The 272,298-nt window shown below is 42.4% G+C and overlaps 3 protein-coding genes across 5 annotated transcripts; 1 reads left to right on the top strand and 2 right to left on the bottom strand.

Moving 5' to 3' along the window:
• Positions 1-28,802: 28,802 nt before the first annotated feature.
• tcima (transcriptional and immune response regulator a) lies at positions 28,803-29,789 on the top strand. The gene has a single exon (XM_079515395.1). The coding sequence runs from the start codon at positions 28,877-28,879 to the stop codon at positions 29,180-29,182; it is 306 nt and encodes a 101-aa protein (XP_079371521.1). The 5' UTR covers positions 28,803-28,876; the 3' UTR covers positions 29,183-29,789.
• A 41,604-nt stretch (positions 29,790-71,393) lies between these two features.
• Positions 71,394-71,969, bottom strand: LOC306934611 (PRELI domain containing protein 3B-like; the record flags this gene model as incomplete). Its single annotated transcript, XM_079517255.1, has 1 exon — positions 71,394-71,969. One exon carries the CDS (start codon positions 71,967-71,969, stop codon positions 71,394-71,396), a length of 576 nt encoding a protein of 191 aa, XP_079373381.1.
• A 40,147-nt stretch (positions 71,970-112,116) lies between these two features.
• LOC306934672 (zinc finger matrin-type protein 4-like) lies at positions 112,117-237,234 on the bottom strand. Of its 3 annotated transcripts, none has more exons than XM_079517343.1 (7): positions 237,067-237,234; positions 218,289-218,390; positions 203,260-203,349; positions 168,658-168,814; positions 145,785-146,006; positions 135,402-135,498; positions 112,117-115,011 (listed from the first exon to the last, which is right to left on the bottom strand). In XM_079517343.1, the coding sequence occupies exons 1-7, from the start codon at positions 237,151-237,153 to the stop codon at positions 114,984-114,986; spliced, it is 783 nt and encodes a 260-aa protein (XP_079373469.1). In that variant the 5' UTR covers positions 237,154-237,234; the 3' UTR covers positions 112,117-114,983. The 3 variants fall into 3 exon arrangements, with proteins under 3 accessions (XP_079373469.1, XP_079373467.1, XP_079373468.1); XM_079517341.1 differs by lacking the exon at positions 112,117-115,011 and adding an exon at positions 125,289-125,597; XM_079517342.1 differs by lacking the exon at positions 112,117-115,011 and adding an exon at positions 125,289-125,597 and having other exon boundaries at positions 145,797-146,006.
• Positions 237,235-272,298: the final 35,064 nt, after the last annotated feature.

The raw sequence follows: 272,298 nt of genomic DNA, 5'->3' as shown, positions 1-272,298 counted from the left end.
CGGGCCAGGACATTTCAGGACATGGGGTGAAATGTGTGCCGTGTCCTGTCTTGACCCATCTAGCGATCCAGTACTGTCGTAGCTTTCTCTGGTCCTGTGTGGATCAGTGGCTATTCGGTGGAGTAATGTACTGTGTGTGTGTGTGTGTGTGTGTGTGTGTGTGTGTGTGTGTGTGTGTGTGTGTGTGTGTGTGTGTGTGTGTGTGTGTGTGTGTGTGTGTGTGTGTGTGTGTGTGTCCATACATTACATTATACTGTATGTACGCCTAGAGTTACATGCAGGCGGGTTCAAATGAGCTCCCGCCATGCTATCTGTGGGGGTGTAATGACCCCCACAGACAACAATACATTTTTCAATGGAGTAGCACTAGCAGTTGAGATAAATAGGCTACAAGAAGAATGGTTCTTAAAAGAACTAGATTAGATATCTTTATTACACATGGGAAAAACCAAATGCATCACAGCTGTTTGTTGTGTTGTGTTATTCATGGGTATTTCATGCTATTGACACTTGCTATTGCCATTGCACTGTCTATGTACTGTATCTCTCTCTCTCTTTCTCTCTCACACACAGAAAAATCATCCACGTGTTATGTAAAAAAAAAAAAAGGAAGAAAAAGATGACGCAGACTAGAAAATGGCAACATTTCTATGGAATAATTTAGGTTCCTGTTTCAGTTTTGTGATGAAATTGCTGTTTACCGTGATTTACCAATATACAGTAGGCTATCTGATGTAACTATCCCTTGTGATATTAAACTATGATGATGAGAGCCTATAATTATCATGATTGAGAAATAACAATGGCAGACCTCATCAAACCCTGTACACTCAAGACACTGCCTCCGCTGCCACCCTTAGAGCTCCATATATGGAGCTGACCTGTTTTGACATTCTATATGTTGATCTGATCTCATCAAATCCGGTACACTCAAGACACGCTCCATATATGGCCAGTACAGAATTCATTCCATATGTTGATCTGACCCCCATGGCAAAGTGCCAGCGCTCGCCCAGCAGTCTGCCGTCACCCAGGCGGATGCGTGCAGGTGACCTCGCCCTCAGTGTGTCTTACATGCAGTATTGTTGTAGTCTTTGGCGCTGTCAAGCAGCCTCTTCCTAGCCTGACACTCAGCCTGCATTTTCATTTCGCTTCACTTCATTATCGCCTGAAACATATTATTAATGGATGTCACAGGTGCTAGAGCCTGCCACTCCAGCAGGTGCTGTGGCCTGCCACTCCAGCAGGTGCTGTGGCCTGCCACTCCAGCAGGTGCTGTGGCCTGCCACTCCAGCAGGTGCTGTGGCCTGCCACTCCAGCAGGTGCTGTGGCCTGCCACTCCAGCAGGTGCTGTGGCCTGCCACTCCAGCAGGTGCTGTGGCCTGCCACTCCAGCAGGTGCTGTGGCCTGCCACTCCAGCAGGTGCTGGAGCCTGCCACTCCAGCAGGTGCTGTGGCCTGCCACTCCAGCAGGTGCTGGGGCCTGCCACTCCGGCAGGTGCTGTGGCCTGCCACTCCAGCAGGTGCTGTGGCCTGCCACTCCAGCAGGTGCTGTGGCCTGCCACTCCAGCAGGTGCTGTGGCCTGCCACTCCAGCAGGTGCTGGAGCCTGCCACTCCAGCAGGTGCTGTGGCCTGCCACTCCAGCAGGTGCTGGGGCCTGCCACTCCGGCAGGTGCTGTGGCCTGCCACTCCAGCAGGTGCTGTGGCCTGCCACTCCAGCAGGTGCTGGGGCCTGCCACTCCAGCAGGTGCTGGGGCCTGCCACTCCAGCAGGTGCTGGGGCCTGCCACTCCAGCAGGTGCTGTGGCCTGCCACTCCAGCAGGTGCTGGGGCCTGCCACTCCGGCAGGTGCTGGAGTGGCTAAGAATTGAGGATTTAAGCAGTCAAGTAGAACTGCACCTCAAGATGCGACAGTACATTCTGGTCTCACAGAGCCAACTCTGTGGAAATCACATGATTCCCACGACCGGGGTGGTTTATCAGGCTATTTCTCACCCATATCAGATCAGATAAGAATATGTACACACTAAAACTTAAACAGCTCCTACACAGCATGCTCCAATCTCCACATATTTATTGTAGCACCTTCCTAAAGTGAGGTCTCAAGCGATAGGGGCAGCAGTGGCTCAGGTCCAGGGTAGAGTGGCTGGTAGAGCAGCCGGTTCCCATAGTTCAATCCCGGGCTCCGCCAGAGCATGGGCGTATCCACAGGTGGGCCTACAGTAGGTACTGTAGGTAGGCCTGCCCACCCGATATATATTTTTAAATAATATTAACCGATTTTGATAACAGTAGCGATAACATGTGAATAAATCACTGCATTCAATTTAGCAAAATATGGCAGTGGGTGTGTATGATTCACCTTTTCCTATTTGGCTTTCCATAGCCACTGGCACTGCCTATAGTTCTTCAGTCTTTGCCTGCATAGATTGTTTAGTCATGCCTGATGCCTGACACTATCATGTGCTTGTGTTATTTGCTGTTTCTAGAATGTGGCAGATTAGTTTTTTTTCACCCGGGAAACTCACGCCTTTGTTTATGATTAAATACAAAGAGAGTAGCCTAAAGGGCCTCACAATGCCAACGTTTTTGGAACGCAGTCAGCAGAGGAGCGGAACAGTTGTATCCTAAGGAGTTCACCTTTACTGGGCTGGCAAACTCCACAACAGCTAGCGTCCCCCCTTGATTATGGATTACTACTGTACGTCATTGAAGACATCAAAAGTCATAATTGTAATTTTTGCGGAATGGATTTTCATTGATTGTGCCCCATGTTGTTTGCTGTGCTTGTGTTGAAACGAGCAGTTTTTGTGCACAAGTGTGTGTGTGTGTGTGTGTGTCCCTGGGCTGTGGCCAATGGCTAATTTGGCCCTCGTGGTAAAGACATTGCTGAGACAGCCTCTGAATGCTCCTTTTGGAGGTATCCTGGGGTATATTTATAATCCCCAGTTATTTTACCCCTTGATGTAGCATCAAAGCCATGTTTCTAGGTTTGTTCTCATACTGTGCATTGTACATCCAAAATGCTATGGGAAAGTCTTCTATGAATGTGACCACTGTGGCCTATTACTTATTAATTGGCAAATTAATATATTGGTACAAATATATGTAATAATTATAATTTACAATTCAATTATAATTTAAACTTGTGAAAATAAATTGTAGTCTAAACGGCTAAATTCATTGTATTCCAACTGACCTCACTAAGAGCTGGAGTGATACCTTATTATTCAATAAGAATGGAGAAGATGAGTGGAGTTATAGGACACCTGCTGGTTATTACATTCAGTAAAAGAAAAATCTGAAACCCTTAATTACTGTAAGCCAGTTTAAACAAAGATGTTTGGCTCTATGGTTAGTAAATCACATAGATTTGTACACATTTATATTATTCTGTTTGTTTATAGATGCCCCCATTGAGTTTGAGCGCTGCCACAGGCAACCTTGGGTATATGCCGAGTTCTCTAGTTGTCAAACGGCTAAATTCATTGTATTCCAACTGACCTCACTAAGAGCTGGAGTGATACCTTATTATTCAATAAGAATGGAGAAGATGAGTGGAGTTATAGGACACCTGCTGGTTATTACATTTAGTAAAAGAAAAATCTGAAACCCTTAATTACTGTAAGCCAGTTTAAACAAAGATGTTTGGCTCTATGGTTAGTAAATCACATAGATTTGTACACATTTATATTATTCTGTTTGTTTATAGATGCCCCCATTGAGTTTGAGCGCTGCCACAGGCAACCTTGGGTATATGCCGAGTTCTCTAGTTGTCATTGTCAGTTACTGTATTCCAACAGCAACTCTGTTACTTATACTTTGCAAATGTATGCTTATTTTGCACGCATATTGCACCAGTGTTTGATTGAATTATATATATATTGTAAAGGGAAGGAAGGAAAAGCAGTCATGATTTTAATGTGTTTATTGAAAGTATTAAAACATGTGAACAAAGGGAGTCTATACTCAAGCCTGGAACGGCTGGTCCGGTGCATCACAGGAACAAGGACACTTAAAGGGGGATTTCTCCCTAAACCTTTTTTTACAAAAGTAAGTTGATAATTATGTATATTGACCAAAAAATATATATTAAAAAAAAATAAAGATATAGGGGAGCTGTGGCTGGGGCTGGAGATGAAGCTGGGGCTGGAGGGGTCTAACGCTAGAACTCCTATTCAATCGCGCAATTGTTTTTTGTTTTTTGTTCACATCTGTTCTAGATGATGTGACAGCAACACTCCATGCATTGTTAACACTGCACTCTTCCTGGTCTACGTGAGCTGGTGTTAGACCCCCCCAGCAGCAGCCCCAGCTCCAGCCCCAGCCCCATCACCCCCTCTCAGTCTCTCAAAAGATCCTTGCTCAGCATCCTCGACAGGGCCATTTCAGAAATGGAAAACAGATTCTCCAAGAAGAATGTATAACTAATGACAGCCATATCAAGCCTTGTACCCTATTCTGAGAGATTTCTAGACTCCACCTTGTTGCAGCCTTTGCATGCACTTGCTGGAACTGGAAAAGACTATGCAACTCTGAAAAGCGAACTCATTGTTGCAAAGCCAATGTTGGCCACGATATGTTGTCCAACCGAAACAGACCTGGCCACTGTGTCTAAACACATGAAGACATACAAGAAAGCATTTCCTGTGTTGCACAAGTTGTATGTGACAGCCCTTGAGTTCCTTCTCCACGCTGGCACGTGTCCTAACCCCCTACCGGTGCACCATGTTGCACGACAGAAAAAATAACTTGCGGTCATCTTGGCACATGAGAAATCTATAACAAATACATTGGACATGGATGAATTTGTTACCATTTTTGCCAGGACAAACAGAAGACTCATGTTATAGAGATAGATAGAGAGAGAGATAAAAAAATATGGAAAAAAATGATAAATGTGTCAGTGTCCTATTTGTGCCGGTCCCAAGCCCGGGTAAATGCAAAGGGTATAGTGTCAGGAAGGGCAATTGGGTTAGCATACTGTTGGTCAAAGAAGGAGAAGATATATGAAGTGATATGATGATAGCATAGTTTTCTATGCATTTCGGGGGTTTGGGGGGATTTGACACACCAAAAATGTTTCGCCCGCGTCGTCCCCCACTCCCCCCTATAACATTCTGCCTGCCCACCCTAGTGGGCCTGGCTAAATCTGGCCCTGTTCATCAGAGTCGTTTTTGTATACTAGCACCTAATAAAAGGCTCAAAATGTCCTCTCCTCCTCCTGTATTAAAACATGTGAGTTTGTTTCCTAGCCGGCTCATGGCCTTGGACAGAAACAATTAAAGGAATGTTTGGTCATGATGGGCAAGTGCAATACACATAAATCTTATGTGTCATATGTTTCAGGGGCAATATAATATAATTACAATATATGTGATATTTGACTGTGTTATGGGTAATTGAATACTGAAGTACTGCTTCTGTTCTGTCTGTTCCAGTGTGTTCAGGCAAAAGGGTCCCTGGAGTGCCCGAGCACCATGGGTCTGGACTGGACCACAGAGGAATGACAAGGGGTTGTTTTTTGTGGTGTTCATTGGAAGCTGCTTATGATAATGGGAATGGTTTATTTTGCAATAGTGTGCATAATTGATATTTACTTACCTGTGTATTTGATGTAGATTTAGTGTTATGTGAGGTGGGTTATGTGGAGTTTAGATTTGTTGCATGTTTGAGGTTACCTAGAAACACGGTAGAGTCCACAGGTTCCCCAATAGGCGGCCCCTTGTGGCCCCTGGAAGAATAAAAATGTTTTTTACGGACATTAATCCTTAATCATATTGGGCTTTTGGCACTCAGGGAGTGTACAAATGGAGAGTGTACAAATGGAACCAAATGGACCGGAGGGGTCAGTCTAATAGGATTGAGAACTATTGGCTATAACTATGATTGAGACACATTCTCCCCTAGACCCCTACTGGCATCGGTTGTCATACATACACGTAAACAAATTAAAATTAATATTGAAAACATATTGTAGGCTAGTGCTCGGAATGCTTTTTTAGATTTTATATCAATAGGCTACTGTAGGGTGCTAGGATGAGCGGGTCGAATGAGTTGGATCCAATGGGAGAGGGAATGTAGTGTTGCCAGGTCCGCGTATTGCAAGCGAGTGGTAGTGTGTGTAAGTAGGCTGTAGGAAGTCAGGGTTTGCGGGCTTGTTTTCATAGACGTGGCAACAAATTAGCAACAGTAGCCAATGGGAAAACAGGATGCAGTGTTGCCAGGTTGCCACGCTGTGTAAGTAGCGTGTTGAATGGCACTTTTTTCAGGGCTTGTTTCATGGCAACAGTGTTCCGTGGCCCGTGTGTGTGTGTGTGCGTGCGGCGTGATTTCTTTCTATGTCCGTGATTAGACATGGTAACGCCCCGCCTGCCTCTGATTGGCCTACCGACACTGCCCGTCTTGCCTTTCCTCCGAGATGCAAGGGTACTCCGTGTTGGGAAATAATACAAGTACAAGAGAATGGCAACACGCGACAGTAACTTGTAACTTAAATTTTTGTAGAAGAGGCAAACCAATATTGTGTTGTTTGTTTTGATTTAATAATTGATTGAACAACTATGATTTGATTTGGCTGTCTAATAGTACTAATACTAAAAAGATAAAGATCAAGGGAAAAGAGACATTTTTACAGTACAATAATGTTTCAAGTTTACACATGTATGCAAATAAACAGGCCAGCGGCATAAACATTAGTTTGCCTCTTCTACAAAAAATAAAAGTTACTGTCGCGCATGCCAAGCTGTCATTATCTTGTATTATATCGTACTTGTATTATTTATTTATTTCCCACCACGGAGTAACCTCGTAGCCTAGGTCCCATCCCATGCTTACTTATCTGCGAAAAGAAAACCTCGCGGCAGACTATCCAGCATGTAACCTCGCCTCACCCAGGCTTTCCACCACCTCAGAGGCAGGCGGGGCGTTACCATGTCTAATCACGGGGGTGTGGGTGCTTGTGGCGATTGTGTTTGTAGTAAAGAAATGCATTGCCGGCGTGAGTGTGGAAGGGAGGCGACTTTGGTGGCAGTGCAATGACCATTGTTCCGCGGGTGGTGTTGAGTGTCGGCGTTCGGCGCGACATGAGGAGATAGCGGTGGAAGGACGCGGAGGGTAAGTCCGTGACGTCACTGCCGTGTGAGGGCAGTGTGTGGGACGGCGGTGTATGGCGGTGTTGGGGACAACATTAGCTACTGTATATATAGATATTGTCAGTGTTTTATACATTTGTTGGCAGCTGGAATCATTGGGCAAAGATAAGCCAATATATTTTTGTCTTTCATTTATTATTTCAGAATCTCATGGGAAAAAATAGACGAGATCCAGATGGCTGAGAGGAAACTGGAGGAGATGGAGAAATCAGAGGAGGACTGGGTATGTGACAGTGGTGGAAAAGTACTCACATTTTTTACTTAATTAAATATGAATTAATATAGCAGTACTGCAATGTAGAAATACTCTGTTAAGTAAATGTCCAGAATTAAAAATGTACTTGAGTAAAAGTACAAAAGTTTTGGTATCAAATATACTTAAAGTACCAAAAGTAGAAAGTACTCATTATAGACTGTCCCATTTCACAAGAGATTTTGTAGATCAACTATTTTTAAATGTCCGAAATGTATTGTAAATTGTATGCTGTAGTGGTAACTAAAAAACATCGCATGGATGCACCTGGGACATGGTGATGTATCCCAAGGTCATCTGGGTTTCGGGTCTCTCGAACATCATACCCCTCACTCAGGTGACCCAGCCAAGGTGATCAAGTCTCGACTTACGTCCCAGTAGCTACCCTCAATCAGTCCCATTAGGCTTCGTTCACACCAGATTCTGACGCGTGGAAGGACTAGGCTCTGTGCGTTGACTCCTGTCCGGGCCCCTCCTACTGTACGTCTCACCAGGTCCACTCCTGCTCTCACCAGGCCCAGGACCTGTGCGTTGCACCAGACTCCCAGCACCAGGCACTTCATTCAGGAGTGGCCCTCCTAAAGGCCTCACCGAGGGTTTTTTGGGCTTCCTCCTCACGGAGGACACAGGCTGGGGCGCTAACCCATACTGCTCACCCGGGTGCCGTCTACATTCCGGCTGTCACCCGTCTCTCCGGTGGTCACCAGACTATACCTGGTTGTCACATAGTCTATTGAATAAACTCTATAGGAATAGACTCTATTCCTATGAGTCACTATAAATAGAATAACTATAACTAAAAAACATTCCATGGATGCACCTGGGACGTATCCTCAGTGATGTATCCCAAGGTCATCGGGGTTTCGGGTCTCTCGAACATCATACCCCTCACTCTAAACATACATACAGTAAAGTATAAGTACCTGAAAATTCTACTCAAGTATAGTACCACTGTCCCTGACCCAAAAACATCCTAAAAGGGGTATTTTAAGAAAGATATAGGCCTAGTCCATGTTCTGACCTGCAAACTCCTGGATATTTCTCAGGGTCCCAGAGAACCAGACCTTCTTGATGTCATTGAACTGAAAGAGAAGGCTTCTGTGGAAATCCTGTGGTGCAGATATGCTCAGTGGCTTTATGCAGTGCAGGTTCCTCCAAGCCATTGAAAACAGGACTGCAGGTAAGGTACTAAAGCCTTACCAATCAATGAAGCCTCAAGCCTTGCAGTAGAATCTTAACAAAAGCTCACATAGGTCACGCTAAACACAGCACATCTTAATGATGAAAGTGCAAAAACAAACCAATGTAATACAAGGAACATTTTCCCAGCACCTAAAACAAATTATTGTATCCGGTATGGCATTGAAAAATAACAGACCACTGTGTTCAACTCCAAGTTTTTTTAACTTCACACGTTTGCAGTTAAAATGTGGGTGAAATTATATTTTTCCCAACTTTTTGCTGTTTAAAAAATCACACCTGTGTGAAGTGAGGGGCGCTAATATATTAAAGTCTAACTCATGTTGATTAGGTGATGTAATGGCGATGTAAAACAAACATTAAATGCCATTAACAATAAAGAGACAATATGACGTAATGAGGGACAATATGATCAATGAAGGGGACAATGTTCCCTTCATTGTCAATTAAAACAAACATTGAACTAAAAACAAACATTAAACCTGTACATAGGAGGGGCTAGCACCCCGCAAAAATAGTCATATGAATATTGAATAGAAAAAGAAACAAAGGAAACAAATTCTGAATTTTAAATATACATAAGGTGTAATAGATGTAGTATGTAGTCTTTCCACAGATGTGTTTCATTTGTTCACAGCTACTGTCATGTCACATCAAGACCTTATAAAATCCAACATAATATAAACATAAAATCATACTAATACAGCATAGTTAAAAAAACATAAAAGCAATACAATTGAACACAAAAGTTAAATTACATCCAATGACTAATGTCAGCTATAATGTCATTGCCCTCAGACTGAGAGGCAATGGAATGGAACACTTGTCAACACTTGTCTCGGCACATGATTTAATGACCTGTGAATGTGTGTCTGTTTTCTACAGTGCATGGCCTTTGACTCGGTCACTGCTCACTACAATACATTTAATGTTTTCTACAGTGCATGGCCTTTGACTCGGTCACTGCTCACTACAATACATTTAATGTCTCACTCACTTCCATACAACAATGAAACCTTTTCATGATTACTGGTCATACTTCCTACTCTCGCCATAAGAGGGAGCTCTTTCATAATTGTTGCTACTCTTATTTCCATTTGCAATGTGCCTGTGCTGCCAGCAGGGTGCTCTCAAATACCTTCTTCAACTGTATGCCATGTCTGCAACTCTGCATGGCTGTTTGCCTTTGTGTGTGTGTGTGTGTGTGTGTGTGTGTGTGTGTGTGTGTGTGTGTGTGTGTGTGTGCGTGTGCGTGTGCGTGTGCGTGCGCCTGTCTGTCTGTCTGTCTGTCTGTCTGTCTGTTGTGTCTCTGACGGCTGCCTGCCTGCTTGCTAGCCTGTGCAGAGGCAGAAACATGTGAATGTGAAGTTGGCACGAATCCATTTGGTGGACCAATGTGACTATTGACTAGATAAACTGCAGTCACACAAAGTACATCACGTGACGCCATTACCCACCCCCACCTCTCCTTTTTTGAATGTGAGGTGGGAGATACTGTGCCTATTATTATTGTTCCATTGCCAGTTTGTCCTTGATGATGACAGATATAAATGTATTACGTTGTCCACAGGGCTCAATGGGTAAAGTTAGTGCCACGTCACTGTAACATTGTGGGTTTGAATCCTACTTGTGACCTTCGCCACATCACTCCATCCCCCCCACTGTTTCTCAACTTTCCTATCTCTATTGATTGCGTACAGTCCAATAAAGCAAGCAAGTAAGGAAAATTCACATTGCATGGAAATGGGATATTTTTTCTTGCAAGCAGGAAAAAGCTAGCACCTATTCTTTCCATTTTTCTGTTGATAGGACATCATGTAATTTTGTAAGAATAACATTCACAGCTTAATTGGATATACATCCAGTGAATTATCTCGCAAGAGGAGTAGTGTCCAGTACATGGCCTGGGATCCCTTTGACATTTTTCAGTATTAATTACTGAACTATTATATAGTCGCTGTCCGACAGAAACCATGCAGTTAACTCAAAATGTATTTTCTTTTTTTCTCTTTCTTTCATTAATCAACACTATTGAACACCCTTTATATCTGTGTGTTTGTTAAAGAAATATTGAACCAATGATAACTCCATTGGATCCTTAAAGAGTGGGTGGTGGAGTTAGCTGGTTTAGCCCTCTCCCCTGTGTGGCAGAGCAGCTGCAGAGGCATAAATTAGCTTGGAGATCCACTGTCCGCTGTTCTTATCAATGATGGACAAAACCTCCTAACAACACTGGATTATTAGTATTATTTGTTTAATCATTTTCCGTTTCCTAAAAACATTACATTTTGGAGTTAGCTGGTTTCTGCCCTGACAGCAGAGATATCATTGTTCTCTTGCTGTTGTATAAAACACAACTGGCCATGTTTATATATTCTATAAATACTAAACAACGATCATATTTATGTTGTGATTTTTATATCTCATTACATTTTATTTCGCTATTCCTCTGCATTGTGAATGGGGATGATGGATATCCAAGCACAACTCGCCTCTTCTGCGTGAGTTAAGTCATCCGCAAGATTAATTTCTTTCTTCTGGTGACTGGTTTGAACCGGCTCTGCTTGCTGCAGCTCTCAGAATTCCACATCCAGGCTGCCACGATAAGCGTGATTAAATCTCACTTAACTCGTAGGTTCAGACTTCGTCCATTGTGTTAAATCCATCTGATTTGATACTGTTAAACACTGTGCTTTGTAGGCTAAAGGCTTTGTACAGTACAGTACAGTACAGTTACAGTACATGTTTAGGATAGTGATAACATTTTGTGAAAGGTTCTTTTGATTGCAGTTGTTTTAGTTGAGGTGGAGTAATTGATGTGGCATATGTCTTATGAAACACATGCATGCACACGTGCACACACGCACGCACGCACACACGCACACACGCACACACACACACACACACACACACACACACACACACACACACACACACACACACACACACACACATACACACTATGCAAAGACTTTTACTGTGGTGTAAAAGAGCGTTGTGCTGTTTCATGTCTAACTCCATTGACCTTTGTGGGTTTTTACAGCTATAAGGTCAACAAGTACAGTAAGTGCAGTGGTTCTGCAGTCTGCAGCCCACAATAGTGTAACGTCTACATGTGGCAGTGGCCTTGACATAACTACTTGATGTCCCTGACCTTTAGAACAGCGTCTGTTTATATTTCTAGCAACTGTGAATGTGAAGGTTTTCCTTTAGTGTAAGTGGTGTTTTCCTCTCCTACCTCACTGCAGTCTATTCTGAAGTGAAGCTAGCGTAGCTGCATCGTTTCTCCTACACAATGATGCATCCTGAAAAGGATGCATCATTTTCCATGTCAACATGTCTAGATTTGGACAATGCAGATTTACTTGCACAAGACAATGCTCAGTTACTTTTCAGAATTACTTGTTGAGGTTATTGGAATTATATTTTTCTATTAAAAATGTATTATGAAATATATTTGAACACTGATTGATTAATTGATTGATTGATTGATTGATATATAATTGATTGATTGACAAAATCATTGATTGACAACAAGCATATATATGTACAAAAACAACTTTTTGTCAAAAGGATCACACAAGAAAACCCAGAGGCTTATTTCCATTGTGGTCCCCCAAAATGACACTGCAGTTTTCTAATTAATTTGTGGTATACTACAGTCCCTGTTGCTGCAGTGCCAAGCCCCACTGTTGGCCTGGGCTGCGTGTAGACAAACACCACGTGCCCCCTCCTATGACCTACCGTATACACATGGTGTCACCAGCCACTTCTTTTCACCTGACAGTAAGGAGTTTCAGCAGAAAAGCTTAACTCAAGCGATGGTTCATGCTATCTTAACTCTCCCTCCCTGCTAAACAGGCGCCTCCCCCAAACAGTAGGAGTCATGCCTCGTTCATTCACAAGGTCACAATGGCCGGCTCCCCACCCACTAACACTGGCATGGGGCGGCCAAGCTCCAGGAATCACTGCCAGGAATGGTGGGCGAATGTTTTACCTCTATTCCACCCGGTATATCCAACACTGCAGTTTTTCTTTAGTTTTTGAATGGTTTGGGATAATAGCGTTCCCAAGCACAGTATTTACCGTAGGCACATTTTTACAGGTGACATATTTCCTCAGGCATCCAGAGACTGTGAATCTAGCCTTACTGTAGTTTAAATTATTCGTAGCTTCCGAGCTAGTTTAGGTAGATACACTTAAGAGCTTCACAAGCATGCACAGCACACTACTATGTGGGCGATGTATGACTTGCCTGGCTGCGACACTGATGTGAGAAGCAGCTGACCAATCAGGCGGTCTATCTAAGCTCACTGTATTCCCTGAAGGGCAAGATCAACTCATATTCACGTTTGAAAAGATAAAAGAGGTGTCCAAGGCACTCTGTGGACCAACGCGTTTCAGCTACAAGCCTTCGTCAGGGTCCCAATATTCACGTCTGTTTACCTTTTGTGAATAAAGTCTATTTGTGAGCTATTTGACTGAAATAGCAAGGGGCTGTTGACCTACATTCCAGCCTCTTCTTCAGGGCATTGCCCACTAACTACTGTAGGAGGTTGAACAATGAGCCTGCTGCCACCATCCAGTTGCTCCTCCAGACTACAATAACACAGCTCTGGGGTCTGTACTGGTTCTCAAACCTTTTGGTCTCGGGTCATCCCTGTAAATAAAAATTTCTGCCAAAGCACCCCTGAATTACATTGTTATTTCATAGAACCGAACATTTATGTCATTTTACGGTACTTAAATTGGTAAATATTCCCCCCTAAGATACAGTATGCATGTGCCACTAGGAATATAGAATAGTTTCCATTACGACAGATGGAAAATAACTTCATACTTGATATTTACATTTAACCATCATCCCTATTCTGGGGGAACATTCACAAAAAAATGTAGATCTACAAGCTCACAATGCACGCTGTGAGCTTGTAGATTGGCTATTTTTGGCAAGGAGGTTAGGTGGTCCTTATTACTAAGTATAGAAGTGTTTATACTGGAGTGATATTGATAAATTCCAAATATTACCAAGTAAGTATTCTGCGGTACCCCTGTGTCACGGCACCCTATGATGCCACGGCACCCACTTTGAGAACCCTGCTGTACTGTACTATTAGTCTGTACTGACTTGGTATCCGGTCAGGACATGGTGGCCTTATTATCCATCGACTTATTACACAAGCCCTGGCTAGAAAAATGTTAGGAATGCAGGCTTATGATGAGAAAGTTGCTGGGTCAATCCTTGCCAATTAAGCTTTATGAGGAACCCAATTTAACCAACTTCTGATGAGGTGCCTGTGAGCAAGACTACTTAAATCCCTTTCTCACTTTATTGGACCTATTCAGTGGCCAACAGTAGTTTACTACTTTATGAAAGGGCCACATCCTAGCAGCTCCAGTTTACATCCTTCCCTCAACTGCTGGATGTGAGAGACTGCCTGGAACTGGTACTGTTACCACTGAAACAGGAAACTTTAATCCACCAATCACAATTAGTCAGTGTTTGTTTGCTGTCGGGCTGCTATGGCAACCCAGTCAACCTAGGACGTACGGTATGCAGCGTCCTTCCCCTTTTGTACAATGACTATGATGCTCCATTTCTGTTATTATGTGGAGTGTTTCTGAAACTCAGAAAGTTGTAAGGCTAATTCTTTACACTTTCAGAGTGCATCATCTAGGACAGGTTCAAGGTTGTGCTTTATCTTGTGTATAGGTACATAAGAACAAAACCTATTTTTATTTGGCTTCCTTCAGAAAATGCAGCAGCATAGGTAATAATAATAATAATTGCATGTAAGATTCTGAGGGCGAGAAGCAACCTCGACCCTAAAGGGCGAGGTCGCGTGCACACATCCGCCTCGACTGTTGGGCGCTGGTGCTTTGGCATGGGGGGTCAGATCAACATGGAATTAATTCTGTACTGGCCATATAAGGAGCATGTCTTGAGTGTACAGGGTTTGATGAGGTCAGATCAACATGGAATGTCAGAACAGGTGAGCTCCATACAGTATATGGAGATCTAAGGGTGGTAGAGGGGACATTCTCTTGAGTGTACAGAGTTTGATGAGGGCCCAGGTAGGGCCCTGTTGCAGAACTCTAGTTTTCGCCGGCTGCCGGGCGTGGCTGCACTAATAACTTTGGGGCAGGCCCGTCTGAAATTTGAATGGACAGGTAATAAGTCAAAAGGGAGATATCGAAGAGGAAGGATGGATGGGGAAGGATCAACATATGGAATGACTTTTATGTTCTAGGAGTTATGATCTCATCTGGATGACGCTACAGACCCAGATGGGGGGGGTCCTCTGGGAAAATATGTGAGTCAGACAAGCCGGCGCGGCAAGGAGAAAAATCATGTTCTAGTACCCATTCTTTCCCCTCTCAAACGTCCTCACACTTCCTGTATGGAGCCCTGTCTCACTGTGCCCTCTGACCTTTTGCTCTGCCTATTGGTGGTGCCCTAGAGCCTGATTGTCTCCACCAGGCCGAAGGCATGGGGAGAGACAGGCCGAAGGCATGGGGAGAGAGTATGTTTTGCACTCCGTCCGTCCGTCCGTCCGTCCGTCCGTGTGTGTGTGTGTCCGTCCTTCCGTCTGTGAACAGCTAATCTCCGGCACCGTTAACCCGGTCGATGCCAGATTTTGCACACACACTCCCTGGATGCCAACGATGAACCTCTACCCCAAAGTTTCCAGAACGGCCTGTTATAGCACCACCAGGAGGCCGCTTTGTGCAAAACAAGTTTTTGGACAGTACACCTACAGATTTTGTCCAAACATCACGCAAATTGGTACACAGTCTCTCTAGAGCCATTCAACGAAACAGGTGATTCAGATTTCTCAGACTCCATCCTGATTGGCTAAGATTCGCAGGAGTGCTCAGTTTCAAACAAAATGCTGCAAACCATGAACACATCTTGTGATTTCCGTGAAATTTTGTGCACGCACATTCCCACTAGGCCGAGGAAGAAATGCCACATGAACATTTTCAACTCAGCCTCATGGTGGCGCTATAACTGGCCGAAAAGTGTTTTACCTCTAACTGCACGGATCTGTGGATAACTTTGTATGCCAACTCCCTAGATGCCAAGGAAAAACCTTTGCCTGGAAATTTTCACATCTGCTCTTTATAGCGCCACCAGGAGGCCGACATATGTAAAACACATTTTCTAATATTACTCCTTCAGATTGTATCCAAATTTCACGCAAATCGGTACACATGCTCTCCATAGTCATGTGATCAAGACGGGTTTGTTTGATTTCTCATAATCCACCCTCATTGGCTACGATTGGCTTCAAAACTTTTCAGGAGTAGCCCGCTTTGTACCCGTTTTTTACAAATCGCCACTACTCAACGCAGCGTCCGATTGTGGTGAAACTGTGCATGCATATTCCTACTAGGCTTTGGAAGAAATGCCACTTGACAGTTTTCAAATCAGCCTCATGGTGGCGCTACAACAGGCCAAGCCGCGTCACACACACACACACACACACACACACACACACACACACACACACACACACACACACACACACGTTTATATTGCTCCTAAACATTTTGCCAAACATCACACACACACTCCTATCCTCCTGGTGGAGACCTGTGCCCAGAAGGGCACTTTTTCTAGTTTCCTATGTTTTGTTTGTTAAAGAAACAGTAAAGATATCAATATTTAAAGTATCTTTTACTTATTTGTCTCTTGAAGTAACTTCTGAAAACCTCCTGAAGGATACGAAATAATTAAATATTATGCTCTTATAAACGTTTGTAATTCTTTATAAACGATTCTGAAACGTTGATTGATTACGTCATTGTCCTATTTAATACTTAATTGGCTGTTGATGGTAACGTAATTAATCTATATTTAAAAAGAATTTGATGGGTAAAAGGAATCTTTTTAGTTGCTGTTGTTGACGTAATTAAGATAACTTTCAAGTTGGGAGGGTACTAGTACACAAGTAGGCTATGACCTAGTTGTGTGTATCTCGCAAGTTGCTAGTTTCAGATGAAACTGTATACTCACCTCTAGGAAAATTACATATCCAAAAAGAAAATACAATCTGGTCGATGGTGACGTAATTACGATATGTTTCAATATTGGTTGGGATAACAGGTAACGTATGTATGTATACATGTATACGTAAGTTGAATACTATACTGTGATCTATGGCAAGCCGTTTTAACATTTAATAGCTAGACTGGATGTGTATTCCAGATATCTGTAATTGAGTTCTTCCTAGTCAAAACTAACGTTTCAGATATCCACAATGACATTCCTCCTATCCAAAACTGTAATTTAAGATATCCACAATGACATTCTTCCTATCCAGAATTGCCATTTCAGATATCCATAACGCCATTCTTCCTAGGAGAAATGACATCACTTTTATGGCAAGCCATTTGAACTTTTAATAGAACCACCCTCCTGTCTGTAATATATGTTTTAGATATCCAAAACCACATTTCTCCTAGTCAAAACTGCATTCTCACTAGTAATAATTGTAATTAAAGATATCCATAGTAACATTCTTACTAGTAGAAATTGTATTTCAATATATCTAGAATTCAGTTCTTCCTAGTAACAATTAACGTTTTGGATATCTACAATGACATTCCTCCTATCAACAACTGTCATTTCAGATATCCATAACCTCATTCTTCCTAGGAGGAATGACGTCACGTTTCCCATTCATGTGTATGGGGCTTTTAGTTTCAGATATCTGTAACTGCATTCTGGATATCTAGAATCAACATTCTGGATATCTACAATTGAATTCTTACTAGGAGAAACTACTATTTCGGATATCTACAATGCAATTCTTACTAGGAGAAACTACCATTTCAGATATCCAAAATTACATTTGTACTAGTCATAATATGAATTGTGGATATCCATGATTAGATTTCTACTAGTCACAATGCATTTTTGGATATACAAAATGTAATTATGGATGTCTGGAATGTTTTCTTTTAATTTTGGATATCTGAAATGGTAGTTTCTCCTAGTAAGAATTGCATTGTAGATATATTAAATGGTAGTTTCTCCTAGTAAAAATTGTATTGTAGATATCTGAAATGGTAGTTTCTCCTAGTAAGAATTCATTGTAGATATCCATAATGTGGATTTTAGATATCCAGAATGCAATTATGGATATCTGAAACTAAAAGCCCAATACACATGAATGGAAAAAGTGATGTCATTTCTCCTAGGAAGAATGAGGTTATGGATATCTGAAATGGCAATTCTGGATAGGAAGAAGTCATTGTGGATCTTAAATTACAGTTTTGGATAGGAGGAATGCCATTGTGGATATCTGAAACGTTAGTTTTGACTAGGAAGAACTGAATTACAGATATCTGGAATACATATCCAGTCTAGCTATTAAAGGTTAAAACGGCTTGCATGTGATTAGTTTCAGATATCTATAACTGCATTCTGGATATCTAAAATCCACATTATGGATATCTACAATTAATTCTTACTAGGAGAAACTACCATTTCAGATATCTACAATACAATTCGTACTAGGAGAAACTACCATTTAATATCTACAATGCAATTCTTACTAGGAGAAACTGCCATTTCAGATATCCAAAATTAAAAAAACATTCCAGACATCCATAACTACATTTTGTATATCCAAAAATACATTGTGACTAGTAGAAATCTAATTATGGATATCCACAATTCATATTATGACTAGTACAAATGTAATTTTGGATATCTGAAATGGTAGTTTCTCCTAGTAAGAATTGCATTGTAGATATCCGAAATAGTAGTTTCTCCTAGTAAGAATTCAATTGTAGATATCCAGAATGTTGATTCTAGATATCCAGAATGCAGTTACAGATATCTGAAACTAAAAGCCCCATACACATGAATGGGAAACGTGACGTCATTCCTCCTAGGAAGAATGAGGTTATGGATATCTGAAATGACAGTTGTTGATAGGAGGAATGTCATTGTAGATATCCAAAACGTTAATTGTTACTAGGAAGAACTGAATTCTAGATATCTTGAAATACAATTTCTACTAGTAAGAATGTTACTATGGATATCTTTAATTACAATTATTACTAGTGAGAATGCAGTTTTGACTAGGAGAAATGTGGTTTTGGATATCTAAAACATATATTACAGACAGGAGCGTGGTTCGATTAAAAGTTAAAACGGCTTGCCATAGTGATCGGCTGGACGTATGTATGGTATATGCGTGGTAGGTATACTGTATATACCGGATGTTGATGGTGACGTAATTAGGATATGTTTCAATGTCGGGTTATAACTGGCTGTCGATGGTGAGGTAATTACGATATGTTTAAATATTGGTTGGGTAACAGGTCATGTATGTATTACATGTATGTACATGGAGAGAGGGATAGAAAATGGTTGTTGGAGGCTGCGAAATGCTGTTCATTAAACACTGAGGAAAGACACGCACGCACGCACGCACGCACGCACGCACGCACGCACGCACGCACACACGCACGCACGCACGCGCGCGCGCACGCATAAATACAAACAGACCTAAGCTGAAACGAAAGAGACATACAAGGAGAGTGAACAAGAAAAAGGGAGGAGAGACAGAGTAAAGGAGATATAGCGAGAGAGGAAGAGAATCTTTCAAACACACTCTACAAACTGTATCAACAGCAGTATGTGTGTACACTTACTGTACAGTATCTTTTACAGCTGTTTCGTTCACCTGCTGACCTTATTCAGAATCAAATTAATTCTATGCCATACCACTGTCATTCCAGGCGCATAAACAGCAAGTGAAGAATAATCAGAAATTGTTATTGCCAAGTATGGATTCATTCATTCACAACCAACAAAAACTATTAACTACCGACAAAGGACACATCTACACACAGGTCACTGACTCAGCTCTGGTGAAATAGATCTATCCTGTTCATTAGACAGTGGATAAGCACTCGATGCAAACCATCGCAGAATTATGACAGGTTGTTCTTTCAGTATGCTTGTATACAGCCCTATACAGTACATGCCTTTCTAAGGTGTTCTGTCGTGTTTCCATGTCGAAGATTTGCCCTCATTCAAAAACAAATGATGAATTATTAAGCAAATGGTCACGACAGGGGAGAGAGAGAGAGAGCGGAGTGAGAGTAAGAACATCTCCAGTGATGGGGAGTGGGGGTGGGGAACCTCTGTGAAGTAACCGGTTTATACCAGTGGAATGCCCTATCAGCAGAGCTAACCACAACGCACACACGTACACGCACGCGCGCGCGCACACACACACACACACACACACACACACACACACACACACACACACACACACACACACACACACACACACACACACACACACACACACACACACAGTGTCACGCCCCACCTCCCAAGCAGACTGGTGACCCTAATGTGATCCACCTGATACCGTGGTGGGGGGGGGGGGGGGGGGGGGTGTAAAGGCTGTGTGTAAAGGATGCCTGTAAGAATTTAAAGTCCTGGCAGGAGGGAGCCGAGTGCAGACAGATGCTACCCTCAGACCATCCATCCATGATGATCAGAGTGAGAAAGAGAGAGCGCACAGTGCTGACTGAGCAGTGCGTGTGCATGTGCGCATGTGTATGTGTGGTGCTCTGGCTGGTTTGATCCGGTTTTCTCTGCCTGCACTGTACTGTAGTGCTGCCCAGCCTGGGTGCCCCCTGCGGGAGCAATGCACCAAGTCATTTAGGGTGCGTCCCTTGGTGGTGGTGCGATAGGGAGGGCTAAGGGGGGGTCAGGCGGGGGGGAAGAGGAAGTACACCATCGACTCTTTTGCTTTGACACTTCACCGGCAGAACATTTCCCTGAGGCCGTTCCATCCGTCCATGCTATTATATCTGTATTAGACTGCCAGCTGCCTACCATGCTGGGTTATGAAACACATGCCCATTCCCCACATCCCAAAAAACAAATTAACTTGTTTAAGCTATTTTGTTTCCAAATTCCAAATGAAAATACTTCTGGGAAGGAACCTGATGCTCATTAGCTATTTACAGCTCTCATTCACCTGTCTGGGACCCCCTCCCTGCGCTGCTCGGCTCTGTCTCTGTTGAGTTTTACAACTTAATCTAGGGTGCTTGGGGTTATCCAGTCATGCTTTGTACATTTAACAGCTGAGAGTCCACCAGCCTTTATCGTCAGGCAGTGGGGATTGGAGGCAGTTAAAACTGACTCAATGTTTACCTATCACTCACTCAAACAAATATACAGTAGGTTCAGAAGGTATACTCAGAATATGTGTTATTATTCTGTCAAGTGCTTTTAGTCCACTCAAAGCTTATTATTTTAGCTACAATGACATTGACATATAGTACTGTACTTTGAACTCAAGTACAGTACTATTTATACTCACTTGTGTTGTGATGGAGGCGCAAACCAACAAGATTTAGATATGCTATTTGTATGCAAGTTGCTTTGGAAGTTGACAAATTAATATTTGAACCTCCCATCTTAATTTTTCATAAGATGGTGATTGTTTGTGCTTGAAAATGTATTATTTCCATCAAGTCACAGCTGTTGTACAACGAAGAATACATTGGGCTTAACGTTGCCTGCCTTCCCACATGCATACTCACACAGATAAGACTACGGGAAATCCCATGGTGCACTTGGACATCGAAAAATGTCCTTTATTTTAAAATCACAATATTGACAGGTATGCAAACACAGGCGCACATACGAAGAACTTCTGGACCATGGAATGTTCCCTCACTCACTCCTCGACAGGAATGTGTCTAGTACGTTGCAGGGCATTCCTTTTACAACCAGCTGCTGCCTGTTGCCTTTGGAGAGTTGCCACTGACTAAGCTGTGATCAGTGGCACTCTGAGACGCACGAACGCACGCACGCACGCACGCACGCACGCACGCACGCACGCATGCACGCACGCACGCACACGCACATGCACACATGCACAAATACAGTACAGTTAGTTATGCATACTATACTCACACATGCACATGCACGTGCAAACAGATGAATTCACACAGACTTGCCATAGCAACATGCCTAGCATTCCTCGCTGCATGGGGTATGATGTCATTCACAATGACCTCTGAAGAACGGACATGAGCTCCTTCTGTTTCCTTTTCCATATAGAGAAAACAAACACAGTCATAGATAACTACAACAAAATATAAATGAATGTGTTAATAACTGTAACAAACAATAAACTAGACTTTGGGGGAAAAACTAACTAAACTAAATGTAAAACAGAAACTAAAGACATTTTGGTCAATTTGGTCAAATTTGTCTGTGTGTGTGTGTGTGTGTGTGTGTGTGTGTGTGTGTGTGTGTGTGTGTGTGCGTGTGCGTGTGTGCGTGTGTGCGTGCGTGCGTGCGTGCGTGCGTGCGTGCGTGCTCGTACATTTTTGACACAATATATTTATATATATCTGAACTTGCTAAATCTTGCCCCTGACACAAAGTGACAATCCCCCTGAAAACTGAAACTAATATTGAAAATGCATGAAAATGTAATATTTTGAAACAATGAAAACTAAACTGAAATTATTAAAACCCCTTAAAAAACAAATGAAAATTTCAAAACTATAACTTTTAAACACTGTCCCTGGAGACTTTTATTGAAGAGTTCAGTGCGTTGCTGCTTGTTTAACAACCTGCCATAAATCCACAATGATTGGTGCAAGTGTAGTTACTCAGATTCCCATAATATATCGTTGCTGTTTCGCATAAACCTCATATATATACCGGTAATAGCAGATCTATAAGCTCACAAGCATGTAGATCAGCTATTTTCACAATTTCATATATTTAAAAAATAATAATAATAAAGGAATGATTTTGGATATACAAGATTTCCACGCAACATCAACGATATATGCTCCTCCAATCACATGTAAACACCGCTAGCCCACTTCATTTGTATCATTTCATACCAAGAGATACTCTATGTATTTCACAAGTAATGTACTGCGAATGTACTGCAATAGTCTTTATGTCTGTCTGTACAAATTAAACTACAATGTATATCACATATAAAAAATAAAGTTGTGTGGTGCAAATGGGATATGACCTTGGTTAGGGTAATGGGGAGGGGGCTGGGGGTGTTTCCATCAATTGATGTTTACGTTTCTCAGTGCAATTTACATTTTGCCTATGGTCTTTTCATTTACAATACATTCAACACATATCCGATGCTGGCACTGAAGGTATCTAGCACAGGAAATGGTGTGCATCGCAGTAGGTAAGTAGGCTACATATGATCTGCGGGTCAAAGTCCCATGTATGAACATTTTTCTGATAAAGCTGTCACTGATTACCTTATCTATCATTGATTGATATCTCTTTGGATATCTGGAACATCAAGTTGTATAAGTGAAAGCATGGACAGAACATGAATATTCTAATCACCTTGATAAAAGCTTCCAATAAATTTATAGCAGGATTGCTATGTTATCATTATTATGATGTTCTTATGGTACTGTCTGTTCTTTTAGAGCGGACGTAGAATACGCACATCAACAGGCTGGGTGCTGGGCTAAAGAAACTTCAGTAGGTATTGGATGGAGCCCGCACACCATAGGTATAAGAAAGACGTTCTTTATTGAAAATTCTGACAACGTTTCGATCTATTTGATCTTCATCAGGTCATCACTGTCTGTTCTTTTGGCATACTTTTTGTTTTTTACTCTGACACCCTTGCACATGGACTAGTATTAGGAAGCACCCTAAAGAATCTTGATAGACGCTGTTACGTATAGATGCTGTTACGTAACTAATAGTCACTCTTATATTCTTTATTGAGAGTGCATACGCATATTACACAGATACTCGCTTTAGTATCATGTTGGCACTCTGCATTAATTCTCATATTAATTCACTGTGTTGATTGTCTGTACATTCTGTATCCATTCATATTCATTGGCGATACATATTTCTTTATTCTTTTGCTTCTTAACTATTACCCTTACCTGTTACAGCATTTCACTCTTACTGATTTGTTGCTATGACTCCTCCAGGGATCAAAATTCTGTCTCAGCCCATATTACTCATCTTATGTCCTTCAGTGAAGTGTGATCAAGTGTATCAACATGACCTGCCTAGTTATCATTCCATTTCATAAGGCCTCGGTCAGAGACGGGGCCAATACCCAATAGGCTATTGTCTTTTATCATCAATATGACCCTCCCTATCACACAGGACATGCAACCTGTAAAGTAATCAGACATTGGCAGTCATAACAACCCTCTGACTGACTGCCAATGTCAAATTAGTTTATAGGTACTGCATGTCCTGTGTGATAGGGAGGATGCAATGTGCCACTGGTTTCCCTCTGGGATCATAAAGGACTATCCTCTTTCAATGTTTTTATTGGATTTTCCCAATTGACTACATTACATTACAAAAAAAAAAAAAAAAAAAAAAAGACAGAATCAACAATGCCAGCAAATAATAATACAGAAAAAAGTAGCAGTCAAGTATACTCCCATCATACAGTTGAACTCATATATATATCCCATCATACAGTTGAACTCATATATATATCCCATCATACAGTTGAACTCATATATATATCCCATCATACAGTTGAACTCATACTTTATATACTCCCATCATACAGTTGAACTCATACTTTATATACTCCCATCATACAGTTGAACTCGTACTTTATATACTCCCATCATACAGTTGAACTCATATATATATCCCATCATACAGTTGAACTCATACTTTATATACTCCCATCATACAGTTGAACTCATACTTTATATACTCCCATCATACAGTTGAACTCGTACTTTATATACTCCCATCATACAGTTGAACTCGTACTTTATATACTCCCATCATACAGTTGAACTCGTACTTTATATACTCCCATCATACAGTTGAACTCATATATATATCCCATCATACAGTTGAACTCATACTTTATATACTCCCATCATACAGTTGAACTCATACTTTATATACTCCCATCATACAGTTGAACTCATACTTTATATACTCCCATCATACAGTTGAACTCATACTTTATATACTCCCATCATACAGTTGAACTCATACTTTATATACTCCCATCATACAGTTGAACTCATATATATATCCCATCATACAGTTGAACTCATACTTTATATACTCCCATCATACAGTTGAACTCATACTTTATATATATATACTCCCATCATACAGTTGAACTCATACTTTATATACTCCCATCATACAGTTGAACTCATACTTTATATATATATACTCCCATCATATAGTTTAACTTATTCTCATACAGTTACACCCATACATATATTATTCTTTTCCATTCCTCTTTTAAAAATCTTGCAATAGGTGACCAATCTCTAACAAAGTCAGTAAGATTGCCTCTTAATACATACTGTATGATAACCTCTCCATTGGCAGTATCAACATGAGTTTTTCGTACCATAATTGTATGGTATGTCAGGACTATCCTAAACTCACTGACTGCATTGTCAGTTTGGCTGGTTGACAGTATAATGGAGTGCAACTGAACCAATATTCCCAAGACTTGGGTCAGACTTTTAAAAGTATGTATATGGGTGGTGTTTACCACCAAACACTGCTGCGAACATTAAGGAAAGTTCACAGGAAAGGAAAGATGAATGTAAATTAAGGGGGTTTAATGTATAATACTTGTCTTTGTTTGGAAAGGTCTGTACTGCTTTCATATATTAAAACCCACCTATCTGCTAAGCAATATAAACACTAGGATTTCAATTTTAAAATAAGAATGCTGATGCACTCACTTGTGCAGTGTAACCTACAGAAGCCTTTATCAATGCTTGCACACTTCTATATATATAGTATAGCAGTACAGATGTAGGCTACTGAGGCCTGGGCTGACAACATGCATTAAAAAGTAAATTAATAAACCTAAATATTTAAATATTATTCACTTAATTGTCAGTGTATCTCTACGTCTTTTATTATCCTTTTTGTCAAACTTAAACTTCATAATGAATCAGGCTGACTAAATCCATTGCTAGATCCATTGCTAAATGTTTTATTTTAATCACTTCCTACACCGCCATAAATAGTAACAAGTAACCTATGGGAATTTCTATAAATTCTAGATAGTGCTGGGTCATTGATCTTTTTGCCAAAACAAGACTGCTGCTCAAATTGGCAGATCCTGTATGTGTATAAACTCTAGTATTATATTTATAGTCATATCTATGAGCTGCTTTCTCATTTCTGGGCGCCATGTTTACAGAATGAAATAAAATGATTAACGACTGGTGTTTTTCTTCTTTGTGAGACTTATCTCAAAGAAGTGTATCAGGGAGTAAACCAAACGTCTCCTGAGCTTTAACCCCCTAGAGGAAGAGAGATGACAGGGATCTTTAAATTTAGTTTATTTTTGTTGATAGACTCAAATACCTGACATGTACAGAGAGAATAGAGTCTGCAGCTCAAGGCCCCCTGTTTCCGTTTCCTTGTCAAGAGACCTCATTGTGTAACTGGCTGCCTTAGAACAACAGGGGTCATAAATATGGGATTTTTTTCACCCAGACTACCTGTAATGCCACCTCGAGACAGACGAGTATCCTGTGGCGTCGCGATGTTCAGACAGAAAAGGGGGAACAATGTCAGTAAGGATCTGTCAGTGTTGGAAGAAGTACTCACATTTTTTTACTTACAGTAAAAGTATCAATACCCTATTGTAGAAATAATCTGTTACAAGTTATATATTCAAAATGTACTTGATTAAAAGTACAAAAGTATTGGCATCAAGTAAAACTACTCATTATGCATAAGGTCCCAATTCACGAGTTTTCAAATGTATACAATGTATAAAAGTCCACACAAGCTCACAATGCGTTGCAAAGTGAAATAATATGAAATAATACTTTGATAATAATCAAAATCTACAAAGTAACTAGTAACTACAGTTTTCAAAGAATTGCAGTCGAGTAAAAAGTACAATATTTGCCTCTGTCTGAGATGTAGTGGAGTCGAAGCATAAAATACTATTCCAAAGTAAAAGTACTCAAGTAAAGTTAAGTACAGTACTTGAGTAAATGTACTTGCACTTTCCACCACTGGGATCTGTGTATTGTTTGAGCGTTGTCTGTCACTACTGGCAGGCAGCGAGCAAGGGTCGCTGGGTATTGTTCGACTCAGCACAAGTCAGTGGAAATGACAAGCCTTGCATTCCATGCCTGGGTATAATGTCATTCTCAGCAAGCTCTAGGGAATAAAATGCTGTTGGTCATTCAACAGCATTTCCTTCTCCATGTAAGGTAGTAGCTCTTGTAACGTGTAACTGTGGGGACTCCCTCCCGAGCCATGCTCACACACGTGCACACACAAGCACACGCACGCACGCACACGCGCGTGCGTGCGTGTGTGTGTGTGTGTGCGCGCGCAGTATAGAGTTCATGTTTACGTTTCTCGGCCTCTAGGGGAACGCCTAGTGCTTCTTATCAACACTGATCAGACAAGCTGGCCAGTGGGTCGCTCCCTGAGAAGAGTTGTAAACAGAAGTCACCTTCACTGCCCTCCGGAACCAAAAAGACAGGAGGACAAATGGTATTTGTATGCCCGCTGACTGGAATAGGGAGATCTAATCTAAGCTTTTATTTTGGTAGGCCTATAAGTGTAAATGAGTTACACAAACAGTTTTTGGAAACTATCGTGAGTCAATAAATTGGAGTAGGTGCCGTTGACTGGAACAGGGAGATCTAATCTAATGCACTTTTATTTTGGTAAGTGTAAATGTGTTACACAAACAGTTTTTGAAGACTATAGGCCTATTGGAGCAGGTGCCGGGAAATCTGAAAATACTCAGTCAGAGTGATATGTAACACACATCCTCAGTCATTGGTGCTGAGCGAAACTGTTAAAACACACAAAGTAGAACAAAGCGGGGGCTCACAACTCACTTTAAGATGCTCCAAAAAACGTTGTTTACAGTAGCAACACAGCAGGCAAACATAATACAACGTTTCGACCGTGTGGTCTTTGTCGAAAATACTGACATGAGCAAAACAGTAGGCTACTACAGCACAGACTAGTATTATATTACGCCTATACACTGTCAAATCTACAGTATACTTTTAGTCCTTTACACAGAGTAGACTTTTATCTCTAGATCTCATATCGGACCAACAACCGGATGGAAATCCCATAAGGCACAGAGGCAGTCACACTCAATGTCAGTAAACATATTTATCTAGACTGACTCTTAACAGCTGTGTTTAACCTTTCCATTTACAACTAACCAGTACTTTACAAACAAAAGGAAAGAACAGCCCAGAAATAACAAATGAGTCAGATAACCTTCATGTTGTGCATAATGACAACTGATGTTTCTCTTGACAAGAAAGACATGGATATTATGACAATCCATTAGACTACATGCATCACCATATTATGTAGCGTATTCTTTTTTTTCTTTTTATTTCTTTCCACAAAACTTTCATCATAAAAAAAACTAAAGGTTGCATATAATGATGCTTTACACTTACAGTTGCTGTTGAGGGTACCAAGATTGCACAGTGCCAGCCAGCTGTTTGTTAACTTGGGGGTGCCACTACCTACCTGTCAAGCAAGCCCTTCTAAGAAACGTAATGAATCCATGTATCGGTTAGAAGAGTCTGACAACTGTGTCAAATTATGATTTTAACCAACCCTGCAAAGTTCTAACCGGTTCTCTTCCATGATTTGGAGACATTGGCGAAACAGCCTCTACAGACTGGGCTTAATTGGGTCGTCCACTCACAGTTAACAGCCTTTGTATTGAGTTTGTGCTTGAAATGTACTGTAATTCTGCAAACTGTTAATACATTCTTCAATCAATCAATCAATCAATCAATCAATCTATTCTATATGGTTTTCATTCATCGGTTTGTTTTTATCTTATTTTTATTGTGTATTGGTATTTTGTACAGTATGTGATATGGAGTTTATGGACCCTGAGTCTTAAATAAAGATTTAATTGAATTGAATACTACTTGAGCAGTTGAGCTGAGCTCATAACTGCTCGCATTGCATTGAATGATGCTGTGCCTTCCTTGCTTTGTGCGCTGCCTGATGTTGTTGTTATAACATGCTGTGTAGTGCAGAGGGAGGGGGAGGCGCTTTCCGTGCAATGATGTCAGTCTTGTATTTGGTTCCTGACTGCGAGTGCTCAGCCCTATAAATACCGCAGTCGGAGCTCTCTCAGTCACAATCCTCTGACTGCCTCTCTGAGCAACTGCCTTTCCTTGACAACTCCGAGGTCTCGGACAAAGGCAGTTGACTAAAAGACAAAGCAACGATGTCAACCTACATCATGTATTCGGAATCCCATCGCGTGAGCCCGTCGGTGCACGGGAACAAGTTCGACACGGCGCACCGCAAGAGAGCCGTGGCCAACATCTTTGAGAACGTCAACCAGGACGCGCTGCAGAGGCTGTTCCAGAAAACGGGCGACATGAAGGCGGAGGAGCGGGTGAGGAGCATCTTCTCCTTCACCCAGGACCCCGATGAGACGGCCAGAGCACTTATGGCTCTGAAGCAGCGAAAGAAGGACAAGTTCCTCCGTATCGCGGGCATGGTCCGACAGCTGCTCAAGCTACGCTGAGTCTTCTCCATTCTCTCTCGGCTCCGTGGGAGCTGAAGTGCACTCCTGACATGACCGGAACGGCGCAGAACAGGTGATGATGCTCAGCCTGTCGCTATATGTGGACCGGTGAATCGCGTGGACTATACGTACGTGGAGCCAAAGCCAATGGCCCTGTTGACAAAAAGAGTGTCTGTATCACCATCCGATGAAGATGCACAGCAGCACGTGTGACGGTGTGACAGCACCGAGGGGGTCGCATCACGTGTGGACTGGACAAAGATGGAAGGGACGAGATGAAATGGCTTGGAATACTCTCAGGGCTGAAACCCCAAGCGCTCTTCCTGGGACTTTGTGCATTCAGATGGATGCGTGACTGACAGTTGGCCGCACAACGTTATTGCTGGTGCAAAATTGCAGCAAAAAGAGACTGGTGCCGAAAAAAATGCCTATAAAATGCCTCTGATTTACGAAAACATGCCTTGTTTCTATCAGTTTCAATTTGAACACTGTTCCATTGGTGGCCACTAATGTAGGCTATGTTGTGTCTCAAACGTTTTATAGTGCCACCACTTGCATTTATATGTCTTTTTTTTCTATTTCTAATAAAACAATGTTCTATACTAAAGTTTGACCATCTTTTGTCATTATTACCATGCCTCATATGCTATCACATCCCTTCATGTGATTTTACAACAGCCCTGCTATCTTTATAAAGGAACACTAATTCATTTTTAAGGGAACAACTCTGAATAGGTCAGAGGTTATTGACCAATGGTATTGTATTGTATCCTAATAAAATGACCAAGTTTAACATATTATGTTAAACCTGCTCATTTTATTAGGATACAATAATGGGCAAATGTATTTATTTGTTTAGCCTTTAAACAATGGAAGAGTAGCTTATGTGGCAGGGTGACTGGTGTTGAAGGCTTGTCCAGAGTAAATGTCACAGCAGGTTAAATCAATGAAAAAGGGGATCAATGAAAAAATTACATGAGCAAGACATTAAACCCTTCAGTCATTTTCAGTCGTTGCAATGTTTCTGTTTTATTATTAGAGCACCTGAATGCCTAAAATGTAAAATATAAAAATAATTCTCCTCTTGACCTCGATCACCTACTATATAATTGTGTATATAGTATTGGTTACTAATGACACAAGTGACATGTCACAAAAGTCAAATGGTATGAATACATTTAACCAGTGAATTTATTGAATCAGGTCTTACTATCTTAGACATCTTACAGATAACATAAAGATCTAGGTAGGCCTATATTACTGAATTTGAATATGATGCATATCAGTTTGAGTGATTCTTTTGAAACATTAAAGATATTTGAAACCAGTGGTCACTATACACAATTTTACATATGGCTATTTTTCTGACCTATTTCAAGAAAGATTGATTACAGGATTTCTAAAATATTTTCAAATAACTGCAGCAACCTTGTTTACTTGTTTTGAAACTGCACATTTATCTGTCCACATGGTAGCTATACCGTAGCTTCTTTCAAGAAAGATTAGATTTAGCTGATAATGATTTGTTGAGATGAACCCATTGAGGGTATGTTTTTATTTTTAGAATAAATATAATAAAAATAACACTCCAACAACCTGGGTGTTTTCATATTGACAATGTTATGCCACTCAGTACCACATGAATCCAATGATATAACATAAACCATTTCACCACAGAAACACAAATGATCATGGCACTGAACAATGTCTTTAAAGGGAGTCTTGCATCATGCAATCAGATTTTGCGGTAGTGTTATGTTTTTCAAGGACAAACTGTGCATAGTACAAATTTTGGACACATCATTTTCCCTTTTTTTTATTCTGACGCAACAAATAAACGTTGGAGATGGGTAGCCTTACACATGGGTGGATGTGGTTAACATTTAGTATTGGGTTTCCTCCCTCTACCGGCAGCACATCAGACCGGTGCAAACCAGTTTGGCTTGGAGGAGGCTGTGCTCAGCAGTGTGTTTGTGTAAGGTGTAGTAGCTCATCATCATCCTCACTCTCTAGATAAGAGTCTGACTGACTGAGTAGTATTATGGTGCTAGAATACTGTCTCTTTCATTTACCATTAAGCAGGGGTGTCCATACCTTTTTCAAAGGGGGCCATATTAGAAAATATTGAAACACCCAAGGCCAACTACATTACCAAATATAACCAGACGTCCAAGGTAAAATGGCCTTTCTTTGACCCCTTCAGAATGAGACAACAAGGAATCCCGACAAATTATACTCTGGGAAATGCCCAGGTGAATTAAAAACTTCAATGTAAAAATGTCCCATATACTGTTGGGTGAGCCGTTCATAATACAATTCAGGTATGAAGCCGTGGGCCGCATAAAAATCTTCCGCATTTGGCCCGTGGGCCGCATTTTGGACATAAAGGAACAAAAAGACTCAAACACAAATTACCCTCCTATAACCTTTTATTATATCTACAATCACAATGTTTTAAACAGTTCAATAGGTGAAGAGTTTCATCCATGGTGAGAATCTATAGGCAAGCTTAGCAGTAGCCGGGCAGATCAGTGGAGTGGATGCTTTGCTAATCTGCTTGCTTTGACAGTCCCTCTGCCGGCTCAAACTGGTTCCATGCTTGCTGTAGCTACGTCATCTGACATCTGACTGTACCGGGGCCTGCATGTGCAGCAGACAAAGGAAGTTCTTGCTTTCTATGGCCTCAGGGATCGGGGAAACTCAGGGGGAAAGAAAATCACCTGCGCTTGGCCAAAAGTGTGCCAAGATGCTAGGACCAATTAGTGCTCTGCGTGCACATTATCTCTTGCTCACTGTTTCATCTAACACACTGAGTACTAACTAGAACGAACTAGTCTCGATAAAAAGCTTCACATTTTACGAGTGTCTATTATAGAAAATGTGTCTGTTGAGTGTCTGGAGCGTGTTTTTTGTGGAAGGAGCTTTCAAGTTTATGATTTGTTATTCAGGTGTCATCTGTTTTATCATTTCAATTGTCCCTTTGTCTGAGAAGTGTACAGTGTCTTGCCCTAGGCAGTTTTTTTATTGCCCCCTCTTTACCCTTTTAAGGTTGTCCAATTGTTAAGGAAAAGAAAGCTAAATATTTAAGGCAATTGTCCTGGCTGTCTTGGCAGTGTGATATGTTTGACTCAGGGCTGTCCTCTCCCACCCGCTTCCTGTCTTTCATAAGTCTTAGAAACGCTTTATGCTTTGATGTCAAACAGACGCCGTGGCAGTCTCCCTTCTGGCCTGCTGTGTTGAGGGCATTGCCACGGTGACAGGAAGACACATAGACAGTGTGTGTGGGGTGGGGTGGGGGGAGGCAAAATTAAGCTATGTTTAAGCCTTCATCATTTATGAATTTATAGATTCATTTATAATTCATTGTACCGCCATGTCGTTTTTCAGTTTGGAGAGTGACATGGCCGTACGGTGTAAGTATAAACTTGCCCATAACAGACATGATTGGGGTTTCTTTTTCACGTCTTTGTGTCACAGATCAGTTCTTCTTTTGCTGTTTGAATAATGACAAAATCTCATTTCGTCCTCTGTGTTACAGTATAAGACAATCTAAAGATTAGACTTGTGCCACATTCTGTACGGTACAGTTGGTACTGCACAAATAACACCTTTTATTCTAGGTAATTATAGCTGAGGGTTTCAGAAGTTCTTTGCAGAGAAAGCAAATGAAAGGAATAGCCAGGGAGGAGACGAAGAGGGAGCAGACAGCAGAGCCCTGATCACAGGGAAAAGCAGCAGTCTCCAGCGCAAACCGGTTCAAGCCACGCACGCTTGTGTGATGAGGAACTGTGAGCTGTACAGGCTTGAGGATTAGTCAGCGGTAGGCTGGGAAGATACCACTATAAAATCAGCCGCCACTCCTCATGACTCAGACTCTCAGTTCATAAAGACCAGGGGTCGTCTTGAATTGCTCTTCACACTTGGCCCGTGTTATATTAACAAAAGCCTGTCAAATAAACTTTGAACTTAAATTATGTGCTTTTGTTCTTGGAAATTTAAACATAGCTGTTAAAAAAAGCCAAACAATTGTCTTTTCTAAAGACTTACTGCAAGTCTAAATTCATTTTAGACCTCCATAGACATTAAGAGGGCTCCTCCATTTGAGAAAACTGTGCCCTTGTATAGACATTGATAAGATCCATGGGTTCTTATCACTACCCACCAGCCAAACGCTGGTCAGTTCTGGATTTGACTGCATGGTTAGCTTGTTTACAAAACTAGGCCTACTAAAATTGTGTAATGACAATGTCAGGTGAATTTCTGGGACAAACAAGCATCTACTGTGGCCTACTGTCACTCACTGTGGCCTGTAGATAAGGTTTCTAGGTCTGAAAGAGTAGGTCATGGGATTATCTACCTATGGTGTTAATATGTTAACGTGTTGTATAACGTGTCACCAGTCATGTTTATGATATGCTTATAAACAATAGAAAAATAGGATAGTTTCTTCCAGGTTTGTGCCCTGATAACAACCACCAGGCACCAGGTGAGGGGTAGAGTCAAAAGCTTCTTTCTTGGAAGAACCCACTGAACTGTGTATCACATCTGCTGAGCACTATTCCTCTAAAACGTCAGAGCCTTCTGCTCCCAGTAAGAAAAACAATGCTTGTTTATTGGATTCTTCCACTTCTTCTTCTTATTCTAAAGTAAAGCAGAGGCTGCTGAGAATGACTGCTCTGTTTGTCACACCCATACGCTAATCCTCAAGCACCCTTCTCCTCAGTCCTGAATCACACATACTTGGCTCCTCCAAATGTTTTATGTTTGAAGTTAGTCCATACCACATACCATGCCACCATGATTTGCTTGTCTTCGGTCATTGTCTCCACCAGGCCGAAGGCATGGGGAGAGAGTATGTTTTGCACTCCGTTCGTCCATCCGTGTGTGTGTCCGTGTGTGTGTCCGTCCGTCCGTCTGTGAACAGCTAATCTCCGGCACCGTTAACCCGGTCGCACACACACTCCCTGGATGCCAACGATGAACCTCTGCCCAAGAATTTCCAGAACGGCCTGTTATAGCGCCACCAGGAGGCCGCTTTGTGCAAAACAAGTTTTTGGACAGTACACCTACAGATTTTGTCCAAACGTCACGCAAATTGGTACACAGTCTCTCTAGAGCCATTCAACGAAACCGGTCTTTCAGATTTCTCGGACTCCATCCTGATTGGCTAAGATTGGCTTCCAAAGTTTGCAGGAGTGCTCAATTTCAAACAAAATGCTGCAAATCATAGACACATCGTGTGATTTCCGTGAAATTGTGCATGCACATTCCCACTAGGCCGAGGAAGAAATGCCACGTGAACATTTTCAACTCAGCCTCATGGTGGCGCTATAACTCGCCGAAAAGTGTTTTTACCTCTAACTGCACGGATCTGTGGATAACTTTGTATGCCAACTCCCTAGAGGCCAAGGAAAAACCTTTGCCTGGAATTTTTCACATCTGCTCTTTATAGCGCCACCAGGAGGCCGACATATGTAAAACACATTTTCTAATATTACTCCTTCAGATTTTATCCAAATTTCACGCAAATCGGTACACATGCTCTCCATAGTCATGTGATCAAGACGCATTTGTTTGATTTCTCATAATCCACCTTCATTGCCTACGATTGGCTTCTAAACCTTTTAGGAGTAGCCCGCTTTGTACCCGTTTTGTGCAAATTGCCACAATTACTCAACGCAGCGTCCGATTGCGGTGAAACTGTGCATGCATATTCCCACTAGAATGAGGAAGAAATGCCACTTGACAGTTTTCAAATCAGCCTCATGGTGGCGCTACAACAGGCCAAGCCGCGTCACACACACACACACACACACACACACGCACACGCACACACACACACACACACACACACACACACACACACACACACACACACACACACACACACACACACACACTTTTTCTAGTTCTGTCATGTGTTGTGTGTCAAAAGCAGATGGTTTTGGCTGGGAAGACCTACGCTTAATTTGTGTGTGTGTGTGTGTGTGTGTGTGTGGTGTCGCTCAATGCAACACGTTGTTAGCTAGGCAAACTATACTGTCGTACTACAGAGTATAAATCAGGCTCTAGGGCACCACCAATAGGCAGAGCAAAAGGTCAGAGGGCACAGTGAGACAGGGCTCCATACAGGAAGTGTGAGGACGTTTGAGAGGGGAAAGAATGGGTACTAGAACATGATTTTTTTCCTTGCCGCGCCGGCTTGTCTGACTCACATATTTTCCCAGAAGACCCCCCCCCCCCCTCCCCCCATCTGGGTCTGTAGCGTCATCCAGATGAGATCATAACTCCTAGAACATAAAAGAGATGTGTTGATCCACATTGTTCAGCCCATCAAAAGGGATTCCTGAAATGTGGCACCTCTTTGTCAGTGCTAATTGTGACTGTCATCAAATAGGAAACGCAACTGGGTTCCAGTTTTAGTGAGGGCCGCATCTGTCTGTTTTTTCGATGACTCAGTGTATTGTGCATGTTGTGGCCTTTGATTGTTGTACTGTAGCATTTTTGTGCTCTGGGCTTATCCCAACATCAACGTTTGTATTGCGTCAGTGGCGTGCGTCGGAGATGACCCTTGCAACCTGGACAGCATTCACTGGGGGGACATGGAGACACATTGACGCTGCATCCATATCCCAAGCAAAACAAAATGGCTCAGGCCATGCATTGCCTCAATTTCCTGTTGCCATGGTTGTCGCACGCGTGTTGATTTGACAAGTAAATGATCTGCAAGGCACTCCCCTTGTTGAGCACCCAGCAGATGGAAACAACATGGTCATTAATGATGAAAGAGAGCCCACAGTTCTTAGAAAGAGGAAATGTTGGACAGATGCAAGCAACCCCCTGTGATTTCTTTGTGGTTCGATTAAACCTACTGTTCAATTTAACTCTGAGACTGTACAAATTACCCCAAATGGTCCATTTGGGCACTGTCATAGTTAAATGAAGACTCAGGATTTTATTGTGCAGAAACTGGTGTTGTTAACAGTATTATTCTTGAGAACCCTGAGAGAAGCGCTGTGTAAGCACTGGTACTGTAAGCAGATACTGCATGTGAATGTGCTAACACTAACCTTTAATAACCTGCAGTGTCCTCTCTCTGGACTGCCTGGTCAATGTGTTCTTCTGTTCTTCTGTTCCCTGGGTGTGTGTGAGATGAGTCCCTGGAGTTAGACACATAGGTCAGAGCTTGGCCAGCATGGGGGCTCCATTGTTCGCCATTGTCTTGAACTACGGTATGTGTGCTTTTGTACACAGTCAAATCATAGTACCACAGACGAAAAACAGTCTAAGTCCAAATTTCAGTCTGACCCCTCCACGAATAGGCCTCGTTGTCCTGACCCCTTATCTATCATTTATACATTATGGATAAATAGTGTGGACTTAGACTGTTTTTCGTCTGTGGCATAATAGTGTAAAAAGAACAGACCTTTAGCGGTCCATAATTATGTTAATTAACACTGAGGATTTGTGTTCATGTTCATGTGCATGCACGTGTGAGTGTGTGTGTGCGTGCGTGTGTGCGTGCGTGTGTGCGTGCGTTTGTGCGTGTGTTTTGTATTACTATACTTGTGAGACTTAAACAAATGCCCCTACAAGTACAGTAGAATTGAGAAAGACATTGTGAGGACCATTTTCCTGGTACCATTATTATTATTATTATTATTATTATTATTATTATTATTATTATTATTATTATTATTATTATTATTATTATTATTATTATTATTATTATTTATTTATTTTACATTTGAGGAGTTAGGCTTAAGACTGAAGTTGGGGTTAGGGTTTGGACTAAACATTTAGTGGTTAGGTTTAGGGGTTGGGATTGCAATAGAGCGTTGCAGTCCCGCCCCTTACCATGGACCAGGAAATTAATCCCAATGCATTTTTCCCATAGACATTTCGTAAAGTATTTATTTAAAGACCTTTTAAGCGTCGTACGAAGCCAACTCGAGTCGTGACAAATCATGACAACACACACAATATTTTGGACCAAACAAATAATTACATAGAAGAAAAACAACAAAAAAAGTTTCTAATTATTTTTTCTTATAGTTTGTTGTCATGATTTGTCACGGCTCGAGTTGGCTTTGTCCGCGGCGTAAACGTCTTTAAATAAATACTTTCTGAAATGTCTATGAGGAAAATGAACGGAGAATCATTTCCTGGTCCATGGTAGAGGGCGGGACTGCGACGCTCTATTATGGCAGATTTATTCTTATTTGTGTGCCATGTTGTGCAACCAAAGATAGCCGATCAACAAGTTCACAACATTGGCTATTTTTGGGTTTAGTTTTAGGGTTAAAAATTGCACAAAAAAATGGCATTCATAAAATCGATGACATGTTGGTGTCCTCACAAGAACAGTAATACATGTATTATTAATGTGTGTGTGTGTGTGTGTGTGTGTGTGTGTGTGTGTGTGTGTGTGTGTGTGTGTGTGTGTGTGTGTGTGTGTGTGTGTGTGTGTCCTCTACTAGCATGTGTGCAGGGCAGCTCTATAGAGAAGAATCCCTTTTCCTGTGTGGCGCTGGAGGATCCTCCAGGGGGCCGGCAGTCGGCGGGCCCCGCAGACATGCTGTCTCGCTCCAGTTCCACCGTACGGCCTTGCCATTGTTCTTCCCCTCACTCCCTTGTCCTGTCCACCGCACCCCTACCCCCGACCACCTCCACCCACCAATCCTCCACCCTGACCTGCCACTGTCCCTGCAGGTGCAGCTGATTCAGGAGGCCAAAGAGGAAACCCGGACCCTGCAGCAACAATAGCACACCCCAGCTCCTATTTATATATCAAAACTATGTCTTTGCATTTATTTATTTGACTGTTTATTTTTACAGGGGTTGACACCAACTGCGTGTGTGTGTGATCTCATATTCAGACTGAGTGATAGGACTGGCACGCCAATGTGCACTATACAGTATAACCCTGAGCGTTGGTTTACGGGTCCATGTTTTACACTCGCAGAGTTAAACCTGCACTCATGATTTTGCAATGTCTGGACTACATTGCAGCTGAAAGAGGCACGGAATTCCCCACTGACTGTAAAGGCCACTGAAGTGTTGCATTTTACTGGTGACTTGTGTTGTGTTTCTTACAATTTGACAATTGAAATGCCATTTAAGGACACACATTGCCAGTTGTGTATTATGACAGTAGCCTACAGTAGTGTACACAATTAGAATTTCAAATTGGTGGTGTGCAGGCGGCAGTTTCTTCACACCATCCTGGAGACTGGGGATCATATCCTGCATTCGTATCCTACAGTTTGGCCAGGTGTAAGAATGAACATAATATGCACTTTGCTGTGTTCACATGTCAGACTGCCTGTTCAGCTGCGTGCAACACTGGGATGGACAGCGTGTTCCTCCAAAGCAGTGAGACAGTGAGAAGTGAAACTTCTCACTGTCAGGTGACAAGAAGTGGCTGCTGGAGACACATACTGTAGTCCTCCCCAAGCCAAACCAGTAGGGGACAGCAGTTACAGGGAATACATGGGGCAACTGGAAATTGGCATGACAACTAAATTGAGAGAAATTTCAATTTGAAAGATTTCACTATTTTAGAAACACACAAAGATCTCATGCATACTGGAACTGTAGAAAAAATATACAAATACGAATGACCTGCTGCAGGTTCATAAGTTCAGCTCTTTTCTCATTTGGATTTAAACTTTCCGGCCTTAAATTTTTACCGCTTTCACTTGCATTATGTCTATATTACGCTGTAAACGCATAAAAGTAAGTAAACATTGCAGAGCCTATAAACTATAGGTTTATGCTCTGACTAAAGTACATGCATGATGTAATGAGTTGAAAGTGGTGTGGTGCTGTTCCAAGAGTTGCCCACCTGACTTTGTTGGTCAGTGCGTGCATCTAGCTACTGTGTAAAATGGCCAAGCTTTGTGTTACGTATGTGATACACGCAGGGGTGCCCACGCTTTTTTGACTTGCGAGCTGCTTTCAAAATGACCAGCTCAACAAGATCTACCCACCGAATACCATTGCTTAAAATAGTCTAAATATGTAATGGAATAGGTAGTGTTTTTTTGTATTTAATTTGTAATGCTACCGACGTTTGTGCACAGCAACACTCTTGAAAATATAATATATTGCATTGTGGGTTTGAGCTGACAGGCCTTTTTGATGTTTATCATAATATATATATTATATATATATCTTTTTTATATTTAAATTAAATATTCTTTAGGCTAGGGGCATGTCATGTGATCTACCTGCACAGCCTTTGTGATCTACTGGTAGATCGCGATCTACCTTTTGTAACAGTTGTTAGTTGTAGTAGCATGCACAATAGAACTCGTGCTTTTAGGGTAATGCACAAAATTCCTCCCCGGTTGAGGAAGTGTCAGTGAATCCAGGGTATAAGTCTAAAGCCAGGCTATATGAAAACATGTTCATGGTTTTAAAGAAGAAAATGCAATGCAATTTATTTATTTATTTTACATTAATAGTTTAATGTTAAATTATGAATAAAATCTTAGTGTTTTGCCAATATCCTGATATTGGCGAAGTGGACCAGTGGACCAGTGGGCCCCAGCCCACAGGCTTTGGAAACACTGGTATACAGCATTGACACTTGCATTACAATGCAGGTGAAAGTGTCGGAACTCTGGATTATATATTATTAGATGATAATGTTATGGTAGGGCACTGAGTGCATGACCCAATACCCATGTTCTGTGCATTTTAATTGTGTTGTACTCTTACACACACTGATGTGGAAGAGATTGAACCTGCATACGTTGGTTTAGAGTAGACATTCTAAACATGGTAAATGTTGCATTTATAGCGCTTTTATCCAAAGCACGTTACATAGATTGTGCATTACATTCACCCATTCATACACCAATGGCGGAGGAACCATGCAAGGCACCAACCTGCACCTGAGAACTATTAGTGGACAGCTGATTGGTCGTTGCGGTAGAGCGCGACCCTCAATCACCCATTGGAATATAAATGCCTTTCAGCCTTTGTATCCTACTCGTCTGGCAGGTATATCTCTTTGAAAACCTTTAGTGCTACGATTGTGCACGGGGAGACGACAATTAACACATCTTGCCTGCCCAAAATGTAATTCCTGGAAACGCTACTGCTCCCAGTGATAAAATACATGATATTATGGATAGAATGAGCAGTACTTTGGGTGAGAACCACTGCTCGAGGACCCATTACCGTATAGATTTGAACTTGGGTAAACTGGTTTGGGCCTCTCTTCAGATCTTGCTTGCAAACAGGCGTTGATTTTCACAGTTAACATGGCATGGATAAAACAATGCTTCTGTTTCCATTTCCAGACTCGCCCAGTGTACTGTACATTGGTTCAGGCAGGAACTTGATGAAGGAAAAGGAAGCTGATAAGGTCCAATTGCTCTGCTTTCTGATCCATATCAGAGCAGGCAAACGTCAGGCATTACGCCAATGAAAGGGCGGATATTTAGTCAATGTGTTACTGCCTTGCTTTCATCCGGGCTGGGCTCTTGTCTGTAGCTTACATTAGAGCCTAATTAGTTACACAGTTGTTAGGGTCAATTGTTCTGGGAGTGCAGCACTGAAGAGATGCCAGATTCCACTGAAAGACATGATTTTATTATCACAGTGATGCATTGTACATGACATTGTTCCTCCAATTAACCTAGTTGGCTATAATATGGATATTGTAGTATTATACGGTTTATACACAGACACACAAATTATGATGCATATCATTATGCTTGTATACCTGAAGATAGTATTCAGATGATGCTCATAGCCACACAACTTTAGCCTGGCTAATAAGCCACACTGTCGTGTGGTATTTGAGTCTGGAGATGCTGTGTATGGATCTTGTTTCCCGGGGGGCGGGTTCAAACATTTTCTCTTTGACGCAATTGGTCAGAGCTACTGTCAGTCAAAGGTCTCAAGCATTGAACGTCACTGTACCAAAGCCCGCCCATATTGCATACCGTGTCCCGATTGGCCACACCAGTTCTCTGGTGTAGGAAATGGGCGTACAATTGAGCCTCTCCAGACCGTAATCCGCCGGCAGGCAATTTTTTTTTTGCCAACGGCTGATTCGGTCTGGCTTATTAGCCAGGCTAACACAACTTCAGCAGATTGAGCAGGTCCACGACCTTTATTGGGTCACATGTGGTCTGTTACATCTTTTCCATGATCATTCTGAGGCCAAACAAGTCTGTGCCGCACTGTTCCATTCCATGACGGCTGTGTGAATCATTTGAATTAATTAACTATAATTGCACTATTTTCAAAAGCTCGCTGAGCAATTCTCCATGTCTGTGATTTCTAGATGGCATAGTATTATATTAGTTTTGGTGCAAGAAAATGTGTCTGAACTCTAAATTGCAACATCTGATTAGAGTTTATTTTTCTCCAAAGGATAGGAGAATGAGTTCCAGGTCAACGTTTATTGATTTAGCAGTGACATCTCGGACATGGTGCCCTATATTCATGCTGATGAGGAGAACAAAATGAGGAGGTCGATGTAAATAATGAATACGAGATATAATGAGTGATGCAATTAAATGATGGTCTTGATAATTATTTTATCAACCACTTTATCAAGTTTCGCTGGTTTGTCTGGTTGTAATTTCTACAGTAAAGTCAAAGACACATTTCTAAACAATGATTCTATTCTATTCTATTCTATTCTATTCTATTCTATTCTATTCTATTCCATCAACAATACTGAAAGGAAAAAAAGGAGAATTGGAAGAAATTCAAGATAGTAAAAAACTGTGGAAAAAAATAAGGCTACCTCTAGTCTAAACTAACATGTCTTTTTTTTTGTTGCAAAGACCATAACATCAGGGAACTTCTGGGAAGCAAAGGGCCATGAATGTCAAAACAGCCAAGAGTTTGTTTGCACTTTATCAAGTTTCGCTGGTTTGTCTGGTTGTAATTTCTACAGTAAAGTCAAAGACACATTTCTAAACAATTATTCTATTCTATTCTATTCTATTCTATTCTATTCTATTCTAGTCTAGTCTATTCTATTCTAGTAGAATAATGTGTTATTGTAGATGTACAGTAGGTACCGGTACTTTATTATACCTCTACTATTCATTTGACTGTTTATACTATTTTTGTGACTGTTTATACTATTAATTTGACATATTACTCGACAAACATCAACAATACTGAAAGAAGCTGGAAGAGTGTTTGGAAGAAATTCAAGATAGTAAAAAACTGTGGAAAAAAATAAGGCTACAATGACCTCTAAACTAACATGTCTTTTTTTTTGTTGCAAAGACCATAACATCAGGGAACTTCTGGGAAGCAAAGGGCCATGAATGTCAAAACAGCCAAGAGTTTGTTTGCAAAAGTGAAGAGAGAGTAGTTTGTTTCTAAAAGTTTATGACAGTTGAAAATGTTCCCTTCTTAAGCCTTGCTTAGAAAACGGCAGTTTTCTGAGTTTTTATTTTTTTCAATAAAAATAAGTAGGGCAGATCCCTCCTGCACCCTCACTTCAGCTGCCCCTACATTCTTACCTCTATTGAAAGGCATTGTAAGGAAGCTATGTGTATAAAGGTTGTTTAAATGAACTGTAATGGGCAGGAAACTCACACTTTGAGTGTCAAAGTGTGGGTTTAGGACACTTTAAGAGGCTTCGGGCTGCATAGAAACAAATTCGGCATCAGCATATTTGCCAGCCGGGTGGCAACTCAGGGAGCTACATCCTGTGGCTGTGCCTGCCATTATGTGCAATGCACCCAATCCTGCCAGCAGGCTGTGTGCAGAGCAGAACTGGTTTCAAACCAGTTCAGATTATCCCTGCAGGTCAGGAGGAGAGCTGGTGAAGTGAATGTCAAAGCGAGACCACAAGAGAGAGGAGAGGCACCGTGAATGGAGCACCACTAATATGTGTGAGAATGTGTTGTCTATTCTATCTATAAAAGGCGAGTCAACAGAAGGCAAAGCCTGACATATAAACCTTATGATTAGCTTGCCTGCCAGTTGCCGGGTGGGCCAGTACAGAACCCTGTAGATTAACCATGCTGGTCAGAGGGGTGCTAGTCTGCTAGAGATAATGCTATGGTTCTAACGGATCATGTATTTATGCTCTATATGTATCTCTATATGTTCTATATATTGTGTGTGTGTGTGTGTGTGTGTGTGTGTGTGTGTGTGTGTGTGTGTGTGTGTGTGTGTGTGTGTGTGTGTGTGTGTGTGTGTGTGTGTGTGTGTGTGTGTGTGTGTGTGTGTGTGTGTGTGTGTGTGTGTGTGTGTGTGTGTGTGTGCACGCACGAGTGCGTGCGTGCGTGCGTGTCTTTCAGAGTACACATACAGTATACTTTACCAACCGACCTAATAATCAGAGAGATTGAGAATACAGGCAGAAGGATCCGGTGGATAATTGTAAACAAAGCATCATACAGTGTCTTTCTGTGCTACCAGCCCCAGAAACCAATCTTGTACAGATTAACCTGCAGGTCAAGTCAAGCAGAGGGCTTGAGGAGAGAGCGTCATAGAGCACGGTGACCAGCTCCTTTATCCATGGCTGCCTTCCACCTAAAGCCTATAAGCAGCTCAACAGTCACCCAGCCAGTAGGGTAGCTGTAGCAAACAGTGTTTTCGCTGGGACCAGTGTTAGTGACATGTTGGTATCTTCTCTTTCTTACCCCCCCACCGCCTGAGTCCTGGAGGGCAGATCTCATTTAAGTGTCCGTAGTAATTCTGTAAAGTACCTGGGTGAGGTGGCATCATCCCCATGGCATCAACAACTGGGTTGATGTACTGTATCAAAAGCTTAGCAGCATGCGAAAAGACAGTGCAAGTAAGGAATCTGTATGTGGCTCAAAGCTGATTTGACAACACAGAGCGAGAATTTGAACAGGTACAGGAAGAGTGGGCACCTAAACATTGTAGCCACCTTAAAGGGGAATTTCTCCCTAAACCTTTTTTTACAAAAGTAATTATGTAAATTGACCAAAAAAATAATATAAAAAAAAATAAAGATATACAGTAGGGGAGCTGAAGCTGCAGCTGGAGATGAAGCTGGGGCTGGAGGGGTCTAACGCTAGAACTCCTATTCAATCGTGCAATTGGTTTTTGTTTTTTGTTTACATCTGTTCTAGATGATGTGACAGCAACACTCCATGCATTGTTGACACTGCACTCTTCCTGGTCTACGTGAGCTGGTGTTAGACCCCCCCAGCAGCAGCCCCAGCTCCAGCCCCAGCTCCCCTATATCTTTATTGTCTCCACCAGGCCGAAGGCATGGGGAGAGAGTATGTTTTGCACTCCGTCCGTGTGTGTGTGTGTGTGTGTGTGTGTCCGTCCGTCTGTCCTTCCGTCCGTCCGTTACCAGCTAATCTCCGCCACCGTTGGACCGATCCATGCCAAACTTTGCACACACACTCCCTGGATGCCAACAACGAACCTCAAATGCCCCAAATATTCTTCAACGGCCTGTTGTAGCGCCACCATGAGGCCGATTTAGGCAAAACACATTTCTGTAGATTACTCGTGCACATTTTATCCATACATCACACAATTCGGTATACACTATCTCCATAGTCCTGTGATCAACACGGATCTGCACCATTTCCCATCTTCCATCCTGATTGACTAAGATTGGCTTCCAAAGCTCACATGATTCTTTCGAACAAAATGCCACAAATCACAGTGTGCAATTTCCGTGAAATTATACACGCACATTTCCACTAGTCTGAGGATGACATACCACTCATTTATTTTCCAAATCAGCCTCATGGTGGCGCTATAACAGGCCAATTCCTGTTTTTAGCTATAACTGCATCGATCTGTATACAACTTATGTATGCGCACTCCCTAGAGGCCATGGAAAAACATTTTCCCTGCATCCCTCCACATCTGCCGGTTATAGCGCCACCATGAGGCCGATTTCTGCAAAACACATTGCTTATGTTAGTCGCACAGATTTCATCCAAATCTCACGCAAATCAGTACACATGATCTCTGTAGTCATGTGATCAAGATGAGTCTGTTGGATTTCTCAGATTCTATACTGATTGGCTAACATTGCCTTCCAAAGTTTTCAGGAGTGGTCCTGCTCATCCACAATTCTATCCTCAGAGATGCTATGAGTGATCTGGCTCTGCATTTCCTCAACAAAATGAAGAAATGTGTTGCAAAAAACAAACAAAAAAACATGTTTATATTACTCCTAAACATTTTGCCAAACATCTCACACAGTCCTATCCTCCTGGTGGAGACCTGTGCCCAGAAGGGCACTTTTTCTATTCTATTCTATATTTGTTTGGTCAATATACATAATTATCAACTTACTTTTGTAAAAAAAAGGTTTAGGGAGAAATTCCCCTTTAATGTTAAGCTGCCTATTATAAATGGTCTGAACTCTGAAGTAATGTAAAGTATAAATGAGACCGACAGACCTAATACGCTTTAACAGTTTATAACCATCATTTCCACTGGTGTTGCAGCAATTTGTAGCAATTAGTGGAAATATTAGGCCTTAAATATCAAATGTTCAAGTATGTTCAAATCATGTATTATTTACATTACCTTAGATCATTAGCCAATTTAACATTGAGATGCCCACAATGTTTATAGGTGCCCACTCTTCTGGTTACCATTTGAACCAGTTAGGGACCTTCCCATTTCAGAGGTGCATGTCTATAATCTATCAGAGGTAGGCTACATGTCAGATACATGTATAGCTTGGGTGTATAGATTATTTTCTTGAACATAGTTTTATTTTTCATTTACTGACACACACACACACGCACGCACGCACGTGCGCGCGCACACGCACCCACACACCCACACACACACACACACACACACACACACACACACACACACACACACACACACACACACACACACACACACACACACACACACACACACACACACACACACACACACACGTTACAACACACTGATGTTATGTCACTGTACAGGATGTCAGATATTGTATTACCCAGCAGGTAAGGAAGGTCAAAGACCAGTGCATGCAGAGGTAATAGTTGTTTAACTCGGGTAGTGCCGGAGGTAAACATTGTGGATAAATCTAGTATTAATGTTTACAATTCATACAGTCCAATGAAAATCATGTTTTCCAATCTTGTATTGTGTTTCTTTTAAAGGTTAAGCCTAAACCGACTATGAATAATGATAATTGCAATTTGTATAGTGTAGGGTGTAGGCAAACAATTGGCGTGGTTAAGGTCAGAGGAAGAATGTGTGAGGAACTTCCATTTCTGTCCATGACTGTGTGGAGAATGAAGCATCCAAACATTTAAAACGTTGCTTTGTACAGGAATTAATTTCAACAATGTAAATGATTGACATCAGGAACTTTGACATGATGCATATACTCAAAGTATTAAATAGCCAAGCTCTATATTCTGATATCAATCATTGCTATACATATTAGAGTATTTGTTCAGTAACAGCTCAAGTTCTTTAGTAAACAGAAAATGTATTTTCTTGTTGGGTTACCCATTTTATCCAATCAGGAAAGAGAATAAACAACTGAAATTGGACGTGATGACACAAACAAATGAACAGACAAAATTGATACCGGAAAACTTTAAATTTGGTAATCTCTCCTGATTGGATGAAATTGACAAACCACCGAAAATGTATTTTCTGATTAGATGGAGAGATAGGGACACTTGTTATTGAACAAACACGATTGCAATGATTATACCATAAAGCTTTAATTGTTTCACAATAAACCTTTTATTTTAACCAACAACAAAAAATATCACTTACACTAACTGTCTGGATATTCAGGTGAGATAAACAGAGGAAGAATGAATCTGTAGTTTTGGTACAGAAAATATGGAGAAAGGGAGAGAAAACTAGAGAAAATAGAGAAAGAGAAAAGGAGAGAATGGAAGAAGGAGATGGACGCTGAGGAAAAGAGTGATTGAAAAAGCAGGGAGGGAGGGTTAAAGGACGAGGCAGTAAAGAAAGAGTGTGTAAGTTCAACTGTATATTCTGTCTGTGGTGCTAACTCAACAGGTGTGTTGTGTTTACTGGCCTGTATACTGTAGGTAAACTCCCAGAGGAAACAAACCAGCTCAGGTGAAATCAAACTGGTTTCAACTGGCTCCCTTTATTTTGCAAGAGAAGGTGGCATATATCCCTTTGTCTCTGAGCATTCATTGTCTTGCTGCAATCATTTGTTATTATGTAATTATTATAATTGTGTTTATTACATGTAGCCAGTTTGAAAGCATAACGACCATCCCATAATCAAGAAGCACATTTTCATCACAGCAACAGCCATATACTTGTAGATTATATTACTGTAGATTAGTTGCAGAACCTTGCCTGCAGTAGAGCTGCTTGAAATTCTGAGCTCTGTGACAACATGGCACACTGTAAATAACAATACCAGTAAGAAGCCTAAGGGTGAGAAGCGACCGAGGTGCACGCATCCGCCTCATTGACGGCAGACTGCTGAGCGAGCGCTGGCGCTTTGACATGGGGGAACATGGAATTAATTCTGTACTGGGCTACTGGCCATACAAGGAGAATGTCCCTATATGGAGATCTAAGGGTGGTAGCAGGAACATTCTCTTGAGTGTACAGGGTTTGATGAGGGCCCAGGTAGGGGCGGGCCTACATTTTCGGGCCTGTTGAGAACTCTAGTTTTCGCCAGCTGCCGGGCGCGGCTGCACTAATAACTTTGGGACAGGCCTGTCTAGAGTTTGAATGGACAGGTATCAGTCAAAAGGGAAACATCAAAGAGGAAGGATGGAGAAGTAGAGGGAGAGCCTCTGAGTGGGCTCCATAAGGTATAGAGATGGAATGTAGAGAGTGACATCTAGTGCTCAAAATGAAGTAACATCGATACTGTTACTTTTGTAACATAAAAATCACAACAGAGTTTAACCAGCAAATATAATACGTAAAACAAGAAATGACAATGACAGATAATTTGGTAAATGTTCCAGATGAGTTAATAAATACCATCCATCCATCCATCCATCCATAGGCCTACATACATAGGCCTACATACATAGGCCTACATACATACATACATACATAGGCCTACATACATACATACATACATACATACATACATACATACATACATACATACATACATACATACATACATACATACATACATACATACATACATACATACATACATACATACATACATACGGACCATGGTTTAGGTATGCGGTCTAGTCTAACTTGGACTCAGGGGGGTGGACGCCTCTGCCTTGCATAGTCCCCAGTGAATAGGCAGGTTGCCCTTCACTGGTAACCTTACTTTGGATTTTAAATATATTAAGGTATTGTAGGCTGGGATTTTACAAAAAAGCCCCCCTTTTAAATACATACAGACATACAGACATATAAGGTATGCCATCTGGTGGCTAATGAACCAAACACACATTCTCAGAAGTTGGAGCAGTTTTAGAGGACCCACTTTTAGGCCAGTGCAACAGAGCATGCTTTTGCCTTTTTTAAAACCTTACCCATTTTAACCAAATACATACATACATACATACATACATACATACATACATACATACATACATACACACACACACACACACACACACACATACATACATACATACATACATACATACATACATACATACATACATACATACATACATACATACATACATACATACATACCTTGTATTTTGCCACTCCCTTACGGAGCTATGTGTGTGTGTGGGTGGGTGGCTGGGTGGGTGCCTGCCTGGCTGGGTATGAGCACGAAAACAGCATGGTTGTTTTTCACCACCTGTGCGCAACCTAACACACACACAAACACACACGCACATATATATGATGATTTCGGGTGTGCCAGTACAGTACAGTACAGTACAGTACAGTACAGTACAGTACAGTACAGTACAGTACAGTACAGTAGAGGGACCGGCACACGGTAACTCTGTCATTTCTCAACCGTTTCGGACGCGGGGCGGCACGCCGGAACCGGCCCAGCCCCCTGGGTGCGTTCCTGTGGGTCTGGAACCCCCCCCCCCCCCCCCGGGAACCCCCACACGGAGTTGCACCACTCACTTCACACGGGTGTAATTTTTTTTCTTTTTTTTTTAAATTTTCTTTTTTTAATTTTGCTTCGCTGAACTTCTCTCTCCTCTCTCTTCCTTGACTTCCTTGTTGACTTCCCATTGTACCTCCCGAGCGGCGACTGACTAGCTGCACGTCCTAGTTACTGCCTCATGATTGGCCGACCGCGTACATGCAGGATGTTTATAATGCTGTTGTGTTGTGGGAGGCGGGACATGGGAAGTGAGGAAGAGAGATGTTCAGCGAAGCAAAATAAAAAAAAAAAAATACTTAACGGCAACTCCGATTAGTGTTGTTTCGCACACGTTCCCGCTTTCTCCTATAGCTGTTTTATGCATCTTTGAAACATCTCACCAACACTCAAGCGACCGTGCAGGTCTCCGTGAACAGACAGTAGGTAAAGCCTACTGACGCCTTAGACGCCTATAGACGCCTTAACAGACGACGTCACACTGATAAGAAACAGCATAAAGGCAGCAGAAGAACAGATGCAATGGACAAGTTCTAACTGCACTCAAGTGTAAAAAATGCCCCATCAAACTTTCAGATGCTGTTTTTCTCAGTGTGGAGGAAGAATGATTAGGATTTTTATTGTGATCTCTCGCCCTTGAAATATATAATCCTTGGTTTCTGTTGTGTTTGAACAATAATAGCAAAACAGTTGTCCTCAAAACCACACCTCCAGTCACTGTCACGGCTGCACGCGCACCTGCAGTCCATCAAGTATAATTTATGCTTCGTCCCGCGATGGTGTCGCGCACGCAGACCTCTACGCTCACAACAGTCGCATGAGCTTGTATCAGCTGTTCTCTGTGCGCAATACAGTTGGGCTTTGAAGTATAAATGTCTCCTAGGGTGCACCTCACTAGCCAACTCACAAGAGGAGGTTGAATGGACTGAAACCAGCGCTCCCCAAAACAACAGGTTTGGAGATCTGTTGGGAATTGATTACAATACATGAAACAGTCACCCGTGCGCCCTGTAAACAATTAATTGGTCTAGAGAATAACCAACGAGGGGCCCTAGGCCAAAATTCAGAAAAGGTAACCGAGGGTCCTGAAAGCTAAGGAAGAACCAGAGGTCCATCCCTGCTGCTTTTGCATCCGTTGGACTGTCGGTCTCTACAGAGACAATCGGGATTCTATCAACACTGCTAACAAAATTCCTAGCTACTGAAATCAATGGGAAATTACGCGCATAACAGCAGTTGGTATATTGGCTTCAATATACCGGCTTCAATATACCAGCTTCAATATACCAGCTGGGTGCGGCCGGGTGCCTACCTCGTATTGGCTATGCTCGCCTGGGGGAAATGCATTGGAAGATCTGGCATATAAATAGATATTTCAGATTTGTATTGAAGGGACAGCCCCTTTAGATGCAGCTTAGAAGCATAGACAAGTTGAGTCTAGATGAAGAGAAACCAGTGTTGTTGCCGTCTTGATTTAGGCTGAAGCCAATTGAGTGATTTTACATGGCAGTGTTGGGTATCAGATTCATATGGGCATCTCAATACAAACCTGCACAGGGAGTTATATAAAACATTTAGAGGCTTAAGATGAGAGTCTGTTGTGTTCTGATACACAACATCTGCGTAGTCAATAATGGGAAGTAACACTTGAGCAATAATTATTTTCCTAACATATTTTGTTGAAGCTGGCTACACTTTGTAGCCCCTAGAGGGAGGCAGAGGTAAAATGACATAAGTGACCAGAGTATTTAAAGCCTTTAACAGGTCTGAAACAACATTGCTGGTAGCATGTTGTTGAGAGGGGTGATGTTTTAGTGCCAACCTGTCAATTGGTAAGCCTGTTTGCTGCATGTATTGCATCTTCGTTTTTACTGCTATCTTGTATGGTCTACAATGATAATGTTTTTATATTGTCAGGTCTGCAGTGGCACTTTTGGTGCTGTTATGTGGATGTTTACCTGTCCTGAATTGTTTGGGGAGTGGCCTCTCCAGTAACATGTAGGCATTTAAACTGGATCAACCTACAGGTGGAGACTGCAGGGCCTATTCTGCCTGTGTAGCTGTGTTCATGTAGCCATTGAGGAGACTGCCTGTGTGTAGCCATTGAGTTATCTGGTTCTGGTCCATGATTGAGGAATAAGCGGCACCCATACGGACCGCTGTTCCTTTCCCCTCGTTGTTTGATTTACTATGATTTGTATTTTTGTTTGGTAACCATTCTCCCCATTCCTAGTTCAATCTCTTAACACTTTTAAATATTTGTATATGCAAATAAAGTCATCTGTTAATCTTTTTCTATTAAATAAACTATTTGCTATTTTGTACCCTATATGCTTTGGTCCAGTCTCAAATATTTATTAGCGGGGTTACAACTTGATTGGTAAAATCCAGATGACAAGAATATGACTATGTATTTATATTATATGTCCGCTGAACCAATAATATTGGTTCAAATATAGGAGTGACTAGTGAGAATAAATGTGCAATTCTCCTTCTACAGCACTGCCACCAAAGCGTGGAATGCCCTGACCTCCTCCCGCAAAACAGATCACTTAAATCTTTTAAAACAGGCTTGAAAATCCACCTTTCAGCAGGCACAGTTAAGGTAGAGGAAATGATCACCCCCCCCCCCCATTTCCCCCCCCCAACGCTGTACATTGTGTTTTTCCTGTGATACTGAATTTTGTCGTTATTCTTCATGAATTGAATTGATTGCATATGGCCTAAATGGAAACAAGGATTTTTTTTGTGTGCCATCCCTTTTGGACTAACATTTCTGTTTTTTACATCTGTCTAATAAACTATTCAATCAAATATATAAATTTGTATTAGCGTGAGAACAATGCCTTCCATAATGACATGTCCGTGCATAGAATCCTAGGTGTGCTTATACGGTGTAGCTGTTTCTTTTGACCACAACTCTATCTTGTGGTTAAAATATGAAACTACAACTCTCATACAGTAGGCTACATCTACTGACAGATGGTACATACAGTACATTCACTGATATTTGTCCAAAATCACGAGTACCACAGACGAAAAACAGTCTAAGTCCAAATTTCAGACTGACCCCTCCACGAAAAGGCCTCGTTGTCCTGAACCCTTATCTATCATTTATACCTTATGGATCAATAGTGTGGACTTAGACTGTTATTCGTCTGTGGCATTATGATGGGGAAAAAGTGTCCTGCTGCCAGGCAGTGAATCACTACTTGTTCTTTAGGGCAACACGACAAACTGAACCAGCTCAAGAGAGAAAGCAAGAATGATATTACCTCTGTTTGTATATCCAGCATCCACTGTCACACCATTTCTCTATCCATTTCACACACTACATTCCTTACATTGCTTCTGATTAGACTCCAAATATCCATTCTTACACTGCTATTATTACAAATGGATATGGGTGTGCAGATAGACGCAGGGGTTAGAAGTAATTGTTTTATTTTTTTCATAGGGAATAACAATGAAGCTTTCATCCATCAGAATGAGAAATTGTGTTGTGATTCATTTTCAGTTAACCACATGGACAGAGGCAGGCTCTTAACACTTCAAAGGAGTTTCATACAAGACACACAGGTCTACAAAGGCATCCCATAAAATAACAGTTTTTGTTTGAATATTGTGTTGTCGACAGAACAGTATTTTGTAAGATATACAATTTGCTTTTCTTTGGAATTTCAATTTGGACTGACATATTGAGCATAGATTAGAACATACTTCTTCACCACGTTGCAAGGATATCAAATCATTCATTTCAAACCATAAACTAAACTTTATCCACTGAATTTCCCATACATCACAAATGTGTGAAAATGTGTTGACAAGTTGATACAAGAGATGAAAGTGGAACAGCCTCAAGATCCATTTCCTTTTTAAAAGGTTATTTTAAGACACTTTATTGTGATTGTGAACAAGTTCATTTGGAAGAAAAAAAGAATGTTCATGGATTCAATTTGTGTGCGCACAAATTCAAGGCTGCTCCCAATGATTACAGAATGCTGGCAAGTGGCCACTTTAAAAGCCACGCATGCACACACACACTCCCTGGATGACAAAGATTAACCTCTGCCCCAAATTTTCCAGAACTACCTGTTATAGTGCCACCATGAGGCAGCTTTTCACATTTGTACCTACTGCACCGATCTGCGTGAAACTTTGCATGCACACTCCCTAGAGGCCAAGGACAAACCTTTGACCTGCATTTTGTCACATTTGCCTTTTTATACCAGGAGGCCGACTTTTGTAAAACACACACACTGCACACACACACATTTTGATATTACTCCTCCAGATTCTGTTACACAGTATCTCCTTTTCTATAGTCATGTGCTCAAGACCGGTCTGTCCGATATGTCATATTCCATCCTAATATTGGCTTTCAAAGTTTGCAGGATTGGCCCGTTTTGAACAAAAAGCCTCATCATGAACGCAGCGTGCAATTTTCGTGAAATCTTTCACACATTTTCCTACTAGTTTAATAGTAGGCTACACTACACTGTACAGTCATCCTCTCCATTTCTGTGGCTGAATCTTTATTCGTTGTTTGTGTTCCTCTTTTGTTGACTTTTCTCTCTCCCTTACTCTTTTCCTCTTTCTATCACTCTCCCTTTCTCCTACAGTATAGCTCCCTCCCATCTGTATTCCTTCTCCTTCCTGCAACTTCACCCATCACTATCTGCCCAACATGTATTCTTGTTGGCGTTGTATCCTGAATGATCTGTCATCTGCGGGGGCACTGTCTGAGAGTTATAATTATGGTAATTGAATTTGACATGACCAGTTTCTCTTTAATTGCTGTTCGGATGCCAGCGGGGTCTTTTGTCGTGTGTGTGTGTGTGTGTGTGTGTGTGTGTGTGTGTGTGTGTGTGTGTGTGTGTGTGTGTGTGTGTGTGTGTGTGTGTGTGTGTGTGTGTGTGTGTGTGTGTGTGTGTGTGTGTGTGTGTGTGTGTGTGTGTGTGTGTGTGAATCTAAATTCAAATGTCCATGACTTCTTAATTAACCATGTAATATTTATTCAACACTGACTCAATTATTAAGTTTGGTAACATTTGAATAACTTTGAAGAAAATTACAACATAAAAAAATCTAAAAATAAACCCATTCAGTTTTATGGCAAAATTTTGCTGCATGTAGGCTATATCGACAATGACATGTAACACTCTTAACGGACTGTTGCCAGTCCGTTAAGAGTGAGTAGTGGGTGAGTAACCATGCACACTAAGGAGCATATCACGCAATCCAGGCAAACCATAAACTGTAATGTGCTCGCCCAGACTTAATATGGCTAGAATTGGGTCACTACAGCTATGTGCGTGACATGAATGTAGTGAGACCTATAGAGCCATGTAGGTCATGTACAGAGGTTGCAACATGAATGTTGGACACATGCTTTTCAATACAAGATAAGATAAAGATAGATAAATTCACTCCATTCTGTTTGAATTTTGAATATAAATTAATAATAATAAATGAATAGTCTACTGCAGCCTTTTATTTCTAAAGGCCTTATTTATTTATTTTTCTATCTATCTCTCTCTCTCTCTCTCTCTCTCTCTCTCTCTCTCTCTCTCTCTCTCTCTCTCTCTCTCTCTCTCTCTCTGCCTGCCTGCCTGCCTGCCTGCCTGCCTGCCTGCCTGCCTGCCTGCCCGCTCGCTCGCTCGCTCTCTCTGATGCTGCCATTCAAAGCAACCAAAGGTATGGCCATATCTTGCAAGTCTGATCGAACCCTACAAACCCTCCCGCACACTCAGATCAGCCAACGCAGGGAAGCAGGAAGTACCTTCACTAAAAACGCCGGGACAACGCTCCACACGTCCCAAACTCTTCTCCCTTCTGGCTCCAAAACTATGGAATGCACTTCCCATTACAATCAGAACTGCAGCCTCACCCCCAATCTTCCGCCGTAGTCTGAAAACCCACCTCTTCAGATTCCATCATGGCCCGTAGCACTTGCCCTACCCCTGACATTTTTTATGTAGACTTAGATAGCATTTTATGTAGACTTATAGCATTTTTATGTAGACATAGCACTATAAAGTATACATGCATAGTTCCATTATATAGATATTCCTTCTTAGCTTACGTATGATTCATGATAACTACTTTTTATGTATGTGATGTAGTGCCATGCTTTTTGTTCTTGCTTAATGTAAGTCGCTCTGGATTAAGAGCGTCTGCTAAATGCCGAGAGAGAGAGAGAGAGAGCACAAAGTCTGCTTTGCAAAACACCCAGACCTGGACGGCAGCAGCCTGTGGGACAAAGTACACATCTGCAAAGCAGCAATCTCACAAAAAATATAATGGCATGGCGTACGGCCACATTGTCCCACTATGCAGGAAATAAGGATATAAGGATCACTACAAAGTGACAATACACTTAACCTTTGCAAAGAGCCTGATTGATTGTTTTGTTCCACTTTTGCTTTGGCAATGTAAACGTCGTATGTTTTCTCATGCCAATAAAGTTCCTTTGAATTGAAGAGAGAGAGAGAAAAATGGAAAAAAGTGAAGCATTGCTTTTGGGCAGCATGCGCACAGACCGGTACCTTTATTTTGAAAATCATTTCGTGGTTGGTTAGCTCGTGACCTCTGCCGCAAACACAAACTGGCGAACGTGTTTAGATGATTCGCCTCAGATACTACTTCCATCCATCCATCCAAGATCTTCAACCGCTTATCCGTAGTCGGGTCGCGGGGGCAACAGCTCCACCAGAGTGCTCCAGACTTCCCTCTCCAAAGCAACATTAGTGACTTCCTCCTGGGGGATTCCGAGACGTTCCAAGGCCAGTGAGTCGATGTGTTTCCTCCAACTGCGCCTTGGTCTGCCCCGGGGTCTCCTCCCAGTGGGACGTGCCTCGAGGACCTCCCTAGGGAGACGCATGAGAGGCATCCTAACCAGATGCCCGAACCACCTAAGCTGGCTCCTTTCCAGGCAAAGGAGCAGCGGTTCTACTCTGAGTCTCTCTCGTGTGACTGAACTTCTCACCCTATCTCTAAGGGAGATGCCAGCCACCCGTCGAAGAAAACTCATTTCGGCCGAAGATTGCTCGGTATCTCGGTAGATACTACTTCAGTTTCACTTTAGTTCTTTTCTTAATTTGTTGTGACATTGATAGCCTATATTTATCATGAAAGCATCCAAAATGCGCAGTAGGCTGTACTCATTCATTCAAAGATCTTTCATCTGCAGAATTCCACCAAATCAAGAAAGTGGGTGCAAATATTGAACATATTGCGTACTGCTAGGTCCACGCTATATATTTAGACTGTTTGTTTTCGCCAATATTTTCAGCTGTTGTCAATTTGTGACACTAAAACATGCTAACATTTTGACAAAACCACATCTGTTAATTGCAGCCAGGTGTGACACTTTGTGTGTACCAGAGCAGGAATGGTCTCTGCTGGCACAGTCCTGAAACGCTTATCCATAATTAATGTTGTTACCATAGGCCTTGTTTACCTGTCAAAATGTTTACTGTGGAGGATCTATAACTAGCCTTCAACATGATTGCTGTAATTCTACACTGTAGCAAGTAAGAATGGTAAAAAGCTGGCAATAATGCATGATGCAGTGCCAGTAGGCTAATAGGCCTATATTGTTGACATTAAATAGGTGAAGATGGATGGCAAAATTTAGCAGGAGATTAGGCTAATGCAATTTCGCCTTCCAGAACCTTTTTTGGGTAAGCGGGGAACAGAGAACCTTTTTGCAGGGGTAAGTGGGGAACATAGAACCTGGGGAACATAGAACCTGGGGAACATAGGTACGCTCCCGAACCATAGCTCTGCTCGGGGTGGATTTTACAGCACAGTAGAGAAAGCAAAGTGAAATAACCTTTTCTTGAATGAGCTATACATTTCCACTTGATTAAAATCCATCATAGCATTCCAAGAGGCTCAATGTCATTGCTAAGCAGTGTCTTATGATACCCACCGCCTCAGATCCAGCCCACAGTTTTCCACTGATTACCTTTGTATCCAAAATAACTGAAAATGCCCATCCCCACCTACTTGTCTTGTTTGTCTAGTTGTGAATTTGATTGTGAACAATGTGAAGTGAATGGTGCACAGAATGCACACTCATGTAGAATTCTCTGTCACTGTGGTGTGTTGGGAGTGCTCAGTGCTGTTATAACTGTTACTGTAGATGAACAGACAATGAAAGCATCAGACTAGGAACTTTAAATCACAACTACATACGGTATTTGGTAAGGAAAACATCTTACCTGTGTGAGAGCTGCTGTTGGCATAATTTAAAAGAGGGTTCACAGTGAAGTTTCTATGGATATTATATTGCAGCTAAGTACACATACTAACGTTAAAACCCGGAACAAACATGATTTGTATGTCTCTTGTTATTATTTTTATAAGAATATATAGGACAACAAGTCAACTACCATGGCATAAAAAAAAGAATTCTCAGCACCAACACTAGAGGGAGGTATAAGCACACACACACACACACACACACACACACACACACACACACACACACACACACACACACACACACACACACACACACACACACACACACACACACACACACACACACACACACACACAGAGATCTTTTTAGTCTTTTTGATAGCATCAGCATCCTTATTATGGAAACATCCACAGTAGGAGTACAGGAGTCAATCTCTCTCTCTCTCTCTCTCTCTCTCTCTCTCTCTCTCTCTCTCTCTCTCTCTCTCTCTGCACACTCTTTTAATTGAGTAGATGGCAGCATGGTACAGAGGTTCCAAATGGCCAACTGTTATCTGAGACTAGCCATGACGTAACATAATGCTACTAGACTTCCTATTAATGCATACAGTCATGCATGTAGCCTACACCCAACGTAGTACACAATAGGCGTACATACTTCGTTACAGCTGGAAAATGTGAAAAAGAGCCTAAGAACATCGGTAGTTGGATTATGTTTATAAGCCAATGAACTACTATATATTTGATAAACGACCCATATGGACTACGGCAGCGTGCAATTCAGCCGGGACGCGATCCCGGGTCTCATAGATACAAGGCACGTATGTTACCAGTCGGCTAAATCGTCTAGTCTATGTCATTGTTACTCATTACGAGTGTCGGGACAGTAGCCAGATTCAGTGGACAGCAGGGCAGAGAGATTAGAAGACTTCATGTCATTTCACAATTTTTGTTTCCGCTCCCTGCCAAGCCGAATTAATGGAATGGCCGAGACTATGTTTTGCACCCTGTCCGTCCGTACGTCTGTCTGTGAACAGCTAATCTCCGGCACTGGTGGCCTGGTCGCTGCAAAACTGTTCACACACACTCCCTGGATGCCAAGGTAGAACCTCAGACAATTTGCACCCACATTCCCACTAGGGAAAAATGCTGCACTTGAAAATGTTCATATCAGCCTCATGGTAGCGCTATAACAGCGCTATAATATCCCATTTTTACCTGTAACTGCACCGATCTGCGTGAAACTTTGCACCCACAGTCCCTAGAGGCCAAGGAAACGCCTTTGCCCTGCATTTTTCAGATCTGCTTTTTATAGCGCCACCAGGAGGCCGACTTTTGTAAAACATATTTTTAGATATTACTCCTTCAGATTCCGTCCAAAAAAATACGCGAATCTGTACACAGTATGTCTATAGTCGTGTGATAAAGACAGATCTGTCCGATATTTCATATTCCATAATTGGTCCGTTTTGAACAAAATGCCTCAATTCATGAATGCAGCGTTCGATTTCCGTGAAAGGCCTAAGAAGACATGGCATGCTTTTCACATAGGCCTATTATAGCGCCACCAGGAGGCCACAATAACCTACCTGACCTAGCGGAGACCTGTGCTCCAAGGACCACTTTCTCTTGTTGAAGCTTAATTTCTGAAACTTGCCATTTTTTTAATCATTCAAATTTGGCTGATTGCATATCATTAATGCATAACAGGCACTTTCATTGTGTCTAGTCTACTGGCCAGTTGTGTGTTTACCATCAACCTTCTACCCTGCAGTATTAAGCATTGCATGGAAACAGTGACATTCTATTATGCATCATCACAGCCTCAACCTCTCCCCATCCCCTCCGTCCAGTCAAAAGAGACAGCAAAAGAAGCTCTCAAATGTCTGATGCCGCAAGGGAAATTAATTGAACTCTGGGAACATTTCACCATGATCAGATTACAAAGGAGCGATAAGAGTTCAAATAACACACTTGTCAATCAGGTTTAGTGGCACAATGGCACTCCCCCTCTCCCATGAGCCAACCACCTAGACTGACATCAGGTGTTTTTGTTTGTGTTCACATATTAGGGATTTGTCCTAATCCATATCATTTGTCACAAAAGGGTGTGGGATGGAGGCTTCTGTTAGACTGTAAAAAATAAAATAAAATTGCTTCAGTCTGGAACCACACATCCCTTACGCCAAGATCCGGCCAGTAACACTAATATGTGCCCTTAGTGTATCTTTGTCAAAAATAAGAAACAAAGAAGAGTCAGCTGTTCACTGTTCTACAAAACAAAGATGGCTCTTTAGAGGCCAGGGCCATGGCCTGGGTTCCACTCGGTTACCTGTTTTTCTTCCATCTTAGCCTGCCCGTTTCTATTTCCCCCCTTTTTGTACAGGAGTGTTGTTTCTGGCCATTGGAATTACTTGGAAAGACGGAGACTATTTGGGAGAGATCGGTCCTGGCAGGAATTGATGCCTGTATAGTTCTGGATCTTAACCACTATAATATGATCTCAGGGGACAGCTTTCCTTTTGATGTACTGTAGTGTAGCTACAGCCAGCCACACAGCCATATCGAGGCTATGCTGTGTGCCTGTGTTGGCTTTGAGCATATTTGTTTATTTAAATTCTCTTGCTTGACCCAAATACTGGAAATAAATCTGGGGATAATTCCAATGGTCCCATTTTGTAGTATAATTTAACCAAGAAAGTTATGACACACATTGATGCCAGCAGGCTTGGGGAGTATATCTTCAGAGATGGATTAATTACTATTAGGCAGACATCCATAACAACAATGACACCTAAAGGTTCATATATGCGCAGCTTTAAATAGGATGGAGCCATCTATCTGTAGTGTTCATTCTATTTGTGTTTGTGAATGTTTTTTCCAGACGAAACAGTGTTTAGCGCACTATCATGTAAATCATGGGGGCTAGACTGCTCCCTCACTTAAAGGTAATGAAAAACATTTCATTTGATTGGTCATGAGTCATGATGTCATGACTCATGATTAAATCCACTTGCAGCACATTCAATGATAATATACTCGGCCTAATCAGCCCTTCTTGTAACAGGTACTCTGTCCTACTGGAAAAGTGTCTGTTTCCACACTCCACCCGCCACGCCATTGCGCTTTACACCACATTGCCTGTTCCCCCAAAATAGGGCCATTAGTCTTGTCATTGGTCAACTGTAAGACAATTGAGCTAGATTCTGTATGCACAATTCCCCAATGACTGGGGAAGAGTGAATGTTACCCATTATGAGCAGGTTTGGCCCACAACATTTGTGGGGCAAACTGCTGATTTAATCAGGGCCACCACTTCAGATTCAAGGTACAGTATGTAGCTAAAGCGGGTAAGATGTACTAGTACCCAATAGTGCTCCATAAATTCATTAGCTTTTTAAAGGAAGCACCCTCATCTTCTAGAAGATGAAGAGGGAGAGTCCCTCAATATTTTTCACTGAGCTCTCTGCACGGTAACCATTTCAGTAGCTGCAACAGTGTGTTAACGCCCTGTTCATCAGCTCCATCCAAGAGTTATCTGTTCACAGAAAATTGGTTCTAAAAAAATGCGAGGGGAAAATATGCGAGAAAACAAAACGAGGGAAAAAAGCGAGGGGGAAAAAATGCAAAAAAAGCGAGGAAAAAAAGCGAGGGAAAAATGCAAGGGGAAAAAAGAGAGAAAAAAAAGCGAGGTGCGAGGAAAGAAAAATGGGAGGATAAATACGAGGATTAATGCGAGAAAAAAAGCGAGGAAAAAGCAAGACAAAAAGCAAGGGAAAAAAAGCATCATCAAGTCATAAATCAACAAGAAAAAGCCTTAGCCTCCTAATATTGATTGTGAGATCCATTCATTATTCATTATTTCTTTATTTTGTGACAAATCGATTATCTCCGTATTACAGGGAGAGATATGGCAATGAATTATACTGTCCTCCAATGACAGACTTGACAGTTGACTTTGCCATTTTCTGGAGCATGCAGGTTCTTTGTTGATGACAATCACAATCTTACTTGTCGTAATTCTTGGTTGTCTCATTAATCTTCAGGATATTTGACTGGTGCATTTTGCATATAGGATAAGTGTTAATGTGAAATTCCTCTTTGGAAGTTTTCTATTCCTATCTGAATATTATCAGCGGGATTACTGTGTCATTTATACCAGTGGTTCCCAAACAAAATGTCAAGGACCCCCAAATTGACACTAATTAGCCTGCGGACCCCCATTTGAAAAGATAGGCCAGGGACCCCCATAAGAGAAGAATACGGCTCTAGCAGTGATTGTCAACCCGTTTAATTTCAAGGACCCCCAGTTTGACAGGCATTAGTCTACAGACCCCCCATTTAATGGCACTTTTATCTCTGAGACCCCAATTTATTTTGTAAAATCATTGTTAATTTAACTCTGAGAGTTTGAAAAAACAAAGTTGTCCTTTAAACGCAGAGTTTAAGACATTAGTTTAGACATTTCCTGACCACCTCTCACATTGACTGTTGAGCTGCAGTGAACCATATGAACGGCCAATGGATATATTATACTTACTTGGCTATTGTTCACAATTGCATCTAATTTAAAAAGATATTGATTTGAAGTAATTTCACCCTGAATTTTCTCCATCATGTTGTTATTAGTGCCATGATCCAATCACAGGGAATTGAACCCTTAACCCTGGCAGTATCAGTTGTGCTCTGGATGACCAGAATCCATGATGATCCTTATCAGCCCTCTCCCCTGAACAGAACCTCACTACAGTAGCAGCTCAAGCAGTCTTCTTTCTTTGGACTATTTGTCCCAGCCTGGGAAGTGCTGCCATCAAAGCAAAGAAGAGAGAAACATTAAAGTGTGATAGAGAGAAAAATTGTGAACACTTCCTTCCTCTCCTCGCTTCCCATCTAATTTCCAACTTCTGCAAAGTTTCTGCAGGCTCTTCAGAGGTCTTCAGAGGTCGATTAAACCATTGATTCTCAAATGATGTGCTGAGGCACATGGGTGTTTGGCGTGAGACAGGTGTTCCTTGATAGATTTTGTGACAACCACACATTATTGCAATAAAATGCATTCAAAAAGTTATGAATGGTCTAGGTCTTTTAATTTGCTTTATCAGTCCTGCTCACTGATTTTACAATACAAAGGCACATTCTATAGCGTAAAAAGATAATTGTAACCACTTTCAATTAGAAATTCACATTGTGGGCTTATTATTATTATTATTATTATGTAGTTACAACCATTTGATGTACTTTTTGACAGATTCATTTATTATGTCCCAGTGCCATTGTAGACAAGAAAGTTTTGTTCTGGATGGTAACCAGCCAAAAATACACTTTTGCTTTGATTGGAAACCATTCAGGCCCTTTAATGTCTTTCCACTACATTTATCACCATGGGAGGAGATTTCATTTGTACATTTTGTCTCTTTCCGGCATGCCCTCTATAGGAGCTTAATTCACAAGCTTTGTGTCTGACTGTTGTCTCTGAAGTGAAATGACATGTCAGTATGTGGAGCCCTTTATTCCCATATTCAGCTCTCACTTTTCATGACAAGAAGCTTTCCACAAGTCTTTCTTTACTGAATCTTTCAGGAAATAACGCCGATGGAGTTTCTTTTGAAAATTCAAATAAAGATGTCCCAAGAGATTATACTTTATGTGAAACTGGAGGATGGGAATTAATAATGTCCTTCCGATCAGAAAAATGAGGGTTTCTCTCGTTATGGAGTCTTAACTTCACAACTTCTGTCAAGGTAAGTCTAACTCACTACAAACACTGTCCGATCTTTACAAATCATGTAATTTTATTTTTAGCATGTATTTAGTGGTTTAGTGGTCATAAGTGGTATGATGACGAGGTTTTGTTTTCAATGCAGTACAAACAGGTTGGTCAGTCTTTGTCAACATTTGCCAAAATATCAGCCAGGTTGCAGATACAACTGTGATGATAAATTATCAGGTCCTGTAGAATTACGGATGTCTTAGCAAAAATGTATAGCAAAAAAAATGAATAGCAAAAAAAATGTATAGCAAAAATGTATAGCAAAAATGTATAAAAAAATGTATAGCAAAAAAAATGTATAGCAAAAAAAATGTATAGCTATACATTTCTTTTGCTATACATTTATTTTGCTATACATTTTTGCTATACATTTATTTTGCTATACATTTTTTTGCTATACATTTTTTTTGCTATACACTTTTTATTTGCTATACACTTTTTATTTGCTATACATTTTTATTTGCTATACATTTTTATTTGCTATACATTTTTATTTGCTATACTTTTTTTTGCTATACTTTTTTGCTATACATTTTTTTTGCCATACATTTTTGCTATACATTTTATTTTGCTATACATTTTTTTTGCTATACATTTTTTTTAATGCTTTCATTTCTGTGTTTAAATATTCCAAAATAGCCTACCACCATCTCTTCAGCAGCGACACATATGTTTATTCTTAATAAAGAATTCTTGATAAATTCTTAATCTCAACCTGTGGGCCATGAGGTATTTCAAGTGGGCCCCCAAATAATTGGCACAACATTTAACACTCTTTTTTGCCCGGGAATCTTTCAGAATAAAGGTGCTAGAGTGCCAAGGCAGATTTTACAGATTTACCACCTTCCATTTCCCCACAGGCTCAAGCCTACCGCCTGTGGTAGGCTATAGTTTGGTGCGTCTCAGAGGCACGACAGATAGCAAGAGGAAGGAAGGCACTGGAGCATCTCAGACAGTTTAAGCCCTTTTAATTCACATGCAAGTAAAACAATTGTTAATTTGCTATTGTTGAGCAAAATGTTGAGGAACCAAAGCCAAGTAGTTTTACTCCTGTGTAATAGTAGGCTATATGAAACGTAATGAATCATATGTTGAATCTTTTCCAAGAATATCTGCCCTGTCATCATAATTATACTCTGAAAAACCATAATACATTTTCCTAATGTATTTAAAAGCTCGCAAACAGCTTGACTTTTCTCTGATGAAGCTATTATTTTGCTGTTGCTCCATGCCTGGCTATTCCATTAAGACCATGGAATCTCCATTTTCTGTCTGTCTATTAATCATGCTTATGATAGAGCCTGAATGGCTGTCAGCCACTGGAAGGATGTTCTCATTATATGTTCACTCACAAGAGAATAGGTTACAGGAGATTGGGAGGAGAGTAAGACTTATCTACCCTTCATTTTCTAGGTAGGACGGAGAGAGCACACTTCCTGGGAACTTATATTGCAACCAGATAGCCCAAGCCAAGAAAGATCTATCAAGGTATTGGGTGCAGAGATTTAATATACCGGTAAGGGAAGAGAATATGGGATCTACTGTATGCATGCATGGGGAAAAAAATCTTTCAATTCTATTTTCAGAAATCTCCAATCAGGGCCCAGTCTCAGTACGGATTTATGGATTTTAAAATTTCGGTTAATTGAAGATAGTAAAAGTGGACACATGTAGAATAAATAGATGAAAGTGGATTTCAGGGGAAAATCACTGGTTACACATTTTCATTAACAAAGTAGATCATGTTAGGCCCACTTGCGAAGCGTTAATAATTTGGGAGGCTGCACATGCTTGGAGGCTACAATTCACAAATGTCATGTACAGTAAGCTGTCATATCAAATGTCAACATTTCAGCGTGCTTTTGTGCTCAACTATAAATATAACTTAGATGAACACGGTATGCTACTGTGTTCTGATTCTGACCTCAGTTTGAGTTCATGCTTTTAGTTCATGTTTAAATCTTAAATTTACATTCCTTGTTTGTAGTAAACTGATGAATGCTTTTATTTTGATATTCTTACAATGGTAGACTCTTATTCTGAAATGTCAGCAGGAAGTTTGCAGTGTATTGTGGGTAGAGGAAGCTCCATAGACTCCATTAGAGAACAAGGGGGTGGATGTTGCGTGAGGGAGTGAGGAGTTTGGTCAGGTTTGGTCGGCGGTTTGTTTGAAAATGGCGTCAGGAGCAGGAAAAGAGTGTGGGGAAAATGATGAAGACTCTGAGGACGACATGGCAGTATCTGTGGATAGGAAAAAGAGAAGGAGGGAAAGTGACCTAAGTGAGCAAGAAGATCGGTATATGGTAGGGATGAGAGCTGAGAGTAAAGCGGACGGCGTTTTCGGAGACCAGTATGAGGTGGGAAAGTTCATAGCGAAACGGGTTGGGAAAGTAAAGTCCGTGAGGGTTACGAGAGGCGGAGTGGTGCTCATTGAGTGCAGAGACCATGAGCAGGCATACAGGGCTATTAACATCAGGGAGTTTGGTGAGTCCCGTGTCCGAGTAGACACTTTCCATCTTGGAGGATTGGGGAGGAGGAAGGGAGTAATAAGTGGGGTTCCTCTGACAGTCGAACCAGATATTTTTCTGGAAGAGGTGGATGGTGTTTGTGCAGCCAGACGAATGTCTAGATACAGAGAGGGGCAGAGGGAAGACACCAAGTCCATTTGTATCACATTTCAAGGAGAGCTACCAGATCGTATATATGTGGATTACATATCGTACAGAGTCAGGCCTTATGAGAGAGGTCCTATGAGATGTTTCTGTTGCCAGGAATACGGCCATGTGGCATCTGTTTGCAGAGGAGTGAAAAGATGTGGAAGGTGTGGCAAGGACAAGTGTAAAGAGGAGGATTGTGTGACGGATAATCCAAAGTGTCTTCACTGCAAGGGAAGCCACTTTGTAGGGTCAGCAGAATGTCCTAAACGAGTGGAGGAAATAAAGGTGAACAAGATCAGAGCGGAAAAGGGAGTGACATATGATGAAGCCGTGAAGAGGATGGACGAGAAAGGAGAGAGGGGGAAAAAACAACACGAAACGGAGGATAAGAAGGAAAGGGAGGATCGATACATTTGTATGGATAAGAGACAGTTCCTGGCGTTCATAGCCATGGTCATTAACTGTGCGGTGGAGATGCAGGGCAAGTCAGAGAGGATCAAAATGGTGTTGGACGCAGCGAGGAGATTCTTAAATATTGTGGATATTACCGGAGAAGATTTGGATAACACACTGAGGGAAGGGTTTGCGCAAGCTCAGACCACTGGGTCTGAGCACTAAATGACATTGGAACGGGTGGACAATGTTTGGGGATATGTGGGATTATTATGGGTGAACGCAATGTAATTTGTCAGAGTAAAGAGTTTTGTTTGGTCCGTATCCCGGACCAGAAGGTGGCGGTAATGCAACAAATGGATGCAAACCGCCGTAAAACACCAAGAAGAAGAAGAAGAAGATTAGAGAACAAGCAGAGAGCCACATGGTGACCGTGTTTGTTGTATCTACCTTTTTTCACACCCTCGAAAGCAATGGCTGTAAGTTTGAACATGATTCTCTTTCTGTGAACAGTTTATTTGTGTATTTGCAAATTCATATGGACAATAATTCATATTAGTTAAAAATGATGTTAATGGCAACTTTACATGTCGATGTTTGACCATGTATTGCATGTAATTTCATATTACCACTTATTTGCCAGCTTAAATTCACAATGTGATTTTTCTATGATAGCTAAGAGATTTCTGTGTCTTTTCTGTTTTTCCGTTTGCTACAGTTTTACATGTAATTTTCACCTGTCTTAGATTGTGGTTAATTAAAGAAGCAAGGCCGCTCGCTTCCTGGCTTGTGAAAAACGAGTTTGGCTGTCTGTTTAACTTCGTTAACATACTGGATGTATACACTGTTACCAAACACGTTGTGGTAACAGAACATACTGTAGGCCTATGCCTTGTTTGTACATTACAAACAAATGGACAAAATGATTTTGATTAATGCATTGTTGATTTTTTCGACATGACAAATATTCGTCTACTTTTTCACTGAGGAAAACTGAATAAGAACGAAATAAAAATTAAGCTATGATGACAAAAAGACTAAATATATTGACAATTTCGTCAACAAATAGAATAGAAACTATACTAAAATGTTAGGGAGAGACTAGTGGAGAAGAGAGAACTAAAAGACAAGTCATTTTATGCTTGGTTGCATGCTGAAAATAGCCGATCTACAAGCTGTGAGCTTGTAGATCTCCTATGAGCTTGTAGATCGGCTATTTTTAGCATGCAACCAACTCTAAAATCAGTCATTACGACACCATCAAATGATCAAGGCCTACCAAAATACATTTAATCAGTCTACTAAATCAACTGTAGATTTCGTTGACTAAAATCTTATGATATTTTGTCGACTTAACACTAGAATAACACTAAAACATTTCAGTTGACTAAAATGTGACTAGAACTAAATGAAACTGTATTCAAAAGACTATGACTAAAAGTAAATCAAAATAATTTGCTGTACACAGCTTGGACGGTTCCCCGCTTTTCCCTCCTGAGGTGTTGGATGGTTTGCCTTTTCTGTCCTCACTTTTTATCCTCAATATGTACTTAGCTCATATTGGTCAGCCAATTAAATCATTGCTATGGGGTGCTCAGCCAATCAAATCATCGCTATGATTCACACAAACACACAAAGCTGGGCATAGGAGGGGCTCAAAAGCATTTATCTTGGATTCTGTTCCCAGATTGCGGTTTTGGTCAACCTATTTTCAGAGAAGTGAATGAATTACGCTTACGCATGTTTCGCGATAAATGCATTTTACATATGTGATGTATTCCCATGCTTTTTGTTCTTGCTTAATGTAAGTCGCTCTGGATTAAGAGCGTCTGCTAAATGCCTAAATTGTAAATTGTAAATTGTAATTAATGAATGAATGAATGAATGAATGACTGAATTAATTTTATTTATATAGCACCTTTCCAAACATAAAGTTACAAAGTGCTTCACAGACAGGTTAGAAACAACAACCATAAAGAACATCAGAAATAACAAAGCATAGAGTCACATCAAAACACATCAAGGAAAAAATAAATAAATATATACACATATACACACATACATATAAAACTGAATTAGGAAAAGCACTTGACATACAGGTGTGTTTATAAAAGCGGCCACTGTCTCCGCTTGCCTAAGAGCCAAGGGGAGGGTATTCCAGAGCGATGGTGCGCCGGCCGCAAAAGCCCGGTCACCTCGGGTGACAAGGTGAGTTATGGGTGGAACTAGAAGGGCCCTATCTGCAGATCTGAGGCTGCGCACTGGCCTGTGGGGTTTTAGCATGTCCGTGATGTAGCTGGGGGCTAGTCCATGTAGGGCTTTGAAGGTGATCAATAAAATCTTGAAATCGATTCTGTAGCTTACAGGGAGCCAGTGTAGGGTAGCCAGGATTGGTGTGATATGCTCACGTTTTCCTGTGTTAGTGAGTAAGCGTGCAGCAGAGTTCTGCACCATCTGGAGACGTGCTATATATTCTTTGCTCATACCGGAATAGATTGGAATAGAATAGTTGCAATAATCTAGTTGTGAGGATATGAAGGAGTGTATAACGGTTTCTAGGTCTGCATGTGACAAATTATTTTATTTTAGCAATGTTCCTAATCTGGTAGTAGCAGGACTGGACAACTTTGGTGACTTGGGTGTTAAAGGAGATGTCGGGGTCAAAGAAAACACCCAGGTTGCCAGAAGAGAGCCAATTCATTTTCAGTGGAAACACAAATAAATAAATAAAAAAACAGAGGAAATAGGGCCTCAGAGATATAGTTCTCATAATGTGTGTGTCCCCATAGGTTGAGAAACAGTGTTTTGCGTGTGTGTGTGAGAAGCAAGAGAAAACTGGTTTTAAAATGATCCGCTGGACTGTACATCTGAAAGGAGGAGCTGAGATGTCTCCATGCAGCTGTGGCGCTGAAGTACGACCTGTATAGAGGGTATGCGCGTGACATCGGACCTGGAAGTTATGCGGGCATGCCCACTGAGTGGCAAAAAACTACTTTCTGGCCTTGACAGCCCATTCATCCAAACAAAAGTCCTGTCTGATTGCATTAAACAATGTTAAACTCACCAACATTGCAGCTGTATACGAAAAGCTTGAATTATCCTCTTTCTATCTGCAAAGTTTCTGTTTCATAAAAATCCACCATAGAAACGTTATGAGCTACTTTCTGTCAAGAAATGCCCTGCATTTGATTATTTTTCTAAATGTCAGAGTTTGGAAGTGCTTGTTTTCAATAACACAACATTTTGCTGCCTCCTGCATTATGTGACATTTAGAAACAGGTGGTACGCAGGACGGTTGAGTGATTTCCAACGAGCGCTTCCAAACTCCAACGCAGATGTGACTTATATGCCTTGGAATGTGTTCTGAGGGCAGCATTCAATTTCATTGGCCCTCGCGTGCGTCCAATCAGCAAGGGTGGGAGGCGGGGCTAATAGTGAAATGGGGCGGGGCTAAGAGTGGGAGGCGGGTCTTTGGCATTTTGAATTTTGGAGCGGCAGCCAGTCTGCTCCAGCTTCCAAACCTGCTCTCTGCTCCTGCTGAATTTACACCAATTCCTGCAACTACTGCTCTCATAAGGTACAACTTTTAAACATTAATATGTTAACCTTTTGCTAGAACAGAATTTAGCAAGTGCTACTTTCATTTAGCTAATGTTTACTTTCATTTAGCTAATGTTTGCTTAGCAAGGTGCTAATTTAATTTAGCTAATGTTAGCTACTGTAACTATCAAATGTTACCATAACTAGTCTGCTATGTTGAATCTAGCTGTTAATCTTACATACATGTGTACCTTCCATTGTGTGAATTGCAGTGATTTTAAATCATTTTACAACTTAGCTAGCAAGCTATAAAGGCACATTCAGGGCTCAGCTGCCCTGAGACCAGCATCCAAAAGCTGCCCTCAGGGCAGCAATTTAACATTGGTGTATGTATAGCATTTAAGCTGCCCTGAGACCAGCATTCAAAAGCTGCCCTCAGGGCAGCAATTTAACATGGTTGTATGTATAGCATTTGAGCTGCCCTGAGACCAGCATTCAAATGCTGCCCTCAGGGCAGCAATTTAACATTGGTGTATGTATAGCATTTGGCTGCCCTGAGACCAGCATTCAAAAGCTGCCCTCAGGGCAGCAATTTAACATGGTTGTATGTATAGCATTTAAGCTGCCCTGAGACCAGCATTCAAATGCTGCCCTGAGAGCAGTAATTTAACATGGTTGTATGTATAGCATTTGAGCTGCCCTGAGACCAGCATTCAAATGCTGCCCTCAGAGCATCAATTTAACATTGGGGTATGTATAGAATTTAAGCTGCCCTGAGACCAGCATTCAAATGCTGCCTTGAGAGCAGCAATTTAACATTGGTGTTTGTATAGTATTTGGCTGCCCTGAGACCAGCATTCAAATGCTGCCCTGAGAGCAGCAATTTAACATGGTTGTATGTATAGCATTTAAGCTGCCCTGAGACCAGCATTCAAAAGCTGCCCTCAGGGCAGTAATTTAACATGGTTGTATGTATAGCATTTGGCTGCCCTGAGACCAACATTCAAATGCTGCCCCCAGGGCAGCAATTTAACATGGTTGTATGTATAGCATTTAAGCTGCCCTGAGACCACCATTCAAAAGCTGCCCTCAGAGCAGCATAATAATGTCAGGGCAGCTTAAATGCTATACATACCCTAATGTTAAATTGCTGCTCCGAGGGCAGCATTTTAATGCTGGTCTCAGGGCAGCTTAAATGCTATACATACCCCAATGTTAAATTGATGCTCTGAGTGCAGCATTTTAATGCTGGTCTCAGGGCAGCTTAAATGCTATACATACAACCATGTTAAATTGCTGCTCTCAGGGCAGCATTTGAATGCTGGTCTCAGGGCAGCCAAATGCTATACATACACCAATGATAAATTGCTGCCCTGGGGGCAGCTTTTGAATGCTGGTCGTAGGGCAGCTCAAATGCTATACATACACTAATGTTAAATTGCTGCCCTGGGGGCAGCTTTTGAATGCTGGTCTCAGGGCAGCCAAATGCTATACATACACCAATGTTAAATTTACTTTTGAATGCTGGTCTATAGTAGATGGAGAATCCATGTCTCTTGATGAGCAATACAAACCAAAAAGAGTACTATGGAGGGGGGCTGGCAATGCTGGGAGTATGGAGAGAGGGAGGTTTCATTTCTCAGTGACAGCAGCTGCCATACGCATGGTCCCATGCGCTGTGGCTGCATGTTCCTCTATTTCAGCGCTCAGTCGCCTGATCACCCACTCTATGGCGTTACGCCCATTTGCAGCATTATTAGAGATGGAGCTAGCCATAATTCCCTCCATGTAGCTGCTGAGACTGACTCCCCTCACCAAGATGGTGGCCTCCTGTGTCAGTACTGTTTTTCCTGGATTCACAGGATGAGGTTTGTATGTTAGCCTCTCATTCACAGACACTAAGTTTGCGAATGTGATATTGGAGGATTGAAGCTCACAGGTCCTCTCTTTGGGGTCTACAACAGAGTTCTCCTGGATGTACGTGCATGCCTGTGAAATTCCAAACATAGATTTGACTATGGATGGAAGGCGCCACTCTGCAATAAGAAGTTTGTTGCTGTGCAGGCGTCCCTGTTTGTCTACTGTTCTATCCAAAACATCCACTCCAACCACACCAGGGTTCATGGGGTTGGGGTACTTCTGGATTACAGCCTTCATCACCGTCTCCCAAGGGTGGTTAAATGTGTGTTCTGTTGTCCAGATCTTCATGGTTGTGTAGCAGTACAGTAGTTTGCAGTATAAGCCTGTTGGTGTGGTCACACGTTGGACTTCTTCTTCTTTCGTGTAACGTCAGAGGTCCAACTCTGTGTCGTGGAGCCACGCCCGCATCTCTGGTCCCAGGTCAAAGAGGCTGGCTTCCGAGGGTGGTCTGTATAAGGGGCAGGTGTATATGATATGGTCGGCGGTCTGCTCAGGGTCACACGTGGGACTGACTAATGTCAGTCATGCCCAAAAATGGAGTCTATGATGTCAGTGAGGCAGTTATTATGTCTGTGTCCCTTTTTATGCCCATATATGGAGTTCTTTGTCAGGCATGCCCAAATATGGAGTCTGTGGTGTCAGAACAGGCCAGCTCCACTGTATGGAGATCTAGGGGTGATCAGGTGTGATCAATTGGCTAATTTGGGCCCTGTCCAGAGGCTGGGCAGAGGCTTTTGTGCTGGTTCTGGACAACCGTGGGTCCGACCAACACACACAGAGACATGGTGCATTTATAGTTTGATAACCCGACCAATGTTTGGTACTGAAACCTAAACATGCGTAGTCAACAGTGTTGGGCAATATTACTTATTACGCCTTACAAAAAGTAATAATATTACTTATTACTTGGAATCAAGAGTAATATATTTACATATTACTTTATTACTTTTCACCCAGGCCCCTTCCACCCGTAAAAGAACACAATCTGTTTAGCCAGCTCATTTTACAACTGAATCCAATTCATTGGAATAAGAAGTCTCCAATCAGCCAAACTGAATAATTGCAGGATATAAAACTAAAATAGTCAACAGTCTCTCATCAGTCTATATATTGTATACATAAATAACAAACGATAAAATAAAGCAACACAACAGTCTCTGACCTTTTTGAGGCAGCGTAGTCTCTCAAGACAGACTGTTGATATAATATTACATATTACCCCCCCCGCAAAAATAGGAATGTACAACAACACAATCTGTTAAGTCAGCTTCTTTTAGAACTGAATCCAATTGTTTTGAATACTAATATTAAGAGTCACCAATCAGCCAAAAAGGCTATAAAATAGCAATCTCTCTCTACCTTCGAGTGGTGCAGTGACGTCACACACTAACCATAGCAACCATGCTCAACTGTACGTGGCCCCATGTACAGGTACACACATACATAGACACATACAGACAAAGCTGGTTATTGGAGTGGTTTGCACCATCCAAAAATACATGAACCTGTGGACTGGCGCCCTCTACTGACAGTGACGTCAGACTTCGGTGCTCTATTGTGATGTTTCTTCTAGATGATATTGTATTACTGGACGACACTGAAAATGAGTTTGATTAGAGAATAAACAATACTAGAATGTACAGACGACCTTTGACCCTAGAACAATCTGTACAGACGACCTTTAACCCTAGAACAATCTGTACAGACGACCTTTAACCCTAGAACAATCTGTACAGATGACCTTGAAACAAAGAAAAAGGATCACACTTGCATGAAGTGAGGGGCGTCCACTGTATTTATATCGGCCATGTGACGTCTTAACGTCGTCATGTAGTGCTCTGAACAAACAGTGACTTGGCTGCCGTATGACGTCATCTTCCAAAGCCATGCATGTGGTGAACCGTCTGTCTGTCTGTCTGTCTGTACGGCTGAAATGCACGTAACTCGAGAACCGTTCGCTCCACCGACTTCAAATTCGACACACGCATTCCACGCCCCCACAGGGAGTGCAGTGCCCGGTGTCGAGTCGGTCGGACCCACGGTTGTCCAGAACCGCCACAAAAGGCCTCTGCCCGGGGCTCCATCCATATATGGAGCTGGCCTGTTCTGACATCTGCATATAGAGTCCCTATTTGGGCGTGCCTAACAAAGAACTCCACATAATTATGGGCACAAAAGGAACACAGTCATAATAACTGGGCGGGGCATGCATTTCCAACTTGCATCGTTCCAAGTAGACATTCAGGACACGAGGTAATAGTTGGGTGGTTTACGGCAGATCCGTGACCGCGGAGAGCAAAGGTCTCGGATGAAAAAAAAACAAACAAAAAAAACATGATTTGAATCGAATACAATGTTCCATGTTCCATTCTAATGTTCCATGTGTTACACTCTCAGAGTTACAGGCCTGTAAGGGTCCATTTGGTTCCATGTGTTATACTCTCAGAGTTACAGGCCTGTAAGGGTCCATTTGGTTCCATGTGTTATACTCTCAGAGTTACAGACCTGTAAGGGTCCATTTGGTTCCATGTCCATTGAAAATTAATGCTAGACTTTATCTTTGCATTTTCATGTCGCTGGCTTCCATTGACAATTAATGGTAGACTGCATCTTTGCATCTTCATGTCGCTGGCTTCCATTGACACTAAATGGTAGACTGCATCTCTAAATGACATCATCAACACCTGGGATCCACAGGGAAGCGACCCTGTCTCGTTTTCTTAGTTGGAAGAGGTCTTGTTTTTTACGCTTGAAGTATAAATACTACAAAGAGAGACTGCTTTTCTCTCTATAAAGCCCATGAACAAACCTCTAATACTTAGGCAAAAGTACGGAGAAGTTCTGCAGACAGATAGATGGATGAAGAAGCACAGGCATTCAGGCAAGCAGATGAAAGTTGTTCCGGAGTCCCATTTTATTTGCAGAGTTCAATACAGCAATCAGACAGCCATGGGGCCGGAGCCCCATGGATCCTTCCCTCAGCCCCTCGGCCTCCGGACTAACACACGCACTGTTACAAGCATTTTCAGTAGACCTTATACAACTCAAAGACAGAGACATCAAAGGAAGAATGCAAAGGTGGTCCCAACCCCCCTGTACCAAATTGTCACACATGTCTAAATAAGGTAGTGGTCACCAGGAAGCAAGCACAGTGAACAGTAGGTGTCCTGGTCTGCTATCAGCAGCTGATCTAATTAGCATACAGGGACCCCTACAGCTGTGGTTTACACTTTAGTTTAAAACATGGTTCTTTATGCTATATTGATGAAATGTGGTTCCACCAGATACCACATTCCTCCCTTGATAAACGTACTACACGTTTGTCACAAAATAAAAGGAACCACATTTTTGAACCCTCCCTTGACACTTAAGAAAAGATAAAAATGAAAAACAACAAATAGGCCTATAGACAAACAAACAATTACATTAGAATTCAAATGGTTACAGAGACAAACGGAATCAAGGTCACATAACTTCTTCAGGCAATTCTCATTACATACTTTACACATAACTAAATTTCGGTTCAGCATCAGTAGAATCTTTTAGTGTTCTATTAAAATCTAATCTGAAATGTTGATTGATTAAGGCAACACATTAAATACTAGACACCACTATAAAGCGAAAACATCCTATACTACACTGCAATATATTTTTCTCGGCTGTCCAATTTGCCTAGTATGCAATTAAAAATCACTTTCACAACAATACATAACCTCTTTGTCCATCAGTCATCACGCACGGGCAGCAAGGCTGTACAGTTCCTTGACGCGCCGCCACGGAGATGTGTCCTTTTTCGGCCCGTGTCGTGTACAATGTGTGATCAGTACATTGCATATTACACGGCCGCTGTTTGACACTGTCCTCTTGTCCATTTCGAAATGAATTCTACACACCTCCTCCTCCCTTCAGTCATGAATCGCAACACATGACTGACAAAAGCGAATTCACGAGAACCGCAGAGCAGAGCCGACGAAGCGGGTCCTCCGCCTCCCTTCGACCGCCGATCGCCGAGCAGATGAAGCCATGGAACCCCCTCGAATCGCCGCTGAGCATCGCCGCCCCCGGGTTGGAGACTCGCCGTTCCCCGCCGAGACGTGAAGAGAAGCATGGATCCCCGTCGACGCGCTGTAGAGGGCCTCTCCCTCCTGTCGATCGCCGAGTCCAGGCCGCTGATCACCAGAGCAGGCCATCCCCGTCGTGGTGAACGTCGCCACCCGCCATCGTGTTGAACGCCGCCGGTCATGTGCAGCGCTGCGCACATCATCGCCGTCATTCCCCTCCGTCCAAAAATCGCCGACCGAAATATCAATTAGACTGAAAAAACACCAAAGTCCCCGCCGGTTCTCTTCTGCCTGACGCAAAAAAATGCATCAAAGACACCGGTTTCGACGCACCAATTGAAGTATAAATACTACAAAGAGAGACTGCTTTTCTCTCTATAAAGCCCATGAACAAACCTCTAATACTTAGGCAAAAGTACGGAGAAGTTCTGCAGACAGATAGATGGATGAAGAAGCACAGGCATTCAGGCAAGCAGATGAAAGTTGTTCCGGAGTCCCATTTTATTTGCAGAGTTCAATACAGCAATCAGACAGCCATGGGGCCGGAGCCCCATGGATCCTTCCCTCAGCCCCTCGGCCTCCGGACTAACACACGCACTGTTACAAGCATTTTCAGTAGACCTTATACAACTCAAAGACAGAGACATCAAAGGAAGAATGCAAAGGTGGTCCCAACCCCCCTGTACCAAATTGTCACACATGTCTAAATAAGGTAGTGGTCACCAGGAAGCAAGCACAGTGAACAGTAGGTGTCCTGGTCTGCTATCAGCAGCTGATCTAATTAGCATACAGGGACCCCTACAGCTGTGGTTTACACTTTAGTTTAAAACATGGTTCTTTATGCTATATTGATGAAATGTGGTTCCACCAGATACCACACGCTTTTTTTGGTCATGGTTGCCAGATCCCACCTGATGTTGTGAGTGAGTTCTGATTGGTCCAGAGCGTACTGAATAACTGCCAGTTTACATAAGGTCTTAAGACTAGAACTCAAATCTAAGATGAACAGCTCATCAGAGATAATGTAATCTCCTTTGTGGAAAATTCCTCCAAAGAGGATGATATGATCTCCCACAATGCAACAGCACATACCACACCTTGGACCCAGTCCTTTCCCCTTGGGCTCAACCTTCTTCCAGGAGAAGGTCTCTGGACTGAATTTCCACACATCGTTTAGGTTCTTGTTAAAGTTCCAGCCACCAAATATGTACAGCTCTCCATTGTAGGTAAATGCTGAATGACTACAGCGTCCTTCTGGTAGAAGTTGTGCAGACGGTGTGTCCAGCCAGCCGTTGGTCTCTGTGTCAAACACTCTGATACTGTTGTAGACCCCCTGGTCCCCTTGGCCCCCAAATACAAACATTGTTGTCCCGATGATGGTGGCAGAGTGACACCATGAAGCAGGAGGTGGAGTTCCTCTGGTGTTAATTAAAGACCAGACCAGTGTGCTGGTGTCCAACTTGTACATGTCATTAGTGTATCCAGTCAGCTTGATGGATCCTCCATGGATAAACATCACCTTCTCCAACACACAGGCTGAGTGGTAACTCCTCTCCTCTGGAACAGTCCCAGAAACCCTGGGTTTGAACCATCTGTGGGCGTCAACATCAAAAGCATAAAGCACATTGCAGTAAGGATAGCCTCCCCAGATGTAGACTGTATCTTCAACCAACACAGCTGTGTGGTTGTAGCGCATGGATGGAACCTCTAGGTGGCGTCCTCCTCCTCTTGCAGGTTTCACTGGAGGTAACTTCTTCCAGCATAAAGACACTGTGTTGAAGACATGGACATCCATCTGTTTCATGTTGTTGAAGGTCCCTCCATCACAGTAGCCTCCAAAGGAATACAGTTTGTTCCTCACTGCTACAGCAGCATGACAGGGTCGCTTTGGTCCTCCTGCTTTGGAAACGGTCCAAGACAACATCACTCTGTCTGTCTGCCTGTCTGTCTGTCTGTCGACGTCTACAGTCATTTTCAACACAGTGCATCATCTTATATATCTTCTGGTGTGAAATCACACGCAACAAACTGTTGCCATGCACGCCTCAACGACGCCAATTTGTGCAGCTGTTCTTCATCTGCACCCTTTGAACTCTGGTGATATTTTTGACTTCAGCATAGCATCCGTCCAAATGAAATAAACTGAAATGACCTCAACAACTTTCCTAAGAGTACTACAGAGAGTGGATGGAATATTCCTTATTATGCCTCAAGGCATAGAAAGTTCTAGTTATCCACCTTGAGAACTAGAACAGCACGCAGCAATCTGATAGGACGACCTTTAACCCTAGAACAATCTGTACAGACAAAACTATAAAATCTCCTATGATGACATTTGCATATCTTCTATGAATGGAGCTGATATCGAAAGAGTCACAGAGTATAAATATCTTTAGTATTTGGATTGATGAGAGACTTACTTTTAAACACCATGTAGAGGTCCTTGCTCGTAAATTGCGACAGAAAATTGTCTCTTTGTTTAGAAATAAAGCCAGCTTGACTGTCATTAGCAGAAAGAGGGTAGTTGAGGCAGTGTTCCTGTCTGTCTTGTATTATGGAGACATAATCTATAGACATGCAGCAGCATCCACTCTAAAATCCCTAGACTCTGTTTATCACTCATCCACTCTTAAATCCCTAGACTCTGTTTATCACTCATCGATTAGTTTTATTACAGGTGATATCTATGGTACTCACCATTGTATCTTATATACCAAGGTTGGATGGTCCTCCCTGACAGAGAGACCAGAACTGCATCGGCACCTGTTCTTGTATAAAGCCATGCTAGGAGATTGTCCTAAATACATCTCATCTTTCCTGAAGTGGGACTCTGAGGGGGGACCACACCCGGTCAAGGACTCTGAACCCTACCACACCCGGTCAAGGACTCTGAGCCCTACCACACCAGGTCAAGGACTCTGAACCCTACCACACCCGGTCAAGAACTCTGAACCCTACCACACCAGGTCAAGGACTCTGAGCCCTACCACACCAGGTCAAGGACTCTGAGCCCTACCACACCCGGTCAAGTGGTTTCCCCAAATTCAAGGTACCAAAAGTTAACTCTGAACTTGGTAGATCTGCCTTTGGCTTCTGTGGCCCAAATAATACATGGAATGACCTGCAGACCACATTGAAACTGACCACATTGCCCAGGCGGTGGCGTAACCGTCTGGGCACCCGACTGGTAATCCAGTCGCAGTGTGCCGCGGGTTCGACTCCCGAGCCCGACACGGCCTTTACTGCATGTCTTCCCCCATCTCTCTCCCGTTTCCTGTCAGCCTACTGTCTGTCCCTTCAAAAAACCAATAAAAGGCGTAAGCCGCAAAAAAATATCTTTAAAAAAAAAAAGAAACTGACCACATTGGCCCCCCTGTGGTGAGCACACAGACCCCCACGATATGTAACTGTTTTTAGAGCGTTTTGAAATTTGTCTTAGCTTTTTATTTGTAAACCTATGGAATTGTATATTTGTTTTTCTATATCTGTTTATCTTTTTAACACAGTTCTTATATGAAGCGACCTAAAATCCCCCTATGGGGATTTCAATGCAAATAAAAAAAATCACACCCGTGTGAACTGAGTGGTGCAAGGTCTTATATAGTCTGATCAGCCATGTCAGTGACGTCACACACTAACCATAGCAACCATGCTCGTTTTTTTGGTACGAACACGGGTACACTGGTACAAAGCCAATTGTTGGAGTGGTTTGCACCACTCAATAATATTACTGTTGCGGAGAAGGGGGGATATATGTTATATCATTGTCCTAAATTGTGTCCAATAACGCTCCAATATTATCTGCAGGGCTCCGGTGTTTCCTAGCCCAAAGAAAGGAATGTACTTGTTTGAAATGTTCATCAGGTTAATCTCTTACTAATGTACATACATGCTATCTATAGCAGTAGTTCTCAAACTTTGTTGTGTCCCCATCTGGAAATGTTTTGTGTCAGGGACCCCCAGAAGAGAAGATCTATGGTAATGTTTTGTGTCAGGGACCCCCAGAAGAGATCTATGGTAAATGTTTTGTGTCAGGGACCCCCAGAAGAGAAGATCTATGGTAAATGTTTTGTGTCAGGGACCCCCAGAAGAGAAGATCTATGGTAATGTTTTGTCAGGGACCCCCAGAAGAGAAGATCTATGGTAATGTTTTGTGTCCGGGACCCCCAGAAGAGAAGATCTATAGTAAATGTTTTGTGTCAGGGACCCCCAGAAGAGAAGATCTATGGTAAATGTTTTGTGTCAGGGACCCCCAGAAGAGAAGATCTATGGTAAATGTTTTGTGTCAGGGACCCCCAGAAGAGAAGATCTATGGTAATGTTTTGTGTCAGGGACCCCCAGAAGAGATCTATGGTAAATGTTTTGTGTCAGGGACCCCCAGAAGAGAAGATCTATGGTAAATGTTTTGTGTCAGGGACCCCCAGAAGGGAAGATCTATAGTAAATGTTTTGTGTCGGGGACCCCCAGAAGAGAAGATCTATAGTAAATGTTTTGTTTCAGGGACCCCCAGAAGAGAAGATCTATGGTAAAAATATCAAAATTATTCAAGCATTTTTAAGGCTTTCACGTTTTCAAAAATAGCAGATCCAGATCGCACGGTAGTCGTGCATCAATCGTACCAAGACAAGACACAGAAGTTGACTTGCAGACAATAACTGGCTGCTATTTATTTATATATTGTTATATCACTACATGTTATATAATTGTCCTAAATAGCGTTATCAACAAGGACAGGGTGATTAAAAAAGGTGTTATGTCTGTCTGTATCAGAAATGACCTTGGACAGGTGGAAAACTTTAGTTAAACTTACAAAGTGACGCATTACTTTACCTGGGTTACATTTTCTTGTACTATGCAATTATTTTGGCTCTGTGTTGATGCCATCACCCATGACATGTGATTCAAATGTGGGGTGGATTGGACGTTTGGTTCATGATGATAGTGATTCCACTAACTTCGGAAGCTGATTACGGCCGAACGATACGGATCAGAATTCTGCCTGTGCTGTTTCAATCAGATCCGGAGATCATGTGTACCGATTTCTGTGAGATTTGGACAAAATCTGTACGAGGAAGAGCAAAAAGTGTGTTTTGAAGAATATTCAAAATGGCGGAAAATCCAAAGGAAGCCCAAGGAATGGTAAAATGTAAAAGTTAATTGACTTATAAGCCAAAACGTAAAGTGGGCTGTTATAGCGCCACCATGAGGCCGACCAATATAATTATATGTTAATTACTTTTAGTAATAATTATGAACCTTCCCTCCAAGTTTTGTAACTATAGCCCTTGTGTCAGAGAAAAAAATAATTGAATGTGAGTTTTCGCATTTTCCCATTCAATGTAATTTCTCTTTTGTTGCGCACGATTCCAGATGAAGCCGGTTAATTTGTCACATGGCTCAAGTGTGTCATAGGCATAGACGGTTGCGTGCCAAACAAGCACTTGCCCGGTCGGGCAACCTGCAAGCAAACTCCACCGACACGAACGTTTTATTTACCTGCCAGGGGCAAGTGGGCAACTGTTAGTATCAACGCCTTCTGTGTCCATTGTTCACATGTCTATAAAAGTAGTAGTAGTAGTAGTAAAAGTGTGCATAGCAAAACAAACTAAAAAAAAAGAAAAGAAAAAAAAAGTAGCACCAGCTTTTAAAGTAGGCTAATCATGGGGTGCCAATACCAAAATGTGGAATCTCATTTGTGTCAGGGATACCTTCCCCTCTTAACAATTTCCACTCAATTCACCTGCAGTGCTGCTGTTTTTGGTACTGAATCCACTGTGTTTGCCTGTGTGCTTTAGAGATCGTTAATGCCATTTCCTGAATGATAATGATTCAGCTGCAGATTGTTATGGGTTCATTCCCAGTCATGCTGATTGATCTAATTCATGAATAATAGAAGCATTTGCTTCCCGAATAAAGTTGCCCTCAGCCACTCCATTTAGCACCTCCCCGCACCACCTCCATTCATTATTCTCCTTGGTCCAAACTAAAGTGTGTCTTCATTGCCCTGGCCCATCAGAGATTTGGAAATGGCTTTAAATCACTGTTTATTGCAACACCCCTGAAATATGATATGTGATTAAGGCAGAAATATTTGTCATGGCACTCCTGCAGTGTAGAGATGAGATGGGGAAAGAAAACGGTCTGGCAAAATGAGGGAAATGGAAATTCACCCCAACTACAGAGCAAATGTTAGTGTAGGCAGCAAAAACAACAATCATCTCCATCAACTGATGGATGAACTCCATCAACCTGGATACATGAAATCTGTGAGTGAAAAAAAATAAAGAAAAAATAAATACTGAAAAGGCTTATGTAGACCTACACAATACATCTTACACTACTAGCTATTTTGCCCTACTTTGTATTGTGTGTTTAGTTTGTGGTCTCCGGAGCCTATGTTTTCATCCCTGACAATGGATCCATCCATCCATCCGTCCGTTTGTCCGTCCGTCTGTGTGTTTTGAGCAGCTAATCACGGTCACTGCTGGACTCATCGGTGTGAAACCTTGTGTTGACCTTGCTTATTGTAAATTGCTCTGGATTAAGAGCGTCTGCTGCTAAATAGTATCATTCCTGAAGCAGAAAACTAATTTGTAGAGAGAGAGAGAGAGAGAGAGAGAGAGAGAGAAACAAATTGGTACTGTGTGTGTTTTGCTGTGGGTTACTTTCATATTTTATTTTGTCTATTGTGCCATATATGCAGGATATTATACTCTTATTAGTAGTTCGACAATAACGTTGCGTAAGGTAAAGTGAATCAAACTTTCAATAATCAATTCAGACGATCCTGGCTAAATTCTAGCCAGGCTTTAGAGCTTTTGAGCTGTCAATTCGTGCACAATCTGGAGGCCTCATGTTGTCAACAAGCAAAACTGGAATAAATTCTCATAATCAATACCTAACGTGAGGTGATTTAATCCAAGAAACACAGTTCTGTTTTACAAGGCAGCTGCTACAGGCTGGCCAGACAAGAAAAAGTATGCTGTGATAAGGCATACTGTATATCTTAACACATTGAGAGCCCAGGCAAAACTGCCAAAAATCACTTTCACCTAGAAAATCCATTCAATTTTTTTATAATTCAGCTGTGGAGACACATGCTGGAACTTTTTACTTTGAAATGTTTTATAGTTTCTGAGTTATTTAATTTAAACGCCAAATGCATTCTCAATGGCGAAAACACAAACTTTGGCACCACGTATTAAAAAAAAAATCATTGTTTTGATTTTTTTGATTTAAAAAACAAAACAAAATGTGTTTTATGACGAAACGGTTGCGCAAAGACCCGCACGGCAGCACTGTTTAATGCAATTTATTTGTGCGTGTTATAAGTATTTTTTGTTGAATTACTCATGGCAAAGTTGTAAAAGTCAACAGTATGTATGTCATAAAATAAACAAGCAGCATAGCAAAGTCATCTTTCCATAGTATAGCACATTAAGGCCAGGCCAAGCCTGTCCATCATGGTCTCCTCCGTTCTCTAACTCCGAAAAAAAAGTGTGTGTGTGTGTGTGTGTGTGTGTGTGTGTGTGTGTGTGTGTGTGTGTGTGTGTGTGTGTGCGTGTGCGTGTGCGTGCGTGCGTGCGCGCGCGTGCGTGTGCGTGTGCGTGTGCGCGCGCGCGTGCGAGTCATTTAATAAAATGCATAGAGACAAACTGTAGCCTCCTACCCTAAAGAATGGCTCTGTCACTTATCAGTCAAACAGGAATGCCAGCCCCAGGTGAGGCATATAAGTCACATCTGTGGTCCATTTTGAAAGCATCCTGAGTGATAAAAGATGTTCAAACAGACCCTAAAGATAATATCAGATCAAATATCACTCCCCAAGAATTATCTTGAGAAGTCAAATAGTAAACCTACAATTTGGACTGACTGTCTCTCAGCCAGAGAATTGATATGCAAATTGAGTTTCAAACTAGTGTATTTAAGAAGAAGATGATCAGGTAATATAATTGTGAAAAATGATTGAAACAATGCACTAGTGAATTGTTTGCTAGCGTGCTGCTTGTTTATTTTATGGACATACATACTGTTGACTTTTACAACTTTGTCATGAGTAATTCAAAAAAAAAAATCGTATAACTCGCACAAATAAATTGCATTAAACAGTTCTGCCGGGCGGGTCTATGCGCAACCGCTCCGTCATTTTGATATATGCTGTCATAAGGCTCGTTGGAACCGGGCTGGCCCCCTGGGCAAGTTCCTGGGGGTCTGGATGTTGCGGGGACCCCCCGATGACCCCCACACGGTACAGTTGCAGCGCTCACTTCACACAGGTGTGATTTGTTTTATACATGTACACAGGCATTAACTTCCAGCAGAGTGTTCCATAAACTAAGCTGCCCTTGAGCCTGAAATTATTGAGCTATTAAAGGAAAAGGATCCAGCTGGCAGTGGATTGTCTTTCAGTTCTGTAGCTGAAAATAAGGATTTGGTTCCAGAAATGAGACACCCCCCCCCCCCCCCCCCCCCATGTGGGGAAAAATGTTATACCTACTCATCATGATAAATAAAAATAACACCTATAGTCCTATACCTTTTACTCATCATGACAATGACAAAGTATTTTTTCATTTTGTTAGCAGCACTTTCAGCTGCATATTCTGCAGCGTAAGATGTACAGGCTGAATTTAAGGATTGTTGAGATGAGGATATATTTAAATGTGCATAGGTTATTTTTGCATTGGCTATTTATTTTATGACCTACGGTTCAAGAGTTATAGGCCAAAACTTGAAGTGGGACGTTGCACTGCCACCATGAGTATAGAACAAAGTGGGATGTGGGCTTAGTAAATATGTGTGTGCCAAGTTTCCCAGAGATTGGGCGCTGCATTCATGATGTCCATACAAACTGCACTTTATACTGCACCATGATGCCGGTTATAAAAATGTAGGGTGCGATGGTTCACGATTAGAGTTCAAACTGGGCCAATTTTGGTCATTCAGGATGTATTATAGAGATAATGTGTACCGATTGGCGTGATGTTTGGACAAAAATAATACTGTGGTGGTGCATGAGGCGAGCACTACACCCCTGGATACATTAGAATAATTCCACAATGGGTTATTTAAGAAACCCCGCATATTTTACATGTTGGAATTCTAATTCACTACTTTTATGTTGCCATAGTCCAGAAAATGAACACCATAAATTAATTTCATGCAGCACACCTGACATTAACTTTTGATGGCACACACTCTTCTAAGTGGCACACATTAGATTCCACACAATGGATAGTTCTATGAGGAAGATGACATTGAAATGATATGATTCAACAAAGGCAAACATGAAAACTGAGTAGTCACGGTTGGCCAGCGGAAAAAGGGATGACAATCTATTGAACTCGATCCCCTGGACACTGGATCCAGGTAACAGGCATTGTGCGGCAGATGTCCCAGGCTGGGGCCTCGTCCGTCATTGAAGGGGGTGACCGCGAGACAGAAATCTCTCATAGTCTGTCCTGCCTCACTCTGGCTGATGAGCAGCAGCACAACCCGATAGGGTTCAGAGGACGTTGGACAGAGGTGAAAGTTGGGTGGGGTGGGGTTTCTGTCCGATATCAGCTAGTGAGACGTTCAGCACGTGCCAGAGTAGATAGCTGAGAACGTGTTGACTGCAGGGTTTTGTATCTTGGCAATGAGGGGGGCGTAATTTGGCACTTTTTATACTGACTTGCCAGTATAAGTCCTTTGTTACTTGGTCTCCTCCTTTTTACCCTCTACACCAAATCTATTCACCTAAAATAGCTGTTGTGTATTGCTGTCTCCACTGCTTTTAGCAAATAAGAGTTAATAGTTAATACATCTGTCACACAAAAACCAGCATGAAGAAAGACATACAGTAGCTAACCAGTTGACAAACTTGGATGTGTATGTGTGTCTGTAGCACTGGTACACAGGTTGTTGTGTAAAGGTATACTACATTGTAAGTTGTATGTGTAAATAAATTATTTTATGTATTCACAAAGATGTTCTTGTTCTTAAATGAAACGCCGGACATGTTCCATGTATGCCTATCATTATTGCAAAACAAGTGCACAGTTAAAAGAGGGACTTTAAAACCAGAAGGACTTCATGTTTGTAGTATATGAGACAAGGCTCTGCCCCACTTGCTGTGTGCTACAGACAGTGAAGACATACACTCTGGTGATGTGATATCATGTTGGTTATTGCCTAATAAGCAATGCTGAAAGCGCAGGGTGGGGCTTAACCGTATTACTGCCACCTGGTGGACGCAAGAGCCAACACTTGACTGCCGACCCGGATGTACTTGGTTTTAGTGTGATGCATGTCCGTTTGTGGTGTCCATTTTAGATGCTAAATATTTAGCGTCAATGCTAGCGAGCTAAAATGAGGCCATCCTTGCTCTAGAAAACACCACTGTTCCAATCGGGATCACCGGATAATCAGAAAAGACCTCCGAACATTGCACGTTTTGTCAAAACCATGGAGAGCTCCGTAGATTTAGTTATTCAGCTTTTTAGTCAGCCTGTATACAAGAAGTGAACGGCAGTGCGCAATGCGCAAAACCGGTCTAGGATCGCTGAAGAAGGAAGGCCAAGCAAAAAAAAAGAAAGAATACAGCGATCCCGTTTGATATCAATAATAAAGCTTATTTGACGGAACGTTCCGCCAGGAGCAGTTGCCGGTTGGATTCTAATTGGCGGAATGCTCCGTCATGAGCAGTTTTTGTACACCTGGAGCGTGTAGTGAACACAGCACTTCAAAAAATCTATTACCAGGCAGCCTGTGCAATGAAGCAAGAGCTGATGGCAGAAATATTTCCAATTCCAGTCACAATTTCTGACAATTTCTGTACTAGCTAGAGTTTTTAAACAACTGCAACCAGAGAACAAAGTAATGTAGTCTGGAGGTGGTGTAGAACAGCAGGCGTGAATCCATTTCTCTGCATAATAAAGTCGGATAGAGTTTTAGGGTTTGAAATATTGACCAGATCCTAGACTTAAATTTATTATTACTCCTGTGAGACTAATTCTACCCATCCAACATTCCATGCACTACTTCCGAAACACAAGCACATTAACGTACCCAATGCAATCAATACATGGAATTTTATAGAAGAGCTCAGAAACCAAGTCTGATCAGAGAGAGAGAGAGAATCTTCAATTCTCCACAAGAGAGGCACTGATGATGCATTCAACAGTATACAACACCTAGGGCTCCATCTTGCGCCACCCTTATCCCTTTTATCCCTAAACATATTTGCCATTTTTTACTATTTTGAAAATAAATTTAAAATAGTTCAACTAGCCGATCTACATATACATGTTGTGAGCTTGTAGATCAGCTATTTGAACTATTTCAAGGTTAAGGGGTGGCGCAAGATATAGCCCCTATGGGGCTGCATTTTCGTCACAGCTAAACCTCTTATCCCTAAACTTCTTTGCTTTTTTTTTTACTATAGTTCTATAGTTCAACTAGCCAATCTACATTGACACGTTGTGAGCTTGTAGACTGGCCATTTTAACTATTCAAAAATGTTTTGCAAAATAGTAAAAAAAAGTTTAGGGATGATGGGTTTAGCAGTGACGAAAATGGAGCCCCTAGTGTACTAAACAGCTATAGAACCCCACGTCCTACTAGACTTGTTTGTAGATTTCAGTTCAGCTTGTAACAACCTGCAGACTAATGTTCTCCTGAAAACATAGCAACAGTTGAATGTCACCCCTTCCATTATTACACCCATTATTAGCACCATGTCTGAACCCATGATCATCAACACTGGTGCCCCCCAGGGGTCTGTCAGTTCGCCGGTTCGGTTCACCTTGTACAGTAATGAATGCACATGGAGCATTGACAATGTAGATGAGAAGCTGTCTTTATTGTTCTTGAAAGGTAATGTATGCTGATAAAATACTGATTTGACATAGAAGAATGATTTGGCTTTTCGTATCCTATTGTTTCCTAGCTGTCTAAAGTATTGCCAATCTGAGTGTAACTGAACCACAGAGTAAAAATAATAATAAAACAAAAAAAGCTATGTGTTGGTCAGAGAATACATGCCAGAAGTTTAAACAAAATAATAAGTCGCGTAAAAATGTTTCGTCCACAATAATGTAAAAATGACTGCAAGAGGATGAAAGCATCACCCTCATGTTCTCTGAATGCTCCCTGGGGGGTGTTACCACCCTTGTTGAGAAACGGTAATCTAGACAAAGGCAGAGCTTTTTGGAATGTCAGTGATCAAAGAGGCTGAATTTGGTTGATCAAAGTCTGGTGATGTGGAGAAGTCCATGCACTAAGGCCCTCATTTATCAACCGTGCGTACGCCAACATTTTTGGCATTTACGATTTGCGCCAACGTTTGAATTTGAACTTGAGCCAAGACAAAAACCACGTCTGGTCGGGAGCTGTCGTACGCTTTGTCCTCACCTGTTTTTCTGTCGTAGAACAGCGGAGCAGCATTGTTTGACCAGCTGAGAGGCTGTCACAGGCATCGAAACATATGTATTCACTCCTAAAATGTTTATATAAAACTATATATGGGCTAAATGTAAAAAAGAAAAAAAAGTAAAGGAATACATCAACGATGTGTCTTTGTGTCATATGAAATTAGTAGGAGATTTCCAACTTTACAAGCAAGCAATTCAAATCACGCATTTAAAAACAATGTTGCAAGTTAGATGCGTAAGCCATTTAAACAGTGTTTTGCATGATGAGCGCATACATGCGAGGATTTGGGCTGTCTGTGCTGAAATATTTCCATGATGGGACGTTGGAGAGTATAGTGCAGTGCTGCAGCGCAGAGAGTCCCAACATGGGTAGCCTACTGTAGCCTAATCTACAGCAGGCCGATGTCTTTCTGGAGTTACAGTATGTGCAATCTCCTCCTCGTTTAATAAACCCGACGCGTCGCTCGAATGCCAAATGTGCCGTGCCAGCGCAAGTGGGAACGCATCGGAGATAGTATAGGCTAAGCCAGCCTGCAGCCCACCATACCACCACCAATGTCCAGTGCCACATGAGGCTACGGTTTTGGCTGCAATATTCATATAATTGACAGTTGACAGCGAGGCAATTTAAATTGTCGAACGTGCATGGTCAATTGGTCACGGTGTCACGGACGGACCACAGTGATAGAGAGAGACAGACAGGACAGGAGATGCACCTTGCAAAACAGCAGCGTGTGTGCGCGCCTATTTGTTATATAATTCATGGTTCACAGGTTCAGGTTTTCGTTCACTAATATATCTTCTTGTATATTAAATGAATAAAGACTTTAATAATTTAATATACAACTAACAACACAGTGACAGTTGCTAGCAAATTGCGATATGTGCGTGCGTGCGTGCGTGCGGGGGGGGGGGGTGAGGAGGGCAGCAAGGGAAGCGAAGCGAGAGGAGAAACAGACAGGGTAGTCCTACAGCTTTATTTCATTCATGCAGGTTTATTTATTTAAGATACAACAAGTTGCGTGTGCGTGCGTCTGTGTGTGTGAGTGTGTGTGTATGGGAGGGGGCAGCAAGGCAACTTAGGCAAGCGAGTGAAACTTTTTTTTCCCTGTAACCATGGTTTCCAGGTCGTATTGCAGTTGTTCATGTCGCAAAAACGAGGGCGAGGCTTGATTTCATAGGGCGTGCCAGATTGATTTCAGCCGTCACATTTATTAGGAATGAAATTAGGAAGGATCAGCTGTCTGCGATCACTTTGTAAATGCCGACCCGACGTGGGTGTACTACGAATCCTACACTCGAATTTGGGGCAGATTTTACACTCAATTGATAAATGAGGGCCAGAGAGTCCTGGAGAAGTCCATGCACAGAGAGTCCTGGAGAAGTCCATGCACAGAGAGTCCTGGAGAAGTCCATGCACAGAGAGTCCTGGAGAAGTCCATGCACAGAGAGTCCTGGTGATGTCCATGCACAGAGAGTCTGGTGATGTGGAGAAGTCCATGCACAGAGAGTCCTGGCTAGATGCCAAAAAAGCAAAGTACCTCATCAATGAGCCATGGATGAGGTACAGTTGGTACTAGGGGTGTAACGATACATTTTAACAGCGATACGATACTTATCACGATACATGGTTGACTATACGATACATGGACGATATTGGTTCATTATGGCGACATCAAGGGAAAAAATCACACCTGTGTGAAGTGAAGGGTGCTAATATATTAAAGTCTAACTCATGTTGCTATGATTAGGTGATGTAATGGTGATGCAAAACAAACATTAAATTCTCTTTATTATTAATGGCATTTAATGTTTGTTAGGGACAAGATGACGTAAATTTTCCCTTCATTGTCAATGGTGTTTTTAAAACAAACATTGAACTAAAAACAAACATTAAACCTGTAGATCGCTCCTCAAAAAATTTATTTAAAAGGACTAAAATAAGAAAGACAATTAATGCATTCCGTGGTCATGGTCACTAGCTGGCTCCTAATCTCCTTCAGAATCGATTTCAAACTCCTCACAATATACAAGGCCAAGTCCGGTCTCGCTCCACCCTACATCGCCGATCTAATCTCCCCTTATGTCCCAACTCGCTGCCTGAGATCTGCCTAAAGATCTCCTAGATACCCAAACTTGCAGGCTAACGTTCAAAGGAGATCGGGCTTTCAGCACCATAGCGCCTCTGGAACACACTGCCCTTAGAGATACAACGCGCTGAAAATGTACTTTTATAGATTAGCCTTCACTGCTAATCTCTATTAATATTTTTGTTTTTCCCTGACTTACTATATTTTTGTTGTGTATTGAAATGTTTTCTCACTTTGTAATGCAATTTTGAAAGGTGCTATATAAATAAAGTTTTATTATTATTATAATAAAACGGTGCTGCTGTGGATGCACTGATGGGTGAGGAGGCAGACCTTGTATTCAATCCTGAAGGAGACGGGAAGCCAGTGTAGGGAATGGAGTATGAGTGTGATATGTTTGTATTTCCTCACTCTCATCAGGATCCTAGCAGCACTGTTCTGGATGTACTGGAACTTCTGGATGCTCTTGCTAGGGATCCGGATGAGAAGTGCGTTGCAGTAGTCGAGCCTTGAGCCAGCCAAAGATGTGAACGAGTTTTTCGGCATCTGGAAGGGTGAGTCTGGGACGGAGTCTAGCTATGTTTCTGAGGTGAAAGAATGAGGTTTTGCAGATGTGTTAAATGTGGGGGTCAAAGGTCAGATGGGGGTCTATTTTTACACCCAAGTTGTTGACTAGAGGCAGAGGCGGACTTACCGTTGGGCTAGGGTGGGCTGCATCCCGGGGGCCCCCGGGCGACCCCCTAGCCCCCCCCTAGGGGGGCCCCCTGTAAAGTATTGAAATCTTTAGGGTCCTGGGTACCCCAAAATTAAAACAAAATAGCCCAAAAAATGTTCAGCCTCACGGCTGCGCCGCTCGGCCAGAAAAGGGGGGCCCTAAAATTTGCTCAAGCCCGGGGGCCCTCAGCAAGGTAAATCCGGCTCTGACTAGAGGTAAGAGGGGGAGGTTATGATTTGACCTGGTGTGGGGTGCAGATTAAAATGGCCTCTGTCTTGGAGCTGTTGAGTTGTAAGAAGTTGTCAGTCATCCACACCTTTATCTCCTCAAGGCAGGTGGTTAGTGACGTGTGGATGAAGGTGATGAAGGTTGCGACAGGGGGGCAGAGGGGAGTGGGACAGTCCTGGGGTAGAGTTGGGTGTCATCAGCGTAGCAATGGTAGGATATCCCATGCCAACTGATGACACGACCAAGGGGGAGCATGTAAAGGGTGAAGAGGGTGGGAGGACGGAACCTTGGGGTATGCCACAGGTGACAGGCTGTATCCGGGAGTAAACACCTCCCAGGGAGACACGCTCGGTTCTGTCTGCGAGGTAGGAGGTGAACCAGTTGAGTGCAGAGTCGGTGAGTCCTACGGTGGAGTGAAGGCGGTCGAGAATGGTGTGGTCAACTGTGTCAAATGCCACAAGTCCAGGACGAGGAGGAGGGAGGGGGACCGTTATCAGCCGCCATCAGCAGGTCATTAGTGACTCTTGCTGCTGTTTCTGTGCTGTGGGCTGAGCGGAATCCTGATTGAAAACTTACAAGGTTGATGGTTTCATCTTGCTGATGATGGCCTCAACCTGATGCTGTGATATGTTGGCCAACAGTGGAGATGCTGGGAGATCCCTGGCTGTGGGGTGACAGTCACAGTACGTTTTAACAGCGGGTGACAGCCAGACACATTTTCCGGAAGAGCATTATTTGTCAATGGGACCCGGCAACTACTGGTGGTAGAGGCGATAGCAGGCGATGGTCGAAAAGTGGGCGGAGGAATGTCGGGCGAAAAGATACAAATAATTCATCTTTTGGGCGACGTCGCCCGGCGATAGTGGGCGAATGGGCGATAGCCAATGAAATTCAAGCGATGCTCGCCGTTGGTCTCCCGCTGTTAAAACGTACTGTCAGGGCCGGTAGAGTGGGGGCGTGTGGGTTGACCGTCAGGGCAGGTGGAGTGGAGGAGGCGGATAGGGCGGAGCGGATGTTATTGACCTTTGACCTGAATTTATCTAGGATGCTGTTGCACTGATCCTCTGTGGTGTCGCTGTGATTGGGTGATTGTGGTTTGAGGATGTTATTTACAGTATGGTGGAGAAAAGTCGCTTGGCGTTACCAGAGTTGTTATTGATAATATTGGAGTAGAATAGTGCATAGGCTTTTTGATGCTCCCTATAAGCCTGTCTGTGGACAGTGAGCCCCGACGCCTTGAAACTGCACTCAAGGACACGGCCCGCTGCCTTCAGTTTCCGCAGCGCACTGGTAAACCAGGGGGAGGAGCATGAGAAAGTGACTGTTTTCATTTTGACAGGGGCGTGAAGATCCAAGTTGTTGTTATACAAGTCAACTGATTCAGTGGCTGATGGGGGGGGTTGCAGAGGAGAGATGATGAAGGTCCAGAGCTATGGTGTCAGGGTTGACGTTTTTGATTGACTATGATTCAATTTCAAAGTAGGACGGATCGGCGGGAAATCTTACACTGACCAGGAAGAATAGGCCATGGAAGAATCTCCACCCAAATTTCTTTTTCAAATCAGCCTTTTATATCACCACAATTAGGCAGATTTCCGCTACACAAATATTGTTCTACTACCCAAGACGTATCTGTCAGTTTTCTCAAATTCCATTCTAATTGGCTATGACTGATTTCCAAAGTTTCATTGTGAATAACTCACTCTTTCACTAGTAGACAAGGTGAAGGGGTAAGGATGAGCAGCAGAGAAACGGAGAGATGTCGACCATCTTCAGTGCGTATGACTTATTTATGACATACTTTATTTGCCATGGGTGGGGGCCTGGGGGGTTAAGCTTGTATATCAGGCCTGGGCCATGGCTCAATGGTCCAGGCACCTTGGCTGGTAATCCAGTCTGGCAGTGTGCCGCGGGTTCGACTCCCGATCCCGACGGCCTTTACTGCATGTCTTCCCCCCATCTCTCTCCCCATTTCCTGTCAGCCTACTGTCTGTCCCTTCATAAAAAAAAATATATATAAAATAAATGCGAAAGCCACAAAAAAAAGCAGTATATCACCAAAATGCCACACTGAACTGTCACCACTAGCAAATTAGCTGCAGAAGGATCTCCCAAGTAACTAAAGATGTTGCAGATGGTGAAATGGAATTGATAACAGTCTAAGTCCACACTATTTATCCATAATGTATAAATGATAGATAAGGGGTCAGGACAACGAGGCCTTTTCGTGGAGGGGTCAGAATGAAATTTTGACTGTTTTTCGTCTGTGGTACTCCCACATGCAAAGGAACCAAAACACAAGGTCATTAAAAGAAGGGTTTGTGTTTGTGACCCACATCAAAGTTTCAGGTAGTTCTTTGCTTAAAAGTCAGCTGCATCATTTATGATGCATGAAACTTTTAGTAGGTGCTGTATAGTAGATGATGATGTACATGCATGCCTGTGTCTTTATTTAGGTGTATGGCCACCACGAGCCGACCAGAACAGCTTCAGTGCACCTTGGCTTTTTTCATTCATTCAAACCTTTATTTATTCTTGAAAGACATTGAAGTGGCCCTCATTTGCAGTGTCGTCGAGATACAACACAATTATACAACATTTTTAGAGCAATAAACAAAAACGGAACAGAACGGCAACATTTCCTCATCGCATTATGTAGCACATCACTGTTTAAAAACAGTTGCAGACACTTGGGGGTAAGTCTGCAATCAAAGTTTAAATTGACCGTATGGGAGAACAGATCTTTAATTTAAGCTGTAGGCCATTCCACGTGGTTCATTGGGGCACGCACTTTCACACCCAAAGTTCGCTTAGAAGGTCAAGGACCAAACACAGGACTTTGTAAAGATAATCAAATATGTAAACAAATGACACGTGGACATGTTAAGTGAAACACCTTGAAGACCTTAACAGGAGCCCTTGTACAGGGTTTCTTTGACTATGCATGCACCTCCTGGTACCACAGCACCTCAAAGGCCCTTAAAACCAGGCTCCAGACTTCCCAAAACAAACTGGTCAGGCTCCTACTTGATCTAGCCCCCCGAACCCACCTCACCCCTGCCCACTTCGACAGGCTGGAATGGCTTAGGGTCGACGACAGAGTACAGCAACTTGCAATGGGTCTGGTCCACAAGATTCGATACACCACCAAGATACCCATGTACCTGTCTAGATACTTCCTTAATGTTAACGAAGTCCACACCCACAACACCAGAGGGAGTGCAACGAACCATGTACAACCCAGATTCGGCACAAACAAGGGACTAAATTCTTTTCGCTCCTATGCCACCAAAATGTGGAACGCCCTACCAACTGTCATTAAGACATGCGAATCCCTTGACTCCTTCAAAACCGCTCTCAAAGGGCACCTACGGATGGCTGCAATTCGAAACTGGCCCCCGTAAAATCTGAATCCCCCCCCCGCCCCCCCCTTTTTTCCCCTCACTGTATATATTTCTTTTCCCTTTTTACCTCCTTTTTGATGAATTCCTGTTCTGTCTATAGAAGTGTCTATTTGTACGTCTCTAAATGTTTTGATGATTTGAACATGGTGGACCCTGTTGGAAACAAGTGTAATGCTTAATTGGGTCGTCCACTCACAGTTAACAGCCTTTGTATTGAGTTTGTGCTTGAAATGTACTGTAATTCTGCAAACTGTTAATAAATTCTTCAATCAATCAATCAATCCAAATGGTGAAAAAAAAGAAAAGGGGTCATTTTACAATGGAAGGTATCCCAGATAAATGTGTGCACCTTAACCCGATTAGATCTGATGATATTTCTGCGCATCAAATCAGCGGGAAATTACAGTACATGTCATATTATGGTTTAAACTTGAAGCCGTGCTGGTCAGTTAGTATTGAGCTTCAAGTCATAACAGATCGCTGCAGCTAATTGAGTTGACCCAGTTTCACGTCTTTTGCTATAGTGATGTAATCAATTAATCATTTGGGACCACCTGTTTAACATTTTAAATGGCTTGCATGTAGGCTACTCTTGACATTCGTCTTGAAGTTGTCACCATTGGCTCTTTCTCTATACGTGCGTAGAGCGAGACAAGATTATTTTAAATATTTCTTGGTGTCTGCGTCTCTCCTATAGCTATAATATATCGGGTCTCTCCCCCCATATGTACACACACACACACACACACACACACACACACACACACACACACACACACACACACACACACACACACACACACACTATATTTTATGACATATTCTGAGTAAAAAGGAGGGGACGCAAGTTGAAAGAAACCTCTCTCTCTCGCATTGAAGTCTCATGCATTCATGATGTAGCTAGGCTTCGTCATAACTTTGCGTGGTGGCACATGCTTAAAATGAACAGATCTACAAGCTTACATCCTGTACCAGACCATATACCGTGTCGATAACTTGTAGGCCTACATCTGTTATTTTTGCGCATGTGAACCTTGTACGCTGCCATTAAATTTGCGCTTCGCCTCCTACATGGATGAGGGTCTATGTTCTACTATTATAATCAGCTGACAGCTGTCCTATCAATAGTGATCCCCGTAAAAAAGACATGCTTTTAGAACTAATTATTAATGCAACCTTACAACTGCCGACGCCCAACGGCTATTTTGGCTATGTTCCTATATTTGGTCCTCTATAAAGTCCGAATGCGTTCACACCAGTAATGAACCGCACCGTGGTTCGTTTGGAAGCGAACCATGGTTCGTTTCTTTGATCTGCACCAGAGTATGGATGCACGTTCACACCAGCCGAACAAAAGGGGTAAGCGGACCATGGTTCGTTTTAAACGAACCAATTACGGTCCCGGTGTGAAAGCGCCTTAGTGTGAGCCAGTGACTGGAGCATGACCTATATGTTACAGGATTCCAGTCCAGTAGAGCTTTAAAATATACAATGGTAAAGTTCCATCAATTGCTTTAAAAATAAACAGATACCAGTGTTTATTTCGCCTGTCGGATAAGGAGGGCCAACCCACTCTGTCATATAGAATGCAGTGATGAGTTCTGTAAGGTTCACCAGATATAAATCGCGAGGCATAATGATAAACTGCATCCAAGGGCTTGAGGACAGAAGGAGCAGCTTTTCCATAGATGACATAGATTGTACTTAGATTGTACTGGAGTTGAATTGAAGTCTCTGGAACTCTACTGGATGGATGGAACCATTCAATAATTCCCTCATTTGGTATTTTGATGGTGGTGTCTTCTTTTGACAGTCTGGCTGACTGACTTCATCTGCAGCTGAGAGTTAAAAAGTTAATAATTTGTAAGATGAGCCTCGGACTACAGTCTGATAGCTATAGGCTTGGGTCTGTTTTATTCAACTGTTTAGTTGCACTGTATGTCCACACACTGAATGTCCATGCATACAAGGACACATGCATATGCTGACAGGCTAGCATCACCAGGCTTTCACGTCTGTGGTCTGTGTTACTAAATTGCTGTGTGATCTGGTCAGGAGCGGATTATATCGTTACCTTGTAGTCATTGTTTTGTAGTCATCAGGCTGGAACTCTCTAAACCAGAAAATCCTTTTCCTCAAACGGGAAGAATAATACCTTCCCAATAAAAGCCTTGATGCGGCGTAGTGCGAGTCACACTTTTATTGGGAAGGTGGTATTCTTCCGACTATTCTTCCGATTTGAGGGAAAGGAAGTTCTGGTTTAGAGGGTTCCGGCCTGATGCTAGTCTCGCGTTACCAGACACTCCATCATACAGTCTGGGCCAACGGAAGAGGTCTCATGAGTATGCGATAAAGCGGAAGTGGAGCCTCCTCATCACTTCCGTTTCGTCTTTACAGTCGCGCACATTTATCCTAATCATCTAGAAAACATCTAAGCATATATAGCTTGTTGCTTAGTAGAAAAGGAAATAAAAAATATATTTTCGTGAACGGAAATGGCAGCTTCCGTTACTCAGCTCATGGGGGCTTTAGGTCCAGACTCTATATAGCATTCGGAGATTGTGGAATAGTTGTCTGGCTACGCGAGACTAGCCTGATGCCTGATGCGGAACTACAAAACGACATATGACTAGAATATGACATAACGATATAATCCGCTCCCGACTGGATCAAAGGAATGCTGCCCAGGCTAGGCTTGCATACTGTACATTAGCCTGCCGGGCCCCGACCAAACAAGTCCGCTTGGCGATCGACGTCCGACTAGAATTCCAGACCAGGTCCCGAACCGTTAATAGCACAGTGCTGACGATAAGCTGTCGGCAGGAGACTCTATCCAACTTCTTCTGCGGCCGACATCAGTGCGGTGGAGACCTTAATAATGGTGCTAGAGGAAAAGCTGTGGTACGTGTCACCAATATCAGATATGGTTCACCGTGGAATCTGCCTATTAAGGAAATTAAGGATCAATTAGTTAGGCTTCGTCTTCCAGGGAGCATGGATACGCCCAGTCATTTTCATGGCAATCTGCCCATTGGATTTTGAGATGACTTGTGAAAAGGTTAGTCTAATGGTGGCACTAGAGGGACGGCTATGCAGTCACATAACATTAGATTGAATCCTCTGGTGTTTATGAAGTTGGACAAACAATTCAGGGGCAATCCAGCCTGTAGTTGTCGGTATTATTTGACCCCCACTAAAAAAGTTGGTATTTTTCTTGCTCAAATTGTGGGACTGAGCTGAACTATTCTATATTATTTGTCTACTATTTTTTATTTTGGCATAGACTACGTGATGTGTGAGTTTATTGTTACAGACTTACTATAGCTCATTAGTAAACACTAACATACCTTGTCTACATCCATCTTTAATTTGTACCAGTAAAGGCCCAGATCGCATATATCACGGGTGTGATTTTGTTTGTTTGTATTAAAAAACTGTCCTATATTAGTCTATCTGTGAGGCACAGGACTGTTCCCCTGTCACAGGCTGATGGTAATGGTGTGGTAATCTTTCTAGTTCTTATGGCTTAATTCTGCAAGTATATTTGACATTTTTTATTAGACACTTAAAGAGCAGATATGATTGCTCATAAGAACCATGCCAAATCACATGTTCTGGGAGTTTCTGCTATTGCACCCGTTTCAATTCAATTTAATACTCAAATGAAATTCGGGTTCAGTAAAGCATGGCAAATCTAACGCTCTTTTAATCTCCAAACCCATTCCTCTCAATGAGCGCTTATTCATTTAGGCACCATTTATAAAAAGAAATATCAGAACTGGTCGGTAGGCAAGCCTATAGTTCAGCCGGTCTGCAGATACAGGCTGTGCAGAACAGTGGCTATCGAACAGAGAAAGGTGTGACCAATTGCTTTCTGTCCATAATGGTGCTGGGCTCTTTTTTCACACTGGTTCCCGGAAACACTTCCTCAGTAGTAAAAGGCAATTAATTTTGCACTGTGACTTAAAGCATGTAAACCAGGATAGATAACCAAGTGCTTTATTAAAAAGGAACATTTTTAGTCCTCTCTTGAAAGCATCAACAGACTGTACTCAGATGGTCTGTGAGTGAGTTACACAGTCGAGGGGCAGCTGAGCAGAAGGCCCGGTCGCACATGGTTTGGAGCTTGGTGGGGAGGCGAGGAGGCGCATCCCAGTAGCTACGTAACTAGCGGTAAGCATTGTAACTTACCGCTACTTTTTGGTAGAAATGGTTTCCTCCTCTTCCATAAGTAGAGCAACAGCGTGAACTCTACATCTGCATGATTCCATTAAAGTTAATAACATTTGATCGCCTGGTTGTGCATGGCATGCAGCCACACTCCCCAGGTGCCCAGTGCTGTTTCTGCCCCTGGGCACTTTTGAAGCAGCTGTAGTGATGCAGCTGTAGCGATGTTTCTCAGACTGCTGCCTGTCTGTCCTACTATAATTTATTTCAGCATTGCTTTTCGTGAATGTAAATCTAAATTTACATTTCATATTGGGTACCATATACACATTTAACAAAACACCCTGCACCTCGTCGGAAAATGTTTATTACACACCCGTGTGAGGTGAGGGACGCTCTTATCATCATACATCATCCATTCATTGTCAATGGGAATTTGACAATGAATGTGTAGGACAAAAATAGCCGATTTGCTCGTCTAACTCATATAACGTCTACATATAACGTAAAAACAACAGTAACAACAAACGGCAACAACAGCAACATCACTTACACACAATTATTAATACATTTAAAAAAGAAATCTAACGAGACATGGTATCATTTAGTGCCTTAATGGCATTAGGAATGAAGGAATTTTTAAAGATGTTACGGTTAGCTTTTTGGTAAAAAGCACACTTAGGCCCATACCACACCAGAACACATTTTCAATTAGGGTTGATGAAGAAACATGTTGGTGTTGTATTTCTGTAATAAAGGTTCCCTCTTTTAACTTTGAGTGCCCGGATCTCCCATTTTGTATCGAATGTTTTATCCCGTCTGATCTAGGAGCACCTATTACTATTTTAACTCTTTTGACTATTACGTCTCTGGTGAGCAGCTGGTTGCCTCGTTCTATTTTTTTACTGGCTGTTCTCCAAAAAGCTTGTAGATTGTGCCGCCTCATATTAAAACCATATTCACCATGGCTCTGCTCACTGTGTGTAGCGCTGCCTGGGTGAGTGGCTGGTGCTGTGGGAGTGAGTAACATGCTCATTGTCTTCTTGACTTTATCACTAGGCAGTGACGAGAAGTCATAGGAGAACACGTGGCTGGTATGGTTTGCCTGTTTCCTCAACACGCAGTATAAGTCATCAAGCCTATTCCCTGTTGAATGAGCAAGGGAGTGGAAGTGCCTAGATGGAATAGACTAGTGTGCAATGATTGAGAGCGTTATCCTGTCAGCTGTGTGAGCACTTTTCCCAGATGTACACTTGCACACAATTGAAGGGGGAAAAAAGCAACCTAATCACTGGAGCTTAAAACCAGGAATGAAATGTTATTGTAATTGAGTACTCTTGTATGGAAGGGTCCTGCATACTTGCATACAGTACATTAGCCTGAAGGCGTTGCTGACACAATAATGCTGCACGCAAATGTACATTACAGCACAATGTAATTACACATGTCAAACATGTTCTCTAATCACAAATTAGTATATTTAACCAGAAGCATCTGCCAGACAATAGAAAATAAATTGTTTCACTTGGGTCAATTGTGTCAACCAATAAGAACCTTTCAAAATAAAGTAAAATGTCAGTATATTTATGTAAAAAAGTATAACACTAAAGATTGTGCTTTTAGTGTCTTTGCTGCGGTGTGATGGATATTTTCCTGACATGGATTAGTTTCAGTCTCCAGTCTCCAGCAAGATAAATGCTAATGGATACATGAAAATTAGTAAATTAAGTTCCATGGTCAGTTATTCTGACCTGACACCCAGTTGAACACTGACTGGATTGGAGATTTTCTTCCACTGTCCGCAAATAATACAGCAAAGAGTGACCTGGCAAGTGTGACTGTGACATTACTTATGCTATCTCTACTCAGTATGATTTCTGATTTAGAGACACTTGGAGTTTGGTCCACATTGGTCCCTACCCTACTTAGGTCCCTTCCTCTGCATGTACTATAAAAATGTCTTTGCGATTTGTCAATGTTTTTCTGTAATAATAGCATTAACTTCTCTGTGGTGATCGAGCCTAACGGCGGTGCATCTTGTTGACCTTTAAACCCATTAATTATGAATGGGTAGTATTTGTAGGCAAATCAACAAAAGCTTATTGCACATCAGTGTCGGGGGGCTTCCTGAAAACTAGCATTCACTCCTTTACTTCATACTGTAGTAGAGATATACCTGTCCTGTACAGTACTGTTTGTGTGAAAACATGCTCTTCCAGAGTGAATATTACCAGAAAGCCTAAATAAACACAAAATTCCCAACCGTACAGTATGTGGAGACTGTATAGATTAAGTGGTGTATTCCATCGTGTAAGGACTCTGACATACTACAGTTTGCATGAGAACAGTAGAGAGATTCCCGGGTCTTGGGCAGTGACGTGTTTTGCCATACTGTAAGTCAGTCAACCAAAGGCTCATCAAAGACACACAAATAAGCGTGTGTGTGTGTGTGTGTGTGTGTGTGTGTGTGTGTGTGTGTGTGTGTGTGTGTGTGTGTGTGTGTGTGTGTGTGTGTGTGTGTGTGTGTGTGTGTGTGTGTGTGTGTGTGTGTGTGTGTGTGTGTGTGTGTGTGTGTGTGGGGGGGGGAAGAGAGAGACATTTAAGATATTCAATGCATATATTCAGATACCGTATGTAGCCTAGAATGTGTATTTATGACAGCAATAAACCTCATTGATGTTCACATTAGAAGAAGGGATTATATGAAATGGCCAATGTAAAGTATATGACAGCCTGACGTTAAGACACTTTATTCTATAATTGCCTACATTGTGTTACTTGTAGTCACAACAGTATGGCAAATACTACGTTACTGTATATTTACATAGCAATTAATGTTTCAATTGGAAATTCCAAATAATTATTAAACAAATGGGCTATCCAAGTGAAAAAAATAAAGAGAAACACACAATTGAAGATATGTTTGGAATCATAGTGGGTCCTTTGCTGGAGACATTCTTGCAGGGGCATGGAGATTTTGGTATGTTGTGTCATATTGGCATATTAATAAGGGCTTGCTTCTGCAGGTGTGGCATAATTAATATGTCCTGGAATGTTAAAGGAGGGCAAAGACAGGGCAGCACTGATCAAATGTTAAGTCATTGTCCTTGTGACAAAAAAAAAGACAGTGGGTAATGTCATCAACAAGATTAGCACCTGGGCATTAACGTATGACTCAGCAACCAACCTCAAGCCCGGCTGCATAATGCTGCCGCATGGACAAACCACACCAGGCAACAATGAATGCTCAGGTGATAATCTGCATTATTATGCATTTAGAATATTGCCGTGTGTGCAGCCAAATATCGTTCTATCAGACGCGTTCCAACAGAGTTCAACAGACACACAGTCAGGTGTTGTAGTGGAGTCATTCTGGAAGTGTGTACAGTATACAGTAGTATATCTGTACTTGTGTGTGTGCGACTCTGCGTGTGTGTCCGTCTAAAGCGGTTCAGGTCAAGACAGGGTGCTGTACACGGTGATGTTAGAGCTTGTCCCAGAGGCTGCTTTGTGACTTGGAAGCAGCACGCCATGGAAACTCTTGGGAATACCAGTCTAATTTAGCCTGGTTGAGTGGCAGCCCAATTCCCCACCACCATCTCTCTCTCTCTCACACACACACACACACACACACACACACACACACACACACACACACACACACACACACACACACACACACACACACACACACACACACACACACACACACACACACACACACACACACACACACACACACACACACACACACACACACACACACACACACACACACACACACACACACACAAAACACTAACCTACCCTGACAGGCCTAGGGAACCCCAGGACAACACAGGCCTATAGGGACAGGAACTTGTGTTTGCTAGAGAGAGAAATAAATGTGTGGTAAAAAGAAAAGAAGAAAAAGCGAATAGCAGTAGCCTACATGCAGCATCTGTCATCTGAAGATGGTCTCAGTGCAATTTTGCTGCTTCGTTTTCACACTCGAATTGAAATTAATATTTGTGCCGACTGAGTACGCTGGACCTTAGGCCCCGAAAAACCTGTTAGGCTGTCATGTTGTTTTAAAGTGACATGCATGTCAATGAGAAATATAGGTATTCCTTCATGTCCTTTTCTCTGTCTGATTTGTGGTTTTCATCCTATAACGGGCAGTAATGACCTGCAGACTGCACAAGTGTAGGAAGTCGCAATGGTTGGATAGATATACCTTGACAAGCCTGACTTGTCCCCCTGGCATAATCTTGCCACCTAGCCATGCGAGGGCAAAATGGATAAGACAACTGACCCACACACACACACACACACACACACACACACACACACACACACACACACACACACACACACACACACACACACACACACACACACACACACACACACACTCTTTCTCTCTGGCTGTTTCATCTGACATATGACTCATAGTGTAGGAGATGGAATGAAGGAGGTATTCATGTCGAACACGCATTAAAGTTGGTGCAGAGAACTTGACATAGTAGCTCTCATAGGGGGAAAGCATGCAATGATGAATGAAATATAATGAACTAGACTTTCCATTATTGTATCATGAAGAAATCAGAGCCTGTCAACACTGGTTTGCTGAGCTGGTAGGAATAGAATAACGATTTGGCTTCACTGTGGTTTTAAAACTGTACAATAAATATCTAATAACTTGACAGCCAAGTAGTGTCCAGTAGTTTTTCCAATTCATTTTTTTTTTAAATCATGCAGTGTTTCTTAAATTTACTGCCAGAATGGTTTCACTTTCAGACGGATATCTTATTTTGTAGACCCCAAATTAACAACCTAGATGAAACGGAAGCAAAATTGTGCAGTGTTTCTTAAAGGGACATTTCACCGCTGGAAGAAACTGCAGTCACTCAATGTTAATAGTATTTGTAGTAGATAACAGTAGCATAATTTGAAATTTGCACCCTATGGCCAGAAAAATTATGAAGTCGGGATAGCTGAATTCCTACAATGACCATACTGCTTTGGTGTACTGCCCCTCCTTGTGGAGATGGGGAGGCTGCCTGGAGGTGTGACTTGTAGTCCAGGGAGGAAGTGAGACCACATTTTCATGACAAATTTTGGTCATGAACATGGCGCCATAACTAAAATATCAAAAAACACATTACACACATAAAAACCCCCAGGAAAGTGTTTCTTGTGTCCTAAACATCATTACAATGAGATCCGGTTGCAAAAGGGGTGAAGTGGCCCTTTAAAGATACAGAGATCACAGCCAGACGCGTGCAACAGGTTTTCTTAACAAAGCCCACGACACTATGACATATTGGTCGGATTGGTCGTGCAACGTAGGTATGACGGGCCACATAGCATCATCCTGAGATGACTTTTCAAACATCATAAAAGTAAATATTTAACAGTGACATTGTGTTAGTTGAGTTAATCTCTCTGGGCTCTTTGAGTCACAGAGAAAGGTACTCTAAAAAGGTAATCTAATACAGTAGTTCCAAGACAACCTATTGTTAAGACCTGTCTCAATGTTACCATTTTAACAATGACCACTAGGGAGTTTCTTATTCTGCAAAGAAATAGGCACTACAAGCCTTACAATGAAAGATAGTGTGTGCTGTAGTGCAAAGGGAATATTTCTTTAAGTCTTCTTATACCGCAGAGAACCATCATGACCTATTGGCTCATTATTCTAGTTTAATACCAACCTATCCTGGTTCATGAGAAATTGTTTAAATATTCATTTCTTAATGACCAACAGAGAAAATTACTAAGTCATTAGATCCTTAATTACAACCCCAATGAGACCTCCACTTACCTGGATATTAAAATTTGCTCCTCGGTTAGAAGAATTTGTAGGCCTACTTTAATGTACAGTAATATACCATATCATCTCTGCTTCTTTTGCCCTACAAAGGCAAATACACCTTACATCTAACAAAATTTAAAGCCAAAGTTGTTAAGCTTTGCCAAATTAATGCTAATATTACAGTATAAATGCTGCTGTATAGATCATCGTTCAATGATTTGTCAGAACACGTCGGAGAACCATACAGTAAGAACGTAAAGCACTAGCTGCTAGTAGTGGATGTTTTACTACATGCATGCCACTTCATCGTATGGTTGTTATGCCGACTGCAAACCGTTAACTGTGTGTGTGTGTGTGTGTGTGTGTGTGTGTGTGTGTGTGTGTGTGTGTGTGTGTGTGTGTGTGTGTGTGTGTGTGTGTGTGTGTGTGTGTGTGTGTGTGTGTGTGTGTGTGTGTGTGTGTGTGTGTGTGTGTGTGCGCGCAATTGTGAAATACACTTACCATAGTGAACTGTAATAAATGCAGAACTTGGGAACAGCTTTAGGGAAATTTGAGGAGGGATGGGTAGTTGCTGCCCCTGGAAATTATGAGGCAAAAGATATTTTATTAATGTTCTGTTTAAAAATATATTCATGTTCATTAATTTTCCCAATGACTTTCATCCACTGTGTATGTAAAGTGAAGATTTAATTCCCACAAAGCATAGTGGAATTAGTGATGAGCTGCAGTTTTAAACTATCTTAAAATCCAGAGATAGCTAGACTATGACCACAATCTGTCGGGCACAATCCGTCATGCCATCCAGTTTCAACGAGGCTTCATATGATTGCATTTTAAAGTTTGGAAAAACACATAGCAATTGCTTCAGACTGCTACTGTTAGCCTAAATATATTCATAATAAAGTGTGAATACATGTTACATAAAGTACAGTAGCAGTAATTAACATGAGCATATTGACTCCCACCATATAGCGTATGGTAATGATATGCAGACTATGAAATATGAAACGCATAAAAACTACAGATTTACAATGTCCTAGGGACTACATATCTTGGCATGACCACAGGTACATGCATTGAAGATGACGGGTCTTCCTCTTCTCCTTGAGATCGTATCTCTTCCACTGGCATGCAGCACTGCTAAGCTCTTTAAATCACTCTTTAATTCGTTCAGCTTCAGAAAAGAGCAATTACCCATATTGGCCATGGATTGAAGGACTCCGTATGGGACTTGAGATGGATATAGCATAGCCTCCTGGCCTGCTGCAACCACATCTAAGTGATGAATTCATAGACCTGCATTTTCTGTTTTCATCTTTTCTCCTGCTTATTCCTGCATTATCCCTCACTTTCAGAAACAGTTTTTCTCTCCCCGGTTCAGGCCCAGTGGGAACCTTCATGAATGTTGGAGGGTTATGAGCTGAGATTGAGAAGGAGGAAGAAGAATAAATAGAAAGAACTCATTTTTGCATCAAACCCAATCCACCTAAAAATACCCCGCCTGCCTCTGATTGGCCCCCCTCCTACTAGTAGTAGGGTGCCCGTGGGGCGGGGCATTCTCACACGCTAATACAGCCAGAAGACCACATTCTGGCAGCCAGCTCGGTAGCATGCATCGTGATTCGTTAGTCATTAGACTAGTCCCAACCCACACCTCCCGGGTTCGAGTCCCACTGCCACTACTTTTTTAACAACTGCGGACTATTTCTTTTTGCCGATTATAGTATAGTTTTAGTCGAGTGAGTTGCCATGTCGAACGTTGCGAAGTTCGCTAAAGTCGACTCAGCCCCGTTCGAGTTGCCACCCGATAGGCACAGAATAGTAAATGATTACCCACCCAAGGCAATGCCAACACAGAGCAATATTTCCCACCACGGAGCAAAGATGGCAGTGTCGGTAGGCCAATCAACCGGGCCGCAATTTTGAATCACGCTGGGTCAGATTTCAATAGCTTCATTTGAACACACATGAAGGTGTGGTTTGTTTCCAGTTCAAATCTGCTGCTGGGCCATATATAAATTATAAATCCGTAACCAACTATTATCAATCATCTAACAAATCATTAATAACGTATTAACTAATAACTAATAGTTTGTGATTGATATATTAACTAGTTATAGCAGATAGTTATTATAAGGTGTTATAGTGTTATTCAAGCTGCTGTGAATAGAATCACAGGAATAAAACAATATAGAGCCTGTATCAATCACCCCTTAATTTATATAAGTTTACATCAATGGCAGGTTTTCGCTATACAGTATCTGACCAGTGTCGCTTGACAAGAACATCACTCCCTTTTCATCTCGGGAAATGGCTGAAATAGGAGCACTATCAGAACTGAATAATTAAGTGAGGAGGAGAAAAAAAGGCAATTCTGTCTGACTGTCAGGCTAATGTGATCCTGTTGTTTCGAGCCAATCTTGAATATCAGTAACTCGTCTACGTGCCTCCCATTTGGGACCCACCCTCACTCCCATTTAAATTCTATTAAATTTAAAATTAAAAGAGTGAATTAATTACTTAAAATTCCACATGAGCAGCAGGTGTCTACATGACTTAATTAGTCTTATCTATCTTCAGGGGTCAGGATGCCTATACTACCCCCACGTTGCTGGAAGATTTAATTAGAAAAGTTAATCATGAAAAAAATACTGCAGGTGTTAGTTGAAGGTGGAATGGCAGAGATAATAATGGCTCGTTAAAGCTGCCTTGTCAGAAAATCCCTTCGTTTTGCTCTGGAATTAAGCATTTGCAACCTATAGCTTTAACATACAGTATGTCTACAGTGCTATTGTATTGAATAACATCAAATATTTCATTGAATGACATCAAATATTTCATTTAGATATGCCAAAAAAGAATCATTATCTTCAATGTATCTTTCAACAATGCAAGTGAAAAATAATTCTTCAAATTCATCTGATCCTTTTGCTGCTATACTCCTAGATGAGTGTACAGGGTTTGATGAGGTCTGGCCATATATGGAGTGTATCTTGAGTGTACAGGGTTTGATGAGGTCTGGCCATATATGGAGTGTATCTTGAGTGTACAGGGTTTGATGAGGTCAGATCAACATATGGAATGTCAGAACAGGTCAGCTCCATATATGGAGATCTAAGCGTCACCATTGCAGCGGGGGCAGTGTCTTGAGTGTACAGGGTTTGTTGAGGGCCCAGGTAGGGCCGGGCCTTCATTTTTTGACTTGTTGAAACTCTAGTTTTTGCCGGCTGCCGGGCGTGGCTGCACTAATAACTTCGGGACAGTTCCCATCTAGAGTTTGAATAGACAGGTATCAGTCAAAAGGGAGACATCGAAGAGGAAGGACGGGTGGGAATTTCAACATATGGAATGTCAGCATAGGTCAGCTCCATATACTTTATGGAGATCTAAGGGTTTGAGGTTTGAGGTCAGATGTAGAGTTGCTGTAGCCTGGTGGAACCACTGGACAACATTTGCATTCTGCCAGAAGGGTGAGTCTGGAATCTCTCGGGCAGAGACGATGGCCGGACCAATTCTGGCCTGAGCGATATGCGGCTGTATGGGGCCGCTAGAGGCGGGATCAACGCGAGACTTATGACATATTGAAGCTGTTCCACAGCGCAAATGTAAACACAACCTACTGTAACAAGACTACAACTCGAAATTATTATGGAGATATCAGATTTTTGTCCCGCTGCTTCGGGGTTCATCGTTTCTGCTTGAGAAAGCCCAGATGTAGGCAGGAGGAGGGAACTTGTGACCTCAATACTGCCGAAATCTGGCAGAGTCAGGTTAGAGTTGCTGGCCAGCTCCATATATGCAGATCTAGGTGATGATCCAGTCTTCTCCATGTATCCAGGATTTCATAAGGTCAGTGATATTTATGTCGCGCTGAAACTACAGGTCTGAGAATGCCCATATATGGATTTTTTTTAAAATTACCTATAACAAAATGTTTTTTTGGGCTCCCCTATGTGTTTTCTATCCCCACAACTATGCAATTTTTAACAATCAGGCTTTCACATCATATAGACTTTTATGGAAATTGCTCTCAGGAACAGTTCAACTGATTTGGTCGTATGCGTGATGCCATCAGTATCACCCTACTTTGTATAGGCTAATTCCTCCTCCTCTTCAGTCTTCAGTTCCAAATTTGCATTTCCACTTTGTTTACAATGTCCCCCATTGTTGATTTTCCAAGCTGGCATTGAATGGAAAAAGGCTGGTTTTATCTAGCATCAGTATTATAATGACTCAAATATTCAATAATTTGCATATCAGCGCCCCCACCACCTCAGGGCATTGTGGTATTGCAGCTAAAACTGCTTCAAAGTCCAGAAAGAAATGACATGGACTGGTTATATCAGAGTGGTGATTGAGGCTCAAACCTTTAGAAATACGTTTGAGGGACATACAGTAGACAATATGATATTAAATATTAAAAACGTAAAATGCATGTTATTGAGGCGCTAGCCCCTCCTATATACAGCTTGTGTCCCCACAAAATGTCATTGAAGGGAACATTTACGTCATCTTGTCTCCACGCGTCTCATATTTGCCATCGACAATGAAAGGAGAAATTAGGTCAAATGTCCGCCAAATATGACGTAAAATGTCCGCAACACAAACATTAAATGCCATTGACAATGAAGGGAAAATGTACGTCATCTTGTCCCCAGACGTCTCATATTTGCCATCGACAATGAAAGGATAAATTAGGTGAAATGTCCACCAAATATGACGTAAATCTGTGGCAACAGGCAACAGGCCTTCTGATTGGCCAGTATGAGATGTTTCATGAACATGTACGATGATAAGAAAATGTGTGCTAATTGGTAAGGCCAGACGGGGCCTCGGTCAGCTCAGTTAGGGCCCAGTTAGGGCCCTACCTTAATTTTCAGGCCTGTTGGTTGAGATGGTTGGATGAGGGCAGTGTTGTGATCTTCATATATGGAGATGGCTATATATGGAGTGTGTCACGAGGCGTGACGGATGGACATCCATATATGGTGGTGTGACGGAATGACGACAGAACGACTGACTCATGGTTTTGCAGGTTTTCATAGTAACCTGTGACCTACAGTCGCAACCAATAATCACATGAGACTCCTTGACAACTAAACGCAGACTCAGAGAACTATAGCTCCGCCTCAGCCGATCTCTAACGCGTTGCTGATGCAACGCAGTGTAGGCTTGTAGATCAGAAAAAGGGAAGAAAATAAATGAATAAATAGCGTGTGACTACGTGCGTCTGTGGGAACCGATAGGGAAAACCGAAATTGAATTATTGTAATGTGTACCCGGTAAGCACGTTCGGTTCGGTACCTGCTTGGTCCTGAGGTTCGGGACCTACCCTTAAGTGAGGGGGAGTGAGGGGCGGCCTTAAGGATTTTTAAGTATGCTCTATTGCCCTACGCACCTGTCACTAGCCTTCTAAGGTGTGCATCGGCCTTTTGCTAAAAATGATGTATTATCGGACTTCAAAGCATGAACAGCATACATCACAGCCAAGTAGAAAAATGCACAAAAGCAGCTTGATTAAACAATTATTTTACTTTGTCTTGAAATTACTGTACGGTATAACTGGGAGGCAGCATATGCTATACAATGATGCAATCGCAACTCTCAGCGCTGCTAGTGCAGTGAGTGTGCAGCAGTGCATATATCTCAATGATGAGTGGTTGCGCAAAGACCCGCCCGGCAGCACTGTTTAATGCAATTTATTTGTTATCTTTTGTTGAATTACTCATGACAAAGTTGTAAAAGTCAACAGTATGTATATCCATAAAATAAGCAGCACGCGCAGACAATACACTAGTTCTTTCTTTCAATCATTTTATTATTATTTATTATTATATTTCCACAATCTGATACACAGATACGCCGGCTACTTTCTAATGTTTTGATAATTTGCGCAACAGATGTATGCATATGACTGTATAGAGTTTCAAACTAGTGTATTTAAGAAGAAGATGATCAGGTAATATAATTGTGAAAATAATAATAATAAAACTATTGAAATAAAGAACTAGTGAATTGTTTGCTAGCGTGCTGCTTGTTTATGTTATGGATATACATACCAGTACTGTACAACTTTGTCATGAATAATTCAACAAAAAAATACTTATAACACGCACAAATAAATTGCAATAAACAGTGCTGCCGGGCGGGTCTTTGCGCAAACGCTCCGCCATTTAGATATATGCAGTGAGTGCAGTGCACACACTGGGAAGTGGGAACAATTACAAACAAACACAGGTCAACGTGACATGACATGCAGGTCAAGTAGCTGCAGTCATTATTAGCTGCTGCCAACTAGTAGTACTGTAAGTGGACGTACAGGATGAGGCCGAATAATTGTCAAGGCTGATTGGAAGGCTGCGATATTACTACTACTACTACTAGTTTTTTTGGGAGGCCCCTGGAGGCTCGAGGCCTGTTTCAATTGAAACGATTGAAACATATGTAAGGCCGCCACTGATGGGAGTGCATAAATATCTTGCTTTTCTTCTCGTTTCCATCACTATTTTCCATAGCACTATTACAAGCTGTGAACATTGAGGTTTACCACTGGGAATGGGTACAGATGAATGAAGTAAATCATTAGGGTGCTTGTAATTTATTTCCCTTACATCTTGTAGCTCACTGTAAGCTATCTATATGCCTCTATTTTTGAGTGGTGCAACCCTAACCCTAACCCAAGGAACAGCAATGTCACTATGGGACTATGTGACTATGTTTAGAGTACCAGTAGGGGAAAAAGTGGCGCTGTTGTGCCAGAAACAGAGAGAGAGCGATAGTGTTAGAACCAATAGGAACTGAAAGTGGAACGATACAGAGAAGAAATTGGAACGATACAAATTGGAACGATACAGAGAACCAATAGGAACTGAAATTGGAACGATACAAATTGGAACGATACAGAGAACCAATAGAGGGGAGTTGCACCACTCAGTTCACATGGGTGTGATTTTTATTTTATTTGTAGATACTGTTGCTTTTATATCTGATCTGTACAGAGTTTTGATGCCACGTGGTCTCTGACTGCTGCACAGCTCTAAGGAGTATGAAATGTGTTACGAAGCCCTTGGGTATATTGTCTCTTACCCAGTTGTCTTTCTACTCCTTTTACTACATAATGCAAATGAAGTAAATATACAGTAGGGAAGCTATTTGAGACAATAAGGCACAGGTTCTTTGGTTCACAAGGCGAGTCTAGCCCAATGAAAATCCTCTGAGGTGTGGCCATTGACCAGAGTTGTCATAACAAACAAATCACTTCATGAGTTCTGTCAAGATATTTTATAAAAGAAGGCACGGCTATCTACATAATTTTCTCTGCAGCAATTTCATCTGGAAGATTTGCCGCACTGGGAGGAAAACGGCAGCTGGGGAGAAATGGATTGCATTGCAGTCAATGAGGGCCAGGTGGACCAGCTTATGAACAAACACTATTTCTGAACGATTGAGACCTTTGAAAATACTCGACAATGATGGGTATACAGTATTCTTTCTTTTTGTGATTAGTGAAAAATTAACAAATATCAAGCTGTGTAATACAGACAGAACCTGTGGTTTGTAGTTGCAAGTGTCTCTTTAATGTTTCTTTTTTCCAGACACAGTAAAGCACATAACCTAGAGCACATGGGGGTCTACAGGGGTGTAAGACAGGTGGACTTCCTCTGACAAAACGAGGACGGACAACTTGATCCAAGGAAACATCTGACAGAAAATTATGATTTGGGCTGAGCCAAGAGCAATTCTTTGGAACTTGTTTTTTGTAAGTGCCACGTGCACATCTCAGTTGTCTTTTTGTCTATAAATTATTACTGTGCATGTTATTTTTCTTTTTTTCTTTTCTTTTTGTCTCTTGAAGGAGTCTGTTCTGAGATCAGTCTGTTGTCAGTCCATGACAATGTTGATGTGTTTTCATCTCTCAACAGTAGGCTACAGCTCTGCAACTCCAGGGTGATGTGATTTCAGCTCTCAGTATGTTTAGAGGTATTTTCAAAAGAGTAATAAAAGTAAAGAGAAAGTGTCCAACGGATGTAACCTCCAGAAAACATTTTAAAATCTCAATAGACATGGGCATTAATTTGCACAAAAGTACCCAAAACACCTTAATCGAGGCTACATTTTCTGAAACATGATTACATGGATGACACAGCACTGAAATCACAGTGTAGAAAATGTCACTTTACTCTATACAGGTACTGATTACAAGTTTATCCAATGCACAACAGTACAGTACATAGTCATTAATTTGACTTGTACCTAATTATCTTATTTACAATAATACAACACTGGCTGTTAAGTCACTGTAACATAATTTATATGACATCTGAAAGAGGAATGCTACATAAGATTTTAAGTTTTCAAAGGGTAGGGTTCAAATAAGGATGGATTGCTTTAAGTTATTCCACAATTACAATATTCTTCATAAACCATCTCCACTATGGTTCTGTCCATTGTACTTTAACAACCAACACATTCTACAAGCATTGAGTGGAATGGATTGAGTATACATCAGCTCTTTTCCATAGTGTTTTCTTGTAAAGCGAACAATTGCACCTCCCTGAGATGAAGACTGTATTGAAATGGAAGTATGAGAGAAAACGATAAATACATATCACTGACAATAGAAATTATTAATCCTTTGTGGTACGTACTGTTCTGAACTTTACACGTCTGTCTAAATGAAACATGGTTTATGTATTGTTATTAAGGATGTAATGATTTAAAAAAACAACCTCACAATACGATAATCCCGATAACAAGTCCACAATATGATATTCATGACGATATTTAGGGGGAAGAAATGAGCTGAAGTCCGTAGAACAACTTTTCATTTACCATTTGCATGTCATAACATGAGCTGTGAATGTAATATAGCTGAGTGATGATGAATGAGATGCAATATTAGTTTGAGGCTCTATCAATGTATAGCTTTTGCCTGTTTTCATACAGAGCTGTTGGACTAAAGTCTGATTAGTTGGGTGCCGTGTCATTAGTCAGACAGCTCATTATTCCGACAGCTTGTTATTCGGGGTAATGGGATGTCGGAGTTATGGGCAGTCCCCGATTAGTTGTGCATCGTGTCTGGCACCAAAAAACAGAAGAAGATCACAACGTGTTGCAGTGTGACACGTTAGCCTGTAGACCGGCTGCTACAGTATGATTGTTACCGGTTGGTGATCTTGCCCAGGGTGCCAGGATGGCCAGAAACGCCACTGTGTGAATGTCATCGTCACCTGAATACTTATTGAAGATACCGTCACGGGCCCACGATAATGATGAATTCTTATTTTGTCGCAATAACGACAAAATCATTACATCCCTAGTTATTATAACCCCTTGATGTATACTCTATACCCAACTTCACCACATGGAATTGCATTCTTTTCAGAGTTGTAACATGGATAAGAGAGGACAATTGTGTTTGTGGTGCTAGTGGGAAGAGGGTATAAATAACAGATAAGATCCTAGCAGTGCCACGATGGGTTAAAAACAGTACCTTCTTTCCTGTGTCAGAAACAGCCATAGATCATTTAAATGGTCTGTGTAAATCAGTGTTTGTCAAGTAGTGGGCTGGGACCCAATGGTGGTCCACAGGATGTTCTGACAGTATCACGGGTACCTTCAAGCGAGCAATGTTGTATTGTGTGTTGTTTCATATCATCGCTGTCAGAATATTAAATAGTGACTCGGTAGACCCACTGCTTTAAAGCCCAGCCATTATTGCCAGTCTAATTATTGCCAACAACAATCCTGTTAGGGATTTCCTTTTATCGCAAGGATATGCACTAGAAGCATTATCATAAAGTTAGTACTGTATGTACTAGTATCAGCGGGTAAGGGTTTCTGTTAACCATACCATAAATAAGATTAACACACACACACACGCACACACACACACACACACACACACGCACACACACACACACACACACGCGTGTAATAAATATTTTACATTCATTCATTTATTCATTCATTCATTCAAATAAAAGTCAACACACAAACAAATTACAAATTAAAACTTCCCCAAGCCAAATTTCCAGTCACTCTCTTTTCTACTCCTGTGGTAAATAAACTATTTATTACATACAGTACATTATAAAGATGTGTTGGTCCACATTAATGATCTCGGGTCTAATGTGGTGGAATATCAAAGGTTTGCGTTGAATGGTTATGAACCAGACAATGAGATGGAATTCAGAACTATTAACTTGCAGAAGCTGCACACTGATGGGTGAGGAAGTTGATGATGGGAGAACCAACTAAAAACCTCTTCTCCTTGCTATAGGACTGCCGAAAATCAGACGGTGAAGGAGAGGTGAAAATGATGAGAGAAGCAGGCTAGCGGCAGAAGAAGCGGGGGCAAGCTGACCAACAGCTTGTCTGACATCAATCCAATGGTTGGTATGACCTCCAGTTCATCATCATGAGGTTCACTGGACACATATCTGATTCTTCAAGCTGTCAGAGCGAGAGAGAGAGAGAGAAGGGGGGAGAGGAAGATAAGTACTTATGTCATTTTTAACAATAGTTGTAGCTATGGCAAATACCTACTATGTTTAAATAAATACACATATACAATGTGTGTCCTTCATATCCCCTGCAAGACCTGTCATTTAGCCTCGGCGGCGGTGCTGGACAATTTAGGTGGTCTTTACACGAGAACGGTGTTCATAGAAAACGGCAAAATAAAGTATCGTTTGCTGGTGTCCCTTTAGACGATAACTGTGTTTTCAGGAGGTGAAAACCTCAACAAAGTGAAAACACCTTCCAGAGTGGAAATCTTCTCCACAAATCTTCTCCGTGTAAAAACGGTGAATCCGCAAAACTTAAGACATCATGGCTCACGTTGGCTCACAGCGCATATGTTTATTACATTGATGCAGAGCCATATATGATATAATGGAGTTCCTGAACAAGCCTCCCTCCTCGCCTACAAAGCGCGGCTCATCAGCGATGGTGAATGTAAAACCATGATGTAAATAAAATGCCTTGTGATAGGCGGCAGCCACGGCAGCAGCGTTTATGTAGCCTATTGTATTATAAAATATATAACCATCCCGTGGCGCTAGCTCTCTGCCTGCATGCTCTGCCACCTAGCGACATTATAGTGTTTTCATAAAGTGTGCGTTCTCGTTTCAATAAAAAATGAGAACGCAACAGGACTTTGCCGTTTTATCTGGAGACCGTCGCCGTCTAAAAGAGGCCTAAGTCTCTGCAAAGCGCCGAAGCTAAATTGGTCAGCCCCCTCAACCGTACTCCGAGCTGAAATAAAGGTTATGATGATGATGATACATGAATGTGTTGAAACCAGGTAGTGTAGATGCGGTACTAGGTAGAAGCATGACTGTAGATGTGAAGCTAATTTAGGACTGTGTCGAATAGATGGAGGCCTGTGTAGATACAGGGCTGTGTAGATAGAGGGCTTGATAAGTTCAAGTGAAGACGGACAGGAAAGAGGGAGGGAGAGACATGCAGCAAAGGTCGTCATGAATGGGAACATGTGACACGCTGTCAGGCCGGAGCCTATATGTGGCATGTGCCTGGACCGCTAGGCCAGCAGGCGCCCCCAGTAGATACAGTACATGGTATTGGACAGTGTAAATACAGGTCAGCGTCGGCGTAGATACATAGATACATGTAGATCAGACAGTACTGTTCTGCATGGTGCAATGGTTTCACGTTCAACACTGTTGAACTGCAGATTTTAAGGGAGTAGATGCTCTGATGCAATGTGTAGGCTGTGTCTTTCACACTCTTCCTACAGTACTCCCGTTCTAGAGGTTGCAGCACACTTCACACAGCCAAACATAAGAGCATTTGTCTGCGTTGGCGTTCACACACCAACACACAGCACATACTGTACACCTTTCTCTCTATGTTTCTCTGCCCACTGCCACTGTAATTCTCAGTTGTCACTTAGCCAGAGTGTTTTACTGTGACATTCAAAACCTGGTTTGAAGGAAGACCTGTCAAACAGCATTCAAAACAAAAAGTTTCAGGCAAACAACAAAAGCAGATGCACCTGGCAACTAGGGAAGGCTACAGTAAATCCTTTCTTGCTGCTGCCGTGGGTTGGTATCTAATCCGAGGCCCTTTGCTGCATGTCATCCCCTCTCGAAAGCCATTCATGGCTCTCTACTATACTATCACTAACAAATAAAGCACAAAACACTGAAAAGTTAACATAATCTAAAAAAAACGAAATAAGAACAAGAAGAACAACAACTTGTAGGCAAAGCACAGCAGTGCATTCAATGTCACATTCTTTATCAAGACCAGCAAAACAAAGCAGAGACAGCTTTTTAATTCAGCACACGCATTTAACATCCTGCGATAGAGAACAGGTCTTTTAGTTTTAGCTTGTTCCACTAAGAGTTATGTGCAGAACGTGTTCAGTACACGAAAGCCCCCTTTCCCTTATTCATGAGACTGGAGTCAAAGGCTGTTGGTAAATTAAAAGGCATTTATCAAAAGAGGGAGAATGCAAGTAAAGTATAAAGTAACCTTGAGAGGCTACTCTGAAATGAACACACTCTGACTCTGAGCATGTTGGTAAAGGATTCCTTCCGTTTTGCATTCCTGCTTTAAATGTGAGGCACTTTGATGTTGTAATTGCCATGCATGCATGTGCATACTCATGCACATGCATGAGTATTCTAAATGCTGCGTTCACCGTGGCATCTACAAAACATACACATACAAAGCACATAAAATATTGGTCACTGCGTCGCTGTTGAAGTGTTGATCAACATGCTCCATTGACAGACATAATTAGTCCCCCCCCCCCCCCCCCCAATAACAAGCAAGAATAGTGTGAAGAGCGAAGGTGAGGGAGAGCAAGGAAAAAAGACAAATCAAACAGTAACATATCTAGCAGGTACAGTATGTACATGAGGTTAGACATCATGTGCATGAATATAGCAGCAGGTATATACAGTACATGATATTAGACATTACAGACCATCCGCACTGCCAGCGATGCGAGCGAACTAGGAAACGAATTAAAATACATGTTTTTCAATGAGACTGTCCTGACCAACGTGCCGTGCAGCGACGTCGTCCACCCCTCCTATATTCGCTCGCAGAGTTTCTATTTGAGTAGCCTCAGAAACTGCAGGCGTTTTGTTTATAAAGGGAAAAAAGCCTGGGCGAGCCAAGCAGGAAAAGTGGCATAGGAGTGGGTGTGAACCTTATATTTTGCGTAAACCAATAACAGTGCAGAGGGGCGTCGCTCCAAATTTGGCGACGTCTGTGTTCTCCGCTGCGTTCTACTGGGGTGAGGAGGGGAGGAGCGGGGGGGGGGGGAGGCGGGCTCATAGGTTGTTAAACCAATAGGAAGTCTGCGTTGGTTTACAGCGCAAGTTTGTTCCACCCTAACCTGACTCCGCCAGATTGCGGCAGTATTGAGTTCACAAGTTCCCTCCTCCTGCCTGCATCTGGGCTCTCTCAAGCAGAAACGATAAACCGGAAGCAGCGGGACAAAAATGATATCTCCATAATAATTTCGAGTTGTAGTCTTGTTAGGTTGTGTTTACATTTGCACTGTGGCAGCGCTTCAATACGTCATCAGTATCGCGTTGATCCCGCCTCTAGCGGCCGCATATCTCTCTGGTCAGAAATGGGTCGGAGTACATCGTCTCTGCCCGAGAGGGACCAGATGGGAGCAGGAGGAGGAACTCACTGCTGCCACCAGCTGGCGGAGTCAGGTTAGTTCCACCCCTCTATGCCCAGAAAAGCATAGGTCTCTTTCAGGCTACTATTTGATCGAGGTTTCGCGGCCATGTTCCGCCCCAAACACTTATTATTATTATATATTATTGGTTGAGATCTACGTGCTGGTTAAATTTGATTAGTTCAGGCAGAAACACCCATACAGTAACCCTGCTGAGTTGACCTTCGACTGAATCCCACTCGGAACTGATTACAACATACTGCCCACTCTCTGTCTATGAGAACTGATTCAGTAAGTTGGCCTGGTAGTTCAAGTTCATGAATTTACTATCCCAAATGGTAGATTTGGTTTGCATCACATAAATAAATAAATCCTACAATTGCTGACATTGTATCCCTTTGCTATACTGAGTATTCTTCTTCTCTAAATTCCAATTATCCCCTATTCCCATCATCTCAGTTTTTTTGTAAGGTGAAACCTGACTAATGAAAGCTCATGAAATGTAGACGACCTTTAGATGACAATAGTCATAATGACGGCCTAGCCTGATTGTCTGCCTAAGCCAATGGGAGTGTAGTATGATTGCCTGCCCCCTAAGCTATGCCACACGCACCGCGAAAGGGCTGATTTCCGCACCGCCTCCGCACCGCAGCGAGCAAGCTGTACGACTGCAGCGCAGCCTCAAAACATTACATGCGTTACTAAAATCATCATAATAATATGGGGGGAAGAGACAAGAGACAAAGACAAAAAGGGGGACAACGGAGACAGCGCCTGTTTCACCTGACACATTATTACTATGTAATCATTCCTTGTTTTTAAATAGCTTAGAGATGATATATTATGGCTTGGAGCCCAGTCTCCAAATTCCACCACTTTTGCAGCACCCTGCATGAACGCATGCATGTAAACACACTCTATGCAGTATGCACACTCATATATGCACAAAAAAACATGCACACACTTTCACACATTCGGGACGCTTGCAGGCACTCGTTCGTTCATGCATCTACACACATATTCACCCATAAACATCCTCACATAGAGTAAATCCGTAAACATGCACACACACAGATTTAAAGTGAGCACAAATAGGACATTTCTCACAGCTACTGTATATCAAGACTGCCAGCTTTCTCCTTAAGGCAAAGTACCCTCATAACTAATTCACCATGAAGTGGGTGTAGGTTACATAGCCTCACAGCCTCCAATAGGCCAAATAAACCACACCACCTGAGTGCCTCGACCCCTACACATGATGTGGGCAGCACGCACTTCTGCATGCCTATGGAGTGTGACGAATTCTGTCAGCACATTAATGTGGTGGTAAAGCATTATTCATGCATAATTCACCCTCGTGCCTACATTCTGCATTGTACATTTTGAAATCCCTTTGAAGTTAATTTCCCTCCCTTAATAAACAGGGAGGTTCGCTGCATTAACTATACTGTGTGCTTATGACCGTGTTTCCATGTTAGAGAAAGCGGCACCTTTCCATGTTAATTCCACTGTATTCAGTGCATTGACATTACAGTGCCACGTAAAAGCTCTAAAGTGTGTTTTCTCACATGGTGCAGATATCAGCCCAGTTGTTGATGTGTTCATGGGCAGTTCTCTCCCCCTCTCATCTTCTCCTCCCCTCCCCTCAATCTATTTATGATAATGTATTTCTGGGAGACGTCTTGGGGGATGTCAAATGAAGCTGTGCCTGTGAAAACAAAAGCCCATGGGACTGAAAAATCATGCAAAAAAACCTCCCTTTTATTTCCGCCTTCAAGGTGCATGGTTGAAAGGCCAAGCTCACAGGGACGTTCACGTGGTGAAGATGGAGAGGCTGTACTTCAACAGGAACCATGGCTTAATTTAAACAAAGAACTACATCTAAGTGAATATCTAATCAGTCTGGAGTGAGTGACAGCAGATTAAATCAAGAAGGATTAGTATGTCTTCCATCAGCAATAACACTATGCCCTGAGAGTATTTCATTAAAGGAAAGCGGGATAGATGGATAGCCAGCATACATAACACTCATACATACATTCATACATAGGCTAGGTAGGTTTGAAAGATGGAGCGATAATGAGATTTAGCAAGAGAACAGATTGGGAATGTATATTCCTTATCCAGGTTGACAATCACCTATTATGCATCCAGTTTAGCCCTTGAGCTACAGTATCTGTCTGTGCTTTGGGAATTAATTAGTAAGTCTGTGATGGGGAAATGAGCCTGATTCAAAGTCAGATTGTCGTCCCCCCCCCCGCCCCCATTGCACCCTTCCTTCCTTTTGCCCAAGACCACCTTTGATGCTTTTTGCCAGCAGCCACTCTTGTCATCGATATCTCTCTTCCACAGAGACTGTACAGTAAAGTGGCTTGTAAAATTCCTCCAATGAGGACCTCATGGGCACAAGGCGTTATAAATCACAGAGCCAACAAACAGGCAATGAGTGCTGAGGAAATATGGGCTCTGAAATTGTCAGCCCCCCCGGCCCCCCCCACCCCCCATCCTCTATCCCTGGCTGTTTTCTGCTTCAGTGCACAATGTATTCGTTTATATTTACTGTAGAGTGCCAAAGCCTTCAAAAATAAGTTGCTTAAAATCACTTTCACCTGTCTTGTTAAGGTTTTTAATTGACAACATGAATTAACACAATGTTATAGCAATTTTGGAAAGATTTGTCCTTCTAAATATTTTGTCTCTATAAAATATATCCACTCTCTGATGGGTTACCCCCTGGAGTTGTATTTTTGTGCAAGCTGTTATAACAATAACATAATAATAATCGCAATATTAAAATCTAGTTTTAGAATTAAGTTCTTTGTACAGTACATCATATAGTGTTTTTCTTAAATCCCACTTTGGACAAAAGTAGGGCTACCTGCAACTGTGTTAGTGATTATTATTGTAATTGTAAGAATACACATCTACAAGCTCACAACGCACCATGGTGCTATGGTTGCAATGGTTTTTCTTTTTTTCCTTTCTTTTACTTTCCTTTCCACTATAATGACATGCCCAAAATATGGTTCGATTAAATTAAGAATCAATTAGCTGGCTCTTGCGGTAACCCTTCCTCCTAGCCACTGAACTGTGGCTTAATACCATTGTCAGATTGATGGCAGCAAAGTGACTCTCCAGGACACTCCATTTATGCTGATATTGACACACAGGCTGTTGTCTGCCTATGTCCAATAATTGCATTTCTGACACTCCCTCCTTATCGGTTAGAAAATCATAGCTCTCATCTTAATTTACATACTGTAAACGTGATGGATGATGCAGAAACCTTTGAACAGGAAAAATAAATGTGTCGGCAATGTGCACACAGCTCTGAATTAGAATGAGATAGCACGTCAAGTTGCTTTGAAGATGTCATTATTTGTATGCATGCAGTAGCCTTGTTTGAAATGGGTTGAGCGTGAGAAAGGAACGTGACTCTGACAGCAGTGGAGATTTGTGGGGTTCAGCACAACGCTCTCGAGGGGGTTGGATTTCTCCCTAGGCTAGCCTCCAGCATTGACTCTCATGCTTGAGGGAACACTGAGGGAAGCCTCTACTAGATAGACCTGTCAATGACACCCCAAGGAATTCTCTGTTTCCGGCCGGGTGACTTCACAAGGGCAATAGTCAATATCCTGGAAGTCACAACTTCTCAGAAACTGACGTGACACTTTGTAGCCCCAGTCCTAGCTGTAAGACAAATATAACTGTCATGTTGAATTTCCACCCTCCAAAATCAGATTCTACTACATGGACATGCCCCTTTTACATAGTACACTGGTTTGACATCAATACAACAAAAATGAAGAATAACTGCTTGAGCAACTCAGTAGCCCAATGGCATCATGGGCTGAAATGCCCCTGATCAGCAAGTCCCCAGTTTGATTCCTGGCCGGCTGGATAATTTTGCTGTATGCCATTCATCCTCTATTGTCTTGCCACAAAGGCCGAAATGTGGACAAATTTGTCCACAGAGACTGTGGTTATACTAGTCAGCTCCCATATTTGAATGTATGTCCGTGTATGTCTGTGTGTAGGGCATTGCTGAAAATGATCATCTGTGGTCAGCAACCTTCCCCGGGTAAATGCATAAATTATGATGTTAGCTTGTGCAAAAGGACTGGTGCGTTATCTATTGACTATCAATTCATTACATAGTACAAAATCAGCATGTTAAAACCACATGCTGATTAGCTCTGTCTACCTTAGTGTTGAGATGTCAATAATCTGATACGATCAGGAGATGTGGAGAAAACAAAAGCTCTCTGCTTAGCAAAACATCATGTGGAAAGGAGAGGTGGACCAACCGCAACTTAAAGCGCAAATAACATGCATTTTAAAACTGCTTTTAATATTTAATATCATATTGTCTATGTCCCTCAAAGTTATTTCTAATGGTTTGAGCCTCAATCACCACTCTGATATAACCAGTCCTTGTCATTTCTTTCTGCTGCTTTTCTGGACTTTTGAAAGCAGCACCCCCACCACCCTGAGGTGGTGGGGGTGCTGATATGCAGATTATTTAATATTTGAGTCATTATAATACTGATGCTAGATAAAAAAAATTGAAAAAGTTGAATTTTATGTTATAGGTCCTTTAATAATCTAATGCTCATTATCAGTTCTTTTTTTTAGACTGCATATTAAATCATGACGGTGAGATGTGGTTTTAAATCTTCTGTTTTGGTACAATTAAACTTGACCTTGAACTTTGACCAACACAACCACTGGCGCGCAGATGAGCACACAAACATTTGGTATGGTTATAATTTGGTAACATTGCGTTGCATGAAAATGAAAACGGCATTTGTTGGAAATGGAAACTAGCAACGACACCTGCGTTATCTGCGCCTCTTTGCTAATTGTGAGAAAAACATTGATTTCACTGAAAGGAAGTGTGTTCCAATGAAGGGTTAACTTTTTTTCCTTCTTGTTTTAGTTATTTTTCTTTGGCTTTTTCAGCCTTTATTGATAGTTTGAAAGTAGACAGGAAATGGGGGAGAGATGGGGGGGAAGACACGCAGCAAAGGCCTTCGGGATCGGGAGTCGAACCCGCGGCACGCCGTCAGGCTGGCTCAGTGCTGAAGCCTAGGTGCCCGGACGGTTGAGCTAACCGTCCGGGCCAAGGGTTAACATTTTGACAGCCATCATCCATTGCTTATGTTTTCATTGGCGAAGGTACCTTTTTCCCTGTTTACTTTTCAACTAACCTACAGTAGGAGGAGAAAAAAACACCTCCTTGGAAGCATACAGTAGGCAGGAAGCTGTAGTGATTATGCTGAAAAGCAGGTCACAAACAGTATTCGTAGCAAATTGGGCATTGCAAATGATGTGAGATGAAGGGTGCAATTCAAAGAAATACATTTGTGCTGCCTTTGAGGGCCTTTCTCCAAACCCTGAGTAGCACCGGGTGCAGATGGAGGAGAATAGATGAAAGCCCAGACACTGGGAGACTATGGGGAAAGTATAGTGGGCATACATGCGAGCACCAGTGTCCATCACAATACAGCATCATTTTTTGTGGTCCCTGGATGGGAGGTGAGCGGGCCACCAGGATAAGCATAATATATCATGCTCATTTTATCTGATGGCTTTGCTAACTGGATTTTATTTTTTATGTTGTATTATTTACTGCAAAGCTCAGAGCATGCTATATACACAAAGCAATGTCCTTTTCCCTGCCACTCATGGATGTCAATTTGACACCGTGAAGATAAATTCACATCTCCAAATAGCCTGCTACTGCAGGATTCAACGGCTACGGCTATACACATTACAGTACATACGCACTGCCAATGTGAAGATGCCAGATGACACTGCAGTTATATTTCCGCCTCAATTTGAAAGCAAATAGTAATGTGAATAAATAAGAGATGAACAAACTTTAATATATGCACATCAACATGGGTGCTGGGGCAATAAAGACTAACGTTGAGAAGAAATAGAGCCAGCACTCCAACTCTAAGTAAAAGATCGACTTTATTGTTAGTCCATGACAACATTTCGATCCTTCTGGTCTAGGTCATACAGGGCCCTGGGGCCACATGCGGCTCCCACCTTCACTTAATGCGGCCCGCAGGTTAATATCGTAATACTGATATATTATTGATTTCAGCTGTTACAATCCCAAACGTACAAACACGACCCACTTTAATTACTTAAGTCTATAGTAGTAGCTTAATGACTAGTATTCAAATTGTATTGTCTTTTTTGTGTCAAATGTATTTGTAGTTAAGTTCATAAAGATAAGTAAACTAAATGCATTTGAAATTATATAAACGTTAGTTTTCAGGATTCCAACTAAAACAGTAATTTAGTATTCCAATTAAAAAATAAACAAAAATAGCAGATATACAAGGTGAATTAATTTATCTCATCAAATTAGGAAATCAGAGAAATCATGTTCGTCAGGGGGGCCAGTAAGCAGGTCATTTTACAATTTACCTGTCTGATTCACATTTTCTCATTGATACCCAAGTGAAGTTATGGAATAGGTTTGACGTTATTATCATTTTTTCTGCTACAGTTCCGAAACAACCTCAGATGATTTGCGTGACTGTCTTCGGTACATGTTGGGATAATGATGCCGTCAAATCCATCAGGGTGAGTAACCATTCCTTCCAGATACTCACTGGGTTTACCATTGGTGGATCATTTCATGCAACATTAAAAGATGAATGAGCAACAGATTCTCCGACTGCTGCAAAGAATGAGGATTCAGCTAATGGATCTCTGCACACTGAGCAGTGTGTGAGAGACTAGCCTATTCTAAGAGTTGCAGTCTACCACTTTATTAATGTGACAAAGCTTTCAGAAATGATCGATGGCACCAAATTAAAACCAACGGCAGTAGTCAGTTCTCTGAGTACAAAATCTAGAATACAATTTATCTTTCAGACAGATTGAATGACGAACCTCGCATAAAAAAGCATTTCTATGTATGAAAGTGTTTTTGAAATAGACTAATCTAAATCACCATGTCGTGCAGACTAGGATGTTGTTGTTTTGACTGCATACTTCAATGTGTAGTGTTGGACCTCAATTCTTATCCAGAGGACAGGGACTGCGGTTTTCTGTTGTCTAATTAAATGGCTTAGAATGAGAACAATGAATGAAAAGCAGTACTTAGGATTCCAAGCACCAGGGTGCTCGGGTGGCACAGAGGTAAAGTACCTGCCCACCACTGCGTGCAGAGTCTAGGGGTTCGAATCCACCAGTCCATCCGGCTTTGTCGAATGCCCTGTCAAGCTCAATTGTCACGTGTTCGGGTGATATTTGTCACTGCACGTACTCCTACGGGATGTGGCGGCACCTGTCAGCAGTTAGTGTTGGGCGGAGGGCGGCGCTGTGTCCTCCCGGTGGGGCCGCCTCACTGGCAGGTGAACCAATAGGGTACAACAACAATGACAACACACAGAAATGTGTGTGGGGAGGAATTAATGACAAAAAAGTCAAAATGATTACTCTAGTAGTAGTCTATTAGTACACAGTTAGTATGTCCAGGCGCAACTAGTCTCATGTAGCCAGACAACTATTCCACAATCTCCAAATGCTATATAGTCTGGAACTAGACCTCCCGAAATCCGAGTAATCTGTTTTCCGTTCACAAGAATATATTTTAGAGCTTATTTTTTATTTCCATTTCTGCTAAGCAGCAAGCTATATGTTTAGATTATTTATGTTAATATTAGGATACATTTGCGCAACTGTACACTTATCTAAAGCATTTGATACTGTTAATTATGATATTCTTCTTCAAAAGTTACTACACTATGGATTTGCTGGAATCACTCATACATGGTTTTTGGTGTAACCACTCCTACAACTGGCTTTTTTGTGCAGAAAAAATGAGCATGGTTGCTATGTTCAAAATAATTTCTGACGTAATTAAATCACACCCGGGTGAACTGGATGACCGTAGCAACCATGCTCATTTTTTCTGCACAAAAAAAGCCAGTTGTGAAATCACATCCGGGTGTGATTTCATTACGTCAGATCAGAGCTGATCAGGCTATATAATACCTTACCTTATATAATACCTCACATCACATAATACCTTACACCACTCAGTTCACACGGGTGTGATTTTTAATTATATTCATAACCGTCAACAATTTGTTAGCATCAACGGTAAATCATCAGAGAGTGCCTCCTTAAAATGTGGGGTCCCCCAGGGGTCTATACTAGGACCACTCTTATTTCTGATTTATATTAATGATTTGGCTGCGGCTTTGTCCTTCTTGTTTCCTGTACTCTTTGCAGATGATACTAATTTATTTATTTCACATACTGATTTCTCAGCTCTAATGGCAAAGGCTAATCACGATCTTGAAAATATTTCAAAATGGTTTAAATTAAACAAATTATCACTGAACATAAAAAGATCGAATTTTATTATATTTACATCAAAAAATAAAAAGTATTGTAATTCTAACATCTGTCTATAGGAGATGATCCAATTTCTCAGGTTACATCAACAACCTTTCTTGGTGTAATTATCCATGAAAGACTAAGCTGGACAAACCACATTAGCCATGTCTGTAAGAAAATATCAAAATCTATTGGCATTATTGGCAAATTCCGTAGTCTGGTAAATCAAAACCGTCTCCCAACTCTTTACTATAGCTTAATTTATCCATATCTTATATATTGCAATATCATTTGGGGAGCTACTTATAATACTCATCTTCACAAACTCCACATGTTGCAAAAAAGATTCTGCAGGTTTGCCACATACAGTGATTGGTCTGCTCATTTTGCCCCTCTTTTCAAACAACTCAATATTTTACCAATTTTTAATTTAAATACATACCAAACCTGCAACTTTATTTTCAAAGTATTGTTCCAGCCAGTTTCATTTTCTTTGCCATGTAAAAACTTTTTTCAGTTCAACAGTGATGTGCACCATTTCAATACGAGACAGGCAAATCATTTACATCTCCCAAAGTTCCGAACTGGTCTGTGTCAGTTCTCCATCAGATACAGGGGGGCCCAGCTATGGAACACCTATACAGCAATCTCATCAAATTCTACTTCATTGAATAATTTCAAACATAAGTTTAGGACCCACTTAATTGACCAGATTACTTAATTATTATTTCTTTGTATCATCTCTTCTTTTCTCTAATCATGTCGATAACCAATAATTCTAATCATGTTCTTGTTGTTTTTTTGTTTTGTTTTGTTCTTGTTTTATATACTGCAATTATGTCTTCTGGATGTTCTATATCTCTTATACAATGTTTCATTTTTGATTTACATAGGTAGAGGCCTCGTATAAGGCCCTTGGGCTTTTTTGCCTCAGCCTAGCACTTTACCCCTCTTCAACACTGTTCACTGTGTTGTTTTTTATATTGTGCTGAATAAATAAATGAAATGAAAATGAAAATGAAAAAAACAGAAGTGGGGAGGAGGCTTCACTTCCGCTTTAAATTGTACTCATGATCAGAGCTTCCGTGCTCCACAGTGTATGACGGAAGCATTTGAAAATTGTGAGAGGCAATCAGTGGTTTGTCAGTGGTTGCTGGGGCACAAAATGTGTTTAATTTTCGTATTATTTTGGCTCTCAAAATATTATGTCAGGTGTCTTGCGGCGCGATTTCTCGTTGGTCATGTTGACCATAGTCAGTTCTGTTCATAACTCACCATTTGTTTTGTAACTCCAAGTAGCATTTAAACTATTGCTTAAAACATTATATGTTCCATATCCCATAAGCAACGGGCAATAGTTGGCAGGAGCCAGTGCGACTCTATTGCTCAAGCGTGTATGTGCATGCCTGTCTGTGTTTGTAAAACAAACAGTGCAGCTGCATTTGTGATGACCCATATGGGCAGAAGTGAAAGCTGTTTTGGAGGTGTGCTCCATAGGGGCCCCTCAACATGTGATTCCACTTTGGGTGTGATCGGATATTACATTCATGATACATTTTCTGAAAGGAACTTGAGAAAGGGCATCCTGTGATTGTATTTGTGTATGTGTATTTTGTGGTCACGCAACCACAGAGGTCATAACAGCTTGAAACAACAGTACAAATCCCTAAATTGGCTGGTAAATGCTTCCTATCCCATAGTGATGTCCTTGTGTTAAAGAGGAGAGAGAGAGAGAGAGAGAGAGAGAGAGAGAGAGAGAGAGAGAGAGAGAGAGAGAGAGAGAGAGAGAGAGAGAGAGAGAGAGAGAGAGAGAGAGAGAGAGAGAGAGAGAGAGAGAGAGAGAGAGAGAGAGAGAGAGAGAGAGAGAGAGAGAGAGAGAGAGAGAGAGAGAGAGAGAGAGAGAGAGAGAGAGAGAGAAGCAGGTTTCTCATCTAGAGGTCAAATAGGTTCTTCCTCTTCTTTCGCCTTAGTTAACATTGACCAGTCACACCAGCCCCATCTCCACTGGACTCAGCATAGAGCCCTTTCTTTCCTTATTCCGCGACTGGTGACCACAGAAAGACTGTGCTATTTTTGTCATAGCAGACCTGCAAATACTCCAACCCACAAAACAAGAGATGCTCGCGGACTAAGTGTTAATATGGTTAATAAATCAAATGACAGTGTCCATTATCGTCGTCTGCTTTTAGATGACATCAGTGTTGCTGTTAGGCTTAACTGAGCTCTTATGGAGCATTGCAGCTGGCTTGTTAGAGGAGTATTGATCACACTTCTCATTAGTACTCTTGTCAGGAACAGGTCATTCCTTCCCCCTCCTGAGTCAAAAGGCTGTTTTCCAATTTCCACAACCATGCGTCACTGAGGCCAAATTAATCTGTGCCATGCCTCACCACTCTGCTCTGTTCTGTGACAACATTGTTGTCTACAGTTTTGTCATTTGTGTTTCTTCTGCAATGGACATCCCTTCAAAAAACTACAGTAACCTCAATAATAATGTTTGCTGGTTTAGGAAACCTTGTGGAGAATCCAGAAATGGGTATGGTTCCAACTGTTCCACAGCAATCTGTGCGCATGTGTAAATGCAAATGCAATGGCTATCAGAACCGTGGTGCCGTGGAAAAGCCCTACATTTGTATTTTGCTATTTGGCCTCGGTTCAGCTTAGCAATGAAAAGTCATACAATCTATTCTAGACATTGCCTTTTAATTTACACGCACATGAATGGCCATATTTTTATTCTCATGCCAACTTGGCAAAGCATAAGCGACCCTTTACATAATGTTAAGTTCAGATTCGATCTCTCTATTGGTTAATGTATGTTATACTGTACCTCGATCCAATCGCTCTATTTGCTTGCATATGGCTGTCATAACTAGAGCGTGGCCCTTTCAGTAGCAAGAGGAAGACAGAGGATGCAAGTGATTAAGGAACAACCTCAGCTGTGCATGTCAAGAGTGTAAGTAGTAGAGTGGTGGTGTGAGGCAGAGGCACAGTAGAACAGTAACAAAGGTGAGGAACACAGAATGCAACAAGAGGGTTGGTTGAGTGCTGTGTAAGACAGGGGTTCTCAACGTTTTTGGCCGGGGACCCCCGGAAATGCTTTGGCAACGTCTCGGGACCCCCGCCCCGCCCCCTCCCGACCCCCAATATAAATTGACTGCTACAATAACCTTAACCCATTTTGGGCGGGAACCCCTTTTGGTGTTTTAAGCATTATGTTATAATTTAGCTATTGAAAAATAGCAGATCTACAAGCTCATAGCGCGCCACCGAGTGGCGCGCTATGAACTTGTAGATCTGCTATTTTTGAAAAATCGTGAAAATAAATTTAAAAAAAAATATATATATATATTTTTTTTTGAAAATAATTTGGGGACCCCCTAAAATAATTTGGCGACCCCCCGAGGGGTAGCGACCCACGGGTTGAGAACCCCTGGTGTAAGAGACACATTGATACTGTGAGGAACTGTGTTTAGTGGGACACCGCAATTAAGGGACTGGATGGATTTATATCCCCCTCAAGTTTGATGTTTCAGTTATTGTCTTTGTATTCTGTGCTAACAAAATAACTGCTAAACAAAGCTGAGGAGTGTAGGACAAACTTAATAAGCCACCTGAAGATCCGACAACCTGAAATGTAGTGCTCCTCCAGACATGATGTCAGAGAGAAAGATTGTGAAAGCAAATTGCGATCACATCTGAGAATCCAGCTCTGGGCAACTGGGTGTAGTGTACAATAAGCCTCGAGTCATAAATCAGGTTGCACTGTAACAAAGCTGTGTTTTATTTAGAAATCGGATTCTGCACCAGTCCTCACAGTTACAGGTGTACGCTGCCCTGAAGATGGAAACTGGCGGCATTGCAAGTTCAGCATCGATCAGTTATTGGCCAAACATTGTGTGCATTCCTACTACATATCTTGATATAGCACGTTTTGCTTAATGTTGCAAGAGACACAATGACACTATCCTTGGCTTCTGGCTTTGGATTAATTGTAGCCTATCTAATGCAGTGACTGTGGTTCTCAAACCTTTTCATGTTTATTGACCCCCTATAATAATTTGTATTTGGCTGCAGATTCTATGTTTGTGATGTTAAAATGTAAAAAAAAAACCCACTATATACAGTCTCTCTCTCTCTCTCTCTCGTTCTCTCTCTATATATATATATATATATATATTAGGGGTGCACCGATGCATTGGCCGACAATCGGTAGGGGCCAATGTTTGCCTTGTTAACTGCCATCGGCGCATCGGTAAAAAACTTGACTTTCACCGATGGCAGTGGCCGATGGTCTGCTCTGCAGGCAAATCCAGTAATACACCCTTGTATGGAGATGTATAGAGCGGCTGCGTGTCGCTCAGTGTACTGCCACTGAGTCTGAGTGATATTCCTCCTCCCCGCACGAGTCGTGCGGGGAGGAGTACAAACTTGTCTTCAACCGGGATTTCAGTTAATGCACCATAGATTGTGTGTAGGACGTTTCACGCAAATTGCTCAAAAATCCAGGCAGAAAATCAGGTATAAGCATTTTTCAAACTGCTGAAAATGGCGGAAAATCTGAGGGCGGAGCTTACTTGTCAAAGTGACAGATGTGTTCCCCATGAGTCAAGGGACATATGGAAACAAGTGCCATGAGTTTTGGCCAAATGAGGCATGAGTTAAGCCTGTTCAAAGGTTTCATTTTCAAAAAATTGCTATAGCGCCCCCCTTTGGCCAATTGGAGTAAGACTGCTTTCAGTGCTATTTGGCATGACCCTCTACTATGCTGTAAAGTGACATAAGCATATGGCGCTGCATGTATGTATTAGAGGCAGAAGAAGAATTTTCACAAAACAGCCATTTTCATTGGCTCATAAAAACTTCATATTTTCACTTAAAAATATTTTTTGTCCGTATAGGTCCAAAGTTCATGTGTAGAAGTTTTCGTGCATTTTGATCAAAGATCCTGGGAGGAGATACATTTTAAATGTTTTTCATATAATTCTAAATGGCGGGTGATCTAAAGGTCAGAGGTCAAAAGTCAGAACACGAAAGTTGTTCGGCATGAGGAGACACATAATTATGTGTATCAAAGTGTCATTGTCAACGGTCAAACGGTTCATGAGCTATGCACGTTCAAAGTTAGCATTTTCAATTGAGCGCTATAGCGCCACCATTTGGCCAATCGTCATGGGCTTCGCATAGTCACCGTTTGGCATGGCCCTCTACCAGATTACTGCGTTTCGCGAAAACCGACTGCACGGTTCAGCCAGAACAGCTATTTCTGGCGGAAGAAGAAGAAGAAGGAAAAAAAACACAAAAACAATAAGAGACCAAAGTCACTTCGTGACTTCTTGGTCCCTTAAAAAAACACAAAAACAATAGGTGACCAAAGTCACTTGGTCCCTTAACAAGTAGGCTACTCGTCCGTATAAGCGCCCATGGGCCGTTATTTGCAAACTTAGTCAGCCTCATTTATATTACCAGGCCTACACAGCGTGTTGAGTTTGCAGCTCTCCTATTTTCTGCGCGCCTCTCACCGTGGCCTCACCACCTCACAACAGCACTCCACATCCCCAAAAGAATCATTCGTGCCATACTCAGCCTATGCACAACCGATTGTTTTAATTCAAAGTGGTATATATTCTGTGAAATATAATTGTCATTCCGTGTATCTACAAGCTCAAAGTGTTGCTTGCAGATCGTCACCATGGATCCAAGCAGAGGTCCTCACAAGTCACAAGTATAAGTAAAACACTGCCACCACAAAGTCCTCAGCGCAATGGCCCGTTGCGCAATAAGTTGAGATATAACTCGTGCCATACAGACAATCCTCAACCGATTGTTATAATTCCAAGTGGTATATATTCCGTGAAGTATATATTTTCATTGGGTGTACAAGTCATGTTTTTTATATGCCTTTATCAAATGATATAGAGAGATGGTAGGGTAGTGCCCAGCCCAAGCCCTGTTAGCCATGCAGCCTGAGCTGTGGTGTGCTTGCTAGGCCTAGACTCTCTCAATTAGGTAGGTTAATTTCACTGATGTGTACAACCTTTATTCAAATAGTTGAAAATGTATTCATTAAAAAACTGAGCACATGTATTTTTGATCTATAAGGCCAAACCTCATTTGAAAGAATATATTCAGAGTATATGACAGCCTTTTAAAATCTTTATAATATTAGAATTGTATACAGATGTGCTACCAAACTAATTACATCACAGTCTGTTTGCACAAATCTGGGTCAAATCAATTAAGCAGCAGGAGCTGCCTATAAGCTCCCATATTCTCAATATTAAATCAAAAAGACTAAAGACTTTGCCTGCTATGTATGTTTATCATACCTTTTAATTTTGCACTAAAAACATGCTCGACAGGAACTGTAGCCAAATAATGGCCCGGTGCAAATAAATAACCGCCTACTGCCAATATAAGCCTATAGTTCCCCGCCCGGGGTCCAAATCGATTTTGCATATTAACAGCCTGGGCTACTATTTGGAAAAATACAATATATATACAAACATCTGCATCGGTATCGGCTATCAGCTAGATTATTTTTTTAACATCGGTATCGGTATCGGCCAAGAATTTCCACATTAGCACCCCTAATATATATATAATATATATCACATTTATTTTTAACGTTTTTGAAAATAGCTCATCTACTATCTCACAACACGTTGCGACGCATTGTGAGCTTGCAGATCGGCTGTTTTCGAAATAGCTGATAGACTTTTGTGGTCAAATTGATTTTGATGCAATATTACCCCTGGGGGTCAACGGACCACACTTTGATAACCACAATCTCTACGACATGTATTCAGTATTTTAGCCGTAACGTGAGCGCCCCCTCCAGAGATACTTCCGGGTCCTGCTTTTGTGTCCCCATAGAGTTATACTGTGACGCTCGTCGGACTAAATCTGAGACGAAAACAACCACAAAAGTCTCATTTTACCGCTTTCCTCGCAACAACAAAGCTGCTGCTCTCCCAAATCTGGCTGTGACAGGCCGTCTGCCCCACACGGAATACTATCGCCATTTTATTTCATTGTGTCAACTAAATCCTCATTAATTGCAAACTAGATTCAACATACTCAAGCCTGCACACATTCTAAATATGCCCCCGAAATATTGTACTGAGCAAATGGACTGTTACCACCTTCAATAATAATGATAATAATAGTCTTTATTGTCTCCACATCATATATTTTCTTTGTCATGGACACAACATTAATAATTCTATTTGAGTTGGAAGCATTAAGACCCATTTTAACCCTCAATGGCTTCCTTTCTGAAAAATAACGTGATTGTAAAAAGATTCACGCGTTTAGATATTCTATTTACAATGAGATGCGGACGGGAGCTGGTGCCACTTGGACCCGGACGTAACGTAGCACTACAAAATGACGTCAGACTTAAATACTGAATACCAACACGCATAAATTACCTAAATACACACCCCTGGGCCCTGGCACAGTAGGCAGAGCGGCTAAGAGAGGGGTGCTGCATGCCGTTTGAATCAGCCCTGCCAGGGAGAGCTTGTGGCAAGCCGGGGAGGGAGCAGCATTGTTTATGTTGTATGGGGGAGGGGGATTGGGGGGTCGCTAGCACTGATGAGGCAGTGCAGCAGACTGTGTCTAAAGCACGAGCTGTTAGACGGCACATCACGTCTCCCCGCACCAGCATCCCTGCCGGTTGTGTGCACTGTGCAGACAGAGAGACAGCCCAACAGGGGGAATTAAATCCAGCATACGCAACATGAAAGCCCCATCAATTCACACCTGCTGGCTAAGGTCTGGCTAAACCAACACACCTGTCACTGGCACTGCCCTCTCTCACAACTCAAGGTTAGTTCAAACCATCAAGGCTCAGGAAACTGGGTCAATACTCTGGTCACTCTAGAAAACATGTGGACTAATGCAAGTTAGTCTTAATTTGTTAAAATAATGTGTGATACCTGAGTGTATTAGGATATTGCACAGCCATGTTGTATGTGTAATAGAAACACATCTATATGTGTAATAAGTACACAGTGCTTGTACAGTGTCACTGTGACATTTGTACGTATATACAGCATGTGTATGCAGATGTTTGCTTTATATGGATAATATCTTGTATCCATTATGTGTGGAGTGTGAGACTTGTGTTGTTGGTGATCTAAATCAAGTCTAAATCAACTTGACATGGTACTGAAAATATTCATCTTAATAGTTTCTGTAAGCACGGTTAGGTTCTGGATTGTTATCCGAGATGTTGTTTTTATGCTGCGCATGTAAATAAATAGTATTTTATCCCTGAGAATTGTTTGGGGGTGTACACAAATTATTTTTAAACATGCATGCTTGGATATCAGTGCCCATTTCTTGTTAGTATATTTTTTTGGTCCTGTCTGGCTGTTTGTTGTGTCTATAAATGTTTGTTTACTTCTGGAGATTGGCTCCTGCAGGCACAACAGCCACCAATTAGTAGCAGTGTGAAAGAATTAGGGGAAATGACTCAATTAGACTAGTTTTCCCACTAATTGCTTCAATAAAGCTCAGCCTAAATGGTAGAAGGTGCCTGAAGATGCCAGCTGAGCTCCCCTAATATGTCTGTCCTGGAGAAGCAACGCTTTCTATAAAAACGTTGTGCAGTGTTCAAATATACAGTACTGCCTTCCCCCCTCCCCCAACTTGAGAGCTGGGTGAATTCAAGGGCAGTGATGAAAGGAAAGAAAACGGAAGTTGTCATGCTGCACTTACATTCTAACAAACTACATCCAAAGTACCAAGATTAAATTAACTACTGCTAGGATGCATTGGCAGCAAGAAATCATCTCACTTGTTTTGGTGCTTGGAGCCCTGCAGATGTGCGTGGTACTGTGCCACGGAATTCAGTGTGACACTGCAGACTTCACAGGTGTAACTTCGTTTCAGACCTGGAATTAAAGACAAATGGGGAGACAATAAATCAATATGTTTCAGACATGAATTACAAATATTTGAACACAGCATACAGTATGCATAGGTACAGTATATGCTCTCCACTTACAGACTATATCAAATCATCAAACTACATTTTACATGCCCTGGTCATCTGACCTAGTTATGCCCATTGTGTCAGTTCCCCTAGCCACCAGTTGCAGCCAGGTGCCTTGGCTTACACAGTGCCCATTGTTTGACAGAGTACCCGTCCGTCTGTCTCTGCATGTGTCCCTTTCATGCCCATATATGAAGATCTCTGTATTTATCTGTGACTGTGCATATGTCCCTTTATGCCTATGATCTATGTATCTGTCTGTCCTTGCCCCTTTTATGCCCATGAGACGTAAAAGGCTATATCATCATCATCATTTTTCGACTGCGGTCGAGATCATGGATTTCACAATACCACGCCAGACTTTCCGGTCCTTCATTACCATCCCCAGTTCCTGCTTACTAATTCATGTGTCCCTAGCGATGACATCGGGGAACGACAGTTTTCTACTTCTGGTCTGCTTTGAGGCAGGATTCCAGAGAAGGGAAGATATAACCTCATTGTCAGCTCTGTAGCAGTGGCCGGCAAACTGTGTTCTTCTGGATTGGACTAGTGAAGAAACACGCGGGGAAGGTTGCCGTATATTAGATTAGTCGATGGGTGGCTCTTCCAAGACACATTCATACACCGATTGCGGCGGAAGCCATGCAAGGCACCAATCGGGACATCGGGAGCAATTTGGGGTTCAGTGTCTTGCCCAAGGACACTTCGACATGTAGACAGGAGGAGCTGGGATTTGAACCGCCGACCCATGGATCATTGGACGACCTGCTCTACCTCTTGAGCCACAGTCGCCCCGCTATTGTTAAATATCCAACCAATACAGTACAAGTGTACCCCTTGTTGGGTTAAGTATCACTCGTCACTATATAGACCTAATAACCACGTTTGATTAGTCATACAATGAATTGTGATTAATGCTTTAAATGTGTTTTTTGGCATTGAACATATTCCCTGAAGAAGACCTCTGTGTAAGGTCGAGACATTGGTCTCCTATGATATTTACTCAACTAAAACTAGACTGACATGCTGATTAAGAGTTGATTAAGAGTTGCTGTTTCCACTGCATTGTGTCTTTAGGTTGCCTTGTTTATTGTTGTTTTGCTCTTGGTATTTTAGTATTTGTTTTGTGTACACTACAGCACTTTGTTCAACACCATTCTATTAAATGTGCTTTATAAATATAGTGGATTGGATTGGATTGAAACTAAACATTTTCATATGACTAAAATATACATTTTATTCAAAAGACTATGACTAAAACTAAATCAGAATTTGCTGTCAAATCAACACTACAAGGTACAGTAGCCTTGTGAGAATAGAGACAATTCCAAAAGTAACGTTGTGTGGATACGTTCACGTTCACGTATCCATCAACAACCACATGTCCTGAACACTGTCATTGAGCAAGGCACTGGACCTTTTATCTGCTTGTCTATTGTGAATTGCGATTGAAAAGGGCATCAGTTAAATGTATAAAATGTAAATGCCGCTGCAGTTAAAGTGGTCTGTGTAATTGCTGTCATGTATTATTAATGACACAGTGGCATGATAAATGGTCCTCACATTTACCTTGTTCTCACAATTGAGTTAAGTCTCCCCAGAAACATGCCTTCGAGCAAATGGCCAAGACAAAATAAATGTCTTGCCCTCCTCCACTGAATCAAATTTCTGCCAACATTCTTGAGCCAAATCTGTTATTAACGATCATTCAGTTAATATTAAAGCACCATGGTATCAAGCGCTGCAATTTAAAACACACTATTATATCTTGAGGAAAAAAGTAGTGTCAAATTATGTTGAAAATGTGTTATTTGCTAACAACTTACTTCTGAGATGTCAGTGTCAGCTGTTTTCCACCGTTTTGATGAAGGGTAATATCCCCGTGGGCGAGACAAGCAACTCACTTTCATTCCCTCCATCTGTTGATTGGCTGAGCCATAACCGTGCTGTCAAGACGGCCACCACTGGGGTCGGAATTTCAATTTGGTGCGAGCATCCCCTGACGGGCTCGCAGGCTGACATTAAAGTGCTGCGCCAAGCACCAAGGGGTGTGCTCTGTGGTGGCCCTTTTGACAACTCGCTTCTCAAACACTTTTTGAAAAGGTGAAAGATTGTGCGATGGACCACGGCATCCATCACTGCCAGCTACCTGCAGCACTCCCCACCCCCAGCTGCCGCCCCGCTGCCTTGGTACCACCCTACATGAACGATGGAACACCGGGCGGGCACCTGCCAGGCCTCTGTAAATAGCTCACCTCCATCACCACAATTTCCTGCGCTTTCTGACGCCTCCCTGGTGCGTGGTGGGATAGTCATTTGTTTTGGTTAACGTGAGCTGGTCCTTCAACCCAGGAAGAGGGTAACCAGTTCGGGAGTGGAGGTGTACTGAGGAAAAATGTTGTCTGTGCTCTCATTTATTTGGATTAAATTGAAGCTTTCCCAAACTGAGAATATAGAAACAGGTTGCGAAACATATGGAAAATACTGTCTGCAATTCAGCCTATAATTTGTCGACTTGCCCACACTATTGGTGCCTTGTAGTCTTGAAAAAATAGCAAATTAATAGAACATGGCATCTGCTATTTTAGATTACGCTGGCCTGTTCGCTCTCGAATAAGCCAGAGACTGCAGTCTCTTATTGAGGTGGCTCGATTTAGTAATTGCGCTAGGTATCTGTGGCCAAATCTCTGGTTGTCTCAATTAATTGAGATTTATTGCCTCAGCCTTTTGGAGGGAACAACAAAGGGAAGGTAGCGTCATGATCGATCAACAGTGTAATCCTCTGATTGGATTGTTTATGAGCGTAGTAAAGATGGTTTTGGGTCCATGGGTCATGCTAAATTAAGCAGGAACCATCTGCCCTTTTCAGATGGTTAATTTTTTAGTTATCCCCCTCTAAGCTTCCCTCACTGTAATGTAGTGCCTAGGCTGAAAGAGCATAATATTATGCTAGCGTTGGGACCCCACAGGAGCAATTGTATGATGGCTCAGGGCCGCAAGTTGGTGAATGGTTTTCACAAAATAAAACATATTTCCCCTTCGAAGTTATAAAACAGGAACAGCTGGTATCTAACCACAGATAGTACTGGATAGGCTGTCTCTGGACACATGTATGAAACAATGTAATATCATATACAATTAATGCCTTTTGAAAGGAAAGTTTAGGTCGCCATTCTTAAAATAGCATAATTCACCAGATCACAGCGTATGTCAAAGAGAGCCTTGAAATGTGTGGTCTTTCCTTATTCTGTCATCAAATCCAATGTCTTGAATTTGTGCCATTTACCAGATGACTCAGTGTACTTTGAACAGAAAGCCATCCCCTCCTCGTGGCCTCTTGAAGAAGAGCTTGATCAGCTCTGTAATTTGCATCTGAGCCAGCTATTAAGACAGTAATAGATCTAAATTATTTTAAGGTCAGGGTGACTGGTGAAGTTGGCACAGTAGCTAGATAAATTGCAAGGGTCCCCAGGAAATAGCAACAAGAATATACAAGTGGTGGAGAGATGGAGAGAGAGAGAGAAAAAGAAAAACGACACAAATGACACTTAATGTCACTTCAATTAACTGATGCATTGCACCTGGAAATACATAATGTGTTGGGCTGACTGATATTTTGACCATAGCCAAGGCTGTCAGTGTGGAGGGCCATGATCACTAAGAACCACATCTGATGATTTGCCCTTATGTGACCACACTATGTGGAATAAAAAATGTCATTGACGAGAGTGATGTGAGACAAACCAGCCAGTTCATGTCACGTAATGGTGATGCCTAATGTATGTGTTTTTAATGATTGAATGATCCGTTTAACTGGTTATATTTGCAACATGGGATGGGACGTGGCATGTAATCATTCCACAGTCGATGGAATGTAGCAAAAAATATAAATATTAAAATAATATTTTTAAGGACAGGAATGATTTCTATTAAGTATTTAATATTTTATTTTTAACCGTTTGGCCACCAGGATTAATTAATTCGCTGCAATTCATGCCAGGATTTCCCCCCGTTTTACCCTTATTTTGAAGAGCCAAAACCCACGACCGGATGTTACTTTTGTTACATACACTGTATGTGGTGTCGGACCATATCCAGAAGTAATTGGAGATAAAGGCGACCCAAAAAACGGAGTGGACACGAGTGTGCGTGAAATTCAAGGTGGCGCACTCCATTGCTGTTGACAACATCACCTAGCAACCCAGTGCTAATGTACTGTAAGTAGCATCACGACTCGATCTATCAACCACTATAAAAGTGTGATACTGATCTGCGCCAAGTTAACAGTGTAGTGAATGTTCTTATGTGTGATATAACAATATCCACCAAGGTGCTGGAAAAGAAATTACTTTAAATTTGCTTGAATTTGATGTGTATAGAACCGTATACAGTATTCATGAAATGAAAATGTTCAAGGGAAAACGGAAGTAAACAAAAGTGGAGTTAACAATTTTGAAATATGCCTGCAGCTTATCTTCATGTACCAGAATAATATTGTTTTCTTGAAGAGACTGTAGCAATTCTTGGCAACGTTTGGGAGTGACAGCTAGCTCAGTTTGTAGGGACTAGAAGCGGCGAGATGCTGGTTCAAGTCCAGCATAGACCATATTGTAGAGAGTGGACTGGTAGCTGGCTGCAGAGATGCCAGTTCATCAACTGGGCCAATGTGCCATTGAGCAAGATACAAAACCTCTAACTGCACCCTGGCACTGTCTGCTGCTGCCCTCAAAGTTCACCCAAATTAAACTCTGACCCCTCCTGCCGCTGACCTTTTAATGTACAGTCTTGTAGGACTGAACGGTCAGCACGCATGCACATGCACACACACGCACACACACACACACGCGCACGCGCACACACACACCAGTCACACCAGTTGTACCAGTCAAACACTTGGGACTACCATGTTTTAAATAGGCAAAATACAACTGTTAACTGCGAAACATTCATTTTCAACTAGTACACTGATATATCAATTGGCGGGTATAGGGTTAAAGAATGAATAGAATCTAGCACTAATGACTTGGCCTTGAATGGATTGAATTTGAAAATTGACACTGGTTAAGGTTACAGGTCTCCCAGAGTCCCGGACTCCCGGGCAACTTTTGTTGGTTGACCATAACGTGAACTACAATTATAGTACACTACTATATGCAGTAAAAGGCATGCTCTCCCATAATAAAATAGGATCCTTTGTGTGAGGTTACAGTCCATTCTTACAGCAAGTCCAAACAATGTAAACACATTGCCCATTCATTTTACATAAGCCTACAGTACTTAGAGCCGGCTATTCTTACTATCAGAAGAACTATATATACAGGTATACAGGCGGTTATGAAACATTTAAGGACCTCCATCACAAAAAACACCAAGATACAGAGCATCAGGTATTCTGTGATCAGTAGGGAAATAGGGCTGGCTTTAAATCAATATGACGGGTTTTTTCAGACTTTTGCCTCGATAATGATTAATGAACGATTTTGAATAAAAGTGAAAATAGGTTATCTACAAGCTCACAATGTATAGCATCGCAATATGTTTTGAGCTTGTAGATTTGTTATTTGTGTACGTTTTGTACGTAGCTTGTAGATCGGCTATTTCCACAAAGTAAAATGAAGTAGCCTATAATAAAAAAAATAATAATAATAATAAACAGCAGTCCCGAGTACAAAGCCAACCCTGGTTCAGTTTACTATAAATCTAAAGGGGTTTAAGTGGTTTGCTGCATGTGGGTTGTCTCTCTGCTGATCTCTCTTGTTTCTACAATTTTCTCTTTTCTGTGTTTCCCTGATGTCTCTTTGTTCTCCATTCTCTTCCTCCTGCATTCTTTGTCTATTCCTTTTTTACTATTTTGCGTGTTCAGTGTTATGCACCACATATGTTGAACAATGATGTATTACCTTGTGGTGTTCTTGCTTAATGTAAATCGCTCTGGATTAAGAGCGTCTGCTAAATGCCTAAATTGTAAACAATCTCCCAGAAAACGGCAGGACTGCTACAACTTGCACAGACCTTTCTGTTGGCCACTGCCTTTTAAATTTGTTATCATTTCTTCGGTACTGTAACTTATTATTATATTTTTCTGTTGCCTTAATGTTTTATGTAAAACACTTTGAATTGCCTTGTTGAGATCAATGAGATGTGCAATACAAATGCACTCTCTCCATCAACTTGACAACAACTTAATGTGGCTGCAGTATGTTGTGTACACAATAGAGTACAGGCTCCTGGCAAACAGTATCACCTCCTCCTCCATAGGTCAGAGCCTTTGAATATTTCATCACCTGGCAATCATGGGAGGCAGGCTGCATATTTCCGTTTAGAAGTGTGCAGGACAGTGGTGTCAGGCAAGAGAAGGGAATGGATTGAGATGGCACTCAACTTCCCTTTCAATGTATATCTAAATCGATTCCACGAGGACAGAGAATCAATATATATTTGACTTTGCTTATTAACAGCACAAAAGGAAGCTGAAAAGCAAAAAGCGCATCCCTGATTAATCTACAGATTTAATGACAGACTTCTAAATTTGAGATGTATCCTACTGTTTACCATTAGGAATCAGTGTGAGAAGTTGAACAAGTTACATCGAGGTGTCCCAACCCAAAAGGAGCACTATACGGTACACTTGGTGCACGCAGTCAAGAGCAATCACATGCTGATGTACGGTCATAGGCGGATCTAGAAATGATGGGCCCCTGGGCCACCGTTATGCAAAAGGTGACCCCCACCCCCCGGAGCTTTTTTTCCCCCTTCCCAACGTGGCGCATACTGTCTGCACACGTGTACGCATAACAATTATGACATATAGGCCTGCGATATTCAGAATTTACAGCAAGGGATTGCATAAGAATAATAAACAGTCAAAAACTAAGCCAAATAAATGCAAACTGAGGGTTTAAACACGTGCAGTAATGTACCATATCATGATGGTTTAGGACTTTTGGGGTTATTTTATTGACACAAATGAATAAGCCCATTGTTAATAACAGTGACAAGGACCATGTGTGTCACTGTTATTCACTGTTACCCCTTTTTTGGGGAGCCCCTGAGCTTGAGCCTCTTCGCGGTTACGCGGACGCTCAAGCTCAGGGGCCCCCCTAGCTCAGGGGGGCCCCTGACCATCTCTCATTGGTCACCAGACACGCTATTGACACACCAGTGAATAGATAACGCATTTAAAGAGGACACTGAGGCTGCCAGCAGCACCTACGGGCACCCTAGAGTGGAAACGGGGAGCGTGACCAAGGAAAAAAGTGTATAGTAGTCCAGAACACTTAACACCTTAGCTTCTGAATCGAATGTCAAGGTGCATTAAGGCTATCTGCATTAGAACTGTCGAGAAACTGTCGGATGCACCAAATGGGAGCTCAGCTGTGTCCGCATATTTGTGTTCACACGGGACTTCACGGTACGGCATAGAGAAAAATGGCAGCATAAATGGAGAGTCGCCAGTTCATCTAAAAATATCATGATGGCCTTGCGGTCCAGGCGCATACCACATAGGCGCATGCCTGACAGCGTGTCGCGGGTTCGAGTCCTGATGACCTTTACTGCATGTAATTCCCAGTCTCTCTCTCCCTGTTTCCTGTCTGTTTCCACTATGCTATAGGCTAAATTAAGGCTGTTTCCTCTGACGTAAAGACGGAGTTTAAGCACTGCTGTCAGCCTGTCACTGTGTTACACAGGAGAACAAGAACAAATGTCCTACCTCTCCGGTAGGCTTTTTTTGCGCCTCCCAGACTCGAGCCATACACCCGTCTGGCGATACCACCACTTACCGCCGGCCAGCGAAAGCCGCCTGTATCCGCTCTGAGGACCACCGTTGCCGGCCACTGTGGACCAGATTATATGGTAGCTAATTTCTTACCTCTGTGATCAAATAGTGGAAATTAAATATTCTGAAAATACATAGCATTGGTTGTGGTATACACTCCACAGAGTACAATTTGTATCTAGCACACGAATGTCCTCTGAAAAAAGAAGACGGAATTAGGCAGAGGGAGATATGGAATCGGGTAGGTGTTACTGTCTCAGGTAGCATCTTTTGTGATGAAGAATGGGCCTGCCAGATTACTTGTGTCCCTGTGAACTACAGTAAGCAATCCTCTTCCTGCCCTGCCCAACTATCAGCCTGGTTGTGTGCCTGCTATAGCTCCATTCCCTTTTTTCACATGATAGCAAATGCTAGTTTTTCCCTTTTAGGATGATTTGCTACTTAATTATGCATTGATCATTGCCAGAGACATGCACTCATTAGTACATCAATTCTGAATGATGCAGCTAGCACGCTGACATTTCCATCTCCGCATTGATGTCGGCCTATCAGTCGCTCTGTGCCAACTAAACTGCCTAAAATACATTGTGTGCTACGGAGGTGTGGATACCTTTGAGAGGTATTTGAATGCACCTGCATTTTGACATACTGTACAGTGCACACTATTACTGTATGTTTACCTCGCTCAAACAACACTGAAGTCAACACTCCAGTGTTGACAAGTGAAGTCATGAATTACTAATACATCACTACTAATACTAAATGAAAGGAATTATGTTACGTGTGTGTGTGTGTGTGTGTGTGTGTGTGTGTGTGTGTGTGTGTGTGTGTGTGTGTGTGTGTGTGTGTGTGTGTGTGTGTGTGTGTGTGTGTGTGTGTGTGTGTGTGTGTGTGTGTGTGTGTGTGTGTGTGTGTGTGTGTGTGTGTGCGCGTGCGTGCGTGCGACAAAAGGTACAGCTTATGGCAATAACACCACCAGGTTTAGATTAGCCCAGGACACAACTCGTAAGAATTAAGGTTGCTATATGCGTATTTAACTGTTTTTAACCGATATACCTTTCACTCATGGTACAATGTGATCAGGATGGAAGCATCAATAATTGTATGCTGAAATCATAGACAATCCTCATGCACACAAATCAAAGTAACCAACAGGGTAGGCTGAAACTACCAAAATTGTCTCCAACCTGCCTGAGCTCTCGTGAAGAACCAATAAAGAGACAATCAGGCTTGACATTAGTGTCCGGCGTCCAATCAGCTGTAAGGAGTTATCTAATCCATTCCGCCTTCCTCACGCACTGTTGCCCTTTAGAGCACCTCAGGGCTTCCTTCTGCTGCTGCTGTTATACCAAGAACATCTGCCTACTGGAATCATTTTCTGTAATCGTTATTGACATTATTGTGACTAGGAAACAATAATTGAGCACACCACCCTCCTCTCTAAAATTAACAGCCTGTGACATGCTCACAGAGACTGGCCACTCAGAGATGCTCAGCCTCTTAGGCATTCAGCTGGCAGTCAAGCTGACAAGTACAGTTTGGTTGGCATTCAGCAGTGCACAGGCTCAAATTAGCAGCCATCAGATAATACTGTACCCACACCTGCACATGGACATAAAACACTGGAGCAAATCATTTCATAGCATTAGCTGCTGCGCAACATTTGCCATCAGCTCTGGATTCAAAATAATAATTTGCCAACCATAGGCCAATCATACGGTTCCCTGCAACTCAACAGTCAAATGTGAGGGGTGGTCAGGAGATGTCTATGAACTCTGCATTTAAAGGCTATAGGTATAACAACGTATGGTGTTCCAACTTCCAGGTCTAAAAGGTAAAAGACCTGTTCAACACATATCTGTTATTTAACACCACTCATGTAACATACAGTAGGTGTGTCTAACTACATTGTGGTTTGGTGAATAATCTGCATAATTTCTGCTCTGTGACTCACATAATGGATGTAAACAGGCTAAGCCCTAAAAATTTAGCAACACTGTCTAGCTAGCACACAGTTTAAAAGTTCAAGTTGAATCAGCCAGAGCTGCTTTGTTCACAAACTGCAGATATAATGAGTAGCATCAGGGTCTTGAGCTCTACAGTGTTGTTAACTAAACTCAACTGTCGTGCCGCAGTGCATCTACGTAGGTGGAGACTTTCCTGACTTTGACCTGGGTTGGCTCCCATAGTGTCATTTTGCTCGCCACTAGTATCAATATTGATAATTCGATAGCTAAAGATTGGACAACAAGACCACACTGTGATTAGATTCTTTATGTATTTGATAAAAAGAAGAGCGGACAATTCTACACCCTCCTTTATTTGTATAGTTATAACTATACAGTTATAATGTTGAGAAAGAGACCATGGAGGACAAAATAATGGTCAAGCATTTGTTCAGTGATTACCTTTTATCTCACCCATGTCCAGGGTTTTGCCCAGCTGCTCTAGAAGGTCAGCTCTAGCAGCGTTCTTCTTGTGCTTCTTGCCGTCATAGTGTTGCTGAGCCATGCCGGGATTGTTAAACCAGGCATTGCATAGCTGGCAGTAGCGGTCCGAGTCGCGGCGCTGTCGCAGAGAGATCATGGGTGTGGTTTCCGGGGAGATTTTCACAGGACTGGGCGACACCTCTGAAAGATAACAGAGTTATAAAAGAGTTAACAATATTATATTATATTATATTATATTATATTATATTATATTATATTATATTATATTATATTATATTATATTATATTATATTATATTATCCCTTACCCGTTGTGAAATACTTGCCTGGGGTACTGCACCCTTGGGTGCGTTTTCGCATTTTTAATTCGCTAATAAATTCATTATTAATTTGTTAAATTGGAAAATGGGCTTTGTTAAGACCTCCATATTATTATGGTCAATGCCTGTGTGAAAAGTGGGAGTGATTGGTGCAGGCATTATAATATAAATCTGGTCATGTTTATATTATGGAGGCTCGTCTGTACAGCCCCTTCTGAATTACAAGCCATTGTCTCCATTTCATGACCTGGGAAGAAAACCTAAAGTCTAGGCGTCAAAATGGAATGGTGAGCATTGAGCATACTTGTCTCGCGGCTGATGACTTCATGTGTGTATCTGTATACTGCCATTATCCCCCCAAAAAAGCATATGACTGAATCACACACCCCAACAAAAAATGGAGCCATCAAGTTAATCACTAATAGATAATCAGGCGCTCAACCCACACCTCATCTTGCCGAGTTGATGTACAGTAGAGCGAAGCGAGCAAGTGATAAAAAGGCATGTTTCTATCAGAATGTCCTGACATGCCATGAGGGACAACGCGTTGTGCTGCGATTACTTCCAATCCTCAAATATTAGTTAGCTCGATCTGTCTCTATATGAGCGGGTATTTGCAGCCGTGTTTGTTCCCACTCCACACTGTTTTTACTGGTTGAGATCTGCAAGCTGCTTTACGCCCGTTCCTGGAATATAGCTCCGGTATATGATTGTCAGAAGCTTTGTACATACAAATTGTATACAGGAAATTGGATGTTCAAATTGCATATTGGACTGACAACACAGACACTTCTCTAGTTCACTTTGCTCCACACACTTCAGTCAAACAGTATAGTGAGATCTAAACAGTCACACAGTATAGTGAGTGTGTGTGTGTGTGTGTGTGTGTGTGTGTGTGTGTGTGTGTGTGTGTGTGTGTGTGCGCGTGTGCGTGTGCGTGCGTGTGCGTGCGCCGTGGTGTACATTGATGAAATGGAGACATTCCTCTCCTCATTAGTTACAGTATATTCATTAGTTACCGGTAGTTGGTTTGCGCCCCTAGTCCTGTTATGACAGGTGACAACGCTACATATCAGAACTGTTACGTGCACAATTTTGTAACCAGTTTGTCCGCTCGCTGGCTGTCCTGGCTGAACACATGATGTTGGGGAGTTGCAGTGTAGGCGAAGTGAACCGTCAGCATTTTAATCTTCTAGCAAAGCATATCTGCAGCTCATTAAGTCATTCAGAAATTGACATTGGAACAGTAGGGTTTGTAACTTACAGTATCTGTTGTCAAAGTTCCACTTTTTACTGCATGCTTGCTGAACAACTGTTGTTCTCTATCTCCAGCATTAATAAATGGCATGTACAGTAGATGGTTATATGATATGATATGATATTATATGAAGTTTATTTAAAAAAATATTTTATTGGTTCATTCATGCACATACATCTGTGTTCTTACCTTTATTTAATCAAGAAAGATGTCGAAACCATTTTCATTCTGTCATGTCTTTTATCTGCAAAATAATGTCTGCTTTGAAATCGCAAACCAAGATGCTACTTGAACTGCTTCTACTAACCTCTGGAACAACAGTCAACACTGCAGAACTACTGTAGTATGAAAGGGAATTTTCCATCAGGTATTTGATATCTAACATTGTGCCGTTTTAAATGTCTTTAAATGGTTTTCACATTAAGTATTTAGTAGTACACTGAGGGCAGCCTATTGTATTTCTAATTGTAATAATTAATAATTAAGCTACACTAACCCTACTTGTGTTTTTAGCTGCATCCACAAAGAATGCCCCTTGAAAATGTTTTGGTATTATTCTAGCCATGCCTGAATTGTGCTAACCGTATTCACTCTTTTCTGATTTATTTTTTCTGCCAACCATGCACTAAATAATTCAGAAAGGCCACCTTGCTGACATTTTTAATTGCCGCTGTGACATTTACAGTGCTCACACGAAACCCTGAGCTTACCCAGATCTGTTTCACAAAAGCAAATTATTATCATTAGACATTTTGTGTCAGTGTAAAGTTCAACCTTCCAGTGTGTAAAAGAAGAGACTAATGGCTACCAGCCACAACTTTAATGATGTTAGGTCACTGCAACTGGCTTGATTTAATGATGTTAGGTCACTGCAACTGGCTTGATTTTAAGTCACAAGCTGGGATTTTGTTTACTTTTGTTTAACAAATAGCTAAAAGAAAGTGTCATGCGGTACACTACACACCACATCGCCAAAAATAAAGGACACACCTCGATAAATAAGGGAAACCAAGTATCCTATGTATACATAGGGTTCAGATGGCTCTCCAAGCATGATGGGCATAATTGTTCCTGGCATGTTTCAGGTCCGACTCCGACCTGGCAGGCAGGCAAACTGCGTAGGCAAAAGATGTGTGAGCAGACTATCTATACTACCACCAGAAGCTAATGTGAAGGAAGCTATGAGTCAACTTTACAATAAAATCAACGAGCAGCAGACGGCACTTCCCAATACCTTTTGAGGGGCGCAGACCAAGGGTGACACAGAGCAGAGCATGGCCTTTCTTTGTGGAGTTTGCATGTTCTCCCCATGTCCACAAAAAAACATGTAGTAATCCTGGTCTCTATACTGCCTCCCCGTGCGTAGCTGTTAACTCCCCTCTGTCAGGTGATAAGAGCAGCTCAAAGAGGTCAGAATGTGGCCACACCTCCATCACCCTTCCCATGGCCTGTTTGCCCTCCTACCCTTGGGGAAGAGGCACTCAGCATTAAGGCCAGAACAAGCAAGATGTGGAACAGCTTCTTCCCGAGTTCAGTGAATACTGTAATTGAACTGTAGTTAATTTAGTAGCCCACATAACACTTTTACTCAAGTACTTTATACCATTTTGAAATACTATCATTGTAAAGAAAAAATGTGATATGACATTGGCATGGGCACTATGGCACACTAGGAGTACATTTAGGATTAGGATCAGACAAATTATTTATAAATGATAAATATTATCCTCTGATGTCAATTGTATTGTACTGTGATACACTAATAACAGTGCAGTTTGATGAAAATGTCGATCCCAACCCGGCATGGTGATGACCCCTGGTTGTCTGGCTATGCGAGACTGGAGCAGAATTAGTATTTTTCTTTACCCTGTTCCCTGCTGTATAATTAAGAAAGAATGCATTAGATCTGTGTCATTACCCCAAATGTAACAGAAATCACTGAAATAAATCGTCATAACTAATTTTAACCCTAATGTTTGTTAGCAATTGCAAGCTACTGTAGTAATGTAGCCAGCAGCTTTGTTATTTTATCTGGCCTATTGCTTGCAATTGTATCAAATATGTATGTTCAATGAATAATTAATGTAAAACTATAGCAGCAAAGAGATACCGTAACAGTACCGTCAAGTAAACTTTTTCTATTTATCATCTGCTGCAAGAAGAAAGATTTCACATCTTTTCTTATTTGTAATCATTTATGATCTGTCAACGACTGTCAACGACACCAAAAATAGCACATATGCAAACTCAGAACATTTTTAGCGTGTATTATAGCTATTTTGACAGAGTGACAGTAGAATAAAGCTTTTTGTGACTTTGAATTAACTGTAAAGTTATTTACATGACTGTGAAGTGTGCGTGTGTGTGCGTGCGTGTGTGCGTGCGTGCGTGCGTTGGGGTGGGTGGCTCAGACACTTTATTTTATATCCATTTTTAGTGCTTCCGATGTATAGACTGTTAGGCAGAGGCATTTGCAAATTGTGTGAGTCTGTCTAGGTCTACTATTTCCGACCCAATCCCCATGAAGGTATGGTATGAATGTTATTATTGTACAACAATGGTGCATGGTTGGTTACATAATGAGTTTTGCTCGTAGAGTATACATACTGTACTATGTTTTCCATCTTAGCAAAAGTAAAAAGCTCAGAAGTGTTGTTAAGGCTATGCTTTGTGTTAGCTTTAAAGCTTTCTTGAGAGTAATGCTACGGCAACACACAATAGATTCCGCACGCACGCACGCACGCACGCACGCACGCACGCACGCACGCACGCACGCACGCACGCACTCTCTCACTCTCACACACACACACACACACACACACACACACACACACACACACACACACACACACACACACACACACACACACACACACACACACACACACACACACACACACACACACGCAATTCAAGTGTAATATCACAAGCTGTTTAAAAAAAAGAGTATATGCTTATGAGAGGTACCCAGCTCCCGATTCATCATTGTCATAATTGCAGGACAAGTACACTACTACTCAGAGTCTTATCTCATATTCCAGTCGCATAGATGATTACCCAGCAGGCACAGTTCAAAACTCAGCTCAGAAGACTTTTAACATTTTGCATCTGGCTGACAAAGGAATATTAATATAGCAATGCACATGTGTAAATCAAAAAAGGCATACTGTTCACAAGTACTGTGTCGTTCTCAGTCTCTAATGCAGTGCACACAGCTTCCACACAAAGAAACGGCACAGTTTAAAATATGAAATACCGTGAAAACAATAATTTAGCTCAGTGGAGCGCATACTGTACATATCTGTCTCCACCAGGCTGGGTTGACAGTCTATGATGTCAGTCACCTACAGTATCTACTGTATGACGTACAGTATGACTCCATAATTGACCTGGCTCAGGTTTCAGGCGGAGCCGCCGGACCTTCATTGACTTCCAGTATCAATATAAAGTGTTTTGTGTTTTGAACAAATATAGACAATATATGAAAAATGTGGAGTGTGGAGTTACTCCCTTGGTCTACTGGCACTGATTATTACAGCGGTTTGCGAGATTAGCCCCAGACAGACTCACAGATAAGACGCACAGGGGCGAAATCTCTCCCATTGCCTTTGTCTCGGCAGATAACCATACCATTAAAGTTTTAATGTGCACTCCTGACTTTAATACCAACTTTTGGAGGACGATGCATAAAGTGATAATTTTTCTCTCTTTTGTAGGGCAGAGAGAGAGAATGTAATTTTGTTGTAAACTTTTCGATGAGGAATTGTAGCAGACTTAAAGAACGTACTGTAGTTACGTACATGAAGTCACTGAGACTCACGTCACTAGAGGGGATTCGTTTTGAGGCATTACAATTTCTTTGGCATTTATGTGTGAGGATTTTATTTTTTGTTCTTTTTTTTTAGCCTCAGTACAAGCCCTGCTTTATCATCATCAAGTCAAGGAGACAGCAGGCATGCCAGATTTCATAACAGCAGCTGTGCGTTCAGTTAATGAAACACAGCTTGTTACCTGCTTTGTTGGCCTGGTAGGCTAAATGCTGCTGGATGGATGGGAGTGGAGGATTTGTTTTGTGTTAACCATAAGGAAAGTAATATGTGGCTATCAAAAAATACAGGCATACAATTTTAACACCTTAATCTCCAGGCTGGTCTACTTTCTATCAGGTCGGTAGTGGCAACTTATCATTTCTTTGGCTGAAGTAGTCACCTATCTTTCTGATTGGCTGCCTCGTCTCTAGGCAACCAGACACGTTTTGCCTCTAGCCGACCTCTCAGCCAATGGGATAGTATTGCAGCCAGCAAGTTGCAACAACAACCCACTAGTTTTGGTCGCGCGCCAATGTTATTTCACCAAGTGTGTGTGTGTGTGTGTGTGTGTGTGTGTGTGTGTGTGTGTGTGTGTGTGTGTGTGTGTGTGTGTGTGTGTGTGTGTGTGTGTGTGTGTGTGTGTGTGTGTGTGTGTGTGTGTGTGTGTGTGTGTGTGTGTATATTTCACAACGTGATGTTGCAGATCAGCTACTTTCAGCATGCAACACGTCGTACAGCAGTCACCTGGACAGATCCTGTTGTTGTTTCCACACACACCCAAATACAGATATACACAAACATTTACATTTCATAGCACAATTCTGCAGATATAATAACCCAGCTGGTAATTAATTGATGTTCATCAATTATTGTTTTCCCCCATTCTGTTTTCACTGCCACTGATTACGCTGACTGCCCAAAGTCTGTGCAATCTGTTATAGCCATTTACATATATTGTATCCATATTTCTATAACAGCTGCATACTTTTTCAGCTGTCATACATAGAGTATATGGACTGTTGTATGTATAGTATATAATGTACTGTATGTGGACTGGAGTGATACGTTTCCTGTCTATATAGTATAGCTGCCTTCCAACCCTGTTGTTAGTCAACTACAATTAAGTAGTGGCTGGAGTGCTAGGGGTAAGGTGATTAGAAGATGAAGAAGTGAGTTTTCAGACTGCAGAGCAAGATGACAGAGGGGAGGGAATCATTCAACAGCTTGGGAGCCAGAAGAGAGAATCATCTAGGTCCCTGCCTTGATGATATAGGCTATGTAGTGTGAATGATACATCCATCATTTAAAATGTGTCTTGTCTTACCAAACCATCTATAACCTTGCGTCACCAGGATTTTCCTGACTCGGTAGCATGAAGATACCAAGGATTCATCGGTGATGTCACTGACTGTGGTTTATACACAGGTTCGAGTCCTTGCTACTTTGGTGTTGCATAGCATAACAGTTAAATCACTGTCTAATCCTTGGCATTTTTACCATTCACGTGTGAACTTTATTTGAACTTTATTGAGAGGATGGCCCCTTGAGATGTCGCATCTCGTTTTCGAGGGGGTCCTATACATACAAAATACAAACAATACAGCAGTGCAAGTACACAGTACTAAAGACACAACATGACATATAGTACAAACACACAGGACATACACATACAGGTACAGTTAGCTTGCTCCCCTTCTCCCACCCCACCCCTGACCCCCAACTCGTTTATATATGGAAATAGAGAAACAGTACTATAACCAGTAAGAAGTAAACATGTGAGTAAGTAGTATTAGAAGCATGAACAGGTTGTTTGGAGATGTGTGTGAGTGTGTGTTGAGCGAGCAGCAGCGTAACAACAACAGCTGTAGCCTATTTTGTCATGGAACACTAAATGGGATTATTATTTCATTCACCTTGAATTGAATGTCGACATTCAAGTAGCCTATCGGAAGATAACCCAGTAAAGTAATGCGTCACACAAAGTTTTCCACCTGTCCAAAGTCCTTTCTGAAAAAGACATAGGCCTAACTTTGTTTTTCTTTTGTAATCTTACTATCCATGTTGATATAACGTAATTTAGGTCAATGATATAACATTATGTTGTGATATAATAATATAGCAGCGGGTAGCCTACTTGAGTCATTGATTGCAGTCAACTGTCTTCTGTGTTTTGGTACGCACCGCACTGTTCTCCATCAGATACATCCATTGATCTTCTATGCTTATCTAGTCAGGTCACATTAGCCAACTTTAACTGGGGGATCCCAAGGCATGGTCATATAATCCCCCTATCTACTTGGTTTGATGTCTCTTGCCAGCTAGCCGTGCCTGGAATACCTCTCTGGGGAGGTATACCCAAGCATTTCATGTATTGTTGAATGACAATAAAGCTATCTCCATCTCTCACAGAACAACCTGCTCGATCCCAACCAGTCAGAATTCAAACCGGCCCACTCCACAGGAACTAGTGCATGTAGTGGTAGCACTACATGCTACCACTCTGCAGTCCTGATTCTTCTAGATGTATCAGCAGCATTTGTTTGACACAGTGAACCACCAGCTGCTCCTCACCCTAGCTCTAGGCATTGCTGGGAAGGCACCAAAGTGGTTCTCCTCCTACCTAACTGACCGCGGCCCCCGACCTACCATTCCAGCTTTCTTGGAAAGGCTGATTTCATCCCCCCTCACCCTCCTAACCATGGTCCCCCAGGGATCTGTACTTGGCCCCCTCCTTTTGTCCCTGTACACTAAATGTGTACACGCTGTCATCTCTGATCTAACTTTCCATAGACAATGCCCTGGTGACTTTGTTTCCAACGACCAAGAACCTTGATGTTGTCCTGGACAGTCAGCTCACATTCAAGGAACACATCACAGTGGTCACTTGATCCTGTAGGTTTACACTCTATAACATTCAAAGGATCAGACCCTTCCTCACCCAGGAGTCAAACCAGCTCCTTATCCATACGTCATATCATTAAAACTTGACTATAACTCTCTCCTTACTGACGTCCCGGCATGTGCACATAAGCCTCTTCAAATGATCCAGAATGCTGCAGCACGCTTGGTCTTCAACCAGCCAAATTTGTCACATGTGTCCCCCCTTCTCCACTCCCTCCATTGGCTCCCAGTTACTGCCCACACAGAGTACAATACACTGATGTTTTTCTACAAAGCAACCAAAGTTATCCTGATTCAACCCTATAACCCCTCCCGCTCGTTCAAATAGCTAACACAGGGAAGCTTGCAGAACCTTTGCTAAAACATCCGGGACAACGCTCCACACATCACAGATTCTTCGCCCTTCTGGCTTCCAAACTATGGAATGAACTCCCCATTGCAATTAGAAAGTTCTAATTGCAATGGGGAGTTCTTCAGACTACGGCAGAAGATTGGGAGTGAGTGATTGTGATTGTTCTTCGTATGTCAGTTGATACTATCAATGATAAGGGCTACCAACTACACCCTAGGAGAAGCACTCGTCATCCTGCTAAATACCTAACCGACACTGACTTCTCTGATGACATCGCGCTTATCAGTCAATCATTGGAATACGCTCAGGCTCTCCTTCAGTCTCTTGAGCAGGCCTCCAACTGTGTTGGTCTTTATCTCAACAAGACGAAAACTGAATACGTAAACATATGCAAATCCAACAATAACCACATTATACATTAACACTTAACAACACTCCTCTGAAACGGGTTGATGACTACAAGTATTTGGGTTCATATATATCTTCTTCCCAAAAGGACTTTCAAACTAGGAAGGGTATGGCCTGGTCAGCCTGCAATGACATGCATAAGATCTGGTCATCCCAGCTTAGTAAGATGTTAAAAGTAAAAATATTTAGGACGACCATTGAGCCGATTCTACTCTATGGCTCCGACATGGACACTTTCAAAGAAACAAGAGAATCGGTTGGATGGCACTTACACCCGCCTTCTAATGAGAGAGCAAATTCTGTCTTGGAAGAGCCACCCATCGACTAATCTAATATACGGCAACCTTCCCCGTGTTTCTTCACTGGTCCGATCCAGAAGAGCGCAGTTTGCCGGCCATTGCTACAGAGCTGACAATGAGGTTATATCTTCCCTTCTCCTCTGGAGTCCTGCCTCAGGGCGGACCAGAGGTAGAAAGCTGTCGTTCCCTGATGTCATCGCTAGGGACACATGCTTCAGTAGGCAGGAACTGGGGGTGGCAATGAAGGACCGGTGCTTCAGTAGGCAGGAACTGGGGGTGGCAATGAAGGACCGGGAAGTCTCGCGTAGCATTGTGGAATCCATTATCTCGACCGCGGTCGAAAAATGATGATGATCTGGCTATCTAGCTAGTCTGGCAGTATGCTCATTCCATCGCCTATTGTGATTGGCTAGTTCTAGTATATCCTAGAGGAACAATTGCTCTGATTATAATTAGGCTAGTCAAAATACATAGTTGTCATTGACAGATTAGAGAAGACAATTAGAATTAGTTTGAATGGCCTGCTGGTAACATGTTCAAGGAATATGATGCTGATTGGCGTAATAGTTTACCAGATTAGTCACTGAAAGATGCACACAGACTGCAGATAAGTAAAGGATTGTTTTGAAATGCAGTATTTAGGGATAGTTTAAAGTTTGAAGGCCTATTGCCACAGCATGGCTAACATTACAGAGTATAGTATCATCGTAGTACCTCTCAGCCCTCCTCCATAAACCTCCTGTGACACGGAACCTGCGGTCCACAAACATGGACCTCCTCTCTGTCCCCAAGGCAGTCAAGCGAACCTTCGGGGACAGAGCGTTCAGTGTGGCACCCCCCACCCTGTGGAACTCTCTTCCAATAGAGATTCGCCATGCTCCAACACTGGACTCTTTTAAGGCTGCCTTGAAAAGACACTTATTTTCTCAGGCTTATGGCATATAGTCTTTGATTGTTGTTGGTACATTTTGTAAAGCGTCCTTGGGTTCATGAAAGGCGCTATATAAATTCAAGCTATTATTATTATTATTATTATTATCTCATTGAGAATTATCCTTGTGTAAAGCTACAGATTTGACAGGAAATTGCATTCATGGCAGTTATTGTGTTCCTACAGACATATGCAAACAGGCCAGAAACTCCCTATTCATACTTGAATGATGAGCAAAGTAAACTACATTTCCATGTAGAGGATCCTATGTTTGTATAGAAAGAATTATAATGGTCAATTAACATTCATTCATACTGTGTCGAGTTAAGTATGGACTGTTGAAAACACATTCAAGTAAAAATGCATGTGAACAGGCAAACGCTATATGGGTCACTGAATAAGTGCATATTAGCACAACTGTATCCATGAAGTGCCTGACTGAAAGGGCAAATGAAATTATGGGCATTATTAGTTTATTCAGGCTATGTGTGTTAAACACAATGTGAACTATGTAAAATTATGTAAAACACACCCTGCGAGAAAAGACTGGCATTGTGTTGTCAAATTAAAAGCTTCCATCTTTATATTAGTTTTAAAAACCTTTATATTAGTTTAAAAAAGCAACCATAGTCCCATTACCCACTAAATGCTTTGGAAAAATAAAAAGGAAAGAATAAAAAAGACAATCTGTGCCTGAATGAATTTCAAACTCCCTGTAGTCATAACTTGTGCTCTACCCTCAAGTAGTGAAGCTCAGCTGTTTTCACACCAGAACCCAAATTATACTGTACAATTACCATGAAGTCAGGAACCAATGTATTATAAAATGACAATATTCTTTTAGCTCATGACCCACTTTGAGTACCGGCCCACACTGCCATAAAAGGTGGAGCCGTTGTAGTGGTGCCACTTTTAACTGCATGTTTGTTGAGGGGCGCTAGCCCCTCCTATATACAGGTTTAATGTTAGTCTTATCTAGACAAACATTAAAAACGCCATTGACAATGGACAGAGTTTAATGTTTGTTTTGTCCCTAATGTTTGTTTTGTCTGTCACTGAGCAAATCGGCATATGATGTTATGTTATGATATCGCGATGATGTAAGATGATAAGGGTTGGTAAAGCACCCCTCACAGTGTTTCAGTATTTTTGGATACTGAAACACTGCTGCACTGTTCCAAAGGGGAAAGATTTGGAACACATTGTGGTTTGCAAATCATTTCAGCTGTCGAACATGACAATGAATAGGATAGCAGGATAGATAGGCCTATAGGACAAAATAATCATGTTTAATTAATTTCTGCGTGGATGTATTTTGAGGGTGAGGGGGTACCAAATGTTTCTGCCTCAACCGCTGACAGCCAGTTGAAACAACAGTCCCATGAGATGAGTGGATCAGTGGACGCACTCTGCCTCTCCGCTAACGTTACTTATGTAGAAATCAATAGCCCAGGGCCTCCTGCTGCCCCTGATTTATCTTCCTGACATTTCCTATTTGTGGCAGATCCCTGCACAGCACAATACAGGTGCTTTAGATTGTCACTGTGAGATAAAAACAGAAAGGGCTCGAACAATGCTTGCCGTTATTACAGCAGGGATATTGGAAGTGTTTAATGTTTTAATGACAAAACACCTCTGTATGTTTCTTATGATGTACTGTGCATTTTCCTTCCTACATGTATACATTAAATTCCATATGATTTGGAGGATAATTTGTACTAGCTTCCTTATAATAATAATATCCCTTTCCCAGCATCAAATTTAAGGGCCTCCTGCCAGTACAAATAATACACAAATGTATGAGCATTACATACATTTAGAAAGTTATTATGAACAATAAAGTTGTATTATATAGAAATTTCACGAAATACCTTTCGTTTATGGGTAGGTTTCCTTCAAAACCTAGCTGCAGAACATTATTTTATGTACTCCCAGGACAGAAAATTCTAGAATTTTCGCTGTCCTGGGCTCTAAGGGTGACGTAGGAAGCCACGCCTATCCCGTATAGATACCTGCGTGGCTACGTCAGCCCTCATTCAACTTTTCTTCTGCTAAGCTGCGAGAACGAACTTTAACATTCCAGTGTGTGCAGGGTAATATATCTCGCAAACTCGGCCGAGAGATTAATTCTTTAGGACCGTGAGATCTCTGGCACACTCTCGAAGCAAACAGAAGGATACTTCTCGAGAAAAAAAGCCGAACTTCGACACAAGTGAGTTCTAGGCAACTTGTTGCTACGCTAGCTTGTCGAAAAAACAGCTCGCGCCTCTTTTTCTCTCTCGCTAAAGCTAGCGTTCGTTAGCTTAAAGCTATCCATAGTTAGCTTAGCGCTACTAGGCAGATACGCCTGTGGTCTACTATTACACGCCACGAGGAAGATAAACCTGTGGCTGTTAAGCACTCGGACTCCTCTCTCTACAAGCAACCATGTCGCTGACGAGGGAGACCCAGCCCGGGGAAAGACGCCATCGAGGACAGCCGGTGCCCGCCGACTGTCAAGAAGGCCCCAAACAAAAGACGTGCTCCACCTGGGGATGCGGGAACACGATGTCGGGCAAAGACGGGCATGACGAGTGCATGTATTGTCTCGGCCTCACCCACACCCGTGAGTCCATGGAGGAAATCGGTCCCGTTTGCCTCCATTGTGAGAAAATGGACGACGACGTCCTAAACAACAGGCTCGGACGTGTCCAAAGGTATTATGACAACTTTGCCGCCCACGGACTCCGAGAGAGGAGCCCCACTCCTCCCCCGCGACGAGCTCGCATACAAGTCCCGCCAAAGGGGCTTTGGCCCCGCGTCACCGGAGAGGGACAACGAGCTACCCCGAGACAGAGGCTCGACTACTCGGGCAACAGAGCCCCAACCGGAGCCTCTTCTTCAAGAGCAGCACCTGCCGGCGCTAGCCGAGACAGGTACGCTACTTCAGCCTCTGCAACCAGGGCTCACGAGGCCACTGATTACGAGGCTCATGGCGCGAGGCCAAGGGATACCTTCGCACCGCGCCGCTCTTCCCCAGCTCCACGTGCTCGACAACACGTCGTGCAGGCCACCATTGAGTGCCCGCCCAGACATACAGCTAGACGCAGACAGCCTGCCGTTGCACCCAGCTATATGGTGGACCGCCTGGACCCTTCCCCAGACCGCGCAATGTCTCCCGGTGGGGAGCATTGGACTACCAGGGAGGAAGGGGAGCTTCGTGATGACGAGCTCCCTTCCTTCCAGGAGCAACTCCAGGACTACCACGTCCTGGACGAGGCCTACGCGGACGAGCGAGATGGCCATGATGACCTCTCCCCCGGGGACTACGTCAGCACCACTCGTCGCCCCTTCGACGACCTGGATGCCATGGACATACAGGAGCACCAGCAAGCCAGGGCTCCTGTCCCCCCGCCTCCTGTACCCCCCATGGATGACTCCAATATTTACGAGATATACAGGAAGGCTAGTGCACGTTGTAACCACACATGGCCTAAGTCAACTGTCAAGGTACTACCATGGGAAGGCAGGACTGATGAGTCCGCCCCCCCCCCTGCACCTAGAAGACAGAAGCTCCCTATGGCACAGGGCTTCGAGGAGGCCATGATGCACGCCTGGGACGAACCCCTCCTGAAGGTGGATTTTCCCAAGGCCAGCGCCAAGGGGCCCAACGACATACCAGATAAACAAAACCTCGCCATAGACTTCATGCCAGCTATGGACAAGGCTATAGCGGCCTACCTGGCCAACCCTGCAGCTCCTAGAGTGGATCACCACGTAAAGGAACCGCAGCTCCTGTCCAGCAGCGTGAGGGAAGCCTCAAAACTGAACAAGTGGCAGTATGCACACATGTCATTCGTGGCGAAGGCCCTCAATGCAGGAGCACTTCTCCAGGGTTCCATGAAGAGCCTCCTCATTGAGATGGGACAGAAGTCCATTAAAGTCCAGCTAGCGGAACTGCCAGAAGACCTGGCCGAGTTACGCCGCCTGAATCACGAGATGGCCACCCTCCAGAGGGACTCCACTCTCCACAACGCCAAGGCAATGGCATGTTCCATCCTCCAGGAGAGATGGCGTTGGGTCGATCAGACCAGCGCCATCTCCCTGGAGACAAAGAAAGAGTTTGTGGCTGGAAATATCCACCCAGACAGTATGTTTAAGGACGCTCTGGCCAAGATGTCAGAGACCATCCAACAGCTCGAGTCCTCCACCAAGACGATGAAGGCGCTCGAACCGCTGGCCAACCAGGCCGCCCCGGTAGGCCGCCCCAAGGCTAAGAAGGCACCCTGGAAGGCCAAGACCGATGACAAACCCAGGTCCCAGGACCGGAGCGGAGATAGACAGCGACAGCCTGCAGGCCGAGGCAGAGCAGACCGCCGCACCTCTCCGCCGCCCTACAAGGCCAGGAGCGCTCCCAGAGGCCGAGGCCAGGGGAAGCGCAAATGACCTGCCCGGGCCGGGTCATCTTCCCCACCACACTCAGAGTTCAAGGCCAGAGGTGGGGATCACAGATCTCACCTCAGAGCCTGCGCTGAAGCGCTTAAGGGGGCCTGTACACAGTGCTGTGAGCACCGTTGTACAGACCCCGAAAATTGTTATGTGCAATTCACATGTGTATGTTTTTCCACGTTGTTCAATAAAGAAAACAAAAAAACAAAAAAACACAAAAAACAATAAAACCAACTCTGAAGGGCATAGGCCCAGTGGGAAAGATAACCCACACTGTGACAGCTTTAGCTGTCACAGTCTAAAAACTCCACGCCAATTTTTTCCAAACTCAATACCGAAAAAATTCACTAGAGGGAGACATTTCACACAAAGTAAGTCTTCCCCTAGGCAGGCCATGCACCACGCTGACAAGCACAGGGAACCCTTTGTCACGTCATCTGTCACAATGGCGGATATCCGGGGCTTCCCCGTGGATAATCCGTACAATTCAGACAGGATACAGGCTACAGTTCGCCTCCAAACCGCCCACTTCCAGGAAAATTATTTTCTCAGAAGCGAGCGGGCAAAAGGCCGCCATTCTGCAAGAGGAAATCAATTCATTAATGCAGAAAGGCGCCATCACAGAGGTGGCCCTCGACCAATCAATGAACGGTTTTTACTCCCGCTATTTCTTGGTAAAGAAAAAGGGGGGCGGACTCCGTCCCATTCTAGACCTGAGGGCATTGAATCGTCACTTAAAAAAGCTGCGATTCAAAATGCTTACTCCACCAGTCCTCCTACGCCTAATTCGCGAAGGGGACTGGTTTACTTCAATAGACCTGCAAGACGCATATTTCCACATTCCGATTTACCCGCCGCACAGAAAATTTCTGCGCTTCGGCTTCAGAGGAAAAGTGTACGAGTACACAGTCCTTCCCTTCGGAATGTCACTGAGTCCCAGAGTCTTCATAAAGTGCACCGCGGCAGCTATCGCTCCGCTCCGACAGCAAGGGATCCGTCTCGCTACATACGTAGACGACTGGATCCTACTTGCAGACTCTCCACGAGAAGCACTGTCGCACACACATCGTGTGCTCAGCCACCTCGACTCGCTTGGGTTTATAATAAACCACGAGAAGAGCATGCTTATGCCAACACAGTCAATAGACTTTATAGGCATAACACTGAACTCAATCTCTTACACGGCCCGCCTGAGCCAAGAGAGAATAGACGCAACACTGCAGTGCGTGGCGTCATTCAAAAGGGGACGCTCGATTCCTTTTCATGCATGCCTCCGGATGGCGGGGTTAATGGCCTCTGCGGTCTATTTAATCCGCCTAGCAAGGCTACATATGAGACCTTTCCAACGATGGATAGGCTCTCTACATGTACCAATGCACCGTCGGCACCAGAAGGTAACAGTAACATCACAATGCATACTAGCCCTTCAATGGTGGTCAGACAGGAAAACCCTCTCAGAGGGCGTCCCCATGGGAAAGCCTCTGATCAGGAAAGTCATCACTACAGACGCCAGCATGACAGGCTGGGGAGCCACGATGGAAGGACTCACAGCCAGAGGTTTATGGTTGGGGCCACTACGTGCCCTTCACATAAATTACTTAGAGCTCATGGCAGTCTTCCTCGCCCTGAAACACTTCGAGCAGCGCATCCTGGGTTGCCATGTCCTAGTCAGGACAGACAACACCACGGCCATGTGCTACATCAACAGACAAGGTGGACTCAGGTCCCCTCGTCTTCATCAACTGGCTCAGAAACTGATCCTGTGGTGCAACACACGCGTCCTCTCAATAGTAGCGTGTCACGTCCCAGGTCTTCTGAACACAGGGGCAGACCTGCTGTCCAGAGGACCTCTCCGCTACTCAGACTGGTCACTACACCCTCATGCAGTGGCCCAGGTCTGGAGCAGGTTTGGGAAATCCAAGGTGGATCTCTTTGCCACAGAGGAGAACACGAAGTGTCCCCTCTTCTTCGCAATCAGGGGACCATCAACGTTGGGGCTAGACGCTCTGTCACACCAATGGCCCAAAACCCTTCTCTACGCCTTTCCCCCGCTATCCCTCATCAGCCCCACTCTGGACAGAGTGAGGACTCAGGGTCTGAAGGTGCTCCTAATAGCCCCGTCGTGGGGGGTCTGGAGGTCGGAAATAACCCCTCTCCTCTACGACCAGCCGTGGAGAATTCCCCTTCGAGCGGATCTCCTCTCTCAAGCGAGGGGGGAGATCTTCCACCCTCACCCCCAGGACCTAGACCTATGGGTCTGGCCCGTCAAAGGGTGATGTTGACTGCCGTGGGTCTACCTCCGAACGTAATCGAAACGATTCAGAAAGGCAGAGCCCAGTCAACAAGGGACCGTTACGACACAGCCTGGCGCGTCTTCGAGCATTGGTGCTCACGAAGACCAGACCAAACAGTCCCCTACCAGGCCTCAGTGATCGACGTCCTGTCATTCCTGCAGGAGCTCCTAGACAACGGTCTAGGCCTCTCCTCAGTCAAGGTCCATTTGGCGGCAATCTCTGCCTGCCACCCAGGCTTTGATAACCAGACGGTGTGGAAGCACCCGCTGGTAAAACAATTCATGAAGGGTGTACGCAGGGAACATAGGACATGCAGATCCCTCGTTCCCTCGTGGGATTTGTCCCTGGTTCTAAAGGCGCTGGCTACAGCACCCTTTGAACCACTACAAACCGTGAGCCTCAAGCTCCTAACCCTGAAGGTGGCTCTCCTGATCGCACTCACGACAGCAAAAAGGGTCAGCGACCTACATGCGCTCTCGATCTCTCCAGACTGCATGAGGTTCGATGAGGGGTCGACCAAGGTCACCCTAAAGGCAAACCCCGCCTTCATTCCCAAAAATGCTCTCTCAGTGTGTGTGCCAGTGAACCTACAGGCTTTCCATCCCCCGCCGTTCTCCTCTGACGAAGACAGCAGGCTTAATTGCCTCTGCCCAGTCAGAGCTTTACGCATATACGCGGATAGACTGGCTCCCTTCAGACAAGGAAGCCAACTCTTTGTGTCCTGGGGTGCCAGGACCAAAGGAAAGCCCGTCACGAAGGTCACTATCTCTAACTGGATAGTGGAAGCCATCCGTCTGGCCTACACTAGCCAAGGCGTGGATTCCCCTCAAGCCCTGAGGGCCCACTCCACAAGAGGTGTGGCAGCTTCCTGGGCACTCTACAAGGGTGTCTCCATTCAGGAAGTCTGCACAGCAGCAAGCTGGTCTACACCCTCGACTTTCGCCACATACTATAACCTAGATGTGGCAGCGCCTTCGCTAGCGCACGCGGTCTTGGGGGCCGCTGCTCAGTAAGGCATCAGGGCAGCATAGCGCTGCCTCCTGCTCTCCACAAGGACTAGGCTCTGGACCCAAAAGGGTCCGAGCCCCTCCCAAAAGGTGTACCTGGGACCCACTGGAAGTTCAGGTCACGGGAGTTCATAAAGTCCCATAAACGAAAGGTATTTCGTGAAATTTCTATATAATACAACGTTAAAGGTTACTTTAGTAACCACGGTTGTATATATAAATTGAACGAAATACCTTTCGTGGAACGCCCTTCTGTTCTCTAAAGCAGAAGAAAAGTTCCGAATGAGGGCTGACGTAGCCACGCAGGTATCTATACGGGATAGGCGTGGCTTCCTACGTCACCCTTAGAGCCCAGGACAGCGAAAATTCTAGAATTTTCTGTCCTGGGAGTACATAAAATAATGTTCTGCAGCTAGGTTTTGAAGGAAACCTACCCATAAACGAAAGGTATTTCGTTCAATTTATATATACAACCGTGGTTACTAAAGTAACCTTTAACGTTTCAATCAATCAATCAATCAAACTTTATTTATATAGCACAATTCCAACAGCCAAAGGCCGACCAAAGTGCTGAACAAGAAAAAAAATGACATTGAAGGCAAGAAAATAAAAACAATAACATACGTTGACAAAGAGCAACAATAAAAATAGACAAGGGAACTCAAGAGCAATTAAAAGCAAGGGAGAACAGATGGGTTTTGAGTAGGGATTTAAAAACACAGATAGTTTGTTATGTATTAATGTGTAGTTTTCAAAGCAGTAGGTGTAGATTTGTTAGGTAAGCATTCAACCAACTACCTTGTGTTTAATATTCCCCAAACTAATCGGTAGGCAGAAATCTCCATTACTATGGACAGGCATTTTCATTGTGAATCATTTTAAGACACTCACTTCAACTTGGGGAATAAAATCCCTCTGTCACTACAAACACAATACAATGAATGTTTCATTCTTCTCTTTTGTTACTGAAGTATATTTGCTCAATGTCCTCATTTCATCACCATCTATTTCTATCATTTGAAGCTGTGCATACTCACGGTATGTGTGTGGGGGGTACAAGTATGTCAGCTAGAGAGGGGAGGTACTGTGAGGCCATGTACTGTTTGTTGGGTGTCAGTTAGGGGTGTGCTGAAATATCGATATTGCGATATATATCGATACGTCCTCCCGCGATAAATAATCGATATCGATTATTAAAATCGATATCGATACAGGTGTGTAAAATGTCAATAGGATATTGATACCATACACCTGCTGAACACATGAAAATGAGCTAATGTGACAGCAGTGCGCAGGATGAGTGAGGAAGGGAGCAGCACCCAAGAGATGCAAATCTCCCTGACAGAGGTCTTTCAGTGAGGCAGCTAGGATTCATCCACATATGGTATATACTAGTGATACTTGGGTTATTTAATCCTTTGACCAGAAACCTGTAACATTTCTGGATCTGTTACACACATTTTGGCATTTTATACATGTTGAAATAAAACTGTATGCATTTATTTTTGTTTAGTTTTTTCATCATGCCAATTCCCAGGTTTTTATGTACACAAGAAGACTAGAAGACAAATAGAGCATATTCACTTGCCACTCATCCCCGATGCACCTTAGGGTTTTTGAGGGGCCCCTCCAATGTCCAACTTTGAGGGTTTGTGTAAACACAGTTTAAAAAGCAGGTGGCTTGCGCACATCCAGTTCCTGGCTGGTGCTGGACAAAGGTAGATACATACAGTGAAGAAGTGGTCCGCACACAGGCTTTGCTCCAACACAAATAAACACTGTTGGACCTGTGCGGACCACTTCTTCACTTTGTGTAAACACAAACATGGAAGACCAAAGTGTGTAAACACAAACATTGAAGACAAAAGTGAGGACATAATGAGGTGATGTATGATTACGTATGGTGATAAGAGCGCCCCTCACTTCACACAGATGTGATTTTTTTGTGTACTGCTATAAAACAAGGCTTTTTCAGGCGATGATGGTGAATCACATATCCAAAGACCCAAGATAAAATAAATTCACTGGTGAGTCAGAAAAAGAAAAGCAAAACTAGAAAAAGTGCCCCTCGGGGCACAGGTCTCCACCAGGGCAGGTCAGGTTGTGGCCTCCTGGTGGCGCTAATAATAAGCCAATGTGAAAAGGGTGCCATTTCTTCTCACGCCTTGGATGGCAATTGGATGATTTGAGGCATTTTGTTCAAAAAAAATAATCCACCTGTTGGTGGCACTATAACAGGCCAATGTGAAAAGGGTTGGATATATTCCTCAGCCTAGTAGGAACGTCTGTGGAAGATTTCACGTAAATTGCATGCTGCGTTCATGTTTTGAGGCTTTTTGTTCAAAACGGGCCAATCCTGCAAACTTTGAAAGCCAATGTTAGCCAATCAGGATGGTATGAATGAAATATCAGACAGATCTGTCTTGAGCACATGACTATAGAGATACTGTGTAACGATTTGCAGGATTTTTGGACAAAATAAGGAGTAATATCAAAAAATGTGTTTTACAAAAGTCGGCCTCCTGGTGGCGCTATAGCAGGCTGTTCATCGTTGGCATCTAGGGAGTGTGTGTGCAAAGTTTGGCATCGACCGGGTTAACGATGCCGGAGATTAGCTGTACACAGACGGACGGACACGCACACACACGGACACGCACACACGGACGTGGAAAACATACTCTCTCCCCATGCCTTCGGCCTGGTGGAGACAACAATGAATGCCACCTTTTGCATATAAACTACAAAGCCAAGCCAATCAAGAGGCAACCTTGTAGAAAACAAACAGAGCTCAAGGTTCATCTGCCTTCATTCGTGAAGGTTGCCACGGTCTCAGGTGGTCTGGACAGGAGAGGGATCTGATTATTTTACCTATGCCATATTTCTTCATTATAACTCGATTGCCTCCATAGTCTTCTCCCATTACTCTCAAGACTGCCAATTTGTAAATTGATTCAAGGTGAGCAGTTGCCAGTGAATTGCAATAGCTACCCCAGTACCGCCTACTATTCCACCGAGTGGAATAGTATAAGTCAATAGTTTAACATTATTGACTTATACGTCTTTGGTGAGCACCTGGTTGTATCTTTTTCTCTGCCTTATAAAATGTAACTAATTTGAAGTTGGACAAAAACGTTTTGTAGCTGAGATTGGTATGGTTTTGGCTAAAATAACTTCATCAACCACAAAATTCCCACAATTGGCAATCAGTGCTTCTTCCCGGGAAGAAGAGCAGCACAGCAGAGACAAAGCAAAGTAAAATATATGTTCCTGAATCCTGAATGAGCCATCATGCATTCCACCTGATGGAAACACATACTGTTACAAGAGACTCAGCATCCTTTCCTTGCCAAGCAGTACTATACCTGACGATACCAGCTATACCATGGTTACATTTTATTTTATTTTTTTAAAGCTGAACATTTTCTGAAAGGTATTTTAACAAGCAAATCTGAATATTGACCAGGGAGTCTAAGTGGCTTGCTAAATGTAATATACAGCCTGTATATGCCTGTCTGTCTCAGAATTGCTCTACAGTACCTGCTCCAGTGTTTTTGCCCTCTTCAGGGAGATCTGGGATTGTTGCCCGCTCCTTTTGACTTGTTAGCCAGTTTTGCCCCTCCAGTTATTTGTTTAATAAATGTATTGTTTGAACTTGCTCTGCCTCCGGTTGCCTGCACTTTAGTCTCAAAATGTTCCATCCATCATCCATCCATCCATCCATCTTCAACCGCTTATCCGTAGTCGGGTCGCAGGGGCAACAGCTCCACCAGAGAGCTCCAGACTTCCCTCTCCAGGGCAACATTAGTGACTTCCTCCTGGGGGATCCCAAGGCCAGTGAGTCGATGTGTTTCCTCCAACTGCGCCTTGGTCTGCCCCGGGGTCTCCTCCCAGTGGGACGTGCCTCGAGGACCTCCCTAGGGAGACACCCGCGAGGCATCCTAACCAGATGCCCGAACCAGTGACCACCTAAGCTGGCTCCTTTCCAGGCGAAGAAGCAGCGACTCTACTCCGAGTCTCTCTCGCGTGACTGAACTTCTCACCCTATCTCTAAGGGCCACCCGTCGAAGAAAACTCATTTCGGCCGCTTGTATTCGCGACCTTATTCTTTCGGTCATGACCCACACTTCATGACCATAGGTGAGAGTAGGAACGAAGATTGCTCAGTAGACAGATAGCTTTGCCTTCTGGCTCAACTCTCTTTTCATCACAACAGTGCGGTACAGCGACTGCAATACCGCCCCTGCTGCTCCGATTCTCCGGCTGATCTCCTTCTCCGTACTCCCCTCACGCGTGAACAAGACCCCGAGATACTTAAACTCCTTCACTGGTTTCCTGCTCAGATTTGGAGACGCTGATCCTCATCCTCTCAAAATCTTACTCTTTTTAAAGATTCTATTTATTTGGACAGGATAGTGGATAATGACAGGAAAGTAGGACAAAGGTTGATATGACACTGAAAGGTACAATGTCAGTGCTCTTGTTGGCTAATCCTCCCAAGCACCCACTTTCTGTATCCTATACCACAGCTGAATACCCCTCCAACACAGTAAAATTAGTTAATTTAATGGTCCAGTTTTAGTTTTGTAAAATTAACACTCCAAAAATATGTATTCTTTATGAATTATGGACCCCGTTGTATTTAGATGCCTTGACAATATTGTTATATAAAGTTAAGTACTCAACTGAGCCATGTAATCTATACTTCCTAAGAGGATAGGAATGTAGAGGAGAAGAGATAAAGCAGAGCAGAGGGCAAGAGAGAAGTGAGAAAACATTTGAGCTGAACATGGAGAGTCTAGTAGTCAGTACTAATGAATGAATCTACCTTTGGCTGTGATGGCAGGCTGTTCCCCAAGCAGCAACTTTATTCTCTTGGCGTGGATTTTGCCCTGGTAGTGTGACTGAGCCACGACCGCCGAGGTGAAGGACATGTTACACAGCGTACAGCACTTGTTCTTGTCCACATCGCCGTCCTCGCTGCCCTGCAAGACACCCACACACCTGTGGTTAGTTAGTGCTGCTTATAGGGTTCCATTTGCAGCATTCATTTATGCTTTGCTGGACAGTGCAGTGAAGAGAGACAGGATGACACGTGATCAGGGGTCATCGCCATGTTGGCTTGTGGTGGACATTTTTGTAAAAATCCATTTGCCATGGACATACAAAATGAGCAAACAATAATTTTACCAGAAAAATATAAAGAGATATAGCCCTGAATTACCATAACAGGTCTGTGTACAAATAGAACTCTGAGAGTATACAAATGGAACCAAATGGACCCGTACTCTCAGAGTTATAGGGGTCCTTGCAAATCAAATGTTTGAGAACCATTAGTACTAGTGGACTCATAATAGTGTCGTAGTAAATCAGTGTCATACATATTCTGAAAAAGACCTGGAGACTTGACATACATAATTGGATATTATACTATAAAACTTGCCACGTACACATTTGTCATTTGGCATTTTTGACATATTGATGACCCCTGCATGTGATACAGTTCATGAGCTTGAACTAACAGCAAACTGCTTACTGTATCTGCCTGGGCTGTCTGGACACACAGATTTTATTCCCAGCATTAGCACACATTAGTTGAAAGAGATGACATGTAACACATGCAGCTCCTGAGCCCAGTTGCACCCATACCCATATTCCCATATATCCTAGTCTCTAGATATAAACTAGATATAAACATATTCCCATATATCCTAGTCTCTAGATATAAACTAGATATAAACATATTCCCATATATCCTAGTCTCTAGATATAAACTGCCAGTGCTGAGTTACACAATTTGATTCTGAATGTGCTTGAGAGTGGAAACTAAGTGCTGAAAATGCACAGATTGTAAAGCGAATGTTACCCCCCCCCCCCCCCACACACACACACTTCAATTTCGCCATTGCAGTCACGTAAAAAAAAGTCCTACTGTAAATCAAATTATTTGATTAAAAGATTATTGATCAGCAATGACAGTGGTTCACTGTACCATTATCGATCCTGAGTTTATTATAGATCAATGTTGTGTACACATTGTGTTACATTTGTTAGCCTATAGATCAGTGGTCTCCATATGCTGTATGTTGTAAAAGTTTATTAGAGGGCAGTGGTGTGTACCTACAGTAAGTGCATTAGCCAGCGGAACCCAGGACACTCGTATCACAGGTTTTAGTGAAAGCAAAAAAAAGATCTTATCAATGATACATCAAAGAGTCCATCACGCCATCTATCTGCCTGTGGGGCTTTTAGAATATGATGGAATCAAACACCAAACCAATGAATAATGGAACAGAACACTGTGTAAAAGTCTGAACACGACATCTGTGTTTTTCTGAGGGAAAGCTAGGGGGCCTTGTTCCGTGTAACCACTGCTAATCAGATTCAGTACACGGTCAGCCAGTATCCACCATTTACTAATGTAATTTACACTAGCTAATCTGTCAAACCCTTTACTTTTAATTAGTAGGTAGATAGGTAGGTAGGTAGGGAGGTAGGGAGGTAGGGAGGGAGGGAGGGAGGTAGGTGGTAGGTAGGTGGTAGGGAGGGAGGGAGGGAGGTAGGTAGGTAGGTAGGTAGGTAGGTAGGTAGGTAGGTAGGTACAGTAGGTAGGGAGGGAGGGAGGGAGGGAGGTAGGTAGGTAGGGAGGGAGGGAGGGAGGGAGGGAGGGAGGGAGGGAGGGAGGTAGGTAGGTAGGTAGGTAGGTAGGTAGGGAGGGAGGGAGGGAGGGAGGGAGGGAGGGAGGGAGGTAGGTAGGTAGGTAGGTAGTGGTACAGTAGGGAGGGAGGGAGGGAGGTAGGTAGGTAGAAAGACCTAGTTGTAGTAGTGATAAATCAGATGGTAAGGTCAATGGATGAAGGTGACAACAGCATTGATTGATTGAAATATTTATTAACAGTTTGCAGAATTACAGTACATTTCGAGCACAAACTCAATACAAAGGCTGTTAACTGTGAGTGGACGACCCAATTAAGCGTTACACTTGTTTACAACAGGGTCCACCATGTTCAATTCATCAAAACATTTAGAGACGTACATGAAGGCTACCACTGTAGTGTACAGTACATAAAAACACCATACTAGCATCATGTAGATCAAAAAAAGAAAAAAAATGTACTGGCGTCATGTATTGCGTATGAGGTAGATAAAAACACCCTACTGGCATGTGTGAGCCAATGAGCAGATGTGCATTGAAAACACCAGTCATGTCTTCCAATATAAATTCAGATTAAGCAAAAATCTCCTGACCAGGAGATTTCCTGACCAGGAGATTTTCTTTTTGCAGTTGGCCTACTCAGAATTCATAGTAATCTAAATATGATCCAGTTCCTGGTGGAGGAAAATGGATGGTGTTTCTCCATGTGTGTGTGTGTGTGTGTGTGTGTGTGTGTGTGTGTGTGTGTGTGTGTGTGTGTGTGTGTGTGTGTGTGTGTGTGTGTGTGTGGGGCACACGCGCGCATGTGTGTGTGTGTGTGTGCGTGTATGTGTGTGTGTGTGTGTGTGTGTGTGTGTGTGTGTGTGTGTGTGCGCGTGCACGCACGTGGAGGGGCCCTTATGTTTGGAGTATAGAAAGATAAATGCAGAGTAAATGGATGAAGGCAGACTACGACAATGCCTCACCTGTATTCACACGCGTAATCTCACTGATCTACATCATGCGTAGATGAAGGGAGACACACACACACACACGCACACACACACACACACACACACGCACGCACGCACGCACGCACGCACGCACGCACGCACGCACGCACGCACGCACGCACGCACGCACGCACGCACGCACACACACACACACACACACACACACACACACACGCGCGCTAAATGGTTTGGTTGCTGGCAGGTTGCAAATGAAAGTCATTGTGCATTTCAAGGGATGATGGTGGGGGAGATAGAATGAGGAACGACTGCACAGACCGACTGCACAGGCCTGCAGGAGAAACATATTTACCTCAGACAACGCAGAATGAGGAGAGCTGAGCACATTGCCGTGTGTTGCACGCTTGTTAACTAGAAATGCTGCACTTTAGTTCCATTTCCAGGTGGAATAATTTAGACTCGAGGCATCAAAATGTTCTTAACCTTTAAGCCATCTAAAGTTAGTTCTTGTACAATTTGTACTGATTCTGTTTTACAGTATAATAAAGAAATACATGTCTTGTAATAAAGGACCTTAGATGCATACAAAGGGACACTTCTAGAATGACCAGTAAACACACCATTAATCTCTCCCACCACAGATGCAGAACAGGGGAAAAGCCCATCAGTCTGTTAAATTGTTCAGACTGTGGCGTCTGGAAGCATCATAATTACTATTTCTTAAAAAATATCAACCACCATATACTGTACTGTAGATACAATCACCCATAACAGGGCTGGACTGGGACAAAAATTCTAGCCTGGCTAATAAGCCAGACTCAAATCACACTGTCGTGTGGTATTTGAGTCTGGAGATGCTGTGTATGGATCTTGTTTCCTGGGGGGCGGGTTCAAACATTTTCTCTTTGACGCAATTGGTCAGAGCTACTGTCAGTCAAAGGTCTCAAGCATTGAACGTCACTGTACCAAAGCCCGCCCATATTGCATACCGTGTCCCGATTGGCCACACCAGTTCTCTGGTGTAGGAAATGGGTGTACAATTGAGCCTCTCCAGACCGTAATCCGCCGGCAGGCAATTTTTTTTTTGCAAACGGCTGATTCGGTCTGGCTTATTAGCCAGGCTACAAAAATTCGGCCCGGTCATTTTCGTGCGGATTTGGCCCCGACCAGCCCACCACAACCAGCGCGCAGATAGCAGAAACTATACCGCCCGCTCCGTCGAGGCACACACAAACAAACAAGCCCTAATACCACCACTTTTACAGAACAACATAAATGATACAAACCAACAGACACGCGCGTGCGTGCGTGCGTGCGTGCGTGCGTGCGTGCGTGCGTGCGTGCGTGAGTGCGTGCGTGCGTGCGTGCGTGCGTGCGTGCGTGCGTGCGTGCGTGCGTGCGTGCGTGCGTGCGTGCGTGCGCGACTGCGCAGTGACACTTGGTGGTGAAAACCAACCAAATGCTATTTTCGTGCTCGGACAGACCCAGCCAGCCAGGGACAGACCCAGCCAGCCAGGGACAGACAAAGCTGTCTATAGGAGTGTATCTTTTCCCAGATAGCGTTTTTGGTCAAAACAAGCTATATTCAACGGCCCATAACTAAAGAACCGATGATAGCATTTACAAAATGTATTTTCCATCGTGGACAACGTGGTTGACAAAATAAGGTAAAAACACAAAAAAGTGGTGGCGGAAGAACTACAGTACAAGCTCACAAGCATGTAGATTGCCTATTTGTATTAATTAATTTGTATTAATAATTCATAAATTGCAATCAAGTCAAAAGTTTGAAAAGTGTTTGATATTGGCTTTTTTGCAGATATCCGATTTTCCGCTACTCTTAATTTTCAATTCCATTATCAACCGATACTGATAATGTAGCCTACTTCTTTTTTTCACCAAAAGTAATCACATATCTAATGAAATAAAATTGCTATATCATATCTAGTTCAGACCTCATGTGCAACAGACAGTAAAACAAACTTTTTTTGTAATATCGGGAGGACGATAATATCAGACATCCTTAATTTGAAGTTATATCGCCCAGCCATATGTTGTGAATTTTGTGAAATACACCTATTTTTAAAGCCTTGACATTTCTAGCCAACAGGCACATACTCTGATATTAAGATAGTAAGGGCAAAAGACGACAGATCGAGGTAGACAAATCGGAACACCTAACCATAAATAACGGCCGACAATAAATGATGTCGGGGCTCATATCAACATCATGAAATCTCTCCATCAAAGCATAACAGATTTAACCCACAACAGTCAGTGAGTGATGTAGCCCAGATCATGTTGTGCGCCTAGATAAAAAATAAGTCAAAGGTCCAACCATCTGTCCTCTCCCTCTCACAGTGTGATATCATCTGAGAAGTGATGCGGTCTGACTCATTCTCTGACACACACATGTAGACTTTTAAAAATAGAACCAAATGAATGAGAGTACAAAGATGTACTGTCACGCACACAAATATGCATACATATTTACACATACACAGTAACATCTGTGTGACACGCACACGCGCACATGCACGCACGCACATGCACGCACGCACGCACGCACGCACACACGCACGCACACACACACACACACACACACACACATCTGTGTGTGTACATCACAGCATATGTATGTATGTGTGTATATACAAAAAGTTAGGAAGTATCATTTCACGGTTAATTAATACCAGATTAATGGGGGGCAAATTGCAGGGTGATGTGATTAATGGAGAACCAGTTGCATGTGGCAGTTTGATGATTGCAGTAAATTGTGATGCGCTGTCTAAAGAGAAGCAGTCAGTGACTGCATTTAATTTCTGATTTGCCAACAATACATAGATAGACAAAACACAAACTGTATGCTATTGTATAGCAACACCGCAGCACAATTTTGTGATGTATTAAACTAAGCATATGATAATACCATACACTGTATTAATACACTATACAAGTACGACAGACAGACAGACAGACAGACAGACAGACAGGTGCCTTGATCTGCAAGGAACTGTCCACTAGAGCATTCATTAAAAAATTGATGCATCGATGCATCGATTTCATTAACACAAGTCGATTCAAATTAGGAGATTCAGAACGCGCCCTTAATTAAGAACCTAACTGCAGCTGTGTGTGGCTCTCGGCGGTGTCCCTCTAATTGATTGGCTGAACTGCGCTGTGTCAGAGAAGTAACAGATAGAAGCGCACAGACTTTATCCCCAAACTTTATCCCCCCACCTCCGTGCTGCTGACGCAATGACTGTCCTGTTTCTGGTTTAGCTTTACGTGCAGGACGCATGAATCTCTCCGTCTCCCGTCAGTGAGCGTTGTTGTTTATTTGCATGGTTCAGAAAATAAGTAACATGAGAACGTTATCGAGAACGTGGAAGGTAACAGCAGATTGTATTCTGGTGTTGTGCTAACTGCTGGCTGCTATAATGTTAATAATATTAACATTATAGCAGAACACAATAGAAGACATAGGTCTATATTATAGACCTATGTCTTCTATAGAGAGTATGCGCATGCTTAAAGTGAATGGCACATCGAGTGGCAAATCGAGTGGCAAAGCAACAGGCAAAGTGAGTTTAACATCGTTTAACGTTGTTTAATGCAATCAGATATGACTTTTCTATGTGGATGTATGGGCTGTCAAGGCCAGAAAGTAGTTTTTTGCCACTCAGTAGGCATTCCTGCATAACTTCCTGGTTTGATGATGATGTCACACGCATACCCTCTATAGTGTTCTGAAGGTCGGGCTGCTGTACTGCCACTAGTGTTAATGTTATATTTTGTATTGTGTTCTCGGGCCGCTGTGCTGCGCGCTGCGCTGTGTGCCAATTATGCCCCCTCTCCTGTTGTGTTCTCTTTTCTGGTCTGTGTACCAGTGTGCGACGCACACTTGCATGTGTGCCTGCACTGTGCACTGTTTAGTATTTAATATTACATTGTTATGTTTTGATAATCAGCGCTTTGCCATAGATACACACTGTGCCATATTGGAGAGGCCACTGTGTGCGCAGTGCTCCGTTTGACATGCTCCGTATTTGAGCGCCCCCACCCGCCCCCTGTTAAAGTGGATTGATTGGAGGGCAAATACATTCTTCAAGGACATGGTCATGGTAGCTATTTATGTATATGGAGTAACATGTTCCTTTGCATACAGTGTGCACAGTACTGTAGCAATTTAAATTGGCTGTGGATGCGGAGTGCTACTGCAAATCTCCGGTTATTCATGTAGTTTTACTCTCTCTAAAGGGATTTAAAATGTTATGCTTACAAGTGTCGTTCCCATCTGATTCCATGGACCATGGAATCCATGACCATACTTTTGTCTGAGGAGTTGGTTTGCTAGATACTTTTTTGAACGTGCATCTTTTCAAACAAATTATAATTCTAATGGACGCCGACATTTCATCAAGTACGATAAACTTTAAATTGTCACTTAAAAATTCTTTAATTTTGACGGAGCAGATTCATTTAGGCTACATTATTGAGCAAGGGAGAGTGTGCAGTGTGCAAAAAAAACACTCCTTGGGCTATAAACGGCCATAGCTACTTTTTTTCCCCTTATAGGTTGTTAATGGTATGGTCAGATATTATGCCAATTATGAAAATTGCTCAACATATGCAAGTTAGCATCCGGCAGTTTCTACATGCTGGGGACCCTCACCCATACTAAACATTTCTAACATAAAACGTTGGTGTACTCAACATGTCCGGGTTCACATTCTGGCTACTAGACTATAAGCAGGGGGGCACATTATTATTTTTGGCTAGTAGGCGTACTCAAAGGTGCACCTGCACCTGCACCTAGAAGCAGGTGTCCGTTTATTAGCACAACCACAAATGTCCAACACATATACATTGAATTACTCACCTAATGTTTAATTCCAACGTGTGAAACCTACATTGTTTAAGTGACAGATCGTGCATGGTTTTCATATTGTAAATAGCCTATGGTCGCTAACGTGGCGACTAGCACTTTGACAGCTCATCCATCGTAGCTTGTTTACAACTGAAACGGACTTCCTGTGCAGAAACTTCCTCATCAAAATAAGAGCCACTTGTAATGATTAGTCAACACTAGTTTTATTTCACAGATAACGGGTCTGATACAGGGGTGATTGACAGGTGACAGTGACTGATTGATGTCGCCACCCAAGGTTACTAATAGAGGAAGTGACACATGGGAAGGGAATCTCACCGTGTAGGCCTACACCCTACACGGTGGAGAAGAGGAGCTCCATGTAGCGGACCGGCTGGATAATAATTTGGGTAAAGCCGACTGATGAGTTTGACGTTTCTCTTTATTCAGAACCCAACGTAGAAACTGGAAAAAGGACATAACATATAGGCTATATCAATATAACATTCCATAATCAAAAGGCATAATACATTTTCCATAACATCCATGAGCATATACATCACAAAACTATACAATATTTAATCCATCATATCAACATGCAATATAGAAATAAATAACCCTCAGACAATACATACAACAATAAGACTAATTACCAGTATCCCTCATACAAGATTGACCAACAATAAAAGTATCACCTTTTTCCCCTTTCCAGCTCGGTGCTAAAGTGGCTTGTGCAAAACTGTTCTGTTCCAGGGCTCGTTTGGGCCATCCGTCCTTCCTTTGCGGTCTGACCGTCCGTCCGTCCGTCCTTCCCTTCCTCAAATAAACTTCTCCATGTTTGCCATTGCCATTCCTCTCTTGTGGCAAATCTGGCAATATCTGTTCCTCTACCAGCGAGGTGGGCAAGTGACAGTTTTATGAGCTAATGCCTCCTTCTAGCCCCATACTGGGTGTCAGCACCACACAGGTGATCTTGATCTGTGTAATCAGTACCAGTTTGTGCAGGAAACAGTCAAAATAAGGCCTGAGACCTGACATTTAGACAGAAAGCCTTTCAAAATAAAAGCCTTAGGGACAACACATTGTGACAATTGGAACCCTCCCATGTGGGTCCGTTACACTCCAGGCGCCAGATAATTTGCTATCGCTATTAAAGTTTAATCGCGTAGATCTGCAGCCATTACAAAGAACAGTTGGAACCAAGGGTTAGGAGGAACTTTTCATTTTGTGGGATTTAAGGAACTGTTATAGTCTATCGCATGCGCACGCCTTGTTTGAAGAAGAGGACGGACGCGGTCTCTATTCTTTATCTAACACAGCGCGGTTTCGTTCCGCTGACTCTGGGGGTTATTGTTGCGACCATAGGTTGCATTTACTATGAATGAAAACCTGCATTTCCGTGTGTCACGTCACACCTCCATATATGGTCACGCCTCATGACATCACACCTCCATTTCCATGTATGGAGTTGACCTGTTCTGACATTCCATATGTTGATCCTTCCCCACCCGTCCTTCCTCTTCGATGTCTCCATTTTGACTGATACCTGTCCATTCAAACTCTAGACAGGCCCACCCCAAAGTTATTAGTGCAGCCGCACCCGGCAGCCGTTCTCAACAGGCCTGAAAATGAAGGCCCTCATCAACCCTGTACACTCAAGACACTGCCCCCACTGCAAACCTTAGATCTCCATGAAGCTGACCTGTTCTGACATTCCATATTCCATATTCCCCCATGCCAAGGCGCCAGCACTCGCCCAGCAGTCTGCCGTCACCCACGTGAATGTGTACACGCGACCTCGCTTCTAATGACGTTCCTTCCCAGCTTCCACAGCTGTTGCGCAACAAGCAGTGTCGCAACTGTGTCTACTAGTGATGCGCGGGCCGGCTTTTTTCATAACCCTCCCGCCCCGCCACGGGAGCCAACCCACACGATCCCGCCCCGCAAAACAATATATTAATCAACGCCCGCAAAAACAGAAAGTAGCCTATACCGACCGGCTTTTCAACACCCAGCAGATTTCGAGAGAGCACATCTGTGCAGCATTTTGTTCAGAAGATTGTCGCTATGGGCCCTTATGGAAGCATCGCAGGTCTAAAATCCAAGTTCATGTTCAATGTCTTTTGATTTGATTTGTTTCCAAGTCATATTGTAGTAGGCTACAGTCAACAGTAGGCTGCTTATTAATGAAATGCCCCGCGCTTGTCGTTCCGCGGTGATTTTTGATCCAGCGCATCATTTTCTGTTGAGTTTAACTATGTTCAAAACAGGTGGGTTCCGCTGACTCTGGGGGTTATTGTTGCGACCATAGGTTGCATTTACTATGAATGAAAACCTGCATTTCCGTGTGTCACGTCACACCTCCATATATGGTCACGCCTCATGACATCACACCTCCATTTCCATGTATGGAGTTGACCTGTTCTGACATTCCATATGTTGATCCTTCCCCACCCGTCCTTCCTCTTCGATGTCTCCCTTTTGACTGATACCTGTCCATTCAAACTCTAGACAGGCCCACCCCAAAGTTATTAGTGCAGCCGCACCCGGCAGCCGTTCTCAACAGGCCTGAAAATGAAGGCCCTCATCAACCCTGTACACTCAAGACACTGCCCCCACTGCAAACCTTAGATCTCCATGAAGCTGACCTGTTCTGACATTCCATATTCCATATTCCCCCATGCCAAGGCGCCAGCACTCGCCCAGCAGTCTGCCGTCACCCACGTGAATGTGTACACGCGACCTCGCTTCTAATGACGTTCCTTCCCAGCTTCCACAGCTGTTGCGCAACAAGCAGTGTCGCAACTGTGTCTACTAGTGATGCGCGGGCCGGCTTTTTTCATAACCCTCCCGCCCCGCCACGGGAGCCAACCCACACGATCCCGCCCCGCAAAACAATATATTAATCAACGCCCGCAAAAACAGAAAGTAGCCTATACCGACCGGCTTTTCAACACCCAGCAGATTTCGAGAGAGCACATCTGTGCAGCATTTCGTTCAGAAGATTGTCGCTATGGGCCCTTATGGAAGCATCGCAGGTCTAAAATCCAAGTTCATGTTCAATGTCTTTTGATTTGATTTGTTTCCAAGTCATATTGTAGTAGGCTACAGTCAACAGTAGGCTGCTTATTAATGAAATGCCCCGCGCTTGTCGTTCCGCGGTGATTTTTGATCCAGCGCATCATTTTCTGTTGAGTTTAACTATGTTCAAAACAGGTGGGCGAGAGAGAGAGAGAGAGAGAGAGAGAGGAGAGACAGGAGCGAACAAAACCATAGCACGCCACATTCAGCCCCATACAGATTCGTTTTTAGGATAAACAATTGATATTATTTGTCTTTTATAATTGTGTACATGAGAGAACATTGAATGATGACTACAGTGAGTGTCCTCTCCTTACAACATTACATGGGACATTCAAATAAAGTTGACGTGCAGTGCAGGGTCAGGATATTAGGATATTTGACTAATGAGGATATCATTGGCAGCTGTGCATACTTGATCAAATAAGCAACACATTGAACAAGCTAGATGATTTCAGGAGGAGAGAGACAGAACAGCAGGAGAGAGGGAGAGAGACAGAATAGGAGAGGGAGAGAACGTACCGGCTGGCAACGGGCCGGCCCGCGCATCACTAGTGTCTACTGGGCAAGCAGGAGAAATAGGAAGAACTCTGACTCCGAAACAAGCCTTTGGAGGGACGTTTATTGTATAGTCTCACTCTTTAGGAAGCCGACTCTGTACTCATCGAAAGCAATTCTTTGGAGTGGCGTTTATGTATAGTCTCATGAACTCTTTTGCTCGCACTCCTCCCCTCCCTGTATGCGTCAGCATGGCACTGTGGGCAAGAGTCACATGTGTTGTTGCGATATTTAAAACTCTGATATAAAATATAAAATAAAAAGATGATTTGCAAGCAGTAGATTATTCCCTTTCCTGTCAATGCTGCACTGCACACTTTCTCTGTCCAAGTTCTAGCATTGTATCCATTGCCCGGCTGTATTTGTACAAAATACTAGTGTCTTAAGTTACTTCACTGTACTATTATCTATGCTAGCTGCCGTTTTCTCATTTATGGCTGCAACAACCAAAGTGTCAAATAGCATAGGGTTTATACAGCTTCTGGTAAAGCAGTCAGTGTCTAGGGGCATTCTCTTTCTAGAGCTCAAGCAGCCTTTCAAAGCTTTTTGTCTCCTTGAGATCATGGCTTTCTTAGCTTCCAGCTACACCATCAGTCTGAACTGTTCCAATCTGGTGTGCCTGGGTTCATATGTTGTAGCGCGAGGCCTAAATATGTAGGGTACGCTCACATCTCGTGTGCTTCCCCTTCCTCTGCCTATAGCATAGAGGAAGAATGACAGCAAAGTGCATATCCCCCCCAAAAAATGAAAGCGTGGAAACTGAATCTGATCCTAATAAAGCTTTGAACAAAGCAGTCTATTACTGCCAAGCAGACCGTGCACGGAGGAAAGGCTAAGCATGACAGACACAGTGATGGCTACTGCCTCTCCCATCTCATCCGCTCAGACAAACTCTGACCTTCATCATTACACAGCGAGCAGACCCATCAGGGGACCGGCAGACCTTGATTCCACAGCTCCAGATAAATAATAGAGTGACAGTCACTTTCGCAGCCGATGTCCAGCAGAGCTTCACACTTTTATTCTGCATCCATCCTGTATTAGTGCTATTTATAATGGTAGCACTGCAAGAATCAACCTTTGTGTATTTATCCTGCATCTCTACTAGGGCTAAACGACAAAGGTTTCACAATGATTAAAGTGTGGATCTTGGTCTTGATCAATTCATTCAAACATCTTATTTTGTCAGCTGTTGCAACTTGCCCTCATCTCATCAGTCATCACCATTGCACAATAACTAATAAGCAGAACAATAGGAAAAGTGATCTACAGTAGCAGCAAATAAGTAAATCAAGATTCACAGTGTACCTTTCTTTGATTCAAATGTTACCCCCCCCCCCCCCCCCATCAATTTAACTGTGTACTATAGGTCTGCCAGTGTTTGTGAAGCAAGCATTCACCAACACATTCTCACTCCCAACTCATCAGGCTTCAGAGATGAAAAAACAGAGTTAGTAACATAACTTGGGCCCATTAGATTTATTGGATCTATCTCCTTTCATTTTCTATGTAAGGAGAGAAATTGAAAGAGTCCGACTCGGGCCCGATCTATTTATTAAACAATATTGGTCCGAGCCTAACCCTAATAAATATTGTATTCAGCTCTGTCTGTGTGTCTATTTGTAGCTGTCTACAGCTAACGCAACAAACAAGCTGAGAAGCATCATATTTCTTGTGCATTCCTCCAGCAGGCCATGCACCCAGATTCCCTAACATTCTACCAATCAGCCAATGACAACAATGTCCTTTTGGTGAATGAATGAATGAATGAATGAATTAGAGCATGGGATATGTTACTGGTAGTAGTCAGGCATGCAATTCAACCCTAACAAGGCATTTATTGTAAGGTTTTTAATCAAATGCTGGTGAAGATTATAGAGATAATAAAGATAATAAAGATTTGATTTGGGGTAATGTTTTTAAAAAGGTTTTCATACAATGATGTATAGTATCTGCCTTTATTCCACAGACTTTGTTTTACTTTTACACGGTCAAGCAGTTCACCTGCTTACCCTTATCTAAGCCTTTCTGAGTGTACCATAATTGTGAACAGCAGGTTCACACAGTGGTTGCCTCAAATCAAGGACTGGGGATATTCAGATTTTTTATACTAACTCAGCGAATTTGAGCTTACGAGCCCCTGCACTGATTGCATGCTCAGCTCTTTTGATTAGCTGTAAAAGGCTGTCTTAATTAAAATTACTTCTTCCACTGTTTTAGCTGTTCCAAGTGCACCAGAATCTCAAGCATGCGTCGTAGATGAGCTTGAATGAATACCGCTTAGGCCTCATTCACACATATCAAACACCAATCAAGCAAATGTAATTTTTTTGTTTTTTTAGGCCACCACAATGCTTTTCCAATGGGAGTCGACCATGGTTTGACCAAACATTTGTGTTTGATTGCTGATTGCTGGTGGTTTTCTGCCCCTCCCCCCATCAAACAAAAATGTTTGGTCAAACCATGTGACTCCCATTGGAAAAGCATTGTGGTGGCCCAAAAAAACGACCAAACATTTGCTTGATTGCTGTTTGGTACGTGTGAATGAGGCCTATGAAGTGAATGTGTGATGACTTAATACTTTGTGATGAGACTCATACCGGTACATTGGCACGAACTTGATCCCCTCTTCTTGTTGAAATTTGGAAGGCTGAAGGCTATTGACTGGGAGAGCACATGTGTGTCAACTCAGCTCGTGTTGACATCTACGGACACACCCAGGTACAATGGAAGTGATTTCAAAAGTAAAATTTCATCTTAAAACCGATGTTTCGGAAATAATGAGCATACAGATATAAGAAACATATGATTACACTGAGTTGTTTTGGAGTTTGTAACAGATTTTTTATAAAGTTTGTTGTTTTTAATAATGGACCCCTATTTCCCCCCCCCCCCTAATTCTCTTCTTTTTGAGGGGCGCTAGCCCCTCCTATGGTTTAATGTTTGTCTTTAGGTCAATGTTTGTTTTAAAAACGCCATTGACAATGAAGAGAAATTAATGTTTGTTTTGTCCCTAACACAAACATTAATCCCATTAACAACTAGATAAAGTGCCCCTCGGGGCACATGTCTCCACCAAGCCCCCAGTGAGACTCTCCAGCATTGAAGCACTCAGCCCTAGTGGTTGGAGCGTGAACTGCAGGTGGACCCGTGGATTTATGACGAGGAAACCCCGTGCAGCTGGGCTTTAACATTGAGCGCTCGGTTGCACTTCCGCATTTGCGGAAGTAGACGGTTCTTCCGGGTGCTTCAAAACGCCACTGAGCAACTTCCACTTAATAGCGGGGGGCAGGGCTATCGCTCCGGTTCAGTCTCTATCCTTTTATTACTCTATGGTCTCCACCAGGGCAGGTCAGGTTGTGGCCTCCTGGTGGCGCTATAATAGGCCTTCGGCCTGGTGGAGACAATAAAGAGAATTTAATGTTTGTTTTGACACCGTTTGTTTTATATAATCATTACATCACCTAATCATGTAAGACGATAAGAGCGCCCCTCACTTCACATGGGTGTGATTTTTCAACTCTATTCTCTTTGTTTTTGAAGGGCGCTAGCCCCTCCTATATACAGGTTTTATGTTTATTTTTTAGTTCATGTGTATTTTAAAAACGCCTTTGACAATGAAGGGAAAATTTGTCATCTTGTCCCTAACACAAACATTAAATGCCATTATTACATGGCTTGGTTGAATGCTTGATTCTGATTGGTCAATCGCTTAATTCAGCGGTGAGTTATCTCATCATAATGACCGCACCGCTGTATAACAGACCTCTGCCTAATCAAACCCTCTGAGCACCAGCTGCGCGGCTGCGCCCCGCTTGATTTACTGCTGTTTCCAACATGACAGCCATGTAAACACACACACACTAGTGACACACAATGTCATTTACAGCTAAACATTACTCTCAAAAATGTTTTTGAAAACATTTGAGCGATAAATAGACAAAGCAGGACCCGAAAATGGATTCTATTTGATCAACTCACTTCCTTGTTTTCCGACAGTGCTGCAGCCCTGCAGCTGGCCAGACGCAACCAGCGCGAACTTATGGAATACTTTTTGTTGTGTTTTGGGTCAATGTATTAATTTATGTTAGGTAGCCATGTAATAAGCGGGATAATATCTGGCTAGGTGGTCATTGTCGGGAGATAATTCACCTTCAGGGAGTGTAACCACCTCGGCTTCGCCTCGGTGGTTATCTCGGTGAATTATCTCCCGACAATGACCACCTAGCCAGATATTATCCCTTACTTAACAATAAAGAGAATTGAATGTTTGTGTTGGCACCATTTGTTTTACATCACCATTACATCACCAAATCAACATGAGTTAGACTTTAATATATTAGCGCCCCTCACTTCACACGGGTGTGATTTTTGGATTCTTCATTCACTGTAAGTGAATGTGATACAAATTGGCCTTGTATTAAAGTGAGTAATTGATAGAAAAGACAAGGAATTTTGTGGGTAAAGCATTCCTTTAAATTAGTGCTGCCATAAACGCTGGGGTTTCATTTATTATTTCTTGCCACACACAATTTTTACCATCTTATATATATACACATATAGTAGAGGTATTTATAATGAATGTGTTCTCTGTGATCGTGTTCTCTGTGATCATAGGGATTGAATGTTCAGGTCTGAAACCAAAGGTACCCCTGCTGGTATCCTTATATCTTGCAATATCCTGCAATAGTTTTCCTTGCATGTGTTTCCTAGATCCTCTCCACCTTTTTCTGTCTCTCTCAGCAAAGTCCAAATGGGAATGTGCTGCACACTCAGCAAAATGTGTTCTGTCAATGAGGAGACAGGCATGAAGGTTGACTGATCCAAATAATATCAATATATCCCTGTAATTCAAATTATAAAATAGAAATGAGAAACAGAGCTCCTCATTGTATGTGGGATTATGCATTCACCATACACAATCATAGCTTCAGCAGCATAATAGCAGATAGAATATAAGTGAGGAGTTTACAGCAATGACATCTTTCTCACACCAAGTTGACATGCAAGGAAATTCAGCATATAGCCATTTCTAGAGTCCTTTAGTTTCACAGGGTCATTGAATGGTTCATTACCTTAAGATGTGCTAGATCTGGGCTGCCTACTTCCTTTTCACTCTCATTCACTCCTCTTAAGAGGTTTTGTGAGGAATGGCATTATCTAAATCAGAGTCCCTTAGATTGAAATAATACAAACTACTCTGTCTGAACCCTTTCACAAAGAAGCTTATAGACCAAGGTTCTGTGAAGTGTGAAACTCTTTTTGAGTCCAAGTTTCACATTTAAGTTAAGCAATTGCAGTCACACTGTGTAAATATTTCAATTAAACAAAAGCAACCTTTTTGATATAATCTTTCACTGGTATATCTTTCAACAATCAGCATTCCACATAATGGTATTTTTGGACAACTTCTCAAAACACAATTAAACATAATTTGATATTTGCGAGCGTCTGTCTACTGAAATCTAGCTTTTGACATACCTACATGGATAGTAACGTGTGTGTGTGTGCATGCCTTTGGACTGTATGTCTTTATATGGCTGTAAGGCGCGTGTGCGTGCGTGCGCGTGTGCATGCGTGCGTGCGTGCGTGCGTCTGTTGTATATCGCCCTAGGAGAAGTCAGGGCAACCAAGCATAAAGGCCATTTCAGACGGGGAGCGACTGACGCGCTTTGGTAATTTTCAATGAGAGACGTGCGTTTATTTTGGATGCACAGAGAAGTTGAGGGGCATTGACGCAAGCGAGCACAGTCCCGTGAAATTGTCGCCCGCGTGCTCGTTTGTGCACATGCCCATGGGCGACTAGTGCTGGATTGTGGTTTTTCACGCTATGCTACTCCAGGCGAGAACGCCTGCGTCACTCGCTCCCCGTCTGAAATGGCCTTAAGCCTGCAGTCACTTCTTGTTCAGTCAAGACAGCGCTGTACACCTGTGTTCTCCAATAAAATAAAAAATTCTCACAGTAATAAACTGGCAACATCCGACACTTCTAATGGAAAGTGACAGTTCTAAAAATTGACACCAGAGCAATCCACACATGCATTTGGCACACTTCAACATCTGTCTGGAAAAGTCATAAATCATGTCAAAGCCAAAGCTCTATGTATACTTTATCTGTGACCAATAATTGTCTCCACCAGGCCGAAGGCATGGAGAGAGAGTATGTTTTTCACTCCGTCCGTCCGTGTGTCCGTCCGTCCGTCCGTCCGTCCGTGTGTGTGTGTGTGTGTGTGTGTGTGTGTGTGTGTGTGTGTGTGTGTGTGTGTGTGTGTGTGTGTGTGTGTGTGTTAACCCGGTCGATGCCAAATTTTGCACACACACTCCCTGGATGCCAACGATGAACCTATTATAGCGCCACCAGGAGGCCGACTTTTGAAAAACACAGAATCTGTCCGATATTTCATATTCCATCCTAATTGGCTAACATTAGCTTTCAAAGTTTGCAGGATTGGCCCGTTTTGAACAAAAAGCCTCAAATCATGAACGCAGCGTGCAATTTACGTGAAATCTTTCACAGACTTTCCTACTAGGCTGAGGAATATATCCCACCCTTTTCACATTGGCCTGTTATAGCACCACCAACAGGTAGATTTTAGCAAAACACATTTTTGGAACAAAAAGCCTCAAATCAATTGCCATCCAAGGCATAAGAAGAAAATGCACCCTTTTCACATTGGCCTATTATAGTGCCACCAGGAGGCCACAACCTGACCTGCCCTGGTGGAGACCTGTGCCCAAGGGGCACTATATCTAGTTATCTTCTGTTATTGTTATGACCATTGCTTATTACTCAAGAACAATGCATACTGTATATGTCACACTAATTATTTGTATACCAGTAATCAAAAGAATATAGCCTCTGCCTCGACCGAAACTTTTAGCTAGAGGCAAAGAGCTTTTAGTTTTATTTTCAGGTCTAAGGAGAAAATTACAGATCTAGCTCACTGTATAAATCTACCTTTTGTATTAAATGTCGTCTATATCCAGTTTCACATTCATAAGGGACACTGAATTTGGGCTAAAGAGAATTTAACCATATGTGACCACACGCGATATAGAGCCTGCCATCGCGGGGGTGGCAATTGTTGAGGACAGCTGAAAGACTATTTTCTTTGTCCTTTTTTATTTTTCTGTCTAAAATAATCTGAAGCTATATTATTATTCATGTCATGTTAGAGCAGGTCTGTAATAAATGTCAGAGCTGATATCGACATATAAATATGAAATAAATGCTTAAACATGTCACTATGTCTAATGTTATAACCATTGGGTTAACCAATGCTAACTAGACATACGGCTTCCCTGCTATAGTATGCAAATTCCGCTAAAATCCGCCTTTTTGTACACAATCGTTTTGGAAGATAATACTAGTCTTTTACTAACTGGCTAACAGAAATAGCACAGAAATAAGTATTAACAACGATATTTTGTAAAAAGTGTGTTTATTTTGGTCCGCCTAAAGCTAATTCATGCTAATGTTCCAGCTGGGGGCACTGTTGACCACAACAATGGAAAATGCGGAAATGGCTTCCTATTTCCAATAGCAGAAGAAGAAGACTCGAATGAATGTATTGTAAACATTGTAACATTATGTCACCATAACGTGGTTATTATTAGTTGCTTTGGAATGTACCTGCCATGAAAATTAAGGTCATAATAACGCAGATCGCATCGATATGTAATATAGCGCGATAATGTACTTGTTTTAGCTTACAGGATTGATATCAATATATTAGCTAAATGTAGCTAACGGCTATCATTGTGGGGTTGCCAGTTTCTGCGAGAGAAATAAGCAACCCGGTATATGAAAACAAGCTCAAAATAAGCGAAAATAGCGGATCTACATGCATACAAACAACACAAATCTTGTGTCTGGCATAAATTATTTTCAGATGGGGGTCTGCAGACAAATAATAATAATAACAGGCTAATGAAACAGAGGAATTAAGAGAAGAGCCAAGAGGGCACAATTTGTGCTGGGAGGGTTTGAGAGCAAACTGTCCTGTTGTCTGTTGGTTAGGCCTACTGTTTTTTTATTTTTTTATTTATTGCATTCATATAGCTCTTTTATTTGTACTCATCTGGAACATTTACATAGGCCTAATTTATCTGCCACTGTTATTTCCCCTTTTTCATACTACAAAAGGCCAAATAAATACAGTAGCCTATTTTAAAAAGGAGAGATAACAGGCAAACGATCAAGATAACAACATTCTCTAATTGTGTAGACTTATTGTAAATTAAGTAATGCAGATGTTTAACAATTATGTATATCTTGAGAGTGTAAAATGAAACAAAATGGACCTTTTTAAGGTTTCTTTTTACACTTGATAGTTAAAGATCTAATAAGGGTCCACTTGGTTACCAACTCTCCATAATCAACTACACTTTAAAAACAAGCCCAAATAATCAACTACACTTTATTTTTGTCAAATACATTTTTATTAACAGGTTATAAATTATTATAAAATTGGTACAGTAGGCCTATGCATTATTTTTCTTTAGAAACAAGGCCAACTAATTATAATAAGCAGACATGGCAACACTGCTGGTTGAAGGGAAAACAGCGCCCCCTAAAGTCACAGATCACTGAACTAAAGCTTAGAAGTCCATTTTCTCTGCTTGGTCTTTTTTCCACTACTCCTGCAAGACATTTTTCTATAAGCCATATCTCCAAACCTGGTGGGTCAAACTGAACAACCAATATGTCAATTTGAAGCTATGATTCCCTGCTTTCACATGACATGAAAAAACGGAAATTCAAAAAAATCCAATGGCAGCCCCTCGGTCAAATCTGGTCACATATTGTCAGCCATCACAAGTGACAAAGGATGGCTTGGTAGCCGGTTAAACGTAGTGTTACTGTACATTATAGTAGGAGAATTGCAATAGATGCAATACGAATGCATGGGCTGGAGTTTTCTCCTAGATATTACTGCAATACTGCATACTGGACTGCATTTTATATAGCACCTTTGTCCAAAGCACATTTTTTTCACAGTCCCCCAACAACACACACAAGTTCACACACTGACGAAACCATGGAAACCATGCAAAGCACCAACCTACTCATTGGAAGCAGTTATGGATTCACAAGTCTTGCTACGAGGTCATCAACACTGGTGACTACTGCAGACCAAGAAACCTACAGTAATAGTACTGTATAATAATACTGTATGAGGTGAACATGAAGATGTGCCTCTGGGAGAAGGAATGACAGCCTTTGGAGCCATCAGTCTTAAGCAGAGGGGACATGCACAGTCCTGAATGGCCTCAATGCCCTGTGAACGACTAGCAGCCATGCACTGTGTGACAAGATGAGAGAGAGATGAGGACAATTTGCTTAACATACCACATTTTACTATATGATGACCCATCTCAAGCAAATGGAGGAACATTGAAATGCTTGCGTTTTGTTAAAGGGACACTAGTCAAGTCTGTGTGTGTATAAACACACACTCCCCAGTCAGAAACTATTATGTGTGAGCACCGTTAATTTGATTTCAACCATAATTTGAGTCCTCTGTTAAACACATTGCCATCCGTCTCTAGTTTTAGATCTGTGGGCAAAGAGTTCCAAATGTTTGCCCTCTTTAATTGAGAATGATCAGTTCTTACACATGGGAACAATACAGTCACCATTTGTTGAAGCTTAATGTGTTCTACCAGAACTCTGACGTATACCAACCAGCACAGAAATGAGAAAAAGGAAGAAGAGAAAAAAAACACCTTTTCAAAAGTAAAAAGGTTGTGTTTTCTATAGACTCAGTGGAACAGCACATTATAATTACCTGTCCTATATTATAATCACATAATGCATTGTAGTGCATCTTAATACATTATGTACGTTATTATTATTACGTTTTAAGATTTTCGGTCTCATCCACTAAAATGGGGGGGGGGAACATTTTGGATGACGTCCCAACCGGAAATGACATCGAATGTTGCCCAACAGGCGCTCCCAGCCTGTGGAGCGGTGCGCTCGGTTTTGATATCAATAAAGTTCTGTCCTGTGATTAATCTCCGTCCTGAGCGTCGAGCGTTACTATTTGATAGGACGGAGACCTCCGTTTATGCCGCTCAGGGTGTTAAAAATGTTTAATTATGCATAACAACTTATAACAACTTTAGACACTAACTAAGTTAAGGTAGTTAGCTATAATGTGCTGTTCCACTGATGTTATAAACATTGTTATAACTTGTCATATATGAATGTTGCCCAACCTATAATATAATATATAATAACCTACTGTATAAGCGCATTATAATGCATTATAATTGTGATTATATAATGCATTATAGACCCTGACTTTTGCAGTTACCGAATGCTCAGACCAAGGAGCTGATCGTGGACTTCAGGAGGCCGAGGAGAGAGCTCGCGCCCATCTTCATTAATGGAGCTGCAGTGGAAAGGGTCAGCAAGTTCAACTTCCTCAGAGTACACATCGAGAGGAAGCTCAAGTGGGACACATACACCACACATGTGAGGAAAAGGTCCCAGCAGCAACTATACTGTTCAGAGTAGGCCCGCACATCCTCCGGATATACTACAACAACTCCATTGAAAGCATTCTGTCATTCTGTGTTACTGCCTGGTATGGAAAATGCAGTGCCCGCGAAAGGAAAAACCGGATGGTCGGCTGAGCGCATAATGACAGGTGAGTTTCCCTCACTACAGGAACTGTACGAGAAGAGGTGTGAAGTCAAAGCTCAGCGCATCTTCAAGGACAGCCACCTGCACCACCACCTCCACACACAGTTCATCTTCAAGGACAGCCACCAGCACCACCACCTCCACACACAGTTCATCTTCAAGGACAGCCACCTGCACCACCACCTCCACACACAGTTCATCTTCAAGGACAGCCACCAGCACCACCACCTCCACACACAGTTCATCTTCAAGGACAGCCACCAGCACCACCACCTCCACACACAGTTCATCTTCAAGGACAGCCACCAGCACCACCACCTCCACACACAGTTCATCTTCAAGGACAGCCACCTGCACCACCACCTCCACACACAGTTCATCTTCAAGGACAGCCACCTGCACCACCACCTCCACACACAGTTAATCTTCAAGGACAGCCACCTGCACCACCACCTCCACACACAGTTCATCTTCAAGGACAGCCACCAGCACCACCACCTCCACACACAGTTCATCTTCAAGGACAGCCACCAGCACCACCACCTCCACACACAGTTCATCTTCAAGGACAGCCACCTGCACCACCACCTCCACACACAGTTCATCTTCAAGGACAGCCACCAGCACCACCACCTCCACACACAGTTCATCTTCAAGGACAGCCACCAGCACCACCACCTCCACACACAGTTCATCTTCAAGGACAGCCACCTGCACCACCACCTCCACAAACAGTTAATCTTCAAGGACAGCCACCAGCACCACCACCTCCACACACAGTTCATCTTCAAGGACAGCCACCAGCACCACCACCTCCACACACAGTTCATCTTCAAGGACAGCCACCAGCACCACCACCTCCACACACAGTTCATCTTCAAGGACAGCCACCAGCACCACCACCTCCACACACAGTTCATCTTCAAGGACAGCCACCAGCACCACCACCTCCACACACAGTTCATCTTCAAGGACAGCCACCAGCACCACCACCTCCACACACAGTTCATCTTCAAGGACAGCCACCAGCACCACCACCTCCACACACAGTTCATCTTCAAGGACAGCCACCCGCACCACCACCTCCACACACAGTTCATCTTCAAGGACAGCCACCAGCACCACCACCTCCACACACAGTTCATCTTCAAGGACAGCCACCAGCACCACCACCTCCACACACAGTTCATCTTCAAGGACAGCCACCAGCACCACCACCTCCACACACAGTTCATCTTCAAGGACAGCCACCAGCACCACCACCTCCACACACAGTTCATCTTCAAGGACAGCCACCAGCACCACCACCTCCACACACAGTTCATCTTCAAGGACAGCCACCAGCACCACCACCTCCACACACAGTTCATCTTCAAGGACAGCCACCAGCACCACCACCTCCACACACAGTTCATCTTCAAGGACAGCCACCAGCACCACCACCTCCACACACAGTTCATCTTCAAGGACAGCCACCAGCACCACCACCTCCACACACAGTTCATCTTCAAGGACAGCCACCAGCACCACCACCTCCACACACAGTTCATCTTCAAGGACAGCCACCAGCACCACCACCTCCACACACAGTTCATCTTCAAGGACAGCCACCAGCACCACCACCTCCACACACAGTTCATCTTCAAGGACAGCCACCAGCACCACCACCTCCACACACAGTTCATCTTCAAGGACAGCCACCAGCACCACCACCTCCACACACAGCTCATCTTCAAGGACAGCCACCAGCACCACCACCTCCACAAACAGTTCATCTTCAAGGACAGCCACCAGCACCACCACCTCCACACACAGTTCATACGGGGCCAGGCAAAGAGGCCTACCGTAGTACCAACGGCAAGCCACCAGGTTTATGAACAACTTTCACCCGGCAACCATCAGACTGTTGACCTGCCCACATGTCTATATCACTATATCACCATGTGTGGAAGTCTTCTATTTTCTTCTGAAAATAACAACAATTATGGAGCTAGCACAAAGACTAATTTCACCCACTTCTTTACTCCTGTAAACCTGTGATGTGACAATAAATGTATTTTGATTCTTCCGCCCATCACAATCACAATCACAAACCGCCCCGCGCATTCAGATCAGCCAACGCAGGAAAGCTGGAAGTACCCTCACTAAAAACGCCGGGACAACGCTCCACACGTCCCAAACTCTTCTCCCTTCTGGCCCCAAAACTGTGGAATGCACTCCCCGTTGCAATCAGAACTGCAGCATCACTCCCAATCTTCCGCCGTAGTCCGAAGACCCACCTTTTCAGACTCCATCATGGCCCATAGCACTTATCCTACCCCCTTAGATAGCACTTTTAGACTTAGATAGCATTTGAAACAGACTTATAGCATGTCATGTAGACAGCACAATAATTGCATTGTATGTAGTCATAGCACATCATAGTACATATGTATAGCATAGTATAGTATATATGTATAGTGTCATTATATAGATATGTTCTAGTTACGTTCTTAGCTTACACATGTTTCATGAGAAATGCATTTTATATATGTGATGTATTCCCATGCTTTTGTTCTTGCCTAATGTAAGTCGCTCTGGATTAAGAGCGTCTGCTAAATGCCTAAATTGTAAATTGTAATTGTAATGGGAGGTCTGAACTGCCACCACATGCTTTGTTAGTAGTCCTACATCAATGTTGGCGTGCGTGCAGCGGGTGTGCGTTAATTAAATAACCCAATGGGAAGGCAACTCCAGAATGGATGGCCGCCATGGCGGGAATGATCAGTAAGGTGCCTTAAACAGATTAACTTTTGGGTCAAAAAGGTCAAGGTCACAATCAATGTCAAGGTCAAACTTTAGAGTGGCCGTGTGGATTTCCCTGATACTTGAAGCGGAAGTAAGCTGGCCCAAAGCCATAATTAAATTGGAGTTGAAAGGGTCAAAGGTCAGAGTCACCATCAAGAGACAAAAGGAGAGATGTTCCCGTGGGCAGGGGTCTACACCCCCTGCATGCATTTATTACATTAACAGTCTGATCTGCTGATGTTTACTGACTAACAGAGACAGTCTCTCTCTCTCTCTCTTTCTCTCTTTCTCTCTCTGACTCCCTCTCGTAAACACGCACGCACGCACGCACGCACGCACGCACGCACGCACGCACGCACGCACGCACGCACACACACGACACTGGAGGAATCAACCCCATGCTGAGTCTTGTCCCATCCCTTCTCGTGCAGCGGCTCCTACTAAGTGGCTAATGTTCCATCCAGACAAAACACAATGGCTGCAAAGCAACTGTCCCTAACCAAGCGTTTCATGTTGAATATTGCAAAACATTTTGTTCCTTATTTGTGTTCTGTATTTGTAAGAGAGAATGTGAGATAATTCCAGACAGACAAGATGTGTCTTTGTTTGGTTGCACCACAGATTAATCTTAGTTACACTGATGTAAACTCCTCACCAACCACAATATAATGGTTTCACTTTCTGTTGCCAATCAGTAAAAAGCAATCAAAGTACATGAACAGAATATTAATAGTCAGGCTGATCAATCTGGGACGGTTGTTGTCTACCTTATAGTTACCGCTGATGAGGGCTTTCATATGACCAATCAAAATATTATACTATTGGGGTTGGGACTTTACATCTGTAACCACTCTTCAATGTAATTTACAATGTAATTACCACTCGTAACATTATGTTGTGGGTCAAAACCTTTCACGCTTAATTGCGCAGGGATGTAGGTGTGTGAGAAAAAAATTGTCTCTGCCAGCGGGTCAATAATCCTGAGTATCTCTACTCATGGGAAATTATAGCATGAGTATGATTTCGTACATTTCTGAGGGGTGTAATCTGTCATCCAAACAAGTCAACCAAACAACACACCTTGGCAATCACTATTTTACACCTACGTACTATATGGACTAGGTGTAATTTTAAATTGTAATTTGTGTCTAAATTGGAACTATTTCAGCGGATGCAACCATTAAAATTTGAAATTAAATCCGAACTACACTACATTTGAACCTTTGCTCATATGGTGCAAATCCCACTCTGTCTGACGCTCTCCACACACACCTGGCAAGACAGACATCTAACAAAAGGTTATAGAAAATCTTGCATGGTTTGTGTGTGTGTGTGTGTGTGTGTGTGTGTGTGTGTGCGTGCGTGCGTGCGTGCGTGCGTGCGCGCAGTGGAGAGGAGAGGAGAGGAGAGGAGAGGAGAGGGATGCTGCATATTGCTATACTGTATCTTTCGTTAGTGCTAACTTATAGTCACAGCCTGCGCTGCCTTAATGCAATGCCACCACCACCACTGTGCCCTAAAGTTTAGAAGCCTGAAGTTGGGTTGTGACCTAAGCATAGATTATTACCACACTGTAAATAGCATATAATAAGATGTGTGTTAATGTTTTATCACAGACTATCTAGGTGTATTAACCACTTCAATCCTAATTAGTTGACTGGGGTCCCCCAGGGCTCTATACTTGGTATGCTTTTTCCCCTCTAAACCAAATATTACCGTAACCGAAAATGACAATCTACAGGTCACAATTCTATAAGCTCACAATGCATCGTGAGCACGTTGTGAGCAATTTTTTCCATCGTTTTAACCCAATAGGGATGCTATAAGGGTCAAGTGCTTAAAACAACAAAGAAGACTAGTGAGTCCTATATGGGCTCAACCGGCTTTTGAGTATCGCATGTGATTTAACCTAAAAGTGGCTTAGTGGGGTTAAAACCAGGCCATGACCTCATGCATGTTAATCCTCACTCTCTTGCATTTCTCTGTCTCTCTATCCAATGTATTATTTAATATTACCATGAAAAAAAAAAAAAGCGGGCAGTTCACTCCACTTTCAATTGATTTCTTTATTTAGACAAAGAAAAGGAAAGCTGAGAGGGGGCCAGTATGGGGACGAAAAAGATGATATTGTGATCAGTGCTTCCAGAGATGCCTTAAGATTACTTTATTCTTACTATACTATACCGTCAATATACTATACCGTATAATCGTATCACTCGCCGAAAACAATTGATTTGAACATCAAATACTTTCGCTAGGTAACACCGTAGTATCACAAAGTGTAAGTTAGAATCAGAAGTTAGGCTGTTTATGCCTAAATCATTACCATCATGAGTTCAAAGTTTTAACATAACCATCAATATATACTGTATATTGTAAGTCAGTTGCCAAACTGAACAGTGAGTAAAGGTTACAAAAAGGCAACTAAAAGGGACAAGATCCAGCCAATGTTGCTTGGAATTTGGAGTTGATAGATACAAGTAGTTGAAGAAGATGGATTCACACGCGTGCCATGTGTTGCATAATGAATGATTACAATAAAAATAAAATAAAAGTCGGACAAGGAAGTTTAGTTAATTCAGCAAATGCTTCTTTACAAGTTGAGTTGTGTTGTGTCCGTACGGTGCAATACACACACCAACAAATCCCAGATAATATATTTTTTTATATACGGATAAGAACGTTGGTCAAGGTCATCAATCTGCATAATAAATGCAAACACATACTATAGCATAAAAAATAAAACTGTCAAGAGCAAACAGTGTATTGTTCATCTTTATCAAGAGAAGCTACAGACTGTAACATCTCAGGGGGACATTGTGCTAATCAGCCACAGCAGAAAGACGGAGAGTAGATGGCTCTACCTCACTCTTCGGGGGTTTGTTTCACACACAGTCACACACTCACACCAAAAGGTACACACATATACTACACACACATACAAACTATACAAATTCTACAATACTTGTGGGGACATTTGGCCCTCACAAGTAACACGCACACGCACACACTCACACACACCTCTCCCAATGAAACAGAAGCCCTATTAGCCTGAAGTTGATTTAATTACAACAGCAGTGAGGAACTGAGGAGACATCCCATCGGCTCCCAAACTCCTCCCCTGGCAGTAATTGTCTTTGCACAATGTTGGCTGAGTGTTGGCTGAGGGGAATTGTGAACTATTTTTTGGGGGTCCATCCACGGACCACATGCACCTGTGGTTTTGAGCAAAACGGTGAATATCACAAGTGGTTTTGAGCGTCTCTTCTAGGATGATTTGATGGTTTGCATGCAAAACAATAATAATGCTGTGGGTACATTGGTAATTAAAGAAAAATGCAAAAAAAACTGAAAATATTTTAAAAATTGTTTCCCTTTAAACCTTAACACAGCCCACTATAGACGCCTTAACAGACGACGTCACACTGATAAACACCAGCATGCTGAATTCCTGTTCTGTTCTTTGACTATATAGAAGTGTCTATTTGTACGTCTCTAAATGTTTTGATGAATTGAACATGGTGGACCCTCTTGTAAACAAGTGTAATGCTTAATTGGGTCGTCCACTCACAGTTAACAGTCTTTGTATTGAGTTTGTGCTTGAAATGTACTGTAATTCTGCAAACTGTTAATAAATATTTCAATCAATCAATCAATCAATGCGTGTGCAGGCCGGCAGCAAATGAACCCTGCCTCTCATAAGATGAGCAATGGAAAAGTTCTAACTGCACTCACGTGTAAAAATGCACCATCACACTTTCAGATGCTGTTTTTTTCCCAGTGTGGAGGAAGAATGATTAGGAGTTTTATTGTTATCTCTCGCCCTTGAAATATATAATCCTGGGTTTCTGTTGTGTGTGTGAACAATAATAGCAATTCCAAACAGTTGTCCTCAAAACCACACCTCCTGTCGCTGTCGTAAGAACGCAGGGAGCACTTATGATCACGGCTGTAGAGCCTGTTTGTGCACGCGCAGCCGCAGCCTATCAAGCCTAATTTATGCTCTGTCACACGAAGGTGTCACGCGTGCAGAGAACGGCCGAGACTAGCAGACCTCTAAGCTCCCAACAGTCGCATCCACGACGCAATGTCAGCTTGTGCTGTTCTCTGTGCACAATACTGTTGCGCAATGAAGTATAAATGTCTCCCTATGGTGTGCCTCACTAGCCAACACACAAGAGGAGGTTGAATAAACTGAAACCAACGCTCCCCAAAACAACAGGTTTGGAGATCTGTTGGGAATTGATTACTGTACATGAAACAGTCACCTGTGCGACCGGTCTCAATGTTACTCTTATTGGCTCAGTGGAACAACAAGACTATGGTTCCTATTTTGGGGCCGACACATTGGCGCAAGGTGCACAGAGGACAGTTGTCAATTTCCTTATTTTTATGTTTGGTATTTATTTGGGTGACTCACCGTGTGAGGATGTGGGAGAGGCACAGAAGGGCATGTGGTGTTTACAAGGACGACAACTTTGCACCACCTACAGTAAATCTGCTTGGACCAGGTCAACTTGTGTACAGCGAGTCATGCACTCATCTTTTGTGCTGCTGGCACTTTGTTTTGTCACACCCAGATATACTTAAACCTGCTTTTATAATGCTTGTCTATTTCACTTAGAAATGAACAGTCAAACTGTTATTTGCTAGGCATGCATAAAAGGGACACAGACAGATGGGTGGAACGGGTACTCTGACACGGGTACAACAGGCATTGCATAGCCAGGTGGGGCATGGATCTCCAACTTCCATCGTTACCGACTCGGTGCTCTACAGCCGTGCACTGCATGGTCTAGTCTATATAATAGTCTATATAGTCTATACTAATATGACATGACTAATATGACAATGTGTTGGGGGCCCTAACTACAGATAATTTCACCACCAGGTGTATAAATCCTGAAACAGTAAATGACCCAGTGCGACCCATCACTATTTTGCTAACTTCCGCCAATTTCAACAGATTATTTAGATTTTTCTGTTCTGTTTACAATAATTGGGAAATAACAGGCTGCAGGAGGCTAACTGCGGGATGAGATAGCAATGTTGGTGATGGTTTCTAATGTATGACCATTTTAACAGTGTTTTTTAGACAATGCTGCTTACCCTGTTAACGCAGCCAGCACAGAAGCATGCACATACAGCTTTGATCTTGGAAGCGTGCTGGTACTGTATACAGTACATGCAATGTCGGGGGAAAAGAGATATAATTGTCTGCACCTCCGGTGCTCCATTTACCAAGCTTTCATTTTAGAAAGTGTTTATTTAGCAGGAAAATGTATATATATTAATATTATCCGCCAGTTGGCGACTGCACACTGCAATGGTTAATAAAGCATTTCCCTTGCACTGGCATATTCATGCAAGTTGGCATCACCATATGAGGCATACAAGAGCAAGAGCCTTAAATGCATAGAAAACTGCATTTTGGCACAGTATACCGTACCTACAATACAAACACAACAGGTCTTACAAATCATTAAGGTCTCCACACACCGTGCGCGAATCGGATGCGAATTCGGATTTTTAGCTGCGTTTCTCCATCGGTTTTCCGAAAAACGCGTCCAGTGTGCAACCACCTTTAGTCCAAATGTCTCTTGCAATGTGCAATGTCTTCTGAAGATATCAGATATCTGATAACTATTTTCACATCAAAGCAAATTCAATTAAATTAAAATAAGCACACATTAACAGCTTTTTACTGTTTTTGTTTACTTAGAATAAATTACTGTTTTTGGAAACCAAAAGATGTTGAGAATGGAGCAGAACATACTGTAGTATATTTTTTTGGGGGACCTTGACTGATTTATAGTAGGCCTACAATCTTTTGGATTGCAGTAACCCCACATTGTTTCTTCGGGAACAATATTTGTAGTTACAATGAGGGCTACATGAGCCGAAGGGAGAGAAACACTTCGCCTCTCTCCAGTCCATGCGTATGGTGCGGTGGTGGATGATTGGATGAATAACAACGGATCGCATCGCTGACTGACATAAACACACCGTTACAATTCATTAAGAAAACTCAACTAATAACGCGTGTGTGTTAATCTGCCCGATGCTGACGTTAGTATATAATGTTTAGATTGTTTTCCTCTTGGACATGCATTTGTGGGCACAGTGGCAGGGGGTGAAAAGCCGATTTGTCCCATGGTGTGCACTGCGCAACTGTACATGGGAATAAAACATGCTGAAATCAAACTACGCACGCACGCACGCACGCACGCACGCACGCACGCACGCACGCACGCACGCACGCACGCACGCACGCACGCACGCACGCACGCACGCACGCACGCACGCACGCACTCACACACAGTCCCAAGTCCCCCTCCCCCATTACGTCCAATCGCTCGATGTGAGCCAAAAATCCTCCACAGTGTGAATACGCATCAGTGACACTGATGTGAGGTTACTATGAGTCCGTGGTGGGACTGGGAAATAAATAATGCGCGGAAGAACTTGGCATCCGACTGCGCGAGTTGTGGCGATGAGATGTGGTGTGTGTGTGTGTGTGTGTGTGTGTGTGGCTGGCTGGCGAATCACAGCTGTGTTTTGCTGCGTGGGGATCGGCATGTGAGCGGGCTAGCCAATAAGGGTTCTGTGTTGCGTGTGGAGAATTGTGTAGGTTAGTGTGTGTGGGGTAGCCGAATTGGGGGTTGAGAACATGAGGGGGATGTTGCACAGCAATCGGTACCCCCTACATTAAGCTGTGTTCTTCCCAACATGCAGTGTGGGGGCTATGGGGAGGCTAGGTGTGTGTTTTGGGGTAAATGTATTAAATGTGGGTATTTCGCGCAAGTCTGCGCGGCAGATAAGGCGCGCACATTGGTGCGGGTGCGGAGGGTGTTTTTTCGCGAGGTCCCGGGAGGCTGGCCATGGCCCGTGGCGTGTGATCGTGTCCATGGAAGTCGGCAGCAGTGATGCTAAACAGCAATCGGGGGCCCGAGCTAATGTGACGCGCAGGTTTTGTCTTGTAATATAGATATCTCAAGTTCATTGAAATGAATGGGGAAAATAATTAAGTCCAAGGGAATCTGAAGTACTGTATTTTCATTGTCAAGAGCCCTTTCTTTGTTGAGATATTGTAGATGTAGACAGATATACTGTACAGTAATGGCAGCTCACATAGTGTAGCTGTACCATACTGACATGCATGCATACAGTGAAAAGGGACAGTGCATAATATGTACAGTAAACTATACCTACTGGAAATGTATTTATAGCTGGTGTATTTGGTATCTATTTCACAAGAGAAACCTGCGCGTCACATTAGCTCAGGGCAGGATTGCAGTTTAGCAACACTGCTGCAAACTTCGGCGGACATGATCACACGCCACGGAGCACAGCCAGCCTCCCGGGACCTCGCGAAAAAACACCCTCCACTCCCGCACCAATGTGCGCGGCCGACCTGCAGTGCAGACTTGCGTGTAATACCCCAATTTAATACATTTCCCCCAAAACACACACCTATCCCCGCCGTGTGTGTGTGTGTGTGTTATATAGTATTCTATAGTTGTTTAGTGGGTGCACTGTGAGTGAGTATTGTTAATTTGTGATGATGAAGATCATGTCAAATTTAGAGGGATAATTGGGCAGGACAGGTGACAACTGCAGCTGATTGCCAACAAACTGTTCTCTATCTATATCACTATGTTATAACTCATGAATTGTATTAGCAAGCAAATAATTTAAATGAGTCGGTGAACAGTCTCAGATGAGACACACACACAAGCATTTCTAGTGCATATGTTTTGTGATCCAGGTTCAGACAGTCAGACATACTCCTCTACACAAGAAGTAACAATAAAGAGCCTTGAACCTTGAAAGTGGTTAATTGTAAACAAACCCCCTTTTTATCATTTGCCATCTAACCCTGACAATCGACATGCTGAGTTCTACAGGCTGTCTGTGTGATCAACACTAATCACCACCTCTGCAAAACAGACTAATCACCTCCTCTTTGGATCTTCTCATAATGAGCAGTTAACATGAACCTACATGGGAGAGGAGAGGAGATTAAAAAGCGAGAGGAGAGTAGTTGTTTGGAGGGAAAATGTGCAGAGAAAGGGAGAAAAGGCAGAGCAACAAAGATGAGAACTGAGCAAGAATAAAGACGAGACCAGGGACACTGAGGGAGAAAGAGTAGCAGCCACAGAAAGAAAAATGGGGCTGCCCCTTGATGAGTCATTATCGGGTGGTGAAGTGGAGAGATTTTAGGATTGATAACGGTAAACTCACAGTAATCACAGCTGAGACCGTAGTGCCCACCACACTATACCACTACAGCTCAATTCCCACTGCTATCTTCACTTCTCACTACTGTCACCATGCAAACTCCCAATCATGGCAATAGAAAATAACCTTTTTTTCTAATTATTGATCAAATTAATGTAGGTAATACTCATGTAACATTCATTTTAGTATTCTTTTTGGTGACACCTCTCATAGCTCACAAATAACAAGTAACAAATTGTGCATCTATCACACAACCCCACGCCCCACAACCCAAAAAGGTGCCTAAATGTGCATGAAGACTTGTATTGAAACGGTCTGTTTCAACAAACGGTTGACGTAAATGGAACCATGTCCTCCCCCCTTGCATGCTTATTTTATATTTACCATGAAATATCCCAGTGAACTGTGGCGTTCCCAGGAAGCATACTAGAGACGTTACTGTTCCTGATATCGGGAGAAGACAAAACGCAGGTTGAGGAGGAGGCACTCACCAAAATCCGAACTTGTCTTACCGATAACAAACTTTCATTGCATCTTGGTAAAACAGAATCCATTATTTTTGGGTCTAACCATTCCCTTAGTATAGGGTAAATGTAAATGATTTCAAGGTCAGAGTTGACGACATATTAATCTCTAGCAAGTTCAGAGTAGGAGACCTTTAGTTAAAAACTGTATCAAGGTGCAGGCCTTGGTGACCTAGCTGGCTACGGCCTTGGTTGACACTTCAGAGAGGCTCTACATCTGCCACAAAAGGCCGTTTTTCAATTCCTTCAATGGACACGCACAAAGTGTTCAGAGCAGAGTGAGCAGATAAAATACTGGTTGTTTTTCTATGTTCTATTTAATACACTGCCAATGTTTTTAATCAAATTTGTTTGGGTGGTTAATAACACAATATTCTGTGGCGTGACAAACTCCAGCAGATAATTTGTTATTGAGATGTGCAGTTTGTGCACGCCTTTTTTATATTTACCATGAAATATCAACACCACACTTCCTACCAGGATGCAGACAAATCGGTGTGTAATGGACATAAACAAATGTTTTTGTTTAAGTGTCTCTCCTGCATGGGAGACGATGAAAGAAGCTCATGCACGCTTCTTGTACGTTATGCACCGTTGACCTCCTCCGTAGGCCACAGGGACAGATAACACACACATCACCATCCCAACACTTATCGACCAGCGAGTGACAGGCCACATAATTGCGTCTGTCAAACATGCCATGTAGTTGCAATTTACATGTAGAGGGAGCTGAGGATTGTTGGAGTGTTGTATACATTACAGCGTGTTCCTTTTCCCCTGGAAGGCTGCTTCGACACCCCAGTGCTGTTGCTAAGCTTTCTCTGTCACACTGTCACATTGTTCATTTGACTAGGAATAGAGGCACTGCTATTTATCTATTCACTATTCTGAAAGGAGAACGGAGACATTGGGTGTGGTGGAATCAATAGTAGGAAAATCCATTAACTGAGAGGGCTCTTCCAGCTCTCCGTGAGAGCTGTGAACATAACTACAATATACTGTATTGTGATTGTCCCTGCTTCCCAGAGACTAATTACCTAGTGTGAAAACACACATGTAGCATGGAAGGCAGGATGTATAATTCATACCTCTGTTATTACGGCTACTCACATTGTCTGTTCTGAGTTTCTTGGCAGGGCAGCCTCCATCCGCAGGATGTAGCATGTAATACAGTCGTACTTTATTGGCATGTTTCCGACTCTGGAAGGACAAAGGAAGAAGATTATTTGCAAGGACACGTTAACATTGAACAGGAGGGTAGCACAGTAGAGGCTGCCCCATAGACGGTCACAAATTCCAACAGAAAGTGTACATAACTCAGTCATACATACTGTGTTGAAACACTGAAGTATTCATTTCATGTAAAAGAGAAAACTTACAAACTTACAATTAACTGAACTATAAAACAAATAAACCCCACAAAGAAATAAGGAAAACCACCACATGTACTGTGCAGTATGTGCCTGCCTCTAGTCTCAATTGATTCTTAGTTATCTAACCTTGTTGTGGGTTTGTGCCCCCCCCCCCCCCCCCCTCTCCTTCAGCTCTAACAGTCATAGCTGAAGAAGCGAGGGATTCTGGGAGGAATGCGTCAGTCAATTCCTCATTAAGTTTATCTCGAAAAATGATTCCGCTTGACTGCATAAGCTCTGAGCGTTCCCAGGTCTTGTTGGACAATGAAAAGGAGAAGCCAGATTGCTAGAAAGGTACAGAGTATGGATGTGACATTCAAAGACAGGGCTGAACAATAGTGAGGTGGGCTCTATTGATATTTTGTCTTGCGAGGAGGAGCCCAGTGAGGTGTTCTTTTTGTTTACAAGACACTCTCTCTCAAAGCTATGATGCCGTGTGTAGACTAATGCCCAGCCCATACCCTGTCTGTCTGTCTGTCTGTCTGTCTGTCTGTCTGTCTGTCTGTCTGTCTGCCACCATGTGGCGCTATAACACATTTATTTGTATTACTCGTACACATTTTATCCATGCATTCCGTAAAATTATACGCACACATTCCCACTAGGCAGAGGAAGAAATGGCATTTCAAAAAAATCAAATCAGCCTCACGGTGGCGCTATAACAGGCCAATTCATGTTTTACCTAAAACTGCACCGATCTGTGTACAACTTTTTTAGGCGCACTACTAAAAATTATGAAAACATGCTATGTGTTATATATTTATTTGTATTGCCCTGTTATACAACCAACAGATGACAGATTATTGGAAAAACAAACAAAAATAAATGTCATATTACTCCTACACATTTTGTCCAAACATCGCAAACGCTATTATCCTGGTGGAGTCCTGTTCCCCGAGAGGCACTTTTTCTAGTTCTATTTGAATTTGAAATACAATACAAATAGGATACAAACTAAGGCTAAAAGAGATATCAAGTGGATCTCCCCATATACTGTGTCATTGATATTTTGAATAGAACAGTAACAACCATCATAATGTGCACACTGCACATCCTCTGTTCAGAATTTCTCTTGATTTTTATTTGATTCAAACTGGAACAAAAAAAACATACAGTACTACTACTTATAAAACATATGTTATTGTTCAGATGGCATTTACTCTGTTGATGCTTGCCTATGGGTAATGATACCCCTGCATACAATAGATTTACAGCTGAGTGGGCTAAATACTTTCCCCAGGGACATTGGACCATCCGTCTGTTTCTGCTCGGGCAGTAAAGCTAAAATGGTGAACGCCACTGATTGGGGGAATGCAAATAAACCAGACTAGTCTATGAGTAATACAGCAACATGCACGCTTGATATTATCAGGGATGAAGAAAAATCAATACTACGTATTACCACCACATCACTGAGCTGATCAAAAATCATGTGCTTAGACTGCCCCACTGCTCCCTTATAGAGCCAAAACAGGGGTCATTGCGGTCCAACTATAGTGTGCTTCCTTATAGTGCCAGGGTGCAGAACCTATGCCAATACAGTTTCCACATGTCTTTACACACTAAAGACATGTGTATTATTATTGAACTCTTTGAGATATTTTAAGCTGCATGGGTTGGGAGGCCAAACAAAGCAGTGCTGCATGGTATGGTCTGCTTTTCCACATCCACAGATGGTAAGGGACGGGCCAATTTTGTAGTCCCATCTGACCATAGCAGCTTTTCTGACCATAAACATTTTGATGTTTATACTCTCACTTGAGAATAAACTTGTATAGATGGATCTGTCTGATTTGTCATGTTCCATCCTGATTGGAACTTATAGGCCATAGCTGTTTGTGCCAGATTTTTTTTTCTTCCATAGTTCTATTTTTCCACACTTTTTACTACTACTCCTACAGATTTTGTCCAAAACTGTTACACAAATCGGTATACATTAACTCCGGGCTGACTGTCTTCTTCTGAATAGATTTTCCACCATTTACAGTTTTATTCAAAACATTGTTTTTGTGAGATTTGGACAAAATCTATAGGAGGAGCACTCCTATAGATTTTGTCCAAATCTCAAGAGAAATTGCAAATATTATCTTTGAAACAATGAAAATAAATACAATTGACTTTTCTCCATTAGAGAAGTTGAATATCTCAGGCTGTTTTACACGGCAATGCTCCCTGCAGAAAACCACAACATGTGAACATGTGAGTCTGCAGACAGAGACAGAAAAGTGATCCATGTTGTCACATGTTATGCGTTTTGCCTATTTACTGTACACAGAGACACTAGGCAGAGCGTTTTCAAAGATTTTCACTCTGGGAGGTGGTTTCACTTTTTCAACCCCCAAAAATGCTGTTGCCGGTTAAACAGAAGGCACATCTGGTTAAAATAAAATAAATTGCCATTTTCTGCAGGGAGCGTTGTCAAATATTGCAAATATTGTTGCAGTGGAATATTGCCATTAGTTCAAACTTCATTAGTATCCTACTCTGCATAGTACATTAGAAACAGCAGGCCTAATTGACGCATTCATGCTGGGCTCAGTTTGGGACCGTATCCATCAAAACGGTGTGTGTTGGACCTACTGAGGTTTTTTCTCAACACTGCATTTTGTCTCAGTTGGATTCTCGACACCTCTCATTCCATTACACTGTTCAATCTTTGTTTATTATATTGTGTAATATTAAAGTAATTTTTTTTTTGTTATATATTTTTTGATTTTCACACAACATAAATCTGTCCACAAACAGAAAATGTGGTTTAAATTCTTTTTTTTTTTTTAAAGTAACAGACAAATACACTCGCATTATGAGGACAATATCAGTCACCAGAACCAGATATGTGTGTTTTCAATCTAAAATGGTTAAAATTGACTTTGAAATTTAATGGGGTTTTACAGCTCAATGGGCTCATGTGATCAAATCAATATCAAATATGTAAATATTGAGCCATTTAAAACTGCAAACAAAAGCCATAGAAGATATTAAATTGGCCCCAGAAGTGTTTTAAAGTTAAATACCCTGTTATACTCTGAGAGCCAAATTCAGCTTGGCAGCAACCAAGAGTATTGTTGAGCCTCAGAGATCAATAGAGAATCGGATGGGCACTATGCCACAAAACTAGGTCACACAGTCAATTGTGAAACTCGCATCAATAAACAAACTGGCAACAATCGGGCCAAAACCCACAGAGATCAAAGAGAATTGGCCCCATGCACTGGCACTATAAGATATGATGTGTTTACAAGGACTTAGATATGATCTTTTCAGTTCTCTGACATTTCCCGCAATGCTGCAAAGATGAGTTGCAGCGTCAGTGGACTACTCATTGTCTGTGAATGTCAAAAATAGATTTTCTAAACCAGTGATCATGTTACGTTAAACTAAATGAGTAAGCTACAATGAAGGACGCAGCAGTGGCTCTGTAGGTAGAGTGACGGCCTGGGAATGGCCTATATGCACACGTAAAGAATAACTCTTCCTACTTCCTTCACAGGTGTTACCGATGATACTAATTAAGGCTCTGTTCCATTTAGTGTGCAGTGGTTGTTAAACTTTTTAATTTCAAGGACCCCCATAACTCTGAGAGTGTGCAAATGTGTACATTTAAACACCCGAATGGGGCCATTTGGAACCCACTCAAGGACACTTTGAGACCCACTGGTGTTTCCAGTGAGCCAGCCAGCACAGACAACAACAGCACCAAAATGGAACAGAGCCTTCATTAGTATCATCGGTAACACTTGTGAAGGAAGAAGGGAGGTTGCCCAAGTTCTTTCCAAAATGGCGTTGTATCCCTCAGTTATTCTCAGCTCCTCCAGGCCACTCATCTGAGCAGCACACTGCTGGGTCAAATGCAGAAAATGTATTCCTGCTCAGGAATCATTACTGTACCCCTTTTCTTTTCTGACGGTATGATTAGCTTTGATCCATTGTTTAAACACTGGTGACAGTAAGCTAAATGCATTAGGAATCAGCTGGCAATTTGGCGAAGACCCCTATGCTCAGGTACCCTTTCACCCCTCATTTTCTGTTTTTGTCGGCCTCATATTATCTCATTTCTATTCCCCACAGCTTTAAAAGCCTTTGTTCTGCCCATCAGTGGATTTCGTGATTTTATAGTCATGACTCCCTTCAGGCAGCTTTGTAAAGTTAGATTGGCAGAAGAAATGAGCAAGAGTTATTCATTCTGTGCATGACGTTCTTTATACACCTGGGGCTTGATGAATAAACAATACAAAGGGTATTTCACATCAAAACTATTCATTATTTAAATAGGTTGATGCGTTCATTCGCTGTGAAAAATTGATCTCGTTCCGAATAAAGATGTTGCTTTATCGCTGTGTGATGTCTAGGTTCTGTGTGAATGTACTCGAGTCGCTCTGGATTAAGAGTGTCCGCTAAATGCGTCTGCATCTGCTAAATGCCTAAATTGACACAAACAAAAAAGTATATTTTTAAGCAAACAAATGTAAAAGAAAGAAAGAAAGAAAGAAAGAAAGAAAGAAAGAAAGAAAGAAAGAAAGAAAGAAAGAAAAAAAAGTGTGCTCCTCTGAGCACAGATCTCCACCAGGCTGGGTTGGCTACGCTACCCAGGGCCCACAACTAAACCGGTTTAGTATAGTATTATAGGATAGGAAAAATAAAAAAATATATAATGTCTCTGCTTTCTGTTCCCAGACAGCGTTTTTGGTGAAAACAGTTACTGTATATTTAACTGCCAATAATTAAAGAACGGAACATCACGGTAACACACAATCCCCCGATGAAAGTAGAGGTGCTTACATACTGTAGTCATAGAACAAATTATTCTGTGAGTCTTGAAAGATTATTTAAAAAACGCTGGCAGTGGCTGCAGACTGTTATAGAGAAAAATATTAATAATGGTGTAAACAACTCTTTTGGTTTGATTTGGTGTTTTTAAAACTGGCAGTCCTTGGATTATGAGCTAACTGTTGTGCACCTTACTTCTCACATTATTTCAATTGTATGTGTCTCATCAGCCAATGAACTCCCTTAGAATCTTTGCAGGTTGTCTCCAATTTTCTTAATTGTTGATTAAGAGCAGAAAAGCAGTTGTCTGGCATATCACTCCATTCACTCTCCATTCAAAGTGCTGCTAACAACTGATCTTTCGGGAAATTTCAATTAATAGCGCACTCCTTATGTTATCCAATGAGAGCAGCTCCTAATTAGTCAAAGCTGATGTCTCAGAGAATGAACTACAGTACATGAGGTGTATAGCTGTTGCAGTTTGTGCTCACACCGGAGGCCACAGGTCACTTTCCTTTTGTGACTGTGTATGTTTAGAAATAATAACCGTTTATCACATCTTGTGGAATTATCACATTGGCTTCTTCCACAAACAGACAAAATAACATTTCTTCTGCTGTTTGTTGTCACACAGGCACCCCAAAAGCACCCGCTCTCAGCCCTTAAACAGTGACGACTCCTATTCTCATTGTCATACTGTTGTTTGTTTAATTTAATTTAATTATTATTATTATAATTCCCCCCCAACTCCCTGCAATAAAAATAGCTAAGATTCCCACTTCATTAACTCCTGTGAAGCAGACAGCTAATGAATGTTGCACATTACTCTCACACACTGTGCTACAATATCCACGAACGCTCAGGCAGTAATGGTGAGTGTGACCATTGGAATAGACCGCTGGGCTAATGATACATGAGAAGTAATTAAGAAGGTGGTGGTGAAAATGAGTCGCTTTCTTTAACCAAAAAACCATTAAGCTCTCAACGGGCTGCATCTGATGCAGATTATGCTGCTCAGAAAATGCAGTCACTGCAAATTTGCCTGTATGAAAGTGCCTGTCTGTCTTTCCTGCATAAGCATGCATTTTATTTAGCTAAGTTGTGTAATAGAGCTGAATTATACATGTTTGTGTCTTCACTTGGCTGAATCAGCATGGTTTACAAATTACATGTTTACAAATGCGCTGTTAAGGCATAAAGTATATCAGTGCTATAGTGGAAATAAATACCTGCAATTTTACTCATTTTCACATTTGACTTATACAGGAGACATTTTATGTGAGTGAATATCAATATCCTTAGGATCTCAAAACACACCAAAATGCTTTGAATAACTTAAAAATTACAAGTATACTTATTTGTCAGACAACAAAAAACTATGTAGTGTGAATCACAGGGCACATAGTGCGGTTATTCTCGACTGTGGTGTCAACCGTAATCCTCTCTTCCAAAATCAATTGGTAAAGGTCAAACAGTATGGGCTTGGGAAATGGAGATTAGCTTGTCAATAAACAGCACACTCTCCAACACCCACACGCTACGTTTTGTTGGAGAGCAGCTAGAATCCTATGATCGGTGGGGCAGGTGTGCACAGGCTTACAAAATGGTCAAGTAGAGAACATTTGAGAGCACCATAGAATAAAGCAGTGGTTCTCAACCTGTGGGTCGTGAGGATATTGCAAGCGGGCCCCCAAATAATTTCAAAAAAGACTTTGACAATATAACAATATAACATTAATATTAAAAGTAAAAGAAAAATAATGAAACTAGACCTGTGCCCCTCGGGGCACAGGTCTCCACCAGGGCAGGTCAGGTTGTGGCCTCCTGGTGGCGCTATAATAGGCCAATGTGAAAAGGGTACAATTTCTTCTTACGACTTGGATGGCAATTGGATGATTTGAGGCATTTTGTTCCAAAAATTTGTTTTGCAAAAATCCACCTGTTGGTGGCGCTATAACAGGCCAATGTGAAAAGGTGGGATATATTCCTCAGCCTAGTAGGAACGTCTGTGAAAGATTTCACGTAAATTGCACGCTGCGTTCATGATTTGAGGCTTTTTGTTCAAATCGGGCCAATCCTTCAAATTTTGAAAGTCACTGTTAGCCAATCAGGATGGAATATGTAATATCGGACAGATCTGTCTTGATCACATGACTATAGAGATACTGTGTATCGATTTGCGGGATTTTTGGACAAAATATGGAGGAGTAATATCAAAGAATGTGTTTTACAAAAGTCGGCCTCCTGGTGGCGCTATAACAGGCCGTTCTGGAAAATGTGGGGCAGAGGTTCATTGTTGGCATCCAGGGAGTGTGTATGCAAAGTTTGGCATCGACTGGTTAACTCATTCACTGCCAGACCTTCTCTAGAACAGTCTGCCCACACTGTCAGTGATTTTTTTAGTTTTACTACCGGTAATCTTTCAAGAACCTACAGAATATTTTGTTCTATGACAATGTAAACACCAAATATCTCATGAAAGAAAGACGAGAGTCTCTACTTCCATCGGGGCAAAAACGTTGAATAAAACAAGATCTGTCGGCAACTCTGTTTACAACGTGTAGATTTGTTGCTAATAGGGATAAAATTAAATGTACTTACTGTAGTTTACAGTCCAACACTGTCTAATTCTGATTCTACATTGCAAAGCTCATCTAGCTGAGTTGCTAAGACATACGTAGCATTAGATTGGCACTAATAGGTCCTCAGTACACACTCGCTCTCACTGACACAGAAGGGTTTGATAGGGTGGTAATCACTACGGACATGAGTGTTGGAAACTATAGATGGAAACTGGGCCATGACAATCATTCACAACAGTCTTAGAGAGGGCATCCTTAAGGGCAGATGAGATCATCAGGAGCCAAGAATGTAGTAGTAGACTCCTGTGGTCTCTCCTCTCTCTCTCTCTCTAACACGCATGCACGCACGCACACGCACACACACACGCACACGCACACACACGCACACGCGCGCACACACACACACACACACACACACACACACACACACACACACACACACACACACACACACACACACACACACACGTGCGCATTATCTTAATATTCATACATATTCAGCAGGCCAGGCTAGGACCTGAATCTGAATACATGGAATAGAATGTCTACACTTTGCTTTGGGGAATCAGCTCAGATTCAGGTAAGAGAGAAACAAAGAAGAGGAAGAGGAAATATGTGGATAGAGGGAGGCAGAGAGGAGAAAGGGAAGAAGGAGAAAGAGAAGGATTGATAAAGAGAGATGTAGAGGTAAGGGGAATGAGGATGGAGAGGTTGAGTGAGTAGGGGCTCCATTTTCGTCACCGCTAAACCCCTTATCCCTAAACTGATTTGCCCTTTTTTACTATTTTGCAAAACATTTTTGAATAGTTAAAATGGCCAGTCTACAAGCTCACAACAAGTCAATGTAGATTGGCTAGTTTAGTATTAATTTCTTTTTTTCAAAATAGTAAAAAAGGCAAAGAAGTTTAGGGATATGGGGTTTAGTGGTGACAAATGGAGCCCCAAGGCTCCAGAAAGCGACTAAAGATTGGAGTGCCATCACAACAGACAGCTACAGGAAATTCTAAACAAAAACAGAACTGTGACTCAGATAAACAAAATACCCCAATTTATGCACTGCATTATTTTTTGCAAAGAGTTCAGCCAAAGCATGGTTGGGAATAGTGCTTTTGTTGTCAGAGCATGTTCTGAATCAACATTCTGATGTTCCGAAGCGACATTCCAAATCCAACAAACACATGGTCTGCTACGCTACGCTCTGCAGACCAGCGCCCCTCCTCGCAGCCTTTCAGCGCCAGACAGCAGAGGACCGATGCAGTGAGGAGTCAGAGGTGATAATAAAATCTAACACAGCTTATAATACAGCCAAAAGCCCCAGATCATCCTTATGAAAAAGAAACCTACAGCAATGATACTTAACTAACTCAGTTCACACAGTCTTAGAGAGGGCATACTTAAGGGCATCGATTCACATTCTATTGGTCAGTGCCCCCAGAGGCAAATTCAAAGGAGTAAAACAGCAGGGGGTGCTGTTTTTCCCTTCCCCATACAATTAGCCTTCTAGTCCGAAATTCTCCTGTAACATAATATATGCCAGACCCGCAATTTCTCTGGATTATTGCTTAAATCCTCCTTTGCCAAAACGAGAAATATCAGGTTTCTTTAATGTAATTGAATCCAGAATTAATAATAGTATTTTATTTACCGTCCGTTAGCTGTTTTTAGCATCCATCGCTAGCCTCCGATGGCTCCCATGGTGCGAGTGGAAAACCAATGTTTACATCTAGAGAAGACGGCATGGACTGAAGCTACGTGTCATCACACAATCACTTCCTGTTCAACTAGGCTCAACAAGGGCTGTGTAAAGAAGCCTTGTTGAAGAGATTTCCTGGCACCTGATACTGAGTTTAGCCACCAAGTGGCGGAATATAATCGGTTAAGTATGCCCATATGATGACCACAGATATGGTCTAAAAGTGTGAAAAACGTATTTTTCATTTCACTACGTCTTTAAAACATAAAATTCCACATTTGTGTAACTTGAACCCCCAACATCCCTATTCTTTCTCCAAAAATAGCCACGTGTTGCAAGTTGCAACACAACGTATTGCGACCTTGTAGATCTGCTAAGGGTTTAAGTGGTACTGGATTTGCAGCTCAAGTCAACAAAAGCTAATTCAACCTAGTGTATGCATTTCACGATAAATTAAAATCTCCGCGATACGATTATTGTGAGAGGTTTAATAACGAGACGTACGTACAAGAGACGTAGAACGAGAGATGTTGGTGCATTGCTTTTACCAGGTGTATGTAAATGCATGTGCACAATTAAAATATGATCTCCTTGAAAACACCAGCATGGAAACAATGTGGGCACGACCAACAGTTAAGCAGTTATTGTCTGCCATGTTGTTTTCACTATCTGCCCTTACCTAGCAGCTCAAACCACAAACTGCTGCATCACAAAATATATGAATGTACTGTGGAGCTGACAAGCAAACATGTTTCCCACTGTGTACATAGTACTGTATGCAAACTCATTTGCAGGCCCTTTGACTGTGGTAGTTAGAAGAGGAAAGTCAAAGGATTTCTGATGCAACAGTTTTCATCCTCTAACTGTAGCTGTATAGCAAGCAAGCAAGTTGAGCTGCAGTATCTATCGCTTCTAAGAGCGTTGAAAACCGATTATGCTCCTGCATTGTATGGAGAGACATCCTATTGTGCACTGCAAATACAAAATCTAAATCTGGTAAAACCTGCACAATGAAGAAAGGAGCTTCAAGTTCAACACTAGATAGAATGCTGGCATTTTGTGAAAAAGTCTGAGAAGTGCTGACATATAGCCTGCCAGTTGACAGTATGTGGGGAATGGGATTATTCTGGCCAAAGCAATGAAATGTACCGCAGATGCATGGAGCAAGGAAGACAATTCAGAGGCTAGGGCTGAAATGCACTGGTGACACTATACAAATACTTGCAAATAAAATATACACAAACCCAGCTCAGTCACATAATATCATTCAGAAACACAATACTGCAAATAAATTGCTTCATACGCATATTCACTTTGATAAAAGAATGTCAGCTATAGTGGATATGGAGAATGTCCTGTTGAACTATCAAATACTATTATATATTGCCTCAATAGACTGCCATCCCCAGGTAAGATGTACAACAACAGTATACAAAATGGCATGTGAATATAGTCAATTTAGCTGTGAAGTGTATCTGATTAACCCACATCTGAACCAGTATATACCAGTATATACACAAAGAAATGGATGCATAAATTAAGATTAACCCAGAGAGCTACCCTACTCTTTGAACTAAAGACCCTTCTGATCCATTCTGCATGTGAGCAGTAGTGGCTTTGATGTTGGTTAGGTTGAAGAGGGGATTTAAAGTACATCAGCAGCAAAAAATAATTACATCTTTAGTCTCAATTTGGCCGTAAGGACTTTTTTATTTTTGGATTTTAAACTTGGATTAACCCCAGTGATTCAAAAGTTTGAGTCGGCCAAAGAGCTTGATGAAAATGGAGATGGAATGGGACCCCCCCCCCCCCCCTGCCAGTAAGAAGAAAAGTTTGTTTAAGGGTTGGCGTGGGCAGTTACAGACAAGTAAATGGTTAAAGTCAGCATAAAGGACACAAACTCAGGAAAGTTATGATGAATAGGGAACTTCTATGAGAAAACGTCCCGTCTGTCTGAGGTTTATTTTTCCTTTTGTGTTGCTTGTTGTCATCATCACCAAATTGGCTAAACATTTCATTGCACATGAGACCCTAACTGTACTGTGAAAGAGTGAATGTTCAGGATGAACTAGAGTAAGTACTGTCTGTAATTAGCATTCAGAACACGAGAATTTAAATAATAGTGTGTATTTTATTTAGTAGAGTCACTTCCTATCCTCTGCAACTCTCCAAAGCAGGGGTCTTCAACATCGGTATTTGGCCAGTCATGCAAACTATAGATGTCAATCGTAGCCAATCGGGATGGAATATGGACAATCGTACAGATCTGTGTTGATCACATGACTATAGAGATAGTGTTACCGATGTGCATGCACTGCATGGTGTATGGATACAATCTATTTGAGTAATATATTTTTTTTTTAAACTGTTTGCAAACAGAGGCTGTTTGCAAAAATCAGCCTCATGGTTGCGCTATAACAGGCCGTTTGGGGCAGACGTTCGGAATTGTCCAGGAAGTGTATGTGCTTAGTTTGGCAGCGACTGGGATGGCAGCAACCACAGATGGACCACAGATGCCTTTTTAGTGAGCAGTGACTTTTCTTAACCACCTGACTTAGTGTGCAGTCTCATAATAGTCATTGTCTCCACCAGGCCGAAGGCATGGGGAGAGAGTATGTTTTGCACTCCGTCCGTGTGTGCGTGTGTGCGTCCGTCCTTCCTTCCGTCCGTCTGTTACCAGCTAATCTCCGGCACCGTTGGCCCGATCCATGCCAAACTTTGCACACACACTCCCTGGATGCCAACGATGAACCTCTGCCCCACATTTTCCAGAACGGCCTGTTATAGCGCCACCATGAGGCAGCTTTTCACATGTTTTACCTAAAACTGCACCGATCTGCGTGAAACGTTGCATGCACACTCCCTAGAGGCGAAGGACAAACCGTTAACCTGCATTTTCCGCATCTGCCTTTTATAGCGCCACCAGGAGGCCGACTTTTGTAAAACACATTTTTGGATATTACTCCTCCAGATTCTGTCCAAAAATCTCACAAATCGTTACACACTATCTCTATGGTCATGTGCTCAAGTCGGATGTGTCCGATATTTCATATTCTATCCTAATTGGCTATAATTAGCTTTCACAGTTTGCAAGATTGCCCCGTTTTGAACAAAAGCCTCAAATCATGAACGCAGCATGCAATTTACGTGAAATCTTTCACACCTTTTCTTACCAGGCTGAGGAATATATCCCACCCTTTTCACATTGGCCTGTTATAGCGCCACCAACAGGTTGATTTTTGCAAAACACATTTTTGGAACAAAATGCCTCAAAAACATGTTTATATTAATCCTAAACATTTTGCCAAACATCTCACACAGTCCTGTCCTCCTGGTGGAGACCTGTGCCCTGAAGGGCACTTTTTCTAGTTTTAGCTCATGTTATTTCAGAAACATATTTCAGAGACACTTCAGGGCCTCCAGTCCGACATTCTGACTCAAGTCAGTGACAGTGAGTGAAAGGCAGCATCTTTATAGAAAGAAGGGAGAGGTGGTACCTGCCCTACGCTTCGATAGAGAAAGAAGGGAGAGGTGGTACCTGCCCTACGCTTCGATAGAGCAAATAACAGACCGCTGCTGTTGCTGCTGCGCTCACTTTGTCCTTGAGGTGACAAGATAACCTGATGGTTAGAGATACTGAGCCATGGCCAAAAGGTCACAAGTTGAATCCCTTCATCTGCTTTTCCATCAAGTTCCATGCGTCCTGTCATAGTGTCCTTGAACAGGATGATCAAACCATACTCGCTCAATCATTGTAAATTGCTCTAGGTGGGCATATAATCTAAACTTCTAAAGGGCACACACAAAAAAGAATGAATTTGTGTGTCAACTTGTGATTGGTGAGCTACAGACTACAGTAGATGTTTAGGAGCAGTGGTGGAAGTAGTGTAAGATAAGGTAAAATATAATACAGTACATGCTGCTCTAAACACAAAGGAAGTTGTTTACTGGTCTCCAGTGGAAGGGGAATTACTTTTCTTAATTTTCTCAGAGACACTTCGATTCAAGATATCAATTGTTACATCTTATGTATGAGTACACAAGAATATAATTATTTGTTTTGGTTCTTCAGCAATGTAGCAGCTTCTTTCTTTCTTTCTTTCTTTCTTTCTTTCTTTTGATGATAGTAATCATTGCTATAGCTTGTGGAACCGTTAAAATTGATGTGAAAACTGACATGTTGATTAATGAGCTTTATCCCTGTCAAATAAATAAATAAATAAAAGTAGGTCTATGGGCACTCGGGTGGTACTGGTAGCTGGCCTGAAAATGAACAGTTTTTTACAGTGCCGGAGAGATGGAGATGCCCTATTACTGAACAAACATTCTATATATAGCAAAGTATTTGAACAAATAAATGAAAATAATAAATAAACAAATAAACAAATAAACAAATAGATAGGATACTTTGAACTAGGTACCCCCCACCCTGACAAGCACTTGGAATCGTAGGAGTTGAGGCATTACATTTTGTTTGACTCGGTTCCACAGATGAATATTGTGAAAATAGCACTGCGACTAGGCGTTGTGAGCTTGTAGATCGGCTATTTTCAAAATATTTGCCTCTTTCTTATATTATTTGACATTTTTTGCCAATGTTTGTTGATCACTTTTGATGAAGTATTTTTTTATTTTATTTTTGCTCTTTTGTTTGTTTTTGTTTTTTAGGTATTAAAAAGTCCTTACATTGCCACTTTACTGTCTGCATCACGACAAGTAAACTGGGTGAGCCAAGAGTTGAACCCCTGACCTTCCAACTCCCAGATGGCGCCTCTAGCCACCCACAGCCGCCCCCTATGTAAATAATTATAGCCTATACATACATTAAGATCAATCAAGGGTACAACCACAGAAAGATGTATGACATATTTCCACTGAACTACTCTAATTACTTGAAGTGTGTTGTCGCCTATTAAGAACAGTTCAAACTAACGGGGCAAAAGCCAAGTCATGTACCCTATTGACATTTGAAAAACTGCAGCACTCTGGTTGTGTGTCCCTGGAGGTGGACAGACTGAAAGCAACATGACTCCTGTGTCTTCGTTAACACAATAACAGTGGTGTAAAGTAACTAAGTACATTTACTTAAGTACTGTACTTAAATACAATTTTGAGGTGTACTTTACTTTCCAATTTCGAGTACTTTTACTTCTACTCCACTACATCTCAGTGGCAAATATTGTACTTTTACTCCACAACATTTCTTTGAAAACTTGAGTTACTAATAACTTTTGATTTTGATTATTATTATAAAACATACATTAACCACTTCAGCCTTAAATACATTTTTGGCCATTTGAAAATAGCAGATCTACACACTCTCAATGTGTCGTGGTGCGACGCACTGTGAGCTTGTAGATCTGCTATTTTCAAATGATTTTTATACATTTGAAAACTTGAAATGAGACATTTTGAGAGTGAGTACTTTTACTTTTGGTACTTTAAGTCAATGTTGATGCCAATACTTTTGTACATTTACTCAAGTATACTTTTTGAATTCCGGACTTTTACTTTACGTAACAGGCTAGTATCTCTACACTGCAGTATTGATACTTTTACTTAAGTAGAAACATGTGAGTAGTTTTTCCACCACTGCTCGTTAACACAACAAGATGGTATAGGACAGTGCCACTGGGGCTTTGACAGAGGTGTGTAAGGTTAGTGTGTGCAGGTTAGGGTCCTCACCTCATAATGGGCGACCCTCTGGGACTCTGAGATGAGCTGAGCACTGCAGACCTTGCAGTAGCTGTCTGTGAAAAGCCCTTGGTCCACCTCTGTTGACTTCATCTGTAGCAGAGGAACAGGGAACATTTACTGAAATATACATACATTTTGTGAAAAGCCCTTGGTCCACCTCTGTCGACTTCATCTAGAGCAGAGGAACGGGGAAACAAACCAAACCAACATGCTTACTGAAATATGTATACTGTATAGGCTATATACTGTATATGGGTCATTCCTTCAATGTTTTAGGTTGCGTTACTGATGTGGTAACATGTTCACCCTATTATGCTTAAAGGGGCATTCCACTCATTTTAAACATTTTACTATGTCATTAATATACCTTGGAGCTGTTGTGTGGAAATAATAAAAAAGTCCCCCCATTCTGTGTTTCCTAGAACTGGAGATCTGAAAAAAATCATTAACATGGTGAAACACATCTTGATGATGTCATCAAGATGTGTTTCACCATGTTAATGATTTTTATATGAAGGTATATTAATGACATAGTAAAATGTTGAAAATGAGTGGAATGCCCCTTTAACTATAGAGGAAATTGATACATTCATAATTCTGAAACATGGTTGTTAAAGATTATAATTCTTACTCAGTGTTCACAATGTGCTACCATATTCTTCATTACATGAGGAGTAATGGCCATCTTTAGCATAAAATGTCCCCCATGTTATGACCAAAATGTCCCCCCACTGTTAGTGTAAATCAGGGCACAGCTAGGTCTCCACCAGGTCAGTTTATTGTGGCCTCCTGGTGATGCTATAATAGGCCAATGTGAAAAGGGTGCTCTTTCTTCTTACACCTTTGATGGCAATTTAATGATTTGAGGCATTTTGTTCCAAAAATGTGTTTTGCAAAAATCCAGCTGTTGGTGGCACTATAACAGGCCAATGTGAAAAGGGTGGGATTTATTCCTCAGCCTATCAGGAAAGTGTGTGAAAAATGTCATGGTGGCGCTATTCAGTATTTAAGTCCGACGTCATTTTGTAGTGCTACGTTACGTCAAGTGGCACCAGCTCCCGTCCGCATCTCATTGTAAATAGAATATCTAAACACGTGAATCTTTTTACAATGACGTTATTTTTCAGAAAGGAAGCCATTGAGGGTTAAAATGGGTCTTAATGCTTCCAACTCGAGTAGAATTATTAATGTTTTGTACAATTTGTCCATGACAAAAAAAAAATATGATGTGGAGACAATAAAGACTATTATTATCATTATTATTGAAGGTGGTAACAGTCCATTTGCGCAGTAAAATATTTCGGGGGCATATTTAGAATGTTTGCAGGCTTGAGTATGTTGAATCTAGTTTGCATTAATGAGGATTTAGTTGACACAATGAAATAAAATGGCGATAGTATTCCGTGTGGGGCAGACGGCCTGCCACAGCCAGATTTGGGAGAGCAGCGCAGCTTTGTTGTTGCGAGGAAAGCGGTAAAATTAGACTTTCGTGGTAGTTTTCGTCTCAGATTTAGTCCGACGGAGCGTCACAGTATAATTCTATGGGGACACAAAAGCGACACAAAAGTAGGACCCGGAAGTATCTCAGGAGGGGGCGCTCACGTCACAGCTAAAATACTGAATAGAGGGTATGCACGTGACATCATCGTACCTGGAAGTTATGCGGGAACGCCCACTGAGTGGCAAAAAACTACTTTCTAGCCTTGACAGCCCATTCATCCAAACAGAAAAGTCCTGTCTGATTGCATGTTAAACTCACCAACATTGCAGCTGTACGAAAAGCTTGAATTATCCTCTTTCTATCTGCAAAGTTTTTGTTTCATAAAAATCCACCATAGAAACGTTATGAGCTACTTTCTGTCAAAAAATGCCCTGCTTTTGATTGTTTTTCTAAGTGTCAGAGTTTGGAAGTGCTTGTTTTCAATAACACAACATTTTGCTGCCTCCTGCATTATGTGACATTTAGAAACAGGTGGTACGCAGGACGGTTGAGTGATTTCCAACGATTTCCAAACTCCAACACTCCATGCTGCTCAATGTTTTGCCACTCAGTCTAGATGATGGGGGCGTGTCCTGATGGGAAAATCATGCATTTGCATACTCTCTATAACAGGCCGCTCTGGAAACTTTGGGGCAGAGGTTCGTTGTTGGCATAGAGGGAGTGTGTGTGCATAGTTTGGCATCGAACGGGTTAACGGTGCCGGAGATTAGCTGTACACAGACGGACGGACAGACGGACGGACGGACAGACACACGGACGAACGGAGTGCAAAATATACTCTCACCATGTCTTCGGCCTGGTGGGGACAATATGGAAATAATTGGAATAGTGCATTAAGCTGGACAAATATGTTTTTCTGACAGCTGAACATGCTCTCTTTCAGATAAAAAAAAGTTACTAGGCTGAAATGGCACAGAATGATAGGTATATACAGTACTTATATTATGTATAGGCACTGTGCAAACTGCAAAGGTCACTATGGGAACTGGCGTTTATGCTCTGCTGCAGTGCAGTCTGCAGTATGGCACTATTCTTGAAATGTAATGGAGCAAGTAAACAATTATTAACTAATTTCATACTTTGATGGTTGTGCAATCAATATTTAATTAGATCAAGTGCTTGTGTTTTTGCAAAGCAATGGATCATAGGTATTTGATCCACCACAGAACACAAAATGTCATCCAAAACCTTCCCCCGTTAAGTTGTGAAATAATTATTGACGGTCTAAATTGACAGCTACATTTCCAAAATAGCAAAAGATGTGAGCTTGTAGATCTTGTTAAATGATATAAATATTTTGTATAAAATATTAAAGCTCGGAAAAAACAACGTCATATACCGATATCCAGCCTTATTATACCATTTCAGGCCTGAGTTCCATTAGTAGCTCAGATTTCATATTTGGGCTCAGCTGTGCTTGACTCCTAATACTAATTTACTGTTGCGCATCTTCATTAAAAACAGCATGGTAGATGAGGACTATGAGGACGTAAAACAACAACAACAACAACAGCATGGTAGATGAGGACTATGAGGACGTAAAACAACAACAACAACAACAGCATGGTAGATGAGGACTATGAGGACGTAAAACAACAACAACAACAACAGCATGGTAGATGAGGACTATGAGGACGTAAAACAACAACAACAACAACAACAGCATGGTAGATGAGGACTATGAGGACGTAAAACACCAACAACAACAACAGCATGGTAGATGAGGACTATGAGGACGTAAAACACCAACAACAACAACAGCATGGTAGATGAGGACTATGAGGACGTAAAACACCAACAACAACAACAGCATGGTAGATGAGGACTATGAGGACGTAAAACACCAACAACAACAACAGCATGGTAGATGAGGACTATGAGGACGTAAAACAGCAACAACAGCATGGTAGATGAGGACTATGAGGACGTAAAACAGCAACAACAGCATGGTAGATGAGGACTATGAGGACGTAAAACAGCAACAACAGCATGGTAGATGAGGACTATGAGGACGTAAAACAGCAACAACAGCATGGTAGATGAGGACTATGAGGACGTAAAACAGCAACAACAGCATGGTAGATGAGGACTATGAGGACGTAAAACAGCAACAACAGCATGGTAGATGAGGACTATGAGGACGTAAAACACCAACAACAGCATGGTAGATGAGGACTATGAGGACGTAAAACACCAACAACAACAACAGCATGGTAGATGAGGACTATGAGGACGTAAAACACCAACAACAACAACAGCATGGTAGATGAGGACTATGAGGACGTAAAACAGCAACAACAACAACAGCATGGTAGATGAGGACTATGAGGACGTAAAACAGCAACAACAGCATGGTAGATGAGGACTATGAGGACGTAAAACAGCAAAATCCTTCCATCCGAAATGTGTAGTTCTCCTCCATGAGAAAGTATGCAAAATGACAGGTTGACTGGCAATAAAGAATTCACAAAACTGACAAGGACTTACTCCTATAGTCAAAGGTTTACCTTTTACTTAAGTTTTAGTCCCTGATACAAAAGTGCAAACATTTTATAAAACATGCTATTGTGTCCATTGCGAAACACACACCAAAGCCAGGTCGATATCCACATTCAGCATTAACATTACGTCCAGTGTTCAGGGAAAGAAGTACAAACTGTGCTATACATAGTGGTATATAATAAAGGTTCTCTGCTACTTGTATCCATATCATAGTGTTTCACTGTTTCTCCTTGTGAATAAATTATGAGTTTGAGGGTTTGGACCAAGTTCATATAATCCACTTTTGCCTGAAGTTACATATGGCACTAGAGAATATATGGGAATGTCATCAAGATTGTGGGAAGGTGAGAATCTTAAAATCTCAGAATGGTAGTGTCATGCCTATTATTACTTTGAATAACACAGACCTTTATCAGATATGTTGCCTGTATAAAGCTTTTTTCCTACTCTTTACAATCATAAATAAAAAGGCCTTGCAATTTCCTCGCCTGAAATAAAATATCCTGTGTTTCATAATTGTTTTCACATCTTAAATCGGTTCCCATCAGTTTGCTAGATCCAATGTAGGCCCACACGACAATCTCTTTGCTTTCATCACTATCTGTCTATGGACAATTCCACTTGGATAATCTAATTCCATGTTGTAGACTGCCTTTTCACCAGTGGCAATTTATGTCACTGTTCTGTTCCTGAAAATAATGTGACCTTGGCAGAGGGATACGGGCACCCTCTGTGGTGCCTTGAAGCTGTTGAGTCAGCGGACAGACAGACAGACAGACAGACAGACAGACAGACAGACAGACAGAAGAATGGACAGACAGAAGGACAGATGCTGGTGCCCGGTGGCCCAGAGGGCACAACCAGACCAACAAGATTAGGATAAATCCATCAAGGCTGGAGAAGAGAAGAGAAGAGAAGAGAAGAGAAGAGAAGAGAAGAGAAGAGAAGAGAAGAGAAGAGAAGAGAAGAGAAGAGCTCAGTGCAACTCGTCCGTTCCGTCTTGTAATCAATTGAGAGCAGCACAATTTCCTGGACCCAAGACAATGTTCGGATTCCAGCAGGACAAACAACATAAATGAGCGGTTTGGAGAGCTCTATCAGCTTGCCTCCAGCCTTGAGCCAGACCAGAGCTACTGCCTATGATGAATCATTAATCACTCTTAATTCTGTGCAGTAGCAGGAACAAGTGGAACAAAGGCTGTACTACCGTTTGTCCTGTCTTAATTCAGTTCTCTGTGGTACATGGTCATTGTACGGACACAGGGATATGGAATATTTGTTATGCATATATTGCCATGTTGCTGTAGCTTTGACATTAGATCTTGCATTTCTCTCTAAAGTATGTGTAGTTTTTCCATTCCTATCCCCTCTCTCTCAGGTTTGTTTGTTCATCGCCAAATAATGTTGACTTTGTGCCACTAGAGGGTGATCTGGTGCTTTGTGTGGTGTTTTTATTATCACCACCCAGCACAAAGACTGCGGATGGAGATGATTATTTTCACCCCTGTGTGTGCGTGCGTGCGTGCGCCTGTCTGTCTGCAGAATCTTGCAAACGGATGACATTGCTTCAGCACGCTGCCAGAACACCAAGGAACTCAATTACTGAATATGTTTTTGCATGAGTCACCGACAATGTTATTTTTGTGAATTCATAATCTCAGAGTAACCGTCCCTCCAGGCTATGGGAGGGACGTGTCAATGAGGCTGTGGAGTGCTACAGCCAATTGGATGCAAACTGTCTGTCTAGTGCAGTGTCAAGTGTATTGGATCTTCTAGTTAGCAAGAGTGTCTGTGATAATATTAATTCAGACACCACTGTTTTACAATTGGACAGAGAGATAGAGACAGGGACACAGACAGAGAGACAGAGTGATACAGAGACACCGCAAAACCATGATGCGCACATGTACACACCACACACAGACAGACAGAGACTGTCACACAGATTGGCTGCAGAGTATGTGCACATGATGTGCAGGCACACGGGAAAGATGTTGTGCTGTTAAAGCCCACCAACATCAACATGTCGCAACCCTTTCTCGCCTAAACATAACCCCTAACCCTTAGAGTGCAAATTATAGACATAAATGTAAAAAAAAACAAAATGCAGTCGTGATGACATCTCTGAACCACTCCTCGACAGCAGTATTTTTTTTACTGCACTGACATTGGCACTGTCCTTGTCTATCAGCATTAACATCACTTAATAGCAGAGCCACAAGGCCTGGCCTGCAACAGGCAAGGGAAAGGCCATTATTGAGTGTGAACCTCAGCTCACATCAGAGCACCCACTGTACTCACGCAAGTTTTATTCCCTCTCCTCGGCAACCAATTCATTAAGCTAAATGGATTTTGCTGTCAGATATGGCGCTATAATTGCAGGAGGTTGAAATGTGAATGTCCTCTAAATGAGAAGCTGTGAAAAATATTAATTTTCATCCGCTGTAATTAAATAAGGGGAGGGAACACACTCTTAATCCAACTGGAGGTTCTCTACACAATTCAATAATCAATACCTGATCACAGCATTTATTGTCAGCTTGGGTATTATACCTTTTTCTGCACCACAATCTCGATGTAATGTAATTTAGTGGTGTCGAAAATGTGACCCTGAAATATTTGAATGAAAACCACATTCTGTAATCTGATTTGATTCAGTTTCTCGACCTACACAGTCATTACCTACTGTTCATTGCCCTGCCTCCCAATACGTATGACTATGACTGGAAACTAATCAACACAGACAGGCTGCATGTCGGTGGCACCACCTTCGATGGGAAGAGCGAGTAAGAAGAGTGGTCAGGTGAGCGATGGAGGAGGAAAAGGTCTGAGCAGCAAATGACGGGCAGATGTTCAGGGCTACAAGGGGTTGGCTGTAATTCATTAGGGGAGGCGCTGAGCTGTGAAGCTGGACCTGAGTGGACGTGTGTTGGAGTCTCACCCGCATGTCCTCCAGGTGTCTCTTTGGTTCAGTAAAAGATCTGCCAGCACTGCATTCTGATTTGTCCACTGAAAGCTGCAGGAGGGTTGAACACTACAGGCAGCGCTCAATAACTTTCAGGGTTCATTTCGAGGTAAAGAGAAATGTTTAGCGGTGTGGAAACATACAGTGTACTGCAGTGCAGATGTCAATAAATGTTTGGCATTCAGGGAGACAGCTTATATGTCACAAAGGCAGGATTAGTGTCTTAACCAGCTATTCGGCATCAAAACGGTAGCCCTCTTTAATGGGATACATGGCCATGATGTTAAATTCTCCTGCACTCCTAGCCTGTTCAGTAACAGGTTCTGTTCAGATCAATACTACCTTGAGCAATCCGATCTTTGAAAAATATTTTCTAAATTTCCTTATGCTTTAAGTAGCATGTGAGCAGACAATTCCAGGCAACTGTTTTTCTGTTATTCAGGATATATTGAAGATGCAAAATCAGCTGAGTTTGGGTTTTTTGCAATTAGTTTGAAGTAGATCCTGTATTTTCCATAGATTTCCTGTACTAATGAATGATCACAAGTACAAACAAAAAAACACTCTTATTTTGAAATGTGCGACCGCTTTGAGAGGAAATAGGTGGCTACTACTACTATACTTGACACATGGTCAAGCCTGTGTTATGACGGTCTCTCGACCTTTGCATCCGTTATTGTTGTTCGTTGCATATGGAATATGGATTTATATACTTTTATGAAGCAATAGTTTAACTGCTACTTGGAGTTTAGCCTTAGGGACAGCATGCGTTTTGTTTTAAAAGAGAAGGAGGAGGAAGTGGAGGGACAACAACAACAACAACAACAACAACAGCGTGCAGGTATTTAGGATTGCGTACTGTTCTGATGATGGGCCACTTGTTATGATATGATATGATATGATATAGTACTTTATTGTCAGTTCAGACTGAAATTTCAGTACCTTTCAGGATTACACCTTTTTGCCTGCACAGGGGGTCATTCCAATAACCTTTCAGTCCCATTTGACATAACACAAAGAACAAGACAATTTTACATACATACAAACATGAAGACAAGAGCAATGTCCACTGCGGCACCGCCTAGATTACCCCGTGGCTACTACAACTCCTGATTAAGCCTCAAAGTCGACTGGTGGACAAAGGACCTCTTTAGTCTGACCTTATTGTATGCTGGTACACCATATCTCCTTCCTGAAGATAGCAACCTATATTCTCCATACAACACATGCTTAGTATTAGAGGTGATATTCCTTGCTGTATATATACAGTATTGCTGTGTATTTTATACAGTATCTAATGTTATACTGTAGCATTGGGCCGCTGTGCCAACTTAACTGTAAATGCCTACTGTAGTGTGTTCTTACGGTAGGCGGGTCCCTGTTGAAACTGCTGCTGCAAATGTTGTTATAGGCTATGGTTAAGGTCTTATTTGGGGAAATATCGGCTCGTCAATTAAACTGTGTGTAAGTGCTGCGTGCTAAATAACTATTGTATTAGTAACAATGATCGCGTGCTAGTGCACTGTCTGCAGCACTGCAGCTCCTCCGTTTTGTGTGGAAAAAAACGAATAGTTTTGCTTACTAGGTGGGCCAAATAAAAATAATGTGTTTGTTACCTACTGCCTGGCTGTCACTCTGGGGCAGAATAACCACCAAATAACCACCAAAAATACTTTCAATACTTTCTCACACCGGCACCTCTTGAGTTAGAAACTAGAAGAAGTGCCCTTCTGGGCACAGGTCTCCACCAGGAGGATAGGACTGTGTGAGATGTTTGGCAAAATGTTTAGGAGTAATATAAACATGTTTGCCTTTGATGGAAATTGGATGATTTGAGGCATTTTGTTCCAAAAATGTGTTTTGCAAAAATCAACCTGTTGGTGGCGCTATAACAGGCCAATGTGAAAAGGGTGGGATATATTCCTCAGCCTAGTAAGAAAATGTGTGAAAGATTTCACGTAAATTGCATGCTGCGTTCATGATTTGAGGCTATTGTTCAAAACGGGGCAATCTTGCAAACTGTGAAAGCCAATTATAGCCAATTAGGATGGAATATGAAATATCGGACAGATCCAACTTGAGCACATGACCATAGAGATACTGTGTAACGATTTGTGAGATTTTTGGACAGAATCTGGAGGAGTAATGTAAAGAAATGTGTTTTACAAAAGTCGGCCTCCTGGTGGCGCTATAAAAGGCAGATGCGGAAATTGCAGGTAAAAGGTTTGTCCTTGGCCTCTAGGGAGTGTGCATGCAACGTTTCACGCAGATCGGTGCAGTTTTAGGTAAAAATGTGAAAAGCTGCCTCATGGTGGCGCTATAACAGGCCGTTCTGGAAAATGCGGGGCAGAGGTTCATCGTTGCCATCCAGGGAGTGTGTGTGCAAAGTTTGGCATCGACCGGGTTAACGGTGCCGGAGATTAGCTGTACACAGACGGACGGAAGGAAGGACGGACGGACACACACACGGACGGACGGACACACACACACACGGACGGAGTGCAAAACATACTCTCTCCCCATGCCTTCGGCCTGGTGGAGACAATTAAGCAGTGGATAGAAGACACATGGGGCTAGGGGAGCCCAATTTTTTTTTGGAAAAGTTGAAATTCATGGTGTAGGACATTAAAGTCTGCAGAGCAAGTCAGCTTTCTGCCCATGTTTCATCAAAGAGTTCAAAGTGCAGGCTTTGCTGTAGTGCAGCATCAATGGGGGGCATCATAAATATGATACCTGCGGCCACCCCCAGTTGCCAGCCCACAGCAGGATTACACCTTTTTGCCTGCACAGGAGGTCATTCCAATAACCTTTCAGTCCCAGGCTCCCAGCCCAGGCAACTTTCCAAACCCAGGGAGGACAGTTATGTTTTATTCTGTTTCTTCATAGCAATGGCAGTAAACCTTTACCAATACTCAGGATGTGATGTCTGTCTCTTAATTGTACTATTTAGCCAGGGAGAGAATCCATGATCCAAAATCCTGACTGGTTGTCAGTGGACAGGGGTTGGGTGAGAGCGTGTCTGTCAATTAAACAATATCACGTATAGCTACAGATGAGTATGCCTGACTCAACAGCAGCCACGATATGGTTCAACGGCCATATGTAACTTTTTTGAGGGGCGCTAGTCCCTCCAATGTCTGGCTTTTCAACATCATAGATGACGTCACGTGGCAGACAAGTTTATGGACATTTTGTGTCTGCTTTAAGCATGCCCCCCTTGTGACATAAACAATCACACTTGCGTGTAGTGAGGGGCGCTCTTATCATCTTACAACATCGAGGAGGGAATTCGGTAATCTAACTCTAATATATTAAAATCTAACTCATGTTGCTATGATTAGGTGATGTAATGATGATATAAAACAAACGATTTATTGTTAATGGGATTTAATGTTTGTGTTAGGGACAAAACAAACATTAATTTCTCTTCATTGTCAATGGCGTTTTTAAAACAAACATGAAACCTATAGGAGGGGCTATAGCGCCCCTCAAAAAGCAAACAAGGGCGCCCCTCACTGCACACGAGTGTGATTTTTTTAAATTACTGTAATTATGGATATCTCCTGACCTGTTGCCAAACAGTGGGTGATAAATAATATGAGCTCATGGAGCTCATTGATTTTGGATGGCCTCCATCCAAAATCTTCAAGGTAGTGAGCAGTCTGACTGAGAAAATGTCAGTTCTGAGTTACTGAACTGAGAGAGAGAGAGAGAGAGAGAGAGAGAGAATAGCGACCGGGATGAAGAGAGTAAAATTATTTGATCCATGAAATGGAGACAATGATCCCTGTGAGTGTGAACTAGACATCTAATAGACTTGAGCCATTGTGGCTGGCTGTCAGCCTTCATTGCTGCAGATTCAGAATAGACGCTGTCACAATATTACTTTAGTGACTGAGTAGTTACACATACAGTGTGTGTGTGTGTGTGTGTGTGTGTGTGTGTGTGTGTGTGTGTGTGTGTGTGTGTGTGTGTGTGTGTGTGTGTGTGTGTGTGTGTGTGTGTGTGTGTGTGTGTGTGTGTGTGTGTTTTCATCTAACTCGTGAGAGAGAGTGTACACAACAAATTCCATTTTATACTTCGTAATACAACAGTGTCGCATAAAAACAACAATGCGCATGCATAAAGCGAGTGGCAAAGTGAGTTTAATGTTGTTAATGTCGTTTAATGCAATCAGATAAGATTTTTCTATTTGGATGAATGGGCTGTCAAGGTCATAAAGTAGTTTTTTGCTACTCAGTAGGCATTTGCGCATAAATTCCGGGTATGATGATGATGTCACGCCCATACCCTCTATAGACAATCTACAAGCTCAACAGGCAGTTCTGCTATTTTTGCAATTTTAAACGTTTCCGTCCTTTGACCTTCCTCAGGCCCAAGGAAGGTCAAAGGACCGAAACGTTGCATTTATTTGGACATTAAATAAAAAGCTCTTGAACCAGCAAGTGGCAATGTGCGGGTCTCCCTCTTTCTCCTATGTGTCTGCAGTCTGCTGCTTTGTCGCCGACGCACCTGCTGTTATTAGTAAGTCGAGTGTGCGGAAGTCTTCTCTTCAAAAATCTAATTTGCCAAAATCAATTATTTGTATTCATGTATTAAGTTGTATAATCTATAAAATCAATTTGTTTGATTAACTATTGCACCTAGATTGAATCTGCACAGACACCATGTTTTTGGATGAGACCCTGGGAGCAGCATCACTTATTTGCAGTTAATCTCTCCTCTCCAATCTCATTGCAGGGAAATGCTGTGTTAAATTGTTAGCTTGAAGTTGTGGGACTGCCCCATAATGCAAAGTTCACAGGATGGCCACAACAACCAAAGTGTCCATTTGTGCTTATTAATGTATATTTTGTATTATTATTCTGACTTTTATTTATGTATTGTATTGTGTTAGCATGTTAGCACAATTTTGCAGAACAAATCCCATCAACATTTCGCTGCTTGTACTTGTATAAGTTAGTGACAACAAATAAAACATTCTGCTTCATACGTCAAATGCACTGAATGCACCTTGCTCCAGAGGCACCAAAGAAGGGCTGACCCTGCACTGTGGCTGACTGGCTGTGACCTAGAGTCTTCCATGGATACTCTAAACCCCCTGGTGCTCCAGTGGAGCTGATGAGTGGCCGATAGTGGTACTGTAGTTGTAATGGGCAACTGGGCTATTAGAGCTTTGCTGAAAGAAGCACACACGTACAAATACAGTTAAAAATACAATTACAGTTAACCTTTTGGTTCTTTTTTCCCCCTTTACCTAAACGAAGGCTTAAAATAAGTGCCCTCATCAGCAGCGGCTTGACCAGCAGGTGCTATGGGGTCATTGAGTTGTTTCAGCCTTACTCCCAGGAGGCCATATTAGTCAAGCCTGAATACTGAGGTTGCACACTTACATAACCAGGGGCCACATTTCTCATCCCTGAGCTCCATGTACTCAATTGATATCCATTCACTCTATCACTCTCTACCGTTCTGTGTCTTTTTCTTTGGGGAGGCAAGGTCAGGCCAAATTGCAATCCCATGCCTTCAGGTCAAACTAATCTGCAGTTATCCTTTCTGGTAAGTGGGCCTATTTCTGTGTAGTGGGACCGAACCATTGCCCACAGATAGGCCGTGTGAAAACATTAGCATGGACATGGCAGAGTGCCTAGTGCCTAGAAGCAGCTCAATGATGAGCCAAGAGAGACATTTATAAGTGAGCTTGAGAGGGTAGGATGATAAAATAAAAATAGTGAATTTGTGACACCGGTCATCTTAATGATGTTAAATCTCTACAGTCCAGGCACAATGTAAATCTGAAAGATTCAAACTGCAATTGTCCTTGATTCAATATAGACTGAATATTACCCTTCATGAAGTAAGTATGACAGGACAGCCTACATCAGCACACACAACAATCTATCAAGTACAGCTTACTGCTGTGTTTGCTGTAGGTCATTACACCAAGGCTAAATGATTTGTTGCTCAAGGGGGCTCAGCTGGACTTATTCACAAAGCACCCCCAATTGGAAGCTTAGGCAAGCATCAAGCCAACCAGATCCATATATTGAGTCCAGCTAAGGTTTTAATAGGGCATCATTACTGAAATGGAGTCATGGCATCATGGTTTGTAATGAACACATTCTCAGCTGTAAAATAAAGTGAATCAAAGTTTAACATGAGATCTACTACGTATCTATATCTTGGTTCTCAACTGGTTTCACACTTGGAGCTGAACACAACCCGTAATATTAATTTAAACCCCATCATCATTGACTGGGGTCCCCTAGGTGTCTATCCTTGCCCCCCTATGTTTTTTTATGCACGCCCCTGCTCAGTTATTGCATATGACTGATTTGCTGCTCTTGGCTTAGAGTTATCACAAACTGTAAAGCTTTGAGTCAATATTGTGAGCTTTAGGTAGGGTGGCCTGCTCTGGCAACCCACAGGGGCAGCAGTGCTTAGGTGTATATGGCCGGTAGAACGGACGGATAGGAACCACAAGGTTCCCAGTTAGATCCCAGGCTCCCACAGAGTTAGTGTCGAAGTGTCCGAAGTGGCAAGACACTGAACGCCTAATTGCTCCTGATGTGCAGGTTGGTGCCTTGCATGGTTTCCTCTAACCTGACTCCGCCGGGAGGCGGGATCAAGGCAGGACTGTGTATGCCTTGATCCCGCCTCTAGCTGCCGCTGATTGGCCAGGCCGTTTGGTGGCCGGAGCATCAAGTCTGCCTGAGAGTTCCCAGATGGGAGCAGGAGGGGGGAACCCAGTGTACTCTCTTCTGCCCCATCTGGCGGAGTCAGGTTAGGTTTCCTCGGTGACAGTGTATAGAATGTGTATGTGAATGGGTGAATGTACTTCACAATCTATGTAATTTACCACAGGCGCACAGTCACACACTACTATACTTTTATAATATACAAGGAAGTTCTTGGGCCGCTCCCGTCCAATGTATGTATTTATATTTCACAGAGTGACCTAGGGACTGAATCATTGGGGTGCATAACTTGTACTATCTTGGACAAAGTCTGGCAGAGATTTCTATAACCAATTCTGACATTTGGTTAGGGTATCTCTGACTGTCTTTGAGACTTCCACCAATAGTGTTTGGAACTGTTCCGTGCCCATATACTTCTCCATTCATTTACAAATTCAAAATATAAAGTACTTGGGAAGTTGGGAGAATGGGGTAAGATAAGCTTACCCCACTTTAGTTGTCCTGGATGCAAGACAAAAAGAGATAGCAGTAAAATATAAACATCTACCCTTATTTTAGTATGTATTCTATTCATTGAAATTATGAGTAAGCAATAAGCATCTATGATGATAAAGGGCCATAAGAATGTGACTTGTCTCAACTTGCCCCAGGTTAGGGGCTAAATTATTGCTAAATTATTAGCAGTCAAGAGGTGCACACACATCCAAACATTTTGACGGATACTGGATCAAGATGGATAAACTGTAAAAGAGATGGTCCACACACCGTCTTAATGCTCCCAAAATAATGTATTAATAGAGCGGTAGAAAAAATGCCTGACGAAGACCGGAAAGGCATTTACCACTCTATTAATACATTATTTTGGGAGCATTAAGACAGTGAGATTCTCGGGTTTGAGCGCTTGTATTCTTTAATCCATTTTTTGATACGATCGTAATGCTAGCTGATGTTGCTACCCGCATCAACACAGTGGGACACTGTGGCCGCGGCCATTTTGAACATGCGCGCGCATCCACTTCCAGTCTAAGCCCACCATTCACAGCTCTGTATCTCAGAAACGACATTGAGGGGCCGTTTCTGGTGAATATAAGGGTTTTCAACGGGCTGTAGCAGGTGGGCTGACACTCGCGGTCGCCTTTTTCCACCACCGACCGACACAACAACATCCGGGCATGAGACCACACATAGCAGTTTGTCATTGTAACATGCCATTACGGATAGTTGGATCCTCAAAGTAAGTGTTACGAGCGATAAGACCTTGGCAGTACGCTATCGAGGGATTAATGAATGCTGGCGGTTAAAGTATTTTAACAGACATTGGGTTATGTGCTGTACAGTGTACAGCAATAGTTCCAAACGTTTTTAGACCCAAGGAGCCCTTCCAATATATTCAATACCGGGTAGCTATTGCTAGACCCCATATGTGTGCAATTTAGTTTTTTTGGTGAGACAATATTCCTGCCAGCCCCCTGGACTGAACAGTGTTTGTGCCACATTTGGTACGAATTGGAGAAACTAAACGCCTGACAGGTGTGACTATTGTCCCCTGAACAATGTTGTGTCAAGTTTTGTGCATATTAGACCATTGGTGCACCTGTTGGCCAATGGGGCCGGTGTGACTCTTCTCAAGTTTGGTGCAGTTTAGAGCAACAAGTGGCCCCTGGTGTTATTCCTGGCCTTGGCTAGCAGCAGCAGCAGCACATAAACTATTGATTAGGGTATTTAAAAAGCAGTAACACTGCACTTGGATCTACAACCTGTACCTTGTGTAAAAGCCATGAGTTACAAATAGTGGCCCTAACATTGATATCCTGATACAGTAGTATAATTCCAAAATGACATACGTAAAAACAGTGGTTCTCAAAGTTCCATGACTATTCTCATGGCAGCTGTAGACTGGTCGTTATTATTGTTATAAAGCATTATGAGTATTTATGAGTTCTTGTAACTAACTATACAGTGTTATAAACCAATTATAATGCACAAGTGCTTATACTGCATTATACAGAAAGTACTAATGTTTATGGGAGATGACATATGAAGCACATTAAAATGTAATATCCTACACCAAAAGGCACAGTGAAAAGTTTGGGGTGCACCAAATGATGTGCTTGTGCACCTCACATTTAACACTGCATGCATGCACGCCTGCACGGGCACAAGACACACAGAGATATACATACAGAGATACATCTATTATGTGCGTGCATGCGCACAGGAGAGAGATGCCGTTCCTCGCATCACCTAACTTCCATTTCATAGTTTTTGGTATGGTTGCAGTTTATTATTAAGGGCTTTTGCATGAGGCCGTCACAGGAGCCAGCAGATAGCAGATAAAATATGAATTATTTAGAGTATATTTAGCAAAAGGCATATGCAGTATCCAGTACACTATAATTCTAGAAGAATGATTGTATTCTGTGCTAACAAGTATTACATTTCACTTGTTAGCACTGGAGGCATTGTGGAGCATCAGTTTACAGTATGTGTACAGTCAGTGGCAGGGAGTGTACCATACTGTATGTGTACAGTGAGTTTGTCAGTTTAACACAGTGGTTCTCAAACGTTTTCATGTCAAGGACCCCCACATTAACATGTATTTTCATGTCAAGGACCCCCACATTAACATGTATTTTCATGTCAAGGACCCCTAGCCTGGCTAAAGGACCCCCACATTAACATGTATTTGGCCACGGATCCCTGTTTGAGTTTGATTTAGTGCCAAAGTGTTGTGTTGTTAAAATGTTTCAAAATAATCATTTTTCGAGATTTCTTAAAAATAGCAGATAGTGATACACAAGCTCACAACGTGTTGGATCGTGAAGCCTTGTGAGCTTGTAGGTCGGCTATTTTCAAATAGGTGTGTGGTGTATGTATGATGTATGTGGTGTATGTGGGGGGCCGATGTATGTTGGGTTAAAGTTGTTAATCTGATTTAGATGCTAAAAAATATCTGGCTGGGGATCCGCCTGGAACTTTGAGAACCACTGTTTTTACGTATGTCATTTTGGAATTACACTACTGTATCAGGATATCAATGTTAGGGCCACTATTTGTAACTCGTGGCTTTTACACGAGGTACAGGTTGTAGATCCAAGTGCAGTGTTACTGCTTTTTAAATATCCTAATCAATAGTTTATGTGCTGCTGCTGCTGCTAGCCAAGGCCAGGAATAACTGCAGAACATGCATTCATTTCCTTCGATTACACAGATATTTATTCTGCTCCTGTGATATAGATATCCTTATAGTTGTAATGCCCTTCTAAGCAAATGTAATGGTTACAGATGGTTTTATTTTATTTCAAATATTTAAATAATCCTTAAGTCTTAGTCCCTGATCACCTTTAGCACTGAGGAGAGAAATATAAAACAATTACCAAAAAGATATGCAAAGAAAGACATGTTTCTGTCTACAAAAGGAAACCTTTATTGTTGGCACTGGAAGCACATCCCGTACAGCTTCAAAGCTTTTTATTTATAACTCTCAGAATGCCGACGGTAGGGAGGAGAATTTAAGCCTTTTCACCACTTCAAGCATTTTCCAAAATAGAAATGGCTAATCAGGATTATTATTTTATTAAAGTGGAGGTCAATAAAAAGAGAGCTTCATAACTTAACACAAAGGAGAACTTTCTTTAGTTCATCATGTATTGCAATATCTCTGCGGACAAGTACAGTAACTCCAAAAATACCCCTTGTAAAAAACAGTAGGATACTGAAAGTGCATGCCTAAGCACTTTGTCCCCCAGAGGTACCTAACACGCCTGTGGCATCAGGCGACATGCAGAGACGGAACTGTCTCGAATGATGAAATTCAACAAGACCATGACAATGCCAAGAAGGGGCCATCTGGTGGATTGAACGGGGAGGAGAAGATAATGATATCGTTCAAATTCCCTCGGACAACCGGATAGTTGACCTTGTAACCTACTACTGTATAGGTAGCAGGTGGACAGCATTTTTCACAATGTAGGCCTACCTTATTTTGTAGATTAAAAACTCATTCAAGTTTGGATCTCAAATATTATTTTGAATATGCCTATAGTTGCTGGAATAAATTACATTAATTAATTGTGTTCTGAACACAGTGACCAAATAGGCCAAATGTATATAGGCTACTTATTGAACCAAACAAAAATAAACCTGATTACCAAACCCAACACCTGGAGGAATCAACAACATGCACTGAGTAGCCTAATTAATAATTAACAATCAGCCTACGAATGACTTCATGGCACTCACTCAAAAAAATAAGGAAATCAATGTAATAAGTAAAACAAATGGTAGTAGGCAATCAAATGTGTGTGCCCGTCTGAGAGAGAGAGAGAGAGAGAGAGAGAGGGAGAGTTAATTGGTGACAGTGACAGCAGGTGCTCTGTCCGGTCCATAGCTCTAATGCTTCTATGATTCTGCCCTGCGCATTAGAGCTATGGACAAGAGCTACTCCTGTCCCAATCAAAATAACACCAAATCCAATTTAATGACACTTTATGACAGTGCCATTTGTTTGTTTGTTTGTTTGTTTTTTAAGACTGTCCTGAAAGCTATTTTCTGTCATGTCACTTGATGGACCAAGCTGTTCTGCAGTAGGCTATATAGCCTGTTTCCAAAGTGGTGAAATGTTAGTGCCAACCAAGCAGTTAGCAGTGATGCTGAGTCTGACATAATTATTTTGCCAAAGAGTCATCTCAACTTCTTCAAAGTAAACGGCATATAAATGCCAGACATGGTGAGACAGCCAACGCATTTGAACTTGAGGCAGGACAACTTTGAGAATGATCTTTAAAGAGTGCAACTTGTTTATAAGAGCCATTTGACCTCCGCGAGGTTGCTCCGCTACTTTTTGAAACAGTACAGTCTCTCTCTCTCCACCGATGTGTTTAATGACATGCAACACGAATCTCGCTCCGTTCGCGCTCTCTCGACGCGCATCGAAAACCAACACGTTTAATATACTTCACAGCAGCAGAGAAAATAAAATACTACATTATCGCCACAAATGAGTATTAACTCCTGGGTATTATTATCTGGTTAGGAGCACTTAGCATTCGTAGTTTGGCGCACTGAAAAAAGAACAGCATAGGACGACGTTAACTGTACCTGTAACTCCAAACTGTAGCCCTGGTACAAGTGTGTCGGGGACACTGTCAGCTGATGTTGCACTTGAAGAGAAACCGTATAATCCATTGACCAGATGTGAGAATAACGCGCGCACTAAGCAGAAGACGTGTCCACAGCTGTTGGCAGGAATACTGTAGTGTAGTACAATCGACTGTTCTCCGCCCCGCTTCCATCTCATTGGTCAGCGGTCACTGGCAGTAGTAGCCGCTGTGTGGAGCAGTAGGCACGGGCACGATTTCCCCCTGAAGGGCGCCACGACTCCCACGAGAGGTGGTGTAGTGACTGTCTGCATGGTACTGAGTCTGAGGTGGTGTAGTGACTGTCTGCATGGTACTGAGTCTGAGGTGGTGTAGTGACTGTCTGCATGGTACTGAGTCTGAGGTGGTGTAGTGACTGTCTGCATGGTACTGAGTCTGAGGTGGTGTAGTGACTGTCTGCATGGTACTGAGGTGGTGTAGTGACTGTCTGCATGGTAGGTACTGAGGTGGTGTAGTGACTGCATGTCTGCATGGTACTGAGGTGGTGTAGTGACTGTCTGCATGGTACTGAGGTGGTGTGGTGTAGTGACTGTCTGCATGGTACTGACTCTGAGGTGGTGTAGTGACTGTCTACATGGTACTGAGGTGGTGTAGTGACTGTCTGCATGGTACTGAGGTGGTGTAGTGACTGTCTGCATGGTACTGAGGTGGTGTAGTGACTGTCTGCATGGTACTGACTCTGAGGTGGTGTAGTGACTGTCTGCATGGTACTGACTCTGAGGTGGTGTAGTGACTGTCTGCATGGTACTGAGGTGGTGTAGTGACTGTCTGCATGGTACTGACTCTGAGGTGGTGTAGTGACTGTCTGCATGGTACTGACTCTGATGTAGTGTAGTGACTGTCTGCATGGTACTGAGGTGGTATAGTGACTGTCTGCATGGTACTGAGGTGGTGTAGTGACTGTCTGCATGGTACTGAGGTGGTATAGTGACTGTCTGCATGGTACTGAGGTGGTGTAGTGACTGTCTGCATGGTACTGAGGTGGTATAGTGACTGTCTGCATGGTACTGAGGTGGTGTAGTGACTGTCTACATGGTACTGAGGTGGTGTAGTGACTGTCTGCATGGTACTGAGGTGGTGTAGTGACTGTCTGCATGGTACTGAGGTGGTGTAGTGACTGTCTGCATGGTACTGAGGTGGTGTAGTGACTGTCTGCATGGTACTGAGGTGGTGTAGTGACTGTCTGCATGGTACTGAGGTGGTGTAGTGACTGTCTGCATGGTAGGTACTGAGGTGGTGTAGTGACTGTCTGCATGGTACTGAGGTGGTGTAGTGACTGTCTGCATGGTACTGAGGTGGTATAGTGACTGTCTGCATGGTACTGAGGTGGTGTAGTGACTGTCTGCATGGTACTGAGGTGGTATAGTGACTGTCTGCATGGTACTGAGGTGGTGTAGTGACTGTCTGCATGGTACTGAGTCTGAGGTGGTGTAGTGACTGTCTGCATGGTACTGAGGTGGTGTAGTGACTGTCTGCATGGTACTGAGGTGGTATAGTGACTGTCTGCATGGTACTGAGGTGGTGTAGTGACTGTCTGCATGGTACTGAGGTGGTATAGTGACTGTCTGCATGGTACTGAGGTGGTGTAGTGACTGCATGTCTGCATGGTACTGAGGTGGTGTAGTGACTGTCTGCATGGTACTGAGGTGGTGTAGTGACTGTCTGCATGGTACTGAGTCTGAGGTGGTGTAGTGACTGTCTGCATGGTACTGAGGTGGTGTAGTGACTGTCTGCATGGTACTGAGGTGGTGTAGTGACTGTCTGCATGGTACTGAGGTGGTGTAGTGACTGTCTGCATGGTACTGAGTCTGAGGTGGTGTAGTGACTGTCTGCATGGTACTGAGGTGGTGTAGTGACTGTCTGCATGGTACTGAGTCTGAGGTGGTGTAGTGACTGTCTGCATGGTACTGACTCTGATGTAGTGTAGTGACTGTCTGCATGGTACTGAGGTGGTATAGTGACTGTCTGCATGGTACTGAGGTGGTGTAGTGACTGTCTGCATGGTACTGAGGTGGTGTAGTGACTGTCTGCATGGTACTGAGGTGGTGTAGTGACTGTCTGCATGGTACTGAGGTGGTGTAGTGACTGTCTGCATGGTACTGAGGTGGTGTAGTGACTGTCTGCATGGTACTGACTCTGAGGTGGTGTAGTGACTGTCTGCATGGTACTGACTCTGAGGTGGTGTAGTGACTGTCTGCATGGTACTGACTCTGATGTGGTGTAGTGACTGTCTGCATGGTACTGAGGTGGTGTATAGTGACTGTCTGCATGGTACTGAGGTGGTGTAGTGACTGTCTGCATGGTACTGAGTCTGAGGTGGTGTAGTGACTGTCTGCATGGTACTGAGTCTGAGGTGGTGTAGTGACTGTCTGCATGGTACTGAGTCTGAGGTGGTGTAGTGACTGTCTACATGGTACTGAGGTGGTGTAGTGACTGTCTGCATGGTACTGAGGTGGTGTAGTGACTGTCTGCATGGTACTGAGGTGGTGTAGTGACTGTCTGCATGGTACTGAGGTGGTGTAGTGACTGTCTGCATGGTACTGAGGTGGTGTAGTGACTGTCTAGCCTGGTTAATAAACCAGTCTGGCTTATTAGCCAGGCTAGTGACTGTCTGCATGGTACTGAGGTGGTGTAGTGACTGTCTGCATGGATGGTACTGAGGTGGTGTAGTGACTGTCTGCATGGTACTGAGGTGGTGTAGTGACTGTCTGCATGGTACTGAGGTGGTATAGTGACTGTCTGCATGGTACTGAGGTGGTGTAGTGACTGTCTGCATGGTACTGAGGTGGTATAGTGACTGTCTGCATGGTACTGAGGTGGTGTAGTGACTGTCTGCATGGTACTGAGGTGGTGTAGTGACTGTCTGCATGGTACTGAGGTGGTGTAGTGACTGTCTGCATGGTACTGAGGTGGTATAGTGACTGTCTGCATGGTACTGAGGTGGTGTAGTGACTGTCTGCATGGTACTGAGGTGGTGTAGTGACTGTCTGCATGGTACTGAGGTGGTGTAGTGACTGTCTGCATTGTACTGAGGTGAGGTCGTGACTGACAGTGTGTTGGTAATAATTAGCAATACAGCGATTCTCAAACATTTCCATGTAAACAATGAGTCGGGACTCATTGCATTGTTGTGATTGTGAGCTTGTAGATCAGCTATGTTTTAATGGCTGAATTATAGCCTATAAGTAAAACAGTAGTTCTCAACCTTTTCAGGCTGACCCCAGATACCCACAGATAAATATTGTGAAAATAGTAGATTGCCTCTTTCTTAAATTAGTTGAAAATGTGGCATTTCTTTTGTTTGGGGGTCCTGACCCGCAGATTGAGAACCACTGACTGTCCTATAGGGTTAAAGTGGTTAAACTGTTTATAACTGTGTCCTTTAATTTGTTCCACAACGTGTCTGAGCTGAGCTGTCTGTTTTGTTTTGTTTTGTTTTTTGTTTGTTTTGTTTTTGTTTGTTTTTTCCTGTCTTGTCTTTGTCATAAAATGGAAAAATCAATAAAAATTGTATTAAGTGGTTAAACTGATTTTGATAATACTGTAGCCACGGCCGGGAGGCGAACCCGGGACCTCGTTCAAACAAGCCACGTACGTTACCAGTCGGCTAAAGAGCCATGGTCCCATGGGCGAGTGTGTAACACAGCCACCTATAGCATACAGTCATCGTCCCCCACCTGGAAGCGTGTCTACGCACGCCAGCCAGGAGCTCGACTGACTGGGGGGACCTCCACGGCTCCACCCCAGGCAGGGTACTGTATGTGCTGCCGACTACGCTCACAGCCAGACGCAACACCGCTGTCACCAATGTAGTCACGGCCGGGAGGCGAACCCGAGACCTCGTTCAAACAAGCCACGTACGTTACCAGCCAGGCTAAAGAGCCATGGCCCAATGGGCGCGTGTGTAATGCAGCCACCTATAGCCTACAATACATTAACACATATAGCTGGGGACACCCTGGGACATAGATAGATAGAATACTTTATTGGCAGTTTAAAAAATTACAAAAGTGAAATCAATTTAGAAAACGCCAACATGGACTATACACAAAAAGCCATAGCTTGTTTCCATTGTGGTCCACCTTGTGACATGAAACAAAACACATACTGTACAAACAGAAACAACCATGAAACAAATAAAAATCACACCCGTGTGAAGTGAATCATCGTACATCATCATATATCATCTCATTCCGGCCAATCAGAATTTGCGTCCTCACCTTCGTCTTCAATGTTTGTGTTATGTTATGTTTGTGTTCACACAAACACTCAAAATTGTCCATTCATTGTCAATCGCATTTAATGTTTGTGTAGGACAAAGATTGTGTTTGCATATACACTAAATGCTGGACATAGGAGAGGCTATCACCCCTCAAAAATATAATCCTTATAAGGCTGGGAGCTATACATAAAGGACAAGAGGTACCCTAAGAGAAGAATCCAGGGAAGCGAAGGGGGGTATCCGGGGTCGGGATCTAACTATGACCAGTTAGTGTGAAGATGGAGCCATGATTTAAGGTCATTCTCAAATCTTGCAAGATAATTTAGGGATTTCAGGACTGAAGGGAGGGCATATTCCACAGAGTAGCTCGCTGCAGCCTGCGTAATAAAACACATTTTTTCCCCGTGAGCATCCCTCACTCTGGGCAGGTAGCCCAGCAGGTACTTGGGAACAGAGGCATCTAGAATCTTGAATCTAGAAGCTTGTTTTGGGAGGTCTGCAGCTTTGTCTTCAGTGGCTTACAAGCATAGTCAAAGTGACACTGAATGAGAGCACCGGCCAAGGTCCTCATAGCACTGCTGTTGACAGGGAGATATCCTGCGGCTGCCCCTTCAGGGGGTCCATGAAGCACAAAAATCATGCAGTAATCCTGGTCTCTATACTGCCTCCCCCTGGTCAGCTGTGGCACCTGATGGAGGGGAAAGGATCTGGTTGGAATATCCATGCACTATACTATACTATAATGGTGGTTGAGGGTTGAAACACTCTAAGAAGGTTGGAGACCACCTGATGACCTCTCTTCCAGGCCAAGGAATCCATTAGAAATGGATTATATTCGCATCTTTGATCTATTTACAAACTGAACTCCCTGGGCAACCAGTGACCTCCAGGAAAGTCTGGATGGCAACCGAGGAAGGTCGGTGACACTGGAGAGACAGCTGACCTCCAGGAAAGTCTGGCAGGGCAACAGGGGTAGCAACCTCTGTTGCAGCACTCGCAAGAGGGCACCACGCAAGCTACAGACCGTACAAATGAGCAATACCACAGAGTCTCCCGAGAGGAGGGGAGGAAGAGAGACTCGATAGGACAGATTCAACGACAACAACTATGACAGTGACACAGACGCATAAGGCTCCCTTGACTCAAATACACCAGAGTAAGGCCAAGTGTGGACAAGGACGGACACATGCACACCGCACAGATGAACAGTCTGGTGAGACGTAGGAGGACACTAGGCAGGAGGCAAACCATAGTCCTAGAGACCTCCCAGTGCCTGATGTCCCCCAAGAACACACAAGGCAGAGAGATCTTCCTGCTAGTTCTGGCAGGGGAGAAAGGACAGTGGGGGGGGTGCCCTGGGCGCGGCGGTCGCTGGGGTGTGGTCAGCGCTGGTTTGCTGCACCTGGCCGGCAGGTTTTTCGCACTTCCGTGTTGGCCGGGTGTGGCTCTCCCTCCTGGTGCTGGTTGCGCCTCTGTGATGGCGGGGTGCCCCTCCGTGGACTTGTCTATAGCTGGAAGCCTGAAGGAGGGGCAGTGACTTGGCCAATCACTGCTGACCCGCCAACTGGAGAGTGTAGTGGTTGAGGGTTGAAACACTCTAAGAAGGTTGGAGACCACCTGATGACCTCTCTTCCAGGCCAAGGCATCCATTAGAAATGGTATGGATTATATTCAATGTATTTACAAACTGAGCTCATTTCGGGGCTCTCCCCAGTTTGGCAGAGGGAGAGTAGCGCACAGGATTACAGTTTAGGCAATTGGCACTGGGTGAAAAAATAGGTTACAAAATTGTGGGATAAAAATTTAAGTAAAATAAAGATAGTGCCAAGATAAAATAAACCTGCGCTGAATAATGTGGGTTAATAAGACTATATTGTCAGAGAGTGTGTGGAAACAGGGTCGGCTTTGTAAAATGTCTCCATTCAATCAAGTTGGTCAGAATATCAGGTCAGTAGCACAGACTGAGATGTATGCCCACAGAGGATACTACAGTTGGAAAATGTCTTTCATTTGCCTTTGAGCTCATTACTCTGGGTCCAGATGGTGGAATTTCAAAGACAAGCTATGTTTGCAGTGGAAATCATGTCATATCCGTAGGGGATTATATACCACCAGAGCATGTTCATTCACATAGTAGACATTCAGCTGATGCTCTTATCCAGTGTGATTTGCAGTGAGTGAACAGGTATTGTAGGAGATTCTCTGTCTAACTGAGTGACTGCACTGCACTGGCCAGTGATGAACACAGCTGTCGGGATCAAACCTGCAACATGCTGTGTTTTCTCAACCTTGATCTTTGAAAAGACTGGGATTCTGCTGGTTACTACATCTGGCTCTGACTGGTGTTATGTTACGAAGAAAATGTGTCACAGCCAGATAATCTAGTTTTCTCTTCATTTCTAATTTTCACTGTGTCTCATTATTATGTTTATACAGTATATGCATGTGCTGTACTAATACTGAGTTACTCCTTTTCAGAGAAAAGCTTTTCCTCCTTCCCCCTCTGTAGACGTACCTATTAACAGCACATTCAAGTGAAGTCAAACATAGGCTACTCAATATCAGCACTATCAAAACCGTGACTGTCTCATCATTAATAAGTACTATAAAGTGCTACAAAACCTCCCAATGAAAACAATATAGGGGGAACAAATGCAGCTCCTATAATGCACCTCACAATTTCAATCAAGCGTTCAAACGAAGGAGCGGTGGAGTGTGTGCCATCTATACCGGATGTTTCATGAGGCATATAAGCAATGCAATATAGGCCAATCCTAAAGGTTGTGAATTTATGGGTGAAATCAGTGCCTCTGGTCATGGAAGACAATTTAGCGTGGGTTCCCTATGGAAAACAAGCAGAACACATTAGCAGGCCTTTTCTTTACCAAATGTTCATATGAGTATGCTTGAGTGAGGTTATTATAAACACAGCAGGTAGGTAAGGTACAATTAATAACTTTAAAAAAAATGACCCAGCTTGTTCTCAAATTGAGGCCTCCACGTCACCGCATGCATGCGCACTCACGCGCACTCACATACACACATACATGGGGACGGCAGTGGCTCAGGAGGTAGAGTGGCCGCTTGGGAACCCAGTTCGATCCTGTGCTCCCATAGAGTTATAGTGTCGAAGTGTCCTACTCCTTGAACAAGACACTGAACCTCTAATTGCTCCCGATAAGCAGGTTGGTGCCTTTAGCCTTACAATATGGTATTGGTCCATCGGTCATGTGTGAATGGGTGAATGTAATGCACAATCATTGTAAAGAGCCTTGGAAATACACCACACACACACACACACACACACACACACACACACACACACACACACACACACACACACACACACACACACACACACACACACACACACACACACACACACACACACACACACACACACACAGATGCATGCACATCACTATGTAATCTGGGGGATTTCTTTCTTTTTTAGACAATGTTTTGGCAGTGTATAAAAGTCTGTGGTCTTCATGACTCATAAGGAGCATGTGGGATGTGCAACATTAACCTGACTCCGCCAGATGGGGCAGCAGAGAGTACACTGGGTTCCCCCACCCAGTGTACTCTCTGCTGCCCCATCTGGCGGAGTCAGGTTAGTGCAACATGGGATGGGGGATGGTTTGGTTCTAGCATGGATGGTGGCATGTTATGCTCTACATGTATTACTTGCGCAAAAAGAGCACGCAGCGGCCTGGGCCATGGCTCAGTGGTCCAGGCACCTTGGCTGGTAATCCAGTCTGGCAGTGTGCTGCAGGTTCGACTCCCGATCCCGACGGCCTTTACTGCATGTCTTCCCCCCATCTCTCTCCCCATTTCCTGTCAGCCTACTGTCTGTCCCTCCATAAAATATATAAAATAAAGGCGAAAGCCACAAAAAAAACCATTAAAAAAAAAGAGCACGCAGCCAATAAGGGACCACCATTCTTGATGACGTAACCAAGGTACGTTTCGTGATCGGCTGGGTATGTATGTAGGCTATGTATGTATGTATGTCGGGGTAAGAATGGTGGCCCCTTATTGACTGTTGATGGTGACGTAACTAACACGGGATTCACACTATGGTCCCGGGTGCGCACGCGGGACCACTTGGCAGATGTTGTGGTGGTGTCAACGATGCGTACCGTTCCTGAGAGCGGATCGCCCAACCGTCTCCGGAACCGCATGCATGGGGGGCGGGTCTCTGGACCGTTGAAGTGTATTCGGATATGGATCGTTCCAATGTGAATGCATGCGTATCTCTATACTGCCTCCCCCTGGTCAGCCGGGGCACTTGATGGAGGGGAAAGGAACTGGTTGGAATAACGTGTTCCTTCCACGTGCTACGTCCTACCAGGGAAACTCCCCCTGTCAGGTGATAAGAAGCGGCCTACTCACTCCTCATGCATTGAAGGAACCATGAGCTCAGTTCAGGGCTCTCCCCAGATTGGCAGAGGGAGAGCACTGCTCAGGATTACAGTTTAGGCAATTGGCACTGGGTGAACAATGGGTTACAAAAATCGTGGGATAGAAAGTTAGGAGTAAAAAAATAAATGGCCTAATAATAGCCTAATACGGCTTCATACAAGGTAAAATAAAAGTAGGAGACTACACAAGTGTGTATACACACTGTATAGTGAGATACAAAGTGAGATATAGAGTGAGATATAGTGAGTTATAGATCCAGTAATAATATGAGAGATAATAGACTTTTAAATGCATAATCGGTTTCCGCTGGGGGCCACAAAACAGAAGCAAAGATACGTACCGTAATTAAAGGAGAGCCATGCACTTTTCACTTTAGCTATCGTGTATATAATATAACACTATCAATTCACAGTATAGCCTTTATCCCATTTGTTGTATTCAACTCATGAGTTTTACCCTGACCAGATGGAATGCTTTATTATTTGTCATCGAGGCAGAACAAGAAGGAACACCTTGCAAAGGTGGTTCTGTCAGCAGAAGAAGCAGATACAATTTTCCAGTTTCACTGTATAGCGATTTTGAGGCATACTGAGAAAACACACCATGCAGTGATAAATTGTTACTGCCCTCAGTGGCCTAGCTTGGATGGGAAGTGACATCTGCAAATGGGTAGGGGAACTAAATGTAACTCATATTTGCTACTACAGGTACAGTACACTGCTGTTTGTCATATACAGTATATAGCCTATTGTCTCTGTTGTGGATTATAGCCAACAATCTGGCATTTTTATAATATCTACATTTTAATTCAGCAACACAATGATATAAAAAAAGAAAATGTACTTTGTAATTTATACTTTTGAATACTTGACTACTTTTACTTTAACTGAGTAACATTTTCTAAATGATTTTCTGCGGCTTTCGCCTTTATTTTATAGAGGGATAGACAGTAGGGTGACAGGAAATGGGGAGAGAGATGGGGGGGTGACATGCAGTAAAGTCCGTCGGGATCGGGAGTCAAACCCGCGGGCCGCGGCACACACTGAATCACCATCCAAGGTGCCTGGACCGCCACAGCCCAGGCCTAACTGAGTAATATTTGATGATCGAGAGACAGGAGTATATGACTAGGGTTGAGTACCATGTCCATTGCACTGCCCCTTATGAGTAGCTGTATGAGCTGAAATTATTTTACTGTGGTATAGCCTACACCTTTTATGATTACAGGTGTGCTGTATGATGGGCAACATGCAATTTGTTGGTTGGTACAGTCAATGCACGTAGGCCACAGAAGTACCTTGACCACTTTAATTTGTTTAATTAATGGGATTGTGATCGCGCTGAAAACATTCTATATGGATCCCCAATTCCACATCCTGGCTTAACAGCAGATACTGTGATAGGTATATGTGTGATGTGTCCAAGACTAAATGAATAATTTTCTTATCTTATACTCAACATTCAATTTCATGAAATGTATTGCATAGCGCCATAAATAAAAGGAATGTATGTGTTTCAGTTTTTCTGTGTTGTTGGAAGATGTGTAGAAATTCCTCACCAAGGAGGTTTAATAATTGCAACTCATCGAGAATGTAACAATTTAAATAAATGATGAAAGAAATTAATATTATGGCTTACCTCTGCTGTATGGATATGATATTGAGTGATGTCTTTCTGTCTGTACTGTATGTGTGTATTCTTGGTGTTGAGTTGTTGTGTGCAGTGTGCGTGGCGTGCATGGATGGGGGGGGGGGGGGGTCCTCTTTCGGTCGCTTTACAAAAGCCTTGGAATTGTCTTTTTTACTTGCCCTCAATTTGGCCATGAATTAATAATCAGTGGTTGACATTTTAAATTCTATTACCATCCAGTTAATTGTGGGCTTGTGAAACCCTGGAATGTGTGTTACAAATGTCATGAATTGGCCTACCAGTATAATAGGGTATATCTATATCCAATTCCATTTCCTCTACCGACACCTATGCACAGGTGTCGGTAGAGGAAACTGTTAAAATGATTAACTTGCTTCAAAAATCGATTGTGTTACATGCTCTCTAAGATTAATATCTGTTAAAGAGTCACTTGTTTGTTCTGAAAAAACAATAATTATGGTTATTTAAATGACTAAGCTCAACGGTGCATGATATCCACTTCACATAACTTTGGCACTAATATAAATAAAATTCCATTGAAGTCAGGTTCTCTTCCTTATTGCAACATCTGCTGTTGATACGAGTGACCGCAAATGCATTCAGGCGAAAGTCATCAACAGACATTTGTTGAATTATGGGACGATGTCTCGAAAATATGTAATTTGATGTACATGTACGCTGGCTCTGTGTACCAGATTTCCCTGTAATTAGATAATTAGTAGAGCAACCCTGTTTTGTTTTCTTATAACCAGTAGTGCAGGCTACCCGTCATTCGCAAGCAGTGCAGTAGCCTACCCATGCGAGAGACTTTGAAGCCATCTATCTATCTTGGAGGTCAACTATGATGTAACGTGGCTCTAAGTGCTCTCTGTGCCGTCCTGTTTTTGTTGTTATCAATTGTAGGTATTCATGCTACATGCAATTCGCGTACATACACACATAGTGGCAGAAATCTGAGACTGATTTCTACCCACTATACAGTCACTTGTAGAAGCAGCTGGCATCGCTTTTATGTAACATACATCAGCCATGTTTTCTTTTTTTACATTAAAAATGCAGCTATTGTTTAGCACAAGGGTGCCTAAAAGGTAGATCACAATCTACCAGTAGATCACAAAAGCTACGCAGGTAGCCCCTAAAAGATTATAATTAAAATATATAAATACAAATATTTATAAACAAAAATCACAAAACTAATTTTTGGCATCTGCCACTTGGATTAAGGTGACTTGATAGATTGACATCAAAAAGGGCCTGTCAGCTCCCTTCGTGGATTCTATAGTAGGCAATGCAATGCTTTGTTTTAAGTAAATAAAGTTACATGTGTGCAAGACTGCTAGACTCTAGCATAGTGAATCATAGCTCTGTGTGGAAAATTAACTGACATGATATTATTGGTTAAAATGGATTTGTAGGCTGTTGATGATGATGTGTCTGTATCATGTATTATGTTTACAGTACAGCACAGTACAGTACAAACACAAAGTGTGGAGATCAGTGGAATCAGTAGTGTGCATAGTTTTGTGAGATGCATAAAGGAAAATCCAAAAAGGAAAACTGGTAACATGACCATGAACATAAGGGAGGGAGTGGATAGTGCTAATTTTTCTCCATATATGGAGACGGCCATATATGGAGCGTGTCACGAGGCGTGACAGACTGACAACCTTCAGGAGCGTCATATATGAAGCGTTTCACAAGGCGTGATGTCACGAGGCGTGATTGACTGACAACCATATATGGAGGCGTGAGTGACGGAGTGACGGCCGGGTTTTTCAGGTTTTCATAGTAATCTGCAACCTATGGTCGCAATAATAGCCCAGGTTAGTTAGGTTGTTTCATAAATAATACATATATAAATAATAATACAATAAATAATACAAGGAAGCTGCAGGTCACTATTCGCCCCCCCGGGCCGGACTTTGGAGGAGGAACACGATCCACAGTGAATCTGTAGAGGATGGGCGGTGTAAACTGTCTCTCTTCAGCCTCCGCGGGAAGTGGTATCACTGTGGAACTTAATTGTCTCCATTTTAAGTTGCTTATTATTGATTATTATTATCTATTAAAAAATATTGAAATGCTGTTCTTTTTTGGTCGTCAGAGATGAGCATTCCAAGAAACGTCGTGCTCCTGACCCCCTCCACTCCTCCTAACGTCAACAACCGTCTAAGAGTTACATTACATTACATTACAGTCATTTAGCAGACGCTTTTATCCAAAGCGACTTACAATAAGTGTATTCAACATAGGTAGGGAACAAAAACTACTAATCACCAGAAGTCTTTAGTGCATTTTCTGCAAAAACAAGCAACCAAGAGTATACCTAGCGCTAAGGTAAAAGTGCAATATATCAGCTACCTATTTCCTTAACCAGATGAGACAAAATAGCTAAATCAAATGAGCATGAGCTAAAACAATTAAGTGTAATTTAGTGCATTTTCTGCAAAAACAAGCAACCAAGAGTATACCTAGCGCTAAGGTAAAAGTGCAATATATCAGCTACCTATTTCCTTAACCAGATGAGACAAAATAGCTAAATCAAATGAGCATGAGCTAAAACAATTAAGTGTATCGACTAAACAAGATCCAATAAACAATACAACAATAGAAAACAAGCGTTCGTACAACTAGTTAACAACAAGTAGGTCAGGCAGAGAGGAAGGGTAGTGTTTCCTGAAGAGGTGGGTTTTCAACCTGCGGCGAAATATGGGCAGTGACTCTGCTGTCCTAACATCAGTGGGGAGTTCATTCCACCACTGTGGGGCCAGAACAGAAAAGAGTCGTGACCGTGTGGATCGGCCAGAAGGACCCTTGAGTGACGAGGCAATCAGTCGCCCCGAGGTGGCAGACCGAAGTGGTCGGGCAGGGGTGTAGGCATCGACCATAGCCCGGAGGTAGGAAGGAGCTGTTCCTTTCACTGCCCTATAGGCTAACACCAGGGTTTTGAACTGGATGCGGGCCGCTACGGGGAGCCAGTGTAGAGAACGGAGAAGGATGGTTGTGTGGGAGAACTTGGGGCGGTTGAACACCAGACGAGCCGCAGCTTTCTGAACAAGCTCCAGAGGTCTGATGGCAGATGCCGGAGCACCAGCAAGGAGGGAGTTGCAGTAGTCCAGGCGGGAGATGACGAGAGCCTGGATGAGCACCTGGGCTGCCTTCTCCGTGAGGAAGGGGCGAATCCTCCTGATGTTGTAGAGGAGGAATCTGCAGGACCTTGTCACTGATGCGATGTTTGCCGAGAACGTCAGTTGATCGTCCAGGGTCACACCCAGATTTTTCGCAGTCCGAGTTGAGGTCACCACAGCATTATCAATGGTGATGGCCATGTCTCGGTGCGGACAGCCCTTCCCCGGGAGGAACATCAGCTCGGTCTTGTCCAGGTTGAGCTTCAGGTGGTTTGTCGACATCCACGCCGAGATGTCAGCCAGACAAGCAGCAATGCGTGCCTCCACTTGGGTATCAGAGGGGGGGAATGAGAGGATCAGCTGGGTGTCATCGGCATAGCAGTGGTAGGAAAAGCCATGGGAGTGGATGACAGCACCCAGAGATGTAGTGTAGAGAGAGAAAAGAAGAGGACCCAGAACCGAGCCTTGGGGAACCCCAGTTGTGAGCCTGTGTGGTTCTGACACAGACCCTCTCAGCATCACCTGGTAGGAGCGACCCGTCAGGTAGGATGCAAACAGGGAGAGTGCAGAGCCTGAGACACCCATCCCCTCGAGGGTGGAGAGGAGGATCTGATGGTTCACCGTGTCGAACGCTGCAGACAGGTCCAGGAGTATCAGGACGGAGGAGAGAGAGTTCGCTCTAGCGGCATGGAGCGACTCCGTCACTGCCAGCAGGGCAGTCTCTGTCGAGTGACCCACTTTGAAACCAGACTGGTTGGAGTCCAGGAGGTTGTTCTGGTGGAGATAGGAGGACAGTTGTTTAAAGACAGCACGTTCGAGAGTTTTAGATAGGAAGGATAGAAGGGAAACCGGTCTGTAGTTCTTGATCTCAGAGGGGTCAAGTGTCGGTTTCTTCAGGAGGGGGGTGACTCTGGCAGTCTTGAAAGTAGAGGGAAAGTAGCCAGATGTCAGAGAGGTGTTAATAAGGTGGGTTAAGAAGGGAAGAAGTTCAGGTGCAATAGACTGCAACAGAGTGGATGGGACCGGGTCCAGAGAGCATGAGGTGGGGCGACTAGAGGTAACAAGGAGAAGGACCTCGTTAGGGGAGAGGGGAGAGAAGTGGGATAGAGAGGGGATGGGGGGGGGGAGAGGAGTAGATGAAGGTAGAGAGGGGGGGGTGGCAGGCAGACGGGTGTGGGCAGTGCGCAGGGCACCAGCCGGGGGAGGAGGGAAGGAGGATCGGATATCGTTCACCTTCTTGTCAAAGAAGTTGGCGAAATCGTCAGGGAGGAGGGACGAGGAGGGAGGAGGGGGTGGTGGTTGTAGGAGAGAGGAGAAAGTTTCAAAGAGTTTTTTAGGGTTGGAAGCAGAAGCCTGAATTTTAGTGCAGAAAAAAGCAGCTTTAGCAGCTGATAGAGAGGAGGAAAAAGTAGAAATGAGAGATTGGAAGGTGAGAAGGTCCTCCGGGAGGTTGCCCTTTCTCCATTTGCGCTCAGCCGCTCTCAGGCTCCGTCTCTCAGTCCGCACTGAGTCCGACAACCAGGGGGCAGGTGGAGTTTGGCGTGCAGGCCTGGTGGTGAGGGGACAGAGATGGTCGAGAGAAGAGGATAGAGTAGAGAAAAGAAGATCTGTGGCGGTATCAGGGGATAGAAGAGCAAAGGATTCAGGGGCAGGGAGAGCAGAGAGAACAGAAGAGGAAAGATCAGTGGAGGAAAGTGAGCGAAGATTGTGACGTGAGGAAATCATGTGGGTAGGGAGGGGCTGTGAGGGGGGAGAGGAGAGAGAGAGAGAGTAGGACATGAAGTAGTGATCAGAGAGTTTCTTACCCTTTTCACTGGAAAGAGGAGTGACAGACAGGTTAGCAATAGAGCAGCCTCTGGTGAAGATCAGGTCCAGTTGGTTGCCCGCCTCATGGGTAGGAGGAGATGGGGAAAGAACTAGGTCAAAGGCGGCGAGAAACGAAAGTAGTGGGTCTAGCTGCTTCTCAGTCGGGAGGTTGAAGTCACCCAGAAGGATGAATCCAGAGCCATCGACAGGGAAGTGGGAGACTAGATGGTCCAGCTCCTCCAGGAAGCCACCAGCAGGGCCCGGTGGGCGATAAACAGCTGCAATGGTGAGCTTGACTGGATGAGAAACAGTGACCACATGAAATTCAAATGAGGTAGGAGAGAATAGTGACAGTGAAACAGGGGAGTATTTCCATTTTCTGGAAATGAGCAGACCAACCCCACCACCTGTCCGCACGGCTCTGGGAGTGTGAGAGAAAGCGTACACATCTGACAGAGCCGCGGGCGTAGCAGTGTTTTCTGGTCTGATCCAGGTCTCAGTCAGAGCAAGAAAGTTAAGGGAGAGCAAGGATGCGTAAGCTGAGATGAAAGCAGATTTGCCTTCCACCACAGCCGAGTGGCAATTCCAAAGCCCTCCCGTTACCACTTGCTCGACGTGAGTTGAAAGAGTAGGATAGATGAGATTAGTTGTGTCGCGACATCTGGGTGTAACCCAGTGTTTGTGCGACCGCCAGGAAGAAGAGAGGACAGGAATAGGAAGAAAACACATTGTAGATCACTAAACATATACTACAATACACGACTATATCTATCACACTACTATATATGTCACTAATCAATGCTACAGCTTGTCGTTCAGTGACGAAGTCGGACTTTGACAAAGTCGCCTGTCGCCTTTGTTCGCCTGGCCTTCGTTTGCTGGCCGCCGCTTAACAGCTGACGCTTTCACCTGGTGGTATAAGGCCAATCCAACTGATTGCTAATCGTCTGCCAGGAGTGCTGGCTAAAGCACTCACTTCACACTTCCCAAGGATATCAAGTGGCCTATACTACTTATCAAGTGGCCTATTTACAGGGTGAAACTAATTAAACTAGTCTACTAGCCTACTGTTTCAACACAAACAATACAACTATAAACTACTGACTACTATACATTATTTTCATTGCATGAGCTCCCCGAATTCCTGCACCTCCTCTCTGTATGATGTTTCATTATTGTTGCGGTTGAGGCCATCAGTGAACCTCATGATGTGGTTGTATTCAGACTTGGCACAATCGTGGATGAGTAGTGTGAACAGCAGTGGGCTAAGCATGCCGTTTAGAAGTTTTCTATACTGTCTCTGACTCTCTCCCTTTCTCTCTTATAGGCCTACTAGCTCTGTCGTTTCCTGTCACTTTCTGTTCCTCTCCTTACCTTTTTGTCTCTTTTTGTCTCTCTCTCTCTCTCTCTCTCTGCCTCCTCAAGTAATGCAGGCATTTGATTTATATTCTGTGCCAGTTCTCAGCAGTAAATGGGCATATATAGTAAGTGGATATAGATAGCTGGACACACTCCAGTGCTGCTTTTGTTTGAGCGCTTGATTGAAACTGTGCGGTGCATCACAGGAGAACGCCAGGCAATTACTCACACACATTTACAATTATGAGACAACGTGCTGCATCAGACAATGGGTTGAGAGAAGAAAAAGCACAAACCACTGCGAGCGCTATGCGTAACACTGGATACTGTGCAGATGTCAACAGGCATTTTGCAATTATCTTTTAATCAATACTGCGTATGTGTCAGCACATGCATGCAGAGTAGAAAGATGGATGTTAATATCTCTGTAGTCACAAATGCATTTCTCTTTCCCCTCCCTCAGCCATTATGGACCAGTGATGCTGTTTAACGTCACTGTTTTTGTTTTTGTTTTTCTGAAAGCCACATTTTAGAGGGGCCAACGCCCCTCAAAAATGTATGTATAAAAACTGACATTTTCAAACGTCACAGTGGGGGGGAGCACTTTTACTCTACATGAATCTGGCCTGGGGAGACTAGCAGTTAGCAGAATGTGACCTGGGGAGACTAGCAGTTAGCAGAATGTGCACTGCTGGTTGAGATTTTCATAGAGGGGAACGCAGAGATCAATCTGTATTTTTAGGGGGTCCAGAGTTAATATAATCCTTTACTGTGTTAGAGCCAGGTTGTGTGTTCAAGACCACCACACATTTGCTTCCACCTAAGAAGGGTACAGCATCTGTGTTTATGTGGATCTAAATTAGAGGCATTTTAGTGATTATTCCATAATCACTTTAATAAGGAATGTTTTATGAAATAAAAAATAAGCCCTTCTGGGACTCTCACAACCTTGTCCGAGTAGCCTATTTCTCTGTCATAGGATCACTACAATGCGGGTCTGTCCATGCCCCTCTTTGTCTCCACCAGGCCGAAGGCATGGGGAGAGAGTATGTTTTGCACTCCGTCCGTCCGTGTGTCCGTGTGTCCGTGTGTCCGTGTGTGTGTCCGTCCTTCCGTCTGTGAACAGCTAATCTCCGGCACCGTTAACCCGGTCGATGCCAAATTTTGCACACACACTCCCTGGATGCCAACGATGAACCTCTGCCCCAAAACTTCCAGAACGGCCTGTTATAGCACCACCAGGAGGCCGCTTTGTGCAAAACAAGTTTTTGGACAGTACACCCAAACATCATGCTAATTGGTACACAGTCTCTCTAGAGCCATTCAACGAAACTGGTCTTTCAGATTTCTCAGACTCCATCCTGATTGGCTAAGATTGGCTTCCAAAGTTTGCAGGAGTGCTCAGTTTCAAACAAAATGCTGCAAATCATGAAAACATTGTGTGATTTCCGTGAAATTGTGCACGCACATCCCCACTAGGCCGAGGAAGAAATGCCACATGAACATTTTCAACTCGGCCTCATGGTGGCGCTATAACTGGCCGAAAAGTGTTTTTACCTCTAACTGCATGGATCTGTGGATAACTTTGTATGCCAACTCCCTAGAGGCCAAGGAAAAACCTTTGCCTGGAATTTTTCACATATGCTCTTTATAGTGCCACCAGGAGGCCGACATATGTAAAACACATTTTATAATATTACTCCTTCAGATTTTATCCAAATTTGCAAATCGGTACACATGCTCTCCATAGTCATGTGATCAAGACGGGTTTGTTTGATTTCTCATAATCCACCCTCATTGGCTATGTACCCGTTTTGTCGCAGCGTCCGATTGTGGTGAAACTGTGCATGCATATTCCCACTAGGCTTTGGAAGAAATGCCACTTGACAGTTTACAAATCAGCCTCATGGTGGCGCTACAACAGGCCAAGCCGCGTCTCTCACACACACACACACAAACACACACACACACACACACACACACACACACACACACACGCACACACACACACACACACACACACACACACACACACACACTAAACATTTTGCTAAACATCACACACACACTCCTATACTCCTGGTGGAGACCTGTGTCCAGAAGGGCACTTTTTCTAGTTTCCATTGCTTTTAATGTTTTAATTCTTTTAAGGCTTTTAAGGCATTTTAAGTAAATGTCTGACTGAATGTAACAGTAAATTCAACAAAAAATGTTTCATATTTTCACACATATTCCAGGAAGACATGTCTAGCATGGACCTATACAGCCAAGGAGTGTTGATTTAACTCTTAAGTTAGAAATGGATAAACTAAAAGTGTGAATATCTTCCTATGTTTCACAGTGCATAAACACAAATGGTATGATTCCAGTCTTCTCACTGCTGCAGGACACATACATGGTGCAGCTGTATTTGCATGAGAAAACAGACAGACCCCTCATTCCTTTTATCCTACTCTGGTGCCAGAAATAACAGATCTATAAGCTAGCAATGCATCAAGCTTACAGATCTGCTATTTAGATCTGCTAGTAAAGTGAAACAAGAGCTTTCAACTTGGGTCCATTTAGTATAGACTGAGGGTTTAAGTGGCTAAGTATTGTTATGCAAGCAAGAGTGTTTTAAAGGTTAGGTTTTTTGTTTGTTTGTTAGTTTTTACAAAAAAAATTCTTGTATACTGTAAAACGAGTTAATGGAGTGGAATGAAGCTTGCAACCACACAGTAAATAGCCTACCTTCACTCATTAAGCCCCGCCTCCTATGCAGTAGCAGCAGCAGCTGAATGCCGATACAAGGTCATTCTTAGCACTGTGACAGCTCCACAGGCAATCCCTGGCACAGCACAGCTCACAGTGCACACAAACACACTAGCACACATGCACGAATTAACACATTCCTGCACACATTTGCATAAATACATTAACACACACACACACACACACACACACACACACACACACACACACACACACACACACACACACACACACACACACACACTTTGTTTAGTGAATAGCCTACATTTATATTTTGTCCAATCTATATGCTATAAATTAATACAATATAGCTTATATAATTGGGGTGGTTGTATTTCTCCCAGCTCTTCTATTGAGACATTTAGATCCTGTGTCTAGGTTTGACATGACCTTTGACACAATCCTGTTTCTGGTTTACATACATTTTGACCTGAAGGTCACATTTCTTTCTACCCAGAGCTAGCAGGCAGTCCCTATTAGCTAAGTGGGAAAACATTTCAGCAGTTTGCAGGAGACCGGGTTTAAATCCAGGGTATAGAACAGAAATGTGACATAGTGCAGCTTTAACTTTGCGCTTGGAACTAAACCAGATAAATGTCCTTTTTCAAGAGTCAATGCGTATGGACCACAGTGGACCTTTGTGCACAGCAGTGTGATTGATTAGGAAATAGCTCCCTGCACCACACAAACAAACCTGCAGTCTGCATAGGCCCATCCTTCATGCAATCTCTCTCTGCATTCTGCAGAAGGGAGGAAACAATTGTTGAAAATACAAGATTAAGAGAGTTAACCCCAGCATTTGTATTCTGGGGGAAGCTTTAGCAGAAAATATTGTTTGTGAAGATATTTCGTGTAGTGGAGCGAACAAAAGGTCACTAGTATATTACCCTGAGAGACTCGTCAACCAAGTGACCCATGTTTGTGTCAGAATGTAGGGGAGGGGGAGTTGTGTCAGAATGTAAGAGAGGGGGGAGTTGTGTCAGAATGTAGGGGAGGGGGGAGTTGTGTCAGAATGTAGGGGAGGGAAGTTCTCCCCCAAGTAATTTCTGAAGATCAGACTGGTTTCATTAAGAATCGCTACTCCTTCTTCAATGTCAGGCGGCTTTTTAATATACTATATTTGCCATCTGGAGAGGTGCCTGAGTGCATCGCGTCGCTGGACGCAGAAAAAGCATTTGACCGTGTTGAGTTTGGGTACTTGTTTGCTGTTCTAGAAAAATTCGGTTTTGGACCAAAGTTTATTGCTTGGATTAGGTTGCTCTATGCGTCTCCCACCGCAGCTGTACAGACCAACGGTGTGTTCTCTCAGCCTCTCGCCTTGGGCCGTGGGACCCGCCAGGGTTGCCCACTAAGTCCGTTCCTCTTTGATCTGGCAATCGAGCCTCTTGCGATTTCTTTGCGCCAAAATGCCGACATTGTGGGCATTCAGAAAGGTGATAAAGAGCATAAAGTGTCCTTGTATGCAGATGACCTGCTGCTGTTTGTCTCTGACCCATTAACCTCCTTGCCAGCAGCTATATCATCACTTGACCAATTTGGTCGTATTTCTGGCTACAAAATAAACTTAAATAAAAGCATAATATTTCCAGCCAATGAAGCTGCATCTGACCTAGATTATAGTCACATACCCTTTAAGGTTGAGAAGGGTCAATTTACCTACTTAGGCGTATCGGTTACGCGCAAATTTAAGGATCTTTTCCCAAAAAACTTTGTCTCTCTTGCAAACAGAGTTAAGGAGTCATTACAGCGGTGGTCGCCTCTTACAATGTCCCTCGCTGGCCGCATAAATTCAATCAAAATGAATGTTCTTCCTAAATTCACATACCTCTTTCAATGCGTCCCAGTGTTCATTCCAAAATCGTTCTTTTCCTCTTTAGACTCAACAATTTCATCATATATTTGGCAGAATAAGAGGCCGCGTGTGAGCAGAATGTTACTTAAAAGGGTAAAGAGGGATGGAGGCATGGGGCTCCCCGATTTTCGTCATTACTATTGGGCTGCTAACATCCGGTGTCTTGCCTTTTGGAATCATTTCTACCTTAAGCCTAATTGCCCGGAATGGACATCTCTGGAGCTGAAGTCGTGTAGGGATTTATCACTTCCAGCTATTCTTAGTACACCGCTTGGCCGCCCCCTGCCTGATTCAATAACTAACCCGGTGGTGCGTCATACGCTGAGAGTGTGGGCCCAGTTCAGGAAAACTTATAATTATAGAGACCTCTCCCTGGTCAGTCCTGTTGCTTCCAACCACCTTTTTGTTCCATCAACGCAAGACATGACCTTTCAGAGTTGGCATGGAAAGGGCATCAAATGGTTTAAAGACCTGTTTATAGAGGGGAGCTTTGCATCCTTTGATCAAATTTCAAAGAAATATAGTCTACCTAGACCACACTTCTACAGATTTTTGCAGGCCCGACATTATGTGAGCTCTATACTACCTGACTTCCCTAATAAGCCTAATGCTAACCCTATTGATGAATTTCTGTCTTTTGACCCGACGATTAAGGGCGCCATTTCAATATTATATGATATCATTTCAAATTCGAGGCCAGCGCCCTTAGATAAGATAAAGGCTGACTGGGAACATGATCTGGGCCTCACACTGTCTGATGAAGTTTGGGATTCTATTTTTTCTTCTATACATAAGTCTTCTCTTTGTGCACGACATTGCTTAGTGCAGTTTAAAATAGTCCATAGAGCTCATATGTCTAAGGCTAGACTGGCTAGTATTTATCCTGACGTAACTCCTACCTGTGACAAGTGCAAGAGCGGTGATGCAACTTTGATCCATCAGTATTGGATGTGTCCTAAATTACAACCATTTTGGGGGAATGTGTTCAGTACTCTATCCAACATTCTACATCAAAATCTAGACCCAGATCCCTTAGTGGCTCTCCTTGGCACTGCTGGAAGGGATGACCTTCCTCTAACACGCATAGAGTGTCGTATGGTCGACTTTGCCTTGTTGCTCGCTAGGCGTGCCATTCTGTTCAAATGGAAGGATGCTGCCCCGCCCGTGCTCCGTCAGTGGCTTCGTGATATAATGTCCTGTCTCGAGTTGGAGATGTTAAGGTTTTCAATTGCCGGCTCTGAGAAAAAGTTTTACAAGACCTGGGGCCCGTTTATGACATTCTACCACAACACACAAACTGCATAGTGTGCCGTGCCTATGCCTCGGCCAACGCCAAACCACAACAGAAACAAAATCTGCTCTATGAAAAATCTGCTTTTTTATTTTATTATATTATTTTTTTTTGTAATTATGTATGCATGTATTTTGTGTATGTGTGTATGTATATATATATATATTTTATTTCCTCCAGACTGTTCCGACTATCCTTGGGATTGTGGGTGGGGGGAGGGTGGGATAGGGGATTGAGTTCTATTTTTATATTTTATGTGTCTGTCTAATACTTGCCCCTGGGCTATTGTCGAAAAACCTGAATAAAAAGATTTTGAAAAGAAAGAATGTAGGGGAGGGGGAGTTGCGGTCAGAATGTAAGAGAGGGGGGAGTTGTGTCAGAATGTAGGGGAGGGGGGAGTTGTGTCAGAATGTAGGGGAGGGGGAGTTGCGGTCAGAATGTAGGGGAGGGGGGAGTTGTGTCAGAATGTAGGGGAGGGGGAGTTGTGTCAGAATGTAGGGGAGGGGGGAGTTGTGTCAGAATGTAGGGGAGGGGGAAGTTGTGTCAGAATGTAGGAGAGGGGGGAGTTGTGGTCAGAATGTAGGGGAGGGGGGAGTTACGGTCAGATACCTCATCCATAACCTGTGTCCTGTTATCAAAGTGGCCTTTGATAAGACTAGTGCAGAGCCTGACCGATATATCGGTTTGGCTCATATGTGAGTAATTAAAGTAAGCCTTGCCGAGCCATGTGGCCCATATAGAGCAGGAGCCTATACCTTCTGTTTCTGTAGCGCGCGGCAGCTTGATGTACAAGTACACCCCCTCGCTGGACATGACGCTATAGTATGTCGCACATTGTTGCAGGGACTTACCCCCAATCCGCCCCTTGATGCCAAGCACGGAGGCATTGGGTCCCATTTTTAGAGTCTTTGGTATGACCCAGCCCGGGGATAAAGCCCCAACCTCCCAGTCTCAGGGCGGACACTCTAACCACAAGGCCATTGAGCTGGAGCTTGACTGATGCCGGTATCGGCAGTTATGCAGTCAATGTGTCCTGAATTTGACCCACTTTCAACATGCCTATTCTTGCAACATGCCTATTCCCTATTTTGGGCATGTCATTGTGGGCGATCTTATATATTTATTTTATTTTATTTGTCAGAAATACCACCACAACACATTGTGAGCATTGTGAAGTGTTCATGGACCAGGGAAATGTATCTTCGCCAGAAGGACTCAGACCAGTCTCTTTGGTTATAGCATAAGGATAGATTTATTTACATGATAATACTATACAACCGTTACAGGTAACAGCCTAGCCTCCAGTCCGACAGCGTATCCACACTCCATCGGCCTCGAGCTCCCATTCTGCATAAAAACCCTTTTCTGCCACTACACTTGTAGATCATCTATTTTAGAAAATGTAATAGAGCTTAAGTGGTTTGTATCCAGTGGTGGAAAGTAACTAAGTACATTTACTTAAGTACAGTTTTAAGGTATTTTTTACTTTACTGGAGCACTTCCAATACTTTTACTTCTACTCCACTACATTTCAGAGGCAAATACTGTACCTTAATTCACTCCACTATATTTATATTTGAAAACATTAGTTATTAGTTACTTTGATTATTATTACCAAACATACATTAAACACTTCAGTCCTATGTGCATTTCTGCCATTTGAAAATAGACGATCTACAAGCTCACAATGCGTTGCGATGCGTCACATTGTGAGCAAATTGATTTCAAGATTTTTTACCTTTTTTATCGCTCAGAACTTCGGTAATCCGTGGTCTACGACACAAATCGAGTGCCGTTGTAAATGTTGCCTGTAACCCTCAAACTATACAGTTGGTTGCATGTAATCTGATTTATGTGAAGTAGGAATTGAAGCTTAAACTTTAATTAAATGCCATCATGCCTAAAATTCAAATGTAGATGAGCAAACTTTGCAAAATGTGGAATTTGTGCATGGACGTGAGCATGATTGAGCGTGTCTGCATGTGTAGATGACTGTAGAGTGTAGATGCTCTGTAGCTTGTGTAAGATAAAAGCTAAAACCCATGCATACACACACACAACATACAATCCATGCATGACTATGTCACACATAGACATATGCACAAATTGCTTATTTTGTGCGTGTTTGTATGTGATGCATCGCATGCTTATTCAGTGCAGCAGAGATTCAGCTTCAAGGCTTATGGTACAGCTTAGGTCAGAATGCCACAGGCATATTTCATGCCACATCGTTGGACATATGCAATGTGCAAAACCTCTGGGGTTTCACCTGATCCATATTGTGTGTTAATGGCTTTGACATGTAGGCCTATTAGCAAAAGTCGCAGAAGTTCATGCACTGTCTAGTCCACACTGTCTTCAGTTGACTTGGTTTACATTTCTTTTGTCATTTTGCAGTACATTACTTCCCTATTGAATCTGCTCTAGGACATCATATTGCAGTTACTTCAGTTTGAAGGGGAACTTTATTTATTTGAACATAAACCATGATGTTTTTATCTGCAATATTTCTGTGATCAATGGGGGTGTCCCCCGGTGCCGTTTTCCAGAGCAGAACCATATGACCGGCATAAGTGATCAAGCCTCTGTGAAATAGGGAACAGGCTATTTAAGATGGCCTCTGTGATCTCACGTAGGCCGCTATACAGAGCTCTGTCAGAATGGACCACCCGCATCTGAGGTTTGTTGGATTATTGATGCCATTGACCTCTTACCACACATGGGATTTCAAAACAAAAATGAAAGTCTGTGTTCTTAGTTGTGTTGTTGATGTTGTCCGAGGTTAGGATATTGTTACCGTGTGCTTTCATTGCACCTTGCCACATAGTGAAAACAAGGTGAGGATTATAGCTGTGTATCTCTGGCTGTGTCAGGGGAAAGAGAAAAAGACAAAAGCAGCCCACAAATCCTCCTCTAACCTCATTATAACCTCATAGGGAAACAACTGAGGCACAGAAGGAAAATCCCCTTACTCTGAGCCATAAGAGGGTTGCTCATTGCCCATTTACAATGTGTACCTCAATCCCTTTATCAGAAAATAAGCTTGTGTGAAGCACAGCTTAACAGCTTCCCTTATTGTTATTTTAACAAGTGACAATTGCCAATAGTGTTAGATCATTTCACTTGTTTCTATACAATTCAGTATGCTTTCCAAAAAACAATAACTATAACATGAAACGAATCAGTATGTTTCTAGTATCCTTATCACATCCTGTGCCTTATTTTATTTTATTTTATATTTTGTCAAAACAAGTGTTTGCTGAAACAAGTTCTGCTTGCTGGGCAAGATAATATCACTTCATATGATTGAGGTTTCTTCGAGATCTAAGATACATTATTTTGCATTATCAGCTGATTTTCCTTTTTTTTTTTTAACGTTGCTTGTTTTGCACACATATTAGCCTTGAGCCCTGTGTGCTCTAGACAAGACAAGACAATAAATGTCTTTAGACATTTTACTTTAGTATGTGAGAATCCTCGTGATTCACAATTTTATATCTTTGCTTGCTTTGTGATTGTGAATGTATTAGCCTTGAGCAGTGTGTTAACTACATGGTATGCATTTTAGACATGCCTTGTTATACTACAAAAGAGCATTAGAGCCAAGGACATTCTTTTTTTTAAAACATATGTTTATTAATTTTCTTATTTGAATTTTGATCTTCTTTTTTTTATATTTAAAATCAAATATGAATCCCTTTTGCCCTAATGCTCTTCTCTGTGTACATTATTGAAACAATCATTCAAGATTTTTATACATTTGAAAACTTCAGTAGTACAGAAGATTTCCGGACTTTTACTTGGGATGGAGTATTTCTATTTGCAGTATTGATACTTTTACTTAAGTAAAACATGTGAGTACTTTTTCCTACCACTGTTGATTTCTATATGTAGGATACAGACGACAGAGGGAGGAAAGCACCATACACCACAAGCATCAACAGATCAATGGTCTACAGTTAAACATACCATCAATCACCCAGACACATGGGACCCAACGAACATCACCCCAATCCATGCCAATGAATAACCTATGACACCTGAGGTTATCCCATCTCTGAGTGGGTCCATGTTTGCACCATCTTCTCAAGGTGTAATTGAATCGCACGTCATAAACAAGAACATTTAAATGTTTTTTACAAATACCTTTAAAGTACAAATAAAGTAAGAAACTAGTATGGTGGGAAAATAATTTGTTGAGGTCTTGGCTGTTGATCAGTTGCCTCCAGCTTAAAAAAAAACAATTAACATATAAACAAATAGATCTCCATATGATATGACTACCCTCTCTGGATGACTTTAGTTTATTTTTTATCCTATACCAGTCACTCTGACTCAGACACATTTTGACCATAAACAAACCCTATATGTCCATATACAAGCATGGAGATCTGGTTATCTAGAGCCACAGATCTGACCGCTATGCACATATACGGTCATGTGCATATACTGTATACACTAGAATATATACAAACTCAACTCACACATCGGCAAGGACTTGAGGAAGTGTTGTGCCCACCGCCGAGTCGTTCGGATATGCGGTTGTCCAGAACTGCCGATCTGACCACTATATGTTCATATATGGCCATGGATATCCAGTTGCCAACCACCAATCCCACCAATAGGCCCATATATGAGCATGCCAATATACAGGTTATGGGCATATACTGACAGATACAGAGAAATTCATATATGGGCACAAAAGGGACACAGACAGATGGGTACAACCGGTACTCTGATAAAGCCTGACACTATGCCCCATAATATGACTCAGACATATCGGCAGTGCGACGTGTGAGAGCCACGTAGAAGTCTGAACCTATAGTTTATAAAAGACGAGAAGAATCTGATCTCACTCATTGAAATAACCTATTTAATAAGCCATGTATAAATGCATTTTAATTGAACAATGATATGTCTATGTTTGTTTAATGAAAATTACCCTAACGTTCAGAATAGGTTATTAAACATTAACTAATTAACACTAATGCTTATCCTTGTCCAGAGGTCCAGAGGAGACACCACTGGAGGAGGTTTAAATTAAGATTGACTGTCCCTTTACAGGACAGGATGTGCATGCATCTCTCATTGTGTTGAACAGCAGTACCATCTAGTGGGTGTTTTGGAACAGACACAGCCCTGGGATACAGAAAAAGGTCCATTTGAATCACTTGCTCTACGGAATACAGTATACTACGATGAACAGAAGTAAGCAATTTGCAAGCTCACAACGCATGGTGTGTTCTGAGCTATTTTTGTAATTTTTTTAAATGTTTTTAAAGACGAGCTTAACAATTTGAACAATATTTCAGAATCTTATGGAAAGTTATGGATGCCAGCCAGGGTTAATGTGGTTAAACAACACCCAGGATTCTTGTGAGTGTGGTCACTGCATCCGTAAATACTAAACAGTCATTAACTCTTCTGAATATGACATTTCTTCATTATTTAATGACTCTAACATGTCATGTAACACACATTTTTGTACAGTTAACTACAATGTTAAATTATGATGAAGGCAAACAATTCATCTTGAGGTTGAATACAATATATACAGGTTTAATTTTTGTTTTTAGTTCAACGGTTTGTTTTAAAAACGCCATTGACAATGAAGGGAAATTTAGTCATCTTGTCCCTAACACAAACATTAAATCCCATTAACAACTAGGCCAAGGACGACATGCCACTCATTATTTTCCAAATCAGCCTCATGGTGGCGCTATAACAGGCCAATTCCTGTTTTTAGCTATAACTGAATCAATCTGTATACAACTTATGTATGCACTCCCTAGAGGCCATGGAAAAACATTTTCCCTGCATCCCTCCACATCTGCCGGTTATAGCGCCACCATGAGGTCGATTTCTGCTAAACACATTGCTTATGTTAGTCGCACAGATTTCATCCAAATCTCACGCAAATCGGTACACACGATCTCTGTAGTCACGTGGTCAAGACGAGTCTGTTGGATTTCTCAGATTCTACACTGATTGGCTAACATTGCCTTCCAAAGTTTTCAGGAGTGGCCTGTTTCGTTCAAAATGCTGCACATGTCCTGCTCATCCAGAATTCTATCCTCAGAGATGCTATGAGTGATCTGGCTCTGCATTTCCTCAACAAAATGAAGAAAAGTGTTGCAAAAAACAAACAAACAAAAAAACATGTTTATATTACTCCTAAACATTTTGCCAAACATCACACACAGTCCTATCCTCCTGGTGGAGACCTGTGCCCAGAAGGGCACTTTTTCTAGTTTCGCCCTCCTTCCCTTTCTCACACGCACAGTCGCGCGCGCACACACGTGGGCGTGGGCGAACAGGTATTCATTCAAATGCTAATAAGGTGGCTTTTGTTCTGCTGCCAGGTAGAGTATAAATGTTGCATTGCAGTACAGTACACTAGGCTTTATTTCCATTTGACTACTATGATGATGAAGCCACCTACAGCCAAGAAGAGATGGCTACAAAGATGGCTACAATTCGACGCCGCCACCGCCGCCAAGACCCCGCTTCCAGTGCCCGCCGCCGCTAGGCTTTATTTCCATTTGACTACAATGATGAAGCCACCTCCAGCCAAGAAGAGATGGCTACAAAGATGGCTACAATTCGGCGCCGCCACCGCTGTCAGGACCCCGGCGCTCACCGACAAGATCCCGGTGCCCGCCGCCGACAACGGAGCTGCCGAGGCGGACGCCGCCGCCACACCGACTCCCGCCGACAAGATCACGGTGCTCGCCCCCGTAGCTGCCGAGGCGAAGCGCACTTTCAGCGCCAACACAACGGCTCTTTTAAGAGCTAATAAAGAGCTAATAAAGCGTACGAGGTTTCACCTCGTACGCTGAATGGTACGTGAATAAGCGACCGCCACAATTACGCTATTATTGCTGAAACAATTCTTACTGTTTATCATTGATCATGCTGAAATGTTGAAACAAGATGCTGAAACAATTTAATGTGTTCGTTGTGAACTGAAAGCGCACTGTGTTCATTTGCAAACTGTAAATAAAGTACCAAACAAAAAGAAAAACTCGTTTATCATTGATCATGCTGAAATGTTGAAACAAGATACTGAAACAATGTTAATGTGTTCGTTGTGAACTGAAAGCGCACTGTGTTCAAAAGTGTGTTTCCTTATATTATAATCTTTATTTTAAACCCATAGAGACCAGAAAGCTAAATTGGTTTCTCCACGTTTATCAGCTTCTTTCCTTGTGAAATTAGTTTTGTCCGAAACTACCTAATCGCTCTTGTTTAATACATGGCCGGCACGCGTGCCCAAACAAAGTTCACAATGGAGAACGCCGAGCTAGCTGCGCTCATGAGAACAATAGTACGTGAAGAAATAGTATCGGGGCTGGAGTCCAGTCTACAGCCTATTAAGGATAATCTAAGTAAGATTCAACAAAAAGTAACATTGTGCGTGGACAAGATTGACTCTCTTGAGATGGCAGCCAACGAGACTGATGAAAGGCTGATAGGCCTACAACTGGAGAAGGAGAACAAAAAGCTATCTGAGGAAGTTCATTCATTGAAACAGAAGACGGAATCACTCGAAAATTACAGCAGAAAGCTGAACGTGAGAATATATGGAATCTCAGAAAATGTTGAAATGGGCAACCCGACATCGTTTGTAAATGGAATGCTGAGTGATCTTTTTGGTCAAGAAATAGGTCCACCACCTTTTGTAAATATTGCTCATCGTATCGGAGCAAAGAACGGCAAGACGCCGCGATGCCTAATCGCCAAACTAAACAACTCTGATACAAGACAGAAGATTGTGCGTCTCGCCGGTGCAAAAGCTGGCTCAGGTGGGCTGCAGTATAAAGGACAAAAGATCAGTATTGTCCGCGATGCTACAGCAGAACAACGCAAGCAGCAATCTGCCTTTGATGAGCTCAGATCACTCCTACGCCAAACGGATCTACGCTACGGTGTGGTCTTTCCTGCAAAAATGCTCATCACCTTCAAGGATAAGACCCACTCCTTTACTGACGCATCGGAGGCAATGAACTTCTACACAACTGAGATCAAACCAACGCTGGAAACGGAGGCTGAAACACCACTACCACCTGCCGACGACACAGTGGAGGCTCTCGAGGCAGCCACAGACTGACTGTCACTACTGTAGCCTACACAGTATGTATTATAATTATACACTACAGGGCCAGGCTGAATACAGGTATGACGACTAGAGACTAGTATCCCACGCATATTAACTGCGGACTGCAAAATCTTATTTTTTTAAGACTAATGTGGCTACACGGTCGGACATCTAGTTTCGCGTTTTGTTTTGTTTTTCTTCTGGTCCAAGGGTTTAAAAATGACATTATTTTTCTCTTTTTTTTGTTTTTCCTTTTCTTTTCTTCTCTTGAGTATTCTTTTTATTTGTATTTTTGTGTGTGTGTGTGTGTGTGTGTGTGTGTGTGTGTGTCATCTACACTATTGTGTGTGTGTGTGTGTGTGTGTGTGTGTGTCAGTGAGCATGTGTGCCTATGTTGTCACATGATCTGTGCCGGTACATTAGATTATACAATTTTGTTATCATATTATTTCCCTTATTATTACTAGTATTATGTATTAGTGACAGCACCAATGATAGACATGTTCGCTGTATTTCCATTCATGTTGCATTTTCTCTGTTGCTGGTAGCCTACTATTATCATGATGCTGTATTGGTTGCTGTCATTATATGATTTATGTGTGACGATGGCAATACCACACATTACATTATGTTCATACTTAATTTAGTGTATTTGAAGAAGAGGAGAAAGAAAGAAATTCTCCGTTGGCTTTCCCCTAATTTTGTATTATTTTGTTCAAGCCAATTACATAGGGAGACCAACAGAGGGAGCTGTCTGACAAGCTAACATGTCACAACTCTGCATTAGGCAGAGAATGGGAGGTTGGAGGGTGGACTATGAGCACTAAGATGTTCTGCCCACGTGACCGTCTTCGGGTGGGGAGGGGAGGGGTAGGGGGAGGGATATGGGTTGATGCCAGACTACAATTGGGGAAGGGTTCCACGATGTTTACGTATGATACCATTTATTTTTTTTCTTAAATCTTTGTCTCAGCAATTCAATATGAATGGAAACCCCTTGTTACTCTATCATGAATACATTTAAGCCATATACAATAACAAGGGCCAAAACAAAAATATATTTAGAGAACATCAGCCTATTATGGCAAAAATAAACATACTCATGGAATGTACAGGGAATAAATAATGATATCAAGTATAGAAGCTGTCCCGAATATTTGGATAGGAAAAGGATTGATATAGCTTTACTCCAAGAAACTCACATAATGGCACAAGATTTGGATAAATTAGAAAATAATAAATATCTGGTCATAGCTTCCTCATCTGCCACCAATAAAACAAAAGGAGTATTAATTCTAATATCCACAAAACTAAGATTTGATATTATTGAGAGAGGAAATGACTCGGCCGGAAGAATTACCTATGTCAAAGGTATTCTCTGTGACAAAGAGGTTCTGCTGTTATCAGTATATGCCCCTAATACCCATGACTCTGCTTTCTATGCTCAACTAACAAAGATTTTACAAGAGTATTCAGACTGGGATCATTTTTGGTGCTGATATGAATGCAGTGTTATCACCAGACTTGGATAAATCAGGTGCAAATACAAGCAATCCATCCACAACTGCATTTAAAAATCTGGTATCTAATCATTCACTGATTGACATTTGGAGACATTATAATCCAAGTCTAAAGCAATATACATTTTTTTCAAATAGACATAAAACACACACAATAATTGACTACATATTAATAACCCCAAATATTCTTTGTTGTGTTAAAAAGGCAGACATTTCTAACATGTCCTTATCTGATCACCATGCAAATCGGTGTCTACTCATATTCGAAAATTGTCCAAAACGTGCTACAAGATGGAAATTTAATTTAACGTTATTGCAGGATTCCTCGTTCTGTGAGCAATTTAGATCGGACTTCACTTTTTTCATTTCATTAATATTAATTAAAACAGTGTCACAGATGTGAGATTCTTATGGGATGCAACTAAAGGATTTATCCGCAATAATTCAATATCATTTGCTTCTGCACGTAACAAAGCTCATCTCCAAGAAATATCCACTTTGGAAAATAGACAAGCATTATTAACTGCATTGCAACAAAATAACTATGACCAAGTGAGGGAAAGGGAGCTCTCTAAAGTGAAGTCTGAACTAAATGCCTTATTGGCAAAAAAAAGCAGAGTTTTTAGCTCACAGAACGAGACAAACGGAGTACTTGAATGGAAATAATCCAAGTTTCCTACTGACTAGGTCAATCCAAAATAATGAACGAAAAGCAGATATTACATCAATCAAAAATAAAGAGGGAGTGATTGTAAATGACCCGATTGAAATAAATCAGGAATGTAAATATTTGTATCAACAACTCTATTCTTCTGAAGCACAATTCTCAAAAGCTGATTTAGACTCCTTTTTCGAAAACTTGAATCTACCCAAATTAACAGAACAGCAAATAACCTCATTGGATTCCCCTTTTACCTTGGATGAACTATACGATGCAGTTAAAGAAATGAAACAGGGGAAATCACCAGGGTTCGATGGTATTCCACCGGAGCTGTATTTGACCTTTTGGAACGAACTGGGCCCAATCCTACTTGAGATGTTTCAATTTGCCATTACGAAGGGGAGTTTTAATAGAGATATCAGTACTGCAATCATTACACTGTTACAGAAAAAGGGGAAGGATGGGAACATTTGTGCTAATTATCGCCCCCTGTCCCTTCTTAATGGAGACATAAAATTATATGCTAAGGTCCTTGCTCGGCGTCTAGAGACAACACTGCCAATACTGGTTCATCCAGACCAAGCTGGATTTGTCAAACAAAGATTTGCTTCAGACAATCTAAGACGATTATTACATATTATTGACAAAGCTCCAAAAGTACCACCATGTGCGGTGTTGTCCCTGGATGCCGAAAAGGCCTTTGACCGTCTGGAATGGGGTTATCTATGGCATACCATGAAAACTATGGGATTCGGAGACACATTTATTAATATGTTGAAAATATTGTACCATAATCCAACGGCCATGGTCATTACATCTAATCAGAGTTCCACATCCTTCCCTATCAGACGTGGCGTTAGGCAGGGCTGTCCTGCCTCCGCACTATTATTCGCAATATCTCTCGAACCCTTAGCACAAAGAATTAGAAATGGTCAGCAAATAAAACCAATAACAGTAAATAATACACGTCATACAATTTCTTTGTATGCAGATGATTTGTTACTATTTCTTGACAACATACCACAGTCTCTACCTGCAGTTTTAAGTATCTTTAAAACATTTAGTTTTATTTCAGGTTATAAGATACATTTGAATAAATCAACCTTACTTCCATTAAACACAGCAATAAGTAATCCCCAGTTAGATATCGAAATACCAGTGGGTTCTTGTTTTAGATATCTGGGAATAGATATATACTCATCCATTGATAAAATTGTGTCAAAAAACTATAAGAGTCTTAAGAAGGTGATAACAGATGAATTACATCGTTGGTCTCTATTATTAATGTCCTTCTCAGCTAGGCTCTCTGTGATAAAAACCCATATACTTCCCAAAATTAATTTCTTTATAAGCATGATTCATTTACCACCTCCCCCAGGATTCTGGGAGAAGCTGCAGGGCTTGGTATTTAAATTCATATGGCATGAGCAAAATCCGCGAATCAGCAACTCCACACTTCAAAATAGTAGGAAGGCAGGAGGATTATCGGTCCCTAATTTCGAAAGGTATTATTTCTCTTTTATGCTTAGACCGCTGTTAAGATGGTTTCACAATGATGTCGATGTACCATGGGTGAACATGGAGAAACATATAATATCTCCATATACTTTTAAAGATATTCTCTTCTCTGGTCTCTCACACACCTCTTGTCACACTAAATTTGGCCCAATTATAGCCCACTCAATCTATGCCTGGAAACATATCGCCAAAATGGGACAGTGGGATACAAAATGGCACCTAGATACCCCTATTTTTGAGAACAATTCCTTACTGTTGGGTGAGAGACCAATCATATTCCCGAATTGGCAAAGACAAGGTATCCACAAATTATCAGATATATATATAATGAATATGGTCTCAGATCTTTTCAAGAGCTCAAACAAATGTATAATCTCCCTGGTACATCTTTCTTTTTTTATTTACAGTTGCGTACTGCGATGCGCACTTATGGGGTCCCCTGGAACCAACCATTACCAGTTCATCCTTTAATGAATGTCTTGAGTGGTATAAATGTTAAAAGTGGCTTTGTTTCTGGGTTATATAATAAATTACAAGAAAAATTAAATGTTACTACAGGTAATATCACTGTATGGAACATAGATCTAAAGGATTACAATACCAGAATAAATTGGCAGAACGTATGGAATAATATTCCACTAACATCTCGTAATTATAACAATCAACTAACCCATTACAAATTGATTTTAAGATTTTATTCTACACCCAGGAAACTCTGCCAAATTAAAATACTACAAAGCCCTCTATGCTCACTATGTCCGCAGAAACCCATCGGAACATTCTTACACATGATGTGGGAATGCCCAGGAGTTTTAGCCTTTTGGGCAAAGGTAGCACTATTCCTGTCTGATATACTCGAGACAAACATACCGTGTTTACCACACATTCTGTT

The sequence above is a fragment of the Electrona antarctica genome (genome assembly GCF_951216825.1).
Source record: "Electrona antarctica genome assembly, chromosome: 12".
NCBI lineage: Eukaryota > Metazoa > Chordata > Actinopteri > Myctophiformes > Myctophidae > Electrona > Electrona antarctica.
Note: the sequence above shows the minus strand (reverse complement) of the source record. Positions and strands in the feature narration are given on the sequence as shown.

Bases quoted from the DNA above. Each gene is read 5' to 3' on its own strand.
- tcima (XM_079515395.1), top strand. From the start codon at position 28,877: ATGTCAACCTACATCATGTATTCGGAATCCCATCGCGTGAGCCCGTCG.
- LOC306934672 (XM_079517341.1), bottom strand. From the start codon at position 237,153: ATGGATTATACGGTTTCTCTTCAAGTGCAACATCAGCTGACAGTGTCC. The intron at 203,350-218,288 runs GTGAGGACCCTA...TTGTCCTTCCAG, and splicing joins AGAGGGTCGCCCATTATGAG to AGTCGGAAACATGCCAATAA. The intron at 146,007-168,657 runs GTAGATTCATTC...GTTATCTTTCAG, and splicing joins GCCTGCCATCACAGCCAAAG to AGGTGTCGCCCAGTCCTGTG.